Source organism: Sceloporus occidentalis, unplaced genomic scaffold (genome assembly GCF_023333645.1).
Source record: "Sceloporus occidentalis isolate IW3139 unplaced genomic scaffold, rSceOcc1.0.p SCAF_174, whole genome shotgun sequence".
Lineage (NCBI taxonomy): Eukaryota > Metazoa > Chordata > Lepidosauria > Squamata > Phrynosomatidae > Sceloporus > Sceloporus occidentalis.
The window spans coordinates 839,996-1,090,551 of NW_028317154.1; the positions used below are offsets into that span (position 1 = coordinate 839,996).

The 250,556-nt window shown below is 41.0% G+C and overlaps 5 protein-coding genes, 1 non-coding gene and 1 pseudogene across 6 annotated transcripts in view; 5 read left to right on the forward strand and 2 right to left on the reverse strand.

Moving 5' to 3' along the window:
• Positions 1 to 2,470, forward strand: part of LOC149279219 (PDZ domain-containing protein GIPC1-like) — a 4,873-nt gene extending 2,403 nt beyond the window's left edge. Inside the window, exons 2-6 of the mRNA XM_089501420.1 lie at positions 1 to 152; positions 299 to 479; positions 1,026 to 1,135; positions 1,562 to 1,643; positions 2,319 to 2,470. The exon at positions 1 to 152 is cut by the window's left edge and continues 34 nt beyond it. Coding sequence (XP_089357546.1) covers positions 1 to 152; positions 299 to 479; positions 1,026 to 1,135; positions 1,562 to 1,643; positions 2,319 to 2,470 — 677 coding nt within the window. The remainder of the gene's footprint in view (positions 153 to 298; positions 480 to 1,025; positions 1,136 to 1,561; positions 1,644 to 2,318) is intronic.
• An 11,038-nt stretch (positions 2,471 to 13,508) lies between these two features.
• On the forward strand, positions 13,509 to 14,995 carry LOC149279220 (prostaglandin E2 receptor EP1 subtype-like). Its single transcript, XM_089501433.1, has 2 exons — positions 13,509 to 14,186; positions 14,750 to 14,995. The coding sequence occupies exons 1-2, from the start codon at positions 13,509 to 13,511 to the stop codon at positions 14,993 to 14,995; spliced, it is 924 nt and encodes a 307-aa protein (XP_089357559.1).
• A 7,446-nt stretch (positions 14,996 to 22,441) lies between these two features.
• Positions 22,442 to 37,276, reverse strand: LOC149279221 (serine/threonine-protein kinase N1-like). The gene is made up of 21 exons (XM_089501434.1): positions 36,856 to 37,276; positions 36,281 to 36,420; positions 35,930 to 36,044; positions 35,361 to 35,506; positions 34,739 to 34,943; positions 33,437 to 33,619; positions 33,244 to 33,353; positions 32,607 to 32,750; positions 32,332 to 32,407; positions 31,309 to 31,423; positions 31,028 to 31,082; positions 30,137 to 30,201; positions 28,565 to 28,640; positions 27,790 to 27,881; positions 27,444 to 27,620; positions 25,751 to 25,813; positions 25,381 to 25,457; positions 24,938 to 25,080; positions 23,886 to 23,993; positions 23,405 to 23,485; positions 22,442 to 22,645 (listed from the first exon to the last, which is right to left on the reverse strand). Exons 1-21 carry the CDS (start codon positions 37,274 to 37,276, stop codon positions 22,442 to 22,444), a joined length of 2,796 nt encoding a protein of 931 aa, XP_089357560.1.
• A 17,644-nt stretch (positions 37,277 to 54,920) lies between these two features.
• LOC149279222 (ATP-dependent RNA helicase DDX39A-like) lies at positions 54,921 to 57,856 on the forward strand. The gene is made up of 8 exons (XM_089501436.1): positions 54,921 to 55,128; positions 55,280 to 55,500; positions 55,596 to 55,779; positions 56,156 to 56,274; positions 56,567 to 56,698; positions 57,076 to 57,185; positions 57,342 to 57,486; positions 57,608 to 57,856. Exons 1-8 carry the CDS (start codon positions 54,921 to 54,923, stop codon positions 57,854 to 57,856), a joined length of 1,368 nt encoding a protein of 455 aa, XP_089357562.1.
• Positions 57,857 to 57,881: 25 nt separating this feature from the next.
• On the reverse strand, positions 57,882 to 157,017 carry LOC149279223 (adhesion G protein-coupled receptor E5-like). The gene is made up of 16 exons (XM_089501437.1): positions 156,909 to 157,017; positions 79,137 to 79,193; positions 78,723 to 78,833; positions 77,569 to 77,618; positions 76,265 to 76,351; positions 69,691 to 69,856; positions 69,408 to 69,512; positions 69,132 to 69,322; positions 68,858 to 69,019; positions 68,062 to 68,253; positions 67,414 to 67,634; positions 67,026 to 67,092; positions 65,905 to 65,996; positions 64,508 to 64,676; positions 58,702 to 58,803; positions 57,882 to 57,953 (listed from the first exon to the last, which is right to left on the reverse strand). Exons 1-16 carry the CDS (start codon positions 157,015 to 157,017, stop codon positions 57,882 to 57,884), a joined length of 1,953 nt encoding a protein of 650 aa, XP_089357563.1.
• On the forward strand, positions 135,602 to 135,792 carry LOC149279224 (U2 spliceosomal RNA). Its single transcript, XR_016278599.1, has one exon. It is a non-coding gene; the product is annotated as a U2 spliceosomal RNA (small nuclear RNA).
• Positions 157,018 to 177,310: 20,293 nt separating the features above from the next.
• On the forward strand, positions 177,311 to 177,382 carry LOC149279225 (U4 spliceosomal RNA; annotated as a pseudogene).
• Positions 177,383 to 250,556: the final 73,174 nt, after the last annotated feature.

Sequence of the window (250,556 nt, forward strand, 5' to 3'; positions counted from 1 at the left end):
ACATGGACAAGCTTCTGGGAGGCCAGATAGGTCTGGAGGACTTCATCTTTGCCCACGTGCGAGGCCAGAAGAAGGAATTAGAGGTTTTTAAATCCGAGGACTCCCTGGGTCTCACAATCACTGATAACGGTGCCGGCTATGCCTTCATCAAGGTACTTACCAGCTCCGCTGTGCCTGGTGGCTTCCATATCTCGTGGCGACATTGGTTTGTGTGCTTACGAAGCCTTTCACTATTACCACTGTTTTAATCGTTGACTCCTATCCCTTGTCTTTTTTTTTTTTGTCTGTTTTTTGTTAGCGCATCAAAGAGGGCAGCATTATTCATCAGATCCAGCTAATCGGTGTTGGTGACATGATCGAATCCATCAATGGAAAGAACCTGATAGGTTGTCGTCACTTTGAGGTGGCCAGGACTCTGAAGGAGCTGCCCAAAGGAAGACCGTTCACCCTTAAACTGTGCGAGCCAAGGAAGGCCTTTGGTATATAGATAAACTCTGTGTTTACATGTCATAGAGCTCTGAAGCTGTCTCACCGTCTCAATATTTCAGATGTATCTGCTGCCTAAAAGAATATGCCCTTCTAACCCTTATAGTTGTGGGGGCCCGTAAGGAAAGCCTAGTTATCTTGGACTGGCTGTTAGTGTGCCAGACATTATTTCTTCAGCGTTTACCTGAGTTGACTCATTCTCTGGATATGTGGGTGGGTGGAGAGAAACATATAGAAGCATTTATAGAAATATTTGACAGTAAATAAGAATTATTTGGCCAATCAAGTTTTTTGTTTTTTTTCCTGTAGTAAAAACCTCAGATCCTTACAGTCTTACATTCAGGATAGCTTTATGCCGTGCATGCTTATATTCCCTCACTGTAGTAATATCTACCACTGATCCACCACACTTAGTGAAGTTAATAACATGTATACATTATCATTCATTTTCTATTTTTATTTTTTGTGGGGGGGTTTGGATCTTGTGAAAACGGCCTAACCCATATTTTTATAAACTATATAATTCTCATCTTTCCCAGACATGATTTCGCATCGATCTGGATCAGTGGGTATCCGCTCCGGCATGTCGCAGTCTGGGAGAGGAACGCTGCGCCTCAGATCTAAGGGACCCCCTACAGTGGAAGAGCTGGTGAGAAAGAGGGGTCTATGGCACACGGGGGGGGCTTCAAACATGCAAAATCACACAGTTTAGATGCCTGTCTGCTATGTTAATGCTTCACCTCAATATCTGGTGTAATTGAGGCTGGAAATGCCAAAAATGGGAGTAAGAATGCTTTGAGATAAAACCATTTGAAGGTGCGTGTATGGAAAAGTGGTGGGGACTTAGGACCTTAAGTGTCCGATTGAGGTACATCTACGTACAGGTGATACACTTAAAGAGGAGGGGGATGTGGGTGCTAAGTGTTTCTGTGATGACAGAGGCGGAAACTTCCTTGTGTACAGGTGATTTTACAAAGCAGGGCGTTGTGTGTTTGTGGTTTGCAAATACCGTGAGGACGTGGATTCTTGTCCCGTGTCTGACTTTTTCACCCATACGTTGCCTCTTTCCCTGTAGGTGTCTGTTATAGAAGAAAAAGCTATCCAGAAAGTCGATGATCTCCTTGAGAGTTATATGGGAATCCGAGACAGCGATCTGGGTGAGTCCTGCTTGTCCTTCCTTGGGATGAATTTATCTGTTGGCATCATCTTTATTGGGCTAACATAGAAAAAGATTTACTATCGCTTAAGCTTTCAGGATGTCAGAGAGGTCTCATCTTCAATCTGAAGAAGAGGCATCTGAGGTCTCAAAAGCTTTAGTGATAGTACTTTTTTTTCTTTGTTGGCCCAATAAAAGGTATTGGCTTTGACAACAATCTCCATCTTTTAGTATCCGTAAAATATAGTGTTTCCAAATAGGGTGTGGAAACAGATTGTTCAATCTAAAATTCTATTTGAAAGTCTTGAGTCGATAGAGGTAATATTTACTATGATCTAGATTTATCAAACTAGTAGGAAAAGCAGCTAGGCTCATTTGTTGCGTATAAGAGGTATTATCAGTTGTACGAAGGGGGGGACGTACTTTGACAAGGGGCGAAATTGTGATGGCTAGACGGCTGGGTCAGAGCAATGGAAGAAGGTGGCCTGGTCTGATGTTTTGGCGGCAAAAGAGGATCTACACAATATTAGGCTGCTGCTCATATGCTGGTTGCAATATGATAAAATTGCTTCTGAGACATTTATGAAAAAAACAAACTAGAAGCTGTTCTATCCTTAGAATCTAAATTTTAGATGACACTTTTAGTCTTCTAGTAACCTGATTTGTTTCCTTGCAGCTGGAACCATGGTGGAGCTTGGGATAGACAAGCTGAACCCTGATGATTTCTCTCAGGCCATAGATCGCACGCTTGGAGACTTTGCTTTTCCAGACGAGTTTGTATTTGATGTCTGGGGGGCAATTGGCGATGCCAAGGCTGGCCGATACTGACCCTTCTGAATCCCCTGCTGCCCCGAAGTGAGGGACACATCTGCTGCTTGACCAATAGTCCTCTTTAACCCCAAGTGCATTGAGCATGGAGGGTTGTCTGAGGGCCGCAAACATGTAAATGGATCCTGGACTTGTATATTGAGGTATTCTGGACAAACCAGCTGCTAGTCCCTTGCCTTTGATCTCCTGGAAGAGTCTCATCGGAAATGACCCTCCTGAATGATTAGGTTGTCACCGCATATTATTCCGGTCACAAATCACTTTACTGGATGCTTTTAATATTCTTCTTTTGGGTGTTCCATCCATCCTCCCTTTCCTCACAGTGAGGACTTGTACAATAAGTACATGTAAGTAACTCGTGCCGAATACAAACCCCTCTATATTCCAGGGCATTGTGTCTCACTGGATTAATATATATGAATAACACTAAAAAAACTTATTTTATAAAATGTGATTTCTAAGAACTGAGGTTATTTGATGAAGGGATATCTCACGTGGCTCCTACAGCGAACAGTGCAGCTGATGTCACCGAGTCCCTCTTTGGTTAAAAAAAAAAAAAAAAGTAATTTTGTAGATCTTACTGTTACATAGAATAGATGTCTTAAACAAGCCTTTCTGTGGTTGGTTTTATGTTTAAAAAAAGCGGGTTTTTGTGCATTTAAATGGTGTGTAACATAGAATATTTGTATATGTATGTGTGTTTTGTTGATATACTAACTTTATGATTGCTAATCATGCAATATGAGTTAAAAACACAACTTGTAAGCAATACCGCAATAAAGTGCCTGTAATATTAGGTGACCTGCCACCAAAAAAAACACAGCATTAAAATGAAAAGGAAGGCCCTTTTTATTTTTTGGCTTTCTGTTAAACGATGTGCGGAACAAAGGACGCTGATTGGCTGCTCATTTTTACTACTAATTTTAATTTGTTAACCTATTTGGATTTATGTAGAAAGCAGGGAATAGAAGATGGTTTGGATAACCACCTATCACAGATATCCAATAGCCATATGATATTTAAATAAAAAATATGAATTGGATGTGTAGGCATTTTGCTCTGATAGTTGATATCCGGTTTGGTTTTGGTGATGCGGCTGCATGTTTTAGGTGAACAGGCATTTTTATTTAAAAATCTTTAAAAGCCGTGATCTAAGTCTCATTTATTGAAAGTGTCTCTCTAACTTGCAAATTTGCGGATATATATATATATATATATATATATATATATATATATATATATATATATATATATTATAATATATCTGGAGCCAGGTAACTTTTTATTGCTGGTGCCTAACATTTTGTACTTTATATTTTTGGGTGCTTTGAATCATTGTGTGTCATGTTGGCATTTGGGATAGGGGATATAATCTAATATATGAATACATTGATTTCCTCCTGTGATATGATTAATGTGGTGGATTTTTATTTTTTTTTAAATATTTTTTTATTTTATTTAATTGAGAATTTTATATGGAGATGAAAACGGTTGCAGTCCTGATTTTTCAGCCCCTGATTTTACGTTGGGGGTAAAGATGGGGGGGGCTCAGTAGACGGTCAGACACTCATCTATCCACTTTGATGCTTGGTGCTCTCCAAGGAAGACTAAGACCAGCAGGGGGCACACTAGGTTTAAAATTCAGTAAAATGCAAAGCTGCCCCATCCATACTTTATTGAATTTATTTTTAGAAGCCCACTGCAAAAGTACAACTAAAGTTAAGGGGTTTAACAGTAACTATTTTTTTTAAGACATATTATATATTTGTGTATTTTGTTAGTTCTCCACTAGCCCCAACCTACTCTGCTGGTCTATGTGGCTTGACCCTTGGCTTGATGGCATATTAGCATGATGGTGACGTAGAGCTCATTCCCCACATCTGCCGTCTTTCCCGTGCGCCTGTAGAAGAATGTTTTTTTTAATTAAGATTATTATTTTTGTATGGTGACTATGAAACAAATATTCTTGAGTTCCAATGAACTACACAATGAAAGCGTTTAAAGAAAAACATCTAACTGCCCCCTCCTCAAGACTTTCATTTAGTCAATGGTGAAAGGAGGAACGTTGTCACCTTGGGTAAGCCGTGGAATCCCACCTTTATTAAGAACAAACCCTTTTCTTTCCATACTCTACAATGGAGTCCACACCAGAGAAAGCCGGATCCTGTTAGTACAACGTCGGCTATGTATACCTGTAAACACCCCACGATGCCCCAGGTACGGCCGTTCACCACAATGCCGTTAACATAGTATCTGTCATTCTTTTGGATTACAGAGGGGATTTCTATTCTATTTTTGGTTAACATGTGGCACCAAAGCAGGCGCTGATAGGCCATTAAGGTAGACCCTGAAAAACTTTTTAAGTGTCCTGTCATTTTTACATCATTAACCCTTCAGAGAGAGAGAGAGACACACACCAATCTGGTAAGCGTGATCACTTATTAAATCTGAAGTTGATCAGCAATTTAAAAATCTATGGGTTTGGAATCTGGGTTTGGAAAATGTTACGTGACTTCTCTGTATATTTATACATGATGGATCTCCTTGCCCGCAGGGAGGTTTATCCTTTAAATGCGCAAGTGCTTATAAAGTACTGTTGTTTAACTGTAAAGACTGTAAAGTTACACTACAGATATTTCTTATCATGTAAGCTCTTTTGAGTTTGTTCCATAGACCTAAAGGAGAAATGTCACATAACTTTCATACTTCATGTACGTACAATACAAAATGTACAAAAAAAAAAAAAAAAAAATGTCCAAAGGTAAATATGATTTGCATAACAGCATAAAAAAATATCTTTTATTTTTAATTACCAATTATTGTAAAAATAATTGTAAACATGTCTTCTAGAATAGTGAAAATATGAAACGGACTACTGCAACGGGCTCAAAAAGCCCAAAGTACGTTTAAATAGAAACGTAGACGCATTTTTATGCTCTACTGATTTTTTGATTTTTATTTTTCTTTAATGGATAGTTTTGGATTGTTTTTTAGGATTTTTTCCTCTTGTTTACTGACACGTCCTCTTTAGCATATGGGGATTTATTAACCATGTTGTTCTCATCTCAGATTATCCTAAACATTTGACTGTATGAAAAAGTAAACCAAACCTTTTATTAAAATCATTTTATACACAACCGTTTAGCATTGTCTTTTGTCTTTGTGCATGTGTGTTAATTTTTGGCCAGCTGTGCTCCATTTGTATTGAGTTACCCTTAATCATGCAGTCCAGATATTACAACAAAGGATCCTTCAGCCTATCTGAAACACCTGTTTAAGGAGCCATGAGTTGCCTGTATGCTACATTTTTGCTTCCCTCTGCATCTGGTCAAGAGCATTTTGGAATGATCGTTGTTTTTTACGTAATTCCATTTTTTTGCTCTTCTTCTATGGCGCCCATGGTCACTGGTGTTGTCCAGCTTCTTGGAAAACTTTTTGTCTTTATGGCCTCTGTTTGAACACTATTTGACCGCAATGGAATTTGGTCACATTGGTGGACTGGCCAGCCAAGTGGCAAATGAGATTTCATATTTACAAAAGCAAAGTTATGCATTTGGGAACAAATACATGTGCAAATTATACCTTAAATGGAGTTGTGTAAAGGAAACCATTAAATGAGTGACTTAGGAATACATGTAGGTTTTTCATGTACATACTGTTCTATATGATGACCTGTTCATTAAAAAGACAATGCAAAACCCAAGAGAAAATTTAATTTTTGCCACAAGCAGCGAAAAAGGGTTCTTAACAGTAAGAACAATAGAATCCACTAACTCCAGAGGCTATGGTATCAAATTGAACTGATGCATTAAAATATGGACTTAATGATTTAAAAGGTTATAAGGAAATGATGATTGGCTGTTTGCTTGTTGATTCAATAACAAATCAGGAATTTTTGCCTCTTTTTTTTTTTTTTGGGACGCCATTGAAAGTTGCTGGTTTGACCTTGATGGACTTGCGTCCTTCAACCTAAATTACTATGGTGCTATGAATGACTCAATTTGTGAGAAGGGAAATCCTGTAGGGATTCCTGTAAATTCTTTGTGTCATTCTTGTGAAGTCACAACAGGTAACTGCTCATCTATTGTGTACTGTATATCTCCTGTCCTCTGGAACCTTTGGCCCTGCAAACTTAGTTTTTCATATAGTCTTTTTAATTATCAACAATTGTGATGACAGCTGGTTGACGACACTGAGAACGTTAAACAGCTGTTAAGTGATGGATAAAGTGTCCCCGAGCAGGAGAAAGTGTCACGGCCACTCTGGTTCGGAGCTTTTATTTGTGTACCCTTTCCACAGCTATTCATCGCTATTAATTACAGTTCAGTCTGTGGTTACAATCAACAGTACAAACATGCACCATGTCCTACAGTCTTCTGTTTGTACACATTCTAAATGCTTCCTTGTAAGGCGTGCTGTATTCTTTCCAAGGGGAGAGATTGGAGGCAATTGCTCCCCGAGCTCGTTCAAATTCTTGTACCCAGGGTCCGAAGACACCAGGACGGCCTTTACCTCGTGCAATCAGAAGGAACGCCAGGTGTCGAGTAGGATATGCCCAGATGTGTGAGTATAAGTGTCAGATAAACAGATAATGGTGGGGCTGATATAGAGACCTGCGTGGCCAGAGGGTCCCCAGTCCATAAAGGTGTCAGTCCTCCCTTGATGGTTTCTCTTCTTTCCATCTCCCACAGAGACTTGGCAGGGTGTTACACTAAGTAAAGCGAGCCATCTGCGTACCGGAGAACTCTCTGGGTTTGGCCCAGAGGACTCGGGGAGAAGCACTGCTTCACCAGTTCTTTGAATCCTCCAGGTGGCGGGAGAATAGGTGTGACATGGCTGCGTTTTGGCCCATCTGTATTGAGTTCTTTTTCATGGCGAATTAAACCACATTAGAACTCTATCTCCCAGACCGCATAGGTCTTGCAAGCGTTAAGTTAGAATCTGATGATCAATGGTATCAAATGCAGCTGCAATTCTTGTATAGATAACAGAGCATAGCATATTGCTCTTAATTGTTTTCTTTTTTAAACCGCATAACTTTTGTTTGTACAACTTCAATCACTTTGAACACTTTTAAAAAAAAAACAAACATGTAGAACTCTGACCTCTCTCTGTGTATGATCTAACTCTATAGAACCCAACGCCGTGTATGAGTCATGCATTGTTCAGACTGTACGACTTGGTGTTGAGCTCTACTTTCTCTCCGTTCGTATTGTTTTTCTGCCGTGTCCTCGTTGCGCGGGTCTCTTGTAGGTGGCACAGTGCTCTGCCCCGTCTCTGTGCGTAGCTCGTTACTGTTCTTCCTGGTCTACCTTTCTATAGTTGATGAAGGGCACCTCCTTTTCCATGTAGTTGGGCAACTTCTTTCGGTACATGGTGTACTTCTCTATCCTCTTCTTATACATCGTGGAGCTCCAACTCATCTGTTACATGGAGTAAAGCTCTGATGCCGGTCCAAACCTTTTGGAATAGCGCTCAGAACATGGCTGATCACGCCACTTTTCTGGATATTATAGCATAGGACACTTTCTCTGATACATCTGATCAGATGGGTATGGCTCTGTTCTATGCTCAGACTGAATGGTTCCCCTCCCTTTGTCTAGAGAGTTATCTGTATCTATATAGCCTTATCTCATCCTTATCATTAATTCATATCCCATTGGAGTACTCTCTTAACAGTAATCACTGCAACGCTGTTAACACCCATCACGGACGAGAATAATCTTTATGTTTAAAACGCGATGTGTCTGATGGGCTGCGCGCTGATTGATGTATTCTTTCTATATGTTTGTGTTCTTTTACCAAACCGGATTGTGAGACCCCAGGGACCGTGTGTGATAGTCCATACGGTAAATACATAGACGTTTACATCTCTTTATTGGAAAGCCAGACCGCACGTCCGTTGAGTGAAATCCTTTAGAAGTTTCATCCAGAATCCTGTCTTCTTGAGATCTTTCCGTCGAAAAGGTCACTAACCCGGGTTTGTATGCGTGTTGGCTGATGCTTTGTGTTTCATGTAGGGCGCTTCTGTTTAGGGAAGCGTTGTATGTGTGGGAATTTCTCAGCTGGCTAAGAGAGGAGATTAGCAGTTCCCTAAACACTCAGAGCCCCTAAATCCCCAGAGGCCTGCAGAACATCTCTACATTAACCCTTTCTGGCCAAGAACCTGCAAAATATCACACCCACTTCAGCCAGAGAGCCTTGAGTCACCAACTCAGTCCGTAAAATTAATGGACTTGATTCGTCAAAGAATGTTATTTTATTCATGTTCCCTGTTCGAACTCCCAGATCCCTTTGCTATTTCTGTAATCCAGAGGAACTCAGTGTTACTGATCTACTCCTGAAAATCAGCATGAATATTGGCAACCATTCCCGTAAAGCATAGCCCTCGGTGTACTCTGCTACACCTGTGCGCCAAAACCATCTTGCTCTACCTCTCCTGCCAGTCGTACAGCCCTTGGTGCCCCCTGCTTTTCCTGTAAAACTGGTTAAGCTGTAATTGCGCCAATCCGGAAGCTGTCTTGTGACCTAAAAAGTAGGCCTGTGAACAAATTGGTGGACAATAATATTGTGAAAGGTGACATGTCTTCTGTAAAAGCAGCTGTTAGGCTTTTTTTTTTTTTTCTTTGGTCCAAAAACCCAAGTGAATAAACTATTGCTCACAATTTTGGACCGGTCTGGGGTCATGTAATGAGAAGTTAAAAAGAGAGGCTGCTAAAAGACTGTGAGCCACCAGAAAGAAAGCTATGTGTGTAGTGTGTTTGTGTTTGAACATGAATGGGTATGTGTAAGTGTGTAAGAGGGACTATGCGTTAGCATGTGTAAGCATGAGTGTGTAAGTTTTTTGTGAATGTGATGTGCGTGTGAGTAAGCAGGCAGGTAAAGTCAAGTGGCCCCATTAGCCACATAGTTCCCTCCCACCAATGTGTTAGCGTGTGTGTTAGTGTAAGTATGCGTAAGCATGAGTTTTTACGTTTTTGTTAATGTAATACTATGTATGTGTGAGTTACCAGGCAGGTAAAGTCAAGTGGCGCTATCGACCCCTTGCCCCTTCCAGGGCCAGAGGATGTCAGCCCTCTCCTGCCTCTAAGGCTGTCCCTGCTTACTGCTCTCCTCTATTCCTAGGGTCTGATTTACATTAGGCTTCTAAAATTATTTTATATTATTTTATTATAAATGGACAAATGTGGCCGCGCACTGCTAGACCATAAAAACATGACACGTGGTCAAAGGTTTATTTTTGGGCACCTTGTGTTTATTTTGTCAATAATATAACGCGCATACAGTAAGTTAGTACAGATCTTCTGACATATTTAGATCCCCACCAGGGTACATACAGGGGGGGGGGCTCTGTGGGTTGGGGAGGGGGGGGCAGCATTCCGTGTTACACCACTGGAGTCGTACATCACTTATTTCCTGCTGTTTCCCTATAAGATGTCCTCATAGAACGTCTGTCTTTGCTACTCCTGTAATAAACATCTGCTCTGCTGGTCCTCTGACACCCGCTTCTGTTACCGCTCTACTGTTGCTGTGATATGCTGTTATTGAGGCGGCTCCTGTCTTACTTCACCAACGTTCTGTACTCACCTACAATTCCTAGAACACTCATTCCTCTCCCTGTCTCTACTACTCCCACCTGCGATAGAGCGTCCCTGTCTTACGCAGTCCCATCGCGTTACTGCGCACACAACTCTGTTTCATTACTCATGCACGCATACTCTGCTATGTTAAGTCTTTTTTGGTATGGGGTGGGGGGTTGTTAAAAGAATGAAGTTTTCCAGGGTCCTGGAATTGGGGAATCTCCAGGGATTCAAAGCCTTATTAGGAGCGTCACCCTGCCGTACGGAGGAGTCTGTGTATGTGAGAGGGGGGTGGTAGCTATATTTGATATCAGACAAAAGGCCGGGAGTCATGATAAACAGGAGGATCGCTGCCAAACGGGAGGTCGGGGAAAAGGGAAAGATACAGGCAGATGGTGTCATGATTATGGGAGGCCGAGGAGAACATAGAGTAGGACAGGACAGAGAGGAAGTGCGGTGGTGGTTATTATAAATAATGAATTAGAGGTACAGGCGGTAATAAAAGCAGATAGTGACAAAGAGGGATGGGCCTTGGGATATGAGACTTGGCTAGTATAAACAGACTACCAGTCCGGGATTAACAATAACACACCGGTGGTCAGATCCAAACCAGAGAACGTAAAAGATGTCACCGCGGCTTGGGACTCTAGTAATGTGGTACAGGTGGATAAACCGAGAGGGCAAAGTAGATAATGGTTATATGTTATAAGCAGAATGTGCGTGTAGTACAGGTTTAGTCTTGTCCATGCGCATCTCCATGAATTCTTGTGGGGTAGGACCTAGCCAGGATAAGGTGAGGCTAATGGAGCATTGTCACTGCCAACATTGTTGCTCATCACGGTTGATGCTAGAGTAGCCTTACCTGTACAGTACACAGACAAACTAGTCTATATTATTTATTATTCCTGTCTGGGCTCCGCGGTGATCACCTGGAGAGGGACGTGGGCATTGATGCAGAGCTTCTAAACAGTGACGCCTATGGGCACGCTGCCGCTCCCCTCTGATACTCATCTGAATTGCAAGATTCTGCCGGTGCGGTCATGCCGTGGGACACATGGTTTTTAAATGTAATTGGATGCAGGAGAGCTTGAAATAAAACTTGCTTGGTTGAATAGACATCTAAATTTTTCAAAATGCACCAGATTTTTTTTTTTTATTTTTTTTTGGTGACTGATCAGCGAAATTCAAGTTAGAAATTTTCCAGGGGGTGGGGGGTGGAATAGATGCCCCTCTTGGTGCTCTCTCCCCCAGGGACATCCATAAACCTTTCTATATGGTTGGGTCTTGAGATGGTAAAGTTGGCAGGGTGAAGATTTATGTTGAGAGGATTGTGACTGTAGAACATGTTTACATGGTGACAACACAGTACTAGTAGGTGAACCGACACAGTAACAGTAGGTGAATGGACACAGTACTAGTAGGTGAACGGACACAGTAACAGTAGGTGAATGGACACAGTACTAGTAGGTGAACGGACACAGTAACAGTAGGTGAATGGACACAGTACTAGTAGGTGAATGGAAACAGTAACAGTAAGCAGATGTGTATAAGGTACAGGTTTACACAAGAGACAAGTCAATGTGGCTGAATGAAGAGAAGACATTATCAAGTTAAACATGTAAAAGTGTGACTGTATTACAACCAGATACAGGTGGGTGAGGGTACAGTTTCCATTGTCAGATTTGTTGATTAGGAGCAATCTCATTCTGGGCTCAGTCCATCTGAGATTATAATTCCACAGCAGGTGTGTGGCGTAGGGCACAATCGAAAGCATTGGCAGTGAATAAGTGACACTGTGTTGCAGGTTGATATTTTGGGAACAATATACAGGTGTATGCCTTAAAATACAAAAGATGGCCAAAGGACACTTGTTTTAGGGGTGTGTTTAGCAGGTCTTTTTGGTGACCACTTCGAGGTTATTTATACCACTGAGATGTTCACAACCATTAAGTGGAGACAACCTTGGCTATATAGAGCATGTGGATTTTGACACAAGGACATATTGCGACGTGGGGTCATCATAGGCAGTAATGTATATTGGTCAGTATAGCAGGTAGATTCTCAGATACTGTAACTGTGGATGGTAAATTCAGCAAAACGTTTAAGAACCCATCACATATTAAACTGCGATATATGCACAACAAGCTGTTTCCTGGCAGGCGACAAGTAAATGATGTAAAACTTGATATTCTCCAGATCCGTAATATACAGAATATACAGACCTAGGTACGGTATACTCCTATACTGTCCTATGTCCAGTGAGATGAAGTTTCCAGCTCCGCTCACACTAAATAATTCTTATCTTACACTGTCTTGTCTACTGTCATGCTTCTTAACTCTTTGAGTACTGGTAAGCATGCCAGATTCATTGTGTTAACACTTTTCTTCCCTAGACATGGAATTCTCCTTCTTTCATTCTTGCCGATTTACGCTGTTTGTCTTATGACACCAATTGTTTATGTCTTTTTGTTCTATTGTCTCTCTCACTCCCTCTCTTTCACTCTTTTTCTCTCTGTGTATCTGGTCCCTGCTTAAAGGAGGAGGCACCGTCCAGGGGAGGATGACAGAAAAACAAGTGAGAGTGAGCTATGGCTAAGCATAGGAGAAAAGTGTAAGAGGTGGGGATACGAGATGAGAGGCATCCAGGGAAAAAGCTGAGTGATTAGGCAAAGGGATAAATTGATGATAACACAGAGGCAACTGGAAGAGGGAGGGTGATACAGAAAAACTGAGTGCAAATCATCGGAGAGACTTCCAGAGGATGTAGAAGAGAGACGGAGAAGACCTCTGTGTGACATCCTTGTTGTTATCCAGAGTGAAGTGAGAGGACCAGACCTCATGGACTGTGAATTAATCGCAGACACACCCCAAGACCACCACACTAGACACTGCCCTGGCACACCGTAGGAAGCCACAGTACCGTACCTGAGGTGAGTACTAGCATTAAATAAGCCGAGGTTAGTCATTTAGGGAGAGTAATAATTTTAACTGAGGGGCAACGTCAGAGGAGAGAGTATCTGAGTGCTGCAGTATGTGAGTGATAGCTTAGGGAGAATAGGGTATGCTGAAATGTTAAATGGGCGTGATAGGTGAAATGTGTGTAGCAGCTGCTGAAATTAACTTCATATTGTATCCCTTTACCTCCCTTTCCACTGCTTTGCATCTTGTATCTCCCTGTCATGCCCATCGTTACTTCTTTGTTCTTACATTTCACTGATTTCATGCCTTTATTTACCAATCCACATAATCTTGATATCACAATCTCTTTGTTTGTTACTCATATACTTACCATTCCTCTGTTTTCAGGCCTGTTCTACCCTCCCATGTTCCCACCTCTACAATCCAACTCTTCCTTCCCCTCTATCCTTTCTTCCCTGCCTCCCATTTCTCCTTCATACACCCCTACATCTGCTTCCTCCCCACCCCCCTCTTCTAGACCTCTTCTACCATCTCTGTCAATGGCCATTGGTGCTTCCTCCAACGCACTTGGACTGTGGATCCTGGCAAGGGCTTACTCCCATTCTCGCAGACTTCGACGATCCAGAGCCCAGTTCCTCCTCCTGGCATCTGGACTGCTTACGACTGATTTAGCTGGACATCTCATCACCGGTTCTTTTGTCCTTTGGCTTTACTCTCATGGAGGACTTCCAGCAGTTGGGTGCCAGTTTCTTGGTGGTTGCATGGTGTTTTTTGGTCTTTCTCCACTTCTCCTTGGTTTACTCATGGCATGTGAACGCTGTCTTGGGCTGATGAAGCCACTTTGGCACTCTACTATGGTGACACAGTTCAGAGCTCGCCTTAGTATGGTTTTTGCTTGGGCCGTGGCACTTCTGGTGTCCATGCTTCCTCTGATGGGGTATGGAGAATATGGACTACAGCCTTCACGAACCTGGTGTTTTCTACAGGAACCTCCTGGGTTCTGTCTGCTCTTCTCTGGATTAGGTCTTGGATCACTAGCTGCTGCCCTGGTGTGTAATGTTATGGTTGGAGGAACTCTCCTGAGGGCACGGATGCTCAGAACCTCCGTGGAGGGTCGAAGGAGGAGGCGACGTGGGGCACGTTCGCATGACCTGGAGATGGTGGTGCAACTTTTAGGAATTACACTTGTGTCGTGTATTTGCTGGAGTCCCTTGTTGGTGAGTAAGGCAATAAAAAGGTGATGTTAAGTAATTCAGTCCAATTACTCTGTGAACTGCTCTGTCTATTGTAAGTCTATTTTCTTTCTCTTTGATACTTCTGTCAGTTTTCCCTTTCATCATTTATATGACTCACGTCTCAGCATCTTCCCTCATGGACACATTGTCTCTTGGTTTAGGCTTACTAAACCAGACTGGAGAGTTTGACCCAAACTGGTCTGTTCTCTCCTTTTTTTTTTAAGAATATAAAAATATTACACTTACACAACAGGTCCAAGGCTTTAGTCACACTGTCCCACTTTTTATTCAATAGTTCTCCCTTCAATAGCCCTATATAATGTAATATAGGTTAAAGTCAGAAGAAGAGAATTAGATTTCCCATTTGCAAGTATCATCATCTTTTCTATCCATTACTGTGAAGCCAGAAATGTTACTCAGAATTCAAGCTACTTCATACAAAACCAAATGCTGAACAGACATGATGGAGGTTCTAGTCCACTGTTACTTATTCCCACTATGTGCTGCTGCATCCTCTTTTTTTAAACTCTGCCTCTTGTATTTAGGTTTCTGTGATGATGTTACACACTGGCCTATCTCTTCCCCGCTCAGACTGGCTACTTTTCACAGTACGTTTGGCTTCATGTAACCAGATCCTGGATCCTTGGGTCTACATTCTACTGAGACGGTCTGTGCTCCACCGTCTTTGTGCCATCTTTGTTCGAGTGTCACGTGTCCGAGGAGGAAAGCTAAACCGTTGGGATCCTGGAGACTTCCAGAGCTCGGACCGTAGTGAAGTCAGCCATCTATAGACTTTAAAACCCTTTTATGAGACTAGATCACTTAAGCAAAACATTTAACTTGGTTTATGATAAAAACATTATTTTTTGGTACAGGTTGACATTCAAACAGAATCCAGTGGCCTATGAACACGGCAAGCTAAACACATGCTGGACCGTCCTTTCCAAGCCACGTTAGCAGTAACAAACTAGAGAAAAAAATACTACCTAAAGACCTAATTGCATCTTATCCTTAGTGTCCCTTGTGGTCTTATGCGGAACTGCAGATACAAGAATGTTCTTTTTCCCCCCAATACATTTGGGACAATCGGCCGATTTGTGCTCTGTACACAATTGTCCTCTTCCAGCTTCTCACTGGCAATGTTAAACAATGTGAGAGGGGTATTTTGAAAATGTATCAACAATTAATATTCTCAATCGGAAGGGCATGTTCTTGTAAGAAAGTGAAATAATAAAAATATCGCTGCTCAAGGTGACAGCAGATGCATTAAAAATATCTGACGCAAATTGGATTTTCATGGGATGAATAACAATGCTACAAAACAAGCTTATGTTATACATGGATGTTGACTTGCATGACTTCAGCAAGATGTACCGTTTCTCAATGCCTACTTCATAGCCAAAAGAACACTAACTGTGTAACCCCAAACAGGGTTTATATATGTATTATAGAATTATACAGATAACCGTCTCTGTATTATTTGATTTATTAAGTATACTGTAACCAAAAAACAAGGGACTTGGTCCACATGCCTTGCCATGCATGGTGTGATGTGGGGTAGCACTCTATTCTGGAATTGCATGTATGGTCTGTGGTTTTAAGCCCCTATAGTAAACTTTAGTGTTCAGACTTTTGTGTTCATTCGTAGCTTCCAGCAAAAAGTATTCTAAGAGCTGGGGCTTCCCAAAACTCTCAAGCTCAGATGTATTTGTGACAACAAAGATGTATTTGTGATTTTTGTCTTAAGTTTCAGTGTTTAGTTCTACTAACTCCATCTACGCAGTACTCCACTTTTTTTATATTGTGTTCTCTTACATTCGAGACAGTGGGGCAGCTACCCAGGACGGTGGGATATTGGCCAAAATCAGGACTGTCCTGCCAAAACTCGGGCTGCCAGGAGGTATGGTTTGTCTCCCTGTGTGAAGAGGCATGGGAACCAGGTTCGGGCTACACAGACCCTTGCCTCTTATGGAAGACCGAAGATGTTGGTGGGACTAACCACATCAGTGGCATTTTGGGCAGGGCAAATGCTTTACATTTGTATGGGGGTGGAAGTGGAAAATCGCCAAGGGTAGGGAGTGAGGAGTGTCAAAATGGCCCTTCCATGACCCAGAGATTTCAGGCCGTGGCCTCGAAAGACAACACTTGACCTGAATAATTATGTCCTTCACAGGGTGCTACTTGGTAGTCTATATCTTTCCAGAAGCTCAGGTTATGATGACATGACCCTGATTTTATCTAAAGCCTGCTCTCAGCCTGGTCTGTAGGTGAAATCACACCGTAGGGGTAAAGTTCTGATGTTATTTTAACTCCCACCTACAGCACCACACAAGACATCCAGGGGAGGACTGGCACCTTTTAGGCCAGAGGGAAAAATCAACCAAGAGAACATCATTATAATAGACCTTTGGCTCCCACCAGGAGGTTACAGCCAGTACAGCCATATGGCTTAACCTTTGCCTTAGAGAATTGGGATACTGGTTGGGACAGCTGCTATTGATGTAAGTGGTCCCTTAACTTGCATATGTCAAGCAGAGATGTGAGCAATTTGGTAAGAAACAAAAGCGTTGATAGCATGACATACCTGGGAACGCTCCAGGTTTGACCCAGAGTCTCCGGGTGAATGGCTGCTTTCTCTGGGGCTCTGGGTAACCTTCCTCTTTCTATAAACAGGATGGGCAGTGTATCAATTTCTTAATTTTAGCTAAAAGTTTTGCAACTCACGCTGTCCTTCTCCCGGTAACACTGGCAGTGTGCCTCCTCCCTCGCAGGTGTAACAGACCACTAATCACCCCATTTTTTTGCTGGCAAAGTCAAAGTAAATTGTATATTTCCATGATGGTCTCAGAGCATGAAATGCGGTAGATTTCTATTAGAGGCCAACATATTCATAGAACATGATGTATCTATAGCATTATAATTAAAGACATTCAAAGACATATCAGATGTCATGAGTGGACCACCAACATTTTTGACAATTGATTTGATTCTATTTTATTCTATACAATGACGTGTTTTCAGGGGATGGTCCCCTGACAGACTTCTGTCCCCTGTTTTCTGATTCTCCCTACAAAATAACATAATAAACACTAAATGTGAGAAGAATTATTTCACTTATGTTTGTTTCTAGGGCTGACTTTCACGCAAGGCAAAAACAGACAGCTCTCCAGACTCCAGGGTTACCTAAGGGACCCACAACAACCTTGGGTTTTCTCCACAGCCACATTGTATTTGTTTGCCCCTGGCACATGCGCCGGTGAGCTCCATGAAGAAAGGAGGAACCACTGTGGGTCATGGGCTACTGGACGACCCTATAAGTATTATTGACAGTCCTGTTTGTATCTCACACAAATAGGTTTTTTTTTATGGCGTTTCCTTTATTATGGCTACATTTTATTTTTTCATACGTGTTTGAACTAAGTAAAGCTTCAGAAACGTCCCATGATCTCATTTTACAGCTTATTCTGTAAGCATGTCATTCCGCTAAAACTATCATAAACTTTAGACTGTGGGAACATTATAGAAACTGGGGTTAAAGGAACAATTAATCCTGCCCCTCCAATGCTTCATTCTGCTACAAATTCTGGAATATAGAGTGCTTCTTTGATCCCTTTTCCGGATTGTTTATAGCGCTGAATAGATTTATACATATCGGAGGAATTTCAGAGGATTCCACATTTTGAAGACTGCTGTTTCTTGCCCTTGTGAAGTTCAGCGGTGACATAAAGCATTGTTTCCGGGAGAGAAAGACGAGAAGGCCGTGTGATATATATATATAATTCCTTGTATCTGAAAAGTAGGAATTACTAGGAATCGTTTGATTTTGACCCAGAGACATAGGGATTCTCTGCAGACTGAGGGTAAACGACCAGATGCTCTCAATTATATTATCTCCAGCTGCTTCCATTGTATTCGAAGTTGGGTTAACCCTTTAGTGGTTGGCCATCCATATCACCAGAAAATCATTCAGTGCTTGAATGGGCATTGTCGCTTTCACACCTTTTAAAGGGACACTCCAGCCATCGTCATACTTACCCGCAGTCCCGGATTTTGCGGAACAGTCTAGATGAGGATAGTAGCCTGCTTGGGGACATCCTCTGATGTCCTCCCTTGCCCGGGGAGCTGTAAAATCAATTGAAGTCCGTTGCAGCACGGATCTCCATTTTAGCCGAGCATTGCAAAGTGGCTCTCCCTGTAAGTGGCTCTCCCTGTGGGCAGTTAGCCACGACCGACTCACTTCCAGTGCTGCCCCCCAACACAGCTGTCCCAATTTGGACCACTGAATGTCAAGAGTCTAAGCATCATATGTACAACTTTATTGCATATGACAGCTGTATCATCTTTAGTTTCAATCGTTTTGCCCATGTACAGGACTAGTCCGTGGTCAAATAGCGCCCCACGCAGGAAGCCCCAAACAGGTCATATCTTTTTTATACGTTTACCAGACCCACCTTTACACGTTATAGGCATTTCCTGAAAAGACTGCCGGCAGCTACCTGGCTTTTCTTGCAAAATCATGGAGGGTTTCATCAGAATCATGCTGTATAACGGGGCTGTCCAACCTGCGGCCCTCCAACTGTTATAGGACTACATCTCTCACACTCCTCTATCAGCCACTTAGCTAAAAGAGCATCATGGGAGATGTAGTCCTACAGCAGCTGGAGGGCCGCAGGTTGGACACCCCTGCTATATAACATGCGTGTTATACTCACAGCCAGCTCTGGCTTGCACAAGAGTTTCACAGGGTATACCAGATCCCCCCTGAAATCACATGGGAACACTTTATTGCCAATGATTGGCTGCTTAAAGCCAATCCTGGCACAAATGGCTCTGGAGCTGCAGCTTCTTCTACGGGTAAGTGTGTTTTTTTCCTTACAGGTAAAGAATGCATATAAAGGACGTTATTTTGCATTTTTCATTAGTGGACATATATGGGACACTTGACTGTCCCTATAACATACTTTATTTTTTTAATGCCTATGATAGGTGTGTGTGGTCCGTTGTGCAAATGGGTGCCGGGTACATGTAAAACCCCCGGACTCGTGTCTCACTGGCCCAACAGTGCCAACCAATGTGTATCTAATGGTGACCGCATCGGCCATGTTTTCCAGGACACGGATACGTTTTTCATATTGAGGACCAGCACAGGTAAAGTACTGCGCTGCGGTATGTGGGATGTATAGACTCATGGAAGGGAACAAATTAGTCAGTTATACACCCTCCATCCTGCAGGGCAGCACTTTATCTGGGCTGGTCAGCAATATGTAAAAATGATATGTGTCCTGAAAAACATGGCTGATGCGGTCACCCTAATTTGTATCTGCGTGCACAATGTTGCTTTTGTGACAATGGGCTTTACACAGCTAATAGCAAATAATTGGTTAAACTGAGCATTCTATTAAATTAAGCACCGCGTAGAGTAGCTTAATGGAATATTACATGACTTTTATTTTATTTATTAACCTTAAGCCAATTTGTGATGTATCCATATGTAATAGAACATTGTATAATCTGGCCATTAGATCTCTCTCTCTACCTAGCAGGGCCACAACGGTATAGATATAAACCTTTATCGGTTTATTATAAGGTTATTATCTATCGTCTGCTCCGTATGACATACCCCAGTCTAATACTTTATTCCCACCAAATTTCTCATTTATTATTTACAATCTTCAAGCACGTCCTAATCCACTTCCATTATGGGTTTTAAAACCTCTATCTAATATTCTGCGTTGCAAATATCAGATGTGTGTGGTATATAGTAATATTTCATCACACCAACACTTGTTTTAGGTGAAGGGGTTAGGGATGCGGCAGAGGGTTTTCTAGGATTTGCTATGCGACTGTTGTAATTATGTCATTTAATAGGGCGTTTAGAAAGAGAATAATTTAATTTTTAAACATTATTTTTCTGTGGTTTCTGTACATACTTGAAGGGCTGTAGAACGCTGCGATACACTCACAACCAGCAAACATTCCGAGCTACAAGAAAAGATGGACATCAGAGGAGGAAAAAGTGTTAGAGGGATTTGGGTCCCGAAAGAGGGCCTGGTCAAACTAAACATGCATACTTTAAAAGCTGGCAAAAATAACACACTAATGGTGGGTGAAGCTGGATCCAATATTTAAAAATATGAAAACAAATCTTAAAAAGGTATAATAATTAATTATTATATTATTTACATTACCATAATACTTGTACAAAATATCAATGTATCAGCTCGTTCCTGCAGGGCATTTCACCTTATTATGACATCATATTTATCTCTTTATGACAGCGCACTGGTGTAAGATCTTCTGCTGCCTCAAGATCCTCACATTAATTCCTGTGTTGTTGTCGTTGTCACTCAGTATTAATGCATATAGTATCATTGTATGTTCTCTAGCCATGCTGCCTTACATCCACATGAGACATCCAGCTAGGTGGAGGCACTGCCAGCCTCTCACCTCCCAGAAGAATGGAGGCGCAGAATTTATGTGGTGCCGCATGAAGTTTTGAGGTCACCATGGAGGAGTGTAGTGATTGGGTCAAGTACTACCCTGAGGTGGCTACATAAGGTTTGCTTTTATATAAAATCTAAATGTATGTACATATATTATGCAATAATATATATATAAATAAAATACATATAATGTGTTTTATAATGAGATAATCAATAAATATATGAAATATATAAAAATATTTTGTGGCTATATATTTCACCACTCCAGATCCCCTGTCCCCCATTTTTAAGTAAGGCTATAAACCAGGGCACCGGGAGTCTGGGAATGTTCTACATGGGCTGTAGCTCATGTGACTCTCCAGCCTCACTCTTGGTGCCCATTCTGTGCATCCACAATGAAGTGGAAACAGTTTGTCTATATTGTTCTAAAACAAGGAAATTAGGGTGACCATGATGTCATCTACTGCAAAGACAATGAGGAAAATACTTGTGTTGGAGCTAGTTTGGATGGTTGATGTTGCACCACCAAGCATCCCCAAGTTACCAGCCTCTTGCCCCATACTAATAAATAAGTACAGTCCCTAAGCCACAGAGCATTTGTAGTATTTCATTGAATCATTTATTTATAGAAAACCCACATTGGACATATATTTCAGTGTGTATACGCTTGGATTTTAGTTTAATGTAGGCAGTGCTCTGTGGAGATACATGGAGGTGGGTGGCCCACTGGCGTCTATTAAGATAATGTTTTCCAAAACCCAATGAGGACTAACAGTTTGGGAAGGGAAATTAAAACTGAACTGGCATGATATGTTACAGCAAAGACAAGCAACAAATGTTGTTACCCACAATAGCCCTAGAGAATATGTCATGTTTAGTCAATGTTTAGAAGCTTTTTGGGGAGGGAACATAGAAAAAAAAGATTTGGGCACTTAAGCTTTTGGGGCCTCTTCTTCAGACATAATAAGTAAAATCCCTGGGTCTCTGTGTGCCCTAACGAATAGTCTAGGTAGTTATTGCCTCAGTAAGATATGGTGTGTTTAATTTATGGTTTGTTGGGATATGGCAAATCCAATAGACTATGCAATTCCTTCACCATGTGTATAAAACATCTAAAATACCCTTCAAATTATCAGCAGTTACAATTTCCACAAAACATTTTATTACTGAGCTTAAACAGAAAAGAGGCCCTCATTTTGCATTCTTTTGAATTCCATTCAGAATTACCCAGTTTGGACTTCACTGTAGGTGCAACTTGTACAATACGGGGAAATGTTCATTTTATCGAGTAGACTACACGGAGTACATGATGGCATTCTAATCCTGGCTTCTGATAGTCCACTTCATTTTTTTGTCCAGCCACTGACTGGGGCCAACATGTTTGAGTGCCAAGACCAAGTAACAGTCCTTTAGTCTACATAATTCAAAAATATACCACTGCGTGTAAAAAAAAAAAAAAAAAAAAAAAAAAAAAAAAAAAAAGGCCATTTTATATAAAGAGTTTTATTTACATATTGTGTTGTGAGGTAGAACCAGAGGCAGCAAATGAGCAGATAATGAAGGGAAAGACAACGGTGGCCAAAATGCCTCTCATATTAGAGACTTATGTATATGTTATGTGCCTTCTCCATAGCATGGTCTTATCAGTGTCATCTCTCTGGTCGAGCTTCAAGAGAGAATGAACATAGAAATGAAAATGTTAAGAAATGGAATAAAGGAGATTCAGAGTTAGTGAGGCAGAAAAAGAGGAGAGAGGCAACTAGAATAATCTCTGCCCACAAGTGAACTTGTCCCTCAGGCTCCCTCTCTGACGTAGTCAAATCCTTGGAACAAGCTCTGCTCTTGGCTACCCAAAGGCCGAGGTTCCCTTGGCGGAGTCAACTCTGGGCCCTCTGATGTGAACTCCGGGTCAAAGTTACTAATATCATGTGGCCCCTTCACCATGGGCTTGAAAGGGGGAGGCAGGCGTCGGGAAAGTAAGGCTTCAAAATCAAGTTCCTGTGGGTAACAAAAGCTTTGGGTTAATATAGTTATGTCCAACTGCACCAGTCTAAAAAAATAACAGCATAATGTAGAATTTAGGCACCAGAGTAATTTTAAAGATAATTAAGACATATATCCATGAAGATCCATATTTAAAAGCACAATTACTCATAGCTACCTGGCACCTGCTATCTTTTCAGCCTTGATATGCACTATATAATACAATATTCCTTTGCGGTTAGTAGACCACATTGGTACATTACATCTCAGTACACTAAGCACCAAGTGTAATTAGCCCTAAGGCTTGGGGGAATATGCGGAGAGGTTAGGACAGGGGTGTCCAACCTGCGGCCCTCCAGTATGAGAGATGTAGTCCTGCAGCAGCTGGAGGGCCTCAGGTTGGACACCCCAGGGTTAGGATATAATATCCCTGTGCCACACATAGGACGGCCACTGGGGGGAGCAAGTAATGGAGATGTGTGCTAGAGGCCTATGTACAGCTGGGCCACATTGGAAAAGCATCCCTGTGGAAGATAAGTTCAGAGGGGGTCCCATAGCGGTATACAAGAGCAGCGGTGGCCACTTTTGTACCGTGCCATATAATCCATTAGGCTCAATACACATGTGCCTAGGGTCCCCAAGATCTGGGAGCCCTCTGTGAGTAATTTAGATGCTGAAAGCAGTAGCCATGCTGACTACTGTGTGGAAAGAGGAGTGAAGCCGGAAAATACGTCACCGGCTAATGCACTGCTTCAGTTTTCAATAACACCGCACCTTGAAAAAGGGTTGTTTTTTCACATCTTCAGCGTCTCGTTCCCCCGATCCCAGACGTCTTTCTGGATTCCTGCGCAGGAGCTGTGGGAACAGAAAACTCCCAGTCATTGCAGCATGCGATGCGCTGTGTGTGACGGAACGATGTAAGAATTCAGCGCACGGCGGGACGGTAATGCCGTATTGCAATGATGCCTTAAAGAGAAATCTACAGGAATGCATCGGGTGGAGGAGAAATCCATTGCTCAGTTTCTTCTAATGGAAGGTGAAAAAGTCTCCGCAGTTATCTGCACTCAGATCCAGTGGGAATGCAGTGCAGCGGGGAAAGCAATATTATTATTATTATTATTATTATTATTTATCGTTTTATATAGCGCCATCAAATTCTGTAGCGCTGTACAATGGGTGGACAGGACATAACAAGTACTATGTAACAATGTTACTATGTAACAATTTGGCTTACAGAGACAAAATATATTCTCACCCTTCTCATTATCGCAATGGCTTCAGCAGAGAGGAATCGAGGGTAACGAACTTCGTCATTAACAATGCTGTCAAATACTTCCTCTTCTTCATCACCCGGGAACGGAGACTGAGTTGGGGAAGGGGTAAGTAGTTAAAAAGAGTCAAGCGAATAAGACAGAGTGCTAGTTAAACTGCAAACATAACAGAGATGACAAATATTGGTAAATTATTATTATTCCTTTATTTATTTATTTATATAGTGCCACCAATGTAAGGAGAGCTTCTTACAATACATATACTCAAGGGGTCTGACAAACCATTGACATACTAAGACAAACGAATACATTAGGTAAAGAGGGGCCGTTCACGCAAGCTTCTAAACCCCATTGTAGCCTCATAAGCAAATATGCGACTACAAAAGAGAAATGTACAAAAAAGAACCATTTGACCCATTTAGTGTGCCCGTTTTACTCCTGCAAACCTTAATTATTAATCATTCCTTGTTTTTGTCTTAGAATAGTTAATGTGCTTCTGTGACCCTAATGATGATCGTTAAGTGACAGGTTAAAAGTGGAGTTTGCTCATTTTTATGCCGCTGTGAACGTTCACCTCATTATTATCTATATTTATAGAACCCCACTAGATATTGTGTCAGGTAGGTATCCCGCCATCCCTCTCCTGTTGCGCCGTCCCACAAACTGCCTTGCCCATTTGGCACGTTGGCCACTGATGATCTCTGGCATCTTGAATATTGCCTTGGCAACCGTTTATTCTGATCTCTGGCATCCTGATTACTGCCTTGGCAACCGATTATCCTGATCTGCAAACCTATCCATCATTCATGCTTGTGACTACTCCCCAGGAGTTCCGTCCCGACTTCAGACCTCTGGTGGTGTGTACCACCTGGGTTACACATCCAAGGTGGTACACATATATATATATATATTTATATTTATATATATATATATATATATATATATATATATATTTACCCGACATATTGACTCATGTCCGTCTCTACATTTGTTCATTCTTTATCAAATATTTTTTGAAAAATAGTTCCACTCTTACCTCTCCAACCATCATCTCATAGATCAGGACTCCAAATCCCCACCAGTCGACAGCCCGAGTGTACGAGGCGTCTGTTAGAACTTCAGGAGCCAAAAACTCTGGGGTGCCACAAAATGTGGACGTTCGATCATATGGCCCCATACCTGTAGCCCAGAAACACAGGATGAGAAACAGAGCCTTACGAAGTAAGACACATACGAAGTTTGGTGGCACAAGTGCACCATACCATGGTATATTTAGAGTGCCGACCATTAGAAACTTGTTCTTTGTTGACCAAGATATTGTAATGGAAAAAGAAAGGTTGAAGAGCACCAACTCAATGCGTGTATCTGCTTGTGTATTACTATTTTCTGTTGAATCTTAATGACTGTCTTAGAACTTGTTGTCGTGAAATATTGTGCATACAGAACAGTGCTAGTAGGAACATAGAAATAAGAACTTACCCTCTTTGCAAAGTCCGTAATCCGCAAGCTTTACATATCCTTCTGAGTCCAGTAATAAATTATCCAATTTCAGATCCCTACAAATAATTAATAAAGGTCAGAAACACTCGCACAGTTTCAATCAAACAGTGATGTCTCCATAACACTATGATCTTGCAGTAAAGTTTTGCAGGTGTCACTGGAATGTTTAACTCCCATGCACCAGGTCCACCAAAAAAATGTATTTTCTTTGTAATTTCTTATATAACCACAAGAGGGATCTAACACGAGCATTTCGTGAATACCATTGTGTTTTGGAGAGTCCATGGGCTTAAAGCTGCAAGCGTGGACCCTCTCCAACCATTGTTAACATCAAGAACAGTCTCATTACCTGTACACGATGTCTTTACTGTGAAGGAATTGCAAACCCAGCAACACACAGGCAGCATAGAACCTGAAAAAGGAACAGGCATATTCACTAAAGGAATATATATATATATATATTATACAGAACCATGGCAGTATGGTTTATTGATATATACAACACTCATCAACAACATAGTACTATGGGCATTTCATTCTTAAGTAACTGCCCTTTTACATGCACTTTTTTGGCTGTCTATTGCCTGCATCTTCCAACGTGGTGAAAAATAGAAAACACCATAGGGAAGTATCATAGAACTGCACTGTACTCAGTTGGTCCTGGTTGGTCAATGGGACCCAGGCGGCACTTATTGTTTCCGGATAGATTTATGTTGAAAAAGAAGCGTTTCTGAATCTCTTTCTACACAAATCTATCTGCATTATTCTGGCCTCTTGTGCGCTTCTGCAAAAAGGCAGAGATAAGGGGCCTTTGCCCCATTCCTCCAATCGGGGAAGAGGTTGTGCATCAGAAACAGGGGAACAAGGGAGGCAGAAACGTAGCGGGGTAACGTAACGCATGGTTAGGTGACAACGCAGTTAAACGTGAGGCTGTGTATGTGTAAGTGTGTGAGAGGGAGTATGCGCGTGAGTGTGTATGTCTGTGCAAATGTGAGAGTGTGTGTAAAGATGTGTGCCAGTGTATGTTACCAGGGTCTGTGTGTGAGCATAGATGTGTATGTCTGTGGGAGCATAGATGTGTATGTTTGTGGGAGCGTAGATGTGTATGTGTGTGTGAGCGTAGATGTGTATGTGTGTGTGTGTGCGTATGAGCATGGATGTGTAATTGTGTGTGAGCATGGATTTGTATGTGTGAGCGTGGGTGTGTATGTATGTGGTATTGAGAATGGATGTGTAATTGTGTGTGAGCGTGGGTGTGTATATATGTGGTTTTGAGCATGGATGTGTGTGAGCATGAATGTCTAATTGTTTTTTGTGAGCATGGATGTGTAATTGTTTGTGTACGAGCATAAATACGTATGTGTGAGCATGGATTTGTATGTGTGAGCGTGGGTGTGTATATATATATATATATATATATATATGGTTTTGAGCATGGATGTGTGTGAGCATGAATGTGTGATTGTGTGTATGTGATTTACATGGTGGTGTCAAATGGCTGATGGGGGAGTGCCAAATATAGGATCCAGGGGCAGCATTTTTATCCTCTGCCCCAGGCAGCACAATGTCTTGGGCCAGCCCTGACTGTACTCCATCAAAGCTTACACTATATCTTGATGTTTTCACTCTATGGTTTTCTTTCAAGTATAGCAAGACCTGCAAATATCCATGATGCAGAAAGTTAAAGCACAGATGATGATTTACCTGCTAAGCACTAAGAACTACCATAAAACGTACCCATAAAATCACAGTAATGCACTTAAAGCGCTACTCCACCCATCATATTCATAAAGGGTATAGAGTGGTCCCATTAAATTTGTGTGTGGTCCTCCTTGGCAGAATCCCCCTATATGAATTTGCCTCTTTTCTTGCCCCCAGTTCCTCTGTTGCAGTTTCTCATTAAAGTAAGTATTTGTTGAATTTGCTAGAACACACCTGCATATGTACAAACATACCTACACCTGTATGTATGTAACTGCACATGCACTAAACTACGTGCACACTCAATGTATATGGGTAGGACACATTCAGGGCACACTTACGTTGCACGTGCCTGGCTGAACACCTCGGTGTGTATGTGAGTCATGAGATCTCCTCCCGCCATATACTCCATGACAAAGCAGACGTGCTCTGGAGTCTGGAAACAGCCAAGGAGGCTGAGGAGGAATGGGTGGAAAGCCCCGCTTACTGCCACGAACACCCGCTTCTCACAAAGGAGGCTGGATTGGAGAGAAAGGAGTAAAAAAATCAGTAGGAAGTATAAGAACAGCAGACAAAGGTAACCAATTCACATTTGGGAGAAATGTACTATCTTTGAAGCTTATCACACACTATAAAGTCCGGAAAGCCATTGGGTACTAAGATTTAACCCATGCATTGCATTCTCACCTCTCAACCTCATCTCTGGCTATGATGTCACCTTTCTTTAGGGCTTTAATTGCAAATAATTCCTCAGTTTCTTTATACTCGGAAAGCAGAACCTAAAAGAGAGATGGCGGCATTAAAGATTTCAGCAAAAAAGAAACCCCACATATTCTTCGCAATAACCAGACTGAGACCCCACGAGCGAGACCGAGAATATAGGATTGTCAGCAAGAAGTGAGATGGATACAGGAAGCATTTGAAGTCATCATTTATGCTTAAATGTCGGACTGGGCTTTACTACTACCTATCACGTGTGGCATATGAGGCTCTGTCCTGGAGATTTGAATAAAAATAAAAACCAAAGCTCATCCCGTAATCAGTAGATATCCCAAATCATCTCAAATACCAAACTGAAGAGAATCCTAGGAGAGATGGCCGCATAACAGGCAGACACAGAATACCATGGACGAGATAGCAAGGAAGCCTAGTGCTTGAGATGAACGAACAGACCCTGGACATTGTACAGCTTCATGTGAAACCTCATGAGCAAAATGGTGTGAGACAGGCAAAGATACTTACAGAAAAACACCCCAAAACAGCGAGTGATAACGGTAAGTGAAGGGTTTAGAGTGAATATCAGAGAAAAGAACAGGAAGGGGCGATTCAACCAGAGGAAACCGAAATAAGATAAGACGTCACGATTCAAGAGAAGATTCTCTGAAATATATCCGCAGGACCTAACAATAGACCAAAATAGGGACTCTGATTTACAGCTTAAGTGCTGATTTTCTTTATTTACCTTTCCAAAATGACCTCTACCCAACACAGCCAGCAGCCTGAAGTCCCCTAAAGACAACTGCGAGACATTTTGAACTCTGCAAAAGAGACCAGAGGCTGTATGTAAGAGACAGGTACATCATACAATCACTAGACCGTGTGTCATAGTGTGGAGGAGGTGATTGGCTGTTGAAACGTGTGAGGATTGTTTATTGAGCTACTGCTACAAAGCTTAGTATGGAATCACCAATCACTCAGCTCATTAATGTACAAGATGTCAGTCGAGTTACAGATTTTCTTTTGAGCAAACATCATACATAGGAACTTATAGGGTAGGCTACCATCATACATAGGAACTTATAGGGTAGGCTACCATCATACCTAGGAACTTTGTAGGGTAGGCTACCATCATACCTAGGAACTTTGTAGGGTAGGCTACCATCATACCTAGGAACTTCGTAGGGTAGGCTACCAGGAGCTCTCCACCTTCTGGGGGAGAGGGACTGTGGAGGGACCAGGGTATCCAGGTTTTACATTTGGAGCTGGCATAGTCCACTTCCCAGGAACAATTAAAGGCACTGCACGATTTTAAGAAACAAAGCGCCGGAAATATGAAATCATATCTTGGTGCGCCATGTCTTAAAGGCACAGAGCTCTTTTTAATGAAGTCTATGGAGGCTGTGCTGAGCCGGCACAGCCTTCATGGAGTAAATAGGCCAGTTGGGGAGATCAGAGATATTCCTTGTAACCGGCCCAATGTGCTGCAGGACTATCTGGGCCACGGTTTTCTACCAGGAGGACTGCAGCCCCCTGGACTTGGGCCCTAGGCCAGGATACTTCACTGGCCCACTCCATGCACTTTAACCCCCTGCCTCCACAAACCCTCTCCCCTTCAGAAAGCCCCTCCATCAGAAAAGGGAGAGCTTTGGGTAGCCTCCCCTGGGAAGTTCCCAGTAACGCACCTCACCTACTGGGTGCCTGCCTAGGCCCTGGGCCACTTGGGGAGCCAGTCGACCAATAGCACGCAGTGTGCCAAAAAACCCTTTGCGGTATAATAAAGCATTACAGAATGTAAAGCAAGCATTGAATGGTGAAATAATTAAACAAACTTCACCTGCAATTAATTTAATTTTATTAAATGCAAAGGTTTGCGGAATGACATTATATTTGGGGTTGCTTTATGTAAATACTTGAGTAAAAACTTAATGCTGGTAAAACACTAATCGTAGTAAATAAATATGCAAAGGCTCACAGAACAATAACCTTTGTACCAAACATGCAAGAAAAGGGTTAAGAGTGACGTCAGATGCCACAGAGAGGAGACAGGATATCCTTTCGCAACCGGTTAACGCAGCCCTAACCCCCTTTAATGGGCCTAGGAGTCATTACAATAGGGTGGTGCAACCTCCTGCCCTCCAGCAGTTGTTGGAATACAACACTCAATAACCTCAGGCATCCTCAGGACGCAGCCCGTGGATTTGAATGTGATGAATAACCATTTACAGCATTAAATGGGCAGACTGGATGGGCCACGCGGTTCCTATCTGCCGTAAGATTATATATTATGCTAGGTTTCTATCGTAGGAATACCGACCTCCTCTGGCTCTCTCTGTCCTTCCTGATTTCTGGAGATTGTCTGACCGCAGTGGCCTCGACCTGCTGACACAATTAGAGATTATTACCAGACAGAAAACACACATTGTCGCTCAGCTACACTACACACTGCATTGTGAGCGTGAACAGACAAAGTAAGTGAGATCTATAATAAAATATGCTATTTTCTCTTTGAAGTTTGGCCCCCTTAGCCTTATTTTGTCTCTGATTCTGAATACCAAGTATTCGAGGCGAGGGAGACCACTTGTGGCGCCAAACCAGAGCTAAGGCTCGGCTCATCCCTTGTTCTTGTCATAGTAACAATGCATAGAAAAGAAGAACAATTGTGATAGCGAGACAGAATTCCTGAAAATGTTGACAACTGCATGTGGCGTATAAAACAGTTCCAAGATGGCAAAGAATTAGATGACCCATATTTAGGATGACCTTCTGCATCACAAAATGATAAAGTGGTAAATGAGGTGTATCGTGTTTGTATTGTGTTCCCAAAATTCAAAATAAAGCTGTAAGGAAGTATTTTAGATGACATTTCAACCATACAGAGTGATGTGAAGAGCGATGTTGGCAAGATATTCGTTGTAGACCTACAATGCTTCTTCCAAATGTGGTAGTAATATTAGGACACAATCGTGGGGAAGGTTACTTTGAAGGTGACATCATGTAATAACTGGATATGTTTACAAGTCTTTGAAATAAATGGTGAGTCTTAGAACGTTTTGATCACTTCAAACAACTATCAAAAAAGGCATAAGATCATCCACGAGGCAACCAAGGCGACTGCATATAAATAGGGTCCACAGGAAGCCTTGAAGGGTGTCTAACCTAACAAGCGCTGAAGGCAATATTTTGATACTGATAAATCAGATCTTACCTTTTCTTTCGTGTCCTGGGTGGCCTCCAAAGTAAGCGATTTCAATTGCAGCTCTCTAACAACCAATGAAAAGAGAAGAGGGAGACAACCAATCAAAACCAAGGACCCATCAAGGGAACCCGGAGGACATGACAGAAGTGGACAGGGAATGAAGTCAATACAGAAGAGAAGAGACCTAACTAGAGGACAACTAAGTCAACGTGAGAAATATCTGAATGTTCCTACAAGCAATCAAAGATTAGAAAAGTGACGCCTAAAAAAATAATGGATCCACGACTCACGTGCCACTGTCCGTAGGACTGAATGTTCCACTATTTGCAGGAAACGTCCTGCGCAGGAGTCGGAGCCAAGTGGATGGGTCTATGTTCATCTGTCTTGCCCGTAGGAAGGCTCTGCCTGTGATGAAAAAATACCCAGAACGCTCACATAAAATAGGAGAGGGACCAAGACTATTTGTCCAACAAGCAAAAAATAGCACAAAGCTCAAAATTAATATAGGGGTATATAGAAAAACAATGGTGGGGGGAGGGGTGGAGAAACATATGAGAATAAAAATTCTTAAAGTATGATGTTAAATTGCTCATCCACTAGGCCATTTTGTAGTATGTATTTTTTTTAATTTAAAAATTAGCACTGTATATTAATAAGCAGCTAGCCCCCTAAATGTCATATAAACAGCAACCTTTTTATTATTATTATTATCTTTTGTTTATATAGTGTCAACAAATTACACCGAGCTCCATACAATACATATATTCAAGGGGTATGACAATAAAAGAATTGACAGACTAAGACAAACCGATACATTGGGTAGAGAGAGCCCGGCTTGCAAGCTTACAATCTTGAGGGAATGGGGTGACAAACATCAGGGACAGAGAAAGGGTGAGAGGTAGTGTGGTGGTTGTATCAATGACAGGAAAGTTCTAGCAACTAAGATGGCGCAGCTTCTCTGAAGAAATGGGTTTTGAGATCTTTCATGAAAGTTGGGATGGAGGGTGAAAGCTTAAGGTTTGGTGGAAGTGAGTCTTGGAGGCACGGGGCAGCCCAAGTGAAGTCTTGTAGACGGGAAAAGGAAGAGGTGATAAGTGAGGAGGAAACCCTTAGCCCATGGGAAGAACGTAAAGATCAAGTAGGGGAGTATACAGTGGTATAGTACAAGTATTTTGAAAGAAGAGCGGTGTGCAACGAAGATAAACCTAGCAGCAGCATTTAGGCCAGACTGCAGAGAAGAGAGACGAGACAGTGGATTGCCAACCAGAAGAGTGTTGCAATAGTCATAAGAAACATTGGGACAAAAGTGTTACCTTGTTCCTTTGAGAATATTTTCTTTTGTCTACGGAGTTTGGAAAACCTCTCTATCACCGGGTTATAGAACGCCACCTGGAACCACAATATATGATGTAAATATATATATATATAGATATATTGCTTATCCTTATAGTGACATCTCACACTCTACTGTAAATCAAAATATGCATACTTTACGATCCCATACCTCTTTAGGAGGAACAGTCCCTCTATTGTGTAAATAAAACATGTATTATTGTTGGGAGATATGCAATACAGTGGTTATTTATACCTCACAGTACAGTGTTCCTTGTGGTTCCAATTCCAGGCTAATTTCATGCTTTTGATCATCCAGGAAATCTTCCAGCTTCACATATTTAATAGCGCAGAGCGAGCGGAAATCTTTTCGATATACAGAGACCTGCAGTTCTCGAGCCTGTACAAGGAGACACAAATGTCTTGTGTTAAAGCGCGTTAATGGCCTTTTCAAGTGGATCTGTCCACAAAAAAAATATTATTCATGAACTGCTGATATCTAGGTTAGCGCAGTACTATTTCACAGATAGAAGTGGTCGAGCCATCCTTGACCAGACAAGCCTGGGTCAAGACAAACCTTAGGCTTAGCTTATTGAGCTGCATGTAGGCCGACCAGAACTCGGCCATTGGGTACCCTAATCAATCCACGCCAAGACTAAAATAGTGTGTTGGCAGGCCACTTCAGTGATTGCCCAGCTATATTCACACAATGCTAAATAATTGCTAGCAGGGCACTCACACCAAGCTCCACACAATGTATAGAGCACCCATGTAGCTACCAACAGCGTATTTAGTATACTGCATATTAATGTTGCCCCTTTATCACACAATCAATCTTTCTATCATTTCTATTTAGCTGTTTTGAGTGAACTCAATCACTCTATGCCACTCACCCGCTGCAGATCCAGTTTAAATACATGGTCCCATGCGTCTCGTCCTTCCGTCTTCCAGGCAGCCTGTCCTACAACCGCGTTATCCAACCGCAGGACAACACTCACCTCATCTAGGCGACATACAAACAATATCATGTATACGAGAAATGACTCAACTGTATGGATGTTTTAAAATATATGGAAAATGATGTACTTGACAGTTCGTCACTGCGGCTCAGGCTGCCAGTACGTGAGTACATGCTCCGGGAAGTTCGCGCTCGAATACCCCTTCCCTCCAGTGGGCTGGAGCCCGGTAACCAGACAGGAGAGCTTGATGTGCGACCAGGGACAGAATCCAAGATATTAGAACATCCCAGAAGCCGAACCTCTAGGACACCTGCAAGAAGAAGCCAGCAATTTAATACAGTGAATTACAGAAAAAAACCAAAACCAAAGAGGTTAACCTTCAAGCAATAATAGAACAAAAGGAAAATGGTATAGACCCAAAGAAAATATTATATTAATCCATGAAAAAAATAAATTTTATTAAATATCAGCAATAAAAACAGGGGAATCTTTAGAATATAAAAAACATGTTAAGTGGTAGAAACAAAAAGTGATAGCAATCCTTGCATAAATGCAGAAGAATTACACAGAAGCATTCATGCTGTATTTTGGTGTATATGAATTACCATTCATTCTAACTGGGTATTCTCCATTCATTAGACTGTAGAACAGTGAGTTAATGTTTCATCACCACACTGTAGGTGCCTGCAAAAAGTGTAGTACACAAAGGTGTGGCGTGTGGGGGGGGAATAAAATAATGAGACTGTACCTGACATGTACAGCAGGATTGCTAAACTAATCCCAAACCACATGAATAAAATTAGAAATCGGCCCATAAATGTTTTTTTTTTATATGGCACAAATTCCTCTATTTTGTTTTGCTGATATTTAATAAAAGTTAAGTTTTATTCATGGATTTATTGAATACTTTCTTTGGGGAATTACCATTTTTATTTTGTTCTTATTTCCATATTTGGTTAAATTCCAAATGCAAATGGGACGCTATGCTGATTTTTTTTTATGGCAATGCTAATGAAGTCTCTATCCCATAGACCTGAATTAGTCAGAGTGTTCCTGTTTTTGAGATAAGAAGTAGTTCTATTATGTACCACCTGGTAGTATCATAATCTACTGTTTACCTAGTAGAGTAGGCCAACATAATAGACTAAATAACTTCGAAACACTATTATACGGCTGTTACGAATATTGTATTTTGCGAAAACCTGTTGTTCAAATAGAAAAATTATTTTAAAACTCTTATAATAGTATTAAAAAGGAATAAGACATGGAACAGACCCCTTTAGAGTGGAAATGTCTCAAATAATGACAAGATCCGCATTTAGTAAGAAATAAAATGTGTTGACAGCCAAGTTAATAACAAATGTAAACGTTTATGAAGCATTCGCAGTTTAGTAAGTGGGCTTTTGTTTTGCAGAGGGTCATGAGTTACCCGTAAGTGGAGCAGGTTTGGAGACAGTGCTGTACGGTGATGGTGGAGAGAGAACGCCAAGTCTTGTGGAAGAGTCACATAGAGCCAATTCCTCTCTTAAGAGACACCTTTTAGGGTGATCGTGCGGTAAATCCTCCAGGCATCTTTGAAGAGAGAGTGTCAAGAGATCCAGCCTCTGCCGAGACTCCGCCAGACTAGCCTGAACCTTATTCACGGGAAAACAGTGAGAGCATGAGACATTAATCAACCATCCCAGAAGACAAATGACACGCTTACATAAACATTCTCTGCATTATCAACAAATACAGTCTATGACAAAACATAAGACAGTTCTTGAAAGCACCAGTCTAAGACATGCATAGCCAAGTGAAATTCCTCAACAACAATGAAATGACACTCAGTCACTCCTGGGCCCCTGATCTGAGATGACTAGGGGCTACCTGGAGAGCACAGGTCTACTGCCTATACCAGCCACAAAGTATGAGCCTCTGGGTACCGTGACTGCTTCATCGTGTCCCAGGGGGAGATCCATTGGAGCGGTATCAGTAGATAAAAAGAGAATCATGCAGTACACAACAATATTACGAAAGAGTCAATACAGAATATGAAGCAATGAGTTCACCTCGTTGACTGCGCTCTTGTCCTGGGTCTTAGAGGTTCCAATGAGCCTCACTGCATTTTCAGCTCCTTCAGATACTGCGCGTTCCACGCGAAAGTGGTGCCTCAGTTCCTCAATGCGTAATTCAGTGTGTGATAATTCCAGGGCCACTAGAGGACATAACTTAATATAGTGATGACACAACAAAATCTCAAAACACCCTAGATAGCTAAAGACATTTAATTAATAGATCTAAGGTGTACAAAGGTAAGAAAATCTGATACCAGTCACTTTCTCTCTGTTCCCCACACAGTTCCTTCCAACTAAATTCTGCCTGGGTTTTTCTCTGCCTCACACATAGTCAGAGCTATTCCTTCTCAAGGTAACTGCCCTAGAACAAAGAGAGCCACAGGTTGCCTACCATGGGGAGATCCCATCCTAATTGTGTACAGCTTTTCTCTGGTCCTAGCTGTTTAGCATACCATCACCTTCATCACCTGCCCTCTCTAGTTCCTCTGTCTCGATGGTTTGCTTTCATCACCGTACACCATTCCTCCATCTAGTTCCACCTCAACTGCTTCTTGTTTCCTTACCTGCCCCTGTTCCTGAAGTCTCTTGTGTGGCTCTGCGGATCTGTGTTCGGAGGTTACGGATTTTTGTGTCACTATCTGATATCATCTGCTGTGCGGCTGAGACCAACTTTTTGTCCTGTAAGACAACAACGTAGTTACACTACATGAACATCTTAGTGGTTGCGTGAAGCGGAAATGTGGCACAGATCCCATAATCCCACATAGCAAATGCATGCATAATTACTTAATACATCCACAACCACCGAAAACCCTTCAAAGCTCCCCACAAACCTTTAACTACTCAGACTCTTTTAAATTTATTTTACAATATTATCCTTAGTTACTGGCCCAACTGTTTACCTAAATTCTCACCTTCACTCCGCCTTGGCTGTACATCTGAAGCATGTTCTCTGCTCCCTGACGTACTCTCATCTCAATGTTCAGCTGGCGTTGTAATCCTGACACTCTGGAATGCTGTGCTTGGCTCAGGAGACCCGAAGACAACGTGTCGGCTGAAGTGTTCAGAGAGAACAAACAGTTAGAGAGTTACCAGCACAGTCTAGAGTCTAGATATTCTGAATAGCATTCGGAGCAGGGCTGCCATGATACTGAATGGGCCTTAGCATACAATTTATCAATAGACCGCAGGAGTTCAACATATATTGGATGAAGAGAGGGGATATGATGATGCCTTTTGAGAGGGAAGTAGATTTTAATACTTTGAGTCCTGTGGGCCAGGGACACATTTTCATATTTTATGAAAGACAGTCCTGACTTTATAGCACTGCCCAGCTGTCCTGTACCAGTCGATACACAAGTCATTCAATTTCTTAAGAACCCCTAATAGGTCAGTAAGCACAGAACTAGGGGTCTACGCATCCTGTGGCCCATCTCCCACAATCACCTTAAGGCACTGGGCTCATCTGTGTGGATGGCTACTAAATTACCTCCTTTGGGATCAGGCGAAGTTGGAGAAGCATCAAGATCTTCCAATTCTTGTTTCAGGTTCTCAAGTCTTCTCTCGCAAGTTCTGAGCATGGTCTCCACGTGCCCCAGGTTCTTGCGCTCAGTGGTTGCTCGGAGAAGCCTCTCTGCTCCTTCTTTGATCTTCAGCTCCCTGCAGATCTCCCTGCGCAAACGCTCTCTCTCCTCCTCCAATCCCTGCGTCTCTCCCCTTTCCAGCTGTTGTTCCTCCGGTATCTCTTCATTCTGATCCCCCATTTTCTCTCTTTGTCTTTCTGCCACTTCCTGCATCCCTTTCTCTCCCCACACTCCAAGAACCTCCACTTTCTCCCCTTCAATAAATCTCAACACATCTTGTCTTTGCCTCTCTTCTATTTCACTCTTCTCTCTACAGGGAGCACGCATATTAACCTGTAACACATATATATAATATTCAAACATATAACTCAAAGATACATACATAAATGTAGTATGAATCTAGCATCTAAAGACTTTCTGGTGTAATAAAAATCTAATATATCATTTTAAAATATCAATGACCTGTCATTTCCTATTTATTTTAGTAATGATTGCTTCTTCTTCTTCAGTTCCTCCAATAAAAAAAAGAAGATAACAAACATACATTTCTCTGTAGAGTGTATGGATATAGCTTCATAAATTTTAGAATTGTTTGTAATTAAAGGCTTTCTCTGACACTTATCCCAATAACTTGGGTAACATAAAATGAGTGACCTTCTGCCCAGCTGCTTTATCTCTAAAATATTGCTCAATAGTACGGGTTTCCACATCCTCTTTTGTTTTGCCATCTGGCTAATAATCTGTTTTATGCAACATATTTTTTTGGTTTGTATTTGAAAGCATTATTAAATATTAGCAAACCGCAATGGCTCTCCAACCATTTGGGGACTGAGTATTATGAATTTTTTTCATTGTTTTACATTTTTAGTTTTCTTTTTTCTATGTTATTTTGAGATTTATGGTAGAATAGATACAACACCTCCCATCACCAGACATGGAATGTGCTGATAGCTCAAGACCTACTTGACAGTAGTTAGTCGCTTGTCCTATAGCAGTTTTAAGTATAAAAGTCCACTAGGAGACTAAATTTGCATTGCAAATAAGGATAAATAATGTCTATGGACCAGAGTGGAGAAGACCATGCCAAGGCAGATCAGTAAAGAGAGCTACCCTACCCTGGCTGGTTGGATGGGAAGAGGAACGGCATCATCTCAAAATGAATAAAGTGCTGGTTGAGAAAACCTTGACACCCGTCCGGTTCACCTCCATAGCGGGGGGAGATAGAAAGCAAAGAGACTGAGCTGGTGAAGGGTCTACTGGATGAGTTGGAGCAGCAGCAGCTTGGGAATGGACGGGATCTGTCCTGGTTTGAAGGGCCTGGAGTGCTTAGGCAAACTGGTGCATACCTACCGTATGCACCAGTTTGCCTAAACACTCAAGGCCCTTCAAACCAGGCTCTCAATACAGGCCTCACAAGCAGACATCTTCTGCCCAATCTCTGTGAGTTCCATGGAGTGGCCCTTTGTACTGTCATGGTCAGTGTAGAATGCTAGAACCCAGGGTAGGTGACTGGACAGCGAGGAAATGCAGTCCCAAGGTTTAAATAATAAGTCCGACAGGAGATGGGGTCAAGTGGAGGTCAAGTGACCACTTTATGGCCATCATATGTGCACGCATGGTCACATGAATCCACTATGGGCCTGGATTCGGGCCTATTCGTGAAGCAAGGTAAATGGGAGCAGAGACTGGCCATTGAGGGAACTCCTGTAAAGTATTGGCTCTATATAAATAAAATAATAATAATACTGTTAATAATAATGAGGACTGACTGGGCAAGCGACTCAGGTAACTTGTTGGGCTTTCCAACAACAAAATGTCATGGTCATTGAAGATTGTGTAACAATAGGCCCCAGATCACCTGGTGGTCACAGATCATTATGGTGGCTTAGGTTCCAGGGTTGCTCACCGGGTGCTAAGGTCTGATGTATCTTGAGGTACACAAGTGAATCTTTTGCTGGTTATGGGGACCCAGCTAAAATGTATTGCTGGCCTAACATTCTTCATTAATCTTTACCCGTTACCTTTGATGCATTCCACCAAATTAAAGTGGACATTCTTCTAAAATAGACTTTAAATATGTTTTTCAAAATAGTATTCATGTAGAATATTAGTATTGTGCTGTATTCTTTTTTTGCATTTCAGTCGCTCTGTTAAATATGTTTTGGTTTAGATCAGCTGAGTTTTGTGAGGTGGGGAAAAACCTACATAACTAGTTCCGTTCCTGACCTTCCTCTCACCCCACCTTAAACTAAGGCTACAAGAGCCATCGGAGCTTAATGATGCAAATCATGCGCTCAACTATATATACACGTATTGAAGGGTTTAATATGGATACATTGTCACATACATTTTTTAGACATACTAAAGTGTGAATGTTAGGCCTTTGTAACGTGACAGCTCCGCTTTGTAGATGCTGAAAGCCCTGGAGAGGACTGGTCCACTTGAATTCTCACTGGTGTTCTGGAATGTTCCTCCTGTTTGAGTACACTGTATCTCCATATTAAGGAGCATGCGTGTGATTGCTATGTGTGGTGAATTTCTTCTCCAGAAATCTCTCTTCGCCTTTTATATACGTGATTGTCCAGATGTTGATCTCATCAGATAAGTGACACCAGATGCATAACGATGTCTTATATTCAAGAGATCAAACATTACTAAGGGCTACTAATTGTTGATGTGTAAAATATAAAAGGCTACAGGATCAGTGTATATGCCAGTAAGTGTTACTGGATGTAACTTTACAAACATAACAATTTTGTTACTATATATACATATGTGTCTGTGTGTGACAATGTTGTCAATGTGTATCGGTGGGTGTGATAATGTCATAAAAATGCATTTAAGTGTAACAGGGGGCAACATTTAGCTTTATGTGAATTATATTGTCATGACTATATTTACATGTGTGTGCACATATACACACTGACATGTATACTGACATGTACACCGTTCCAACACTAAACATAACGCATACTGGATTGGAGCAGTGAAATCAGCCCTCGGGCTATACGGGCATTTGCCCAAAGGCCAATCAGGACCTAACCACACACTGATGTACGATGGCACACATCCACATATACATTATCACAATATACATATATACAGTTGACTAATAATTTCCACTTCAGCCTCCTAATAGATTGCAAGCTCATAAGAACAGGACCCTCTTCTTCTTCTGCATCAGTATGTATTAGCCTGTGTAAATCGTCACATTGTATATTGTTAATTATAAATTATTATTGTAATAGCGCTATGGAATTTGTGGCTCTCTATAAATAAATGTAATGTATGGACACTGACCTGATTCCTTTTTACAGTAATAACAGTTGGGGGCATCGCTGTCTGTCATTAGAGACATCACACAAGGTGGGTAAGTTGGCCAGCGCTGTGGCATACGCTAGCCAAGCCGACCTCGCTCCCAACATACTGACCAAATTATCAAACTAGGGAATGTGTTTAAGCCGTACTGACCAAATTATGAAACGAGAGAAAGCGTTTGAGCTATACTGACCAAATTATCAAACAAGAGATTGCGTTTGAGCCATACTGACCAAATTATCAAACAAGAGATTGCGTTTGAGCCATACTGATTAAATTATCAAACTACAGAATGCATTTGAGCCATACCGACCAAATTATCAAACTAGAGAATATGTTTGAGCCGGCTTGGCACACTTACTATCTCCCTAAGGCTTTAGCCAAAGGCCTTTCTCCTTAGCTATATAACACACAGCCTGCTACATCAAAAGGTTGGCAGATAACACAGATGCAAAAATGGAGGTGACCTTTTTGATTTTAGGAGAAAAACTAATATCCAAAAATGAAAAGACTGCTGCTGAAGGCAAAGCTTCAAAAAGACGGATGTCCGTAGAGTTCTATGTAAACTAGAAGGCGCTTCCTCTGAAAGACCCCTATCGCTACCCTCTGCATCAAAGGGCACTCTTCTCTTTGGGAATGTTGAAGAAACCAACCCATGTATAAGAAGATAAGGTTTCTATGTAACGCAACAACACTTTTTAACAAAGTGTCCTATTTTTAAATCAAGTGAAGTCTTCCTGTTTCTGTTTCTTTTCAAGAAAAACAGACAAATAATAAATTCGGTTCTCCGTGATCACCGGCCAGTAACTTTAAGCCTCCTGACCAGTGACTTTTTTTTCTGTGACGTTTCTTTAGGCCAGGACGTATACATGCGGATAAAGACCGTTAGATGTGAAAGCGCATGCTGACAAGCACATATGGCCACATACCACCTGACTTCCGCAACGTTCAGCTTCCTTACCAATATCATGATGCATCTTACTCAAGTAACCCTTTCCTAACCAAGTTCTTTTAGTGTTCACTTCCATAAAGCTCCCTTAATTGACGTTAGACCCGCAGAACAGTGCCTCTTTATGAAACGTTGAACTAATAACCCCTTCCCTGACCTCAACCTGGAATGTTGAGACACACAGAGCCCTTGTCTTTAACCTCTCCTCTGCTGGATATCAGCAGGATATTAACTCTTTCCTACTCTGGCACAGGCCACCAGCCCCTACTTCTCTCTTGGACTTCAGTCTAGTTCCTGGCTTTAAAGATTAAAAATAGTCTAATATAGAGGAAGTCTGTTATCCGCATGCACTTAACAGAGCATTTACAGAACCTATGCTCAGCTTTTCACTTGATAATCCAGATATATCCATTTCGGGAGATCTTTTGGCCCCAGCTCAGCCCCTCGGTTACAAGAGAACAGTGCGTCATGCAGAAACATTGTCCCATGGGTGGTGTTGCTCCCAGGGTTAATTGTGTCTTCTGGGCCAATGAAAGAAAGGCATCCTGCGGTGTAGCCAGACACAAAACAAGGCAACCGGGCGGCCACCCTGGTTTATGAGCCATCTATGCCAAGTGTTATTCACTTGCGATTATTCTCGTGCAATGAGTTAATGAAGCAGAAAATCTTGTAACGTACAGCGCTCGACAATAATAATCAGACAACCTCACATCACCGTGATATGCATACAAATACACAGCACACACCAAGCCAGACAGGACGAAGTTAACACACACACACACACACACGGCCAGAGAGGTCTGAACACCGCACACAATGAACACAGTCATCCTGTAGCTATGAGCGTGAGATAAAGGCATACCCGTCCCCGGCTCGGCTGACACCCACCTGCTCCTCTCCATCCTGCTCCTCCGATCCTGTCGGGGTGTGTGGCATTATGTGACACGCGATATTGTGACAGGCGCTCTCAGGGTGCCAAACGCCGCTTTCCTGTAGCCACACACAGGATAAGAGTGTGTCTCACACATGCACACACACACAGTGACGAGCTCTCTGTAGCGGTCCCTCCCTGCATTTCCTGTGTGTGTCCGAAGCGAGCGAGCTGTGTCTGCATATCGCTGTGTAGCCATGTGTGCTGCGCGGCTGTCACAGAGATTTGCTCTGAAAACACATGGAAGTGGTCAACTTGTAGCTCTCCAGCTGTTTGCTTTATCCCCAGACTGAGGATGATAGGAGTAACCGCCTGTAGCCAAACAAGACTCGGCAGCACAATTCTTTGTTGTGGTTTTTGCGATCTCGGTTAAATATTGTTTTTATCTTTTCTCTCTATATCCAGTTTTATATACATTCAGCAAACAAACATGTTTTGCTGAAAAGGAGCTTGTTGTGTAAACCCCTCCACGGTGCTGCACTATGAGATAAGAATATTACTGAACAATGTTTTTGTGAACTCCAGCTCCTATTACCCTCAGCCAGCCAACAAGGAGTTGTATGTTGTACAGCCTGTTGCTACCAATAGCATTACTAATGAGATGTACATTTTGACTGGTTATGACACAGATCTCCAGTTGTGTTTTTTTTTCTACAACTCCTACCACCCTCAGCTCGGCCATTTAGTGCTAGGCAGGTTGGATAAATGCCTGTAACTATACTACTTCTCAACATTTAAAATGGTCAAAGATGGAACCTTTTATTTTATTTAGTGTGGTTAGAGGTGTGACTTGGGGCAGGGATATAGCTTATTGATACCTTTTTACATAACTAAATAATGTTTTTAACCCCTTAAGGACAATGGGCGGTCCCTAAACCCATTGAAAACAATGCATTTTGAGCCCGTACATGTATGGGCTTTGTCATTAAGGGGTTAAGACTAATATATTTTATTTTAATTTATAAACATATAAAGCGACTGTCCTTCCTAAAGACAATTCGTAGGTAAGAGCATACCAGGGAGTTCTCCATGTTTCGCCTGGGCACTCCGGGTGAAGTGCAGCTTCTCCGGGTCTCAAGGTCCCCACTGAGAAACTCCGGGTCACAGGGCGGTGTTGAGGCACGCCCCACTCCCTGCCCACTTCCCCTCCAACCATTGTGTTTTCTTCCTTGTGAGGCTACCCCTGCAACATCAGCGAGATGGCCCACCGACATCAGCCTGGCCCACCCCCACCAACATCAGCCTGACCGCCCACCGAGTTCAGCTGGACCACCCACCAACATCAGTGGGACTGCCCACCCACATCAGCAGGACCAACCACCGACATCAGCGGGACTGCCCCGACCATCAGTGGGACTGCCCCGACCATCAGTGGGACCGCCCACTGACATCAGCAGGCCCGCCCACCGACATCAGTGGGACCCCCCACTGACATCAGCCGCACCGCCCACCGACATCAGCGGGACCGCTCACCTACAACCAGCTGGAGCCTGGATGTTTAATGGTATGGGTATGACTAAGACGTCAGTTGGAATTTCTCATGCGCCAATCAATATATTTAAGAATCAGTATAGTGGTTAAGAGACAAACAGCCTACCAATAGAGTATATTCCTGAATGGGGAAAGTACACGGCATTTAATTTTATCACCATGTGAAAAGAAACTAAGTATAGGAATCCCCTAGAGGGCACTGCAAATAACCTTCTAAAACATCATGTTGGGGGGGGTAATTTTCCATCTGTAAAAGAAGCTGAAGGGTGCAGTTAAATAGCCCACTAATGCATCAGTCCAAACCATCTGGTCTCAGGGCTGTTCAACACATGTTTAGTGCATACAAACCCCATAGACAGATCACATAAATGATCCAGTCAGTGCGTAATGCTGCTTAAGTACTCGTTACTCTAAGCGCGCCGGTGGATATATCTGGAGCTGCACGAAAACACAGAAAAAACGTCTTTGATAAACTAAAAAAATCAATGTAGCCGCATGTATTATTATTATTATCTTTTATATTGACAGACTAATACAAACCAATACATTAGGTGGAGAGAGCCCAGCTTGCAAGCTTATAATCTTGAGGGAATGGGGTGACAAACATAAGGCACGGAGTAAGGGTGAGAGGTAGTGTGGTGGTTGTATCAGTGACAGATGGTGCGGCTTCTCTGAAGAAGTGAGTTTTGAGACGTTTTTTGAATGTCGGGAGGGAGGGTGAAGGCTGAAGGTTCGTTGAAAGTAGATTCCAGAGATATGGAATTAAATCTTGTAGACGGGAAAAGGAAGAGGTGATGAGTGAGGAGGAGAGCCTTAGCCCATGGGAAGAACGTAAAGATCAAGTAGGAGAGTATTTGTTTATGAGGGCAGAAATGTATGGAGGAGCAGTGTTATGGAGGACCTTATATGTCAGTACCAGGACGAGCAGAAGAGTGCGACGTGCAAGGAAGATAAGCCTAGCAGCGACATTAAGGACAAACTGTAGAGGAGAGAGTCGAGACAGCGGAGTGCCAACCAGAAGAGTGTTGCAGTAGTCACGTCAACAGAGGTGCGCGTTTCACACATTTAAAGGGTAATTAGATGAATGATTAAAAAATGGATAAAGCATTCTGAAAAAAATGAAGAAGAAATCATGCGGTGTGTCATCCAGCATTTTTCATTAGCGTCTCTGTGTTGAGCCAGAGCACAATATTCCAGATCTAGCCTACTCTTTGTTAGTGAATAGTATGATGTCACCCTGGAGCCAATAAACATACCTGGGGACATTTTAAAGGCGCAAACTCTGACACTCTTCAAATATTAACCCTTGAATAGCCCATAACACAACACTAAAAGGGACGTCCAAATAGTTCTTGTAACCCAGAGAATGTGATTGGGGTACAACCTCGAAAATACTAGTCCTGAATATGCAAAAAATGTATAAGGGGTTGTTTTATAAAAAGGTACCCCAAAAGTACAAAAAGGCACAACACCTACAATATGTTTGTGGTTTAATGATGCGTATAAATGAAATCACCAGCCGTTATGCATACTTCTGTTGCATTGTATAGGCCGAAAGGGGCAGCTACCCAGTGACCAAACATGCTCAGGTGCCCAGACATAGCTCTCCGTTTCCCGCAGACTTTTCAGTTTTAGGGTGACACTTTTGAGTGGTTTGTTCCATGAGGACTTCCTGTTTGAAGCGTGAGCGCTTCCTGTTACACGAGGGGTGCAACTTCCATAGGCACTAAAGAGGCTGTGTGCTTTGTAAGGTGTTGCTTTTGTGCGTCGAGTCAGGGCAATATACAATTATTATTATTATTATTCTGCGTTATATATTTTATAAGTAACTAGAATACCCCTAAACACAACTAAAGCTATCGCATAGCTTTTTCTGTGGCTGAGAAAGCAATGCATCGAGTGCAGTAAGATACGTCTCTTGTATTCTTTATAAACTGGTATATAGGCACACTATATATATAAACATTTTATTGTAGAGAATCACTTCCACATATTTGTAATTCAATTAAATCTACTACAATCGGATTATTCTTCTAACAATTTCATATATTACTCCCAAATATTAAATGACATACATTTTTGCGGTAAGCTGTGCTATGCTTATATATTCTGGGCATGAGACGCTATTATTGAGCTCATAACACAGTTTTGCAGCCAGCCCGCTTTCATTTATTTTTCCAATAAAAAAAAGTTTTAAATGTGAATATCTCCCTTTTTAATAATATTGGTAGAATACACGTGGCTCCCCCAAATGCAGTTTGATATTAATCAATTCCTCTTCAAAAAAACATCCTTATTCCCCTTGATTATTTATATTTCAAAAAAAGCCAATACTGCCACCATCATCTGATTTATTATAATATTAACCTGCTTTGGGTGTTCTTTGTTTGCGTTACAATAAAGTTCTGTGATTCATGATAACGTCTTCCTGTGTTGAGAAACACAGCAGGCTTGCTTCCTTGTGGGTTAAAGCAGATCAGGGTTTCTCTGGGGGCCCCCAGTCTCCACTGGAGAACAACTCCCATCACCCTAAATCACTGTAAAATCATATCTACCCAGTGTCGCAATCTTCCTGTCCTTCTTTAACCCCTTCAGCACCAGGGCTATTTTATACTACAGGATCAGAACAATTTCTGTGTTGTGTGTTCAGTCTTAATGTTCAGTTTCTATATAGTGATTATTAATATTATGATGATTAATTATTATTCAATGTTAGACATTATTCTGTGTGATTAAAATGAATGCCTTTTCTCAGGCAGCCATTTTAGCGCCAATCCCCCTTTGAGGTAACTATTTTTTATATACATTTATATTGCAGGGTGGCTTTAGATTTCTTGGACGGACTATATGCAGCTGCAGAAAAGAAAACAACAAAACTTCCCCGGAGTACAGCGATGTGCCAAACGTGTAGTTTGGCAACTTTTACGGAAGCTACGGGGCCAAAACTGAAACATGCGCAGAGATTGATTGGACAATAAAACAGCTTGTCCATTTTAAGTCCATATAAAAAGCATATGTTTGGGAATAGTAGACGACCCAGGTTATCCAAGTGTCCAGCTACTGTGATTTGGACACTAAGTTGCATCACTAATATTTCCCAAAGTATGTGTCAATATTGTGTTTTTTTTGCGATTTTACTCATATAAGTTGCAGTATGGGTTTTAATTATGCTGCTAGTCTCTGTGGTGATTTCGCACTGAAAGTAATCAAATATACAAAAAGAAATAGACAGTGGTAAAATTATTCGATGACACAATATATTTAAAAATACATTTTATTCAATACGTATATTATAAAAAAAATCAAGATCACTACACACAATGGAGGTCTATACCGGAAGTAAATACAATATATATATATATATATATATAAATGCTATTAGGGCCAATGTACGTACTGTATATTAAGGTGCTTTATATATTGTAACATTCATCACTATATTCTATAGGATATAAAATATAGTATATAACAATACAATATCAGGAGAAAAAAATAAATAGAAGATAAATATAAAAGACCAATAAACTATAAAAAAACAAACCTCTTTTTATGAACCCATCACACCCCTTGGCATCTCCAAGCCCTAAGTGCCCGTTAAACTCCCTTTTTCTTTAGACGGTACACATCTGTTGTTTTTCTTTCTTCATTTCTGTGCACACTGTTTGCTGAGTTTAGGATCTCTCTGGTGTCTAGAATAGGAGATTTGTTACAAAATGGCTATAATCGTTACTTGTCTCGATCTTGCCGTAAGATCAAGATCTTGTGAGATGTATAATTTATGTATCTCTGTGAATGGCTTGTAAAATCAATCCATTCTCAGTCTCAAAAAACAAACCTCTTTTTCTGGTGTAAAAAGACATAAATAAAGGAAGTTAGTTTAGCTGCTCAATGGGAATCACCCCTATAACAAAAAATAAAACAAAGATTATCCAGCAGATTTCTGTATATTTTTTTAGGTAACTGGGGAATGTCTTGTAGGGGTGTATATATATATATATATATACATATATATATATTTATATATATATATATATATTATATATATTACCCAGGTTTGTACATATGTATATATATGTAAAAGTGTAATGTTAAGTCCATGGAGTTATGCTGCTATAATATTGAGATTGGTGACATGAATAGTACATGAAACTTACTTCAGGAGATCTATTGTGTTTCATTGACTTGGTAAAGGCATGCGCCCATTTCATGCCCTATTCACATCCAGCCCTGACATTGTTGGCTAAATATGCTTTATTTACCATAATAATGCACTGATACCTTTAGTTCCTCCAGACTCTGTGGCCAGCTTTGTCATCCTAAATCAAGATACAGGGTGGGGGTCCTACAGAAGCCCCCTGGTCATTATCTTCCACCAATTGGAGGGTGCAGAACAATAGCATATTTCCCTTTCCTGAGGGTGGAGGAGTGCGGCGTGAGAGTATGATTATTAAAGCATATTTAGCCAACCGTTTCAGGAGTGAAAGTAATGGCTTTGCTTTCTCTTTTATTAAAGGGACAGTCCAGCCATCATTTCAAATGGGAGGTTCTTTTTTTCACGTTTTGACTTAAAGCTTTGGTTTTATTAAATAATATAATACAAAGAAAATTGATTCATTTCAAAACACCCAGGAAACTCACAAATATATTTAACCACAAGCATAATTTCAAAAGATTATTCCCTATTGATTTCTAAATATATTTACTTGGAAAGATTATGTTTCCAATAAGGATATGGTCAGAATTTCATAGCTTTTATTTAAAAAAATATATATAATTACCATTTATTTATAAAGTTCCAATATATTTAGAAGTTTACAACCTCGAGGGGAGGTGAATATTTGATAGTCGTGACACTCGCACTAGTATACTAGTATATTATGGTTTGCACACATGTGGTTAGGGTGCCTGTATTATTGTGGAATATGATGGCGCTATATAAAACAATAAATAAACTTCTTAATTGGTTCTCAGGTGTATATGCGTAAAAAAAAATGTTTACTACCTTGGTTTTATCCCTATGGAAATCTCCCCTTCCTCACAATATCCCAGGGTAATAATTAAAATATTCCTACTGGGAAAGGAATTAGAAGGTTTTTGTAGCATTACTCTCTGTAGATATTTCTACAAACGGTAACAATCCAGACATTGTTAGCCCAGAGGTTTGTGCTGAGAACTTGTGTTTCACTGAATGGCCACTAGAGGGTGCTCCATGTCCCAAGATGGCCTTATGAATAATGTAGCCAATCATTGTGCAGAATACCAGCGATGGCCTCGCTGAGTCTCTGCATTGTAAATGATAAATACAGCATGGACTATATAGTGCCAAACTCCCAAATATCTTACACACTGCTTAGAATAATACTGTCCAAATTGAGATTTGGGGGCCTGATGTGGACTACAAGGGTTTTGCTACAACCCACAGCTTGCTGAAATAATTCAAAGAACCTGAATGCCCTTAATTGAGCAATATATTAGTATGGCCCTCTCCTAAGCCCAACTCAACAAAACATTAACGGGTACTGTTTCAGAAACTAACCAGGGAGTAACGCATGTTTGTACTAGTCTAAACATAATGAGTTTTATAAGGCATCAGGCCCGGACTGGCCATCTGGCACACTGGGCAAATGTTACAGATCTTTGCAGGTTTCTTGCATCTGTTACGTCTTTAAAGGGGAACTCCCCTTTATCACTTTGATATCATTAAAAAACTGTTTTTACATCCTATAATGTTATGAAAAAGCTGCATATTAGTCAATTGAATGTGCTCTAGCTCTGTTATCTTAGCCCAAAATACTAGACAAACAGATTAACTGTTGTCATAGTACCTTAGTCAGCAATAGAATGACTCTTAATCAACCAGAGTGACACTCTGACTAATGAAAGTCTATAGAGGGACAGACTTCATTAGCATTGCCATAAGGAATCAGCTCGATGTGGTGTGAGCAGGGAAAGTCACCCAAAAATATCACATGACCAAAAACAATGGCAGCCTCCGGGTCTGCAGATAAAGGAATTTTATTGGAACAAAATGAGATAAAGTTTTCTTCAATTCTGACCTACATTACTGTATAAAATACCGGGGTTTATGCTAAAGAAAGATATTTGTTTTTCCATAGGACGCCCCCTTTAAAATAAGGCATACTATAATAACATTTAGCCTTTACTTTCGAAACGTTTTGTGTTAAAACTAATTCCAGTTTAAATGTCAGTCACACATTCTTTTTTTAACTAAGGTGTGGTACCGACACAAGGTTGACAAAACACCCAACATTTACCATATAGAAGGAACTGACTAACCCCCTGCAGGGGTACAGTCACCTTTTGTCTTGTTGAATTGCAAAGGGTGGAGACCCTGCTTGAGCCATCTTGTCACTTAGGCATGAGAATGGAAACCGATCTTCACCGGAGATGCCTTCTCAACCAACAGGCCTGATTCAAAACTCCTCAGGTTTTTTTTTATTACCGGATTTTCTCGATTATAAGACGAGGTTTTTTTCAGAGCAAATGCTCTGAAATATACCCCTCGTCTTCTAATCGGGGGCGTCTTATAATCAGACCTCAAATAGAGGTCTGACTATGAGACTAAGATCCAGATCCCCCGCACCGCTGCAGGGGACCTGGATCCTTCTGTCCCCCCCCCCATTTAACACTCCCCACCCCACACACTTACCGGTGCTTCCAATTTCCTGCTGTATTGCCGGGGCAGCGGGTTGATGTCTACGCGATCCACGTAGACAACTTACGCTGCAGCCGGAAGGAGGTGTTGCTAGCAGCGGGGGTTGTCTGCGTCCATCGCGCAGACCTTCCCCGACTGTCAGAGATCAGAGTTCCCCGCATCGGTGCGGGAAACTCTGATCTCTGACATCCGGGGAAGGTCTGCGCGATGGACGCAGACAAACCCCCGCTGCCAACTCCACCCCCTTCCGGCTGCAGCGAATCACGTAGACGTCAACCCGCTGCCCAGGCAATACAACAGGAAATTGGAAGCACCGGTAAGTGTGCGTGTGTGTGTGGGGTGTGGGTGTTAAATGGGGGCATAGGGCATTTCTGGAGGCAGAGTGCTCTGTGAAATGCCTTTTAACCCCCTTAATGCCACTCTGCCTCCAGAAATGCCTTATACCTCCCTATATGCCACTCTGCCCCATAATATGCCTTTCAACCCCCTAAATGCCAGAGTGGCATATAGGGGTATAAGGCATTTCTGGAGGCAGAGTGCTCTATACAACACCTTTTAACCCCCTAAATGCCACTCTGCCTCCAGAAATGCCTTATACCTCCCTATATGCCACTCTGCCCCATAATATGCCTTTTAACCCCCTAAATGCCAGAATGGGATATAGGGGTATAAGGCATTTCTGGAGGCAGAGTTGCACATAGGGGGTTAAAAGGCATATCATGGGGCACAGTGGCATATAGAGGGTTAAAAGGCATATCATGGGCCACAGTGCCATATTGGAGTGGCAAGCCTGGGGGCAGATGTGCGTAACTGGGGGGCAGGTTGGAAAATACAAAGAAATAAAAACAAAAAAATATTTTTCTCAATCATAGCTTTTATTAAAAAATGTAATAGTTTACATGAATTAACATTTACTGGTAAAACTTTTTTCCTATAGGGTCGTCTTATATTCAGGCTTTTTCTTTTTTTTTTTTCCTAAATTAATATTCAGATTTTGGGGGGTCGTCTTATAATCGAGCAAATACGGTATTAAAGAAACATATCTTACGTTTTTTTCTTTATTTTTTTAAATTAACATATTGAAGGCCCATCGCCTTTCCTGCATCAAATGCTTTTATGGAAAACACTACACTTTGAGCCCAGTCCCCATCCCTTTACAGCCTTCATATAGCCCATTAGGCTACCATACCGTTGGGAAGATCCGTGTGTACAGTTAATAGTGCTTTTTCCGTGGATTTTGGTTTTTACCTGTTTACTTAAAATGTAAGGAAACGCATGCATAGAAGTGTGTAGACAGGCGGTGGCGAAGTATAACCAAGCACGGGATGAGTGAAACTAGAGTCTCCCACTAACAGGGGGGTCCTTAACACACGTCCTTCTGAACAAGCCAGCGTCAGAAGGTAGGGAGGCATTTGCCCCTATGTCGCCTGACCGAGTATCCCTAATACTAAAAAAACAAATAGCAAATCTTCCCGTGACCGGCGTCACGTTTCGAGACTTGTGGTACACCCCCCTCTCCTGTGGATTATGTCAATGAGCGTGTACGAGGAAATGCTGACAACCAAAAATGGTGGCTATTATTATCTTTTATTTTTTAAGCGCCAACAAATCATGCAGCGCTTTAATTGGGGCCGTGAACACACATAATACATTCAGACACTTCAAGAGATGAGAACCCGGCCCGAGAGCAGCCATCTTGGCTTATGGTTCTTTTACACAAAGTTCCTGGCAGGAATGGTGGGCTTATGAGGGCCCCGCTCGTGAGCTTACAATCTAACTTTAACATACAATAGGACCCGGACTGTCCACCCGGCCCTGCATATACTACCCCACTTTAAACAGCATAATGGTAAAATTGTCATGGCTGTTTTAGGGGTTACCAGGACGCTGCCACGTTATGTTTAACTCTGAGCCAATTGGAATCCCTAAAATCCTACATATTGGTTGTCATCTCATTTTATACCGGATGTACATGAATGTACTATGTATGTTGCTAATGCATAACACCTCATGGAACAACAGTCTGCTGCTTCATTATTTTACTATATACATATATACTGATTATGATGATTGTTTAATTTGTGTGAGAAAAAATATATCGCAATTATTTCCACATTTAAATTCACACTTTCAACACGCTATTCCGGCCTACAAGTAGAAATCTCGCCCACCAACTGAATGGCGGAAGCAAGTACAATGCGTTTCACAATAGTAGTTTTGCCGCCCTGAGTTAACAGGCGCCATTTTGCTGGAGGCCCATCGGTATCTTTTATCTTCGAAAAAATGGCTCCGTACGGAAAGTGTAATACAGCTTCGCGTGTATACTGCTAACGAAACGAATTGGACAGATTCTAAACACCGGTCACCAGCAGAATTATGAGTGCATTTCCGAAACTTACGGTTCATCAAAGCAAAAATATTAACTTATTAAGTAGAAAACAATAATTCTTTGATTTTATTGGTCGACGCAATAGTCCCACCCTTCGTTCGACCAATGAGGTTCCGAACTTGTCCCAACAAAGAACCGCATCTTCCTTGTTTTAACAAAGCCCACGCCCCTTTTTGAGAATTGTAGCCAATAGACTCGTTTGAAAATAGGGCGGAGCTAAAGAGGAGGGCCAATCAGAAGTCGTGGGAGGAGATTTTTATGAGGCCTATTCTTCGCAACCGGGCAATCTGATCAGGGCGCCTCACACGTGGAAGGATTACACCAGGAACCGAAAGGTAAGCGGGTTATAGAGAAGAAACGAGGCGCGGGAAGTATCTGGCTTCCACGGGGTATGTCAGTCCGGCACCTTAGCCGCTGCTAAGACTCATGAGCCCCGGCTTGAGCTTAGAGGTGATAGAGGGCCCACGGGACAGGGTGTAGGCCTCGAATCTGATGTGAGGCTTGGCAGTCGCTGCTGGGCCGGAACATTGAGGCAAATGGGGGACTCTGTTATAGCGACGGCCCTTTGTGTTATCGACGTGTTTATATGGCGCAGGCCTATTGGTTGGTGTTTGTAGAAAGGCCTGTATGCGGTGGGGTGTTCATGATTCCGGGAGAGACCTCGGGCGTTTATTTGTGGTGATCACCAGGCCCACTAGGCCCTTTAAAATTTCCTATGGATGGGAGCAGATATTTTGTCTGCTCCGTGCTAAATAAACCCTGTAGGCCATGTTTCCCTTTCACACAGCGGGCTTCCGGGCGCTATTCCTTCCGGGGCTCTCTGTGTGCAGGCCGGAGGTGCGCTGAGCTTAACTATCGATAGCTGTGCAGTAGTCCGTATAGTCCTCCCGTGCAATCGCACGCCGTAGGCTTCAATGCAGTACCGTAATACCCGTACTTGGAGCGGCCATTTTGTAAGCATTATACAATACGCTGCTTACCACCTTAATGTTCGCTGAAGAGACACAATGGCTTTGTAAGCGTTAATATCACCAGCCCCTCCTTGCATGGATCCTAGAATGCCTTGGCTATTAGCGGTGTTCCCTGATGAAGACATTTAAACAGCCCACATGTCCCAGTAACTCCCATACCTCATCCATTCAAAGGCCTTGAGCCAGTGGACCTGGACCATCATGTATTAACACGAATGTGCTTTCAGTAGTGGCCCCCCATTATACCCTTCTTGGGGTGAATCTGCCCCTTTATTGTTGTAGACATTCTGGAATGTTTTTGGTGCTATGTGCCTTTTATCGGTTGGAAATTGAAAAGGAGGACTTGGGTTTCCAAGTTAAAAACATATGGCCACCACAGCTGTTGTCTTCTGTAAGCGTGATGTGACAATGACCACCGAGGCCTGCTCCTCAATGTGGTCCATGGTTCCTTAAGGAACCTTCACCCTTTGTTATTATGCTGGACCCGAAGAGGCCGAGAATGCCGGCAATGTTGTGTTAATGAGCTTGTTGCCTGCTATTTATGTAGCTTTATCGATATGGAGATCCCTTTTTGGTTCCATAACCTCCGTGTGATTTGTTTCAATCCCTAAACAAATGTGGTGCTCAAAAACCCAATAAGCCTTGCTGTGGTTAATACACATTATAGGAAGCCAGAGGTTTCTCTGTAGTTTGAGCAGCTGTGATTTTTTTTTGGGGGGGGGGGGTAGTTGTAGTTACCATATACTTGTTTGTCTAACAGCTGGTCTGAGAACAGATTTCCAGTTCTCTCATTTCAAGTGGTGGTGAATGACTGGTCGATGCCTCGCATTGAAGCAAATGCAACCTCGCACTTCTGCCCGAGGTTTTCTAAGAGCGACGGTTACCTTGTTCTGCTAGGTTCTTGGTAATGTTTGAGTTTGTACATGAGTGTAGACTCCATTCATTAAAGGGAGGAAACTGTTTATGATCGTTTGTACAATTTTCTATTGACCTGTGTGGACATATGTGTTTTTGTCCCATAAGCCTACCCTTTAGATTGGGTATTTTGTCCTTTAAAACATTACCTAGTAGACCGGTTCTTTTGGCAAATTGTTGTCCTTAACGGAGATCAACCTTGTACAGCTGGCTTGAGGATAAAAACCTGACGCCTGTCTGGAGATTTCAACCGTTATAATGCGTAGGCATGGTGCGCTACACCTCATGTAAGCCTCAGTCACAGTTTCGGTGTCCTTGTCCTTCAGAAATCATGACTGAGCAAGATGTTGAGAATGAACTCTTGGATTATGAAGAAGATGATGAACCACAGGCGCCCGCAGAAGCCCCAGCTCCAGCTGGCAGAAAGGAGGTGAAAGGCTCCTATGTATCCATCCACAGTTCGGGTTTCAGAGACTTCTTGTTGAAACCTGAGCTGCTCAGAGCTATTGTAGACTGCGGCTTTGAGCATCCCTCAGAAGGTAGGTGACCATTTCCATTTAGACATACATTTATCTGGTCAGATTCACATTTCATTTTACTCATCAACTACATCTTGGTTTCTATATAACTTAAAATTTCTATGTTTCTCATGTTAATGTATGGTTTCTTCCATTTTTTTTTTTTTTGCAGTTCAACACGAATGTATCCCTCAGGCCATTCTGGGCATGGACATCTTATGCCAGGCTAAGTCTGGTATGGGAAAGACTGCCGTGTTTGTGCTGGCAACGTTACAACAGATCGAGGCGGTAGATGGACAGGTGTCAGTCCTGGTCATGTGTCACACGCGTGAGCTAGCGTTCCAGATCAGCAAGGAGTACGAGAGATTTTCTAAGTACATGCCTTCAGTGAAGGTAATATAATGCTGCCCTTGGTTCATTGGCTTGTTGTTTGTCCAGCGCCATTTATAAATGGTCTTCTTACCCCCCTTTTTTTTTCCCCCTCCCAGGTGGCTGTTTTCTTTGGTGGTCTCTCAATCAAGAAAGATGAGGAAGTCATCAAGAAGAACTGTCCTCACATTGTTGTTGGGACTCCCGGACGTATCTTGGCTCTGGTTAGGGATAAAACTCTTAGTCTAAAAAACGTCAAACACTTCGTACTGGACGAATGCGACAAAATGCTGGAGCAGCTAGGTGAGGCGATTGGTATCACTTTGGGATGTTATGGGGTCAGGTCCCTGCGAAATCTTAACAGGGCAATGAGTTCAGTTAACGCAGATAACCTATAAAGTTCATTCCTAAGAATATGGGATGGTGTGTAATTACACAAAGTTGAATAATGGGGTGCATTTCATAGTGCGGGGGCTTTCACATGAACTTTCCCTGAGTTATTTAATATAGACTGTTTGCTGTATGCCTAGCGCCATACTGTTGATGTAAGATTAATGTCTCATACAATGTCCCCTTTGTTCCTCAAGAAGCATAAACCGGGAATGGTCACGGTTCATTGTGTTGCAGTATTGCACAGTGCGTTGCATGTTTATCATTTGATTTTATGTTGCTCCCGCAGATATGCGTAGGGACGTGCAGGAGATTTTCCGTCTCACCCCTCACGAGAAACAATGCATGATGTTCAGCGCCACGCTCAGCAAGGAAATCCGACCTGTGTGCAGGAAGTTCATGCAGGATGTAAGTAGCGGCTTCTTGTGTTATAGTTGGTGCTTGGCAGTAATGTAGCTCCAGCTATTCCTAGGGAGACTAAACCCTAAAAGCATCCGTGAAGCCGCATCAAATTCTTAACATAGAATTTTGCGGATAAGAACTATTCGGCCCCTTTTTCCAGATGGATGTAGGGTCCAAATGTTTGGTTACCTTACCCTGGAACTTTTTGATTACAAAATATTGTCAGCGTTTGAAAGAGGTGAGCATGTGTAGCGCATGTTGCTTGAGTGTCACTGATTGAATGTGCTTCTCTTTGCAGCCCATGGAGGTGTTTGTGGACGATGAAACCAAGCTGACACTACACGGTTTGCAGCAGTACTATGTCAAATTAAAGGACAGCGAGAAGAACCGAAAGCTGTTTGACTTATTGGATGTGCTTGAGTTCAACCAGGTCGGTGTTTCAAAGCTAATGATCTATCGCTATCCCCTGATACTACATTATACAGTATTGTAAGCTAGATAAGCCCGTGTAAGATTGCGAGTAAATAAAAATGGTATAAAACGTGTACGTTTTCTCCCACATTGAGTTCTGTTACTGGTTGCCTTGATTTAGACAGCCTTTTAAAGAATGCATCAGGAGAAGGGGTAGAACCTCAGTAGTGTTCTAGATCCCACCACTGATCTGAGGCTCCTTCATGTGAGCTTTAAATATGTCTTTAAAATGATACATGCGCATTTAATACTGCTTAAAGCTTCTTACTGTGCACAGTTTGTGTCTTTGTGTTTAATAAGCTAGAATCACTGCTAAACGTTCTTTCTCCCCTGCAGGTGGTGATATTTGTGAAGTCCGTGCAGCGATGCGTGGCTCTGGCACAGCTTCTAGTAGAACAGAATTTCCCAGCTATTGCTATCCACAGAGGCATGGCACAGGAAGAAAGGTAAGGAGGATTGGCCTTCTCTAGTCATTAAGATGTCATGAATATTGTGGGGACGCTGCGTAGGGATGGGCTCCACCACGTTTATTTTTATGAATTGAGTACAATGTGGTGAGAACATTATAGGGAAAATGGCTGACTGGACCCCTGTTTCTGCAGGTTATCGCGATACCAACAATTTAAAGACTTTCAGAGGAGGATCTTGGTTGCCACAAATCTATTTGGCCGTGGAATGGATATTGAGCGGGTCAACATTGTCTTCAACTATGACATGCCAGAGAACTCTGATACATATCTTCATCGGGTGAGTACATTCACGTGACTGTTTTCGCCATACCAATACACTTTTTCTTACTCGTCTATACCCTGCAAACTATGTTGATTACAGGAACTTATGGTTTGTTTGGCTTTTTTTCCCCTCCCAGGTGGCTCGTGCTGGCAGGTTTGGCACTAAGGGTCTGGCTATCACCTTTGTATCTGATGAGGAAGATGCCAAAATCCTTAATGATGTTCAAGACAGATTTGAGGTCAATGTAGGGGAGCTTCCTGATGAGATAGACATATCTACTTACAGTAAGTATATTCCACATTTATTCTTCGTCATACTCTGCCCTTTTCAGCCTTTATGCCTTTATCGGCTGAGTAGATTTACTGTACGCACAGGAATATTATAGCTATATATTCGCATGCCCTTCCTGCTTAAGTCTTTGCTGTACCCCAGATGCCCATCTGAAGTCCTTTAAACCCTTTATAATTTGCAATCTCCACCTTCTAGAAGTTGATAACCACAGTGAAGCATCCCAACATTGCCACAGTGTTGTGAAAAGTAGAATTTCTTTTATTGGCAACAATAAACATACTTACATATTTGACGCTGAAATGTTAACATATATGAAAATATTTGCATTTTCTTTTTTAGTTGAGCAAAGCCGATAACCATGTTTGCCGCAGTGTGCTCCGGAGATCTTTGAACCAACATGTCTGGCGCTTCTGTGTCCTTGCTCCTGTGTGGCGGATTGACGTATTCATTTTTACAGTCTCTGGGGATTTTTATTTTTATTAATCAAATGTCTTTGTGTAAAGAACGGAAACAAATTAAACTTTTTTTATTATTAAAAAGTTTTATGTTGTGAATTTAACTTGAATTTTCTTTGAATTGACTGGTGTACCACCTTTTGTCAAGGAAGCTGTGTAACGGCTTAATGTGTTATGGGTCAGCCTCTAGTACCTGCTGCAGGACCTCCGTAGGAAAGTGTGTAGGTGCGTTCTTACTCTGTTGAGTTAGCTTCAGTCTCTTAAACTCCATTATAACAATCACAGTAATCGTTTTACGGCGTAACTGTACTCCAAAATGATACTAATTCTTGTTTGTGCTGAGGTCAAGTGCTATAAGTTGGGAAGCCATGGTCCTTATAAGTTGGATTCCTTGTTTGTAGACTTGGTCTGCTAAAAGAAAACACAAGGTTCAAGAACACCCACCTCTGTACCACTTATCACTCGGATGAGCCAGTTCTCTTACCTTGCTTTGCGCTTGTGTGTTGGTACTGTTGCTGAATTCCGAGTAGATGGGAGGCTTCAAATGAATAACTGCACTTATCCAATTCCTATACTCCTCCCGTACCTAGAGCGATAAATGCCGAGTTTAAGCGGTGTATTAGACAGTGCTGTAAAACCGGTCTGTCTGAATTGCAGTTTTCATAAAAATACATGGTCCCCCTCCTTTAAGCCAATGAAACTATATCAGGCTAGAAGGTACAGTGCTGTTAAAGTATTTGCCCCATTGCTTCTATTTTTTGCTTATTTTTCACAATTAAATGTTTCAGATGTGCGGGGCAGGTCATAGAAAAAACACTCCGTTGGAGACAATTGACGTGCCAGGTGTTAAAGTCATCTGATTGCATTGTTCACTTTAACATTGATACAATGCTTCCACGTTGAGGCATTGAGCAACACCAACAATGGGTCCTGTGTACCCCCCAGACATCAATGCACACCTAACTTAAAAGAGCTTGGGATGTAACCATTAATTGCCTCCTAAGCTTAAAGGATGTTGCTGAAATGCCTCTATAGTAAGGCATTCTGCAAGACTTGGGGGCAGATGAGCCAGTTTTGCCTAACGCAAAAACCATGAAAACTTTGGGTATTTCTTAACTCAGATCAAATAGAACCTATTAAGCAGGTTTTTTTCCACTAGCTTTTGAGTGAAATGTTTCAAATAAAAGAAAAGCTTCCCCCCCCACACTAGGGCTGCTGCAACTAACGATTATTTTAATCGATTAGTTGGCCAAATGTTTTTTCGATTAATCTGATAAAAAAAATGCAATTTTTTTAATTAAATAATGTAATAAAAAAACTTACAATTTACACTTTCAGCTCTTTATTGCAATGGCCTCTCTCTATTCACCTTATTTTACTGACATAATAAAAGCTACAAGAACCCAAAGACGGTGTTTCTCAAACTAGGTTTTAATACAAAGTTATTAGTAAATAATAATTCAAACTTTTTCATATTTAACCCCTTCGTGACAAAGGCTGATTTTACTTTTTGTACCCTTTGATTAAAAAAAAGTATAAAATATGGTGAAAAATTTAGAAAAAAATGACTTTCTAACTTTTAGTTGAAAAATCTTTTACTCATCCATAAAAGGTAATAAAAAAAAAAAAAAAAAAAAAGATTCTACTATTTGTCTTGAGTTTAGAAATACCCAATGTTTTTGTTTTTTTGCTTTTTTCTGCACGTTATGGAGCAGTGAGTACAGGTAGCGTTTTGCTATTTCAAAGCCATTTTTTCCAAATCTGGTAATTCTTCCCTCCATGTGCCATTTCGGGTATCTTTGAACCCGGCCAATGCAATTTACCCCATCAAATCATATATTTTTGAAAACTAGACAGCCCAGGGTATTCCAAATGCTGGTATTTTAACCATTTCCAAGCACTTATTCCCAATGTTGAACTTTGGCATTTGGGGATCCACTGCCCATGCCCTATTTGGTACATCTTTGAGCCGGGCCATTTCAGTGTGCCCAATAAAGCTATATATTTTTGAAAACTAGACACCCCAGGGTATTTCAAATGCTAGTATTTTAACTCTTTCCATGCACCATGTCTACCACCAGTCTTTGTCAAACTTTGTGGTAGTCATTTTTTTGCATTTGTTTTGTCACACACATTTTACTTCAGGTATGAATTAAAAATTTCTCGTATATGTCACTATCACAAAACACCCCAATATGTGTTCAGCAACATCTCCTGAGCGCAGCGATACCCCACATGAATGATTTTGCCTGGCTGTTCGGGGGCAAAAGGGCCACATTTGGGGATTGCACATTTTTCAATGTTGAACTTTGGCATTTGGGGATCCACTGCCCATCCCCTATTTGGTACATCTTTGAGCCGGGCCATTTCAGTGTGCCCAACAAAACCATATATTTTTGAAAACTAGACACCCCAGGGTATTTTAACTCTTTGCATGCACACATTTTACCACCAGCATTTTTTCAAAGTTTGCAGTAGTATTTTTGTGTGTGTATTTTTCCCACACACACCTACTTTATGTATGAATTTACAGCTCCTGGTATATGCTGCTGTCACACGACACCCCAATATGTGTTCAGCAACATCTCCTGAATACAGTGATACCCCATTTTTGGGGGGAACTAAAAGGCCACATTTGATACGTGTGCATTTTTCTAATTGGAAATGAGATGTGTGGCCATCCTTCCCCCCCGTGTTAATTGGGACCTTGTTGAACCCAGCCAATTCAATTTACCTAATCAAATCATACATTTTTTAAAAGTAGACACCCCATGGGCATTGCCAGTATCTTAACTCTTTCCATGCGAGAATTGTTTTAAGCTAATATGCTAATTTTAGGACTTGCTCACAAAAATATTTTTTATATATATATATATTTTTTTGCCTTTTTATTTTTTTAACATTTTTTTTCAACTTGAAGGTTCCCCTGATAGTGACATCAGTGGGAAATTATTTTTACATTTTACTGTTTTTTTACTATTTTTTTTTCTAATTAATTTTATTTTATTTTTAATTTATTTTTTCTAATCACACTGTGATTAGAAAGCTGAGCTCCATTGACTTGCATGGTTGAATGCAGTACCTATATTCAACCTGCAAGTGGAGCCAGAGTTCTCTAGAGGGTCTGGAGACCGTCTAGCGAACTTTTTAGACTTTATTGTTTTTCTTTATTGAATTTTCCCGGACCGCCGCCATCTTGCTGATGGCGAAGATCACCGGCAGCTGCGGCTGTGACCGCTCTCCGGAGCCGTCACAGTCCATCCCCAGGTAAGTGTTTGGTGTCGCTGGATGCCTCCCGATCGAGGCATTCCAGCGACACCATTTAAGTTTAGGAGGCGATCGTTGATCGCCTCCTAAACGCTTTTAAAACGGGGAGGGGCCAGAGATGGCCCCTTTGTGCCGAAAATTGCGTTGCTGAATGCCTCGAGGTCGAGGCATTACAGCAACGCCGTTTCGGTGCAGAAAGCGAAAATAGATCGCTTTCTGCACCCGTTTAATGACGTGCCGGTCCTGGCACGTCATTTGTCGTTATCGACTTGAATTTCCGTGACGTGCCCGGACCGGCAATTGTTATCAAGGGGATAATAAAAACTGAGAAAAAAGCCATGTTTATATTCTTTTATTTACCAAACTGCCCCCAGTTATGCACATCTGACCCCCAGCTTGCCACGCTTGCCACTCTGCCCCCATATATGCCTTATACCAGATTCCACTGTTCCCCCGATATGCCTTATACTCCTTATATGCCAGTGATATCCAACTGAGCCCCTGATATACCTTTTATGCCCCCCTGATATGCCTAATATCGATATGCCTTATACCCCCTATATGCCCTGAAATTCATAATACCCCCCATACATCACTCTGGCCCCTCCCCCTCCCATACACCACTTTGCCTCATCCCCCTCCCATACATCACTTTGGCTCCTCCCCCTCCCATACACCACTCTGCCTCCTCCCCCCTCCCATACTCCACTCTGCCTCCTGTCAGCAACGGAGGTTCACAAGACACCAGGGAGCCGGGTAGAGTGGCAGAGTGGCGTATGGGAGGGGGAGGAGACAGAGTGGTGTATGGGAGGGTGGCTCCCATACACCCCTCTGACTCCTCCCCCCTCCCATACACCGCTCTGCTTCTCTACCCGGCTCCGTTGCTGACAGGCACTTTCACTGCAGCTTCATAGAAGCCTCAGCGTAACTGAAGGGCGGTAACGGAGGCTGTCTGTGCGATGCAGACCCCCACTGGCTGACAGAGAGGATTATTCTCTGTCAGCCGGTCGGGGTCTGCGCGATGTGCACAGACAGCCTCCGTTACTGCCCTTCACTTACGCTGAGGCTTCTATGAAGCTGCAGTGAAAGTGCCTGTCAGCAACGGAGTCGGGAGAGAGGCAGAGTGTATGGGAGGGGGGAGGAGTCAGAGGGGTGTATGGGAGGGGGGAGAGAGACGGAAGTGACAGACCACCTGGGGATCTGGATTCTAGTGTTATAATCCGATCTCTGTTTGAGATCGGATTATATAAGGAGAGGAGTTTTTCAGAGCATTTGCTCTGAAAAAAACCTTTTTATAATCCATTCAACTAATCGATAATGAAAATTGTTGACGATTTTCATTATCGATTATTATCGATTTTATCGATTAGTTGTTTCAGCCCTACCCCACACTACATTTTGGGTTTTATTTTATAGTAAATTAGATATGATCAAAATAATTGTATCTAAAGAGAGCCCTTGTCCTGAAAAACTATAACCAATGAACTTGTGAGGGTTCAGTAAACGAGAGAAGAAAATTACAGGTGCTAATGTAAAGAAATGTTACAGCCATTGTCACAAAGGGGTTAATATAATGCCAAGCCAATGTGAATAAACACAATAATTTAGTTTATTGAAGGTAACAAGTTAATCAAAACTCCTCATCCATGTGAATTGCCTCCCTAAACCTGATGGTTGTGCCGCCCCTGGCGGCAACAACTGCAATAAAAGTTCTGCTGTAACTGGCGCCGTGGAGGTATTTTGGTCATTGTTCGTGGCTGAATTGTTTTAATTCAGCCAGATTGGGGGGTTTGAGTATGAACTTCCCTTCTAAAATCGTGACACAGCATTTCAATCTGATTCAAATCAGGACGTTTCACTGTCACACCAAATCCCCCCCCCCCTTTAGCTTTTTGGGGGTGTACTTGCGTGCTTTGGATCGTTGTCCAGCTGTATAACGCAACTGCTTGAGCTTTAGGTCACAAACTGAAGGCATGGTTCCATCAATTATGGCAAGTTGTCCAGGTCCTAAAGCAGCCCCAGACACACAACCACCACCTTGTTTGATTGTTGGTATGATCATATTGTGGAATCCTGTCTCAACTTTATACCAGATGCGACGGGACTCATGTCTTCCAAAAAAAAAATTAAATTCAGGCCACAGAATGGTAGCCCAAAAGTCGTGAAGGTCACCAAGAAGTTTCCTTTGTCAAATGTGATAGGAGCCTTTGTGTTCTTTTAGGTTAGCAGTAGTTCTACCTTGCAGCTCCCCCATTGTGAACACTGACGTTAACTCAGGCTTGCAGTTAGTTACATGCTAGTCTGGGTTCCTATTTTGACCCCCTAGAAGATGAGTCGATGGGCTCATGGAGGAATTTTGGGAAGGTTCACCTCTGTTCCAAGTGTTGTCCATCCCTAGATAATGACTTGCCGTGGTTCCATAGAGCCCCATAGAGTCAATTACTGTTTCTCATCTGTTCTTTATGTTCTTTATTATGTTCTACATTTCTTTAGATAATGGCAGCATGTGTTCCTTTAACATACTTCACTTTGCATGACAAATCCTATTAGATTTAACAGGACTGGTAGTGCTCATGCTTGGGTATGTCTAGTGAACTTTAACCCAATTGTCAATCACAATTGGTTAATTTAGTAATTAAGGAGGCAATTACTTTTTTACATATGGCCAGGCAGGATCTAGATAACTTTTTCCCTTTTATGCATGGAATCATTTAAATCTGAAACATATGAAGTGGAACGAATATGCAAAACTCCGGAAGGGGGCAATTACTTTTTCACAGAACTGAAGAGAAGTGAAGCACTTTTTGCTAGCTGACAGATGCGGATTCAGATGCTTTTAAAGGAGACATGCGCTGTTGCGCTATGAAATTAGCTAATGAAGCTGAAGATGGGGAAAGTCTGACCCTCAGGATGGGAGGGTTAAGATAGCAAGGGTGAAATGCAAAGATATGTATGAAGCGGTGGCATGTTATATAGCATAATGTAAGTCTTGAGTAAAACCCTAAGTAGTCAGGGCCACTAACCTTTCTGTGGAGCAGACAATGAAGGAGGAAGATCTGCAGTCCTTGAAGAATGTTGAGGATGGTGAATATGTAGGCAAATGTGTAAGTAGCAGAACCAAACATCAGAAATCCAAAGACCCAGCAGCACCCCAGGATACATAGCTGGGCCACAGAGGTTATGATGAGCAACCTACAAATAAAGGAAGAGAATGGTGTTATATGAATCGTATCGAGTACATGATTGAAATATTTCATTTTCCACCTTCTTACATTTGGGGTCATTGTTTGCCAGTTTCTGCAAATGATTATTAATGGGTTTGCTGTATTAACAGAGTTAACAGGATACACCTTGATTTCCTGCTGCCGAGGCGCTACGGGACTTAACTCCCTCCTACGGTGAGGATGAAGAGCCCTCACAGCTGCTGTTTTTATACCGTAATTAATCACAATACATTCCAGTTCTGAGGATAACACCTTCCTGTTTTGACGTTTCCACCTCAGGTGCTTCATCAAGTGAGAGGCTCAAAAACTATTCTGCTCTAAATACGGCGGTGAATGATTTAAAGTGGATCATCTTGAAAGTGTTTGGATACATTAAAGGTGGATCTTGCTGTCCACTTTCTCACTGCTAAATAATAGAACTTGAACTAATTATACTGGGGTAGCTTCTATGACGTTTATCTACATGTCTAGTGTATACCACCACTGCCAATGTGGTGATTAGCTTTGTTGCAATACGCTATGGGAGGGCTAACAAGGCCCCTGGCTGCATTGATTTAGAGATTTTGAGCAACTACCAGTTTCTTGCAGTTTCCACGTACAGCCACCGGGAGGCGCTAGTGTTTGCATACTGACTATTAGACATGCGCAAATGGGCCAGAAACGATGCAATTTTTTTGGTTCGTTTTTGTCATGTCGAACCAGTCTGCCCATTCTCCTCTGACATCAACAAGGCATTTTCATCCACACAACTGCCGCGCACTGGATATTTTCTCTTTTTCTGACCGTTCTCTGTAAACCCTAGAGACGGTTGTGCGTGAAAATCCCAGTAGATCAGCAGTTTCTGAAATACTCAGACCAGCCCGTCTGGCACCAATAACCATGCCACGCTCAAAATCACTTAAATCACCTTTTTTCCCCATTCTGATGCTCGGTTTGAACTTCAGCAAGTTGTCCTGACCACGTCTACATTGCCTAAGTGCATTGAGTTGCTGCCATGTGATTGGCTGATTAGCTGTTTGTGTTAACAAGCAATTGAACAGGTGTACCTTATAAAGTGGCCAGTAATTGTATATACACTACACATATAGTTACATAGTTAAATGCGTTCATCAAGTTCAGCATTTCCCATATCTGTTAATTGCTGTTGATCCAAAAAGAAGGCAAAAAACCCATAAACAATATGTTTATATCGTTACCTGATTCTTTTCAGTTTTCCTTTATCTGGGTTGATTGATGACATTTTTTCTGCTAGTTTCCACACAGTGAGTATGAAAAAGCAACCATTAACCTGAAAGAAGAAGTACAGGTGTGACAAGATGTACACAGCCTTTTGCTGAAAAAAGTAGAGGCAGGGGAGCCAGTGGATGTAGGTTAGGAGTGTCACGGTAACCCCCTGAGGCTGAGGACACATGGGGGTATATTTGAGTTTGGGAGGGGGCCATAACGGATTCATCAGTAGACTCCTTGCCTGCCTGCCCAGTCCCCTCTTATGTCTAAGTCCCCCTGTGCTCATTCGGGGAACCGGGAAACCCATCTGGTCTGCCCTAACCAGACTTCCTGACCGGAAGCTAGTCGCAAATCCATGTAAACTATGTGGCGGCTAAGAACCGGGGCAATGCCTGTCAACATATGGAATGGAGTCGCTACGGACGTCTGTTGTCCCACCACGCCGCCCGTTGTCCCACCATGCCGCTCTTTTGGGGTTATACTGTGCTCGTGGTGGGTCACAATTGGAGATGTTTCCAGAGAGGGAGCTCATTTGGGGAACCTGGTTTTATTAACCATCCTTAGGAACAGGGTTTACCCAGCCGTGGCTCTGGAGCTCTGGCCCGGCTATCACGCCTACTGTTCCCGGGGATGCTTCCAGCGCTGACGCTCAGGGTCCTGACGATCAGATCAAGTCGCTTTATGGAACATAACATCCTTGGACCCTGAGCTCTTCATCGGTACCCCGGTATTGATGCCACTCCCTCAGGATCACCCCCACCCGCTAGTGTCTCGGTTGGCCCACAAGTGCAACCAACTACCGTCAGATACAGAAGAAGGGGTTCCACTTTAATGCATTGCTTAAATCAGGGAATGAGGGAATAATATTACACATAAAGAGAGATATGGATAAATAACAATGAAAGGAATTGAGGCTTTTACTGGTATTCTATAAGCAGGGGTATAGGAAAGACGTATTAGATTATTTTACAAAATGCAATAAGTATGTCACAAACCAAGGAAAAAGGAGGACTATGGATTATTATATATTACGCCTGTGGGGGTGGATATTAGTGCAGCGTATGGAACATTTTTGCTGTTTTTTTGTTACCAATATTATGGCAGCAACAGGTCCTATGAAGGCCCAGATGAAGTTATCCGTATACGACAGCCAGCAGCTGTAATAGAATAAGACAGAGTACATGTCAAATTGTACACGATTCCTCATCTCATTTTCTGTTCACTTTTAATTATCAGATATCCTTTCTTTACTACTCAGAATCCCAATCCTCTTGGCCATTTATTTAACACCCCCATACACACACACGCACCACACACACACACACGCTTACTGTTACAGAGCTGTGAGGGAAGGAACTTCGTAAAAAAAAACTTCTTTGATAAAGAGCCCAAGCCTAAACGGTCCCGCTCCATCCCTACCGCTTGAATTTCTCTTTCCAGAGTGTTATGCTACCCATTCATTGTTTATTCTTTCTTACTATTTTTTGGTGCCGTATCCACTGGGGTTGGATGCTGCGCTGATGGAGACGATGAGGACAGGAACGCCGTATCCCACCAGCAGGAGATGCTTGTTCTTGAGATAGTGGATATCAAACACGTTCACCAGCATGAAGTAAAGCTCTATTCCCTCCAGTAACATCCAGCAGAAGGAGGAGAGGTAAGCGGCGTGCAACAGGCCAGCCACCACACTGCAAACAACCTACCGCACATAACATCATTTGTTCGCAACCCATGATGAGGAACATACAAGGAGAATATGATGGATCTTTAGCATTCTTAAACTGGTACATTTCTGTATTTGAAATGCTCAGAAGCAGATAGTAACACAATAAGCATACTGACAAATATAATGATTCCACCGGCTGCCTGATGGACCTTGTCCCTTTTCATGATGTATTTGCAGGTTAATGATCTAAATTAGAACCTTATGCAGCCAATCAGACATTAAACATGCAGATGTTCCATTTCCTACTGGACGTTAGTAGTTTGTTAATCTAAATCATAGCGGTTATTCCACAGAAGACAAACAATGACAGCCTCCGCAATAAATTAAACATATCGCCTATTTGAATACAACACTAGGAGGACTGAGGCAATGACCATGAGACAAATACAACATGAGTTACCTCGTTGGTTGTGGCGTCAATTCCAAATAGAAATAAACACGCTCCGAGTAAGAGGCTGATACAGAGGTGCGTGTGGATGGTGTTACGTGTACCACGGATCGACCGGCACAAGCAGAAGGTGATTATAGACATGATGAGACAGATTATCGAGATGGACAGTCCAATCTTTGTGATGAGAGACAGTGACCAACTCTGAGAGAAGAGAAAGAGAAAATGGGGACAAGCTTAAAAGAGTAATAATTGGGACATGTATGTCGGTGAACATGAAAAGCTGACTGAAAAGGAGTCATTTAAAACTTCTCGTTGGCTTTAACAAATGCAGAATAGTGCCAGAACCAGTCCAGACATGTCTCAATGGGGGCATCCATTGCCATGATGGCAGCTACAAACAGCATGGAGGAAACACTTATACAAATAGGTAAACCGGGGTATGAGTAGTAAAAACTTTGTTTTGACATTACTTGGGGCAGGACGAAAGACCCCAGGAAGCTGCACCGTAAAAGTAAAATTTCCTAAAGTTAAGACTGGATATTTGCCAATAGCATCAAGGTTGGGTGAATAGCATGGGGGTAGTGATGGGGGTTCATAGGGGCCTACTAATTCCAGCCATTCCAGGAATTCTATCATGAAACATGGCCCTACACAGTCTGAGAAGCCCCCACCAATTTCTAAATAGTCTTTACAAATGTATCTCTCTCCAAAATCATATCCTTTGGGTCAGTTTCTAACAAATCTCTGGGTTGGTATGTGCTCATTATTGGCTCTGGCACAAACCCCCTTCCTCACCACATTTTACCTCAATGTCTTGCAGAGCCATTAAGATGGCAAAGCTTGTCATGTGATTGCAGTTGCAGACCGTCTCATTTTCAGTGCTGCTCACTTTCAGACAGCCTTTCGTACTCCAAGCAACATCTCCGTGAGACCAAAACGCACACAGCGTCCTGTTGGGGTCTGTCCCCTGAGGGGAAAATAAACGTGGGATGAGGATACAAAAGACAAGCTCTTTGGCGTTCTCTTTCTCAATGAGGTGACCAGAGAGAGGACAGCCTTTGGAATCTGCAGTAGGTTACCTGTATATTGTGTCTGAGAGAAAATGTGAGCGGATCACTAAGGTTCTTAGTATCTTTACGAGTTACAAAGATGCTGAGCAGAGGAGAGACGAGAGCAGGGGCCGGATCCTTGGGATCACTGCCAAAAATTCTGGCATCTTTCAGGAGGGAATTGATGTTACCATATTCTAAGAAACCAACCATGGCCAAATCTACAAAGGGAGACAAATAGATACTTAAAGAATGTTTCGGTAAAAACAAAAGATCAGATTTTCCCCCTTCACTGGAGTATATTACCTGTATTTTCAGTTGCCGCAGTTCTCCAATCCAACTCTACACTGCTCTGGCTGCTCTGTAGAGATAGCTTCTTCTTTGAAAACATGCTTCCTAGAACATGAAGTCCTGCAATAACAGGGAGACCAGTCAACTCACTGGTACTGAAAGGCCAAGCAGTTCTTGTACTAGTTCTCGCCTCTCAGTTCCATGGTGGGCAACCACACACATGCAGTATTCTACATACAGCAGTCCAGAGACTAACCCACCCACAGTTTCACACACACACACAGAGCGAAACACACACCGATTTTGTGTGCAGAGTTATGTTGTGTTATGCTAGCCCGATACATAAAAGTATAATTCCTGATGATGACTTCTACTTCACGAAGCAGATCTCCCACTTCTTGCAATCGTTTATCGTTGGACTTGAAGTTTCTATTAGCCAACATAGAACCCAAGTCATCTAGGAACTAAGGAGAGACAAACAGTTTTAACCAAGAGGAGAAAAAGTATTTATTTGTCAAGATGCATAATTCTATTAGAAATTTAATACACCAATTAAAAAAAAATCCTATGAGAAACTATTTGAGAGCTATTTGAGAAAGGGAGTGTATGGTTCAAAGGGGGCAGTTGCCCCAGCACAATAAAAATGAATGCTTGCCATTGTTACAAAACAAATATTCAAGGAGAAACAAGTTCCGTATTGTAAATATCTGAGGCACAGGTTGTCTCCACGTCTAAGGAGGTTGCCCATGCATGGATTGGGTCCTTAAAGATGGGCTGTCCCTCGTGAAGTAGGACACTTGGAAAATCTTGGATTAACATGGAGAGTTAAGGGCTATTTATTGGTGTAGCCATCTAGGTGTAGGGTAACCATATCAGCCATTTCTGTCCAGGACTATCTAATTTCATGGCAAGACAGGAGGCTTCATATTTGCATCAACTTCTTTACTCAAACCTCCAGCAGCAAAGAAATAGTTAATATTGACAGAAACAAACAACCAATCAAATTACAAACAGAGGTCATAAGAAGGCCCGCAAAGCAGACCACTTCCTCTTCTTTGCTGCTGACCTCCAGGTGAGCACCCTCCTTACTAGTGTGCTTTCAAATTGTATATACGTACACTTATTTAGATATATATATGTCATTTGCTTTTGTCTATTTTTGTATATTGATTTATTGCTTAATTTTGTATTTATTTGTTTTTTCCATTTATGTACTGTGCGGTTTGGTTTTCGTTACCGTTTTTTTCCCGTTTTTTCCTTTATTTATTCCGTTTGCAGGCACCTTTCTTATTTTACTACCTTTCCTTATTTTCTAGTTGCTCCTACACTGCTGCGTTGGTTGTGTAACAACCTCCGCACTCAGTATTCTTTCCCTTGCAAGGCGGCACAGCTCTTCTTGTTAGAGCTTTGTTGCCGCCTCGTAGTCTGTCAGCCAACTCGGCTGGCTTCTCCTACAGTCTTCTCCTGTGTCTGCGAATCTACTACACAGACAGGGAGTTGTTCCCTCTCTCCCTCGCCTGTCCTCCTGCGGCCTCGTCTCATTCGCAGGGCCGCATAACTTAACGGCGTGGAGCCTGTGTCTCCGTTTTTTGCCTATTGAGAGGTCCCCTCTCTCATTTCCTGAGATTGACCCCCTCTTTTCTGTCGAGGGTGACCCCCTCTGTGTTAACGGGGTGACCCCCCTCTCCTCAGTTGCTGCTTGCTTGCTAAATGGGTTCAAACTCCTACGACCAACTCGTTTAACGGACGAGGTCCGTCTGGAGTTGAGGTGATGGTTGCACCACATGGAAGCGTGGAACGGTCGGGCTATCTTTGGGCACACTCTGGATTTTTATCTAGAATCAAACGCCAGCCTCTTGGGCTGGGGCGCAGTCCGCGAGGATTCCGCCACGGACGGTTTCTGGACAGAAGACGAACAAGGCTTTCACATCAATTGTCTGGAACTTATAGCGGGTTCTTTTGCCATTCGCAGTTTCACCAAAGACGTGTCTCACTGCAAAATTGGAGACAGAAAGACTCATTGCCAAAGAGAGTAAAACAAACCCCAAAATGTTCTTTAACTATATAAATGGTAAAAAGGTTAACAATGAAAGCGTTGGCCCCTTAAAAAGTAATGAGGGAGAAGTTATAGACGGGGATCAGGAAAAAGCTAATCTATTAAATATATTCTTCTCTGCTGTATTCACAGAGGAAAATGAAATGCCAGGTAATATACAGCAGGATGAGATAAATGCCCCAGTACATGTCGCCTGTCTAACCCAGGAAGAAGTGCAGTGCCGCCTAAAAAAAATCAAAATAGACAAATCACCAGGTCCAGATGGCATTCACCCCCGCGTTCTAAGGGAGTTAAGTAATGTAATAGACAGACCCCTATTTCTAATATTCAAGGACTCTATAGTGACAGGGTCTGTTCCCCAGGACTGGCGCATAGCAAATGTTGTGCCAATATTCAAAAAGGGGACAAAAAGTGACCCGGGGAATTATAGGCCTGTTAGTTTAACTTCTGTTGTGTGTAAACTGTTTGAGGGTTTCCTAAGAGATGCTATTTTGGAGTATCTCAATGAAAATAAGTGTATGACTCCATATCAGCATGGGTTTACAAGGGATCGGTCCTGTCAAACTAACCTGATCAGCTTTTATGAGGAGGTGAGCTCAAGACTGGATCGGGGTGAATCGCTGGATGTCGTATATCTTGATTTTTCCAAAGCATTTGATACGGTGCCACATAAAAGGCTCGTACATAAAATGAGAATGCTTGGGCTGGGGGAGAATGTGTGTATGTGGGTAAGTAACTGGCTCAGTGATAGGAAACAGAGGGTGGTTATTAATGGTACATACTCTGAGTGGGTGACTGTTGCTAGTGGGGTACCACAGGGGTCAGTTTTGGGTCCTATTCTTTTTAATATATTTATTAATGACCTTGTAGAGGGATTGCATAGTAAAGTATCAATCTTTGCAGACGATACTAAGCTCTGTAACGTGGTTAACACGATAGAGGACAGCGCACGATTACAAATGGATCTGCATAGGTTGGAGGCTTGGGCTGGGATGTGGCAGATGAGGTTCAACACAGATAAATGTAAGGTTATGCACATGGGGAAGAAAAATCCAGGCTGGGAATATGTATTAAATGGGAAAACACTGGGGACGACTGACATGGAAAAGGACTTAGGAGTTTTAGTTAACAGTAAATTTACCTGTAGCGACCAGTGTCAGGCAGCTGCTGCTAAGGCAAATAAAATCATGGGGTGCATCAAAAGGGGCATAGATGCCCACGACAAGGAAATAATTCTACCCCTGTACAAGTCACTAGTCAGACCACACATGGAATACTGTGTACAGTACTGGGCACCAGTGTACAAGAAAGATATAGTGGAGCTGGAGAGGGTTCAAAGACGGGCAACCAGAGTAATAAGGGGAATGGGAGGACTACAGTACCCAGAAAGATTATCAGAATTGGGGTTATTTAGTTTGGAAAAAAGACGGCTTAGGGGGGACTTAATAACTATGTATAAATATATAAGGGGACAGTACAGAGATCACTCCCAGGACCTATTTATACCCAGGACTGTATCTATAACAAGGGGACATCCTCTACGGCTGGAGGAAAGAAGGTTTCTACACCAGCACAGACGGGGGTTCTTTACAGTAAGAGCGGTGAGATTATGGAACTCTCTGCCAGAGGAAGTGGTGATGGTAAACTCAATAAAAGAGTTCAAAAGGAGCCTGGACGTGTTTCTTGAAAGCAATAATATTACAAGTTATGGATATTAGATTAATAGGGACAGAACGTTGATCCAGGGATTTATTCTGATTGCCATATTTGGAGTCGGGAAGGAATTTTCCCCCTGGTATGGGGCAATTGGCATCTGCTTCATAAGGGTTTTTTGCCTTCCTCTGGATCAACACAGTAGGGACACAATATGTATATAGGTTGAACTTGATGGACTTTGGTCTTTTTTCAACCTTATGAACTATGTTACTATGTTACTATGTTCCCTTGTTCTTCGGATGGACAACGTATCGGCCATCCGTTATATCAATCGCTTGGGCGACCCCAGGTCGAAACTGCTGTCAGACCTCACCAAGGAGCTCTATCAGTACTGCCTGGATCACCATCTCTCTATCAGGCCAGAGTACTTACCGGGGAAAGACAATCTGGTTGCGGATTGATTTTCCAGACATTGGCGAGATGTGAGCGACTGGCGTCTCCGGACGGACGTTTTTCGTGCTCTAGATCTGGCTCGGGGCCCGTTGCTGTTGGACCTCTTCGCTTCCCATCTCAATCGCCAGGTGAAGGATTTCTTCAGTTGGTTACCAGATCCGGAGTCACTGGCGGTAGATGCGTTCCTTCAGACGTGGCCAACCTCAGGGGCGTACGCCTTTCCCCCGTTTTCGATGATTCTCCGGACTGTCCAAGTTCGCAACCAAGGGGTCACCATACTTCTGATTGCCCCGTTGTGGAAGACTCAACCATGGTTTCCTCTGCTGTTGGAGCTGTCCTGTGCCGATCCACTCCTACTCCCTCTATCTCAGGATCTTCTCTCGGACCCAGAGGGCAATCCACACCAGTTGGTTCTCCTCGGTCAGCTGTCATTGGTGGCTTGGACAGTTTCAGGGGATCCTGGGATACGTCGGAACTATCGCAGACAGCTCGTGACCTCCTCTGAGACTCCTGGGCTCCAGGTACTAGGCGATCCTACCTACAGGCTGGGAAATCCTGGCATAGCTGGTGTCTGGAACGACACCTTGATTCCTTTATGGCGCCGGTGGTGATGATCCTGAATTTTCTAGCCCATCTCTTCTCATTGGGAAGATCCTATCGTTCCATTAACGTGGTTCGTTCGGCTATTTCTGCGGCTTACGTTCCTGTTTCATGCGCTCCTATAGGTAAAGACCCCACGATCTGCCGTCTTATGCGCGGGATACGAGTATCTAGGCCTCCCTCTACGAGATATTCCTTCTTCTGGGATGTCTCCTTGGTTCTTCGTTTCATCGAGTCTTGGCCAAATAACGATTCTCTGTCTCTCTGACAACTTTCAGCTAAGTTAGCTCTGTTACTTTGTTTAAAAGAGTTTCTGACGTTACTGCTTTTAACACAGATTCTTTTTCGCCCGAGGGCATGGTAGTTTCGGTTTCTCGTAGAACAAAATCTAAGTCTTCTTCAGTCTCTTATCCCTATTTCCCTGATCGACCCCTTTTGTGTGTAACACGCGCTTCCCTATCAACCACAACAGGTTTGCGCTCATCATCCCCGGGCCCTTAATTTGTCTCTTATGTTCTCCCTTTTTGACCGGTCTCGGTTCCTACAGTGGCTCGTGGGTTAGGTGGATTCTTCGGTCCGCTGGTATAGATAGCTCTTTTGGGGCCCATTCAGTTAGAGGTGCTGCAGCCTCTGCAACTTTAGACCTTGGCGGTTCCCTTTCAGATATCCTATCCGCTGCAGATTGGTCCAGGGAATCGACCTTTCGTACTTTTTACTATCGGCCTCAGTCTCATGTGGCTTCTGCCTTTTTGCATTAGCTTTAAAAGTGCAAATATGAAGCCTCCTGACTTGCCATAAAATTAGGGATTACTCTAGCCAAGGTGTAGAGATAATCTAAATTTTATTAAAGGCAAAAATATTTCCCTTCCTATTCAATTATTCTTCCTGTTTTTCCCTCACATGGTTTTGTGTGGCAGGGTTTATTATGTGGTTGTATATTTATTTTTATTAATTGTACATTGGTGCTTTTTGCTACGTGTTGATGTGTCGCTATTATTTTGTACAGTTTACTATCACAATGTTTTTTCTTTTCCATAGTCTGAACCTACTGGGACCTTGACTGGATTCGGAGTATGTTGGTTTCCTGGAAGTTACGGTTCCTGGCTCTTCACGTTATTCTATGTGCTGCGGTTTTTCGGCACACCAAAGAAGAGGAAGTGGTCTGCTTTGCAGGCCTTCTTATGACCTCTGTTTGTGATTTGATTGGTTGTTTGTTTCTGTCAATATTAACTATTTCTTTGCTGCTGGAGGTTTGAGTAAAGAAGTTGATGCAAATGTTCGCCTCCTGTCTTTAATTAAATTTAGATTATCTCTAAACCTAGGCTAGAGTAATCCCTATTTTTTACATTTATCTGACTACCACCTATAGTGCTAACCTACAGCATGCAGAACAAATTGATTAATTAGTCAAGTTTAGGCATACCTCATAATGCAGGGACACTTATTAAAGTGGTGGTTAGCTTGTAAAAATTAGATGTATATAGGAAAACAATGGATATTAAAACAACCTTACCTATAGTAGGTGTCATTTATCAGGTAAATGGTAAGAAAATGAACTATACTCTGTTCTGTATTTTACCACAAAAGGAGATAACTCTATATATGTGTGTGTGTTCTAACAAGCAGATTCTAAAGAGGAGACCAACAAATAAGCCATCGGAGACTGGAAGTGGAACGGGAACAGTTCTCAGATATGCATAACTGGGATCTCTATGGGTTTGACCTGGAGGTTCAAGGTATCAGATGTCATTATGAGGCCTCTGGTGTTCAGGGTCAGTCTAGACTTGGAGGCTCCAGGTAACAGAGCTGATTACTGAGACTCCGGGGTAGCTCTTCTATTCATAGAGTGGGAGAAGGGATGTTTGGTCTTTTTTTCTGAGTTCTACCCATTACTTGCCCCGGTTGTGATGTAATATTGGATAACAACGCCCCCATGAGGAACTAGAGCTACCCACTCAGCCTACAGTAGCTCCCATTTGGAGCAGGAGGAAGAGTGCTGCAGGTAGGCCAGCCTGGGATGGAAGCTCCCCGTTTAACATGCATAGTAATATGGCTGGTGCACAGTAGAACGTTTAAGTTAAGTGTTTAAGTGTATGCCCACTCTCACCTTTTTAATTCTGACTCCCCGGCTGTATTCGTCTTCAACACAGGCTGGAAGAGCAGAATTTTGGAGATTCTTTAAAAAGCACTGCAACTGTAGGGGAAAAAAAAAACAGAAAACAAATTTGTATGGATTATACATAAAGAGGAATTATGGCGCAAAGTTTACCATTTATGTATAATCCATACAAATTTGTTTGCACAGTTGCTGCCACAGCATCAATAGCATCAATCACCATTTCTGGTGTCCTAAGAGATGGTTAAGGTAAGGCTGTCTGCTAGTATATGGGAGGAAAGAGGTAGTTACTGCCACAAAGAAAGCTCCTGGATAGGGTTACAGACTTGCCCACATAGCCAGTTAGCCCCGCTACATGCATGGTTAGTGCGATGGGTAATACTGCCAACCCGCACATCCTTAGGACGACACTTAGGAACTCCACCAGCAAAGAAAAGCAGAATCCACAGATGAATAGTGAAGCAGGAGCAATGATTATAGCTCAATTCGCCTAGTCCCTAGCCAAGACGCATTGTAGGGGAAAGCACTCTATTTTATGAGCCAAACACAGGATTTATACACAGAAAACAGAATTAACGTGCAAGAGTTCCCGTTCCCCATCCGGTCCTCCCATTAACCCAGGATAGTATGCAACAGTCCTTTTGCAATCCAATTAGCTCATTTTTCCTAACTCTAGGACCCTCTGTGGATATCCTGTCTGGGGAGCATTAAACACAATGCCCTGGGTCCCCCTTAAGGGTTATCCTCGAGGTGTCTATGGATACAGTAGCTTAGGGTATTTTGTATAAATATTGTCTTAATTGTGCTTCGGGGCCCCGAGCAACATCGTTCCAGCGGGTTGTGGCAAAGTGTGGCTTGGCAGTTCTACAGAGTTTCTGGGTTTGTCCCGGTTGGGCTCATGGGGCCCTCATAGCGGGGTTAGTCTGTAGAAGTCTGGATTGGGAAAGGCGGACTGGGTTTCCTGGTCACCCTGTGCCCCCAATATACACAAGGTGACTTAGACATAAGAGGGGACTTGAAAGTTGAGGAAGGAGCTTTCCCACAAATCTTCCATGCCCCCCCAACTCAAACCTACCCCCATATGTTCCAACCCTCACAAAGCCACTCTAAAGATGAGGGAGAGCTTTGGAGAGCTTCTTTTAGATTAACTAAATACTATTTGCACATGGAAGCCTCACATGGTCCCCATCAGAGGTTGTATATTAAAGCTCAAGGTCTAAATCCTGGAAATGTTAAAATATATTTACTAGACGTAACAACGGATCAGAAAAAAACAAATAGATGACCAATCTTACCGGATTATCATGACATGGCTGTTTTGTCTCGACTTTGGCTGCACATGACACTATGTAAATAAAAAAGTCATGGTATATTATCAGCATAGAGGTGGGACAGATGGTTTGAAAGACAGGAAGAGATGAGGTCTAGGACAGTGTGGTACAATGCACGGAGGAGTTAATAATTTCCTAGAGTTAGGTTCTTTGGAGAAACAGAGAAATCTATTTACGAAAATTTAAGTTACGCATTTAATTAACAGGGAGCATAAAACCAAGTGCTGTATATAGTAATATAGGTCAGAATCAATCTAATGACAGATGTTACTCAGTATAATTTAGGAACTTACCTATACATTTGTTTTCCATCGTATTGACACTGGGACAAAACCAAGTTGTGTTATTTATCGTGAGGTAGCCTTTGTCACACTCACAATAATAGCTGCCCACTAAGTTCCTACATTGTGTGAAAGAGCCACACAAAATGTCTTGTGGTTGATGAATACACTCATTTACATCTGGAATCATAAAACACATGTTTTAGAAAGAAAACAATGGCTTATATTATAAAGTTGCCCCCCCCCAACACCGCAAGGTACAGCAGGCTTAACACTTGTACATCGAGGCAATGACATATTAATTAATAAATACTACTGTACCCGAAACACAGAATGATCAGAAAAGACAAAGGGATCTCATTATGTATAATTTAGAAGAGAGGGGACATATGACAGAAGCATTTAAACACATAAAGGGACTTAACACAATTAATGTAATCACATTATTGTGACTTTAAGGCTGCAGAGCCCTGGGATACCATCATACCCAGCAAACATTCTGAGCTCATAGGAAAGAGGGGCATCCGGGGAGGAAAGAGGTACGCACCAAAACTACGTAGTAATATATTTGGTTTATTTAAACATGATTATATTCTTTCAATGTAAGGCATATGGTGGGGATTTATAGCATTAAGACAGAGGTGTGGACCTCTGGTGGTCCTGTAGGATCTCTGGTGGTCCTGTAGTCTTAATAAATGGTATTATACTGTGCATGTACTCGGTTATTAGAACACACAGTAACATAATGACACTCTGCCACAGTAACACACAGTGGTTAAACATAGTGATACTCTGATTTACTGCATAACGTACACTAAAACATCATCACAAACTTACCATCACAATAACCTGACGAACTGTCATTGTATCCTCTCAAACAGCGACATGTTTTATCACTACAGCTATCCTCAGCTGGGCAAATTTTATTATTTCCACAACGTCGTTCATCTGTTGGGAGCAAAATAAAAAGAACCAAAGATTAACCCTCTGAGATAACATAAGACACAGGGTGACACAGCGACATACGGAGAGCTCCACTCCCACTAGAAGGTGACAGCGTGACAATCAGAAACCATAGTTTTAAGATTATGCTTATCTGTTCCCATTATATATCATTGAAGTAGCCTTCTTCTTCTTCTTAGGATCTGCATGAGTATTTTACCCCTTATGTTATCTCTGCCCTACCCCAAGGAAAATAAAATATGACACATGGAGGTGTCTGTCCCTCTATCATACACATTGATAACTTACTATTGCCCGGCTTTTCCTCAGGACACGTTATGTTAATATTCACAGTGGCATTGGCACCTGAAATGGAATGGAAAGCGTCAGCATTTTCCTTCTTGGATGTGGACGATGATTCATGATGAAATCATCAGTCATCAGAGATAAATAGAATATGCCATATTTCAGCACAGATAAATTGTTGAGTGCACTGATGAATCCCATCGGAATAATGCAATTAAATTATATACATTTTTTAAATGTCATGAGTTTCAGGATACCTCGGTAACGGAACTTTATACAGTTTGCATCAACTATTTAGTACCCGGGAACCATACCTGGGAACTTTCTGGGTGACTTCTCCGGGTCTCCGAGTCACCGCAGGGACTGGTTGTGGGAGCTGCGCTGCCCACTCCCCCCCCAAAAATGGCGCATGTTCCATAGCATCAGTGGGACCTCCTACCCACAATTCGCAAGGGGGGCTGCGTATCCTACACACACAGATTTGTAGCACAATCTTTCACGTGAAACTAGTGGTGTATGTAAGCGGAAAGCATGCCCTTAACACCCATATAAACATGAATGCTCCATGCTAGTCTTTCATTCCCCCAACTGGCCCTTTTTAAGTAAGCACTGCACAGGGAGCCTGATGACCCAATTGGGCTAGAGGGGCCGACACTTTAGGCCAAATCAGCTTCAAAAGGGGAAGCCTAATGTTCACTGGACCAAAGTCTACTCATGTGGCTTCCTGATAATGAAAATACCACAACCACAGTTGAGGAAGATAAACTGTTGTGTGGGGGAACCGGCAAAGTGTTTATCCACAATCCTCTTTCAGTCGTATTAACCTTAGAAATGAATTATTTGGAAGCTTTATCTATAAACACAAAAAGCTTGTTCTGTAAGTCTGCCATTTCTTAAATTTGATTAGTAATGTCCGTGGACAGCAGAAGTGCGTGATTCAAGCTGTATCAGCCAAGAACTCTGATATTATCACACATTTCCTCTCTAAGAATGTCCACAACTATAGGTCAAAAAAGAAGAGTTTTGCCTCAGTAGCCCTCGGAATCCAGGAATCATCAGGATCACCAGAGCCATGGCTATCTAGTAAGGGACCTTATGTTGTCAGTACTTTATATTCTCAGTATTTGGGGCCTGTTAAGAAAATGATTTTGGGCCCTATCCACCTTTCCCATTTAGGGGTTCCTAGGGCCACAGCAGCTTAGTACTTTAATCTCTATCAAAGTGCTGACCGGAGGGGAGTAGGAAAAAATGCTCTTTCACATAAAAGGGTCAGAGATGGTCAGCCATCCGCCACAATGCTGGGACTCTGATCCTATTTGGAGCTTTTTATTAAGAAGTCCACTGAGAAGGACCAATGTCACCAACCCATTGTATCAGTTCCGATACTACTTCTATGCGGAACTCCATTTAGCAGTAGAATTGTGTATTCTGATTCGTATGAAATAAAATTTGCCAATTTCGTTGGCTCATATGAATTTTTGATAATGAGAAGTGCCTCCAATGAAAAAAAAAAGAAAAAAAATCGAAAATTAACGGCAAACTCTCCAAAAGTTTGTTAAGATTTATTTATTCATTTGGGAAGCTTTACTGCCATTACAACCCATTACAATCGAGGAATGGCCTCATTGATGGTTATGGCTGTGATTGATGGGTCCAAAAACATGTAGGGTTTTTTCCTAATTTTTTTCTCCACCATGGCCAATCAGCATTTACAAAGTGATATTATATTATTTACTTTAGGTCTATTTTTCAATTAAAAAAATATTTTTTAAATTTTCCTATTTAGATACACTTATACTAACAGCAAAACCTTTTAATTTTTGGACAACACAAAATAGTAAATCAGTAAATATATGTGGCAAAATTAGACATTGGACTTTACATGCGCGCAGTGTGCGTTTGTTCTTGAAATACTGTTTATGAATTTGGATTAAGTTGCACTACCAGCAAACCCTCTTCATTTTGGACAACGCAAATAATAAATCAGAAAATATTGGTGACAATTGAGTTTAAGTTGCACGTTTTCATTACCAGCAAAACATCTAGTTTTTGCACAAAACAATAAATCACTAGTATTGGTGACAAATTAGGCAGGGCACTGTGCATGCACACATTGTGTTTTAAAAAAAGAGTTGCCCGCTACGTGTACAGACCAGGCTATCCTGACCTTCCAGTACGCTTTAAACCTTGGTTTCCCATATTCTAGTTTTTACATCTATCCTATATTTGTGCCTGAATCTTGCATTCACCACTCAGTACCTATACTTATCTGCTTTTACAGAGGCCTCCTTACTGTTGGGATCATCTAAGCCCTGGTTTTCCCTAACTGGGGGGCTCAACCCCTTGTAGGGCAGAGAAGACACTATTATAAGTGTATGTGAGCATGTGTAAGTGTGTGCCAGCATGGATGAGTAAGTGGTGTGAGATGAGTGTGTATTAGCATGAGTTGTATGAGAGGGAGTGTGTGTGTGAATGAATGTGTACATGTGTGTTGGTGAGTATAAGTGTGTTTAATTTGTGTAAGTGTGTTTACATATGTGCGCCAGAGTGTATATTGGAGGGGGTGGGCAAGGGGCAATGATGGCATACAACAGCTGTTTGGGGCAAAGATGGCACAGATAAGCTGTTTAGGGGTACTGACAATCTGGGGCAAAAATGGCACAGGCAGGTGGTTTGGGGGCTAAGATGGCACTGATAAGCTGCTTGGGGCAAAGGAACTCAAAAGCTGTTTAGGTCAAAAGTGGCACTGTGGGACATGTTGCTTGGTGACGTTGGGGGGCCCTGGGGCAATTTTTGTAGCACCAGTGAAATAAAATCTCTATCTATCATAAGATTCTGATCACAGGATTTATCAGCCACTCTGAGCAAGCCATAATAACAAGGTACAATGATAATGTCGTAAGTGCAGTATAATTGAAAAGTGAACTTTAGGAAGACAGGCAGCGGCAGAGACAATTCAGACACCAACTGCCCCCAAAGAGTCACTTTTTTGTGGGTTGTTTTCCTGCCATCCCAGGATGGAATAATGCATCTGTATAAAACCCCAGATAATTTCAGCAAGACGTTAGGTCAGTCAACTTGAGACAGCAAGACCCCCAGCCCTCCAAATATCTAACATCTGCTAAATTACATCGGCCAGGACTATCACGATATATAAGTGTGTATAAAATGACATGGTTGTTAAGTTAACAGTAAGATGTGATAACCTTTTTAAAAGTAGTTTGAGTGAAGATTAGATGAGAGCACCGACTGCTACCGTTAACCAAATATTATTAGAATAGAGAAGGAAACACATAAGAAAACCCATACTTTTCATATTTTACATGCGAAAAGGAGAAGGAATAAGAGGTACTATCATATTTAAATGTTGTTTAAACAAGAAAGGACTATTTACCTTTTTCTTCTTTGAAAGGGGAACTTCCACCCATTTTTAACCCCTTAAGCCGCAACCTGTTTTTTCTTTGTGACCAAAGCGGTTTCAACATTTTTTCTATGGTTCTAATTAAGCCCACAATGTCAGCAAGAATAAATACAAAGCTCCATTTTTGTTTTTATTGCGGTGTCCCAGGGCTGGTTGTTTTATGATATCTAGTTTTGTGAATGCAGATGCCAGATCAGACCTTTGTGCTAATCACCCTACATGTTATTTATGTGGAGGATTTAAAATGTATTGATATCCTTGCTAGTAAGATCATAAAGCATTACAACATTATGGTTTGTTTTAACTCCAGCATCGATGTTAGTCTCAGATGATACAGATTCCTGACGCCAACTATGAGAAGTGAAACAAACATTTCAGCAGTCTTAACTTAGTAACTTAGCTGCTAGGAATAAACATGTTATGCGTTAAACAAACAAGAAGCTCAAGAACTGCACATGTTTTAAAGTTTTGTTAATATTGTGTTCAGCATTACCCTTGCAGTCCCTAAATCATAAGAGTTGTCCTGGGCAACTATGTTCTGATACCGTATCATGTTCCGGGATGAAAGAAACATAATGCAGGCTACGTTTTGAAATGTGTCGGCAGCTGGAAAAGGGGAGGACAGGCAGAGTAACCATACCTGGGAACGCTCCGGCTTTCAGAATCCCCATTCCCCACCCAAATCCCAGTTACACTCAACTGTGTGTCCTTCAATGTCAGTGGGAATGCCTGTCACGTCAGCGGGACTGCCCACTGATGTCAGAGGGGCTTCCTAGCCGCATACGGCAAGGGATGGCTCCATTTGTCCGGATCCATAAAGTTCCCAGGTATGAAAATCAATAGAAACATAGAAATTGGCGGCAGATAAGAACCATTTGGCCAATGTAGTCTACCTATTTTCCTATTTTTGAGTCTCAGGCTTAAATCAGTCCTTGGTCTTGTGTTAGATCCAAAATAGCTTTATGCCTATCACATAAACAGTACGTTTCCATTCTCTCACTGCATTAGCCTCTACCATTTCTGCTAGGAGGCTGTTCTATTTATCTACCACCCTCTTGGGCTGGGTGTATCTAGCTGGGTGTAACTAGCTGGGGATCACACACCGAATAGCTGGATTTGCCACTTGAGTGATGGTGAGATGATTGCCCAGTTTGTCAGGCCTACTGCCAGTGAAGATGCCACAATGCTATGAGCTCTAAGGACAAGCTGAGAATCGTTAGCTATCAGTGAAAGAGTAAAGTTTGCTACTCCACTCCGATTCCTCTTTCAGCATCAGTTCCGGTGCCTTAACGCCTGTGATTCTTGCTTCGTACTTCCTTTTTCTGTAAACTAAACCTTTAATAATAAACTGACATAGTTTGTACTTTCCCGTGTCTACATATGAAACAGGAGTGCAAGAGGTCATATCATAACCTCAGAGAGTAGGAAGCTTAGATATCATATAAGTAATGCAACATTGTGGTGCATAAGTGGAGTAGCCTTCCACCAGAGGAGCTAAATGTTAGTACAGTGATGAAAGCATATATAACATAGGCAAAAGTCTATCGTAAACATAAGACCAAGGACAAAGAAAGATCTTTTTCAGCTTATAGTCTAAATGTTTCTTATTTGTTATTATATTGTATGTTTTTAATGCGTCTACCAATCATCCTATTTTTCATGGAACAGTCCAGCTGTCCCTTCTGACTGTTCTGCTTTTGTTGGCTGTTGGGGATCGTGGGCTGGTTTGACCGGCCCAGGGAGCTGTAAAATTGGAGCTCCCACAGGGTTACTGCTTCAGCTAATGCTGGTGTCATGGCTGAATGGAGATCTATGGGAAGGAAGTAAAAGTGCACACATAAGGGTATTGGAGAGGGTAAGGTTGTGGAATTGTAAAAAAAAAAAAAGAAGAGTTACATCAGAGGAAAGAACAGGGTGGCAAAAACCACAGACAGTTTAACACGAACAAAAAAGTGTGGTTTGCAAAAATCTAAACAAAAATAGATATTTCCTGATTGGTCGAAGATAAAATGTAATACCCTTTAGTGGCTCACGTATTAATACATTAAGATGCAGAGAACAGGTGGGCAAGCTGACAAACCAAATTCGCAATAGATGGAAGGTCCTATGCAGGAACGTAACTACAGTAGTCGCAGCGGTCGCAACTGCGACCACTTGTTCCAGTCTCCTCGTACTGGTTCAAAATGTTTAGAAAGGGCCCTTCCGACATGGGCCCATGCGAGCGTGGATGTATAAGTGTGTGTGAGCATGGATGTGTAAGTGGTGTGAGATGGAGTGTGTTAGCATAAGTGATGTGAGGAGGAGTGTGAATGTGTATGTGTGTGTTAGTGAGTATGAGTAAGTATGTGTATTAGCATGTGTAACTTCTATAAGTGTGTTTACATATGTTTGCCAGAGTGTATGTTGGAGGGGGACAAGGGGCAAAGAAGGCACAGATAAGCTGTTTGGGGGCACTGACAAGCTGGGGCACAAATGACACAGGCAGCATGTTTGGGGATAAGAATGGCATTGACAAGCTGATTGGGGCAAAGGTGGCACTCACAAGCTGTTTGGGGCAAAGATGGCACTGTGGGACTTGCTGCTTGGTAAAGTTGGGGGCCCCGGGGTAATTTTCGCACCAGTGCCCTGTGGTTTCTAGTTACGCCCCTGCTCCTCAGGATACTGGGAGCCACAATGCTGATCCAGAAGAGGCGTTTGAACTGGCTCAGATCCAGCTCGTACCTTTCTTCACAAGACAGTGCCAAACCAGGTAATGGGCTCAGGCCAATGCCAGTTTGAACAGCTGTAATGTAGACTCACATGTAAGGCACTCAGAAGACCCTTCTAGATATGTAATAGCAAATGAAAAAGAGGCCTCTAAGGTTTCTCAAAGCTTATACAACACTCTTTTTAAAAATGCCAGACCACTTTCTGTTCTATTTCCATCAAACAGGTATCCTTATATGCACTGATTCATTTACCTGCATACTAAATACATTTGTTTATAATTGTTTCACCATATATACAAATCCACTTTATGCGGTATTTAATAGCCCATTTGTAAATATTCTAAAAATGCACCAACTTTTAGGTTGGTCACAGACATTTGTAGAATGTGGAACCTTAGAATCAGGCAGGGAAACTGGTTTCTTGGGGAACTTGGGGGTTTCCGTAACACTACCATTCTGTAATATAGAGATATCGACAGAAGCGCACAGAACGTCATAGGAAAGTGTTGACAAACATCTCACACAATTTCCCCTAAAGGATTTATAAGGCAAGAGTGAGCAATAAGTCGCCTTTCAGCTATTTTCCGATTCCAACTCACATCACTCCACAGTTGTTGATCAAATCCCACTCCTATCAGTCTAGCCATTCTCTGGATGGCCCTGACTGAACATAAAAGGCAGGGCTGCATGTGGTTGTGGGCATAGGGCATAAGCATAGAAGAACTTCTTTTCAGGAGCCCACCCTACCACCCAAAAAATATTATTTTAAATTATATTATTTCTCGTGGCTTTTATTGGGGTTAAAGTTGCCCTTTTTTGTTTGTTTGTTGTTTTAGTTGGCCCTCTGGCTTTAGGGCGGATGGTTTGGGATTAGTTAACGTTTGGGCCAAGAGTGTTACCGTGGATACAAGTTGGTTGAATATGTTTATTGGTAAATATTACGTAAAGCTAAGTAAAAGACCACGGCCTGTGTTTTTATTCAGTATTCAATGATGTATATATGTTTATGTTTATTACTGTGTGTTTGGTTATTATGGTTTTGTAGTTTTCGTATATCCCTTAAAACCACATGCAGAGTGCTAATTCATCACCGAGGAGCTATCAGGAAATTAGACATATTTGCAGACAAGAGGACACTAAGTGTGTATACATTTTTGTGGTTTGAGACACTCACAGGTTTCAGATAAACACTTCGGTTTTCTGTGTGAGGAGAAATTGACGTGTCTGCTTAACTGTTTGGTTACCATAGCATTTGATTTGCAAAGCAATTAAACTCTTTGGGTTCAAGTTAAATCTTTTTAATATATATATATATATATATATATATATATATATATACACATGTATGACATGACAGCTCAGGTATATAGACTATATAATGTATAGACAGTAACCTGTCAGCATTGATATGTACAATGTGTACATACATTATATAACCTGTTACTACAGGTATGCTGAGTATCTATATACATTAACTTGGTAATGTACTATACATATATAGAATGTGTATATAAATTAAGACAGACGGCGAGACAGGTAAAGTCAAATTAATACCCCAGGCATATTATCATAACATGCCTGAGGAAGAGACCCGGGACGTCTTGAAAGCTTGCACTCTAAATCTACTCATTTAGCCAATAAAGGTATCAACTTGACTCTACTTGCCTCCTGTATATAAAGTTGAGAAACAAATCCGCATTATATTTTTATCAGCAATATATAAAAAAAGTGTATACACGTTATTAATAAATATTAATAAGATGTCAATAAGAATTACTTGGGAAGGTACTAGTATAATGTAATCCAGTTAGCCAAGACATGTCATCTTTAACAAATGTGCTTAATAACTATTAAGTACACCTATAATGTAAAATCATGTTTTTACATAAATTATAATACAATATAACTATATTTTACTTTTTATATCCACCCCCACCCCCGTCGACTTGCTTATTAATGTGATATAGGAGCAAACATGATGTCAGCACTCCACACTCCAACATGGCAAGGCTGGTCATAATACCTGAACAGGGAAATGACTGATTCTGATGACTTTAACACTTAATAGACAAGACTAAAAATAAGGCTGGGCAAAAGGTGCATTAGCTAAGAGCGGAAGCATTGCATGCACTGGACTGTGTTCCTGACTAGTTAGGTTAGCAATAGATAAGGACACTCATGAGGAACACAGTTCTTATTGAGAGGAGGAATTTGAACTGGATCGAGTCAAGACCGGCTTGATCAACTGTAATGCAGAATCAAATAAAACATTCTCAAGATTTAATGGCAGGTGAAGATGGAACCTCTAAGGTATTTGCTTATGTGAATATGTGTTTTATTATTTGAAAATGGTGAATGACTAGAACGTGCCAAACTGCTTTATGGATTCACATGGGAGCGCAGCACAAGAAGGGATGCTGTGACAAAAGAAAGGACAACCTAAGGTTGGGGTACCTGGAGAACTTGGGGGCCCACAAGCAGAGGCTTTCCTCAAGTCCCACCATAGGACTCCCATCCTTCAAACCTTTGAACAAAAACAATAAACACAATAACCCTATCACTCACTTTCTAATGTTCCATCAGTCATTGGTTCAATCAACACCATAGCAATCACCTATAAACCGTTTGCATCAACTGTACTCTAACTTCCAATAACATTTATGCTCTTGCTGGCAAGGTCCGTGTTATGCTCAGAACTTAGCAAAACCAGGTTTGGCCTGGGTCCTCAGAAACAGAAAATTGTGAAGTTTGGGTCGGAAGAGGAAAGAGGCTAAAACTATTTCTCCTGGTTTGACTCATACCCCTCTTCGTCTACTTCATCTTAATCTAATAGCCTTATATTTCAAGAAAGGTTCCAAGAATTGTGCTGCTGGTCTTGCCGGCCCTTCATTTTAAGCAAGTAATATTAGCAATAGGTATGATAAACATCACTCCCACTAAATGTTTACACAGCGTGTACAGACAATCATTATTTAAACATTGTACAAAAAAGTAGAGTATTAAAATGCCAGTACATGTATATAGGATATGATTGTTAGTAAATGTTTGGAGTAACTATTTATTATATACTTCTGTGTTTTTAGAGCTAAACCTGGTACATTAACCCATCATTTATACATCTAAATACATTTCCCAATTCTGTTACTTTGCCAGTTTTGGACAAAATAATTATTTTGCTTGGAAACAAGAAGAAAAACATCTTGGCACCAATAAGACAACCAGATAATGGCTTTGATCAACCAATTTCACCATTTCTGAGACATTGTCCATTATTTGTGTTTAGTTTTAGTAGTTAACACTGATTTCACTCTAAGTAAACTTTACATATTTATAGAGGTTGCTACAAGTTGCAAGCGTCTTGTTGCAAGTGATCCCTGCAATATATTTTTCTATGAGATTTTTACCTGTGATGTCTTTGAAAAATGTGTATTGTTTCATCTCACTTTACAGCTTGTGATATCACCAGGAAGGAGAGATACAGAAATTCTTCCCCTTCTCCACAAATCTATCCTGAAACAATATGCCTTGGGGCATCAATCAGACAAATTCTTACATTCTTACAATAACACTGATTGACAAACAAAAAGCATGAACCATGGGTAGTTTTAACAGCTGTTCCCTTTAAAATGTCACCTCTTCACGTAATTATCTCACCTACTTTGGTCATAAGCAGGCAAAAACAATAAGGCCGTGTGTACACTTTATATTCGTTTGGTTTTAGCAGGCATCTGTAATCACTCTGAAATTCAATCTTTAGAGAGATTTTCCTCTTTTTCAATAACCTTTAATTTGTATGATGATAATCCCCGGTTGGGACTGCATCAAAGTCTCCGCCAAAGTTAAAAATACCACATTTCCCACATTTCCCACATTTCCAAGGTCTCGCTGTTTACTCACATAATTCAGGGTTGTCTTAAAATAGCCACTTTTCATAAAAACTAGGACAAATCCCATCTTATTTCTGCAAATTATGCAAACCAATGTTCCTTGGAAAGGGTTAGACATTCTCCACAATATAGGAATGAATGTGCACATTCATTCACACATGTATACAGAATGTGCGTGTATATGTATCTATACATATATATGACTATTGTATTATAGAATATCTTGAAAGGCATGCATAGGTTCTTTTATCACTCCATCACGCAGAGTAGAGGACATTCTGCGCTTTAGTTTGGGTCCCTGGGGTGGAGCATTTTGGAGAGGGCCAGTTTACTTCCAGCAGGTGGGGATTCCAGTCCGGGTGTTCTGGATCTCCCAGGTGGGTCATCGCCTGTTGGCAATGAGCAGCAGGAGTCAGCTACAAAGTTCCCTGTGAGGGATTCAGTGGGAGGGAATCAAAGCAGTGAGTAAGACTGCAGTTCTCTCCAAGAGTCTACAGGAATATCTCTTGAAAAGAAAAGGTCCGTGCTTCATCTTGTTTTTGTTGGCAACGGGTAAGCCGTCCAACTTTAGCTTCAATTGTTCGTTAGCGCTCAGAGAGCAAGTAAAATTGCTTTCAAAGACGTGTTAATAGTTTATTTTATTTTATCTTTTAACCAAATGCAAAGTGAATGAACAGAAGAAAAATCGAAATTAAAATTAATATTTGGTGTGACCGCCCTTTGCCCTCAAAACTGCATTAAATCTAGGCAGGTAGGGTTGTTCCAAACATCTCGGAGAACTAACCATAGATCTTCTGTGGATTTAGACAGCCTCATTTGCTTCCCTCCCCTTATGTAAACCCAGACAGATGATGATCAGGGCTCTGTGGGGGCCAAACCATCGCTTCCAGGACTCCGTCTTTAAAGTAAAGTCTTCTTTACAGTTCTTAATGACTTTGGCTGTATGTTTGGGGTCATTGTCACGCTGAAGGATACATTTGGGGTCAATCAGATACCTTCCAGATGGTATTGCGTGATGGATAGGTATCTGCCCGTACTTCCCAGCATTGAGGAGACCATTAATTCTGAACAAATACCCAACTAAATTTTCAGAAATGCAGCACCAAACATGCAAGGGATCTCCACCATGCTTCACCGTTGCCTGCAAAGACTAGTTGACTGATCATCATGAAAAATGTAATAAAAGCACTTTGAGTGCCAAATGTTACCACAACTGCTGGAAAGCTACCGAGTGTCCTGTTTTGGTTTCCGAGCCATTATGCCCCTTTTTTTTACTCTTCTCTAACTACCCCCTTTTTTGTAATACACTACACAAAACAACATTAACTTTTGTTGAGTGCAACTCCCATGTTGAGCCATTAATAATAGGAATAGTAGCTGTAAATTGGGGTCTGGGGGCTACAGTAAGTCTTCAGTACGAACACTTAATATTTGCTCATTGAATCTACAATAATATTCAGCAGGCATATTCCTGGCTGAACTTCATGGGCATTTTGGTTCTAGAACAACATGCAAAGATGGCCCTGCTCTTGCGAGCTAACAATGGGGTAGTTGTGGCTAATCTTTACCACCCCTGCTATTGTTAACTAAAGTTCTCATGTTGCGCAGGTTCATGCTGTTTGTAGCCACTACTATCAGTCATTTTCCTATTAAAGGGTAACTAACAATTGCCTCCCACCATGAAACCCCTCTCCTCAGCCAACAAAGGTAGGTAATAGGGATGAGGTAAAGAGGTAAAGCCCCCCACGGCCATTTTATCTTTATTGAATACTACCCATACCACATCAGTGCTATTAAATATGATCCATGTTACGTTTTATATATCAGACAAAATCAGTTGTTCCTGATTACACATCATTTATTATGGATGTATTACTTTTTTTTATTTTGTAAAACACAGTGCTTTGAACTTTTTAGAATCCTAAATAAAGTATTACAGTTTTAAATAATCTGGTCATTTTATGAATGTTAGTATTGCACCTTGCCCCCCCAGCTTCCTACTGGCTTCCAATACCTATGTACAGGTATTGCACGCCCCCCTCCCTTAAGATACATCGCCGCCACCACTTATAGTACATACAGATTTTGGAGCCCCCCACCACTACTTACTGTATGTTACATACAAGTATTGCACACACAGTACATGCAAAGTATTTCACAAAAACAGACACAATGTATTACCAAGTATCAGTAGAGAAATGACGATGAAGGTCCTCTCCATTTCAGGCTGCGTTTTCTGTTTTGTCTTCTCTGCGAAGTTCTCTGTACTCCCAGTCCAGTACCACTGACTGTACAATTTGTCCGAGCACGTTTCCCTGTGCTTTGCACCCTGTGTGGTCCTCACTGTTGTTCTATCGGTATTTGCTTTACCTTTTCCCTGTATAGTCTTTCCTGTTCCCTCCTCTTGTCTGTTGTGCCAGCTATATCCCCACTATCTATGCTGTCCAGCCTATATTCCCGTACAATCTCCCTTTGTATGCTATGCTTCTAAACCTATATCCTATGCTTGCCTCCCCTACCCTACTCCATGAAGAAACTGACTCATTTGCATGTCCAATTGTTACCCTATTAACTATATCTCCTAAGCTGTACCCACTACTGCTCCTGTGTATCTTCTATATGTCTGACACCCCCTGCTCGGTTCTCTCTATATTCTGTACTATAATATCTTAAAACTCACCCTTTTCATCCTGTCATACAATCTCTGTTATCTCAGTGAAGTTCTGTGATTCTCTATAGAGGCTATAATTCTCCCTTTAGTCCTTGATACTCTAAACCAAGTAGCCTGTGCGAAGTTCTCTCTTTGTTTTCTGGCTTCTCTCTGTACGGTTCTCTTGTTCAGGGGAAGTGACTATGTAATAGGGGGGTGTGAGTGTGACGTCACTATCAGGATACAGAAAAAATAGGAGGGGGTGTGGGAGGAAAATTATAGAAAAAGAACAGAGAAGGGGGGAAAAATGAGACAATTGAGATCCACAAAAATACAGAGCAGACATGAATGAAGCTGTGCTGTTTTGCTTTGAAATGTAACAGGGCAGCTTGAAGTATCCGATGGCTCCTCCATAGGTTTAATAATTGCACCTTTCCCTTTAAAACCACCCGTTTACATATCAAAATAAGACACAACCAGGGACGTAGCTAGAAATTATTCGATTAGTTTAGCTACCGGAAGACTTTGTACATTGTGTTTGTTACCTACATAGTTGCCAATACTTGAAAAAAATGGACACTTTGCAGCACAGCTATGAATTCCTTAATTAGAATTTACTACATCTACTGCCCCAAAGCTTTGCCCGCTCCGCCCAACCCCCATAATTGGCATAATTGGCAGTGGTCTCTGCCGGCCAAGTTGCTGGAGCAGGGGGCTCGTCTGCCATCAACCAATGAAGTACAGGTGTACTTCATTGCTTGATGGCAGAGGAGGCCCCTGCAGGCAACCAATAGAGTCGCCCGTACGGACATTTAAAATCCTGGCACCAAAGCTGCTGCGTAGTCCGTGCCACGTTAACCCCGTATTAACCCCTTCTACAAAAAACAAAGAAAAAAATGAAGACGAACACGAGGAGTTGGCTGGCGCCCAAGTCTAGTTATTATGGTTCAGATTATATCATCAAATTCCCACCAACACTACCATAAATCCTTGGTATGCTGTAGATAATTTTGCAGCACATCACCTATACAAAGTAAGTGTTATTCACTTCACCTGTCAGTAGTCATAATGTTAGGGCTGATCGCTGTATGGAGTTATATAGATTAGGGATACAAAAGGAATGCATAATTTGTATATAATATCCCTACTCTGGAGTGCTTTAGAAGAATACATGAAGATGAGAACTTCATGATGAGAATGAGATGAGAAGAAAAAGCCTTCTCAAAATAGCGAAGGCAATTTTGGCAACGATAACTCACAAGGGTATTTCTCCAGTCTCAGAGTGTCATCTACATCTGTTTCCATGTACCTTAGTTATGATAAGTCAGAATTTCTGTTCCATGGCCTTATGAAGGCCTCCTCAAATTAACCAACCAACCAGCTAGAGTTGTGGGAACAGAAAAGGGGAAGTGAGGAACCTCTTGTAATTTCCTATTATCAATGCATCAGCACCTAGAGAAAAAGGAAGGGAAAGGCTGGGCACATTGTGGTTGTGAAAAGAGTTGGTAGAAAAAATGGTCTGCAGATTGGGGTTGGTAAATTTACTGAAAAAGAGGATCATGGTATTCTCTGCAACACAGGAGGTTCTGACACTCACCTACCGTATCTCCCCATGTATAAGACGCACCTTAATTTTGGGGCCCGAAATTTGAAAAAAATGCATTACATAGTTATTGAACTCAAGTTTTATTTATCATAAAATTCATACTCATCATCCTCATCACTCCCATCCATTAACTGCCCCTAAATTAACCCTAAAGACACCATCAACCATAACTGCCCCTAAATTAACCCTAAAGACCCCATCAACCATAACTGCCCCTAAATTAACCCTAAAGACCCCATTAACCATAACTGCCCCTAAATAACCCCCACCTCCCCTAACTTTACCCTAATTTTTTACTTACTTTTAGAAGTCTTGCTTAGCCATGTGGACACTATAAGGAAAGGGACTGTTCCTCAGAAAGGGGCGGGGCGGATTGTCAATGTGACTGTAGGTAGGGACTGGAAAGTGGTAACTGCAATCTACAACTACTGTATAAGACGCACCTAGTTTTTAGACCCCACATTTTTCGAAAAAAGGTGCGTTTTCTACATGGGGAAATACGTACTTGGGTGCAGGTGAATGGCAACACAGTGTTTGACAGTGTTCATGTAGGTTGGACCTTCTTTCTTTGACAGCAGCTCTGTCTGGTTGCCAATGTAACAGTCTGTAAGCTAATCGAATCATTTAAATATGTAATCATAATTTAAGAATGGAAATACACCAAAAATCTTTGGTCTTTACTATAGAACATTGTAATATAAAAGCAAATTTAATAGTATGTACAGCTTGGTGGGAACTAATCAGAGATAACCAAGGAAAAGCTTTATGTTATACATTACTTTAACTACTTAATTATTGATTCCTTTTTAACTTTTTTTTCTTTCAAGCCCTGAGGTCAGTGCAGTCCCCTTCTTCGTTTTCTTCAGGGGTCGCACTCCACGAGGGATATGTGGCCCCTTCCCTCTTCTTGGTCCCTCTCCGCAAGGGTTGGGTTCTTCGGGTCAGCACCCTTGATGGGACAGCCCGCTGACGTCACTGGGACCACCCACTGATGTCACTGAGACCACCCACCAACATCACTGACATCAGTGGGCAGTCCTGGATGTGTCCTGCAAGGGATGGCGCCGGGTAGGCGGAACTCAGAAGTTTCCAGGTATGTCTATGTGGCATCCTAGCCTCAAACAGCCTCCATGTGCCACGCTCCCCACCCGCACTTACACATTCATGAAATCACACACATATTGATTAAATTAGTCATTTGCAAACATTAATCCACTCATTCATTCACAGATACTTATTAATTCCCTCAATCACGCATACTTCTTCGTACACCGTCCCCCACCCCAGATCACTCGGTGTCACTTGCAGACTTGAACAGTGGCTGCTGTTTCCTTTTGTGTTGCTGGCACTCTGTACGAGCAGATTCTCTTGTCCTGCCCAGGGGAAGGAGGAACAGAGCAGGGTCATGTGACATAAATTCAGTTCCTGCTTCCCCTGGGCAGTACAAGAGATGTTGCTTGCACAGTGTGTGCGAGCAACACACAGGTAAGCAGCAGGGCCCCTGCGGAAGTGAACGTTAATCCGGCCTTGCATCCAGGGACCTAATTTGTCTAGGGACAATGGCCTCAATCCGAGGACTGTCCCCAGAAACTGGGGATGTCTGGTCACCCTATACTAAGTGTTTTAATAGGTTTTTGCGGAAAAACTCACATTGCAATTTCTTGAGTAAACTCAAGCAAGTTATAGCAAGCAACTCACTCAAGTTGTTATTAACGTGCAACTGGTTTTGGTACATAGCGGCATTTAAACCGCATTGGGTATTTTTTTTCAGTTAAATGACAAAATTCCTTCTAAGCGAGGAATCATGAGGTCCAAGCAACAAAGAAGAAATATTCTGGTAGAAAGCAGTAAAACTGGACTAATCACTACAGCAAACAATCGGATGTCTTTGCGTGTTGTGCCATTTTTCTCTATAGTTACCAGTGAAAGATTATGCAAACCTTACATACATTAAAAGTAAGGTTTGCACAACCCGTCTATTAAGAGTTCATCTTGAGTGCCTTTTATTCTTCTTTAAGACTCTGACAGGTGGGCCTGGGAGGAGGCATCACTGGCAGCACTGTGCATGTTCACAAATCTGTTGGGACTGTCCCACACAAAGTGACAGTTGGTAGGCATGCTGCAGTAGAGTCTCACTGGGACAAACCCTTAGTAACACATTAAATTGTTGAACTGAAGCTGCACCTCACCTGCAAACTCACTAGCAAACTACCACTTTAGTGAACAAAGCTCTAGTTGTCTGTAGAATACAGAGTGTGTTGTATTCTGCAGACAAGGGTTGAACAATTTCTTTACTGAGGCTGAATGGTACCAAACACTCTGCTACTGATTGTATTTCCAATTACATCATTGACAGGAAGTTAGGAGACCACAAAGACAAATTAAGGGGAAAATACTGACAGGACGAGACCGCGAGAAATATATATTGGAAGAAAGAGAAAAAGCACACTCTACGCAGGAGCATCTTTGATGATAATGGAGACCAGGGCAGGCCTTCCCTAGTGGGCCCCTCAGTCCATTCACTGCCAGCAACCACAGGCGTCTTTTCCTTCCTACCAATTTACTCAGTGCCCTGATGTTGCACATGAACAAACAAAGGGATACGCTCCTCTTGGCTGCTATGGTAAGCCTGAACCCTTTATTAAAGATGGCTCTGATTCCACAGTCTGATTACTAATACAATGGTGAATAGAGGGTGACAGTATGACACAAGTTCAGCCAAACCACAACCAGGCTTCTGGAGCCAATGAGTGAGCCATGCATGGCTTAAATGATGCAGAAATGTGGGGTTACATTTGCAGCCAGTTCAGACTCAGACTACCTCTAGTTGACGAAAGGCAAGAAGCATTGTCCAGTAAGCAAGGTCGGTAGTCGTGATATCACAAGAGAAGGCCGTACAATAGAACTTTTTTGAAAGCACTATGATTTGCCCCATTAAATTGTTGGAGAAGTTTGATGGGTGGGAATAGGGAGATTTTATACGAGAGGGAGAGCGTCAAATGCCACTTGCAAAGGATTCAACTGTCCTGTTTTTTATAGCCAGTTTTTTTTTTAAATGCTGGCGCTGTCCTGGAACAAACTTTTCTTCTGGCAACAGACATCATCAAGAGAATAGAAGCTCTGGGGTATTTGTACAGGGATCAGATAATCACGCATAGATATGTTTTCTGTTAGAGGTTGTTGTCAAATGATAATGTGATGAGAAAGCTCTAATGTGATAAGGAAGGGAATGATAAGATATGAATAACAAAAAGAGAGAACACAAAGTGAGTGGGGTGCTGAAAAGACATCATTTGAAAAAGAAGCAACCATGTCAACTTTCTGTTCTCAGGACTTGTTGGGTTATTTCTCCCCATTAAGCTATCTATTCTCTACTATTAACTTGCTGACTGTTTTTGATAAATGAACGTAGTTATGCCAAAAGCCGGGAATGTAAAAGTTTACCTCTCCGGGGATCTTTCATAAGAAGTAACAGCTGACAAGAACAGACATAAAAAGAACTGAATATAAAACATGGGGGTGAGTGTGAGAGATGGTGGCAAAACAGAAAGGGTCATAGGGATCAACAACCAAAAAGGAGAGACTAGCAGCATGAAATTCGCAGGAAGATAGTTGGTTTGGCGAGTGTAAACCGGGTAAAGGGAGAACATGGAGATAAAGAGACACAAAAAAAAGAGAAAATGAGACAAATTAACTACCAGTAGAGGGAATTTTTGAGCGTTGGGTGCTCTGTTGAGAAAGAACAAATGTCTTGGGAAAACTTGAAACACAGATGGAATTTTATTAATTGAGAGAATATGATTTCCAAGTAATCTGGGACCCTGACCCCACATAGTCTCTATATGAATTGGTTCACAGAAAAACTCAAAACATACTGTAAAACAAAAAAAAATAGCCTTTATCCTTACTCCTGAGCTGGTAAATCTGTTTAAATTCGACACCAGCCCAGTCATTTGGATTGTCAGCTCTGCTGAACCTAACTTTCCAATTTATGTCTTTTTCCTTAATACTTTATGAAATCTTGAGTTAAAGTTGATACCTTCAAGCCATCTTACATACATTTCCAGGACCTCAGAGGTCTCTTCTCCATTTAATTGTTCCTTATAACAATATTGATACTACCCCTTTATATACACATATCCAAAACTCTCTAAAGAATAGACATACATTTAGGAGAAGCTGCAGGTCCAGAGCTCCCACTCCCCTCTGTGGTCCTATATTTTGCACCACTGGTTGGCTTATAATACCCCATATTATGTATTCCACCTTAGGCAGACTAGTTCAGGGGCCGCAGTCCCTCACTGCAAAACTGGGGTACAAATTGCCCACGACGAGCTGCTGCTGCTCCTCAGTGGGCCAGTTACAGGGGAAGTATATAATCTCCTTAACTGGCCCACATTTACATTATGGACGACAGTGGCAAGCCAGCACAACCTCGATAGACGGCATTAAAAGGAGCTGTGTGCCATTATGACACGGCTGTCTTATGACATCATATCATGCCACTCCATAGTAAGGATGGCTGTCACAGAGGTCTGGGTAAATACACAGGAAGTTATAGGTATGCAGTGGCATATTTGAGGGGACGGTTATTAACGGTTGTTATTGCCCCTGGGCTGCTCTGATTTTGAGCAAATACCTAAAGCTATTTCTTAAGCCAACAAGACATTGCGTTCAAGTTGATGGGCCAACACAGAAAAAAATGTAAAGTTACAAAAAAATTTTAGGTATCAAAAGGTGCTTTCTTTGGGCGGAATTAACAAATTGTGTTTTATTTATAGCCACCAGAGGCTCTAGTATAACGAGGGCCTTAGAAGGTATCTGCTTGACTGAAATCCCCTTTGAGTTCCTTTTATAGGTTTTCTGTTCAATCCCGATAATATTTGAAGTTTTGGACAAGACTGGAGTGTGCTTTCTGCGAAAACCGTTTATTATTACTGTACAACTCGATGGGATTTCCCTTCCAGTTCTGAACGTTGCCATCCCTTCCTGTTTTGTTTTTTTTTCACTGGGATTGAAACACAAACATGAAATTATTGTTTTATAAAGGCGTGTTTTTTCTGATGTTACATCTGTATAATGTGACATTTTGAAGGCTGGATGTAATTATCCGTTGTCCGTGGCACTGAGGTTATCCTGTGAGGTACAATATCCCAGCAGTGCTAATAATTCACTTTTGTCAACTTCCTCAGTTTCCCCAGTAGAATAGAAGACACAAAGCACCCCCACCAGATGGGTCTCTAACAGAGGAGTTTCATTTAGTTTCTCTAAAAAATTTGCATTCGCTCCCAGCCCACAAAAGGGGTTTTCCGTGTATGAACAATCTTTACTGTAACAACAGTATTGCGGGATGTATGTACCTCAAAGGCCATCATCTGAAAATCATGTTAAAATCTATGTAGGCAATAGGGGCACTTTAAATGAAGACTGAGGTACTTTCGGTAATAGCTGATTAGAATTCAGAGCTATTAAGGGTAATTTGTTTACTAGACAGCGCAGCACACTTGAGTTTCTTTCTGGCACTCATAGCTTCAAAGTTTCCCAGAATCAGAGAGTCGGCCCAAGTTTAAGACCAAAGTCATTCCATTCCAGAGTAGCTGCAGTGTTCTTCTTCTCACTTAGGGGGGGGATTAACTGCTAACAGCTTTGGAAGGACTCTGCAGAACTAGTCACATTTGCAGGGGGAACATCACAAAATATAAACGGGCCCTAAGTTTTCATATTTAAAGTCCCTTTAAGGATCCTCTAATCTGAAGTAGTCAATGCTTTCGAACATTTGAGGTAGCCAAAAAATGACATTTTTACTTCAGTGGGCGTAGTTAGAGGTGTGGCTAGGGTAGATTTCACTTTTATAACTTAATAATAGCTCTTTTGGTAACTGAGTAGTGCATTCAGGATATGAATAATTTGCATTATATAATTTAATAAAACAATGCTGTCTTTAAGCACATTATCATGGCTTTTAGGTTTTCAGGATATTTCTATATTTATGTTGTTTACCCCTATGTGACAGACACTACCTTTACACGTATGTGCTGTTTGTAGGGTGTACTGTACATTGAGTCAGGCACAGTAAGACAAAATGTATCATCCACACAGTTGCATAATGAGATCTGTGCTCATGCAGTTCATTCATGTTTAATTTGTTCTACCTAAATGACCTGGTACCTCTTTTTTTCTATACTAATAATGCCCCAGTGTTGCTGGAGCTCGTGAGCTTAACCCCTAGAGAAGGTAGTTGTGAAGGGCTTCATTTGGTTACGTGGTATTCAAAGGAACTCCAATTCTGCCTCCCTGTGCTGGTTGGAAACCCCATGCTTTCACCGTTACAATATGGGAGATTGCCATGGCTCTTAGCCACAGAGAAGACAAGCTGGGGCATTTCCCCAAGTTACAGTGTAGATAATTTAGCTAAGGGTTTACCTGTGAACTAGAGAATTTAACAATCGAAATGGCAGTCAATAAAGACCTCTGTGGAGGCTTGCGTGAATATGAAAGTGAAACCACTTTTCACGCTAAACAGCGTTCTTAATAAATCATGATAAAATGACCATGATAGTCAAGTCAAGTGAAAGTGGGATCATCATAACTATGAAAAATATTTGTCACTAAGGATCAAGGAAATGCCAGTCTTTTATCAAGACTCTGCGTCCAGCTGTGCATACCAAGCAAAAGTGAAAGCATTCACCAATTAATCTGGCTAAGAAAATGATTCATCTAAGCACCCATTGGGAGCCACACTCAATCACTTTGAAGTCTGTCCTCATGGCAAGGTATGAAAACCTATCGGGAAGAAAATAATTTACTATTTCAGGAACGATCAGCAAAGATATCCAAAGAATGAAAAAGAAATGCAGATGCAAAACAAAGAAAAAAGTTACCAAGCAAAAAAAAAAAAATCAAATCACTCCATCTTCACCCAATGGTAGCCGCATGTATACTCCATTAACTTGAATGGGCCAAACTTAAACCACAAAACACCATTGAAGTCTGTAGAGGGGATAGTCTTCAACTAAACATGAGTGGGTAAGTAGGTCTGTAGGAAAAGTTAATTATGGTCTAATATTAACAAAAATTTTCTATGATTCTAGTCAAGTTTAAAGATACTCTCCAGTATCCAGGGATCCTCCTTGACAATGAATGCATATGAAAATACTGTACTTTGTACTGAAAAAAAGGAAAGAAATATATTGAGAAGCTACAGGTCCAGAGCTGCAGCTCCTCGTCCCCTACATGGTCCTATTTTTTGAACCACTGATTGGCTGCTTGAAGCGGGATTCCCCCATGCGTGAAAACTTGCTGGTGACTTTTCCACGTGTTTGTCTCACGGACCTAATGTATTTTAAAGTGGAAAAACGGATGCGAGTTATTATGAGAGGAGCCAATAATGAAAGGAACACAACAGCTGGAAATGATTGTGTGGCATGAATATTAAAACATACAGATACATGGTATAAACCTGACTTTTGCTTAATTCCATATCCATCTGAGCCTACAGCTGCTGTGATTAAGACAATTACATCAGGGGTCTCAAACCCCATAAGGCATAATGCTGGGAAATGACAGTTTTGGAAAGTCAGGGGAATTATGGCCTGCAGATGCCGGACACACAGCGAGAGGGCAATGCTCTCAGGAAACATCTAGCAGAAGGCAGAGGTTCTAAAAAAGAGGGAGAGTGTTTGGCAGTATAGTAAAGGATGGAAGAGAAAACAAGACCAGTGGATAGGACAGAAACAAAAATCGTCCATAATGATGCCCAAAAGTTAGAGATCAGGAACTTATTCATAAGCAGTTATAATCATATAGAGAGGAACAGAGAAATGTATGAGCTTGAGCAATGTAACTTACTCAGTAATACATTGCAAGCAGGGCATAAAGTAGCATGATGCTACCAGGGGAAACTTGCCTAGGGCCCCATCATCAATGAACATAGCCCTCCCTGGAACCAGTAGACCTTTCTAGTCATCCCACAACTTAAAAAGCTCAGTCTTCACTTTTCAAATGTTCAATTTTGAATGTCCCTGTAGTAATGGACAGGCATGCAAGGCCGTGGGCTAGAGGGTTCTGGTTTGTTGGTGTGTTTTTGGATCATCTACAATGTTTAATGGTCATTGGATTAATTTAATGAAAGCTCAGTTCTACAGAAGGAACCTTCTAAGCAATATTTCAGAACAGAGATAGGAGTATGCCTCAATGAGTGATCCAGTGCAAAGATGAAAAGAGATAGCCAGGCAGCCAGGAGACACACTCAGACAAACACAATCTCCTGTGGAATTAAGACATTTAGAAAGTCATCAACGCTTTAAAGCCATCTCCTGATTTAAGTTTATCTGTGGAATTGCTGTTAAACATTTAATCGGGTGATAGCAATGATGTTATAATTATATATGCTCTCTTGTTCTTATCGGGAAATTGGGTAGAATGTTTTGTGCGGTGTGAAGATGCAATTTAAACGTCTGAAGTGTTTTCTGAATGACTTGTAATTATTGTTCAGATCAGGATCGAGATTATCTCTAAAACAAGAAGTCGAGGAGCCAACTCGTAAGGAGGCCATATTAGATTTAGTGTTCACAAATGGAGATTTGGTATCATTACTGGAGGTGAAAGTTTGGGATCCACTGATCATCAGCCTGTGTGGTTTAATATAAAACAGTGATACTACACAAAAACAAAAGTTTTAGATTTTAGAAAAACTGACTTTTTTAAAAATTAGAATATGTGTAAAGATGTCATGATGAAACTGGATCGCTTTAAATGGAGTCCAGGAAATATGGGATTATTTAAAAATTGATTTATTAAAGGCAACAGAAAACCGAATTAAGCTCGTCAATAAGAGCAAACAATTGACGAAACCACTAAAAGTTTGCATTTAGTAAGTACAAAAAAAACCAAAGTGAGAAAGATTAGGCAGGAAGAGACAAAGTGTGTTATAAGATCTTCCAAAGCATGCACAGAAGAGAAAATAGTAAGACGGGGCGATAAATTGCTTTTTAGATAAACTTTTTTTAGAAAGTAAAACAAAGGTTAGTTAGATTAAAAACAAAAGAAGTATGTAGACGAGGATAAAGGACTAGCTGACAGCGTCAATGAGATTTTTGTTCAGTTTTTACAGATGAAAATTAAGAAAAGGGACCTCAGTTAGGAAAAAAGACTAATGAGTCACTTGATACACAGGACTTTATAGAGGAAGAGGTTCTACTTCAGGTTTCTAGAGTAAAGACAAATAAGTTGATGAGACAACCAAGGTTATTAAAGGGGCTTTGTGGTGTACTAGCAAAACCATTAATGGATTTATTTAACCATATATTGTTAACGGGAGTAGTCCCAGAGGATTGGAAAGTAGTGAATGTTGTGCCCATTCAAGAGAGACCTTTATCCCCATACTGAGCACACATGCGAAGATATAATATGTGGTCCCAGCACACCTTCTGCCCTCAAAAAGCATATGACAGACGCTGTTCCTCTTTGGTGCAATTTATACGTTTCGCAGCCATCTTCACCCCAGGGTGAAAAATCTTATACTAAACAGCAAGGGCAGCTGGCTTCCCAGACAGAACTAGTCACATGTCACGTTAGGACACGACCAATTTCTACTCCTCCCGCCTTCACCGTTTCCAACAAAAATATAAAAGTGCAGAAACTTTTCGAACGTCTCTCGTATATGAAGCCATATCAAAGGGTTACCCTGTGTCATGGTGAACATTATTGTCGTGAAGTCACTGCATTCATCAGTGTATATATTTATGCACATCTCTCAACAGGTCAAATGACCAAAAGGATTATTTGATTTAGGACCATTTATGTGACCTATCTTTTGTGTAACAAAGTAAGGCATTCAGAAGATAAAATAAATTTCATTTACACAATTACATTTGCAAACACCTTTTTGCTGTTTTTATACACATTGTTGTGTCTTTTAGGGCTGTGACTCACTCATACCCAGCAAACATTCTGACACATCAGGGGCAGTTATATGAATATATGTAAATATATATATAATATATCATACGTATACATATATACCGTAGTTAGAAAAACCTACACACATCCTTCTGATGAGGACTTCCATAAACAAACTGCAAATTGATGTTGGACTTGACTTAATTCACGACCTACCTTCTTGAATGGTGTGTGAACTTAGCTGTTATGACTATGAATAATAACTGTTCTCACCTTATCATACTGGGTGAAATTCCACAAAATGTGATCTGTCAGCTATACAACTCGGATGCATAAACTTATATTTAGAAGTACTGTATATTCCTTTCTGTAAATATGGTCCATAGATAATGACTGGACTATCCATGTAGTCTCTTTCTGTCTTACTATAATACATCAAACACTTAACTTTTCACAGGCTAAGCTGTCCATGTCTAATAAAAAGTAAATTAAGATGTCCTTCTACTTACTGGCCACTAGATGGTACAGCTGAGTACCCAAATAAACTCATTGGAAGAGATACCAGTTCTTTTGGTATTCCCAATAACATAGGCAGGGCTTTTTTGCAGTGCTTGTCCTCTGTAATAAGCATGTTATTAATCCTATAATGATGCTCATCCTCAGTGGGGCACTGTTGCGCTGTTGTGTGAAAACAGTATACTTCATGCAGTGATGAGTAGTAACAATTAACAAAAACAATACTGTTCTATGCCTGTTGATGGCACTAAAAACAATATTTTTCCCCACTGATGTGTTTGTTTTCTTTATATAGGAGATACAGTATTCAAGATCTGTCTACCAGAATGATAGAAAATGTCACCTTACCCATTAGGATAGTTTATATTTTACTTCTCTAGTGTGTTACTTTCTATTTTTAAACACGTTATAAACATATTTCTTGATGTTTCTATGCAATGATACATTGTTACCCAACAAACATTCTAAACTCCTAGAAAAGACAAATAGGCATAAGGGTGTAAATGAGAGAACTATCCCTCTTAAACAGGGAGATTTGGGAGGTATGCCACAGTTAGAGCTGCCAAATAAAAAAAGAAAACTGGCATTTTTCCGGTTTACCAGATGGCCAGTCTGGGGAAACAGACTGAAAAGGCATGTTAGTGCTCATGCAGTTGTGCTAACAAGCCTTAGTAATGTCTGACAGCAAGGAGCAGGTCCGCCATCAGAAGTCTTGGGGCCCAGTACAAACTAAAGATAAAGCCCCCTGACACGTGTCACCTCATGTTTCTCCCACTGCCCTTCCCCTTGCTTGGAGTGAGTGCAACCACCAGTCCCTCTTCCCTTGAATGTACAAATGGGCCAAGAATGATTTGGCCCATTTGGTGAAACAAGGGCAATATGGCGGTACTGCTGTGACATCATCTCTGAGATTGTCAAAGCAGAGGAGAGGACATCCCCCATCAGTTTGCCCTGACAAGAACAATATGGCGGCACTTGTAGCGATGTCCTCTTCCCTATTGGAGGATCGGGAAGGACGTCACTGCAGCGCCGCTATTTTGGCAGAAGTTGTCGGATTATGTACGCAGAAATGCGGACGAAGAAAGAAGATTAAGGATTGAAGATAGACGAGAAGGGAGAAAACAGAAGAAGATGCGGAAAAAGATGTGGAAGTAGTCGTTAGAAGTGGTCGTCAGGGAAGGTAGGGAAACATTTAGAGAGCATGAAAGAGTGAGTGAGACTGTAAGCGTGAGTGGGCCCACAAAAGTGGGACAAAATTGTCTTTATTCTTGTCGGATTCATGGGAGGCTGGCCTCGATTTCGGGTCTCCGTACGAATCGCCAAATTTACTAGAATTCGGTAAATTTGCCATTCATACAAATCTGAATGCACAAGTCTAGCCACCAGGCCCCAAAGCTTGCAAGGGCCCATACACAGGTTGCAGACCACAAATCCAATGAGGGGTTCTACGACATATAAGGGTTCTCACTGGTTGCGCAGGGTTTCATGCATGGGTACTGTTTTGTACTCCCTTTCAGGCCCGGTGGCCAACAGAGCCACAATCTCACCTGCAGCGAGTCCCCAAGCAGCAGATCAGATGCTGCATCATGTGGCCAGCAGCTGGATATGCTTTGCTACACAATGCAGAATGCAGCTGTGTATATCCAGCTGTTGGCTACACATACATCATCGAATGTCTGGTAGCCTTAAAGTACCACCCCATCATTGTCAGTACGGCCCTGCTAAGAAGTCAGATATACCAGCATCAACTGACAGGGGCAGACCATGTCTAAATGGAGCCTCAACTCAAATACTGGCCACTTGGCAACCTTAACCATAGTACAGAATTTAAGCTTGAAATTTAAGCATGAAAAAATATGCAAATCCTTAGTCACAATAGGCATCTATTGCTGGGAACACTCCATTGTTATGTGACACAATAGCGGGCACTGATAGAAAAAGAAAAAAGGTTCTGTGTTGTTCTTATGTGTGAGTGTTATCTTGCTCATGTAAGTTAATAATTTTATTTAATTTATTAAGTGTTTAGAATAACAAGCAATTGGCATTTTTTAATTTAACTTCTTCAAAATTTCAACATTTATTATATTGCGAGTATTTATGTGGATTTAGAAGGGTTATGGCTATAACTGGACATCTGGAACTTGCTGATTCTTATACAAAGACTGTGGTGTTACCCCTTGGAACTAAGTCATGTGCTTTTTATATAGGTATTGTATGTTTATTGTGTAGCTTAAACTTTAAATTGTATTGTCATTTGAATTGTGTTTTATAAGTTATGATTTTGTAGATAAGATAGTCGAGGCAGTGTAAGTGTGTATGTATGCACAGGTGTGTGTTAGGGCAGTGTATGTGTGTGCATGTGGGCATGAGACTGTAGACTTACATCGGATGGACAGGATGGATGAGGGGGGCATATTTTATTCTGCCCCAGGCTACCATAACTCTGGTTACGTCACTACTACAGAGTGTAATTAAGGTGAAAAACACGTTTAAGAAAGTGACCTTTCCAATTTAAGGACAATTCATTCCCATGCAATTTATAATTATAGAAAAAAGCAAGTAGATCTTTATGCTAGATGGATTTTTTTAAACCCCATGTCATCCCATAAGACATATAAATAAAGTTAAATAAAGACAATCCCCTCCCATAATTCAAATTTAAGAATAAACGGAATATTTCCAATTGGATTCAGAACCCAAGGAACAGAGGATTTTGTTATTTTGCATTTTTTTCTAAAGAATATTGCACAATCTTACTTTGGTCATGAAATGAGATTATAAATGGACTTTAGCTGTGATTTTGCAATAAATGAGGTCTAAATTACCACACTGGTTCAAACAAAAGAACTGTACTTATTGTAATGCAGAAAAATCAGCACCATTTATCTCACGCTTACAAAGAGTATAATATAAGGCAGTACCTAGTATCATATTTGTGAGCTCATTCCGTTAAATTAGGAAACACATTATTCTTCTGTCAGAAAATGTGCCCTTTTTTCGTGTTGTGTCCAGGAGGTTTTTATTTTTCGTTCTATACGCTAAAAAATATGTTTCTGTGTTTAAAGACTAAAATAGGTAAAATTAGTAATATATAGAGCGCCATTCTGGCCAATCTGACACATGCCTGGTGTGGCGGTGCCTAGTGGTGCCTCCTACATACCTATATTGCTGGGTACACACAGCCAAATGCTGCAAAGTATAAGAGTGTAGCATGTGGCCATGTGTATCCAACATACAAGCACCGGGGCGGATATTAATCACCTGAAAATCACACCTTATCTGGATACTGTACGTACATTCTTGAAATGTGCATGGTTTTTCATCCCCTATGTAAGCAGCCAGAAAGAAAGCTGCGGGCAAGGGATCAGGGAGTATGTATGTATAAGTGAGAGTGTATGTGTAGGTGTGTGTATTAGCCTTTATATATAAATCTGTGGGGGGGGGGGATTATCATGTATATGTAAATGTGTATGAGTAAGAACATGTGTGTTTGAGAGGAAGTGTGTGTTAGTGTGACAGTGCGTAAATGGGTGCCAATGTGTATGCAAGTTACCGAGGGGGGGCAATGAGGCCTCTCGGCCTTTCTTGCTTCCCAGGCCTCTCGGCCTTTCTTGCTTCCCAGGGTGCCAGCCCTTCCCTGGGTGGGTGATGCAAAGCCAGAGATTTTCAGGTCTCTCTCTCTATTTTTTTCAAAAAGACAGCACAATACATCTGATAATGTGACCTACCCGTTACGGAAGGGGAGGCCTCCAGAAGGCTACACACTGCAGGCCCTTCTGCTGCGCTCCGGCTCCCTCCGATTATAGTGGCCGGCTGCAGCCTTGCGCCACACAGAAGATGCCCGCGATGGACAGATGTGAGCACAGTGGTTGTCTCAGACTCAGAAAACCTCTCTGAGCAACTTGGCTTGGAAGTAACTGGGATTTTAGTCCCCCTGGCAAAGGGCAGGGCAAGGTACACCTCAGAGCAACTTGGCCTGGGGAGGCCAATGGCTTCATCGCCAGGATTAAAATTTTAAAGGTCCATAAGAGCGACTCTATTGGTCGCCGACAGAGGGCTCCTTTGGCATCCACCAATGAAGGGAAGCTGCCATATTAGTTTATTCGGTATTTGGTTTGAACAACGAAAACACAACATTCATGTTCGTTTTCATGTTCTCCCAAATACGAATGCACAAGTCTAATTTTGTATTGGTGAAATGACATTCAACAGCCCTGTACAAAAGGTATTCTGTCTATAATAAAAATATTATCAGAAAGAAACTTTTTAACAACATCTGGAAAGTTATGTCAGTGAAGAAACATTTATAATGAACTTCTAATAACATCCCACATTCTCTGCCTTGACGCTAAGAAGGCATTTGATATGGTGTCCTGGGGGCTATCTATTAGCTACATTATGTAGGCTTGACATGTTTCACTATTCCCATCCAATCACTCACGGAAATGAACTAAAATCAAATTATTTCACACTGCAAAATGGTAAATGCTGTGCCCATAATCTACCATGTCTTCTCCTTAATTCAGCCAGTGAACCACTATCCTGCACTTGGGGTATCACATAGTTTTACATCTTACAAAATATCATTTAAATCATCAGAAAGATTCAGATCAAGTACATGTTGAAAATGCATGTTTTTTTCAAATAGTGCCCTTTAATTTACAATATTAAAATAAATTTTAAAAAACTACAATAAAAGTGAAGAATATATGAGATCTTAGGTACATCACGTATGCTTTTAATATAATTAGTGAATTGTTAATTAATTCTGACATTAGATTGTACTGTGTCACCTCACAGAAAAGACCTAAATTAATCTGATCTAATACACAGACAAGTTTGGGTGTTCTCGATTGATTTGATTTGCCTTAAATTCATTGAAAGGGCTCATTCATGAATGGTTTTCAAGACCAAATAGCTGTTTTACACCAGCAAAGGCTCTTATACATCTTTTTTTTGTCTGTAAAAATAAAACTAGCACTTTGTTTGGACAGTCCTTCTTTGTCATGCTTGGACTTCTACAGAAAATGTATCTTTCTTTGTAGGACACTTAAATATTGTCTTTTAGAGTACTGTTGACACTTTACCTCTTCTTTAATTTATAGAATATACTGACCTGGTAAGGGATTGATCCCTTCATCTGTGGGCGATATCTGTCCACTTCGTTCAGGCTAAGTGCTTTATTGAATTGAAGGAACACTGCTTAACCATTAAAAGATTGGTTCCTAAACCTGTATAATTTTTTCCATCCCTGGACAATGCGCTTCATCTGAAAAGATACAACCTTGGGCATAAATATGTTATCAGTCCCAAAAAGCAAAACCGTATTAATTTAGTGTATTTTTATTTAAAACATATTTTGTGTCATAAATACTGAATAATTATTCTTTCTAATATATGTGTAAATGATGTGTCCCAAATAAAACATATTGCTTAGGCTCCCAAAAAAACTTAGAATCACTGTGACCTGCAGAAGGTTCCTTCAACTCTGTACTTGGATTCCCCATCCCCTTCCTCTGCAGATTTCATTTCTCAATGACTTTTTAATGACCACTATTAAAATCTCAAGAGGAGGCTTGGGTATTTTAAGGTCACTCAATACTTCTGTCTAATAGCATTCATTTAAAATGATAATGAAGGACCCTTATAAAGAGGTATAGTTATGCAAGGCAATAAATCCATGCAAAGTTAAAGAGGATATGTACAATTGTTTGGGCTCTTTCATAGTTCTCCTAGTCTAACAATGGGTTCCTTGACACATAATCACAATTAGATGACACGGCCATACTATCCTTACCCTTCACAGAGCAGGAAAATATTATAGTACATATGAAGCTTGGTTACTTCCAGGGGCAGAACTAGAAACCACAAGGCCCCCCTGTGCGAAAATTGCACCAGGGCCCCCAACTTCACCAAGCAAAATGTCCCACAGTGCCCCCTTCGCCCTCCCAAACAGCTTGTGAGTGCGACTTTTGGCCCCAAGTAGCCTATCACTGCCATCCTAACCCCCAAACATTCTTCATGTGCCACCTTTATCCCCTAACAACTGGTCTGCACCATCATTGCCCTCAAACAGCTTGTCTGTGCCTCTTTTGCCCCTTGCAACATACACTCTGGCACACATACATAAACACACTTACACAGTTAGATATACACTCTCACACCACTTACACAATCATGCTTATACGCAACACATACAAATCCATCTATTTTCTATCACAAACACTTACACACTCACAGATACTTTTCACTTACACACTAAGGTTAGCACACACCACACATACATTCTCACACACAAACACTTACACATACACATCTTTGCTAACACTTTCATGATCGTCCATACAAACGCTTTCACATAGAGGTTCATGTTAAGACACACTTGTACATTCATGCTTACATACAATTATGCATTGATATTCATGCCTTAATACACTTACAGTGAAGGAAAAAAAATATTTGATTCCCTGCTGATTTTGTACGTTTGCCAACTGACAAGGACATAATCAGTCTGTAATTTTAATGGTAGGTTTATTTGAACAGGGAGAGACAGAATAACAACAAAAAATCCAGAATAACGCATTTCAAAAGTTATAAAATGATTTGCATTTTACTCAGTGAAATAAGTATTTGACCCCTTTGCAAAACATGACTTAGTACTTGGTGGCAAAGCCCTTGTTGGCAATCACAGAGGTCAGATGTTTCTTGTAGTTGGCCAACAAGTCTGCACACATCTCAGGAGGGATTTTGTCCCACTCCTCTTTGCAGATCCTCTCCAAGTCATTAAGGTTTTGAGGCTGATGTTTGTCAACTTGAACCTTCAGCTTCCTCCACAGATTTTCTATGGGATTAAGGTCTGGAGACTGGCTAGGCCATTTCAGGACGTTAATGTGCTTCTTCTTGAGCCACTCTTTTGTTGCCTTGGCCATGTCTTTTAGGTCATTGTCATGCTGGAATACCCATCCACGACCATTTTCAATGCCCTGGCTGAGGGAAGGAAGTTCCCACCCAAGGTTTGACAGTACATGGCCCCATCCATCGTTCCTTTAATGCGGTGAAGTTGTCCTATCCCCTTAGCAGAAAAACACCCCCAAAGCATAATGTTTCCACCCCCATGTTTGACGTGGGGATGGTGTTCTCACCTTTCCTACTCCCTCTTCTGCAATACTTTTACTAGTGTGGCTGGTCTATGCCTAACAACGGTACTTTTACCTATTGTGTAATACACCCTAACTCCCTCTAGACTATAAGCTCGTTTGAGCAGGGCCCTCCTAACCTGTTGTCTCTGTTAGTCAATTTGTTATGTTACATACTACTTGTTATGTGCTGTCTACCCATTGTACAGCGCTACGGAATTTGATGGCGCTATATAAAACAATAAATAATAATAATAATAGGCAGCTTTCCTGCTCCTCCAAACACAGGAAGATGAGTTGATGCCAAATAGCTTGATTTTGGTCTCATATGACCTCAACACTTTCACTCAGTTCTCCTCTGAATCATTCAGATGTTCATTGACAAACTTTAGACAGACCTGTACATATGCTTTCTTGAGCAGGGGGACCTTGCGAGCGCTGCAGGATTTCAGTCCTTCACGGCGTAGTGTGTTACCAATTATCTTCTTGGTGACTATGGTCACAGCTGCCTTGAGATCATTGACAAGATCCTCCCGTGTAGTTCTGGGCTGATTCCTCACCGTTCTCGTGATCATCTAAACTCCACGAGGTGGAGCCTCAGACCAAGGGAGATTGACAGTTATATTGAATTTGCGAATAATCGCGACAACTGTTGTCACCTTCTCACCAAACTGCTTGGCAATGGTCTTGTAGCCCAATCCAGTCTTATGTAGGTCTACAATCTTGTCCCTGACATACTTGGACAGGTCTTTGGTCTTGGCCATGTTGGAAAGTTTGGAATCTGATTGGTCCCTTTAAGAGAGTGCTCCTAATCTCAGATCGTTACCTGTATAAAAAAAAAACCTGGGAACCAGACATCATCTGATAGGGGATCAAATACTTATTTCACTGAGTACATTGCAAATCAATTCATAATTTATTTGAAATGCGTTATTCTGGATTTTTTTGTTTTTATTCTGTCTCTCATTGTTCAAATAAATCTACCATTAAAATTATAGATTGATCATTCAAGGGATCAAATATTTTTTTCCTTCACTGTATATGTAGACATTCATGATCACATACATACCTACTGCCCGTCCGTCTTTCCGTAGATACGGAGGTACTCCTTGCCTTTCCTGCAACTTTGGTTCCCCCGGGGACATAACATAACGTGACCTGGTTATGTTCCTGTCTCCCTGTGTTGTTTCAAAATTGTTTAGAGATGACCCTTCTGACCTGGACGGGCTCGGTCCCAGTCGGAAGGCCCCTTACTGAATAATTTTGAACCGGCAGTGAGACAGGAATGAACGGTCGCAGTAGTCGCCTCGGCCCCCCGGAGGGACGGGCCCCTGTTCCAGTTGCGTCCCCTGTAGTTTCGCCTCTGGTTATCTTATATGATCAACATTCCACCTGTTCTGCTTATCCTGGAAACAATTACATTCTATTGATGTAGAACATTTTAATTAGGTCAACAATAAAATTTTCAGCATGTAACCATTATCAGGAATGCGATATATAACTATCAATGTTTCCTAATCAAACTCAAAGAAGAAACCCTTGTCTGGGAGACTCATGAAGTGAAATACTTTCAATTACTTTTTGGTGTCCCATAATTTGATAACTATAAATGGTAAAATTCTCAACCCTAGGAAATGGCTGCCCTTAGGATGCTGTAGAGTTCATGAAAAATGTAAGAATGGTTAAACCCTCAACCAACAGGGCTTCTGAAAAACTGTCACACGGAAAAAACTTGATATTGCTCAATTTCAAAAGTATCTCATTGTGTCTTGCCATGTGTGCTAAAATAATATTTACCCTGCAAAAAGCTGGTTAAATAGTGAAATTGCAGCATTTGCAGTTTTAACTTTTTTTGTATCAATGCTGGGTACAGGGCACAAAACAATTGTTCTGCACCAAACACTAGGAATGGCCCTGCCTACGAAGCATGGAAGACTTATAACAAATACTACTTTCTAAAACCATCTAACAACAATCTCACAGATGATCCATTATGTGTGTATAAGAGAAGTATAATGGCAAGGTCTTTGGCAGGCAAAAAAGAGAAATAGCTAATGGAAGGCACCCCATGAATGCAATCAATGGCTCTGCGAAAGGCTGATTTCAATAGTACAGGGGGAGAAATGACAAATGGGGCCTATGCTATGAGAGTGCTACACTGCAAATCGTACAACTAGCTGAAAAGTATGTGTGTTACTGGAAGCTGATAACCAGAACTCAATCAAAAATATATTAAGAGGCATAGAAGTTAAAGTGCACCTTTCACCTAACCATTACATTATTAACTAGATAGTAGGATAAATGTCTGGAAGTTGTTATAAAAGAATTTAGTAGGTTTCATGTCCGTTAAATAACACATTTGCTTCGGGCAAGATTTATAACCCAAACACAAATATAGATTTAGACCAAAAACAAAAATCCAAATTTCACGTGTAAAGTGTAAAAAGTAATATAAATAAATAAATACAATAAATAAATACAAGAATAAATGAATGAATAAATAAATACTCCCCAAGATAGCAGCCTCCAAAAAACACTCTTCCTCAAGATGCTCAACAATACAATATGACGACCAAGGAGCGCATATACATGGGGAGAAAACAAAAACAACACCAATAGTGTAATATGTATACAAAATCAAAAATAAAAAAAGGGGTGTAAGATCCACTCACAAACTTGTTGAATAAATCAGGCTCATCAAGGTTCAGTAGTAGCAGAATTTAATATCTTCTAAAATCTATCAAAATAGAAAAAGACCACAAATGGTGCAATATCTTGACTAATCTGAGGAGAGGGAGGTCTGGATACACTTACAGTTATTACAGGCACAACTAAATCATAGTGTGCAAAGGCGCAGGTGAACCAAAGTCCCGGATCCCCTGTATGGGATACTCTCTCAGGGTAATATCTCTTAACGCGTTTCGCCAGTACTATACTGGCTTCCTCAGGAGAAAATTCGATTTTCGCATGGATTTGTAGTCCAACAAATGAAAAAGTGTATCCAGACCTCCCTCTCCTCAGATTAGTCAAGATATTGCACCATTTGTGGTCTTTTTCTATTTTTATAGATTTTAGAAGATATTAAATTCTGCTACTACTGAACCTTGATGAGCCTGAAGTTTGTGAGTGGATCTTACACCCCTTTTTTATTTTTTATTTTGATTTTTGATTTTGTATACATATTACACTATTGGTGTTGTTTTTGTTTTCTCCCCATGTATATGCGCTTCTTGGTCGTCATACCAAAGACAAATATTACAGATGTCTCCTTTCTGCACATTCATTCATAGGTACCCAGTAACAAGTGCCCGTGTTTGTCTTCACCATCTCAGGAAAGTAAACCTTCCAGACATTACATCTAAGCCCCTGACCCTCTAGTTTAGGATTATGGCCTCTTGTTCTAACATTTCTCCGCCTTTGAATCATCTGTCTATTTATACCAATTGGCCCATGTTCGGTCAGCTTCTGTTGTCTACCTAGAAATTCTGTTAATAAAATACATTAAAGCCACCAATTAATGAAATTCTTTTGCATTCTAACAAAAATGGTGCTGATGTCTAGGACCCTATAACCCTGGTCGGTTGTGCTTACAATGTTATGAGATCTGTCAAAAGACCCTTCACTAGGAATGCTTTATCCCTATCAATAGTTTATCAACATAAACTATTGATAAGGATAAAGCATTTTTGGTGAAAGGTCCATTGATAGCTTACATCTATGGTATGTGGGGATAATGGTTGGCCCAATTAGAGCTAACCGGGGCTTGACAATGGCTTTTAAAATATTATGATGAGTGGTTTTGACTTTCTCCACGTATGAAAATGTTCTCTCAGCTTCTGTCTCATTGAGACTGTAAGTCCACAAGAGCAAGGCCCTCTTCTAAAAGTGTTAGTATTTATTTGCATATTGTTTTTTAACCTTCGTTTTATTTGTTTTGTTATTTGTAATGCTATTGTTAATGTTATGTTATGTATACATGTATATGTATATTTTAGCATGTGTTATTTTTATTGTCAATTTTAATTGAAAGCAGAGAGAGACTGGGGAACTGACTGGGGATTAAAACCAACTCTGACTCTTTAAGGTTAATGGCTGATAAATGATGTACAATATGCTCTCACACATTTAGAGCGCGTGGCCATGTGTATTCATCTGACGGACTCATGTGCCTTAAAATGCCAGGGACGATTTTAATCCCAAATCAGTCCTTGCTTACCAGAGTAATGTTGTAAAACTGAATTTGGCCAAGTACAGTACCTGCCTCATTGTTGAGTGAGTTCCTGTATTATATTTTAATTACAGAGCATTCCAGGTTGGCCTGTTGGAATGCCTCAAAACCAAGGGGATACAATTGCCCACACCCCGTGAAGAGGTAGAGGCAAGCCAGTTACAGAAACAAAAGTCTTTAACAAACAGAGGACAGGATTTAATCTGAAGACACATGTATCAAGTAACCCAATTAGCCCATAGACTGCACTGTGTTTGGGATAAAACAGAGTGATATCTTAGGTGATAACCACAGAGAATGTTTGATGCCATCTTCAATGAAAAGAACAGCAAATAACCAACAGTGTTGTGCGTAACTAAGCACTTACATTTCACCTCCATAGATTCCTTTTTGATTCAGCAGTGGAAGTATCGAAAAGAAACACTTTTGTGTTCTTTATTTTACCCAGTCCCCATGTAAATTGCCCATAACCTGTCATAGAGTTCTCTTTTGTGGAGCTCTTTCAATAACCTCCACTTCCTAAATTCGTATTGGGCCAGTTATCCTGAATTCAGTGAGAACTTCCAGAAGCTTTTAGAAGCATAGGTTCAGCCCAAGTTGTGAGTTCAATTATGGATGTAACTCAACTCCACTTGATAAATTCAACTTCATTTTCAGGATTCGTTATTTTGATTTTAAGTTGCAGCCCTTTCTCAGCTTGAGTGCAAACCCGACTCATTCACTGTTTTTGAGTAGCTGAGTTGCGACACTATACTATAGAGATACTATATATCTGTGATACCTAGGGTCACAGTAGAGGTCCCTTGCCGTCATTGCAGGTTTTCATCTCAGGTCCTCTGAGAACCACCTTCTGGACACCTTTTTGTAGGAAATGATGGCCAAGAAGAAAAGCACCAATTTCCTCCATGTTATTCTGTTAGGTACTTGACTCAACTCAACTAAAATGTTAGTGAATAAACCTCAAAGTCATTGAGCACTTGGAGCTCATAGAGGCTCAGTATGTCCTGAAACCTGGATTTTCTACTCAGTAGAGTGATAAGGGTCAGACTGCCCAAAAAGAAGACCAGATCCTTACCTAAGGTTCCATTTGTCAGTGGATGACATACCAAACTCCATCCACAAAGCCATCATTTATACAGGTGTTGGGTCTATGGGTTAGTAGTCTCTGTATAGTTTCTTATTAATTATTTGTATCCTGTTAATGTAATAAAAATACTTTAAAGGTGTAATTGCATTTCTATTTTCAATTTGCTAAAATACACAATCCTCATAGTAAGCACTTAAAAGGGTATTTCTCATCCAAAGCTTTAGAGTCTTGCATTATGTAGAGAGAGAGAAGAAGTTTAGGGTATTTGGGGTGAATATTGTTAGCCGCAGGAAAGTGATACACATTTTTGGTTGGTAAGGCTGCCTTTAGCCTGTTACACTTAATCACGTGCATGGAATCTGTGTGACAACCCGTAACACTATTAATATCTAACCTGCTTTCAAGCAGAGGTTCTAAATTCCGATCTGCCAGCGTCCAATTACCATAACAGTCAATGATTATCTAATATACTTTAGGCAGATGTCTTATGCATCAAGAGAAACTGAGCCTATTCAATTCAATCTAAAGTTTTATGTGATAGATTTTTTTTTAACAAGAGTTGCATCAGCTATTGAGTCTCAACAACAGGTAGATCTCATAGTAAAATAAAATAAAGGATACTTTTGAGCTCATTAGAAACATCCTATAACACCCTATTTACCTTAAATTGCCAATTCTGTGTGCCTCGTATAATATTACCTGTGTTTTCCATAATGGGCTTTATGTTGAACTCAAAGTCCCTGATGGTCCACCGCTCTACAACTTCTGTACATGGTGGTCTTGTGGACAACAATGACTGAAGAAACTCTTCCTTCAAAAACCTCAGCCCGGAGAAAGCAAGAAGGGGAGGGCAGAAGGCAATGGTCCACTAGGTTACCTTGATTTAAATGCCTGACACTCTTATCTCTATTAGCAGTTGGATATGGAAACAACTGTGGGGAAAGTGAATGGCAATAGATCCAAAGGCATACTACAAGAGATAGAGGCAAAAGACTTTGCCAAATGGCAACAGAGGTCAGAACTAAGGCTCTAGGTCGAGGAAACAGGCTGGAGGTCAAAGGACAAGTATAGCCACAAAGAAGACAACAGTTAAACTGAAGATAGCTTAATAACTAAGACAGGGATGGAAGAAGGTGTGGCTATATACAGGCATCAGGGTAGGTATCTCATACCTGGAGAAGGTCTCTTTAATGGATTTGTTACTGCATTGCTATGGCGTCTCCGTAGCAACGCTAATGTCCTGTATGGATGTAGGAGTCAGGCCACACCTCCCTAAGGTAATAGGGCAGCACAGGGGAATGCTGTCCTTAATACTGTGGGAATGTTCCCACGCTGACCATCACTCTGAGCAAGGTTGCGCCTGCCATCTTGGATGTTGGCAAGATCGCCCTTTTCCGGCTTAGCAGCCTATCGGGAGTCACATCTCCTCTCCATTGGTGGAGGTAAGGCACCTGGAGACATAACAGTGTATTTGATATTGAATGTGTTGTTTGCAAGATAGAATTGTACCACCAGATTTATTGGCCCCATTTGGACTGAATGTTGCCACTTGTGTAGAGACGCAGGAAGAGTAGCGTTACAAAGCTGCCAAAAGGCACAACATTTCCAAGAAAGTCCTCACAACCTGGTTGTCCTGACAAATGTCCCAGTTATTAGGACCACTAGCAGATTGGCATGCAATAGCCACGTAGAAAAGTGTAAGTAAAGCATGACCTGATATGACATCACTCAAAAGCGTGATGTCACAAGTGCTTCAGTGCCCTAGTGACATTTTGTGGGTCTCTCACAGCACAAGGACCATTAGTAAATGAGAAATGTGAGCTAGCTGGGGAAAACCTTATCAGCCAGGACACATCTAATTTTAAAATGTTTCTGACCAGCACCTATAAAGTGCTTCCCTGCATTTTTGGAGATAAAGAAACTTGTTTAATCTTTTCATTTCCGTCTGTGCCTTTATTCATCCCCCATACTGTAGGTGGTGGTCAGAAACATACAGAAATGATCCACCTCCTGAAAAAATGGCTGATGTGCAACCCCGCATGCATCGTAGCCCCTGGCAGAGGAAGCGTTAAAACAGAGCTGTACTCGCATTAATAATCAAGCTTAAACTATTTATATGACATTGTAGGGAGCCGTCATGTCTTCCTTCGGTAAAAAATCAGGGGGTGGAATTCTAACTTGAGGCCTTCCTGGAGGCGCTGTTTAACATTCAATCTCATCTGTATGCATCTTATATGTTAGCGCTTATACTTAGTAGCCCTGGGCTTGCTCATGTGGGCACGCCAGACTACTAACCTTAAATACCTGCAGAAAACTGAATTTATGTACCTCTTTGCAATCTTCAGGGTTGCCTATTCACAGGGCAAGAGAAGCAGCTGCTGGGGTCTGAATCAGCCCCAGGCAACCACAGCTTGACTATGAGGCAGAGGTAATAACAAGCCAAGCTGGTTTTATAAATGGAAATAATTATGTTTTTCTATAATAAAAAAATGATTAGGTGCATTAGGGTCTAGACAGTACCTTGATCCGTAATATGCATAGCTGTGAGCTATGTTGATCTGACCCCGAGACTATTCTGATGTATGTGACCTGTCTTACCAATAATCATTCAACGGGTCTAATAATAGGGTTTATGAAAGTTATTTAGAAGTAAAGATATTCTGAATTAAGTCACCAGTATGCAAGCAGCGATTTATGTTATGCTATACCATTTGGTATATTTGATACTGAGCTGTCGCCATGAAGAAGTCATTCCAGACTGTGAGAATCTGCTCATTCACCCAGACATTTACCTGTTGATACAAGATCTAGGTAGTGATGGGATCTCCTGGAGGTTTATTAGAGGCATACTTTGGGAACTTCTCAGCTCAGGCTTCCAGGAACCCTCCCTATTTGGGGGGAGTGGCTTAATGAGGGGTAGGGTTATCTACATACATGGGTGGGGCTCACAATCTATGAGGGTGGGGCTAGCCCCAGATAGCTTAGTTTTGTATGTAGTGGGAGGGCAATAGGATGGGGAGCGGGCATGACTCCCGCAACCTAGAGACAGAGCTCCGTGACCCAGAGATCCGATGCTTCACCCGCAGACTCCGGGTAAATCTCAGAGAGATATGTCTCTATCCTAAAAAAGTGTCCCACGTTGACCACTTGAAATCATGGGAGGTGATATGGCATATACAGCAGAGAGAACTGGCATTTGTATCCCATAACAATTATTTTACTAAATAAATTGATTGTTAGGGATTTTTATTATGACATTGACTGTGTTAAATACTTTTTTATGGCTTTTTAACGTAAAAGATCATATAGGGATGCTATGTTAGTTTGCTGAGGGGGTTGGGGTAGCCATTGGTAGGCTGGCCCTGGGGGGACTTTTCTATGAGTAAGTCCAAAATTCTTTGCTCACTGAGGCAGGAAGGTGGTGGTGGTGATGGTGTGGGGGGGGGGTGTCACACAATCCCTAGGTGACATTGTGGTAACAACGTGGCAGCTACAGAAAAAAGTATATTTTAGTCTGAGTGTTAGTGTGAGAATATGTGTAAATATGAGTGCTAGTGCGTATGTTATTTACAGTTGTTGACAGTGTTATTTGTTTATATGTTGTTACTACCCCCTCCAGACAAGTTATCCTATTATATTAACATAAAGCTGATCATGTAATCATCTTGCTATCCTGAAAACTATACCTCTACAAAAGAGGAGACATTTAATAGTTTTGCTCTATCTTAGCACTTATGTTATAATTTAAAATTCCACCACTGTAAAATCTTTGAAAAAAAATATGCATTTCCATTATTTTAACCCTTTTGCTGAGGCGCAGTTCATAGCAAATCAATTAAACCCAATTAAAACTCCTCCAAGGGCTGACGATAACCTACTTACTTAATGAAGATTTGTTTGTTGCAGTTGTATTATATTTATTAAAACAAAATACTTATTATAATTTGTATAAAATAATTGTATTTAAAAATATATAGAAATCTTAAAACAAAAGCAAACTCTGTTTAAATATCCCTTGCCAAAATTTTTTTCAGCACTGATAGGGTTAAGCCATTAGCAGGTTCTTTTGGGTTCAATGTGGCCCCCGGGGGCCAGGATTCCCGCACGTGACACATGGAATTCTGGGAAGGGTCAGCAGCTAACGGGAAGAGACAGCAGACAGACAGGCTGGTATTGATTAGAGGGAGGGAGAGAAGTGGTGGGGGGGGAGATTGGAGAGAAGCAAAGATTGTGGGGAGGAAGGAGAGGATGGAAGGGGCTACTGAGGTAAAAAAGCAAAGGGAGACACATGGGTGGGACTTACAGGATGACAAGCAAGGGCAGGGATTTAGAGGGAAATAAGTAAAGCAGTGTTTGAGAGACTGATGGAAGGCGAATGTGATGCATAGAATGGACTGGACACTACAAACAGCTGCACACTACTAATCCCATCATCCAGAAAAGGGACCAAGGCTTAATAGAGACTAAGGCATGGAAGGAGAGAAGCTGTCCTGAGGGGAAGGGCTGGCAACCCAACAGTTGTGTACTACAACTCCCACAATCCATAGCAACCAATGGACAAAATCTCAACGCACGGAGAAGGAAGGCAAAGAGAAAAGCGTGTGAGAAAGAGAAGGCGGAGGAGTGTTTTTTTAGGCTAGGATAATCAACTGTTTTCAGGGTTAGCATATTGTGGAGGAATAAAGAAAAAATGGCTGGGAATGGAAAATGGAGATTTTTTTCTTTTTAAAACAGACTAGAACGAGATGTGGGAAAAAACGAAAGATAGATAGAAACATGGCAAAGCCAACGCAAAATGTAAAAAAAAGAGAGATGAATGTCTTGTGTACGAGGAACTAATCTTGAAAGCCAACACTAGGTGACACTGTCCCCTTTGATAATTCGATCATTAGGCACATGGAGATGAGAACACACAGATAGGAATCACTACAGCCTTATTGTTATTATTCATATAAAATTCTCTTTATTATTCTGCCTCATGTCCTACTTAATAAACACTTGCCTACCTGTTACTGAATGTATAATGTATAAAACATTCTTCACAGCCACAGATGCAACAATAAGGCGAAGCAGGGGGTGCAGATAAGACTGGATTTAAGGCTTGGGGGGTCCATCTGCAGTGCTCCCCAATTCTTCAGTGTAGAGAAAGGAGATATGTCCCTCTTCCAGTGCCAGCCATAGGCAATGTGGTACCCAACCTCTATGATCCCCCAAAACTAGTTTAAGGTGGGTATTACAACAATAATAGTTCTTTAACTGTGGTGTTCGGTTCCTTTGCTGGTGCAGCCCTCCCTGTAACCTTTGCATTACATAGCCCAGGACCACTGGATTTTGAAGATCTGGGGACATCATATTCCAGTGTTCAGTATCAGTAGGGACATGCACACCGTGAACATTGGAAGGCAGGTCTATACCAGATTATGTTTTTTAACGGGGATCAGTTAGCAGGTTAGATTCTTGATTTTCCCAGCCTGTCCTGCTGCCCACGCAGCTATGACCTGCTATTTGATGCCCTAGGTGACTGTTTAAGTGGTTTATATGGTGGAACAGGGCCTGTCTTCTTCTAGCACTGAACCATCTTCTCATTTTCATTCTGTTTAAAGCAAAGTGCTATGGTCTCTGCCCAAAGTTCATGGGGAACAGGATATGTCTTCGCCAGCTGAGACCCTGGACCACCAGGAAATAGCCACCCTTAAACAACATCCCATATGGTGGAAGTGAGGCAAAAGATGATGAATGGGAGATATTTTTTAAGGTTATTTAAAATAACAGAATCTCTAGCATTTTTGTCTTCGATATGCTCTTTTAATAAGTGTTTGCTGTGTGTATTTGCTGAGTGTACGCCGATTCCTTGATTTGTTGTATGTACATATTTGTCTTTTCAGCAGCACCTCAAAATCATATTTTTGTAAATTGTGAGGTTCTGACCAGACTTTTGGGCTAGAACACCGCAGAGATGTCTCAGATATGGTATCCAAATATGGCTATAAATTGGTATCTTAGGGGATTCAAAGTAATTCAGAACCACTGCTCTATGGTACGCAATACAACATATTAATATTAGATACGACTCAACAAAGTTGGGGTACTTTGATGGAGTGAACGGCTAAGCAATATCTGGCTGTATCGTCTAAATGGTGTTAACTTTGCATTAAGCATTTGTAAGTACTTGGTGTGCACCCATTCCTTGTTTTGTTGTATGTAAATCTAACCTACAGTACATACTCACATGTTAATACAGGAGGGACACACAAGGCAGAAGCTGTGGATTTTAATGTATGGATCACAGGGCCACTGTGGTAAGGATTGCAGTTATGGATCCTCTTTCACCCTCTGTCAGAACCGATGTGGAAAGAGAGCAAACGGGAGACCAGAAACTGCAATTAGGTGCCCACAGAAACATGTGGCACTCTGGAAACCACTCTGCCTGGTTATATCCCATCCCTATATCAGAGTGTGACGAGAGTTCCTGCCTTACAAGCACTAAAACCAATGCCCATGGTCATCTGGCTGTAATTACTTGTCATGCGGAAAACTGAGACACAACTTTCATCTTTTTCCATTTTTTTGCATCAATGAGACACACTTTATTTTTCCAACTACACTCAAAGTCGTGGATTTAAAGACTTTTGCCATGACGTGATGGACAAACTAACTATAGAAGTGTGTATGTGTGTATGAACATACAAATGCATGCCCAGTATGGCACGTGAACCAAGCACTAATATGCCAGTGGCAGTGGCACGGTCAAGTCCCAATTGCAAGTGAAAAATAGGAACCAGTGCCAGCTGCCCAATTCTTCAAGCTGTAGTCAAGGAACCTTTTTATAAACCAATGACACAATTAAAATGGATTTTAATTAGACTTGGGCACCAGGGGGCTCTTCGTGTTCGTCTTCGTGCTCGTCTTCGGGGAAAAAAAAATCTTCCTATTCCGCGAATATTCACCTGTTCCTGTCTTCTCTTCGGGCGAATATTCGTGGACATTCTTCGTGTTCGGTTTTTCTTCGTTTTTTCCGGTAAAGGGGTTAATACGGGGTTAACGCGTACCGCAGCAGCTCTGGCGCCAGGAGTTTAAATGTCCGTATGAGCAACTCTATTGGTCGTCAGCAGGGGGCTCGTCTGCCAATAGGGTCGCTCGTACAGACTGTTAAACTCCTGGTGCCGTAACTTGTCCGGCAGATACCATTGGTCTCCCTGTTTTATCATTTGTTAACTGATAGAACACGGAGACCAGTGGGATCTGCCGGGTAAGTTGCTGCATTAGGGTTTTAAAAGTCTGTACGAGCGACTCTTAGGCTCCTGGTGCCGTAACTTGTCCAGCAGATGCCATTGGTCTCCCTGTTCTATCAGTTAAATGTCCGTACAAGCGACTTTATTGGTCGTTCGTACGGACATTAATCAATAGGTTCGCTGTCAGGGGTTACAAAGGCCGTGCGAGTGAGCCTATTGGTCACCTGTAGGGTCTTCCTCTGGTCTCAACCAATTGGTTGATGCCAGAGGAGGTCCCTGTAGGCGACCAATAGGCTCATTCGCACTGCCCTGTAACCCGTGACGGCGAACCTGCGGATTTCCACTTCCGTGAACTGCCGCGATGCCAAGGTGAGTTAGAAGGGGAAGTGCACTCCGCACCGGAGCGCGACGCCACGAGCACCCGGGCGACTCAAGGGTCCAGGGCGACTGGGATGACCAGAGTGAAATGCCTTTATCAGGTCTTCCGCGTGTAGTCCACGGGCGTCTTCCCATGAATTGTGACTGACATCATATCCCTTCCACTGGATGAGGTATTGAAGGCGTCCTCGATATCGCCTGGAATCCAAGATGCTGTGGTAGATGAAGATAATCACAAAGATCTTCGTGGTGTGTCTTCTCTTCGGTGTGTCTTCGGAACGAACACGAAAACGCACTCTTCGCGTTCGTTTTCATGTTCGCCCGAAGACGAATGCACAAGTCTAATTTTAATTTTGTTAGGGTTAGTGGGACACACTAGAATCACAATGTGTCTGCAGCTCAAGGCTCCAAGGGGCTAGAATTGGTGGGAGCCTGGGTATGTAGTTCAAATCTCCCAGAAACCCTAAACTATACAGTGCCTACAACAATGTCAAACAAATGTCGAAATGTTGTTTTTACAAGAGTGTAATTATTGTGGAGATGTTTAACCATTGTACAACCCTATAGATGCAGAGATCCACCTTCAAAAACAGGGTCAAGATGACCATTAGTCATATGGTATTGCTGACTTCTCTCTGAATAACAAAGTGTGAGATTGGGCATTCCCTTCCAGCAGGTGTCAATGCTGACACCCACCAAAAAGAATCATGAGGAAAAAAGGACCTATCTAGACCCTTCTGGGATCTATGATTGCTCCCCCTGCTGGTTGATCACACAATTGCTACAAGAATGCAGGACTATAAATTACTACCACAAAGTCTGACAAAGGCTGGTAGTAGAATTTGTGCATGGAAAGGGTTAAAATACCAGCATTTGAAATACCTTGATGTTTTAGTTTTAAAAACATCAAGGTTTGGGGGGAAGTTGAATTAGCCAGCTTCAATGGTGTCCCAAATAGGACATGGGGAAAGGATTAACAGATATGGGAAAAAATGGCTTTGAAATAGCAAAATGCTACTTGTGCTTATTGCACTATAAAGTGCAACAAAACATAAAAACATTGGGTATTTCTAACCTCAGGACAAATAGTAGAATCTACTTAGCAGGTTTTTTTTCATTAGCTTTGGTAGTTGAATAAAAGATTTTTCTAATAAAATGAGAAAAAGGGTTTTTAAAATTTTGCACCATATTTTGCACCATATTTTTATATTTTATCTTATATATCTTCTGGAAAATGGTATCCAAAGAAAGCCTTTCTTGTTCTAAAAAACCCCCAATTTATAACTGTGGGTACTAAACGGGGTGAAAATTACAGCTAAACACAAGCACCGCAAAAATGTTAGAACAGAATTGGTTACAAAGGATACAAAGATAAAAACAGCTTGGTCCTCAAAGTGTTAAAAAAAATATGCCAAATTTGACTACATCACATACTGAAAAAGGGGAATCGTGGTTAAAAACAGCCCTGAAGGTGTTAATGTCATAATTTACCTTGATACACTAATATCTTTGGTAGACAGTGACACAGCTATTATTATCAAATCCTTTTTTTTGTCCTGCTCAGTTCTCTCCTTTCTCCTTACCCATCTCTTACAGAGGCTGAACTGTAGTTAGTACGATTTAAGAAAGTACCAGATCCGCTGTAATGTAGGTGGTGGTCTTTGGTGTGAATGAGTTAATGTGCTGCATTTGTCTGTTGAAAAAAGGAGTTGTGTGTTCACATGGACTTCAGATCTCCAAAGAGCCCCTGAAAACCATGTTATTAACAATAGCCTATTCTTCAACTGAAAGATAGACTGCTTGAAAAGTCCCCATTGTTTGGGGGTATTTGAAGATGTAAAGGTTACGCAGAGTCAGATGTGGTTTGGAAGTGAGATCCACATACAAAGTGTCCCACGGGAGAAGTCTTCTGAGGGTGAAATGATCACTGAGGAAGAAAGACTGAGATCGCCAGATAGATTAAAGAGATGTTTAAGACATGATTTGAAGGGATGAGATGTTGAGGGGAACAGAGATGATGACTTTACATGTAATAACGACATGTCTGAATTTGATTGTCGATCAAATGAGGAATCATGGTAGCAAAATTCAGGTGGCTGTTTTAGAACATTAGGTAGGTCTGGGTGAATAAGGTGGTAATTTATTTTCATATAAATAAAATATGTGTAATATGGTTGGTTTGCATAATCTGGTGTTAGAAAACTGGAGAGGGTGAGAGGGTGGGTTGGCCATGGAGCTGATGTAGAGTGAGGGAAATGCCAAAAATCAAGCATTAGTTGATTAAGAAGAAATGGCAGACTTTTTCCATATAGCTTTCCAGTATACCATCTACTGCAGTGGAATGGACAACAGGCATGTCATAGTCACAAAGAGGGAAGGATTGAATCAAAAGGCTACCAGTTCACCGACAGCATACAATATGGTATCACTGAAAAGGCAAAAGTGTGTCGGTAGAAGTAGGGATGCTTATAACAGATGCATCATGTTGACCAACATTAATTTAAAAGTACCGGTATCTGTACATGATTTTTTCCGTAAACATTCGAGACAAAGGTGACATCTGGACAAAATATTAGCACCTAATGCACATGGTCACAGTTATTACATGGTAAGAACATCTTTAAGCTCAGCTAATCCTAGGCTCTTTGATAGTATTGTTCATTGTAAATTGTAAAGGGATTTATAATAATAATTACTATGCATCTACTATTTCAGACATCTTCAAAGATCACTGTTAAAGGAACACTTAAGACTTATTTTCATTAAATCCATACTGGAGTCTTCTGGCTCATTTTGCTCCTCCTCAGGCTCCCTCCATATGCTTCTTCCTTACGCTCAGTAGGGCTCTCATTCTAGTCAATGGAAGGCGATCTCCAAATAAATCAATGAAAGTAGCAACAGCCAATCACATGTATGCTATCTAAACACTGATGTTTTTTTTTAATGTATATGCAATTGGATGTTGCCTGAACGACGTCAATGGGACTAATTCTGAACATGTGCTTGGTTTACATAGAGGCAGCCAGAGGAGGACTTAAATGAGGCAGAAGTCTCATTTTCTATCTCCAATAACTAAATAATTCCAGCTCCAAATAGCATGCAGTAAAAAAGCCCATGTCCATGCAAAATGGGTTTTAATGAGCATTATAAAAGTAAAAATTAGGAGCCCTTTAAAAACAGATTGAAACTATGAAGGCCCTCACTGAATAAAGCCTCCATCTCTAAACATAAAACTTCCACTTAGATTGGCGAGATATATTTATACTCTGTTTCCAAAAACCTGCCACCAATTAACAGCAGCTAGCTGTGGCCAAAGCTGGAGTCAGTCGTCTGTGCCTTCCAACATCTTGGGTTGGAGTTTACTGGTCATTTTGCAATTGTTTTTTTAATCCAGCAAAATATGAAAGAGTAGTCACACACATATACGTTCTTCATAATGCTAACGGCGGTATTGATGAGATATTATTTATAATATAATGTTGTCAGAAGACCTCACGTAACACAAGCTAGTAGGAGCCAAATAATCTTAAATCTTCACCTATTGATGGTTTGGTAGACTTCTTTGTGTTGGCTTCCTGGGTTCATCTTACAGAAATATGTTTATTTTTCAGGACATTTTAAAGCCATTTAATATAACTTTGAGAAGTGCCATGTGCTATAATCCATATATCAGAAGTTAGAGTAAACCACTTCATGTATGAACTTCTCTTCTTTTTGTAGTAAGTGCGTCTTAGTAAGTTCTCATGTCTTGGACGATGACCTTGCATCTGGCTATTTTTGATCTAAGTTCCTAAAGATCCCTTGGGTTTATACCATCTGGCCACATAGCTTTATTTAAATTTATTTTGCCGTTTTGAGGCTTTATCTTTAGTTTTCTGCAAATTGTTTCTCCCTGGTGTCCACAGTAAAAAAAAAAAAATATATTTCTGATTATTACTTTCCAAGTATTTTAACTAATCCAGTACAAAATATCCCTGGTGAACGTCCCGACATTCTTACATTTAAAGAACCCTATTAGAGGTTAAATAAATAGGTTTGGACAAATTTTGGACAAAAGTTGGCCAATTCACTAAAGTCAACTCACGTAAGCACTGTAAATTGTTTTGGGCATGTTAGCATGAGAATAAAATTGAGTCTAATTGGTGTGTTAATCCTTAACTCAAATGAACACTTGACTTCTTTGTGAATAGACCCATTTGTCTTGGGATAGCCCATGATAAAAACTGAAACCCATTTAAAACTCAATTTATTATTTTATTATTATTCCCTTTAATGAAATTGTCTTCTGAGTTTCATGCCAGCAGAATCATGTCAGTCTTCACTGGTGAAAACAATGTGGAAATAGTCTTGTTGCGTAGCGCGTTACAATGTTGCACAGTCACATAGGCGATTATTTCTTGAACTATGTAGACCAACCTCTTTATGCCTCTAGTCTGGGCTGGCAGGGTGGCGTTGCGTGTCCCTGCAATAGTAGCCCAGCAGCTTGCGCTATGTGTGTGTGTGCGAGCTGCACTAAAGACAAGCTGAAGGCTGGGTGAGTTGCATGTGTCTGACTGAATATGTGTGTCTGCCTGGGTTTGTGTGTGCATATGGGTATGTTAGACTTTGTGTATGGGTAAGTCTCTAGTGTGTGTCTCTGGATAAGTGTGTTTTTATGTTCTGGTATGCTAGTGTGTGAGTTAGGGCGAGTGTCTGGTTGTGTTAGTTTTTGTTATTGTCTGTGTGCAAGTGTGTTAGTCTGGTTGTCTTAGTTTGTGTGTCTGGTTATCTTAGTGTGAGTGTCAGGAACCAATTTTTCGCTGCCTGAACCATGGCTTTTTTAATACCTGTGGTGTTTACATCTGCAACCACTAGTGGCCACCCTCCACCCTCTGGAGCACTCAGAACTCAGGTGTGCCTTGTTACCTGGGTTGAGCCCTAGTCTACATCCAGCTGGGCCTTATTACCTGGATTACCCTGCCTTTATGAACCTGCCCTGCCCTTTAGTCAGGGCCTTTGTATTGAAGTCTATGGACCTTCCTGCTGTGGCTCTGCACCTGTACTGTTCCTGGTTCCCTGCTATTGTGTCCTTCCAAGTGGACTCCCTGCTATTGTGTCCTTCCAAGTGGACTCCCTGCTATTGTGTCCTTCCAAGTGGACTCCCTGCTATTGTGTCCTTCCAAGTGGACTCCCTCCTATTGTGTCCTTCCAAGTGGACTCCCTCCTATTGTGTCCTTCCAAGTGGACTCCCTGCTTTGTGTCCTTCCAAGTGGACTCCCTGCTTTGTGTCCTTCCAAGCGGGCTGTGTGCCTTTCGTACCCTTCCAAGCGGGCTGTGTGCCTTTCGTACCCTTCCAAGCGGGCTGTGTGCCTTTCGTACCCTTCCAAGCGGGCTCTCTGTCTGTCGTGCCCTTCCAAGCGGGCTCTCTGTCTGTCGTGCCCTTCCAAGCGGGCTCTCTGTCTGTCGTGCCCTTCCAAGCGGGCTCTCTGTCTGTCGTGCCCTTCCAAGCGGGCTCTCTGTCTGTCGTGCCCTTCCAAGCGGGCTGTGTGCCTTTCGTGCCCTTCCAAGCGGGCTCTCTGTCTGTTGCGCCCTTCCAAGCGGGCTCTCTGTCTGTTGCGCCCTTCCAAGCGGGCTCCCTGCCAAAAGACTTATTACCTGTATTTTATTTTGCCATACGTCCGGTTACTTGCTTAGACTATATTACCCTTATTTGCTGGCCCTGTTATATACATGAAATACACTGCATTACCTGGATTTCTGTTTGTGGTGTCTTTGTTTGCATAATCATGCACCGTGGGTTACATACTGAACCCCAAGTATCCCCTGCGCATGGGCTCCTACCCGACCTGATCACCCGAGTCCTGACAGAATACAAAGGCCATTACAAGGAGTCAGCGGGGTAACTTTCAGTCATCAAAATGATAGGAGAATGCTTGCTTGAACTGTGCAAATCATAAATGCAAATCTGGGACTCCAACTCCAATCACTCTCATGAAGACCATTCACCTACACCTGCTACATCACCTGAGAAATCCAACAAGCCTGTTACCAGTGTTAAAAAGGAATCTCCTAGGAAATCTAGGAAACGTGAACCCCTTACCACAACCGAATTACAACAAAGGCGTGATGAGGAATCTTGCTTTTACTGTGGCAAAAAGGGACACTGGATCACCCAATGTCCTCTGAAACCTCCTAAACCCTCTGTACCGATTGAGCAGTCTACGTCACAACCACAGAGCTCTGCTAAAAGGGGAAGTAGCTTTATTCCCCAGGATAGTGAACCCATGGAGTATATACCCACCCTGGTGATTCCTGGTGCTTCTCAAACTCCGGTGGATGTCCAGCTGAAGCCTGATGATTGTTCTGTGATGGAATGCAGCGTCTGTGATCCTACAGTCTGTGGCAGTGTGGGTTGCTCCCATATGGATGAACTTCCTATTGCTTTCTGTTCAGCCGTGATTGCAACTCCTATCACTGCTACCTCAGCAAAGTGTGATACACCAGAGACTACCATAGCCCCTAGTATCACCTCTGGACTGATAGCAAAGATACATGACCCTATTCCATCTCTGAGGAAGAAGGGGCCTTCCATCAGTGCTTCCCATACCAAGCCTGCTTCTCCCGTTTTGACCCAGTGCAGTTCTGGTACTACCCCCTGCTCCCAGTAGTGCCCTGGGTACAGGGCAGCTATGTGACCCCTGGTACATGGAAAGAGAAAGCACTGAATCATACCTTCTCATCAACTTCTTCAGCATCCAGTCCTAATTTGACCTACGATTGCACCACAGATAACCTTTCCTTTGATTGTGTTATTACCTCTAATGGCAATATAATCAGAAAGGAAGACCTGGAGATCTGTGAACAAGCTTTACCGAAAAAGAAGAAGAAGAAGAAGAAATCACGTTAAGTACACCCTTCTGCTCAGTTTATTAAAGGTGTACAGATTTTGTTCAGTCTGTTCGCGTTCAGTGACCGCTCCTTGGGGAGGGGGTACTGTCAGGAACCAATTTTTCGCTGCCTGAACCATGGCTTTTTTAATACCTGTGGTGTTTACATCTGCAACCACTAGTGGCCACCCTCCACCCTCTGGAGCACTCAGAACTCAGGTGTGCCTTGTTACCTGGGTTGAGCCCTAGTCTACATCCAGCTGGGCCTTATTACCTGGATTACCCTGCCTTTATGAACCTGCCCTGCCCTTTAGTCAGGGCCTTTGTATTGAAGTCTATGGACCTTCCTGCTGTGGCTCTGCACCTGTACTGTTCCTGGTTCCCTGCTATTGTGTCCTTCCAAGTGGACTCCCTGCTATTGTGTCCTTCCAAGTGGACTCCCTGCTATTGTGTCCTTCCAAGTGGACTCCCTGCTATTGTGTCCTTCCAAGTGGACTCCCTGCTATTGTGTCCTTCCAAGTGGACTCCCTGCTATTGTGTCCTTCCAAGTGGACTCCCTGCTTTGTGTCCTTCCAAGTGGACTCCCTGCTTTGTGTCCTTCCAAGCGGGCTGTGTGCCTTTCGTACCCTTCCAAGCGGGCTGTGTGCCTTTCGTACCCTTCCAAGCGGGCTGTGTGCCTTTCGTACCCTTCCAAGCGGGCTGTGTGCCTTTCGTGCCCTTCCAAGCGGGCTCTCTGTCTGTCGTGCCCTTCCAAGCGGGCTCTCTGTCTGTCGTGCCCTTCCAAGCGGGCTCTCTGTCTGTCGTGCCCTTCCAAGCGGGCTCTCTGTCTGTCGTGCCCTTCCAAGCGGGCTGTGTGCCTTTCGTGCCCTTCCAAGCGGGCTCTCTGTCTGTTGCGCCCTTCCAAGCGGGCTCTCTGTCTGTTGCGCCCTTCCAAGCGGGCTCCCTGCCAAAAGACTTATTACCTGTATTTTATTTTGCCATACGTCCGGTTACTTGCTTAGACTATATTACCCTTATTTGCTGGCCCTGTTATATACATGAAATACACTGCATTACCTGGATTTCTGTTTGTGGTGTCTTTGTTTGCATAATCATGCACCGTGGGTTACATACTGAACCCCAAGTATCCCCTGCGCATGGGCTCCTACCCGACCTGATCACCCGAGTCCTGACAGTGAGTGTCTGTATGCATCTGTGTTAGTGTGAGTGTCTGGGCATGATAATGAGTGTCTGGATGTGTGTGTGTTCAATGTCTAGTTGTGTTAGTGTGAGTGTCTGGGTGTGTGTGTAATTGTGAATGTCAGAGTATGCTTGTCTGGATGCATGTGTGTTAGTGTTGAGTGGTTGTGTGACTGTTAGTGTCTGGTTGTGTGACTGTTAGTCTAAGTGTACATTGGTGTGTCTGGTTGTGTTAGTGTTTGAATGTGTATGTGTCACAGGAGTGGTGGAAAGGTACTGAGGAGTCCAGAATGTAGAACACAGGAACTAGCAAGAGTCACTTAGAAGGCAAGGTCCAGTAGCGGAGTCCGGAGTCCGGAGCCAAGGTCGGTACACAGGAATCAGAGAGAGGGCGAGCTGCTTAGTAGCCAGGGTCAAGGAGGTAGCCAGGTTCAGTACACGGGAATCAAATACATAAATAGCACACTTCACAGCAGGAAAGGGATAGAGGCACAATAATTGGGCAATGCTCAGTGCTGTTTTAAACTTGGCACTCAGTGGACGTCCCCCCCACCGTGCGTGAAGTCACCCGAGCGTGTTCCCCGCTGTCTCTACTCGGGGACGCATAAAGTTGTGTGAGCAGACACGCGGAATGCAGAGGAGGAGAAGGCTGGAGATGCGGTGCTGAATACGGTACCCACGAGTAGCGGGTACTCATGTGAGTTACTGTGTCGTGGTCTGGTACACGGACCCTGACAGTATGTCGCTATGAGTGTCTGGGCATGTTAGTTTGAGTGTCTGGTTGTGTTACAGTGTGTTAGTATTGAATGTTTGTTGTATTAGTGTTTGGATGTGTGTTAGTGTGAATACATTAGTGTCTGTGTATTAATGTATGTACATGTGTGTTAGTATTACGTGTCTGTGTCCTTAAGTGTTAGTGTCTGGATATGTATGTGTGTAGGTGTCTGGGTGTGTGATAGGAACTAGCCTTGACTTGTGAAGTCAGGAACATTGATAAGAAAACCAGGTCACAACAAGAAATCAAAACAATGAGCCACTGCCACTAGCAAACAGGCAACTAGAGCACACAAGGGCAATAGGGATAACAGGGGCAGTCTTATAGGACTGGGAGTGAGAGTCAGCTAATAGGTGAGCGTTTCCTCTGGATATAGTCCGGCAGGAAGCTCTACCACAGGAGCACCAATTACCAGACATTTATGATGTTGTGGCAAGTCTTCAAGGTGCACAACCTCAATACAAAAGTCTGCTATTTTGAATCCATTGGTGTCCTTATACATTTTAGTTGCCACTATGGTAAAGGCATTGCCTGGATGGTCCTCACATGGTTAATCCCAGTTAATTCCTTAAATACGCATGTTTCCATTAGGTTTAATTGTAGCATTTTTAGCAGTTTTTGTCTAGTTTCTACGCTTGTGTTATTCGCTTCTGTTATAACCAGTTAAGTTTAAGTGTAAACAGGTTGTTGAATCTGGCCCAATGTGCCCTTACACGTAAAGTCTATTTCTAGATGTAAGCTTCTGGCTTGGCCCGGCTCAACATGACTCAAATGAGTATAAGCCAGAGATGAGCAAGCTCGAATTCCATTTCAGGGTTATTATTTTGGTCCTCTATACGGATGCTTGCAAGGGCATTACTTATCTCATCCACGGCTCACCCATGTATGGAATTTTTGCCAGGTACATGAATTTCCACCCAGTATATCCAGCCAATACGCTCTCTTTTCATTTTCCCTTCTATACATCTTCAAAGTACAAACTAAAAGAGTCCATTGTCTCTTCCTTGACACAGTTTACACGTATAAGTCTTATTTTATTTTTTGCTTTTTTTGTGAACCACAAAAGGCCTTTTATATGAGATGAAAATGTACAACTACTTACAGAACATTAGCCATCTGTCATTTTACAGACTTTGTTTCAAACAGCTAAGCCTGGTTCTGATTAAATTGAGGGGAGTCAGATTGTTTTTATGATCAGGGCTGCAATTAAGTTAAATTGAAATATTGGCACTCATCTCAGAGAAAGACACGAACCTTCATGGCTACATCAGTATGGAACTAAGAACAAGAGCGCAGGGTGGTATAAATAGAAATTCGGATGGCATATTCTGTAGCCCAGGTAATCTCAGTACCTGTATATCCACAATACTAATTTGGAAACCAAGTCTTTTCTTTAAAGAGATTGTGTACTGTATTAACGTAATTGCTTCCCCAGCAGAACACATTTTTGACAACACTCATAGTCTGTATTGGTAGTTTATTGGATTATTAACTAAAGTGGGCATTTGTATGTGCGTTAACATTGCATCTATCCATTATGTATTATTAAGAGCCAACATCATCTCCCACATTTAACTATGCATTATGCAGAATAAACTCAGCTGCCTCACCTACAGGAGGCACCCACCCAAAGTACTCTATCTGGCAGCTTACCTGGTGTGTCCATCTTCTTAACAAAAAACAATAAACACCATTCAAAAATAAGATGTACCGAAAAAAAACTATATTTGCTCTATAAATTCAGAAAAGGATTTAAGGATTTGATTGCTTAGGTATTTTTGTACAATACATTTTAATAGTTATGTGTTGCTCAGTTGAGCTGCTAACTGGGTCGAGTGGCTTTCTTTTGGGAGTTTTCTTTTGTGTGTCCTGTAGCTGTGTGTGTGCTTCCACAGTTTAATAAATAACGCTGTTTATACATTATTCTATCTCAGTCTTTCTGCTGCAGATGCTGCGCCTTACTTTACTGTTTAGAATGGCAGTAGAGTGTTATATTTATTTTTTTTTTTTTCTGGAGTAGCCCACCCTGCCGGTTTATCTGTTCGGAAGAACCATCAAATTGGTTAAAATGGTAATTGTAGTCCCTTATTTGTCTTCCTGGCTCATTCATTTCGTGGTTGGTTCATTTCATATGCCCATCCCCTAGATGCATGTGTTCAGAGTGGCAATTTCCTATAACCATTTTCATCCTGCGTCTGATTCATTACTGGAAGGGCAAGCTCAGACATAGTCACTGTACTCAGTCTACCCTATGTATCATCTTCAACACACAAGGCCTCGTTGACCTGTTGCAGGCTATAACATCATATCTTGCGGTTACATCAGTGATGTACAGCCTGAAATCTTTTCATATGTCAGTATTTTTTCACTTAATAGTTGATTTAGTGTCTAGAGGAACAAAACCAGACCCGTAAACTCATCAATAAATTTCTGGGGACTGCATGACGGTTTCTGGCACGTGTGAGGTCTCGAAATAAATTGGTGCTCTTACTATCTGGGAAATGTATTCACAGGAAGCTCGTATTTATTAATCAACATCTTCTTTAATTTCAGATGCAGAAATTTTCACAGTCTCTGATTCTGAGAATATATTTCCCTCTTCCCATCATCCATCTGCCCACAAAGGCTACGTGGTAGCATTGTACTGACAGTCAGTATCCCCAAGTCACCAAGATAGTTTAAGCACGGCTGTCAGACTCTGTCCTCTAGGCCCCTAATCCTGTCAGAGTTTTAAGATTCCACTTTTAACATGTAATCATAACCGCAAAATGAGCAGAGCATTATTCAAAAAAATCTGGAGTGGCTGCAGCCTCAGAAGACTGGAGTTTGCTACCCAGCATTCTGTGTTTAGAAATTAAAGATCAACTGCGCTGGCTCGAAAAGTTAAAATATTTAGACTATCGCTTCTCGGCCTTTTGGCTAAGATCAAGTGTAGTATCTGTTCTTATCAGTTTAATATCTGATACGTCCCCTATCTGGGGACCATATATTAAATGGATTTTTAGAACAAGGAGATGGAAGAAGAGCTTGCTCTGTCCACTCCACGCATTGACCTGGTATTGCAGTACCTCCAGGACCGGTGCACAAAAAAAAAAAAAAAAAAAAAAAAAAAAAAAAATATTTAGACTATAATCTACTACTACTACTTATACTCTTGGAGCTCTCTGCAGTCTTTGATACAGTTTACCACCCCTCCTCCTACAAACCCTGCATGCGCATGGATTCTGTGACACAGCTCTCACCTGGCTCAAATCCAACCTCTCTGCCAGTACTTTTAATGTCTCCTACACTGGAACCTTTCCCCTACCACTATCATTTGGTGTTCCTCCGGGTTCAGTTATTAGGCCTCAACTATCACTATTTGTCTGCCAGTACCATCTATACGTGGATGATCACCAACAGATAGTGGTAGGGGAAAAAAGAAAGTTCCAGTGAAGGAGACACTAAAAGTAGGGTCAGAGAGGCAGGGTGCGTTTTCTTTTTTCACCCTCTCTTCTAACTCTCTTCTAGCGACTGTCTTTCAGGAAGGCTTGTTGCACCAGCAAATGGTAGCACTTTTCAAAACCTCGACATCTCCAAGAGTAAGTTTATGGTAATCCCGCCATCTGCCCTGCCCACAATTTGTGACATCTCTCTTATGTTGACAACTCCACTATCCAACTGATGTTACACTTGATTCTGCTCTCTACTTCATCCCTCACATCCAGTCCCTCACCAAATCCTGCCACCTTCACCTGAAAAACATCTCTCGAATTTGCCCATTCCTCACACAAGAAACAAAAAAATATGAATCCACTCCCTTGTAATATCCCTTCTGGATTATCGCAACTCTCTCCTAACTTGTTTCCCCCTCTCCTACCTTTCACCGCTCCACGTCTGTCCTCGATTAATCTTTCTCTGTCACCGGTCCTCATCTGCTCCTCCACTATGCCAGTCACTGCATTGGCTCCCCACACCCTTTAGAATCATATTTTGACCCTGACCTACAGAGCCCTTAACAACTCTGCATCCTCCTATCCAAATACACCCCTAACCGCTCTCTTCGTTCCTCTCATGACCTGCGTCTCTCTTCTACAGTCATTACCTCTTCTCACTCCAGTATTCAGGATTTCCCCCGTGCTGCACCCCTTCTGTGGAATTCCCTTCCCTGTTCCGTCAGACTTCCCCCACGCAATTTTCAAAAGCTCACTGAAAACCCAAATTTTTTAAGAAGCATAAAACCTTTCCTCCTAACACTCTCAACCATTATCCATCTTAATGGCCATTAATCAAGCCATCTGAATGATCAACAACCTCAACAGATCATCTGGACCCTATCGACTCTTCCCCATCCAAGCAGTCCTCTCCTGTTGGTTCACTTCCCCCTCAACCACCGACTCGATTGCAAGCTCGCAAAAGCAGGACCCTCTTCTCCTTTTGTACCAGTTTGTTATTGGGTGTGACTTTAAATTATTCCATTCATTGTAACAGAGCTACAGAACCTGCTGCTTTATAAATAAATGTAATGTAGTAATATAATGTATATTTTACACTTTATGTATGGTAACAGCAAGCCTTTAAATCAGAGGTTAATTTCCAACAAGGAAACCCAACACTTCACGTAATTACCTTCTAGATATTTGCATCAATGGTAACAAGCTGTTTCTTTACTGAGAATTATAGATTCAGCCCCAATCTTTAGTTGTCTTCCATTGTTACAATAAAAATGGCATTGTATTGGGGTATTTGGCCCAAAAAAGGATGTTTGAGGCTTTTAGCTAGATCTCTCCATCACAGAAACCTTAGTTCACTGGACATCTAGATAAGAAAACCCTGAATTTAATCTAATGCTTTTAGATGTGTTCTGCATGCGAAAATACCACTTGGCTACATCAGATTCATCAGTTCTCGAGTCTTATCATCATAATCATCCTCTGCAAGAATTCCACCCGAGCAGTGTGACCTCTGTAAACCCAGGCAAGCATGAGAACTGTTCATATTCTGGTTCAATGCAATTCGGTCATAAATGGTCACTACTGCTCCCCTAAAATTATCTCAAATGCAGCAGAGCAGTAAATGTATTTTACCAGGTCATCAATATCTTCAGTCTGTCATTTGAATGGTTAAGATAACATTATTCTAGCTGATGGTATCACTTTTTTGATTTGTTTACGGAATTCAGTTATTTACAGCTGTTATTCCATCATCAATAAGAGTATCACAACTTATTCCCCTACAACTTTAAGAGAATTAGTAAGAAACAGCTTCCCCAATACTCTCTTAATTTATCAATGTCATTTGAATGGTCCGCTCAAGAAAGCATCCGTTTATCCAAAATCTGCAAACAGAGGCTTCTAATAATCAGATGTAACGCACCCCTTGTGTGCAGTTTAATTTTCATGATGCCCCCTTGTAAATACATTGGCCCCTTTCCCTGTCCACCAGCTGTTTGCGGCCAGCTCCTGCCACGTGATACACTTACTGCAAGTCAGCTCCAATGCCGACTCAGTAAAGGCTTTAATGGGAGCGCTTTCCTGCCACTGATTAGCTCCTTCTAGCAAAACAGATCCACAGAGGAGGCGAAACCTCTGGAGCTGCAGCTTCTTCTAAAGGTAATCACTTTTTTATGTTTTGGCAGGTATAATGAAGACATTATCAAAGTAATTACAAAGTAAGCACTGCGTGTGACACTGGAACGTGTAATGAAACAAAATGTTTACGGGGTTTTCAACTTTTAAACAGAAGCAAAAAATTTCACAGATAAGAATGATTTGGCCCATCTACAGCGCTACGGAATATGATGGTGCTATATAAAACAATGAATAATACCGCATTTGCTCGATTATAAGACGACCCCCCAAAATCTGAATATTAACTTATGAAAAAAAGAAAAAGCCTGAATATAAGACGACCCTATAGGAAAAAAGTTTTACCAGTAAATGTTAGTTCATGTAAAATATGTGAAAATTTTTTGTTAATAAAAGCTATGATTTTGTTTTTATTTCCTTTTTTTTTTCAACCTGTCCCCCCAGTTATGCACATCTGCCCCCAGGCTTGCCACTCTGCCCCAGAAATGCCTTATACCCCATATATGCCACTGTGCCCCATGATATGCCTTTTAACCCTCTAAATGCCACTGTGCCCCATGATACGCCTTTTAACCCTCTATATGCCACTGTGCCCCATGATATGCCTTTTGACCCCCTATGTGCCACTCTGCCTCCAGAAATGCCTTATACCCCTATATGCCACTCTGGCATTTAGGGGGTTAAAAGGCATATTATGGGGCAGAGTGGCATATAGGGAGGTAAAAGGCATTTCAAGAGGCAGAGTGGCATTAAAGGGGTTAAAAGGCATTTCACAGGGCACTCTGCCTCCAGAAATGCCTTACACCCCCCATTTAACACTCCCCCTCCCTCCTCCAAACTTACCGGTGCTTCTGAGTTGGGGGGGGCGCATAACACAGGAGGATCCAGGTCCCCTGCATCTGAGCCCCCGGTGCTTAGTCCGGGCAGCATGTAGAGCAGGTCCCCTGCATCCTCCTGTGTTATGCCCCCCTCCAACTTACCGGTGCTTCTGAGTCCCCAGTGCTTAGTCCGGGAAGCGTGTAGAGCTCTACGCGATTGTATCGTGCATCGCTGCGGGGGATCTGGATCTTAGTCTCATAATCAGACCTATTTGAGGTCTGATTATAAGACGACCCTGATTATGAGACGAGGGGTATTTTTCAGAGCATTTACGGTAATAGTAATCTAGTCTGCCAATTTTCCTGCTGTAAGGACTCAAACCTTAACCAGTTCTTGATCTTGTATTAGATTCAGGATAGCCATATTCCTATCCCAATGCATGTTAAAATTCCCTCACTATGTTAGCCTCTACTACTTCTGATACACAGAGGCTGCTCCATGTATCTTCCACCCTTTCTGTGAAGTTAAACTCCTTATATTACATCTAATCCTCTGACACTAAAGTTTTAGTATATCTCCTGTGAACTAAACTTTTTTCATGTACTTAAAAATCCCTTTTTAGCATTTAAATGTTTCAATCACATTCCCCCTCTCTCTCTTCTTTCCTCCCAGAATTAAATAAATGTCAATGACACATTCCTCGGGGATGAAGCTCATTTAAACACTACACGAAAAAGAAAATAGATCTGGGATCCATGTGCATGCAGCCATTTTGTCTAAATCATCACACGGAAGTGCTGCTTGGTGGCTGAAACAAAGGCTCAGTGCCTCAGTCCATTGACTGCTTATACCTTTATATTATCATGGTACCAGTGACGTATCCTGGTATAGGACTATGCAGCAGGTCCAAGGGGGCGGCATTGCCCCTGCTACAAAACCAGGGGGCAAAACACCTTCTTGGGCAATCATGCACCCTGGTGTCCCGCTGCTCGATGGAGATCTTTGATCTCCCCAACTTGCCTATTTAATTTTCTCTTCTGAAATATCTTTGTGCAAATTAAAGCTTATAATGCCATTCCACATAAACTTAATTTCATAGGCTGTTAAAAGATCATGAAGAATTTTCATTTACAAACAGCCTGAAATTTCTCGATTTACAGGATAAATATGGGGACCCATGCGTTAATAATATCTAGAGATATCCACCGGGACCAGGGCCGGCCCGACAATGGAGCCAAGTGGGGCAACCGCTCCAGGCGGCACTTTTAAGGGGCGGCACTTTGCCGCCCCAAGCCCTTTTTTTTAAAAGCGAAAGAGAGAAAGGGGCGCTCGGCGCCCCTCTCTCTCTCCTCTGCGGCGAGTCTCCCTGTTCGGTCTCGGTGCCGGCTTGTAATGCTGAGTGCCGGAAGATTTCCGGCGCTCAGCATTACAAGCCGGCACCGAACAGGGAGACTCGCCGCAGGACTGCTGAAAGGTAAGTACAAGGGGGGGGCGGAGGGAGAGGAAGGGTAGATAATGGGGGGGCGGCAGGGATGGAGGGAGAGGAAGGGTAGATAAGGGGGGGCGGCATTTTAAAATTCGCCCCAGGCGGCATTTTGCCTTGGGCCGGCCCTGACCGGGACCCTGTATGTAAATACATATGGGACCCCAAAAAGACACCAGGGAAAATTTTTATCTAGTATTTTGTTTGTTTTACAGAACCACCCAAAGAAACTGACAGAATATCCATTATTTAAATGGAAATATAGATTACAGAAGTGGTGGAGGTTAACACAGTGAGGGAATTTAAACATGCATGGGGTAAACATATGGCTATCCAGTATCTAAGACCAAGGACTCAAAAAGGACTCCATTTTGTTGGCCGAAAAATGTTCTATTTGGCACGCTTTCAGTCACTACTGGCCCAGCTACAGACCCTACCGGTTTATCCAGGGTTTATTTACTAAACTTTGGACTGACTGCTAGGGATTTCCAAGGAACTGAAGCATTTCGACTCACTCCGCTACGCATTGTGAAAAGCCCGCATTGATTAACTTCTCCACCAAGAAGTGCCAGTTTAGCTGAGTATAATGCATAAATCAGTGAACTAAACTATGCATGAGTGCAGTTGTTGAATTGAAATATTTAAATTTACCACTATTTACCTGCAAGCTCCCGGTATAACCGTGGCTTGGATTAGTCTGTTCTTATTATATATAATTAAGAAGAACTGACCTCTTTAATGTGCGCATTACCCGGGGATCAGTCCTGTGGCTGCCGATCTGATTTCAAATTACCGCTCTACACCTGCACACATCTCACGTTGCAAAGGTCACCCATGCGCAGGATAATGCACAAAGTGACACGAGTGACAGATATTCATTAACATCTCCTACAGAAGGTGGGACTCATCCTGTCACTCTGTGGCTTATTTTAGCACTCTGAAATGCGTAGGTAACCGATCACCCATAATTAGGACCGCTGAAAACACCAAGGTAACAGCAGGAGCCCGACTTTGGTGGATGTGTAGACATCTAAACTTTTCTTTTATTTTTTATATATATTTATTATTGGTATCCATTTCCACTGAAAAATACACATCGGTCAAAGTGCCCATAGTCTCCATATGAAAACAAATGTACGGTGTCCTAGAACCTAAGAAATGCATCCTACCCCAAGTTTTACCCCCAATATCTATGTGGATGGAGGGGTGAAAGATTGAAGGGTACCATCTTTGGGGGTCTAGTGGGAGGGAAAAGATTGATCTATGCCCATAATGCCATACTTTTTAAATTAAATAGTGATTGATTCTTCTCACTGTTGAATGCGTTGGGAAGTCATTTTCAACCCCTTTTTGGTGAAATTGGCATGAGCTCAAGAGGGGGTTTTGTTGGCCTTTATATGAAGTTGTGGTTTCTTTAACACTTCACAGCGATAGACATAGTACTACATCATGAAACCTTAGCAATTAGCTCCAGAGGACATAGTACTACGTCCTGAACCGTTCAGAATCGGCAGCACTAAATCCCTGCCGGTGTAGAGGAGATCAGGCTGACAATCTACACCCTGGTGTCCCCTCTGCTAGCTGAGCAATCAAATATCAAACTTTACCGCTATTTTTGGATGAGGTTGGTGGGGAAATGGATGGAGGAAACCTTAAATTTCATCTAAGCCTCCGACGCTATTATTTTAGCATTTCTCCTGTGAACTAAACTTCTCTCCTGAACTTTGTTAAATCACTTTAAGCATTTAAATGTTTAAATCACAAACCCCTCTCTCTCTCTTCTTTCCTCCAAGAAATAAATACATGTCAGTGACACGTTCCTCAAGGATGAAGCACATTTAAACAATACATTTAACCACTGTAAAAAAAAGATGAATGCATCTGGAATCCATGTGCATGCAGCCATTTTGTCCCTTATAAAATTATCACACAAAGGTGTTGCTTGATGGCTGACAAAAAGCTCAATGCAAAGTCCATTGTTCACTTATACCTTTATATTATTATGGTATAAGCATCGGCAGCACTAAATTCCTGCCGGTGCACGGGAAATCAGGTTGTCAATCTACACCCTGGTGTCCCCTCTGCTAGCTGAGCCATAGAATATCATATTATATTATATGACTGCGCTCAAACTTTACCGCTAATCTTAGATAAGGTTGGTGGGGAAATGGACGCGCGAGACATGCCAAAATAACCGTAATGCAATAAACATATACTGTACTTTTATGTAGCCGTCTTGAGATTTGTTAAGTCAGAGACTCAAATTTGAAAATATAATTTGGAAAAAAATTATACGCAACTTTTAATATTTGCCCTATAACTGGCCAAAAAAATTCTGGGCACATAAGGTGTATCCAAACTCAGGACAGGTATATGAATCCATTTTGGGTTTTGTATTTCTCATTTGCAATAGCTGTGTACAATTTATAACGGGAGAAACTAAAACAATGAGGTTTTTCATAAGAAATTATGCATTTTACAGATTCTTGTTACGAAATATATATATATATATATACATCTATATATATATATTTATATATATATACACTACCATTTAAACATTTGGGGGTCACATAGCTGTTTTCATTGTTACTGTAACATGATTGCAAAAGGGGCTTTCTTATGATTAAATAGCCTTTTAAACTTGGATTACACTTTTGAAGTGTAGTGTATGTATAATATATATATATATATATATATATATAAATAAATGTAAAATATAATGTAAATGTATCATAATATAAAATATATAATTTGTGTGCAGTAACTAAATGAAAAAAGAGGGAAATTACGATTAAACAAGGACATGCAGAAATGGTGGAAATGCTGTCATCCACAATTGTAAAAAATCCATTCATCATGATGGGATTAAAAGTTTGCATTCAATGGTTTATATGGTTTTATTTCATCTTAATACTGAACTATTTACAAATATGCACCAAATTTTTGAATTTACATTGTGGATCATTTTAGGTTATAATAAAGCAGAGATTGCTAATATTCCACATAGTTCTGGCTATAGTCCTTGAATGCAGGTACCGGATCTTTGTCTTTCATGTCCCAGAAGAAAGGATGGATTGAAACAGAACAGCGATAGGGCGAAGGCTGGCATAAAATCCACGCTTTGTGGGGATTCTTAAGTCTTTTTTTCAACCATTATCACAGGCCCCTGTCCATTTTCATGCCCTGTTCTGGAGAAAAAGTGTATGTAATGGCTTAAGAACTGCTGCTGGATGCAGAATAAATCTTCTCTAGTAGTTCAAGAGTAATGAGGAGAAGATAACTAGTTCATAATTTCCTGGACTATATATCACATTTTATACAATCTGGACATTAACGCTTCTGTGTTCCAGAATTTTGAGAACGTTCTCTTGCGCTCAAGGTTACACAGGTAGAGGTGAACACAATAGAAATCAGAGGACACAAAGGCATGCAAGACTAGATGATATGCAAAACTGGTGATCAAGGGGAAGTTAGCTACTCTCTGCTTGTATTTGGTGCTTGAAGCTACTAGCCTAGGGCAAAAAAACACCCAATTAGCCTATTAGAAAAGGGCTCTAGAATAACATACAACATAGACACTAGTCAATGCTGGACTGTCATTAGCCTTCTTTAAACTGTGATTGCCATAGACAAAGAACAGAACATTTTCTTGAAGCGTATGCATCTTAAAAGACCAGAAGAGAGCAATGACCCCCAGCATGACCACATGTGGAATTGCAAATGGTGGAGTAGATTCACACAAGCTGAGCTGAGTCTATCACATATCTATAAACATACCTGGGAACTTCTTAGCTCCGGCTACCTGGAGCCTTCTCTTGCGGGACGCGGCAAGGACTGCCCACTGACATCAGCAGGAGGTCCCGTGACGACGGTGGCGGTCCTGCTAATGATAGTGGGCATTCCCGCTGACATCATGGGAAACATGCCCCACAACTAGCCATGCCGAACCACTATACCTGGAAACTTTATAAATAAGCTGAGATTAGATGTAGTCACTTGACAGGTGGTTTAACCAAAAGGCTCTAATAGTACTCCTATTATTATTATCATTTTATTGTTTTATATAGCACCATCATATTCTGCAGTGATGTACAATGGGTAAATAGGACATAACATAAATAGTATATAACATAACAATTTCACTTACAGAAACAACAAATAAGGAGGATCCTCATTACCCACAACAGGTAATACTCATGTATGTTTCTATCATGTAGTTAATGGAAACCTGATGGAATCCTTCACCTTGAGACCCTGATATTGGGCCTAAACCCTTGAGATTTAAGGATTAAGGAAATGTTTATTGTTTTATATTTTAAATTTATTTTTACTTGTAGTTCTGATGGTTACTTTTCCTAGAAAAGATACATACACTCAGGGGTGAGCAAGGGTTAGTGGCGCCTGGGTGCGGTATTTATTTGGTTAATCCTCCCTGAAAATGAACAATCACACTAACATGCAAACTTGCTATAAAACCATACGCTAACACGCTCACTCTAATATCATGCCCTAATGCATTTACATATAATGCATATGCACTCTCTCCCTCTTCCAGGTGCCACTAACTCTAGACTCACCTCTGACACCATCTACTCACATACTCGTAAAACACAAACAACACACAGTGCACAAATGCTAACTCCATTCATGTGCAAAAACACACGCTAACACACACATGCTGAAACCATTCACTTATAGTAACACATATTCACGTTCTCTCATCCTCTGCTTCTCTGCATCTCCCTTTCTGTTATCAAGACCTGCATGATTATTACTCCACAAATAGTTCAGGTGGTCTTTGTAAGGGCGGGGATGGGAGAGAACTACAGAATTCTTATATGGGAATCACTTCTTCCATGACGCTAATATTTAAATAAATTATCTACAAAACAACAACCTCACCAAATGTGAATGTATACTACATACCTTAAAAATCTAAAGGGCTACCCTGAACATACTTGTGGGTCAGCCAGGGCCCTACTGTACACATTTTCTATACATTCTTGATTATACATGGGTATCCTATACAGCTTTTTCCCCCTGTTTACAGGGCACATTTTCAGGTGAGACTTTCCCCAAGGTTAGTTTTTGTGTCCCTTAAAACAGAATGCCCAGAGGACACATACAATATGTTTCATTGAGAACATCAATTAATATTGTACCTGAGAACTTCCCAGGGCTGACTGTCTGGTGTTTCACTTCCCCTGCTCATTATAAGAGGCGTGAAGAAGGACTGGTCAGTTAAGAGGCATGGCTAGGCATGCATGGGACAGGGCTAGCCCCAGTAAGTATTTGAAGGTATGGGAAGTGGATGCAAAGTATGCAGGGTGGTTGGAGTGGATATGATCAAGTGTTTCTCCGGTCTGTAGAATTAAGCCACTATACTGGAGCCCTGGGGGGGACCATCTGGTCAGTCTACCCTGATACATTCTCGGGTAAAGTAATTATAGGTAGCTATAAGATGTTTAACATGTTTAGGTAGACTTGTGGTATAGTTAGTTAGTTAGTTAGTAAGTAAGCTGTGCATATTTGATGGCTCTTTGAAGTCTCTAAATTGTTGGTAAGTGAATGAAAGGACAGAAGGTGAATGGGTTAACAGTTAAAAACTAAAAAAAAAAACTGTGTAGGGGTAATTTTTTAAATTAATTATATATATATAGAAAAATTGTGTTTAGAGCACCTTTAATCTCAAAACAATCTTTCCTTTATTAACAGAGAGACCCCTGCAATTATCGCATGCTCCTTCAACTGGCAGGTATTAAGTCTCAGAAATAAAATGCCTAGAGAAAACACCCACGGGTTAAACAATTATAACACCCAGTTACTCTAATCCCACTAAGAATATCACACGTTACAAGGAACATACTGTTCCTCAGCTTGCCATAAATCTGCTATAAGCAACAAAATAGATTTTGAGGCCACCAATGACTGTTTGTCTAATGACATCAAACACTAAGGACAATTTTTTAGTTGTCATAGTGTACAAAAGGTAGGGATCTACCTTAGACTGTCAAAAATGGCTCCTTTAAAGGGGAACTGACGCTGTCACAGCTTTTAGCACAGTACATATACCGCTTTTGGGACTTAATCCTTCTTTCTTTTCATGATGTTCCTCTTTACTAAGTATTTGATAGGTATAAAATTATCACAACACTCAAGTGAGCTTTTTCTGTAAGAAAGGATGAGCTGGCCATGTGTAGTGTATAGATAAGTATATTGTCTATTACCTATACATTACCCACGTGTGGTAAAGCGCATACCTACACAAACCAGTTCGATTCCAGGTCTGATTACACCTGTCCTGACAATACTTTCCCAAAATCATACTAATTTTATGTAGTAATGGATGGAGTAGATGACTTTAAAATGTAAAAACATCCAAAACAAATAAATGCTTACAAGAATATTTATTGGGCAAATATGTAAAATGCTTTAATGTATCTCCTGCACCCCAGGACTTGCTTACTTGTTCCATGGTGATCTAGTGGGGTGTTTTCACAAGGGAACACACAATGACACCCTCTGGTTAGCTAGCAGTGCACTTGAAGGACATGTTGAACACCGGTGCATGACATCGGTGGTGCTCAGCGTGATACCCATGTGAAAGAATATTAGTACAGAATGTTCTTTCAGTAGATAACTCGCATGTTATTGTCAATCTCTTGGTACGTTAAAAACTGTCTTTTGGTGGTTTGTGGTCGAGTCATGTTTTTTGTAAAAGAGATACGAAACGTCCAAAACACTCAAACGCTGATAAATAAGGTCATGAAATGCTTAGATAAGGATTATATGCTATACCTCACCCTATGAGTATATAAGAATGTAACCATGAGCAATAAAACGGAGATCTTATTATACATACATAAGTGTTGTCTGTGTGTTTGATTTATCTCGAACGTTCGATGCTTAACCCCTTCGTGACAAAGGCTGATTTTACTTTTTGTACCCTTCGTGACAATGGCCATTTTAACATTTCTGCGCTGCTCGTGTTTAGCTGTAATTTTCTTCTTTCCCGTTTACTGAACCCACACACATTAGATATTGTTTTTTTCAGGACAAGAAGGGCTTTCTTTAGATGACATTGTTTTGATTGTATCATATTATTTACTATTAAAAAAAGTATAAAATATGGTGAAAAATTTTGAAAAAAATGACTGTTTCTAACTTTTAGTTGAAAAATCTTTTACTCATCTATAAAAGGTAATAAAAAAACCTGCTAAATAGATTCTACTATTTGTCCTGAGTTTAGAAATACCCAATGTTTTTATGTTTTTTTGCTTTTTTCTGCACGTTATGGAGCAATAAGTACAGGTACCGTTTTGCTATTTCAAAGCCATTTTTTCCAAATCTGGTAATTCTTCCCCCCATGTGCCATTTCGGGTATCTTTGAAGCCGGCCAATGCAATTTACTCCATCAAGTCATATATTTTTGAAAACTAGACAGCCCAGGGTATTCCAAATGCTGGTATTTTAACCCTTTCCAAGCACTTATTCTACCATCAGCCTTTGTCAAACTTTATGGTAGTAATTTTTTTGCATTTGTTTTTTCACACACATTTTACTTTAGGTATAAATAAACAGGTTCTGGTATATGTCACTATCAAAAAACACCCCAATATGTGTTTAGCAACATCTCCTGAGTACAGCGATACCTCACATGAATGATTTTGCCTGGCTGTTTGGGGGCAAAAGGGCCACATTTGGGGCATGCACATTTTTCAATGTTGCACTTTGGCATTTGGGGATCCACTGCCCATGCCCTATTTGGTACATCTTTGAGCCGGGCCATTTCAGTGTGCCCAATAAAGCTATATATTTTTGAAAACTAGACACCCCAGGGTATTTAAAATGCTAGTATTTTAACTCTTTCCATGCGAGAATTGTTTTAAGCTAATATGCTAATTTTAGGACTTGCTCACAAAAATATATTTTTTATATATATATTTTTTTTTTTGCCTTTTTTTTTTTTTTTTTAACATTTTTTTTCAACTTGAAGGTTCCCCTGATAGTGACATCAGTGGGAAATTATTTTTACATTTTACTGTTTTTTTACTATTTTTTTTCTAATTATTATTAATTTTATTTTTAATGTATTTTTTCTAATCACACTGTGATTAGAAAGCTGAGCTCCATTGACTTGCATGGTTGAATGCAGTACCTATATTCAACCTGCAAGTGGAGCCAGAGTTCTCTAGAGGGTCTGGAGACCGTCTAGCGAACTTTTTAGACTTTATTGTTTCTGTATTCAATTTTCCCGGACCGCCGCCATCTTGCAGATGGCGAAGATCACCGGCAGCTGCGGCTGTGACCGCTCTCTGGAGCGGTCACAGCCCATCCAAAGGTAAGTGTTTGGTGTCGCTGGATGCCTCCTGATCGAGGCATTCTAGCGACACCATTTAAGTTTAGGAGGCGATCGTTGATCGCCTCCTAAACGCTTTTAAAACGGGCGTCCGCCGCCATACAAAGAGATGGCCCCTTTGTGCCGATAATGGCGTTGCTGAATGCCTCGAGGTCGAGGCATTACAGCAACGCCGTTTCGGTGCAGAAAGCGAAAATAGATCGCTTTCTGCACCCGTTTAATGACGTGCCGGTCCTGGCACGTCATTTGTCGTTATCGACATGAATTTCCGTGACGTGCCCGGACCGGCAATTGTCATCAAGGGGTTAAGAAGTACTTCTATGATTTGGATACAGAAGTTCTCGGAAGTTCTCCGACACCCAGGTCACTCAGCACTCACTGACACACACAGACCTTCTGATTTAGCAGCAGGACTGGAGGGTGGAGGCAGGGCATAACCAGAAACTACAGGGCCCCTGTGCAAAAATTGCCCCCCTGACTTCCCCAAACATGTCCTACTGTGCCACATTTGCCAGCAAACAGCTTATCAGTGCCAGCTTTGACCCCAAACAGCTTGTCGGTGCCCCAAAACAAGTTGCCTGTGCCATATTTGTCCCCAAACTTCCTCACCCCATGATACTTCATATGCCCTTATTTGTAACTGCCTCCTGTATCTATGCAGAATCAGAATTTTACAGGGCCATCTGGTCAGCCTACCCCGATAAACAAAACTTTTAAGTCCTTAAACCTGGTGTCTGGCCAATAGGCATCTGATGGTAACTGCTACCTCGATATTAAGAGTTTGGATGGCAGAGGAAGTGGTGGTGCTGTATGTGCCCAAGCAGGTTACATATTGTGGTAGTACCAGGCCACTGAACTTCCATTGTTGAGATTCTTTAACAATGGGTATAGCCACAAACCTTACAGAAAACATCTGTAAGCACCCCTATAGCGTGACATCATGCCACACTCCACTCACATTATGTGGAGGGTGAGACATGATATTACACTTTTCCTACATTCACTAGGCAAACAGATATAACATATTAGGCCACACCAGAACACTGTCTGTTCATTGGAAAGGACAATGTGCCATGAGACCTGCTGTCAAGACTAAATCAAGACAGTTGGTAACTATACTAATTGCAGAGGGCACACCGAGCTAATGGATAACTTTTTCACCCACAAACTTACAATAGTTTTTCACCTGTAGTGCCTCATGTATCTCTGTCCTTTCTCCTTCATTGTCTATTACTGCCTAGAGCCAGCCTGTCCATGTATAAGCCAGAGGCTATTTGCTTGACTCCTGTATCTATTCTGTTTGAGAAGAAGGAAGCCATATCCCCATACAAAATCCCATGATATCTGTGTATAAATATATATATATATATTACTAATTAATGCACAAATAGAAATGGACATGGAAAATCAATGTAAAATAGAATATGGAAACACAGGGATGCAGATCACATGCAAGATCAGTGGATATTCATTCTAATGTGTACAAAATGTTCAGACGTGCATACGGTGATACATATAACAAAGCCCACATTAATGCAAGCACTTATCCAGACACACAGACAGATGCACAATAGGACGCACACAGAGATGGGCACAGCATCTTGCACACGTGCTCAGGGCTGTGTTGCGTTGCTTAGTAACTTGCATGGGGTAGGATGGAGATCCATAGAATTTTTCTGAAATTCAATTATCAGAAATAATACGAGCAGGAAATAGAGCTTAACTATGTGTTTGTGTCAGCGGGTCTTTCAATAGATTTCAATGGATTATCATTTTCGTGAACACCTGTGAGCTTGTATGTATTGATCGGCTATAAAAGTATACAAAAGTTTAGATATATATTATGGTTAATGTTAACCATCACCAAAGCGGGAGGAATGGTTCAGAGTGGTTCCCCTATTTCTTAGCTGTCTTATGTGTTAATGAGGCCAGGAAAATGCATGGAATATGTCATGCATAATAGATACCTCCCATGTATCCTTCTGTAGCAGGGACAGCCCCACCTTTATGGATCCAAACTGTCATTGTTTCCTTCATTGTTTGCTGTTTATGAGTATTCTGCAGCAATAAGTGTCACAATAATGTGTACAGAAAAGGCAGAAAGTGTGCTCATAAAATGCAAATTATTATGAAATTATTATTTATCGGTTCATATGGCGCCATCATATTCCTCTCTGCTCTACATTGGGTAAATCTCTTCTTGAGCTTTTGGCTCAGATCAAGCATGTACCTGTGAGAAAGCATGGTATTCTGTCCTTAAGGCCAGGCAGATTTTGGCCACCATGGCTCTTGCTATGTGGTTGTGTGGGAGCCTTTCTTGCATGACAGCCAGGACAGATAAGCACACAAATGGCACGAGACCCTTCAACCTGCACATTTTATTCCTCACTTAAAATCTGGGATCTGGTGTCCATTGTGGCTCTACCACTGCTTGGAGCACATTTCTGGGAGAAACAACCCATATATCTCTAATTCCTCTATGAAATCAGAATGCTTGCTGGGTATGAGTCCATTGTAGTGTTCTACAGCCGTAAAAGTCCCAATAGCGTGTACGAAACCGACAAAATCACATAAAAAGTTATGGTAAGGCTCTGTCCATGACAGTATCCCTCTTTGGCCATTTGAAATGCTGCGAGCTAATCATAAGTCAGAGAGCATTGGGCCCCTGAGTCAAAGCTCAATGATAATTTTACCTGTAAATACTCGAACTCATGGTTGAATGTAAATATAGAAGAGACTGTTCTCCTACTTTACAGCCTTTTTACACACGCTATCTCCAGGTAGCAGCAAATGGCTGTTTCGAAACATTAAAAAGTCTATTAACACCGTTTTTAGAATTAACATAGTATTTTCAATTAAAGCGTTTGCATTTATATAAAATTTGTATAACCTTTAATTAATCACTTTAGTCGTTACTGTTCAGAGTACAATAGAAAGATATTTTTATATATTTAATGAAAATAATTCCTTTATTTAATATGAATTGAAAAGAATGTTTAATTCATGCATACGAGCATGAGCACTGTGCCTCACAATGTATGACTGGTGGAGAGTTCATTAAAAAAACTAACTATATATGGAGATTTTGGGTGCTTCCACCCTTGTTTTTTTCAGATTCAGGACAGCTGTGAACTATGAACACCTGATTTAACTAGTTATTATGGTAAAAAAATGAATATCGATTTTCATCCTTAGTTTGGCCCAGTTTTTGCATTTTTTATCCCAATCTGAGGATCTCAGCCAGCTGCACACACACATTACATGGTGTTTCATGATGTCACTCCACACTTTGCCCTTTCTGCATATGCAAACTGCCCTGGAGAAAATCAGGACTGCCCCAGCTGAAGTCAGAATTCTGGGAGCGATGTATTTTTTTTTCTTCAATCAAGTATAGAAATTCTAGCAAATTTGGAAGGAGCGATATGTTAAGATATATTATACGTAGCAGACCTGTGTATAAATTGGAACCAAGACCGCAGTGAATTTGTCTGTTTCAGTGCATGCATCAGTTTTTATAATAAAGGCTGCTTTCCCATCGGTGGCAGCGTGGCAGTCTGCACATGTTTCAATAAAGTCTCTCTCTGTGCCTCTCCCTGTAGCTCGTTCTGTCTTTTGTCTTTCTTCCTCTCATTCCCTTTGACTCTATAGGGGGGGCTCAGGTGGTTGCCATGGAGACGTGTCGGGCCTACTCAGACGGATAAAGTCTACATCCTGCTCCACAGCCACCTGAGGCTGCGACCGAGACAACCAATTATCCCCAGTGAGGATGGGGACGGGTTTTAGAATGCATAATCAAATTAGATAGATAGAAAGATAGAAAGATATTTTTACTTTATAAATTGAGGAAATGCGGAGGTCTAATATTTCAGGTGCTTATTTACATCAAATACTTTACTCATCCTTTTTATTATGGCATCTCAAACTTTTAAGCTATTTTGGGACTCTCCTGGGCCTCAGAATTATGTTCTAATCACCATATCGGGGAACTTTCTATGCTGTCTCTGAGACTCTTGAAATATTAACCCTTTACTGGGCCAGCATGAAGAGTAACCAAATGGCTTTAATACCGTCCCTCATGGAAACCTCTACTTGTCATTATTTAAGAAAAAACATAATTGAGTCCCGTGCAGTAGAATATTTTTATTTTAGTTTTTAAAAATAGACATTGATACCAAAGCCACTTGTGTGTTTTGTAAAAAAAAAACTGTGATCAGAGCGTAGCAAACACATGTACTGTAAATTTTTGGTACTGTTGATTATTATATTTTTGATGCTTTCAACTACTTGGTTAGCGCTAACAATTCTCATGTTCTCCGTGTGAGGCTTTCCGGGTTCCCTACACACACTCTGATATAAGGGTTAGAACTCCTGCATAGCTGAAGGACACAAGAGATGAGGAAGACCCTTCATTCCAGTTCCAAGTGTGCTTTCTAATGCCCAAACTGCCTGTTCTGCACATATGCTCACATCACGTTCAGTCATAGCCCAACATTAACCAACATGAACAAATGTTATATTTGGTTTTCACTCAACCATTGGAAAATTACTACGCCATCATAATTGCCAACTATACTTATCCATCATTTTTCTTTACGCCTAGTTGCCTGTCAGTCATGTTTCCTGCTGTCTTGATTCATACTACTTCCAGTCCATTTTACTCCTGTGAAGTCTGGATGTCCCTGCTGGATCATCTGAAGTCCAATAGTCACTTCCAATTAGTTTGGTTTTTTTGAGGGGGTTAATATTATGTAACTAACCTCAAATTTAATACTTCTAAGGGCTTTTGGTTATACCAATGCAGGCATTACTTTTTCATGTATTATTAGCCTTATTGCTATAGGGAAAGCAATCGTCTGATTAGGCAGATCTCTACAGACTTATACCGGTCCTTGACTGTCCCTCCATTCCATGAGTAGGAGGAAAGAGGGTAACCCAATTTAGCTGCTTTATTCTAGCACAAGTGTCATTGGACCACATGTATTCTTGAATAAATTACTTTAATTATTCAACAATAACAGGATGAATCTCTTGTGAAATATGATAAATACTAATCTTATAATTTATAACCACTCTATCATTACTACCACATTCCCTAGGGATTCTGATTGTCCCTCCCTAGGTCCTATGTTTATGTATTCAGCACCCCTAACACATCTATTATACTTATTGACAAGCACACGTGATTTTTTTTTTTATAATTAATGGCTTTCCTAAATGCAAGGTTTACTAGATTTACTGTCTCGTTAAAGACAACATTTGGACATTGGTAAAAGATAAACTGACACTTAAAGGTGCTGTTCTAATTTAGCAAGTAATCAAATAAGTGAATTTTATTCTTTCCTCCAAGTTTTAGTCATATAGAAACAAGACCTATCAGTGCCTGCTTTTGTGTCACATAACAATAAAACATTCCCTAAAAAATATAATGAAGAGACAGTACTAGGAACAGTGTTTCTAATGCTACATTTAGTTAGTGTTAAATTCAGCAAGGTAGGTGGAACAGCAGCTTTAATCATTGACATCCTAGCTTTGTGATTGTCAGGAGATATATCACTTATTGGTGCATTAGGATGATCATGCCAGACCTTGCCTTGGGGAATTAATTTAACAGAGATTAGTGAATGCATAGGGATCTCATTAACTGTATGTTCCTTGAAGTTTTATGTTTCAGATTGGAATTGGATGGTTTATGAGAGGGTTTATGAATACAAATCATATGGTTTATGAATACAAATCAAATTAATAACAGTATGGCTATATGTTATATTTAAATGAGGGAGGGCTTATCTGTTCAAATATTACTAAGCATTCAAATGTTCCTATTTTATTCATAATGGTGGTCCTGGGTAAAAAAAAAGGGATATTAATAAAAATGACCATTTAAATGGAAAACAGTTGGTTCATAGGGGACATGGCTTGCGCTTGAGCTGAATGGTGGCAAGAAAGTAGTGCTCCTACTATACTAAGCTCATTACAGCTACAAAATCGATCAATTGGTTCTTGACCAAAATCAATATTCTAGGCATTACTTACATGCCAATAGGTCAAGGCAGTCTAAGAAGAAGACACATACCTCGGACTTAACTACTTACTTCAAAGTAAGAAAGTTTGACCACGAGGCCGACATGCCATCTTTGCCTTGGGGCTCCTCTCCAGCAAAGTCAATGATGAGGAACTGTCTGGAGGAGCTAAAAGTCTTGATAAAGTCAGTAAAAACCGACCTCCAGACCGATCTGAAAAGCGAATTAGCTAGATTAACCAGTGAGATTGTAGCCCTAGGCAAAAGAGTCGAGGGCCAAACTCAACCGGCAGATACACACACAGCCTGCAGGTTATATGTGAAGATCGGGACAACAGCTCACTCCTCTCCAACCTGAGAATGGTGCTGGAACATATCTCAGACCTCCAGCACATAGAGCAGGTCCACAGAGCCCTGAGGCCTAAGCCGGGCCCCAACAAGCAACCCAGGGATGTCATTATGAAGATGAATTATTATACCACGAAAGAGCCATACAGTAGGAGAGGATACCCCCACACTGGATGGGGTAACTCCCCTATTTTTCCCAGACCTCTCCCTGACAACCCTCCAGAAAAGGCAATAGCTCATACCGCTATTAGAGCTTCTCAGGGATAGAGGTGTATTATCAGTGTATGAATGGGGATACCCATTCAAACCAGCTTTCATGAAAGTAGGAAAGCTGTTTACCGATCCCGACCACAACTGCAGTAAAAACCTATACAGCCCAATGAAGGAAAACTGAGACTGTGAAAGAGGCCTCCAGAAGAGACGGAGTCAGTAGCCCAGCATCAACAGATGAGTAGAATCTGTTGTAAGTTTTTTGTGTTTCAACTGTTATAGAGCACCTGAGGCCTACACAAGGAACCATGAATAGTCATGGGGCTGAAAGGTACCGCCCTGGCCCGAGTTTTTGTACTAGGCCGAGCCATACATGCTAAGGGATCGGGGGAAGAAATATCCCCTGGGAAGATGACCATGAGATAAGGAGTCCCACACAGTATGCCTCTGGGGGTAGCGAGGCAAACAAGGCCCGTGGAGCTAGCACAGGTGGAAAAAAAACTACAGGTTTTAATGCATCCTATATACCAACATAGCACATGCAACTTCAGATCAATGGGAGACCAGAAGCCTGAAGTATACTTATTGATACCCATACCAGAAATAAGGATGAGAATGACCCTTTATTCAACTTGAACTAGATACACACCCAGAAGGATCCACATTAGGCCGCACAAGCCCTTTACATGCTAGGCCGTGGCAGGGTCTTAAGTAACTGCATCACCATGATCATTTTGCCTCTTCCTGCAGCCAAGAATATTGTCTTCCCTAGCAGAAGTTGGATAAGCTAAGCGTGCTGATGCCTACTTGTCAGTTCAGTAGATAACTTTTGTATGCTCCACAGGGTTCAGCCTAGTACCACGGAAGGGTATGAAGAGAGTGGAATATGCAAAGCCCAGAGGGGAACCAGATGTCACACAGCTATGCCAGATAAACGTAGTGTCTCACAATGTGAAGGGATTATTATCACCTGTCAAAAGGTTTAAAGCCTTATGGTGCTACATTAGGCAACAAGCTAATATAGTAATGTTACAAGAGACCCATTTTAGGGACTCTGCAGCCCCTAGATACTGGGACCCCAGTCATAACACATTCATTTGCCACTAGTCTGTCCAAACAGAAAGGAGTGTCGATTCTCCTTTGCAACCATTTATGTTTATGTTAAGTTCCATGGGCAGGGACCATGAAGACACCTATATTTTGCTTATAAGCTCCATACAGGGCAACAGATAACCCTACTGAATGCTGTAGAGGCAAGCCCTAAAGACAACTGAGCAACCAGCTAGGGGTGCCTGAAACTTAAATAGTGTCCCAGGGTACATAGGCGTCATCCCAAGAAAACTGGGTGCAGGTCTCGTTAATAGTCAGAGTAGACGGGCGCTTGTCACGGAGACTCACCGGATGCTGGTGCTCGCAGACGGCATGGGACAGCTCCAGGATGCTGGATCCTTTGTGTCCGGTGAAAAGCAGAGCCTGCAGGACGGTGGAGGACCCACGAACATCGCATGGTAAGTGCTGTTTCCGACACCGAGACTGCCTTCTCTCACAAAATCTGAGAACTACTAGACTCAATAGACACCACATCACTCATTATGGGAGGTGATCTTAACTCAGTAATGGATCCCTTGCTGGACATAACACGCCATATACACATCAACTTGTCCAGAGCCAAATACAAACCCCTACAGAAACTAATACATAACCAAGCATCGACAGATGCCCAGAGGATTCTAAACCTGTCTGCAAGGGATTACACATTTTACTCCCACGTGCACAAAATGTATTCCAGATTAGACTATATTTTCATTTTGCCACTTTCGCCACTCATGGTCAGACCATACTGCGATTGAGTGCACCCTTATCCACTTTCCAGATTCAATGAAAAGCTAGATTTTGGAGGTTTAATAACCCACTCGTTAGACACAAAAGTGGTAACCAAACTTAATGAACACATAACAGAATTCTTTGAGTTTAGTTCCACCCCCTGATGTGTCCACTTCTACTATCTGGACAGCTCATAAAGCAGTAATTAGGGGTTACCTCATAAGCAAAACTTCCAGTACTAACAAAGACCGCACAAATTAATGACCTTAGACATAAACTTAAAACTTTAGAGGAGGAACATCATAGAACGAAATCGATCCACACATTAAAAACATGACATAAACTATAACAGGACCTAAACCTGCTGCTCACCTCCTTAAAGCTGTAACATGGACTAAGCAGAGGTTTTCTTGCTAGAGCACCCAGGGAACATCAGAGAGAGAGAAATGTAAAACAGATACACACTGGTAGGGGAAAGCTTACCTATAACCCAGAGGACACAGCTGCACACTGCTGAATATTACTCCTCCCTTTACTTTGGGAAGAAGGCTTCTGCCATCCTAACATGACAACTGACTTGTTACAGAAATGCAATTTAGTATGGATATTTCCCAAGTTCATGGAAGCACTTCCGCAAAAGGGTATAAAGACTTACCTCCATAATTTCGTTACTCCCACGACAGGTTTGTTCTCAAGGGGAATTCCTTGCTACTCACCGTTGTCCTCTGAGGTAGTGGGTTCCCTCTGCAGTGCTCTACCCCATGCTAAACTCGGCCATGTGGTAGAGCACATTCTCATCACGTAAGATTTCATGTGCCCCAGAATGACCCTGTGTTTCCAGGAAATGCCTTGTGTTCACCCTATATTAACCCGGGACCTGAATTTCCACTTTACCCTTCACTATATTGTCTATGTGTTATTTTGCTGGTTTATTCTGCTTTGACTTGGCTTGCTATGGCCTAGATTGTTTCGGCTTGATATTTGAGTACTTCTGGTTTGGACCTGGCTATGTTTGACTCTGTTCTCAATCTCCTGAGTTTTTGTCCGAGATGTTCTCACTGCTACTAGCAGTGATTGGCCTATCCTGCCTTATGGGGTCCTGTCCTACCAGTCCATTACAGGGAGCCATGGGGACAGCCTCTTCCCCCTTCCTCCAATTAGGGTTGGGAGGGTGTACCTGGAAGCTCTGCTATTTTAGGAAGTGCTCCGGGAGGCCTAGTTCTCAAAAAGTAGCCATAAAAAAGAAGAGAGAAAAGCAAAAATAGACAAGAAAAGAAGCAAAGAGATGGAGTGAGAGCGTATGATAGTGAGTGAGTAAGACTGTAAGAGAATGTGTGAGAGAGCATGAGTAACAGTAAGTGTGTGAGAGAATAAGAATAAAAAAAGCAACAAAATGCAAACGGAAATGATGATGGGAGATGGGAGCTGTACCACTGTAAATGTCCGGCTCAGTATATGGTGATGAGCATTATGCTGTACCACAATCAATATCTGGCTCAGTAAACAATGTTGGGAGTTATGCTATACTACTGTCTGTGTCTGGCTCACTATATGATGATATGAGTCAAGTTGTACCACTGTTTGTGTCTGGATCACTATGTAATGCTAGGAGTCAAGTAGTAACACCATATGTGTTTCGGTCGCTATATAATGATGATGATGAATTTCTTTCAATTAAAAATGCAGCCCACACACATATATTTATGATGAAGTGGCCCACTGCAGAGAAAATGTGGACATCTCTGCTATATACAGTATATGATATTAGGCTTCCTTACCATTTCTTAACCTGCCTTTCTTAAAACAGAGCAGGCTGAAGATTGTGGAGATATACGCAGACACAGACTTCAGACACAGACTTCACAGACTTCAGCCAGGGGTGATCTTAAACAAGGTCACATTAGATTGGTAATCTAGTTTCATTTTTCATTTACTTCGTTTTGCTAAACATGAGTTGTTGACATGGAATAACCTCATCTGTTTACCCAGTAGGCCCCAATATCTTTCCAGTGACCCATATGCATGGCAAGTAGAGAAACATATGCCCAAGAAACCCAAGGTTGTAAGCCATTATCAGGTGGCTTGGTGAATAAGCAAGACTGCCAACAAGCAGCTATTCCACTGTTATTAAACTACACAAACGTTGATTGTGAAACGGAGAACCGCAGACTGGCTAAGATTCATGCGAGTTATACTTCAACAAAAGCTGAGAGGCTAATGCTTGCTAAGTATACCACATATTTATATAATTACATAACTATGTCTACCTGAAACACAGACTGCCCATCTTCCTGCTAAAATTGTCAAGTATTTCATCTACAATTTCCTTAAAAATTGTCCTGGAAAATAGAGAAATTTCCTGAATTTTTACAGAAACTGCCTCAAAATAATGTCACACCTCGCACATATCCCCAGTAATCAAGTTATTTTAGGTTCTCGAATGACAGTTTTCTGTGAAAAGCTTAGTGTGTCAATTTATTGTTGAGAAGGATAATGATTCTATCAGCACCAGTTGGACGGAACCTATTTTTTTGCTGACGAATTGAAAAAATGATGCACAAACATTTTGAATGTGTGACAGCAATACACAACACCTTTGGGGGTGGGAATAAAACCTGAAAAATAAATCATCACCAGGGGAGGGCTGGCACATTCTGACTGAGAGGCATGTAAAGCCAAGTGCCCCCTACTATAACTAACACGCACTAACATATAGACAAACACCAACACGCACAGAGCCTTAGCCTGTCGATGCGAGCTGTGCACCACTAATGTAGCGGTGTTACCTGAGCCCCCTCTCCAAAGAATGAGCATATGGGGCCAGTTCCTGAGACTTTTCTTGAGCAGTAAACTCTCTGAAGTGTACTTTCACTGCCATTACTCCTAGCCTGGTGTATAAGAGCACTTTCACAGAGCATGGCTTCTCAACATGGAGGCTATTCTTCGGGGGGAATTAACAATGGGGCAAAGGACATGTTTGGTTGCTGTGTCATATACATACCTAGGAACTTTCTGTCTCAGGCTACCTGGAGCCCCCTTGTGGGCCATATGCTATTTTTAATGGGGAAGTCGGAGGGGAGTGGGGTAGGAAATATCCTACATGCATAGGTTTTTGGTTTGATGGGTATTACAGCACACAAATATGCATGTACACTGACTTTGAATGTGTTACTAGGCACATGTAGTATTTGGAGCGGTTTAGCAGGCCCTCATTTCAAAATCTAAAAGTATATAGAAGACAACACTATGCACCTCATTAGGAGCATTTGATCCACTGAAGTTGGGAGCCCTATCCACCAACTTAGTGTTCATGGTTATATCCTTAACAAATATCCCCATGTGTGGCTATTGTCCTTTCTATAGAAAAAGGATTGGTATTTGCTGTATCAAACATCTCCAAGTTATTGCCCCATTTGGGTCCTGCTATACAGACACAATGACTGTTGCCCCTGTAGCATTATTTTGAGAATCTGGCTCATATAAATAATGGGAAGTTACAACTACATATACCATAAAGAATGCGGGCCTGGGGAGACAAAACATTGTTTATAGCTAATTAAACCCCACTTTTGGTCTGGAATAATTTTTGTTCTAGTAAGTTTCCATTTAGAGAGTCTTTAAATTACCGTATATTAGAAATAGTAGAGACACTATATTAAACTAAGGTACTAGATTTTGACAGCAGAGCCAAGCAGTTTATATAGTATTATCATTCCCTTTCTAAAAAAACAAACTTACTTCTATTATTAATGATAGGCTAATCGTGTTCTTAAAAAAACATAGGTGCCAACAGGCCTATGTCCAGGTTGTTGGTTGGCCCAGTAAAGCTACAGTTTCCAAATTAGTGTACCCAAATGCAAAATGGGCTAGAGACCCTGCAGAACCCCAAAGATGTCACGCTGCCACCCACCACCTAGCCTTTAGGACTAGGTGATATCATATTGGGATGTGAGACCCTGGGAAGTAGGCAGCTACTACTGGCAGTGGTACCTCTAAATTCAGAGGACACCCTGCTAGCCACCCTCTGTCTTGTGTAAAGTGTAAAAAAACCATGGTCACAAATACTGAAGAAAATACCTGTAAAGAAGATGGCCATGAGGGACAGAAATCCTCATTACTTTTCGTACACTGACCAGGAGCATACATGCACCCGTGCAGAAGGTCATCTGAAGACCCATGTCATATAGATGTTACAGAACTTTAAATCTGCCCCGAGTTGAAACATGAAGGCAGAGCAGATGGAAAACCATTATGAAACTAAAATATAAATGCATTTTAAAGAATATTTTAAATATTTGTTACTTCAATACGGGTTTAAGGAATGCCCTACCGGGTGAAGTCAGTATTCTGGGAATTCCTCGCCTCTTCTTAGAAATTGATTTTTCCCACCAAATAAAAAAAATGTGTAACAAACAGGCAAAATGCACTGTAACTGTCAGAGCTGTGTGTCGGGAGGTCAGACCTCCATTCTATAGGGAGAATATACCATAAAACAAAACAAGAATGTTTATCTTACTAAAATGACATCTTATCCATCTGAGATACTTCTTTACTGCAGGCTGATGTATGGGCTTGTTGATTTTTGCATTAAATGTCTTTAGAGTCCTATAGCTACAGGGTTCTGTTGTAGGAGCTGTTATAAGTCACCATTTCCCTGTTGTTATTACGGGGCGATTGAACACTGTACAGGTATAGTGAGTGTTTGAAACAGACCTGGACTGGCCATGCAGATCAAATACCCAATGGGCTGCTGGGCTGGTGCCTATGTTTCAACTGCACATAATTTACTGTATAATTACAATAGCCAGAGGCTGGTGCGCTTTAATGGTTTGGCCAGTTTTTAATCCCAGGCCATCAATGGCAGGAAATGAGACTATTTCAGAAAGATGAACCTAGAGAGAGACTATGTAGAGCATACGCCATGCTGAATTGTATGCACAGTTTGGGGCACGTTAAACACTGCAGGGATGTATGGATATTAAACGTAATCTTGGGGATTAAGACAAGGGAGTATTCCTGAAAATGTACCCTTTTCCCTGTCTCGGTGTGGTGCCACCTGGCCAGACCACAGTATTCACAACTCACTGGAACTGTAACTTAGAATCTCCTTCTCCACAGAGAGTTGACTATTTGCAAAAAGGCAGCATGTTTCTATGGGCTTTTGAGAGTCAGAAGACCATTTAAATCTCTCATATACATTTCTATTTGCTAGTGGCTCTCCATCCCTGCTTATTTCAGGCTGCCTGTGACTAGGGTGACCACATCGGCCATGTTTTCCAGGACACTATAAGGTTTTCATATTGATGACCAGCACAGGTAAAGTGCTGCCCTGTAGTATGTGGGACGTATAGACTTATGGAAGGGAAGCAATTAGTCAGTTGTACATCCCCCATACGGCAGGGCAGCACTTTATCTGGGTTGGTCAGCAATATGTAAAAATTATACGTGTCCTTGAAAATATGGCTGATGCTGTAACTATATGAGGTTTTTTATTCAATTAAAGGCACTACAGCCATCCTATGTATCTTAAGGCAGATAGTTAAAATTTCATGGTGTCCCCTTAAAAATGCATGGGTGGACTCTGCAGAACAGATCACAGAGACTTGATCTTGTACCGGTAAGTCCTTAAAGTTGTGCCAAGATGTCTGTTAGGAATTCTGGTACATCCTAAATAAACCGCAGCAACGCGCTTCAATGGCACTGTAAATTGATGATTCCCGATACATTGTGTTCCTCTTGGAACATAAACATTCTACTGATTTGGTGCTTGGATAGTGGGAACTTTGGGTAGGGTAATGGGTTATAGAGGGATAAAAAAAATTTTTTTTTTATAAATGGTGTACTTCTTCGCTATGAAGAAGCTTACATTATTCTGGCATCAGATTCATATGCCCCATCTGATGATGCCATATTTACAGCATCTGATGTTGATTGTTTTCACACAGATGTCTACCTTCCACCTCACAAAAGGAGTTGCACAGACCCTGTGCTTATTTTGGAGAATTGTTGGGTACCTCGAAACATGGTGGTCCCTGAAATCCCCCTATTTATGGAGACTCCTGATCACTAACAATATTGATGTCAGTAAGCCAATTAATTATGTTAACCTTTTTTTTCCACAAATTATTTTGTTGAAACTTTGTGTGAACAGACAAATGTCTATGCTGACCACTATTTGGCCGCCCACTCAGGCTCACCCAAAGCTGGCATTCCACTGACCCATATGACATTTCAAAAAATTGAGCATTGACTGTAATGATGGTTCATGGGGGGGGACACATAATATTCTGTTATATTGGAGCACAAACCCTGTACAATCAACTCCCCTTTCCCCCCGAATCGTGGGCTGGTTCAGATATTTGTTATGGCTAACTTTGACAGTGGTCCATGGTCAAATGGCTGCATTACCATGGCCAAATGATCCTAATGAAGTGCCCAGTGTTGTCTTCTTCACAAAACTATATACTTCTATATTATGAAATGAGGGGCTGCTAAACCTCTCCAAATACTACATACGCCTAGTAACACATCCAAAGTCAGTATACATGCATGTTCCAATGTATACGCTGTAATATCCATAAAACCAAAAACCTATGCATGTAGGGTATTTTTGTAATCTGAAGATACAGATACAACCAAAATATCCTAGGCAGCGCAGAAGGTTTTTTGAAAACATTGCAGAAATTTTAGTTACGGGTAAGTTTGGCAGGGATTGGTGGCTGCATGACAAGTGCCCGTTAGAAATGCTATTAGAAACATACGCCATAGGTGGCCTTTGCCATTAGCAAAGGGTTACAAAAGTAGATACTGTCTGATTTCCTCATGGTAGCAAGCATGTGGTTTAACAATATTTTAATGGGAGTAGGCAAAAAAAAAAATCCCAGACAAACTCTAGGTACCTCCACCCAAAATAACTGCACCAATGGACATTCCCAAATATTATGATGTACATACTGTGTGTATATATATATATATATATATATATATATATATATATATATATATATATACACATTATGACCCCCCCCATTGACTCAGGCAGCATCAACATTTCCTGGATAATTTAGGATGCATACAATGCAGGAGGTTCTGTACCATCTGCAAAAATATTTAATCTAATAAAAAATATTTCATCTATACTATACCTATGCTTTAGTGGATACCAAAGCCTTGTTAAAGTGACGACCAAGCCCCTCTCCCAAAGCCTTGTATGATACAGTAAAGTAGCTCCTTATATAACTTATATCTATATAACTTCCGTATATAGAATCCACAGAAGATAGGAGTGATTATTGTCACCAACCACCCAATTCTCCCAAGAAGTCAATGGTCTATCTCATAGTCCAACATGCTTAAGTTGTTTAACAATATACAAAAATTGATAATATGGATATTTATCCAACAGTGTCACTGGCCTACCCCCCCCCCATCAAGAGAGTCACCAATTGCTGTTCACTAATATAAGTATACACATACTACAGTATAGTATATCAAGCAACCTAGGAAGGGACGTACAATAGAGGCAGCCTCTCTTCCCCTGAAACCCATATCAAGAACGACATAGGATAAGCAGACCAGCTCTTTTCTATAGACGCCCAAATCTTACATGGGGAAGTATAATCCACTCCACGTCACATGAGGGGTGGCATGCCACAGAGTACTTGTAAGGGACGGTAAGCTAACATCGCCTGAAGTCTCGTTCTCACCCTTTTCCAAACTAATTCTAGAAACATGGACCCTAATTTCTGAACAAAAAAACCCAGAATAGAAACAGGCTGGAACAAGTACAATACTTTGGGGCATACTGTCGTCTTAAGGATGCTAATCCTTCCGAACCAAGAGACATTAAAGGAATCCCATCTGTTTAGATCTACCTTCTGATCCAATAAAGGAAGGAAATTTAGCGAGAATAATCTACAGTACAGGGCTAGTTTGTGATTGAAGCCCTTTGTTGTTATGCCCCTGATGCCTGGGTTAGCACGGATTGACTGATGGAGCAGCTCAAAAGAAAGAACAAAAGGGGAAAGAGGGCAACCCTGTTCTGTATCATTAGTAATCCTAAAGGGCTCAGAAAAAAACCCATTTACCTTTACCCAAGCTGCGAGACGTGAGTATAGACTCTCAGAGTCGACAATAATAGAACTGTTTGTTAAACTGTATAAAGTTTTATGTACATAATTTGTCTTATCATCGTAGCAACCAATGGTATATGTCTCGTATATCCCTGTAACGGAGCTGGATAGTCCGACGGACTACCTCCGTTGACTTGTGCTCCCTTAGCCTGGGACACACACTCCTTCCCCGGTTTCCCAGTCACTACCCGAGACTCATTGTAGGGTATAACCAAAACAAAGATTGATTTATTTTTCACACAGAGGGCTGGATATATCCAGCAAAACACGCATTAACATAAAACAAGATATTGGGATACAAACCGCCCCCTTAATCTGCCTCCCAGAGACAACAGGGGCAGTAACGGGATTAACAATACAATGGGGTCCCAACCTCCACTATTACCAGCCGAAATCAGTTCCAAGGTTTGGCCGGGGTAAATGTCTGTAGTGGTGGAACTACAGCAAGTGATGGGATGATATACTGCTGGGGGTAGCCACAGATGTCAGCGCCCATAGTCAATAGTGAGGAGGCTGGCTGTCAGGCCTCTCCAGCAGCCCCAGTGATGGAGGGTTCCATCACAAGCCCCTTCTTGCATACCTACCAAAAAATAAAGTGACCACAGTGACTGGCAGGAGCTTGACTAAGATTTTTTATGTGCCCTGGTGACCTGTTAATAGTTCTTTTTGTAGGCCAGTATGGAGTTTAAAAGAAAAATAATGTATGTGGTTTATTCTATAAATCTATATTCTGCTGTTTCTGTTCACATTATGGTGACTTTTGTAGTTTTGTAGAAGAATGTAATACCCTCATACCCAGCAAACATTCTGAGCTCCTAGAAGATAGGGACATCAGGGGAAGAACGAGGGGCAGAGGGATTTGGGCCCTATAAAGTGACATTCTGGTGATATATTCCATGGGATCCAAATCCCTTTGCTTCTTTTTCCTCCTCTTTAATGTTAGGAGGTATGCCACAATTCTGATCCCACCCGATAGACATGAGATTACATGCTCTATGCATTTCATGACTACTACATATTATAAATACTATATATTATACACTGTATACATGTATGTAATGGGTAGAGGGCTGTAATATGTGTAACAGCATGTATCTGATGTCATGAGGGATTATACAATGTGATTTGTGTATCGGTTCATCTGGCAACTGTTTTTGTGTCATAGTAAATGCATTCTGTCTCGTACATCTCTATGCGCTGGTGAATATATTGCTTTATGGAACTGGCCCATGGCTATAGCTTTCCTCCCTTTCTCTAATTTGTTGACATCTGATGGATGGTTTAATATTTTAAGCTGTAACCTTATGACACAGGAAGGCACAGGCAGAAACACCAGCGTACTCTAATGAGTCAGTCCCATCCATACATACAGAGGCAATCAGGTAGATACACATATAGTACACAGAGACAGTACATGCATACCTAGAAATACATACACGTGTATGCAATATAAGTACACATGTGCAAAAAGATATCTGCATTGTGTCATTATGTCAACCTTGGATTACTGTGATTGGGCACACTCTGTGGCACTGCTGGCATGGTGGCATGTAACGCTTGTCTTCGGAGATATTTACTGGTGAGGTGACACTGAGTCACTATGTCCCTGTACTGTGGGAGTCACTCTGGATTGTATCCATCCTGCTCACATCACCCCCTGCCATCTGTCACCGCACTGAGCCTGGCACCTCTAGGACATAGCAAGATAAAGAGCTTGGCACCTCCAGGGCAAGTCAATTAGAGAATAAGAACCCATGGGCAACTGGCACTAGTAGGCCTGCATGTGCGGGAGTTCCTGGGCCAACATAAACACACATGAAGCATATACACAAATGCACAGAACCCCTTGTTAAACATACAAAGATATATTTTAGAACTATCAGAGGGAATGATGTATACATAGCAAGTCGCAGGGTATGGGTATGGTAGGGCGATAAAACAATACACGCATATATATATAGGGAAAGAGGAGGGGGGCTGTATGCGTATACCAGTATGTACTCAAAATAAGGAGGATTTGTAGATGTGTATACATGTTATGTACTGTATGTAAATGTGTATAGATGTGTATAAAAATGCATATACTTGAAAACTAGAGAAATCTCAATGTATCCATATATATATATATATATATATATATATATATATATATAAACATATAAATTCCTATACATCTGCGAGACACATACAGTATACATATAGAGGGATGGAGAACCCCAAACCATAGAAAGATAGATTGATAATTGTGCTGAACTATACATATACATAGATGAGTTATTTGCCAGCATGTATTTAGCAATCCCTTCCCAAGCTGCCCCATATATACATTTATACATATACTGCCCTCAGGTGAGATTTAATGGTGGATGCACAGAATGTGAGAGAGAGACCGAGTGAGAGAGACAGAGAGAGGAGGGAGAAAGATGGAGTGAGACAGAAATATTTATATAAAGAGAGGAGGAGAGAGGTAGGTGAAATGAGAGACAAAGATGGAGTGAGAGAGAGAGAGGGGGAGCGGGTAAAAAAGGAGAAAAAGGGAGGAGATAGAAAGATGGACTGAGGAAGGGGAGATATAGAAGAAGTGTATGGGGGAGGAAAGAAAGAAAGATGGAGTGAAGCAGAAGATATATTGGAGGGGAGAGTGGGAGATGACAGAGAGAGAAACACTGAAAGTAAGGAGGAATAATAAGGAAAAAGTGATGGAGAAGAGACAAGATCTGTGAGAGGGTTAAATATTGTGAGGGGGAGGGAAGGAGGAAAAGAGAGAGAGAGAAGGAGAAAGGGAGGGAGGGAGAGAGACGGAGGAGGGGCAGAGAGAGAGGGAGAACGAAACGGCCACAGAATCTCTCATTTATTTCTTTGTTATTTCTTTACATGGGATAAAAAATATAGCAAGAATAGAATCAGCTGGATACATCATAGTCTGTGAAAAAGAGAGCTGTTCAGAGGGCTAAAAGGGAGAGAGAAGACCAGGGGTAGAGAGAGAAATCCAGGAGATCACAGAGAGAAGCAGATAGCAATAGATAGATAGATACAGAGGTAAAAGGAGGGAGAAGGAATGCGAGAGACTGCGAGGAGAGAAGGAGAGATGGGTATGGATTAAGAGGAGGCTCGGAAAAGGTGGAAAAAGGGTAGAGAAGGGAAAGGCGCAGGCAAGAGGCATATGGATCTACCGACTGGTGGGAGAGACAGACAGAAAATCTAAGGAAATTAGAATCGGTTCACAAAAAAAGAGACTGACGGGAGAGGAATGACGAGAAGACTGAGACAGGGAAAACAAGACGTTAGGAGCAGGCAGATAGTGAAGGTGTGGAGAGGGGGACTTTGGAAATAGAACTTAGTAATAAAGGTCAGTGTGCAGACAGATCAGTCAGGAATTTGGCAAGTCTGTTCCTGAGTGTGGCTAGTGATGCTTTTATGCCTGGCTTGATCCCTGTCACACCATTGCGACAGTGGTTACCATGCTGGATGTCAGGGTTACATATATCAGTCATTGGGATAACGGGGGCTGTTAATACACCAGAGTGGCTACCTAACAGGTGCACCAAGAAAAAAAACCAGAGACACGTTGGGCTAGCACCTTGGAGAGAGACCTGTCACGGAGACTGTCAGAGGCTACTGACATACACAAGGTGATCAGTCATCTGGAGAGATAGGTAAAGGAACGGCTGATCTGTTCGAAAATCGGGGGCAAGAGCGATATTATCCCGTGGCAAGGACTAGCAGTAAATCCGGTGTAGCTGTCACTGACCCCTGGCTGTCAGAGATCCAGCAAAGGTTGTTATTCCAGAGATCGTTTGAGTGGGAGATGGCTACCAACTTGTAGTGGGGCCACCAGGATACAAACATTTTTAGTGTCTTCCATCTTGTGACTAAGGAATAGCCAATACGACTAACAATTTTGTGCAGCATCTCAAAGTGGCCAGCAATCTGCAGAGCATCTACAAGAGGAAGACTACGCGGCAAACCCAGCAGAATGCAAACAGGGTTAGCGTCGGAAAGGACTGTTTACCGTCCTGTGGCTGGCACAAATCCCATAGGGGCTAATATACTAATGAGAGCCTAAGCGAAAGAGGCTATAGACCTGTGGTTGGCCCGGTGTTGTAGAATTACAGCAGCGAGGAGTCTGTGTCATTGTGAAATTGGCTGTTGGACTAGTACAGAGCCACAGAGAGCAGCTACGGCAAGAGGCTACCACCCTGGTAAGGAGCTGAAATCTACTAAAACAGAAGCTGGCTACGGCGCGGCAACCAGGTGAAGTGGACTAGCATCCTACTAATAAAGGCCAGCTGTAATATTTGGACAGCGGTTAACCCTGTGCTGTCAAGCGCAGGAGGCGGGACCTGGGCCAAAAGCCTCTACCCCCGTGGGATCATGCCTGGCGCAAGTCGGCTAGTAAGGGAGAATCGGTGACAAGCTATTCGTCCCAAATCGCTCAAAAATATTTTTAAAAATACACATATCGGGAGAAATATCCACGCAGTAAGGTGAGGAACCTGCCATTTGGTCTTATTTATCTGCACGGGATCACTATACCTTTCGATACGTGTCTGTGTGCATATATGTGCACGTAATAATGTATGTATATCTATGTATGTATATACAGATACATATGTGCACTGGAAGACAGAGTGGAAAACAGATCATTTACACACACAAATGTGTTTCCTTATAGTGCACACATATGTGTGTCTGTGTCCTTTCATGCACACACATATTACTCTGTGTCTGTTAGAGTAGGTTAGGAGATTATGATCTGTGTGAACGAGAGCATGCATAATGTATATATATTTATACGAGCGTCCATCTCTTTTTTGTTTATACTATATATGTTTGTCGGTACAGATGTGTGCTTATTTCTGGTATGTTTTCTGTCCTCATTAATGCATGTTCTGTCTATACATTTGTGTATGAATTTTCTGTCTGCGTATCTCTCGGTCTATCTAGTATTTATACATGTTAGAAAATAATTGCGCTGCAGACAGAGTATATATGGAATGACCGGATATGTTTTTATGTGATTTTTTTTTTCTTTGTGTCAAAATGTGTTAGCATGTCGAATGTCATCTACATACATGTTTAGTAATATAACATACAAGGAGATAGGTAGCTAGGTAGGTAGATAGATAGATATACAACGATTATATATAGATATTACTAGACAGATAGATGATTGGATAGATGGATAGATAGATAGATAGATAGATAGATAGATAGATAGATAGATAGATAGATAGATAGATAATGATTTAAGAACAAACATATATGGAGAACAGCCATTATTCAGTGAATGCTTGTCTTACCTCCTTGGTGGCCTCTCTTTCTGGTAGACTTTACAAATCTCTCTTTTATTGGAAGGCGGTCATCCTCATTCATTGTCTCATATAGTAAAAGGTAAACTTGTTTACTGATAGACAGTCAAGTGACAGGAGCCGTAGTTTTGCATACAAAGACAATCTCGATAATTAGGGGGTGATTTTTAATTTATTGAAAATCAGATACATTTCCTTTGCCGGAGAACACCCATGAGACATCGTTCACTCAGTGAAACATTATGCACAGAGTGGTGGATGCATGAAATCGCCTTCCAGTGAAAGAAGGACGGAAGGATGCCTGGAAGGGGCTATAAGATACCGTATGTCCTGTCTAGGAAATGGTCAGCGTGAATGGGCCAGTAGGTTCTTATTCTGATGTTAAACTCTATATTTGTATAGAAATATTACCCAGTGGTATATTTTGAAATGTGATCTCACACCTTGACAGTGATTTTACTGACTGCTATGTTCGCAATGAAATTATTCCCGTACCTGGATCTATGTAATGTAAACTAGCTTTTAGAGAGTCGAGGCCAACCCTCTGTGGCACTTGCTGGGAGTAGCAGGAGTTGTTTCCCATGAAAAGGTGAAGGGCCACATCCTTGATCCTTCCCATTGATTTGTGTACTAAGAAGGTCCACTCCATTGATTTCTTCAGATGCCCATATTGAAAGACAAATCTCATTTGCTTTATATTACTCAATCTTAGGATCTTCACATAGACCGATAGCTCCTGTAGGTGTAGGACAGCCATGTCCCCCAAACTGCATTTTAATTGGTTTTCGTGATAGTCTCATGTCGTACTAGACAAGGTGGATGAGTTGGAAGAGACACTCGATGGGAAATAGTGCCACTCATTGGAAGAAAATTCCACTCGCTCAACGGCAGTATCGCTCACCCAACTTGGGAGATATTCTAAGTCCTGAAAAATATGCGAACATTTATTATTAACTGAAAGAGGAGTGGGAAAAGGGGACCTTCGGTTTGGGTTGTTTTCCAGCCTCGCCTTGTTCAGAATTTTTGATGGGAACTCTTTATTTTCATATGATGCAGAAGGAGGCATTGATAGGTTATTGCCATAGAAACTGGAAAAAAGTATCCTCATTGTTTATATGTGATTAGACATACAGAGGGAAGAACCTTAGATCTGCTCTGTTTGTATCTTAAATGCTAAAGAGCGCAAGTTGTGTGAAAGAGCACCTCTTCTATGTATGGAGAAGAAAAACTCAAGACCCTTAGTAACTGGTGCTACCGCCATTGTTTTAGCTCTACTAAATTAAATTGGAGTCGCGGCTTGTGCAGCTCTCCTATATCTTTGGTTAATTCTTAAAAAAAAAAAAATTTTAAGGGCTAACTCCAATGATATGCTTACACTGAGGTATGAGGGTATCACAGGGTTCTGCAGCCCTAAAAGTCACAATAACGCGTATAGAAACAGCAGAAACGTGAAAATTGTAAAAATTGTGCCAGTAAAAATGCCTTATTTGTACAAATGCCTTTATCGAAAATCTATTGATAGGTGACAAAGTCACATAAAAAGTCGTAGCAAAGCCCGACTTCTGTCCATGACTCTACCCATACTCCATAAAAGGGCCCCTCTATGGACATTTTAAACCTTGGGAGTTATGGAGTCAGTTGATTCACAGTAACCATTTTTTAGTATGCAGCTTGGAGAACTGCAACTCAGCACCTCCAATCATTCCATAATATTCAACCTACAAAGACAAGCCACTCACTCGGCAGGAGGCCTCCTCATTAATCCGTCGAAGCGTTGTTCTGAAAATTCGAGACAGGGTAGAGATGCCTTTATTTTCTGAAATGATTTATTCTGATCATGTGGCATGGCTGGCATTTGACTTATTGAGGCCACACTCACATGCAGAAAGGCGGCTGTGCATTCTGGGAGTTAGCGGAAATGTTCATATACTCGTTAGAAGTCGTAGGAAGTCGGTGGCTTTCGTTACCAGTAAATTTAATTCACCGAGAAGAGGACTGTCACAATGGGAAACAGTCTTGCTCATTTAAAAAATCAGTTTCACTCACCGCAAGGTCATGTCAAATAGGTATGGCGATGTGGCACAGTGTATGCTAAACACAGTCACCAGGGAGCAGTATCACTCGACGGAGTATGGGTATAGCCAATGTAATTTGGCCTATCTCATCGAAATAAAAAAACTGAATTTGACAGCAGGTACGAGTGCTTTGGCTCATCTAGTCTGCCTTTTTCTACCTGCTGGAAGACCTCCAACTTTACTCTGTCTTGGTCTAGTCTTATGTTCAGACTAGCCTTATGCCTATTCCATACATTTTAAGAATTCATGCAATATTTAAATCTTTTTCATTGCTGCAGGAAGACTGTTCAATGTATCCACCACCCTCTCCGTGAAGCTATAAAACCCACTGAAACGAATCATTGCTCACTGCAAGTCAGTTTCATTAGACAACTTTTTATTCATTAGAAGACACCTTACGTATTGAATGATGAAGTGCCCTTACTGTGAGCAAAATTACTTTTCCAATGATTAATAGGTTGGGTCTTAAAATCGGTAGTCTCACATACTAGAAGGCAGTCTATATTATAGATAAACTCATGATCCGGAATACTGTCCAAATCATATGTAGTCTTTTACAATCAAAGAGGGTCCATATCTGAGGAAAGGTCTCAATGCGTCCAGTTGTGGACCAACTGGTGAGAATTTATGATCTCCGCAAACAGACCTACTGTGTGCAATGGACCAAGAGGTTAGCTTCCTACGTCACATGCCTTCACAGCACCCCTTCACACTTCTTTGTAAAGCCACGCAGGAAGCATCTAGATATGACATCATATTCTAGTGCTCGGCATCATTTGGCAAAGCACTTAAAGCAAAATACCAAAAACCAGCAGTGAGAGAAGACTGCTTGGAATGGTGGAGAAGGTGCATGGTGGACTAGACAGGCGACGCTAGTAACTGATGGCTGACTGTGGTCTAATTACATGGTAGCCTCATAGGCTCGATATTTTTTTGTCACACTTCCCACTGGATATAGGATGGGGGAACTAGGTGATCTCCATACCCATCCCAAAGGACTCAACTGTAGCACAAATGGGGTTGTAGAAGAGGTGGACACTCGCACCCCCCCTGTGGTTAAACAGGGAGTCCAAGGCACTAAATATATTTTTTTAAATGGTGGCACAAGAGCGACAAAATATAAACTGTAAGAATAAAAAGAATTAAGTAAATATCTACAAAAAAGGACAGAATATAAAACATATTCCACAAACAAAAATATCTAAAACATATTCCACAAACAAATATATAAAACATATTCCACAAAAAAATATCTAAAACATATTCCACAAATCCAAATGTCTTGTGTAACAATAGAAAAATAAATAGGGGTTATTAAAACAATAACAAAACGTGCTACATTTTGGATGAAGTCGGTTTCCTTTGGATGCTTGGCTTCCTTTAGGAACGTACAGTAACTTCTTGATCAGGAAGTGTTCTTAATCACTGCTACATAGAGAAACACACTTATATTTTACTAAGATGTTACGTTGATGAATTTCCTGGAAGGAAATCAGGAGACATATTTCTGCAGAGATGGGTGGGTGGGTATTATGAACATATTTTATATATACACATCTTACTTAAACATGTCATCTCGTGTCTATTCTGTATATATTGTGATACTTCCATATTTGAGTATAGACTTCAAAATGGATATGTAGTCTATAACGGCATGGTCTATGGCCACTGACAATGAATGAACTTTACTTTTCCTTTAGGCAGGGGCTTAGTGTTTAATAGAAGATTATAACAGGTCTCTTTTAAGTTGACACACAGGAATGTCAGGGGATGTTATCGGGGTCAGATGGCATCGGCGGACAAAAAACCCAATCAGGGAATGTCAGTATAGAAAGGTTTCTGTCAAAATGTAGAAAACATCTCCAGCTGTGCATACAAACCTTCCCTGAAAGGATACTTAGGGGGTGACATCAGTGTGTGATGTCATTTTGCAGCTACTTATAAATCGGATAAAACAATGGGTTTTTTTTAAGAAAATGAAAAAGGTCTGTTCTATTAACCTCTTCCCAAATATCCACTGTAAAGACGCAGGCTCCTCTAGTTTTTAGTAGATCGAAAACTCAGATCATTCTCAGCCACGGTGATGATGGTAGGATTTTTTGGATCAGCCACAGTTAAAGAATGCAGTTCGGATAATACTGTATTAAAAGGCAATTTCTTAAATTCAAATCCATTGAAACCATATTTTTCATGGGGCGACTTGGCCTTGTCTAACAGGCTCCGAAAAAATACACGGAGAAATGGGGCTGGCATAAAAAAAAAGAAAAAAAAAAAAAGGAAACGATAACACTGGAAGTTCAGTTGACATTTTAACACTTTGATGTGGGTGCATATTATTATTTGATGCACCAGTCTGCGCATGTATCTGCACAGTGTTGGCATTAGTCACACTATATCACAATGCGCAAAAGGGTGCCTCTGTGGATTTCATCATGGCAAACATATGTTTTGTACAGTGGAAGCACAGGTCCCATTAATAAACTACAGCTCCTACCATGTTTGACTAGCCTAAGGAAATGTTGTTGTTTTTTGGCTGAATATGAGGAGTTGCTCAACAATAGCTGGAAGGACAGGCCTGTCTGTACGTGGGTATGACTTTTTCAGACCAATCTATCATGTTTTATGTATGATTTCTAGCATTGGCATAGCATTTCTGTGTTTCCAAGATGTACAGACGGCTTTGTCATCAGGGATTGGGGGGGGGGGGGGGTAATGCATTGCTTCGTGTAATGGGGTGTTAAGCATATAACACTTATTTTGATTTAAGAAACAACATTCAGCCATGTTTATTGTTTTGACAATGTTTATTGTGTTTTGAACACTGATTAACCCACGGAGTATTCACTGAGACTCGCTCACCCATCTGGTGCTCTGAGGTTTAATGTACATGTCATCTGGCAGTCCATTCTATACAGCGTGGCATCATGCTAACAATGCTTCATTTTACATAAAGCACATTGCTGTCTTCTTTTTACAATGAAAGCAGGGAAGGACTGGTAAGCAGAGGGGGCAGGGAGTATATTGCCCTTGGGCTACTCTGATTCTGGGTCATTAGTTGCAGTTCCACACATAGCCACTAGATGCCTGGTTTAACAAAGCCTTTAGGCAGCAGTTACACCATTGCTGGATCTTTACTATGCTCCTTGTATCTATGGTTATCTATGTGGTTTGGACGGGACTTGAATAGATGTTGTCTGCCAGAGGCGTTTTGCATTGTTTAGTACTATTGGCCCAATTGGCTGAACTTATTAATGATGTCACCTTGGCATTATTAATAGGCAAGATTGACTATTTCAACCTGTCTGAGAAGGACCAATGGCGTAGGAACAGCAAAGCATCATGGGGACTGTAGTCTGCTATAGCTGGAGTACTAAATTAATTTGTTTACAGAGGTGTGAGTATTTTATATACTGGTGTAAGATTGCTATTAATGGGCGTATTAGCATGTAGCTCCATGCATTCAGTGAGCTTGTTTATGTGTATTTGTATATAGGCGTGTGTTTGTGCAACACAAAGTGTACACCAATCTGTGAAAAACACGGCTCAGCTGCGGCCTGAGACCCGACCCCCCCCCTCCCTTCCCATGTTTTTAAAGGGCCGGTGCCACGCGCTTATTAACGAATCAGACTAATTAGCGTTGTGCCGTTACCCAGTAATTTCCCTGCCAGAGCTCACACTCCCCCGTTAATTATCACTCTTAACGATATACTTGTTACAGGGGGAACCCGAGTGCAGTTATCTCTCACTGCGTCCGTGTGCCCTGGAGGTGCCAGACTCTTGGTTCTGGGTGGAGGCTTTAGTTGCGTATGTCCCCAGGGGCAATGAGACTGCCCAGCTCCAGAGGTGCCCGGGTTAGTAGAAGCTGCCAGTTCATCTAACATCACATTAGTTCCGTGGAAATAAAGATCCACACAATTGCTCGGTCATTCAGGTGGCAGGTTTTGTTGCTCTGTGTAGGCCTGATTTTGTCAGAACTAGTCATGTCAAGACGAGTATGTAAATAAGCTCTTCTAATGCCACAGGGATGCACAGCGCAACACGCTATAGATATTAGTCTCCTAATCCTTATTCCAAGAGTCTCAATTTGGAACAAGTTCCTCCATCTCTGTGTCCCCCCCGGATGTTTGCTGGGTATGAGTATCACAGTGTTCTTCAGCCCTAGATGGTTTAATCAGTCATCTAGTTATCATTTGGTTGCAAAGTAACATAAATATTCTCATTAAGTGCTGCCGCTTGCCATGACTCTGAGCTAGTGCCCCTTTTTGGCCATTTGAAATATTAGAAGGTCTGGTGTCTGCTAATATGTCTCGCCTGCTTAGTCTAAGGTATAAAGGTTCTAGTCAAATGTCGCAGTTCATTTAGCATCTACTCTACCTTTTTACTAATTCCCAGAGGTCTATTCACTAAAGGTCGACTTGTTCATTGAGAAGTGAACTTGAGTAACTTACCGTGATGCAAGCTTTGCGCCGTGGCGGTATCATAGCCAATGAGGTCTATCCGAGGCGTGATTATTGCTAACGGAAACATTGCGTGGCACATCATACATGCATTAGCATGCCCCAGCTAGAACGTGTGGACAGACGAGGGGGCAATGGCATATGACTTTGCATATTTTGGTCCAGCTCATGTTTGCCCAGCAAACTCAGCTTGGCTGCCAACTAAGCTGTGCTTGACCTTTAGTGACATTGTTCACACGTCTCATCAGAATCAGCTACCCCTGTAACATACCACCCAAGTCTTCCTGTGTAGGAGCTCAGAGGGTATGAGGGCATCACACTGTTCTACAGCCCTAAAAGCCATTATTCTTCTTGTAAACGCCTCATTTAGGAACCTATATGGCTATCACTAGTCTATAGCTGTATGAAAAATGAATCACAATTTTGTCTACTACAATCCTTAATACACATTTGCCCCATTTTGGGAGGTTTTATAAACATAAGAACTGTAATCCCATGATTATTCTTGCCTGTATTCCAAATCTGCCTCTCCAACTAATGACCCATAGGGTACAATTTGTGTGTGTATATGTATATATGAGCCCCGGTTTTGTGTACTCTGTATTTAATGAGCAGGAGTTTATATTGTTATAAAATGGATTCATAGGCCTTGATTTTTTGATTGCCTCGCCGACCAGCGCTGAGGATTGCAGGGAGGTGGGAGTCAGTTGCCGTTTTCATCACACTGCCCCGAGTTACAAAGATGGCAGCTTCAGTTTCCGGGTGGCCTGGACCACAGTCGGTTACTGTGGAAACCAGGCAGAGCTCTCCTAGTTGCCATGGTTACTTTGGTCTCTGCCTCCTGACAACTGTTACTAAGAACCAGTTACTGCAGCAGCCATTGGGTGCATCTTGGGTCATAAATGCTATGTATATATATATATATATGTATATATATAATGTGTAGGCTCTTTCTCTTGCCTATATGAATATAATTATTATGTAACAAGATAATTATATCTGTTGCGTGAGTGCACTTATGTAACAGATATATATATATATAATATTTATAAAATATTTCTGCCTGATTTTAAATATAGTTTGAAATGATGAGCAGAGGGGTATGTGGGCCTACGCAGCATAGACCTAGGGTGGCACAGTGAGAAAGGGCAGCAGTATACCTCCCAAGTGTCTGTGTTTTTACAGGGCAGTCCTGATTTTTGGTCATAGGCTGGTTAGGGAGACTCTCTGACCGGCCCACGGAGCTGTAAAATGCTATTGCAGCACAAACTCTGGCCACACTCCCCCAACACAGGTGTCCTGATTTGGATACCATACTCTAGCTCTCATCCTGCCAGACCACTTTTTTTCTGCTGCCATGGTTCCATACCCGCCATTAATGCCTCAATAAATGTGACTGAAGATATTCTACAGCCCCACCAAGGAGTAGGGAGCAACAGGCTCCATCGTAGACATCACAGTAAATGTCCCATAGCCCTAATGACTTCCAGTGGGGGCAGATACGAACCATTCGGGCCATGTATTTCATGCTGTAAACACTGAAACATCAGTCGGTCTAATCTTAGATTCTAGATAACCATATGCTTTCCCAAGCGTGTTTATATTCTCTCATTGTACCAACCTATACCACTTCTGCTGGGAGGCTGTTCCCCACTCTTTGTGAAGTACCTTACATTACAAATCAAGGAAATTGATTTTTCTTGTGCAAAAGCTTTACGTATCTCTTAAAGGTCCTACTAGTGGCCAACTACAAAGGATCCTTTTAGAGAAGGTCAGTTTTAGTATTCTGTAAGTGGGCTTGTTTTGAAGACACCGAGATGCGTAGATTGGCCCCGTAATGGTTAGCTCCGCTGCAATGACTTAGATCAGCTTAGCCTGTCAGCAGGACTGATTGATGGCACTTCAATAGAGATTATGGTCAAAACGCAACACACAATCTAAATGGGGTGGATCAATACCGCTCGGTGTCCCTACTGTGTGAGCGTTTATAGGGTGAGCCAATTAAAAAAAAAACTTTCGTGTTTCTCTCCTGGTATAGCTCTCCCTATGACCTGCCCAAAGGTCTGATCAATGAGAGTCTGCATACCATAGAAGACCACACGCGCCTTTAAATGTTCATGTTATATATGTGTATATATATATATATATATATATATATATATATATATATACAGGTGAATGGAGATACATACATAAGGACTTTCTGTATCTGTCAGACTGTACACTCCCTTCACAGCTCAGGTGAAGTGTAAAAGATGCTCTTCCACGGCGACGACAAGATTTCACACGGTAATTATTTGCCCGGGGGGCATTCTTTGAGTGGCACCAGGCGTACACTGGCATCGCTCCTCTCTCCATATCAGAACAGAGGTTCGTTTTCGGACGGCATGGCTGCGTGATGAGATTGGGAATGCTTGGAATATGTGGACACGGGTTTCTGAGATGTATCTTGCCATCTCACTCATCGCTCGATTGAAGCACTGTCTGCAAGCTAATGGTACTCGATAGACAAATGTTAAGACATCTAACTAGCTGGCTCTTCGAACCAGCAGGGGAGGTGCCCAGTCCGGTGTATTAACCCTTTCAGTCCGTTACCATCTGGCTCGCAATTACAAACACACTACCTTTATGCCACTGCTGCAACAATCTTGCTGTTATTACCCCAGGGGTAAATTTATTGGAATGTGTATGGCAGTGTACATAGCGGTGCATAGATATATTGGTATAATGGTACCAACCCTAAATAGCTATTTGGGCAGAGGTTAACAGTGGTCCTCCCCAATGCCCCCTGTAGAACATAAGCACTGCTAAGACACACTGTACTCAGTATTAATATATAGCCATGTATGTTTATTAGTGGCAACAGTCTATATACATGAATACATATTTCCCATAGTGGTCCTAGAGAAGACAAAGAAGATTCTGTTTATAGATACAGTCACATGGGCTTTAAGGATGTAAGTGTTACCTTGATTGCAACCCCAGAAGACACCTCTGAAGTCTTGAAGGCATATGAATGAGCACCGGTCCGCTGAATGGTATTATCAGCGGTGTATGAAGTCATACCCAGGCGCTCTGCAGTGGCGGGCAGAAGAAAACTATACAGTATTGTACCGACTCGACAAAGCCCTGCATAGTGTTAAAGGGCTAGTTGGGGCGATCAGTGATCTCCCTTTTAACAGGCCTATTGAGTAATAGTGTTACAGGAGCCTGATTGCCCAAGAAGTCCTGAGCTGTTTCTGCATGCTTGTATATATGGCCTTCAAGAGACCTAATGTTCCGCAGTGTGAAGGTCCGAATAATGTATGGTTAGATACGCAATCATATTGCATGAGTGTTATTACACCCTAGTATTACCAGAGCAAGTTGATTTACCTGGCAGTTTCACCAGTGCTACTAACTTTGCTGTCACATCACTATGTTAATGAGGGACACATTCACATCACTGTGGAAGTATATTAGATCTATACGCTATTTTAATCCGTAAATTTGCGCATCTAGTCCTTTCCATGATCTCACACATGTTTTATGCATTTTGTGAATGTGATGTGGAAGTGCATATTTATCACATGTTAATTCCTGTTAAATCACACTTCAGCAAGCAGACTGATTCACAATTCCTTACCTGATTTACTAACGTGTGAAAAACAATTTTGAGTGGCAAAAGAAAGCACAGTGTGCCTTTAATGTACTTTTCAAACAGCTTAAAAAAGGTCACATCTTTAAATCCCGTTTCCATGTTCCTGATAGCTTCTGTTATATCAAAATAGAGGTCATTGCAAAGAAGATAATAACAGAGAAACTCTTGTTTAACATTTTGAGAATCTAAGCAATAATAATAAAAGACATCTTGGCAACTGGAAGCGGGACCGTCTGTAACAGCTGGCGTCTCGAGACGTGACAAACCCTCTCTCAAAGGCCCACCTTTAGACTAGATAGCAAGCTCTTTAGACCAGACTGATCTAGAACAGTTCCAGAACAGTGTGATCTAAAATTGAATAGAAGCTCATTAAAGCAGACTTGTGTTCAACAGACTGCAAGCTCTTTGGAACATGTTACCTGTCTGGAAGGCTGATTAGAACAGATTGTCTAGTAACAAAGAAGATTGCAAGATCTTTAAAAGAGATTAATCTAGAATGGATTGCAAGCTATTTGGAGCAAGTTGATATAAAGAACATATTGTAAGCTATCAGGGACAAAGTGATCTTTAACAGATTTCAAGGTCTTTAAAGCACAATCTAAGACCTGACCGGCAGCAAGATCTAGTACATTCTGTAACAAAGCTGTCTCCAAAAGCTTACAGTTATTGTGAAGGTTAAATAAGGCAGGGTTTGCTTGGCACAGGTTGTCAGCCTCTGTCCTGTTATCCTAGGAAGCTGCCTCAGATCATGGGCCAGTTCAGGAGACCCTCTGATCTCTCTCAATGGCCCAAGGAGCTGTACGATCAATAGAGGTCTGTGCTTCCAAGTTGCCTCCTTGCGATGCTTTGGGGGCTACGCACCGCTCTGAGGTAAGGTCCTCGGGTAAGGTCAGTGTCAGCAGCCCCTTCGTCACCTTCCCAACACAGTGTCCCAATTTAGACACCTGAAATGTTGGGGAGGTATGAACTTCTCCTTGCACCTTCTGACCCCTCCCCCGGGCTTGTTGATGATATCATCAACACAGATATCTCCCAAATCTCCCTATTTAGAAGGAACAATCTTTGGGACAACAATTGCTCTCACTCTTTTTCCTCCTCATTTCTATGCGCTCAGAATGTTTGTTGGGCATGAGTGTATCACAGTGCGGTTTACAGCCCTTAACAAAAAACATAATGTGTATAGAAACAGCAGTGAATGGGTTTATAAATAACATGATGTAAATAAAATACATTATTCATTATTTAAATGCCCTACTCTAACATAAATTGCTTTCAGTAGGTCACAAAAAAGCATAAACAGTCTCAATAGAGCGCCTCCCCTAACCAACCCTCTAACCACACATCCTAACACTGGCCATTGGAAAAGATGGGAGTTATTTAAGGGCATTTTTTACGGTGCGAAGCTCTGCACCACCCTACACCTGGTGTTATCTGTAACGTTCGCATGAAAAGCGCTCTCTCTCCCATGTACAATGCCATTCATATTTCTTTGTGTCTGTTATCCTGCAGAAATAAGGCTAAAAGGTGTATAGTGTTACAAATAGTGGCTTTGTTTATACATCTCCCTCGGGGAATTTGACAGCAGATAATAGGCTCATCTGCTCTGCTTATTCCCTTTCTAGAAAAGCTCATAATTAATTTTTGTATCATTTCCTTTTCAAATAAGCCATATGCTTATCCCAACCAATTTTCAATCTGCCTACGGGGGAGCTACATTGCATCGTAACGGAAGATTCTAGCCACACAGGGTGGTTTCAGTTTGGCAACTTTTACACAAAAAAAGTAGATTTTATGCTTTTGACAGTTTTTGGATTTTGGGGGGGAAAAGGAATCAATGCTTTTGGAGCATCCCAGAATTCTATAGAAGTCTTTTGAGTCACTTAAGGACAGGACAGCATGGGTTTTGTTTTGTTCCCCATGGAGAACCCATCCTATAAATAGAGGTCGTGAGGTTTGTCTAGGGCAGAGGTTCTCAAACTGCGGCCCTCCAGCTGCTGCAGGACTACATCTCCCATAATGCTCCTTCAGCTAAGGGGCTGGCTGAGGAGTATGGGAGATGTAGTCCTGCAGCAGCTGGAGGGCCGCAGTTTGAGAACCCCTGGTCTAGGGTATTGAGGAACACACATGCAGAAACGTTTGAGATGCCAGAAAACACAGTCTTGGTGTCCTACATCCAGAGGCTTGTCTGGGGTGCTTGAGGGTCCATATCCAACAGCTTGTCCTGGGGGTTGGGGCAGGAAGCAAACACTTATCTCTGGGTTTGGGGGCCAACAATTAGAGGCTTGTTTGGGGACCAGCAAGCAGAAGCATGTCTGCAACATTGGGACACCACTGAGATTCTTATTCACAAAGGTCTGGAGGTCCAAAAGCAAAAAGATAAATCTCCACTGAAAATTGTGCCCAGTACTTATCTCTGCCACCTCTGCTGGTGGGCTACACCCCACTACCAGTTCTGAAAAAAGTCTATTTTGTAACTTTCATCTAAAATTCAAACAAATTAAGAAGGAAACAACAACTGCAGAAACGTTAGCCTGGCAAACTACTCTCCATTGTTGAACACCGACAGGCTGTTGGGCTTTTGTGTTTGGAACATCGATATCAATATACAGAGTATTCATTTTATTTATGTAAATATGTAAAACTACAGGAGGACCGGTTTGGTCAGCCATCCTTGGGCTCATTAATAATCTATTTCCTTTACAGAGGAAAGTCATTTCCAGTGAGATGGATTTTGCCAATAACAAGGCTGAACAGTCAGGAGAGAGATAAGGTCAGGATAAAACGGCAAAAATGGAGACTGCGCTGGAGAGAGAATGAAAAACAGTGAGAGATAGAGAGGGAGAAAGTACACAATAGATAGTAAAGTCAATAATTGGACATTTCATTTAAAAATAAGCTCAATTTAGACAGTTTATGATGATTTATCAATTATTCTAAACATGTTTATACTAGAAAGCGCTCTTAAAATGTGGATCATTCTTCCGGCTGATGTGGTAGGGCAAATTAGTCAGTTATTTTAAGATGTTCCCGGGCAGTTTTTATTAGTAGATTAACATATCCTGCTGGCTCCATTGCTAAATGTCTCTTATTTGTAGTTACAAGCACTATGCTTTTTCTTCCAGACCTTTTTTTGTGTAAAGAGTAGAAAGCATTCATAAATGTATTTAAAGAGGCTGGATTCACAAACCAGACAGGTGTACATTCAATTTTCTAGTTCTGTTTTACTCTTGGGAACATTTCACACACAATCTCTAGATTTTAATTTAGGCAACAATGCCCACCTTTAAGTAAAAGAAAAGAAAAAATCCAATTATTAAGGTAAAGCTTATACTTCCCATGATGCACCCAACAGGCACTGATAGGTTGTTGCCATAGATAAGCAGAAACAAAAACTTTGTAAAAGTATCTGTGTTGTTTCCATGAGATTAAACCTCGAAAGGGCTAAGGGTTATTTGCGTATCATGTTAGAGAGCTCTCAATGTTTTGTCTAAGTGGAACAGCACCTTTAATTAGATAAACAAGTGACATGAAATGTGTTAAATAATGCGAGCGTCGTTTGATATGCCAGGCAATACAACCATTTTCAGTTGCTGGAGAAAGCAAGCAGTTTTAGCAGTGGAAGTAATGTACGTACGGACATCGCTTAATATGTAAATGCTGTTTGATGAGTGCTACTTCCAATGCAATGGCCATTTGATAAGCCACTTGCTTTACACATTATGCTTGGGGACAAATAGCCACAATAAATGTATTATAATATGTATAGATATAGATAGCTGAGGGGTCCCTTTAAATTTACACGATGCCCTCCTTGCTATTTCTGCGCAGAGATGTGTTCGCTGATATACTTGCCGACAACGCTAGCGCTGGCTCAGTAAACACTCCAGGAGGGGGCGCTAAAGAGACCCCTGTGTGCATGTGCGGAATAGGAGCACTTTCCTCGTACCACGGAGGGGGTGGGAAGCTGCAGCTTTGCAGAACCTCCCTAAGTATTATATTTTATTTTTTTGTTTAACCTTGAACAATGCATATAGAAGTGCTTACAAAGTACTTAGAGGACCCTATTCTCCTTCTGTATCTCAACTTGTGTTTATTGTCAATTTTGTATAATGTTAATTTTAATCTTAGTTTTCCTCTTAGCAGTGTAACAACACCAAGGAATCATTTGGCATTCTATAAATGAAATGTAATAATAATAATAATAATAATAGGGATTACAGAAAAGGCAAAGGTCTGGGAGTCTTCAAGCTGCCCCATCAGCCATAGGAGCTCCAGAGGGTAAAATGTATCCTTGAGCGCTCCAATGGTTAAAGTTGCGTTGTATTCTTCTTATGGAGGACTTTCCGCCTGGTCTTGCTTATACAGTGTATCTGGACCCTGTACCAAGCCCAGGGGACTACATTGGCTGCACTATAGATAGTCTGAGCTAATTTATGGTGTCCTCACCCCCTGAACTTCCAATTTACGTGCATTAGCCTTGGCCCAGGTGTGAGTTCACTTAGTCTTCATCTATAATGTATGAATTATTGGGTTGCTATTCTTTTTCTTTCTGCTATATATTTTAGTATTTTATAATGTGAGGCCAATATATATATTTTTTTTAATATAGACAAATAATTTCAATCATCTGATTTAAAGAAATATATACACTGGTTTGCAGGACTTTCCTCCAAAACCATGGATAAGGTTCAAATTAAGCAGAAAACAGAATTGAACTGGAGTAGCTGTTCTGACTTAAATCTAATCAAACATTTATGATGCGGTTTTAAAAGAGAAATAAAACTCTAGGGAGACTTGCCCCTTTTTATATTAAAGAGGATCTGTTATGCCTGCACTAAATCCACAATTGAATGCAGCACTACAAATCACTTGCGCTACAATTATTTTTATACCGTGTTCTGTGTTGTCCTGCAGATCTCATAGCAATGGGCTTGTTATGCAAATCTTCCTTCTTTTCCATGATCTAACACAAAAAATATCGTATTAAAATAATATCAGCCGAAGCAGGAAGTTATAACCTACTGCCTGGACTCTGAAGTCCATACCTTGTGGGGTGCGGCTACCCTTGCGGGACGCAACCAGTACTGCCCAATGACGTAAATTGGTGGCCCTGTTGACTCCAGTGGGTGTTCCCAATGACATTTGTAGGAAATATCCCCATTGGGAGAAGAGTGGGGCATGTCAGGACCCTGCTCTTGCGACCCAGAGGATTTGGGTATTGGCCCGCAGAACTGGAGAAACGGTGCTTCTCTCTGAGTTCTCCAGGCCAAACCCAGAGAGTTCCCAGGTAGGCTGATTGCATTGTTCTAGAAGACTGTGCTTGAGCCTCTATTATTATTATTATTATTGTTATTTATTGTTTTATATAGGTCCATCATAATCAATAACTCTAGCATTAGAGATTGTTTATATCTTTGCAGCTCCTCTGTAAAATGCTTATCATTACTATCTTAGGTCGAGGGAGCAATTTGAAATGGGCATACATGGGAACTGTCAGACACTTTCTTGGGCAGGATTGGTGTTTGGCTGTTTCCATTCCCCACCCGTTTGCCTTCTTACTCCCAACCCACTTAAGATCGTCTAGGGAAAGCCGCGTCCTATGGACAGCTAGTTCTGCCTCTATGCATGGAAGCCCCGCCTCCCCGTATAACTAGCCCTGCCCTCCCCCGCAAAAGGGAGAACTGTGAATAACATGGCAGCCCTCACATGCAACTTTTACAACCATGTCAAAAGGGAATGAAAACGTGATTAATGTCAATCACTGATAGCCCGGGATGTGACGTTTATTCCTAAGGGTGAGAAGAGATGACAGAAAAAGGTTTTGCAACGCTGAACGTTTGCAAAGCAAAGAAATGTAGATTATTTTTTTTTGGCATCTATTACATTTTGTGAATTTTCTCCATCCATACTGCCCACCAGAACGCAGCAGGTAGCTGCGGAAATCAGAATAAAATAAATTTGCCGGAGTACACTTGCATTTTCTAGCTAACAGAGGTAAAACTGAAAGTAATAATTACTGAAAAACGTGTGAACAGACACTGTCACAATGTTTACCGTATGAACGTAGATCATCAAATACATTCTATATGGTGTACACGCAGAAGTATAAGCAAACATATAGATCAATAAATGAGTTTGCTTAACTTATTAGTTGTTCTCTTTTGAGACATAATTGTGTGTCCTTATATGCAAATTAACTATCACAATGATGGATAATCAGCAATCTGCATACAGAGTCACTTTAAGATATTACATTACAGTTATTTATATAGCGCCAGCCGATTCCGTAGTGCGTTACAATCAGAGCCGGTAGGATAAATTCACAAACACATAACAATAACAAACTGGTATAAAAGAGGGCTCTGCTCTTGTGAGCTTACAATCTAGTCGTGATAGAAAGACCAAATACAACATTCTCCTTTGATTCTAGCTACTTGTTAATTTTCTAGCCCATGTATATTTTTTTTATGCCATCAAACTATAAGTGCTGGTGACGTGACAGGTTTGCTTTAAGTAGCTGCAACAATTTCTAGCCAGTAAATTACATATTGTACGGTTTCATTTGGGCTTCCCTTCAGCCTTCCTCTTACATAATAGTATACATTTGAACACCTACGGATAGCCATATAGAGAAAGTAAATGTGGAACAATGTGCATACATTATTTAAAGTGCAATGGAACCTTATTGGGAGGTTGGCATTATTCTGCAATCCACTTGTGATAGACAAACCAAACCCTGGCTGTTATATTGTGTGTCTAAACTTAACACATAGATGTGATTGCATTGGTTATTTTTTCGTTACAGAGGCACATTATAGTTTAAAAAGGTAATTGTCTCCATTGTTATACCTGGGAACTCTCCGAGTTTGACTCGATGTTCCTGGGTGAAGTCCTGTTCCCTGAGTCTCCAAAATGGTTTCCTCTTGAAGTAGTGTTTGACTGCATCCACTCCCCACCTATGTTCTGCCCATTCCCTGCCTACTCCCAGCTCCCTCCAACTAAACGTTAGCCCCATCACTATGTGGGTTAACCCTGCCCAAAAATGTGGCTAGCCCCACTCCTGCACAAAATCATACTCCAGAAGAAGGAGACCTCCAGGTAGCCTACTCTGGGAAGTTCTCAGGTTTGTCTATAGTGCATTGAAAGGGGGGGCCTTGCATTCAACCCATGGCCACCGTTGTGTTCTATGCTTGTAGGTATGAACCTGCAAGCACAGGAGCCCTTACATGATGCCCAGTTCAATTTTAACACAGCTCTTATTGAAAGCAGCGTTTTTCAAAGTTCTTAATTGAATTCAGCACTCTAACCCATCTATTACTGTTATTATTTTATTATTTTGTTCCAAGTTTAGATTTGAAAGCACCCAACTATAGCATAGCTAATAAACTGAATGCAAAGGTTACATACTTTCCCACAATTCCATTTACCATTGGAATTCCACAGTCAGCCCAAACTGTAACCTTCTTCGTTTGTCTCATTTACAATTTAGCAGGACTGTCCTCAGGACAGAGAACAAATTAAAATGTGACGTAAACAAAATGGCAGCTCTCACATTCATCTTAACTGAAAGATTAGTTATATTTAGGTGAAAAAGAAAGAAAACATGATACATTTGTTGTATGTAGGTCTGGGATGAGCATCTCTGTAATCTAGAATGTGACCTTTTTTTTGTGATTCATAGAAGCATGAGATTTAAAAGGCAGTGAGATGAGAATCATCAAACTCCATGCTTGGGTGAGAGCAAGCAACGTTTGTAAATGAGATCGCTTAACGTTTATTGTAATGTGGTATCATTGAGACGAGTGACTCGCCTGAATTGCCAATAAGGGATTTTATTTAACTTATCTTAGGGCTTTTGTAAAATATTAGCCCCAACCATACCTGAGGAATTTGCAAAAAAAAACCAGTGTTTGTCATATCCACCTTTTTAATAGCTCATCGCAAGATTCTATTCTAGTAACTAGGTTATGGTTGCAAACAATTGGTTCTACTGTCCATGACTTGTAAGGAAGTATTGCCTTTTCTGTCCAAAGTCACCTGTAATCAAGCAGCGATTTCAGTTGGGTTATACCAGTGAGAAAAGAACTAGATGGGATGCTCAGGGTCACACAGTCAGCTCTAGACTGTGTGACCCTGAGAATCTGCCCCTTCATCCTGAGACTAAAAGTGTTCAGGTATCCTCATAGTGTAATTATTAATTATATCTTCTTTGATTATAATTTAATAAGGAAATATCATTTTCATCATATATACTTATAAAAATAATAAAACTACATTATTGTTAGCTGGAGATATATGTGCGTTTCAAAGATGGGCCCACCATGAATAATTTTAGCTTCCTTTAAATATTCTTATAACCCCCTACATGTCTTCCTTTTCACAGACAAATACAACAATAATATGCTTCCTGGTGCTTCTTTTTGCCTCGCTAAAGAGCCTTAAGATGCATGCACCAAACAGCGGATGCATCCCTTGAGTAGAAACAACAGAAGGTCAGAGAGCCCTGCTGCTGTCTTCAGCATATTCCTCTCCAGTGCCCTGCAGGCCACCGTAATGCCGAATGGCCTCTTCATTTTGTGTGTCAGTGTGTTTTTGCTGAGCATTATTCATGACACGTTAAAGGGGCATTGAGGATATTAATTATTGATGGGGTTACTCTACACATAATGCTTGTAACAATATTTCATTGTTAGCATTACAGTGGGAGGTCCTCAGATTGGAGATGCTGAGAAATCGCTAAACATGAATTTGTGAAGAAGATGGTAGATATGAATATCCAAGAGTGGCAATGCAGCACCTCCCATGGACTACATGCACCATAACCATACCTGGGAACTCCTTCACTCCGCGGGACGCGGCCAGGACTGCCCATTGACCTTAGCGGGCGGTCCCATGATGTCGGTAGGCGGTCCCTCTGATGTGAGTGGGGGCGGTCAAACTGACATCGGTAGGCGTTCCCGCTGACGTCGGGGGCATTCTGTCGACCTCTATAGGGAAAATGAGTGGGGCGTGTCAAGACCCCGCTGCCACAACCTGGAGGATTCGGGTCTTGACCCGGAGAAGCGGTGCTTCCCTCGGAGATCTCCGGGTCAAACCCGGAATGTTCCCAGTTATGACCATAACTGTATGCCGCACTAGGACTGGCCGACAGCTGGGACAGAAACCATTTCTGTTGCCTATGTACCTATACTGCTATGTCATTATATACTAAGGGAAACAAACTCTTTCATCGAACCCCTTCGCGTCTGATGATGTACAGGTACGCCATGCCCAATTGTGCGCATCGGTTCTGTGACGTGGTGATTGCGGGAGCACTGGTGCTGCTGTCTGCCCAGGAGTCTGGAGTCTGGGCAGACCACCACAGCCGCCCCGTTCAACTGCTGCAGAACCAATCAAAAGTGGGCTTTTGATTAATAAAAAATACATAATTATTACCTGATCACTTGTCAGTGACATTTTAAGTGACTGATTATTGATCGGTCTCCCTGATCAAGCAGCCTAAACTTGTCAATTACAAGTGATGTGTACACATAAAAAAAAAGTTTCAAAACTGAAATGCGCATGTTCTAGTTTTGACTCCACAATGTCTGAGAAACACGACTTATGCATGCATGTGGGGTATTGCTGTACTCGTGGGATGTTACTGAACACAAATCAAGACCTATTTTGTGCTTTCAAATATCCACTCAAAAAAATAAACATGGTAAAACTGCAACGTGGATGTGAATAATTTATTTTTTTTTTTGTAAGACTTATTTTGGAAGTGGCTGGTGCGGAATCAGCTTCATGGGACAGGCCAATGTGCCCCTAACTAGAGCCCCTGAGCTAAAAATAAAATATGGGACATCTACCATGTCTCAAATGAGACCAGGACCCATACAAATATATATATATATATATATATATATATACACATATACAATTATTATTTCAAAAGAAAGACCTACTCGTGCTGAAAAAACAATATATAATGTGTCGGGTGCACTAAATGAGTTGAATAAAGTCATAGCAAATGCACAAAAACTGCTCTGGTCATTTAGTGGAAACATGGTAAAAAAAACCCAAAAAAAACCCGGTCCTGAAGGGGTTAATAGCTCTTCTTATTTTAGTCAACAGTAGATGAATTTTTTTGATGTTACAGAGGGCCTTTTTTTTTGACTGCCCGTAGAGCAATTGTGAGTTTTCATAAACCTCCGAATGTCTTTTATTTCTAGTTTTTTAATATAATAATATAAAATAACATTTCAGTGACAGTTTGTACCCTCTGTCTTTTTAATTGGACGGAGGATTGGGATTTATCGTCATGAAGGTCTGCATTTCCAGTTTATTGAATCCTTAAGATTAGGTGAGTCCTAAACAACCTTCATCTTAAATATCACACATTTTTCACCAGCTATTAAACTGTATTCCTTGTTGTTAATGACAAATATTTTACATATCGTATTGAAAAAAAGGAAGTATACCACATTGTTTCACGCCTAAACCTTTATATATTTATAGACTTTGAACTCGATTCATAGTGAACGTAGAGAGCCCTGTTCGAGGTTACAGGTTGCAAAACATGATAATTAGTTTTTATTAGGATGTGAAATTGCTTTGGGTGGAAATTGCTCTGTGTTTAATACCAAGGTATGGAAAAGTTTTAGAACAAAAGCAAATATATACAGTGCTTGTTTCAGACACCATGAATATAGTTAAAGGTGCTGCTCAACTTTGGTGTGTCCCCCCCCCCCCCAAATACTTACATTAATATGTGCTGCTAATATTTAATATGTATTTAACATGTTAAATAAATGTATTGCTGTTGAAAATAATGTACCATTTTTCTATAGATTCTCGTTTAGCGAGGTCTTCTGATTTGTTCTCACTGCACTGCTTGGCTCAGGCTGCCAATAACACTCTGACATAACACAAAGAGTGTTTGAAGAACAGAAAACTGGAGCGTGTATAACTATTCACCCCTCCGAAGTCAATACTATGTAGAGCCACCTTTTGCAGCAATTACAGCTGCAAGTCTCTTGGGGTACGTCTCTATAAGCTTGCCACATCTAGCCACTGGGATTTTTGCCCATTCTTCAAGGCACGACTGCTCCAGCTTCTTCACGTTGGATGGGTTCCGCTGGTCAATTGAATTGAGGTGTGGGCTTTGACTAAGCCATTCCAAGACATTTTAATGTGTTGCAAGTGTTGCTTTAGCAGTATGCTTAGGGTCATTGTCCTGCTGGAAGGTGAACCTTGGTCATTTTCTCAAATCTCTGTAAGACTGAAACAAAAATTCTCCATATTTAGCTCCATCCATCATTCCTTCAATCCTGGCCAGTTTCCCAGTCCTGCCGATAAAAAACATCCTCACAACATGATGCTGCTACCACCATGCTTCACTGTGGGGATGGTGTCCTCGGGGTGATGAGGTGTTGGGTTTACGCCAGAGATATAATTTTCCTTGATGGCCCAGAAGCTAAATTTTAGTCTCATCTGACCTGAGTTCCTTCTTCCATATGTTTAGGGAATCTCCCATATGCCTTTTGGCGAACAGCAAATGTGTTTTCTTATTTTTTTCTTTAAGCGATGGATTTTTTTCTGGCCACTCGTGTGTAAAGCCCAGCTCTTTGGAGCGTACGGCTTAAAGTGGTCCTATGGACAGATACTCCAACCTCCACTGTGGAGCTTTGCAGCTGCTTTTGAGTTATCTTTGGTCTCTTTGTTGACTCTCTGATTAATGCTGTCCATGCCTGGCCCATAGGTTTTGGCAGCCCTTTGTTGGCAGGTTTGTTGTTCTGCCGTATTCTATTTCTTAATAATGGATTTTATGGTGCTCTGTGGGATGTTCAAAGTTCTAGATATTTTTTTATAGCCCAACCCTGATTTGTATTTCCCCACATCTTTGTCCCTGACCTGTTTGGAGATCTCCTTGGACTCCATGATGCCGCTTGCTTGGTGTTGCCCCTTGCTCAGTGGTGTTGCAGACAGTGTGGAGACTTAGATTGCACACGGGTGGACTTTATTGAAGGAATTATGTGACTTCTGAAGGTAACCAGATCTTATTAAGGGGCTTCATAGCAAAGGGCGTGAATACATATGCACGCAACACTTTTCTGTAAGCAAGTGAAGTGGAAAAAAGAGGTTGGGCAAAAGAAATTGCCAAAGACGGAGGAAAAAATAGAACAGAAAAAAAATGACTGCAAGAGGCAGAAAACTGAGAAAAAGAGTGTGTGTTTTTAATGCACAATGTTTTACTTACCCCTCAACCGACTATATTGTAAGCTTGCAAGAGCAGGGTCCTCTTCTCTTTTTGTACCAGTTTGTTATTTTCTGGATCTTAAATTTATCCAACTGTAACGCGTTACGGAATCTGTTGGTGCTTTATAAATATGTGTAATGTAATCATCCTCCACACTATTGGGAGCATCAAAGTCCCTATTCTCTTATCTTGGGGCTCAACCGTTTGCTAGGTGTTTTAAGGCAAAGAACTTCCGTGGTGCGCTCCTGGGTGGTGGCAGACGTGACAGCCTCCTGTTGCCCATGGTAGACTCTCAACTTTTGCTACGGACTTTATTTTGTAATGCCTGTATTTCTGTCATTTATAACCTTTAGACAGGAAACAATAGGCCATATTAAGCAAGTTGTAGCGAGTCTGGGACAAAAAGCAAACCACAGAAATATTTAATTTGCTACTATGTTGATTACGCTAAGTTTAGCTATTTATCCCCGAGTTGCTCTAATTTTGGTATATTAGGCCCATTTCTATGAAAATGTAGTTATACCTAAACGCCTAAACGTCTGTTGACAGCCCAAATGTAATTGCACACATTGTGGGTTCATGAACGACGCATAGGACTTACTGATATTTGTCAACGGGAAAATATATGCAAACAAAAATATATAGAAGGTTCATTTCTTAGTTTGTGACATTGATACTTTAAAAAAATATAGCGTATGTATAGATCAAACCTGACACCATTCTCCTGTAAGCTATAAACACCCATATTCCTTCTGGAATATGATTATGCTGTATACAGAGTTACCACCTTTTCAGAAGAGATGTGTTATTATATTATTAACCCTAAGGGCGATTCCCCCCCCCTTTATATTAAAAAATACTGGCTAGACTCCAGTTTTGAAAATTACATATAAATGCACATATAAAGTTGCCATAGCAATACCAAAAACTAGAAATGGTGTGTTTTGTTTTCCTCTCGCTGGATGGCACAGCATTCCCCATGATTTTTAATCAGCAATTTCAGTCAATAGAACATCATCGCCGCTGCTCAGAAATCCGACTGTCTTCTCTTACAGAGAAATACCTGGGCATGGAAATAATGAGTGTGCTCAAGGATCCAAACCCAGCGGAATGAATCCCATAGGAGTGGATGTAGCATAAATAGTAACAGACTCTGGTAAAGATTAGTAAATACCATCAAACCTAAACGGCCCTTTGTGAGAACGCAGACATTATACTCATATACACATACAGCAATATACAGAGGATGTTTTTATAATGAAAATAAACGTACAGGACTATATATATATATATATATATATATACACGTATATATATATTCATATGTATGTATGATTCAAAGCGGTACCATGAAATAAAATGCAGTGGACCCCCGCAGGCTGTGTGGCTGACCCCCTCACCTTGTATGGATCTTGTGTTGGATGTAAATAGCTATGTCTTGGAACATGTGACTGTGCATGTGAATTTGTCAGTCACTTATGCTTGTTTTAAGTCATTAGCATCAGATGTCATTCGTTTCAGATCTAAAGATCCCACCCAGGCACCAAGAAGTCAATAGGGAGCCATATTACACCCCTGATACAAAGTATATGTGCAGTGCTCATAGTACAAGGGTGCCATACATGATGCTGATATATTTATTCTACACCCAGACATATTTATATGTCCCTGTACAGGACGAGGTCTCTCCTACTCACTCCGTTCAACACCCCTTATTTTTCTGTCTCTTTAAATACTTTGCCGTTTTTGGCACATTCTCCCAGTATAATCTCCCCAGGCCTCTCTCTCCAATAGCTGGTTGTCAGTGCGATCATATCATAATGGCGATCATTCACCGACTCTCTTCTAGTAACGGGGGAAATGGATATTTTTAAGCCGTTCCCATCAGTCCCTTCCTCTGTCACTGCAGCAAGCTATTTGATAATGCTGATTATCTTTATACATTCATACGCTGTCCTGTATCCCGGCGTCATATACTTTTATACAATGCTAATGGACTTACTGTAGTGCATTAAAATGCAGAGGATCTATACTGTGATAACTGGCAAACCGCATACTCTGCAATGATGCTGGGATTGCTGTACGCTGAGAATGAGCGTTCCGTGCTTTATAATTATGGTGGCTTTGGCTATTATTAATATTCAGTTATAAGCACCAACATATTCCGCAGTTTGACTTGTGGGAATAAAAAGAATAAAAACAGAACACAATTTGATTCAGTAGGTATTGATTATTCTTCTTGTGATAGACAGAGTATATTTTTATATAAAATGTAAAGGCAGTTTGTCATAATGACTACTCAAGCAATGTAGTATTTGTGGGCTCTACTGGGTGTATAAGATAAAGATCTTGCGTAGGTTTTTGTTAAAGGCAAACGGTTACTCATAGATGAAAAAGGGCCTATGGATATTTACATATTATGAGCACTCAGTGTACTGAACATCAGCATCACATTCAGATTTAAAGGGGTATTAACACAAATCCTTTACTTTCCTGCAATGGCGTAACCTCTGAATATGACCTTAGGCTGCCAAAGCTGCGAACAGGATATATTAAACGTCAGTGACTTGTCTCTCTCTCGGTACGAGTTAAAATGGAGATCTGAATATCTCGTCTATTCTAACGGGCAGTTCTCCAGCTGTTGTGGAACTTACTTGATGTCAAGCAGAATCCAAAAACAGTGTGCACTTCCCATGGTTGGTAACCCAGATCATCCCCTCTTTTGAGGTGTGGTACTAGCCATGCATTGGGGCAGAGCTAGCCCTAGTTAGATTCTAATGAGTGAGTGAGTGTGTGTGGGGGGGGTAGGTTTAACATGAATGGGACCAAACACTGCTCACCTTGCTGGCTATTGAAGAAACTACCCCAGAGACTTAGGGAATCAGAACTTCACCTGGGTATGCATTTGCCCGTTTCAGTTTAATTGCGAGATTGCCTTTATTGATTCCTGAAGTCGGAAATAGACAGGGATAAAAGACTATCTCAGGAATCATCCCAAGAAAGTAAGTATTTGTTACATCACTGTGTGTATATGTGACATTGTGTACTCAGTGGCCAACTAGGCATTTAGCCCGTGTGTGAAATCTAAGCCGGCCCGAGATATTAAATGCTGAGTTGCTGCAATAATCAACTTAGGCAATCACAAATATTAATCAGGTACAAACACAAGTGAACTTACTGTATTCAGAGGTTTCTAATGTTAGGTCAGACTCTGCAACATTTAATGTCACATCTACGTAGAGCTTCCTGATTAGTGGGAGCTAAAGAAAACTAAAATCCACTGAGTTTTACTTCTAAGACCTTCCGAACATCAGCATCCCATCAAAAGTAAAGTCGTAGAGACGTAACGTAGCTCAACAATCCGCCCAGCTGCGTGTTTAGGCTAACTTGCTCATTCCATTAATGTGGAGGAAGCCATGAGTGGGCATATGGCCAGATTTTCATGTCAAACTTGTTAAAAACTGATAAAACCCAACACAAATCATTTCTCTGTGATTAGATCTCTATGTTTTCTTTTCAGAGGCGCTAATTTCTTCCTGCCCGATTACTATAATTACTGATTATTCCAGACAAACAAATACAGCTCAAACTGGTCATTCGTGGCTGCGCAAACTTTTGCAGAAAACGCGATTTGATGTATAGATTCAGTGCAGTACATTCTTATAGCTGTTGGTTCAAACTTCAGCTTATTTGTTTGCGACCTGGGATGTGAAAGAAAAATGGAACTAAGGTGCCATCAGACCCTAGATCGGGCTTTTCCAAAGCTTATATTTTATGGTTATATACATTAAATAAACATATGTAATTATATTTACAGATATATATATATAATTTATTGTTAAGTCGCTGGTTGTCGGTGAATGGTTCAGGCAGACTTTGTAAGAGTGGATGAAGAGAAGGGAGACAATCTGAGGACGGGACATTGATCTCATCTTCCACGGGATACACGTGTTTTGTATAGACGGGCATTCGCAATTTTTTGGTTTAAAGACCGCTGCCTGCGCAAGACAACTTCTTTAAAATCTTAACAGCTAATGAAATACCCATAATCGGCTCAAAACTCAATCAGTGGACAAAAAATACAATAAAGACCCTAGTTAGAAACAGACGTCTCCACGTAATGAGCTTTGTCTGGACTTTAAATTAACCCAAACGTAAGAAACACAAACATTTTTGCCAAAATTTGTGAATTAAGAAAAATAGAGAGAGAGAGAGAGAATAAATAAACAATGTTCAAATAGATAAGAACACAAAATTAAAAGAAAAAGAAAAAAACTTGAACAATAATTAAAGGGGAGCTTCCGTTTTTGGTTGGAGTGTAGTTATGTAGTCAGTAGGGTAGCTAGTATTGGGTGCTTGGTAGGTAACCTGAAGTTCACCACGCTTGTCCTTAGTTCCTGGCTACCTCCATGCGCACAGGCTGCTGTATCTTCTTTCTTCACAGTGTTCCAGCGTTGCCTCTACCAGACGACTTAGGACTGAATAAAGGAGGCAATAGTCTCTGCTGATTTAAGATACCCCATGTGTGAAGCCATGTATTGCTGAATATAATATGCTTCTGTATGGGAAGTTGGACACTATTTACAGCTTCAGCAGTTGCCCCCCCCCAAAAGCATTAATGTTTATTAAATTCTTTTCACAGTAATATCCGAGTGTTATGTTTGGTATACCTCCAAAGTAAATAAAAAAATATTGCGCTTGTGTCACCAACAGTTAGGGGTCTCATCTCCACTACCTCACCTTCCATCATGGCTTAAATAAAATGAGTCTCCTTCTAGGCCCAACCAGACACGGGAGTGTGATGTCATCATTCTCAGCATGAACGTTAATGTTATTCAAAATGTAATGCAATCATTTATAACGCAATAAAGAAATTAGCCAAATTACTCTTTACATTTTCCAAATAAACAAATCTTCCATATATCATCCAATACAACAGAGGTTTGTAGCTTGGAAGGAGCTCTTCCAAAAAAGCCTTAAAGTCGTTAAACGTCTGGTTTAGTGCTACTAGCAGATAAACAATTGCGATAAATGGAAAGAAATAAAAAATATATTTAATGCAGGGCTTTCCGCAAAGCGCGTACATTTCCTACCACAGGGGTAGCCATGAAGAGACATTGCCCAGGTTCTTAACCTTGTTAAAGCTGGCAAAACTCAATGCAGATGTTGGATTTTGTCCTTCTAGGTTACTACAATTACTGATTATTTTACCCAAAGCTTTGCTTGAGTCTGCCTGATGGGGTGACTATAACTTGTCCTATATTGTAATTCACTTTGTACCCTATATATTCACCTGCGGCCCGGACGAAGGCTGCGAATAACTGTTGGTTTAACCTGCTTCTTACTGGTGACCTTAATAAAGGGGGTAATATTTATGGAATCTTTCCCCGATTAGTCTCACCAGAGGTCATATGTCTTCTCCATTACATATTTGAAGCCATTCAAAACAGATCGACAATGTTAGCACAATACAGCCAACACAAGCATGCAAAAATAAACATGGGACACTGCACCCATTATACAGTTTAGGAAACATAAAGTGTGGAGTTACGGCTGCCCTGCTGATCAGAATATATTTTTTATTTACTAGGTAATGTTTGAAAGAGAGGATGGTAGATAAGGGGCACAACTTCCCAACAGAAGTAGTGGGGGTTAATAGTGGGAGGAAATCTAAACATACATGGTATAGGCATATGGCTATTCTGAAGACAGGACCAAGGACCAAATAAGATGTGCGGCAGGAAAAAAAAATAGCAGAGTAAATGGGCCATATGGTTCTTATCTTACTGACTGTCAAATTCTATTTTTGTATTCAGTGTACAGAGTCTTTAGTTGAAGAAGAGGCCTTTTATTGGGCCTGCACAGAAAAAGAAGTAGAGCCGCATATGTTTTTGAGACCTCAGAGGTCTATTTTTTATCTTCTATGTTGGCCCAGTAAAAGTTATCGTCTTTCACTACATCTTTTCTTGGATCATTAGAATGGTATTCATTTTCTCTAGCCAGTGTACAAAAAGGGTACGTGATACAGTCCTCCTATCTCAGGTGGTGGAGGGTTTAACCTTCCTGCTTTAGATAATACGCATTAGTTGAGAACGGTCGTATCCCAATTACATGGTCACTCATAACTTTCGTCCTCTTGGGACACCAACCGAGTGGGCTTCTGTATGTCAATATGGAAGCGAAGTCTTTGAACATGTCCACAAGTCAGCCGCAGCCCACACGTGCGGTCAAAGAAACGCTCAGTCTGGTAACATTATCCGTAGGGTTTACAGCCGCGAATGTACATATTAGGGGCAAATAACACCAAGCTAAGCATGTAATTATAGCTAATAAAGCAGACTTCAGGACAGCTCATTTATGGTATCCTCTGGATCTAAAGTATCACTCTAGAGAATTATTAGATGAGGAACTGTAATTATTGCAGTCGGATAGGTTCATATGTTTGCATGTAAATTGAATCCTTCAGTCACTACATTATCCTGTACACGGGTACGCATATACACACAACCAGCGGCCATGTTGAAGTCAGCTGCTTTTTCTTCTTTCTGTGTTAACATTTTATTTTTTCGATTTTGTTTTTCTGGATGGCCTCTTTCATTGGGCCAAAGTTAAGGACTTAATAGCCTTATTTGATGTTAATGAATGGGCATCAAAATGTAACCACATTTTTTTCGAATACATATTAGATATGTAGATATGAAGAGAGAGAGAGAGGGCCAGGTACAGGTCAAAAAGCTTAAAATCTTTGTTGCAAACGTAATGGAGGCTGGACAGAGAGAATTAATTAAAAAGTCATTAAGAAGTTGTTAAAGTAAACTGTGGGCGACGCTTGTCCAAAAGCTATTCTTGATCTGTTTTAGTTTCATTCACTTCCTTCATATATAATTTCTAGGTAGTTTAAATAGATATTTAAAGGAAATATGTATTTAGCCAAGCACATCCTTTGTTTCTCCTTCTCCTCTTCGTTACCCTCTTTCCAATATCAGTCTCCGTCAGAGGCCTCCTCCTTTATCCTCCCTTTCTTCTAGGAGTTTTCCTTCACCCTTGGCTACCTTGCTCTGCAATTATTGGCTCTCTACCTCATCCGCTGATTGCATTTTTAAAGAATTCATCAAGATGAAGTGAAGGGTGAAAGAAACAAAAAATAAAGGCCAGAGTTGTGTAGTAGAGGGAATAATGCATAAGAGTAGTAGGAGTGAACAAATAAAACCACAGAGGGGTAATGCTGATAGTTTGATGCCTGAGAGTGGTAGGAGTGAATGAACTAAGCCATAGAGTGATACTGCTGGGGGAATAGGGCTTGAGAGTGGCAGGAGAGAATGAATAAAGGAGCAAGGTGGTACAGCTAAGAGAATAAAGCCTGAGAGTGGTAGATATGAGAGTAAAGGCACATAGAAGGTACAGCTGATGGAAAAGGCCTGAGAGTGGTAGGTCTGAGTGAATAAAGGAGTTGGTGTAAAAGGAACAAAGTAGAAGTGAATGAATGAAGGCAGAGAGCGGTCTTAAAAAGGGTTCCATGGACAGTGATATCACCATAGCAAACAGTACAATACTTCTGTTTATTGCATCATTCCATGGTGGTTGCTATGGTGATAAGACTAACACTTCAATCAGTGGTGGTAGTGAAAGACAAACTGTACAAAGCGATGACAGGGAATATTTGAAGTTACTAAGTAAAAGCACCGATAGGGGCAATTACATAAAAGCAACACAATAACTGGGGTGAGGGGACATTTAATAGTCTGTTTCACCAGTGCAGCAATAATCATGCTGTTGCCCTCCACCCAAAGCAGAGGGACTGCGCGGCAGAGGGGGGAAACATGTATATTAAATGCAGTGGGTAATAAGTAACGCAGCTGAATGCACATCAGATTCCATAGTACAATCACGCTGAAACCTCATCCATCATCTGATATTTCCAATATGCTGCTGCCCTTTCATCTGCGCTGGGTTCACACCGAGGTTTAAGTTGTATGGCTTGTGTGAGATGTGATTAGCCGGCCCACCACTGCAAGGCACAAAACAAAGCAGGAATTCAGCACATACCCAGAGAATACCATTCAAAAAACACCTAAGGCATAAAATATTGGGGATTCCGTCACACTATATGGCCATATATTGCTTAGCTGGCCACTACGTCAAAGTACCCCAAGTTAGGCGAGTCCTATCCAATTTTATACGGCTACATTGCTTACCAAAGGGCTGAATCAGTGGGACTGCACTGCCTTTTAACCCAAATAAGACTCTTACACAACGTAAAGCCCTCTGTGGACACCACAGTATATTAGTTGCTCTCTAAGCAACACATGGCCATGTACTGTGATGGATTGCCCAATATTTTTTACCTTAGTTAGGTGTTTTGGGAGAACTGTAGACTTTTACATCCTTTAGGATCTCTAAAGTTTTTTACTTAACACACCCATTTTTTAAATGTAGTTTAAAGATATTTCACAGAAGCTGTGATATATGGCATAAGGTGGACAAACAAGCAAAATGAGATACCCCCGTACCTCCTGCTTTCTGAACCAATCATCAACAATCAGCAGAAACTTAAGAACTGGAGAGAGGTAGACTAACGGGAGGAATAACCATGTGGATCCTGGATGGCTTCCATGATATACACATTTAGGTGTTTATATTATGTACTGCTTATTTTATATGTATTGAATGGCAAAATATAAATTTTAGTATAAGTGATAGATCCACTTTAATTTTAATACAGTATATTCTGATACATTATACCATTGGTAGTGATCGCATACTATGATTATGATATTAGAGCCACTGAGGTAAGGGAGCTCTACTCATAAGAGGTTTACTAAGCAAACTCCTGTGGGTGTATATTCATTAAGGGCTGATAATTAACCTTGACAAGGTCTCTTGCCATTTATAACCTTGATGAGTTCAAAGCCAAGCACAGCTTAACTCGAGAGGAACTCAGGACCAACTTCCCATCCCAGAGCCAGGTTGCACCACCTGCTCCCCAACAAACACCTTAAAGTATCAGTGTAAATAAATATTTTCGTACTTATCATCCACAAACATCAGGCTGACAAAGTCATCATCTCCAGGTATAAATATTTACCTATACACTTTGCTGGTTCAATACATTTTATAGCGGGCGTCCCACTGTGGGACACAGTGTTGGCATGTAATGGGCTTTAAATGAGCTATTGGAAACCTGTGGATACCCCTCTGGCACATTTATAGTTAAAAGGGCATGAATGTGGAAAGGCAGTGGGAGGAAATGAGGTTTAACACGGCGGTGGAGATAGAGATGCATCAGTGCTAGTTTTTGAATATAATCACAGAGGAGACAGAAGGTTCAGTATGATTTAGGAATTTAGATTAAGCTGACCAGATTGCTGGCTTTAATCAGTGGATAATGTGTTTGAGGAAGCCGGGGGATGTACAGACCCCATGTTACGAGTGCATTTGACACGTGCATCTATGTTTGACTTAACATAGATATGGAAAGCAGATCAAGATATTTCTAAGCTCTATACGGATAAACCGTCATAGTACTTACCTCCTGATGTCACGGGGTCAGTGAATGAACCTGGTACAAGTGCATTCCTCCCGGGGGTTGGAATTACATTAAGCGTAAGCCTGTATAATGGGTTTGGATATTTACCTTTTTAAAAAGGGTGGACCTAGCACAACACGACAAGAAATGTTAATTGATTATCTGTTGGAAAGTAATTGTTCATAGATATCAGATTCCCTATCATTGATGTTTTAGACATTAAAGAACGGGCTGCTATAACATAGGTCTGCTCTCTATGATTTCAATAATGGTGCCGACTGTTATTACTTATCGATTTATATAACACCATTATATTCTGCAGCTCGGCATAATCGATGCTGTAGAATATGCAAACACAATATGGGTATTTATGGGAGGTTAGGGGACATTTCTTGAGCGGATTCTGGGGATGTTCTTCTAAAAACAAGGTCATCTGATTTGATGGGGGGAGCGTGAATTGAGTTTGATGAAGGAAAAGGCACATTTTTATTGTGTGGACGGTCTGTCGGATATGTTTTTTTATGAATCGGAGACAGGTGGCATAGTGGATGACAATAAGGAGCTCTCAGCAGAGAAGCTATGACATGACAAATGAGTGATTTTGAATCTTTGAAGCATTACGCGAGTCAGAAAAGGATGTGTTCTAGTGATGTTTCCTCAGAGAAGGAGGACTTAGTCAGAGGACAAATGTCAGGAATTAAAGGGAATCAAACTCAAGATAATGACAACACTATGAGCTTGTGATGTTGCAGTTTTCAATACAGATGACAACAAGGACTGGTGGGACTATCATCGACAGATAGGACCTGGAAAACAAACAATAGTGTTTGCATATCGTTTCATACTAGTGTACATAGAACTTATTGATTGCGGATCCTCGCCTGTGGCCCTGAAAACTGAGCGCTACTGCTAAAGGTGTTTATAGGCACAAGGGCAGGAGAAGGATAAAAGATCAAAAAAAGGTGATTGTTAGGTCCAAGGATGAGGATCCCCGGTCCTGAAGAGGTTACAGAGAATGCCTGGACAAGGTTATTGTGACATGCGCTTACATGTGCACCCGACTTGTGCAGGAAGAACACAAGAAAAGGCAGCTTTGCTGTAAGATGCTCCAGGACACGTTGGAACTTATTAAACTTGGGTTAGTGACCTTAAGCCATATATATATATATATATAGTTGGACATCAAAACCATGAGCATTACTATGGCGTTCCCCACCAACACTGCTGCAACTATAACAGCCCCCACTTTTTATATATATCTTTATGTTACAACTGTGAATTCTGATGTTTATTTAAGCTCCTTAACAATAGTGCAGGTGAGTTAGCTGAAACTCCATCCATCTCTCATTCTGTATTTTGATGCTTGAAAGCGTCTATAGAAACACTTGAAAGGGCTATTTTGTGTTTTGGAGTTGAGTCTGGGGTCCAGCTTGCCTTGTGCTGTGCCACTGGACCAGATCAGAAGCATTGAGTATATCGTGATCCGTGGAATATTATGCTTGGGATATTTTATTACAGTCTGCGGGCCATTTTTAAAAAAAAATAACCTTGGTGCCCAACAGCTTAAAAAATTAGCAAGTTGCAGTCCAAACAGCTCACGCTGCTAACTTGTCTGACATTGGGCACAACGCTCAGCTTGGCTGATAAAAAGAACAGAATTCAGTCAAGGTGACTGATTTTATAGAGAAGATGTTTTTCAATGAATTATCCCCACTGTGTAGACGCTAGTCATGTTTTACACTATGTAGTAGCTAAACTACATTTCTCTTGATATCAAGCAAAAAAAAAATCAAAACAGTTTTAATGTTACAACCCAAGCTTTCTTATATGTAATTCCCTGATTTGGCGCAGGTGATTAAATTGGTGATATCTTCGCATCCTGTGTTGAAAGAGGGTCAGATGAGGTTGAGCGGGTATTAATCATACCAAACATACATGTTGGAACAAGTGCCTCTCAATTATAAACATATATTTCGTTTGGAAGCAGAAGTTAAAGTCTTTAAAGTGAACCTATAGCCCAAAAGATGGCATGGTACTTTGGGCAAGAATAGAACTGCAATTAAATATAAAGATGACATTTTCTACTCATAAAACATTCTTCACTATAAGCAGCACCCACAATGCTCTGTCTGCATTGCCATATGCCTCAGAAGTGGTAGGGGACATCCTACAGATTATGTAGGTTGGAGCTACGAATCTAAGCAACAGATGAACACAATTTATCAAGGGACTCACGGCGACAAATAATACCTATCATGAATAACGGGGAACATATGCTTATTTAATTTATCATTTCACAGCCAAATAAAGCAGTGCCAAGTTATGGTTATATTCTTTATAAAGAGAATATTTCCCCAGCAGTCTGAATAATTGTTACACAGGAACATTTGAGGTCAATGGTGCAGAATAGTTCTGTACACGTCACAAGTTTTGGATGACAGGTAAAAGGTTTTCCTCTGCACTTCCAGGAAAATCAACTTTTAAGATCCCTGCAATGAGTCCACTGCAGGGCTGTTAATGTCTAATGCTTGAGAGTAGGAAATCCATTTGGATTTCAGGGTGGTTCCTGTATTAGTGCACCATTTTAGTTTTATGACCACATGTAAATTAGAGAAATTCTGCATCATTTTGGGCGTATTCATGGTGGTAATATTCAGAAAGGCCATACCAAAATGACAACCCAACTGACTGACTGAACACGCCAGGAGTGATAGCAGCTGAAAGTCGTATCTCTTTCTTCTCCTGTACACCCTTGACAAGGCCATAATGATGGTACCATGCTAGAGGACCAGTTGGGATCATCAATACCCAAACCTCCTAAGAGTCCTTCTTTCCTCCCATCTTCCCAGATGTCTCTTTTTTCTAGAAGCTGTGTATGAGTGCATCACAGCATTCTATACAATACTACGTTTAGTATTCTTCTTCTGAATCCCTTATTCAGTAATTAGCAAACAATAGGTGAGAAAATCCATGCCTCCTAAAATATTAGGTGGTATGAACACACATAAGACTTGCACTAAGCACTTGGGACATCACAAGCATTACATGCACCTGGTCACAGAAGACAAGGAAGCTGGTAGCAGTTACTTTCTCACTCTGTGTTTAAGCCTATACCAACGTCAATCACGACTGACACCATGGCCAAACACTTAAAATGATTAAAAAGAGAACAGATTATATTATATATTCTAGATATATTATATATATGATTATATATTACCGGTATATTCTTTTGATTTATATTTTAAAAAGATGATGGAGCCACTGATTGCTCATGCGGGTAAAGGGAAATATCACTCAGTTTTTATTAAAAAGAACTTACATGCAATAAATATATGACTTTCTTTGGAACATGGCTGCAAATTGTAACTTCTACTCTACATACAATGTCTCCTTCAGATCAATGTAATCAGATCAAATTTAAGGGGTTACAAGTGCTTACCATTTGCCCCATCCTAATCATTTAAGTTGCTTCTTTTGGCATAAAGGTAACTAAAATAAGACACCTCAGCAAGGATTTTTGTAGTATATGCAGAGATACACAATGAACAACATAATTACACAATCAACAATGAACTCTGAGCTGAGCGCACTGAGCTGTGAAATCGATTAAGGTCTTTGCTGTTGAGGACATTTTGTGAAGCTCAGCATCATTACCTTGTGAGGGGTAAGGTAGGTGCCCCTGGCCCTGTCTATAGCCTTCCCCATTGCCTGTCTATAGCACCCCAATGAAGGTGACGCAGTTTGGACAGGTGGAATGCTGGGGGTAACATGTCCAGTCCAAACTTCTTCAAACAGGGCAGGTCTGACATGGAGAGCTGGTGGGTGAGCAGCTATAAGCAAGAGCTCCAGTTAGGGTAAGGAAAGGTGTGAAAAGTGTGATGTGATTGATAGAGTGATGTGTGATAGAGTGAGTATGTTTTAGTGTGTTTTAGGGTGAGTATGCATGTGTGTGTGTTATAATGAGTGCGTGTTACTGTGTTTGCTGGCGTGAGAGTATATGTGTGTTTGTTAGTGTGCATATGTTAGTTACTCAGCTGTACCTGTAGCCTGGGTAAGAAGGTGCTAACCCTGCTTACTTGCCATATCATCTGGACACTGATCAAAATGGCTTTGTGGCATCACATTGAGCCAGTTGGGCCCTGCACATGCCCATTTTCCACAAAACCAGGATAGTACAGCCAGCATCTGAGACAGAATTCTGTCTGTAGGTACTGCCCTCGCCAAACTGGGACTAGTGGTAGCTATAGTACCATAAACCCAGGTCTGCCCCCCAAAATAATGTTTTACTGTGGATATATATTTCTTTCTAACTATACATTATGATACTGTTTTCTACTTGTTTTCATTGGAATTAGATCCGTTCTCCCACCCCCACAACTGTACCGAGTATTTCAATACGTCTGATGATTTCTGCCCCACAAAAAATACATTGCACGACGTAATGATGCTGAACATCTATACACAGATAATGAGCCTGCCGCAGTCTATAATTATGCTGAGTATCTGTATACTACGATAATGAACATATCACGCTTTACAAAGCTGCTGAGTGTATACATACACTGATAATGAACACATTGAACAGTTTAATGAGCACAGGTATTTCTATCAGCTGATTATCAAGATGCTGCGCTCTATAGTGGTGCTATGTATAGGTATAATATCAAAAGGAACACACCAAGGTCTGTGAGGATGAATATTTTTTTGCAATATAATGGAACAGAGTTTTGCTCTAAGAAGCAACATTATCTATTCAGAATTGTTTGCTACACTAGTATATAGTGATCAGAAGTATCCACGAAGCATGAATGTATGATGTATGTTAGTGGCAGGAATATATATATACACACAAACATTTTAAATGTATAGTGTATCATAGTATTATATATCATAGTGAGAATCCTGATTATATAGATAGATAGATAGATAGATAGATAGATAGATAGATAGATAGATATATTCCTGCCACTAACATACATCATGCATTCATGGAATAAATAACTATATACAATGCCATTATACAGAGCAGAATACTCTCTCTCTCTGTCTATATATATATATATATACCAGTCCACAATCTCTGCACTCGGTGTATGAATTCCTTACACATACTGCATTTGCCCGGGTGCGGTGTAGCCAATCAATATAAATCCAAAATGAACACACACTCACAAGTCTTTTGAAATGCATAAAATGCTGTTTATTCAACGATCTACTATGTCATCGTCATTGATGTCTTGGTCCGGTCTTGATAAAGGTCCGGTAAACGGACCGAAACATCGATGACTATGACATTGTAGATGGTTGAATAAACAGGGTTTTTTTTGCAGTTGAGGGAGTGTTCAATTTGTGTGTGTATATATATATATATATATATATATATACACACACACACACACCGGTATATACTGCAACTGCAAAATAGGGATTTTCCTGACCAGCATAACATAAGCCTTGTTGCCAGTACTGAGCTAGTAAATTCAAGACTATTGCTGGACAAGTCAGTGTGGGTTCAGTCGAGTGTAGTGTTTTATTTCTTGTGTGAATATTTTCCTTACACAGTGGGTGAGTCCAGCTTAGCTTGTGCACAGATATACAGATATATATAATATATATATATATATATATTTATATTTACCGGTATATATATATCTGATATGACATGATTCACTGTATATATTACATATTGTATGATGATACTGGGTATCCCTCTGTCCTATATATGAGTGAAGAGTATCTATACGTTAAGTGGCATGTCATGAAGGACAGTGTTCCTCAATATATACATTGATGATATAGAATGGTGATTTGGCATTTTTCTATATGCTAATAATGAACACATTGTATTATATCAAGATCAGTAATGGGACCATTTTTTTTTTTATTCCTATCATATGCATTAAATTAAAGACACCATCATTCTATTAGAAATAGCCTTTTGGTAATGGAGTAACTTCCCATTTGTTTCCATGATATTTGCACCACATTTAGACTTGTTCCTGAATTGTTCTTTATAAATATAGCCCTAATTTATTTAATAAAATTATAAAATGAACATTTTGCATGGTAAGGGACGGACCGATGTCAGGTGCTGCGAATAAGTATTTGTCAAACCATAATTCCCCCTTTCCATATTTGATGAACATCATTTTGTTCAGAAGAAGTGGGGCCTTCTTTTAAAATTATAGAAGCACTAAAAAAAATATTAGCAATGATAGATAAAAAACCTAAACTTTTTCTTATACACACTAGGTGCCATTAGATGAATAAATAACCAATTTATGTTTAATACCCCCATATATTTTTTTTATGTTCAAGACGGCCACATCCGTGCTTTACATACTACACATATTTTGGGGGCAGTGATTTTTTTTAAATATTTTTTTACTTATACTTTTAGAGCTGCAGAGCACTTAAAAAATAAATAAATTATGTTTTCTACTGTTCCCAGTGCAGTTTGACTCAAGATCCCTTTGGGGACCTCTCATACATTTTGATCCCAGTGATGCTCAATAAGTGTTATTTATTTATTTATTTATTTTTATTTCATTTTTTTCTATTTGGTTTTTATTTTTGGCTGATCTGTCTGTGTTAATCACACTGTGATCAGCAAGCAGGTCTCATAGTAATACGTGCATCTTTTCCTACCGGAAAGACAATGCCCGATCACCTGATCGAGCATTTCTTTTATGATGGTATCCCAGTGCTTGCAGTGCTGCCCCTGCAACACATTTAGGATATACCGGTACATCCTAAAAGGATTCTTGGCGCAGGTTTTAAGGATCTACTGGTATATCCTAAGAGGACAAAAATGGTTAATATTAGACACAGATAACACAAGTAAACACAAATGCAGTTTAAGTGATGATTTCACATATAGAAGGAAAAAGCTATCCAACCTTACCTGGCCCTATGTAAAAAAAGTAATTGCTCCCTTAGTCACTAAGTTAAACAATTAACCAAATGTAATTTATAATTGGTTTTAATTTCACTTAATACACCCAGGCTAAAAGGTCATAAAAAACAGCACATGATGCCGCATTCTAAAGAAATTCAAGAAGAGATGAAACACATAGTAATTGAGATCTATCAGTCTGGAAAAGGGTTATAAAGCCATTTCTAAGGCTCTGAGACTCCAGCAAGAACATTTGGAACAGTGATAAACCATCCAAGGAGTGGCCAGCCTACCAAATTTCCACCAAGAGCACATCGACGACAAATCCAGGATCTCACAAAAGAATCCAGACTAAGATGTAAAGAACTGCAGGACTCACTTGCCTCAGTTAGGGTCAGTGTTCACCATTCCACCATCCATTAGAGATTTGAAAGGTAAAAACCACTGCTGACATTAAAGAATGCAAAGGCTCGTCTCACAGTTTCCCCAAAAACATCTTAATGAGGCCCAAGACTTTTGAGATAATATTCTGTGGACCGAAGAGTCAAAAGTGGAACATTTTAGAAGACATGGGTTCCGTCACATCTGGTGTAAACATTATACCAACGGTCAAACACAGTTGTATGATGTGGGGCTGCTTTGCTGGTTCAGGACCCGAGCAATTTGCCATAATTGATGGAACCATGAATTCTGCTATCTACCAGAATATCCCGAAGGAGAATGTCCGGCCATCAGTCTGTGACCTAAAGCTCAAGCACAGTTGGGTTATATAGCAGGGAAATGATCCAAAGCACACAAGCAAGTCTACCGCTGAATGGCTCAAAAGAAACTAAATGAAGACATGACCTTAAAAAGGCAGTTCATGCTCGAAAACCGAATGTGACTGAATTAAAACAACTCTGCCAAGAAGTGTGGGCCAAAGTTCCTCCATAGTGATGTAAAAGACTCATTACCTGTTATCACAAACATTCGATTGCAATGATGGCACAACCGGTTATTAGGTTTAGGTGGCAATTACTTTTTCACATGAGTGATATAGATGATTTACTCTTTACCTTCAATAAATGATCATTTAAAAGCTGCATTTTGTGTTTACTCACATCGTCTATAATAAAATTAGTTGGATGATCTGAAACATTTCAATGTAACAAATAAGCAAAAAAAGAAAGACTTGGTAAGGGGCAAATACTTTTTCAATACTATTTTGGGAAAATAAGGAATTTCTGGTTGTAACCGAATTGCAAAAGGGTTTCCGAACTATCAATTAGCCTTTAACACTTAAAGTTCCAGCTACAATAGTCATTTATAAAATTAACACCCTCTGCGCAGGATTTCTCATCCATTTTATGTTATTTTAATGGACAGAGTGTGTTTTTCTTTCAACAACATGGACATTTCTAAGTGACCCCAAACTTTTGAATGGTAATGAGTTTATATACTTTTTTATTCTCCCGTAGGCAGTCAGCGCACAATTCACCCTGGGATTGAAAATATCAAAACCGTATTTACTGGGACAGGAAGGGAACTACAAACAAAGCAAGGGGGGACCGAGCAACGCAGGCTTTCGTGTCCACAAAACTGTAACAGACTTAGCTTCCATCCTTATGCCGCTACACTGATATACAGCACTGCAACAGTTTTAAGCAGGTGTGAAAAAATGCTGTAAAGTAAGAATGCATAATAGTTTATTTTTGTAATTTAACAAAATGCAAAGTGAGTGAACAGAAGAAAAACAACAAAATCAAATCAATATTTGATGTGGCCACCATTTGCCTTTAAAAGAGCATCAGCTCTTTTAGGAAAACTTGCACAAAGTCAGGGGTTTTGTAGGCTTATAGTTAGGTTTATGATTAAAGAATTGTACCGAGCAGGTGCTAATGATCATCCATGTAATATGTAGGTTGAAATGCAATCATTATCTGAAACAGAAACAGGTGTGTAAGAGGAATAAAAACTGGGTGAGGAACTGACAGACTTCCTAACAGGGTGAGGTTGCTGAAGACAGTTTAATGTCAAACGTCGTACACCATAATAAGACTGAGGACAGCAACAAGACTCAAGGATTTTTATCACACCTGTCTTAGACTTTTGCATATCACTGTCCATACACATCAGTGTCATAGAAGATAAGAGATGTTTAGCTGCTTTGGTTCCTGCATGTTCTCCATCCCCTTGAACAAGAAGAACAGCTATACCCGGTGCTCAAGAGCTGCTAATGTGGCTCTCCTCTTGGAACATGCCTCGCCTTTGCAACACCATACAAACCTTAACCCAGTACCATAACTCCTTCACTTGAAAAGCATCAGTCATTTTACCAAGCGGATTATTCTATATAAGTCTATAGAGCTGTGTTTACCAACGTAAGATATATATATATATATATATATATATATATATATATATATATATATATATATATATTAATATGCTTATAGCATGGAAGCAGCCATCTTCTTATTCTGAACATTCTTATTCCTTCCTCATAATGTTGCTCATGCCTGTTGGTGGCTGTGTTTCTAAAGGTGGGTCAAGAAGCTGGGAAATTAATCATCGATACTTTTCAGGTCTTTGCCACCCGCTTTCGCTTCTTTGACGTAAAATGGTTTCTTACGTTTAAAACCAATTTTCTCCGAAACAATAACAATGATTGGAAACCAAAAAAAGACACCAGCGCAATGATGAAGTGATTTAATGATGCTAAAAGCCGTGTAGATGACAGTTTCTCTTTAAATCTTTCGAAATGCCTCCAATATTTACACTCGCGGGAATCCCAAATTATTAATTCACCTAGAATTGGGATTTGTTGAAGCATGCCAGCCATCACCATGTAGTGATTGGCGCAAACACTGATCCAGCCAGAGAGAATTAAATCAGCTTCTTGTTGCCCTGTTCAAGAATACAGGAGTTGGCAACTAGAATGCAATGTAGTTTGAGCAAAAGGACTGATAATAAAGAGATTTGAAATATGGAGGATTATGAAAGCAGGATTTTCTATGGAAATGATAAATGGCTTTGAATTTAGTAGACTTTCTTAACTTCTCCTCTGAAGACCATGTTGAGGAGCTGCTGTTATGTAAGGCTGGAGTAGATCTCAGTACTCAGTGGGAGTTTATTAAACAGAATCGTCAAGAAAATGTGGAGAGATGAAGATTTGTTCACATGCCATATGTTGGGCCAACTCTTAAAGACACTCCAGTCATAATATGCAGTTTAATGCATATGATAGTTGCATGGTCCCTTTAAATGTTCATGTCCTTATACATGTATATGCATTTGCCCCTTCCCCCAACACCCAGCTATTTTCTGTAGAGGAGATGTGTACGGTTCATCTCCATGCACATGATATTCTCAGCTCTGCTGCTAGCTCTGCAAACACTTTGCGCAGGTCTGTGTTCAGACCACCATGCGCATGTTTTTCTGAACAAAGACTACTTTAATATGTATTCTTCTTTAGTAGGGCTATCAGAGACTGTAAACTGTCCCTTTAAGATTCATTCATAATGATGTAGAAAACCTCAATGCCCCCAAAAATGGAGTTTTATCCTATTATCTGCACATGTACACGAAAGAGCCATTATTCAGCACCGTATAATACCGCATAAGTATCTCTTCACTGATAATAAACAGGCTATTCTGTAAAATGATACAGAGTTCAGTTATAGTTAACATATCATGCTCTGAAAATGAACCAAGGGCTGCCAGAATATCCCGGCTATAATAAACCCGGCTGGGTGGTTGGTTACACTGTATAGCGGTGCTGGGTGGTTGGTTACGCTGTATAATGGTGCTGGGCGGTTGGTTACGCTGTATAATGGTGCTGGGTGGTTGGTTACCCTGTATAATGGTGCTGGGTGGTTGGTTACGCTGTATAATGGTGCTGGGCGGTTGGTTACGTCGTATAATGGTGCTGGGTGGTTGGTTACACCGTATAATGGTGCTGGGCGGTTGGTTACACCGTATAACGGTGCTGGGTGGTTGGTTATACCGTATAACGGTGCTGGGTGGTTGGTTACACCGTATAACGGTGCTGGGTGGTTGGTTACGCTGTATAAAGGTGCTGGGTGGTTGGTTACGTTGTATAACGGTGCTGGGTGGTTGGTTACGCTGTATAACGGTGCTGGGTGGTTGGTTACGTTGTATAACAGTGCTGGGTGGTTGGTTACGCTGTATAACGGTGCTGGGTGGTTGGTTACGCTGTATAACGGTGCTGGGTGGTTGGTTACGCTGTATAACGGTGCTGGGTGGTTGGTTACGCTGTATAACGGTGCTGGGTGGTTGGTTACGCTGTATAACGGTGCTGGGTGGTTGGTTACGCTGTATAACGGTGCTGGGTGGTTGGTTACGTTGTATAACGGTGCTGGGTGGTTGGTTACGCTGTATAACGGTGCTGGGTGGTTGGTTACGCTGTATAACGGTGCTGGGTGGTTGGTTACGCTGTATAACGGTGCTGGGTGGTTGGTTACGCTGTATAACGGTGCTGGGTGGTTGGTTACGCTGTATAACGGTGCTGGGTGGTTGGTTACGCTGTATAACGGTGCTGGGTGGTTGGTTACATTGTATAACGGTGCTGGGTGGTTGGTTACGCTGTATAACGGTGCTGGGTGGTTGGTTACGCTGTATAACGGTGCTGGGTGGTTGGTTACGCTGTATAACGGTGCTGGGTGGTTGGTTATGCTGTATAATGGTGCTGGGTGGTTGGTTGCGCTGTATAACGGTGCTGGGTGGTTGGTTATGCTGTATAATGGTGCTGGGTGGTTGGTTATGCTGTATAATGGTGCTGGGTGGTTGGTTACGCTGCATAATGGTGCTGGGTGGTTGGTTACGCTGTAAAATGGTGCTGGGTGGTTGGTTATGCTGTATAATTGTGCTGGGTGGTTGGTTACGCTGTATAATGGTGCTGGGTGGTTGGTGGAAATAGTTACTGCCAGTCATGGCTTAGCGAACAGTCGCCCCCATTCATTTTAATGGAAGCACTTTCCTGTCACTGATTGGCGGCTTCAAACAGGAAATTAGTGGCAAGACTCTGTGTACCTTAGGTGAGTACTCTTCTTTTGTATATGAAGAATGCATATTAAAGTACTCACACTTTATGCCGAGCACCTCTACACCAGCAGTAAACGTGCTGCCCTGTATAAATGATATTTAATATCACGACGCACCTGTACTGAATAAGTTTAGCTGAGTAATGAGTCAGAGTATTTCTGTACATGTCTTGCTTCCCCCTGCGCTGTGACTCCACTTCCTCCCAGCACTCAGCGAGGGGCATATTGATGCTCTGGGGGGCTAGATCAGAGCGGCCACTAATTACGAGTTGTGTTAATCGTTATTCGCTCTGCTCAGATTAAAGAAATAGATCCATCAACAGCCAATCACACAACGAGAAAGGGGGGGAGGGTGCGTGAGGCTTTTATCCAGTGGATAAACTAGGGTCCTTATGTTAACCCTTTGTGGGAGGAACAGTGTGCAATGAGTTGTTTTTGCCATGCCCTTCTCTCGTCTCTGGCTGTATAGGGTTAAGCATGTAACACTGGCTAATGAATGTTGTATCGTAGACTTCATATCAATAAATGTGTATTAGAATTGCAACCTTACACTGGATGTATTGGAAATATGATGGATACATTAAGTAAAAAAAAACTCCCAATTCCGTATATACACAAGACAGTTCATGGTCAACAGGTACGGTCCCTTCTTACTATACTACTGATTGGCTGTGTATGTGGATGGAGATGTGGATGGAGCCTCATCCTCCCTTGACGTAAAAATAATGTAGACGCTATACCCTTGTGCCTTTTATGTTCAGGTTGTAAGGTTTTCACTGTTTCCCTTTTTTTGTATTTGTAACATTCTAGGATTGTTATGCTTTATGGTAGGTGGGGAGCTGTGTGTGCATCCATGGCCCTGCATACAGCGCAATTCATACTAGTAATGCTTCTTCTAAGGTTTCCAGGATTTACGTAGTTAAACTGTTTTATTTTACTAAATAAAACAAGATAATGATGTTGATAGATAAAGAGCTTTACATATAGAAATAAAAATCCACTATATTTGTATACCATGGGAAACATCAGAATTTCTCCCCATGAAGTTATCACTCCCTACTGTTAGGTTGCTGATTGTTGCTTATTGGCTATGGCAGCTTTTGGAGTAGAAGGAATTATATGCAACCTTTGCCATGCTTGTGCACAGGTCTCACCTTATATTTTAAAAACAATTACATTGGCTAAAAAAGCCATAGCCATAGTTTTAATATGCAATGCTGTCTTGGCGACAGTGGCCCTTTGAGTGATAATACCTTTTTGTCTATGTGTATTGTAGGATTCCCAGGCACCTATTTCTCCCAATGTTAAGAATATTTACATTGTTTTTTCATTGAAACAGAGCCCCTTTCTCACTTTGTCACTGCTGGCTTAGTCCTCTTAGGGGAAACACTTGTATGTGCTGCGTTCTCCTTGACACGTAGGTTCATTTCTACCTGTGTTTACGTGTGTTTATGTGTGTGGGAAGGTCTCTTCCTCTCTAGCTCGCTCACGGATGCTTATGAGGTTGTTTTTTCAGCTAAAATTATCTGCAGTGATTGTGAGCTCTCCTGAGACAAGAGGGGATGTAGAGACAGAAAGAGGGGAGGGGGCATAGAGAGATGGATGGAGGAATAAAAAATTAAAGGGAAAAAGAGATAAGTGATCCAAGAATATCAGAAGATCGACAGGAAACAAGCGATACAGAGAGTGGGAAGTGCGTTCAACCTGTGCTAAAACTGTATATTGAATCTGTACTTGTGTTTCTTGTATGTATCAACATATATGTTTTAAATATGTATGTGTGTACGCGTACACACACACACACATATACATATATATATATATATATATATATATATATATATATATATATACAGAGAAGGGACTCCATTACAATCTGATGCATGTGGGCATGGAGCAGGTTCCTTAGGACTTGTAGAGGTCTTCTGTTCCTCTCTAGTGTCACGTTTGCTGCAAACTCTGAGCTGTCTTTGGTGCTGAAACATTTACTGGAAAATGGAAAGAGTGGGGGGGAGACTGAGAGAGAGAGAGAGAGGGAGGGATGGGAGGGAAATCAAGACAAGGAGGGAGCTCTGGGAGGGAGACTGAGAGAGAGAGAAGTATGGGGTAGATTGGGAATGTGTCAAGATCTGGCTATAGGTCAGGATAGGTAGAAGATTAATCCAGTAAGGAAAAGGAATAGGAGAGGTATTGAGAATTTATAAGACAAACAATGATTGTGGTAGAATAAGCTGTGTGAGATATAAAAAGGGGGTTCTGAGACAATATGGAACAGGATAGAGGTTGAGGGAAACCAGAGGATAAGATGGTGAGTAAGGAATGGTAGGGTCATTGTGATAGGGAAGGCAGGGGCTGTAACGAATCGGAGTGTAAAGAATAATGTAGGCATAGATTGAAAAAGTAAGCGAGCAGGAAAAAGCCAGGCTATGGGTTAAAATATCGGCACAGTGCCATGACATGCGATGAACCAAAAAATAAAAGATGTGTGCGTGTTTGTGCTAAAATGTTAGCTTAAAATAAAAAAAATCTAATAAATGAAGCTATTATTTGAGTGTCGGCGCCATAGTGTCCAACCATGTGGATAGGTGAGAGTGGCTTAATAGAATTAGAGGGACAGTACTGTATGATAAGACAGTCTTTCAACACAAATGTAAAGGAAGGAAATGTGGACTGGAACAAATGAGCTGATGCACTGATGGAAAACCGTTTGTGCAGGAATGGAAGGGTCTCGTGCACTAATGCCAGCTGTATGGGAGTGAAGGGCACGGTGCAGGAATAGCAGTCTAGCTAGGGTACTAAAGTGTGTATTGCTTGGATCTTTAAGAAACTGTTGCTACAGGACTAGCATGTAAAGCAGAGTGGGCCGAGGTGTCTAGAGCTGGTCCAGAATTTGTATATAGCGTATCTAGTGCTAGGAGTACAGGCCTATAGTGTGTACAGTACTTGTTGCTCATCTCCCCTGGTACTGTAAGTGTTTAATGACGTGTGTGCTATATTGATCCCATATTACATATGTGTGGTGAGGGAGTATAGGCATTCCGCAGTGATAGAGCTTGTGTGTGGGAGGACTGGGAGTGCTGGAGGAATAGCAGAGAGAACTGCAGTAAAAGATACCATTGTCTGTGTGCTTAGAAGTCACAGCTCGATGCAGAGTGCTTGTGCTGGGGATGTTGTAGTGAGTGAGAGGGCTTAGGTACAAGTGTAGTGTGGGTGAGTCTATCAACTAAAATACAGACACAGCTCTGAGTCTCTGAGTGTGGTGTAGCATGAAGTCTGAAATAGCAGAGATATATTTCTGAAGGATTGAAGAGCGGAGAGTTAAACACTTTGGAGACAGCAGGGCAGAGTAGTGAGAGAGCTGTGTGTGATCATGGAACAGAAGAGCGTACAACATTGTGTTATAATTAATGTCTTAGCAGAGGAGACAGCAGGATGCACTAGAGCTGCGTGAAAAGCGTGAATAAATGTGGGAATAGCAGAGTCCAGAAACACAGGGTACTAGCACAGCCATTTGTGGATATGTTGGCATGGCAGAGAGCTTTAGTGAAAAGTTAAAGGACAAAGAGCTGACTGTGTTTGTTGGAGGGTGTAAAGTGTGTATGGCAGGGAGTACTCTGTGTTAGCGCGGGGAGTGAATACTTGGAGTAACGGACAGCAAAGCTCTTTGGGTGACATAGAAGAGTACAATGCGAAAAAATTGTCATGTGGTGATTAAATAGTAGACTGTTTTGTGAGATATGGTAGAGGCAGATTTCTGAGTGATCCCAGTTATCAGCATGTCCTAGAGGATATGTGAGTAGTGAGCGTGGAAGAGCAGATTGTATGGGATTTCTGAATGAAATCATACCACAGGAGTGTCCTTGAGGATATGTTAGTTCTCTCGAGTGATGTGGAAGATGTGTTAGTGGTGACCTCTTGATTGCAGTGAGTCCTAGCGGTTGCTTTAGTGGTGGGTATTTAGGTGACATCAGATTGTAGAGTTGCCTTGAGGATGCAGTAGTGGTGGGTCTGTTGGAAATATCGGCATAACATGTTGCACTAGCAGAGACTACCAAAAAAGGTAAGTATCCTTGATGACGGTGGATTTCTCGGTGATACTGTACTTGCAGAGAAAATATAGATCTTTGGGTGACACTGGACTAGCAGCATGTGTTAGTCTCAAAAAACTGGGTGCTGCTGGAATATGCCAGTGCCCTATAGAATGTGCTAGTAGTGCACCTCTGGGTGCTATTAGCACTGTAGTGTGTCTTAGAGCATGTGTGAGCACCAGATCACTGGGTGATTCTGGAACAGCAGATATGTTCAGTCATTGAGGAGAGGTGGGGAAAGGTGTGTGTATGAGAGAGCGAGGGCACGTGCCAGGATTAATAAAGAAGGGGGAAGGGAGGCTAGGAAGGGAGAGCTGTGGGGAGAGGTGCGCGGGAAATGTAGAGCGTGGAAGGGATATTAAAGGGAGAGCAGTGGAGATGAAAAGACAGAAAGATTAATATAAGAATGTTAAAAAATGGAGGAAAGCTGGAGTAAAAGAAAAAGTGAACAAGGGCAACACTGTTCACTACTGTATGTTAAACTATATGAATGTATGTGAATGCGTGTTAAATTATAGAAATACAGACGGATAAAGTGCTTTACGGGCAGGATGGATAAACAGATGGACATCACCGAGATAGATACAGGTAGAAGATAGATAGATAGATAGATAGATAGATAGATAGATAGATAGATACTGTGTAAGGAAGGCAAAAATGAACAGTCATGCATGTTGAGATGAGATTGCTAGTTACAGAGTAAAGGAGAGAGAGATGTAGGCAAATGAATGAGAGTGGCAAATGGATGAGAAGCGCAGGAGGGGGGGAGCGAGAGCTGCATCTGGGAAGCCACGCAATAATACCAAGGGGGAGGGTAGAGAAGCGGAGAGAGACTTTTACAGATCAGCCTGCAATCTCACAAATATATAATGCATATGGTGTGCCACCCCTCACAGTGACACAGACAGAAAAAGACTGCCAAGTATGTCCCAACGAGTAGGACACAGGACCATATCAACCCTTTGCATTTGTTAACTCTTCTGATACTTCAAGCAGCAAAAGAAAAAAATGGCTGCCTTCATGTTCCTTATAGGATGAGGACTGTATAGTCTAAAACACTCCCAGTACTTGTATTGTCAACTCAGAATCAGAAAAAAACAAAAGATTTAATAAAAATGGGCAAGGCTGGAAGAGGGTCACACAAGATGGGTGTGACTTTAACCCTTTTGTGGAAATTATATTTAATTACATTTATTGAAGTGTACATTTACTGTCCTTTCCTTCTCTCTGCAGATATCCAGTGTTGGCATTGTGATGTTACAGTGGAGCTCTCAGTGACAGGGTTGCGCAGAGCGGTATGGCGGGGGTCTGGCTGGTTTTCTGGGGTCTCTGTTCAGCCGCCATATTGTTGACTTCCTCCACTCAAGGTGAGAGAACTAAATTTTATATCTCTTATCCTGCTCCATTTCCTTTACGATCATTTATCAAAAAATAGACCATACTTTATTACACTAAGAAGAACTTACTGTATAGCTGGCATGTCCTGTTTAAATGTGTCTTATCTTACTTGGTATCTCTAGAGTAATAATGGAGCTGTAGAGGTTTCTATATCCTGATTGTTTATTTAAGTTTAAATATGTTCACTAAACACTGAGACGCACTTAGTTATAACTGCAGCTCTCCTGAACATGGCGAAATCCTGGTACAATATATCTCCAACTAGCTGAGCTCAACATTACACTCCCTAAGAGCATTTTGGGTATGGTCCCACTTACTCAGTTTTCCTAGAGGTTCATCAGCTACACCTCACTGGCTTCATAAGGAGGTATGGCTAAACCTAGACAGTATTTGAAGAAGAAACTGGCCTGAACACCTGAAAAAACATTCTATCTACAAAAAGTGTTATGTCCTTATAACTCCCAAGCAGGGCCGGACTGGGACTGAAAAGCAGCCCTGGAAAAATTTGGAGACCAGCCCCATATAGTTTATCTCACGCTGAAGCTCTTATACCCACACGCACCCCTTATACATACCCGAGTCACACTATGTGCAATTCTTTTTATCTCATTATTTGTATTAAAATGCCAGAAAGCAAAAGTGTTAAAAGGCCCTAATAAATTAAATACATTACACATAATAGGATCAAAACATTTACTACTGCGAACATTGTTAGATGAAAGAGTTCCATTTTATTTAGTGGAACAAAACACTGATCACATTATTCTTCACGATATTCTGGTAAGAAACTTTTATTTCTTTATTAATTTATGTAGACTATTTTTTTCCATATTTAATAAAAGCTATGATTGAGACATATTTGGTTTTTATTTCCTTTCATTTGACAACCTACCCCCGAGTTATGCACCTCTGCCCCCAGGCTTGCCACTCTGCCCCCCTGATATGCCTTCTAACCCCCTATATGCCACTCTGCCTCCAGAAATGCCTTATACCCCCTATATGCCACTCTGTCCCATGATATGCCTTCTAACCCCCTATATGCCACTCTGCCATATAGGGGGTTAAAAGGCATATCATGGGGCACTCTGCCTCCAGAAAAGCCTTATGCCCCACTATATGCCACTCTGCCTCCCTGATATGCTTTATACCCTCTCTTTATACCCTCACTCTGCATCCAGAAATGCCTTATACCCCTATATGCCACTCTGTCCCATGATATGCCTTCTAACCCCCTATATGTCACTCTGCCATATAGGGGGTTAAAAGGCATATCATGGGACAGAGTGGCATATAGGGGGTATAAGGCCTTTCTGGAGGCAGAGTGGCATGAAGGGGGTTAAAAGGCATATCATGGGGCACTCTGCCTCCAGAAAAGCCTTATGCCCCCTATATGCCACTCTGCCTCCCCGATATGCTTTATACCCTCCTATATGCTCCTCTGCCCCATGATATACCTTTTAACCCCCTTTATCCCACTCTGCCTCCAGATATGCCTTTTGACCCCCTATATGTCACTCTGCATCCAGAAATGCCTTATACCCCTATATGCAACTCTGGCATATAGGGGGTTAAAAGGCATATCATGGGACAGAGTGGCATATAGGGGGGTATAAGGCATTTCTGGAGGCAGAGTGGCATATAGGGGGACACACTTACATACACACACATGCCGATTTTTTTTGTTTTTAACAAATACAAAAAACATTATACAGTACAAAAAATACATTATTTTACTCACCTTCTACTTGTCTTGACTTCCTGGTAGCTGCACACTGTTCTCCTCTATGCTGACAGGAAGTCACTGACCTGACATCCGGTGCTGCAGCAGTCTGAGTGCGAGGGGGCGGAGCTTCCACCTCACGCTGCTCCCATCACTATGCAGCCATCAGACTGCTGGGAATGTAATCTGAACGGCCGGTGCGTGCTGATGCCGCCGGCCGGAGCTACTTTAACACTTTTTTTTTAATTTATATGGTAAGCTGGATCGGCCTGCCATATAAAGTAAAAAAAAAGTATTAAAGCAGAGCCGGCCGGCGGCATCAGCACGCACCGGCCGTTCAGATTACATTCCCAGCAATCTGATGGCCGCATAGTGATGGGAGCAGCGTGAGGGGTGAAAGGTCAGTGCGAGGGGGCGGAGCTTTCACCCCTCACACTGCTCCCATCACTAGACGGCCATCGCACACGGCTGCTGGGTGCTGATGCCGGCCGGCCGCATCAGCACCCAGCGGCCGCTTTGGTTAGATTTCGGGAAGCCTGGGGGGCAATTGCCCCCCTGCCCAGCCCGCCCCTGGCACCGAGGGAGGCGTTCATTGCCATTTGCAGCCGCTCAGCGGCTGTCTTCATGGTAAGTCTGCCGGCCGCCCAGCCCACGGACCTTCCGGCCCACCGGGAAATTTCCCGGTATCCCGGTGGGCCAGTCCGGCCCTGCTCCCAAGAGTGACTGTTTAGCACTGTCAGTCCCTATTTGCAACCCAAATCCCCCTTTTCCCTCATTTCCAGATGCTCGGAATGTTCACTGGGTATTAGAGTTTCACTGTGTTCTACAGCCTTTGAAGGTAAAACAATACGTAAAGAAATAGACGTGTTTAAAAAATGAAATGATGTAATAATTATAAATGTCTTATAAATGCCTAACCCAGTTACAAACATACAAACTATTATTAGGTCACCACCTCGTATTCAAGGTCTCACACCACCCCAAAGCAAAAATGTTCCTATTCCGCCATTTGAAATGTCCGGAGGTGTGTAAAGGGAATGTATCACTGAAAAATATATTATTTTGTTTAAACACACCCTTAATTGCAGTTGTATATTTTTATGATCAATAGAGATGTTTTTATAAGACTCCATGCAAATGAATGGTGTATAGATCCCATCTATGCCATGAAAAGCCATCAACATTTTATATGGCTACATTACTGCAAACAATGAAATACAAGAAGAATATCTCCATAGAGTAGATAGGCAAAATTTCCGTATGACCCTTTCACCGCAGTGGAACAGGTCATATGATTAGTTAGCAGGCATGTATAAAGATTGGTTTAATAAAAAAGAAAACTATTATATGCTACTCCACTCAATTTCATACAACATTAATTTATAAAAAAAAATAATGTTTTCATAAAAGTAACCCTTTTAAGATTTCCAATAACAGATTTTTATTTACGGTACATAAGAGCTTGTGTCCAACAACAAAACCTCATCTTGACCGACTGCTCAACCTGTTGCATTGTAAACTCTTTTTATTATAACAGGTATGGGAATTGTTGAGGGAACTAACTTGTGACCATTCTCTGTTCTGAAAGTTGTTAAAAAATATCATGTATCAAAAGTTTTAGAACCAACAGTAACACAATATACATAAACATTTACAAGTAACCATCATTTAGTTGTTGAGCTTTTTGGTATCAAGACATAGGGACACAACATTTGACAGTTGATAGGAACCCTTCAGCCCATCTAGTCAGACCTTAATCAGTTCTTCATCATAGATTCAGGATAGCCATATGCCTATCCCATGTATCTTTAAATTCCCTTACTGTGTTAGGCTCTACCACTTAAGGTCCCCTGAAGGTCTCTCTCACCCTGGAAAGAAGAAAGGGCAGTAACTTCCAGAGCCTCCAGACAAAACCTGAAGATTTCCTACCATGAGTCTCTTTCGCTCACACACCGGTGACCATCATACATTTGTCTGTCATCACATCTCTATTTATTTTGTGCCCAGGGCTCTCTCCAACTTTTTTGTGTTGCTCTGCACCTTTTCCTCTCCCAGCTCTCTTTCCTCTTATGCTCAGTATTTAATCATTCCACAGAAAGCTAATTAACACCTAATTAATTCAGGGATCTCTCAAACCTGGGAGTCACGGACATTCAGCATTTACAGGCAAATTAAGATTTTGCTGCCAAAGTTTTTCCATCACATTTCAGCCAGAAACAAGTTAAACTTTTCCATCTTCCAACTCGAATTATGTACGGGTAAAAGTGTTCAGTCCATAAATCTCTTTAAATTACTACTTTATAAAGTAGTTTTATGAGTTAATTCTTAAAGAATTATTTATATATTTTACCAGGAAGGATACATTGAGATTTCTGTTGTTTTAAAGCATGTCATTGTTCAATTTAATATTAAAAGTACAAAATAATATTAAAATATCAATATACAAATTTAATATAGGACACAAACTGGTAAGAAAACAAGTGAGATATAATCAACCGTAATTACAGGTGCATTCTGTATAGAGGTATATCGACAGACATCTCATAAGGGCACATATTGTATATATCTGGAAGTTGTATAATCCTGTGCACTTTTACACACAGTCTAGAACAGATTTCCCTCCCAAACTGATGACAAATTTCACCAAATTATCATGTTGAATTGTGTATTTCTGGGGCTAAGGTCTTGTATTGTAAAATGCTTCATATTTATTTGTCATCATATAAATACCTCAATTCTTTTCTGTTAAAATGAACGGAAATGTAAATTTACATATAATGCACAACCTTCTTTCCTTCAAAAATATATCCCAATTTCACCAATTGTATTATTACGCTTAACATGTTTTATGCCATGAAAATGTTGCTACTCCAAATATGTCCTTATTGACTGTCATTAGAGGGAAATCATTTGTAACCCACTGAGCCCCGTGAAGACTAAAGTATACGTCTGAGGTTGTTGGATCTCATTGTATTTTGGTTCTTGGCTTCTTTCGCGGTATTATCTTATATATTTGACAAACACCCTCAGTCCTTACTATACTGTTTCGTAGTATACAACATGATATCATTTCATTGGATAAGCAGGACTTCATTAGCATTGCCATAAAGAATCAACTCAGCGTGGTGTTTGAGCAGGTAAATATCACATAACTGGCAGCAATGGCTGCCTCCAAATCTACAGGTACAGAAAATCCCAATAAATCCCAGTCTTCTTCAGTGCTAAAGTACATTACTTTATACAGTAATTTTTTCTGTGGGACTTCCCCTTAAATTACAGACTAATTAACGGGTACCAGCAACACATTATGGTGATGATTCAGAAAAGCTGAAATGTGTTTGAATGAGATAGTGGGGGGGATACTAAGAAGAGTACCAAGTATTGAGTGCTTAGAAAAGCTTGTTTTGAAGATTCCAAAGTTATTCTATGGAGCGTTATACAATTGTAGCTTCTGGATATCATAAAACACAGGCGTTTTCACCTATATGAAAGCACTCCCACTTTTATACAGTTCAATAAATCAAAAATATTCCCTAATTCTTAAAAAAAATGTATTTGTGATAAAATTGATTAGAATTTTACTAGTCAAAGTCTGATGTTCATTATACCCTACTTCATTTGCTAGCATGTCACTGTGCTTTATTCCGAATGGGCATGCATGCGGTTAAATAGACATCACAGAAAAATAATGATGGAGTCCCTGCTTGAGCAAAGTTGAGTGAAGGAGCGTTGAACATTCCCATCTACTGACCTGAGCCCAAACAATGCCTCCATAAATCAAGCGTCCCCGAGGACCAGCTTGCGAAACAAGGCAATCACTGTTGGAGTGGCGTATTTTAAATTACACCGTTTACTGGCCCCTTTTTTTTAATGGCAAATTGTTGCATAGATAGATTACTGTAGGGAAATTCTCTTTTTTTATTTTCTAGTAATATTTTATTTACTCATTAGCTTTATTTTTTTAGTGCTGATAAATGTTCGTATAGCCGGCAAAAAAAAGCCATTTCTCCCAGCAATCCGCTGAAGTATATTATTCCGAATGCGATGTGTTCTCTGCTAATCAGTAGTTGAGATGCGGCAGAGAATTCTGGGCTGTGCCTGACCACAAGCAGTGTGTCTCTTTCAGCATACTTTGCATTTTAAACACTGACCTTGCAATGCTGGCATCATGCTATGATTAACTCTTCTGCTGTGGTTTTTTTTTTTATATACATTTAGGCACTGTGTGACATTCAAAGTATCCTGTAGTGTAAAGGTTACATCATTTGCCTAATTTCCGTTTATTCCATGATTTCAATTGAGTTTTATCAGTCTGCGTTAAAATGGATAGACACAAAAGGTTATTAATGGTGATGGTTCTCTGAATCTATTGCTGCAATGAAAGCGCTCCATGAAGTGTGCTTTTATAAGGCTTTTATAGTCTAGTTTCGGGGATGCAAATATGATTGACTTTTTTTATTTTATCGACATTCGCTGCTACGACTTCACCAAGCTGAGCATGTTGAGAGTGGAAGTCTGTCGCAGCCTCAATGCTAAAAGGACACTTTCTAGTTATTTTTCTCTCGGGTGCCAGGAATGCTTTGCAGATATGGGAACAGAGTTATTAGACCCCCATGACAGAATGAAGACACACCTGATGCTGTGACACTTAAGATTGCATGAGCACACCAATGTCACACCTATGGACCATCCCGTTTCCACCATATTTCTACACGCACAGTGCCTGATGTGCACACCCACAGCTCCTAGTGGTCCCACTAATAGTGACCAGTTGTTAGGACTGTCTTAGACAATTAAGGGCTTTTGGCAGCTTTGCTCAAAAGAAGTGACTGATATCATAACTTTACATCACTATGAAGTTTTTTTTTCTAAAAGTTTAGGGGCCACTGCTGGAAAAAAACTATTTATGTTCAGCAACATCCCCTGAGTATAGTAATATCCCACGAACTTAGGGGTTTTTTCATGTTTTGTAGGGCCAAAAAGCTCCCACGTATACAATTTCTTTTTTACTCTTTATAGACCTTAGGGATCTCTCTGGTCATGCCATCTTGATATCACTGGTGCCCTATTTTGTATTTTCATTTTTTTATTGCTATTCACAATTTGGATTTTTTTTAAACCTCATTTTTTGCCTGCTTTTTGTTTTTTTGAAGCGGGAGAGATGTACGAGTCTCTATACCACTGCTCTGCATCTATCCTGCCGGAAGGGGAATCTAGTCCGGGTGGTCTTCAGACAGATCTCCTGTGTAGCGTCAGGGGAAACCTGCCCACCACTGCAAGGATGTACTACTATGTCCTTATGTGTTTGGGAGCTTTTTAAGGATGCAATAGTACAGTACATCCGGATGCATGAACTAGAAGGGGATGATTATTATTATTATTTTATATAGCGCCATCAAATTCCATAGCACTGTACAATGGGTAGACCGGACATAACAAGTAGTATGTAACATAACAATTTGACTTACAGAAAAAACAGGTCAGGAGGGCCCTGCTCAAACGAGCTTACAGTCTAGAAATACCAGCCAAGGACTTTTAAAGGCACCTTAAATGGTAATCAAATGCTCCTTCTGGATGTCAGATGTCACTCAGTTACATCCACTTTTAAGGTTCCCATTCCCTCTTGAGGGGACAGTAAAATTTTGTTTCCTTAATCATCCAATATGTCAAAAATGTATGACCGTTATTTTCCCTATCAGCTGTGTTTAGTAGCTGAACCCAGCAGGTACCTGTAGCGCCGTAACACAAAGACTCGCGTGTCCACATGGAAGGTCGGTGTATATCAGATTTACAAATACAGTTCTTTCAAAATAACAGAGAATATCGGGGATGGGGTTGACTGTTCCTTTAATTATAGCTTCGCAGTACAGAGCCAGACATGAAGCTCCTACACAGGAATAACTAAGGTCTGAAATTCATCAGAATTTGCTAGGGTTTGGCACTGCATGGAAATGAAAAGTGCTAAATGTTATCACCTTTTAAATAATCAGGGGTGGAACAGATGTGAGTAGGTTGCTCAAGACTAATCCATGCAGAGCTTTTTAAAACTAGAATCTGACAGCTAATAAGAAGTAATTCGCCCTCTAGTCTGAACATTTTCTTCTTTGAAACCATATGCCTGACCTAGGCATCTTCAGATTTCGTTATCATATTACCCCCCACCAGTTCACTTAGGTGCTAAGTCTCTGCCAAGGTTATGGAAAATAGCAACCATTAACCCTGTAGGTGCCAAAGAGGCTGTTTGGGGCATTGCTGTGCTTTCCGTGTAATGTCTAAAACGAAATGCACTGGAAGGGTAAAGCAGAGCAGCAAAAAGCAAACATGCTTTCCCACTGGAGTTACCATGGAAATCTCACAAGTTCGCCCCTTTTACAATATATAGGTAATACCCCCCCCCCCATTATGTGTTCAGTGATGTCACAACATAAACATCATGTCACAGTGACAAACAGAGCCATGGAAACTCTCAGTGGAAAAATGTGGGTGCCACCTTCTACTATTTTTTTTTTGTTTTGGTCAAAAGTTTTCGTCCACCTCTATTGGACGGATATAACAATAGGAGCTGCACAGGAAGAACTGTGGCTGGGCTGGAGGTACCAAGAGACCTGTGGAATCCGTACACGCTCTGTCTGGAAACACTGGGACTTTAGTGCCAGAGGCATATATCTGCCCATTTCTTACCACCAGACAACTCACTCAAGAGGGTAAAGGGGATTAAAGGGCACAAAGATCTAGTATTGTTCTGATATAGGACCTTCGCATCAATGGACTAACTGTGTCTGATGTATTTAACAAGCATATCAGAAGCAGCTGATGTTATGAAATGAATTTGGCTATAAATGTATCCATTACGTTGCCAGAGACTAGATGAGATGATAGGATTTGCCGTCCGAGAACAGTGTAAGGCCAAGTTACCTTTCAATCTTCCCTAGTTTATTTATTTCTCTGTTTTATTGTATATTCATTGACTGGGTTTACTATAAATGTGCTCACAGGAAACCACTTCCAGAAGTGTATTGATCAGCAATGAGGGGTGATTTTTTTCTTAATTCTGGGTCAGTTTGGGCAGTAAAAGTAGTTTACTGTGGTTAAGGTTCTTAGCTTGCTTTCTGGTGTCACATGCATAGTAAGGTCTGATGCATACAGAGTATCATGTTCCAGGTTGCAAGGAAAGACAGTGATGTCATTCAACAGCAACCCTTGCCAGGATTTCCTTAAAGACGATGTGTGAGTTACTGGCCCTAAGCCACATTTTTACTGCCCTGCAAGAAAAACACAGCCTAGGTGGCAACCCTTCATCAGCATGTCTCATACATGGGCAGCAGACCTACAAAACCCAAAAGCCCGTTTTGTTGCCAGAGAAAACTTAGTTGTCACGTGACCTTATAATGAGCCGTCAATGCAAATGCTCAGCGTGTTTATAACAGGTAGGAGCTGACTTTGTGCTGAGTTTTAATTGACTGTGTTATGTACCACAGAGATAAAACCTGTCATTATAGAGTTATTATCTAAATGCTGGAAAATCAGCCAATCAGGGCACAGATTTCTTCCCAATTTGCTTTTCTGTTCCAATTGGAATAAATTGTGCCACACGTCGGTCTGTGTGGCAAAGACTTCATCTGGAATAATATTATACCAGTGACGGTATACTGTATTTCTGAAAGATTTCTGTGTAACACTTAACCAGAATCAGACCGATGTATTATGGTCAATTGCTTTCTAAGGTCAAACAGAATTTTTTTTTAAAATGAAATCAATTTTAAAGGATAATGTTTAACCTTGGAATTCTTAATAACCCCACAAGATGAAATGTATCCCGCTTAACTTTCCATGTGACTCAGAGGTCTGGATCTTAATGGAAACCAAAGCAGACTCAAAGATGGTTGAGCTAACCCAAGAGTATACAAAAACCCCCCAAAAGTTTCTTTTTTCAATGGAATAATCATATTCAGATGTTTAACAAACACATTTCAGGGGCCCAAGGGGGAGGATTTCATCTGAAGAAGAGACCTCCTTTTTATGTCGGCCCTTTAAAAGGCATCAGCTTCCACTAAAGAGTTGATTCCGTAGCTTTTCACGTAAAAAATAAGGTTTGGAAACGAGATACAATTTACCAGACACTGTTATTGGTTTAATTTTTCATTTAGATTCTGAGAATATTAACTTGTGCTAAAATCACTCAGAATTACAGTCTCTTGTGCAGATGCATTGTGGGTAATGTTATAAGAAGAAGCATAGGGCACATTCCCGTTACAAATGCTCCTTTATTGTGTTTGCACATGGGTCAATATGTGAACAAGGCGACACCATATTACTGCATCAATTTACTGAATTGTATTGATTGAATAATGAGCATTGTGTCATTTGATGACTCACTCGCACCAACAACAGAAAGACAGAAAACGAGAGGAGGGGCTGTTATTATTGTGTAAGGGCAGATAGAGGAGAGATGGTGCAGAAGGAAGGGTTTGGGGGCAGATGTTTTATTTGTGGGGGCAGATAAGGTTTCAGCTGTGTATCATTGAGGCTGATGGCAGATATTAATACATCAAGTGGATTTAAACATGCATAGGGCAGGAATATGGCTATCCTGAAACCTAAGACAAGACCAAGGACTGATCTTTGGAATAGAACCTGATTAAGGTCTGAGTGTTTACATCCGGAAACATGAACAGACTCGATACATGTGATCAGAAACATGTGTTTCTGATCACGTGACATACCTGTTAGCGGGTCTTCTTTGGAATGCTAGTACATGAATAATCCAATAGGACTAGCAATATGCAGCTATTACCGTACATGGTAGAACCTATACCCTAATTGATAATGTAAAGGGGTATAAAAACACATGTTTAGAAGGGCCTACGGCACCCAATGTCTTACTACCACCTGGCATCAATTAGTGCTGTATGTAAAACATTTTGGTCTTAGAAATGAGGAGGAAATTTAATGTTAAGGGGCATTTTAAACGAACAGGTAATTCAAAGAACCAGGGGAAAGTTGTGTTACAATGTTGGGTCAGATGAAGGGGTGCTTAATCTGTAGGGGTAGTAGTAGCATTTAATGTATAATGGTAGATGTTAGGGTATTTAATTTGTAGGTTTTATTAACGTGTAGGGGAACATTGCTAACATAGACACCAAAGAGATTATTTGGAAGGTCTGAGATACTTGTGATTTATTTTATTCCCTTAATCCCCCCCATGGGACAAATACATGGGTTACAAAGACAGTTATGGAGCCTATTGGGGGGCTGAAGAGCTTTCCTGTTTCAATTGGTACAGATAGCTCTGATTTTAAACTTACTAATTGTGATTATAACATATTGAAGCACTGCTTTTAAAAAAGGCTGGGGTGCAAGTTTGAGATCTAGCACACGCTTTGCAGCACCGGTGCACTACTAAATTTAATCTAATACATTTCCGGTCCTGAAATGCTCTCCTTTCTTCTTAACCACTCTGCCTGAACCAATCAAAATCAACCAGCAACTTCACAACAGGGAAGATATAATTTAATAGGGTGGGGCAAGAACAGGAAGTCAGTATGGCTACTCCCATATGGTATACATAGAAAGTTTCGAAATAAACATTTCTTATTTTTAATCTGTAAGTACTGTTGCATATATTTATTAGCGTATAGAACTGTTACATGTATGGTTAGGGCAACATGATCTTGTGTAAGTTACCATGCTGTTTACATTACATACTATATGGATTATATCACACATAGAATGGACAGGGGCATAATTAATTGAACAGAATATACCGTATTGGCCCGAATATAGGTCACACTTTTTCCCCCCACTTTAAATCTTTAAAGTAGGGGTGCGGCCTATAACTGGGGTTTAGCGCAAAGATGCGCAATTCGTATTGCCTGACACCCGGGACATGCAGTTCCTGGCGCCAGGCGGAAGCCCCGGCGGAAGTGCCGGCAGCGGAGGTTGTCTGCGCGCATTATCCAGACGTCAACCAGCCGGCCCAGCTAGACAACCAGGGAGTCTGGGGGTGAATTGGTAATTCTGGGGGGGGGTGGGTAGCATTTCTAGGGAGCAGAGTGGCATTTCTAGGGGGCATAAAGCATATCTGGGGGGCAGAGTGGCATTTCTGGGGGGACGATTGAGATTTCTAGGGGGCAGAGTGGCATTTCTGGGGGGCAGAGTGGCATATCAGGGGAGCAATGGGGAATATCTATAAGTAAGGTGCATTATGAATTAAGGGGGGACCTTAAAATGGCTATTGGTTTTCCACATTTCTGTTTGCATATAACATGCTGACTAACTGCATAATAAATACCGTATTCCTGTTCATTAGTTAAAATACCGTTTTACAATTCCACTAATGTGCATTTTTTCTTTAAAAATAAATTTTTCTTTGAAATAGCACCAAACTTTTAGGGTGCAGCCTATAATCAGGTGCTGCCTATAATAGAGCCAATGCTGTATGTATGTATGTATGTATATATATATATATATATATATATATATATATATATATATATACACACACTCACACATGTGCACAGTATATACAATATATCTATATTCCTGCCTGCAATTCACAATTTTATTTGGAAATTAATTTTGATTCAGTACGCATATCGTATAATAAATACTGAGAAAGATATCTAGTTACCAGCAATGTTGCAACTCCAATATACATGAACCTACATGTTCATTCTTGTTCTATCCTTTGTTTTCTTATAAAATATATGATACCGTAGAAAAGTAACAAGCTATACCTAGGCATCTTGCTGTGAAACAAGTCACATGGCAGTGAGGTTATGAATTCTAGTGTCTACGGGAGAACGAATGCGGTGATTAGGCCTGATAAAAAATGCCGGTTCCGCAAGTTATGCCAGTGTGAAAAGTATTAAGTTTTACTTCCAATGGCACAGCAGGGATATCCACAAGTTATCTAGGAAAGCCTGCATAATCTCATTAATGCCAGATAAGCAAGAAGTAACTATTACCTAACCCAACGAACAGAAAGGAGGCTGTATGATGTAAATAGATTAAGTGTATAGGACCCCTCCAGAGGATTGGGAAAAAAAGACCTATCCAAAGACAAACCTGGTCCTACTTTATATACATGTTGAAGGGCACCCGGTGGTCTAAGAGGCCTCTCAGAATCCAGTACTGTGCAGGTGTGGAAAAAGTAAGAATCCTTTCAAGAATAGACATGGTGATTTATTTGTCTCATTTAACAAAATGCACAGTGAGTGAACAGAAGAAAAATCTAAATAAAATCAATATTTGGTGTGACCGCCCTTTGCCTTGAAACTAGCATTCATTCTTCTAGGTAAGCTTGCACAAAGTCAGGGATTTTGTAGGTATATAGTTAGAATAATTAAACAATTATACCAAACAGGTACTAATGATCATCAATTTAATATGTAGGTTGAAACGCAATCATTAACTGAAATAGAAACATCTGTGTAGGAGGAATAAAAACTGGGTGAGGAACGGCCAAACTCAATAACAAGGTTTAATGTCAAAAGTCATACCCCATGGCAAGACTGTGCACAGCAACAAGACACGAGCTAGTTATACTGTATCAGCAAGGTCTCTCCTGGGCAGAAATTTCAAAGTAGTCAGGGGTGGTCACAGTAAATATTGATTTGATTTTTCTTCTGTTCATTCACTTTGAATTTTGTTAAATAAAATGAAAATAAACGATTAACATGTCTATGTACTGTACATTTTTTTGTCATCATTTGTAGTAGAGGTTGGGCCTCCTAAATATTTTCAATATTTAAGATGCTCCTATGAAAGAGTCTGCTACTTTGTGCGTAGACTCCTCGGTCCGTATTCCTGGTTGCTTGCAAATTTTATGATTTTTTTAAATATTTTTCATCTATGTCATAGACATACCTCAGCAGCATCTGCACTGAACGCTTCAAAGCATAACTGGAAACCTCCCTGACATTATGTCCTGGAGGTCTTTTCAAGTCTTTGTATATAGAAGCTATAGGGCCAGGGCTGGTTTGAGGATAGGGCTGGCACCACCAGGGGTGTGGTTACCATAAATGGGGAAAGGATGGGGTGTGTAGGTGATGACCTGCTGAAGACTCCGTAATCATATGCCATACGCAAAGCTTCCAGGGCAGATCCTGAGAGATCTAAAGAGACCCCTGATACATTTAAAAATAAGTGAACAAAAATGACTCAATAGGTAGGGAGAAGTGAACGGTGAATTTACAAGTTTGCAAGGCAAGTAAACTGAAATGTATTATTCCACATTTCAAAAGTGGCTATACTATTTTAAAATAACATATAGATAGCTTTTGTGCTTTGAAAACGCTCATCCTTAATTCAAGTGCTCACACCTACAACAGACTTGCTGTGCAGCATCACACATCAAATTACTGCAAAACTGCTACTTCAGTAAATTCAGCGGAGACCTCGCTGTTCAAAACACATTACACTACATTTTATTTATAAAGCACTAGCAGATTCCTAACATTGACAATGTACAAAATGGACTTTAACAGTAACACATATTATGACATTCTGGTACAGATGGAGAAGCGGCCCCTGTTCTTGCAAGGGTCCACTCTATTAGGAAAATAAGACAGATTCTATGCTTCTTTGAATTGGTGGGTTTTTGGTGAGAGTGACAGAACAAGGAATTCTAAATGATAGGCACATTATGGGTAAAATCTTGGTGACACAAGTGAGAAGAAGTGAAAATATTAACCAAATTTTACAGCAGGTAAGAACCATTTGGCCCATCTAGTCTCTCCATTTTTCCTGATGTCAAAACTCAGAACTTAATCAGTCCTCAGACTGAAGAAGATGGTTAGGGGAGTATTTGAAGATAAGAGTGGAGATATTGAGGGCATAGGTTTACTGTTAAGTCTCAAAGGGTATAGGGAGCCACTGGAGTGATTGGCAGCAGATGAGGATCACGAGGATACGAAAATTAGTTTGGCACATACTGTATGTTTAGGATGGATTGGGATAGTGAGAGAAGATGCTGATTAGTAGAGTTACAATAATCTAGATGGGATATCACAATGGAATCCATATTTTAGTAGTGAAGAAAGCACAAATTTGAGAGCTATTTCACAGGCAGCCAAATTTGGTTGCTAACTGGATGTGAGAGGAGAGGGCAGAGATTGGTGTGACACCAAGGCAGTTCATTTGGGGTGGAGGTGGATTGTGGAACACCCAATAATTATGGCCATATCAGGTTGTTACATGCTAGGATGTAATTTAATAGAATCAGTTTGGGAGGTGAGAGGTCAGGAGTGTAGCTTATCATCCAAGAGAGGAGGTGTAGATAGAGAAGATACAGACCTTCTAACTGAGTCCTGAGGTGCTGGGGAAGGCAACTATGTATGTGAGAAGATGATAATTTGCAAGAGAAGGGGTGGCTAACACTGTCAAAGGCTACAAAATGTTCTAATTGGATAAACAAAGAGAATTGACCTACTGTTTTAGCAGTGAGAAAATAATTCATAACTTTGGCAAGGGTTGTCTCAGTAGAGTGTTGTGGACGGAAACCATATTGTAAAGGCTCAAGCGGCGGGTTAGAAGAATGTAGGTTTGGGGATTGTAGGTTAAGTACTTTAGAGGCCAATGGAAAAGGCAGTCCTTTTATTTTCAAGTTATTGTTAAGTGCCAACCATGTCTGCTGTACGAAGTGTCTGACAAACCCAAATTTTCTGCATCTCCACCACTTGTGGAGTTGTACAACACTGTGAAACGCTCATATCCTGCAAATATTTTGGGGGATATGGAACCCCTAAAAAGGGATTTGGGCAGTAAGTTACAATGGAAAGTCCGCCACTTCAGGGGCCCAATGTTTTTTTCTTGTGGTTATTATTACAGTAGATTTTCAGCAGCAGTCAATGCCCCTTGCAAATAGTGATGAAGCAGACATATAAACAGAGTACTACCCAGCACTGGGTAATTGTTAAAATAAAGATGCAATATTGATTAGCTGAGATAATCTGCGTAGACAGTTTTAATTAATGTAGGTATCAATCAGGAATGCTAAGCTTTTCGTAGGAGTGCTGAAAGCAGAGAGAATGTGATAATATTAGCCAACATATCCTAAGAAATTAAATGAAGAGTATGCATGAGTGGAGTCTTATGTTAGTGTGGGAAGTTTAATTTCAATAACTAGTGAGATAATGAACGTTGACAAGGTTGGTTGGGCCCACAATAGCTATACAGCTACAGCCCAGTGAAAGTGGCCTATACAGGTGTTTCCTCCTCTCCGGCTCTAGCGTAGACACAAAACGGATTATCCCAGTTCTCCTCTTGATATTTCATTGTATTTATCAATTTGCAAGTAATATATAAAATTATTGGGTAGGCGGTGAAATTTCAGACTGTGAAATGGGCGTCCTAGTATTTAACCCTAAAGTTCTTCATAGCTTAGTAAATCTAAGAAATCCATACCCCAGAAAGTCACACGTATCCAGTGCTTATGTTTGCTGCACAACTATCTACTTGTACTGTCAGTTTTTATTATTAATTGTCACATGATATACTCCTCTGTAATTAGCTGTAATTTGTTCATAGTCTCCAGACCGTCCCTTCTTCCCAGCCCTGCACTGGATCCTGTTACACGTGTAAACTGTTTGCTTGACCTATGAGCTCCAATTAAGAACATTCACCTGCCTTTACATCATCATCCTAAAACATACTAGTTGGATCATGACCATGTTTGCCTTCAAAAACCATAGGACCCCTGAATGCTAGGTTGTAAATGCTACACTTCCCATGCTCATGCCCATCCTGATCGTCACCCAAATCAGATTTAAAAACATTTAGTCTTTTTTTTGACTCCTTGATAGCAGATCTACGTACTGAAGCCCAAAGTTTGAGATGTGATTATGGCTTTCATATTTAAAAGGACGGTCTATTGGCCCATACAGTCACACCAACAAGGAATGCATATTAAAGTATGATACAGCTGTCATATAAAAAGTGCATGCATTGGAAAGAATTGTTAACGTTTAAAATATGGTAATAGTACGCTGTGCTGTGAGGAGCACCTTTTGGAGTTGTCACTGGCTTTCTCCTGTTCTAAGCCTGGTTGAGTGAGGGTCCTGCTCCAATAAAGAAGACTTGTACCCTTGTATGACTAGACGAGACGTGGTTACAGAGGGTAAAGCACATACTGACTTCAAGGAAACTGTCTAGTTTTTGTGGATGTGTTATGGGCGGGTGATGGGAGATGACACACAGCAGGGACAAGAGTAGTCAAATCAACACAATGACACAAAGACAGTACTTGGCAAATGGTTAGAGATAACACTTAATTAAATGCAGCGTAGACAAACATTTTAGGATGCATACAAACCAAGCCAACTAATTGAATAAACAAGTCCATTGTATATTGCACAGCATTTTGGAATATGATGGCGCTATACAAAACATTAAATAATAATAAGTCTTGTTCCTTTTGAATGAGCATGTGAAAGCTTCCATCACTGTAACCTTTAGATTTTGTTAGCATGAATTTCTGAATCACAGGGGAACGTCTACCAACAAAGAAATATTAATAGCAGATAAAAATATGTTTTCAAGAGAATTGTTCTGTTTTAATTTTTGAAAACACTTCTAGGTTTCACATCTTTCACATAATTTCGTGTGTTCAGACGGCCGCATATTGACCATTTATATGTGTTTTGGTCCTGTCAGGCTAGTCTACTAGATAAACACCCTGACTCTGCTCATACTGCTTATGGTAAACAAAAGAATGGCTAAGTCGTAATCACCCAGCCTGACTAATGGTAGAAGCACACCGCCAATGCTTTAACAATGTTGTTCCTTGTTTAGGGATTACTGTAGGGGACACGCTCAGTTGCTTATGGCGATATCTCCCTGCATCTAAAACCAGACTCAGCAGCCAACAGAGGATGGAATCTGTACTGTCCTTTCTCTCATTGGCTTTTATATATATATATATATATATATATATATATAAATGCAAACATAGTCATTTATACTTGGATCAGAACGGATACATGGTGCTTCAAATCCTGGCTCCGGTTCAGTTAATAACTTATAAATGTCATTGAGGCAAATTGAGTAATTAATCGTATAAGACCTGACATGACAGCATTCCAGTCCCCAAAAAAAGATTATTAATCCATATTTTGACATAAGAAGATAGGGCCTAATGCATTTCTAAGAAAAACCTATAGAACAGCCACAAACGGCTATTGCTGACAAGTGAAGCAAAGGCAATGTTGACAGCTCTGATTATTAAGGAGATTCGGATTCTGCCAAATTTAACCAGAAAAGCCGAGACATTAATTAAGAAATATTCTGTCAAGCAAGAGATATTTGCATAACCTGTCCTGTTAATGGCACTCAGTAGGTATAGTAGCCTTGACATGCAGAAGACCTGCACCTTTGTTATTTTGTTCCTATAACTCTGTCCAAAGAAAACCTTCCATTGGTGACAGATAGAAACATAGAATTTGACATTAGATAACAACCATTCAGCCCATCTAATCTGCACCTATTTTGATTTAAAGACTCAAGCCTTAATCGGTCATTTGGCTCGTCTTACATTCAGAAAATCTTTATGCCTATCCCATGCATGTTTAAAATGTCTGACTGTATTAACATCTACCACTTTTGCTGGGAGGCCGTTCCACTTATCTACCAGCCTCTCTTAGCTTTCTTTGTAAGGAATGCTTGCGGCAAGACGAGGCCTTACCTTTACACCAGTAAGAATAATGTGTTACAGCTAAACAGACTCCTACGTGAAGACAGCTATCATGGGGACAATATTGCATAACATTTGTTCAGAAATTAGGATTCTGGCAAAGAAAATACATGTAAATAAAATCCAAGTCAACTTTTTGAGTGAGTTGGAAATTGTAACACTCATTTGGTTAACCTTAGGCCATTACACAACCGGCCATTACACAAATGTGTTAAAGTGCCAGGGCCGTTTTTAATTCCCAGCCTGGTCCTGGTTAACCTACCCAAAGTGAATCCAAAACCAGTAATATAGTAAGTAAGGACAGAACAAAAGAGCCTGGACATAGCAGAAGTGGCCTGAGACATCTCGTCCATTAATAGACACAAAGATAACGAGGGCAGAAAATGAATTGGCCTGTCTCGTCTGCCATTTGGAATAATTTATTACTTGTTAGGATAGCTTTATAGACATCCCAAGCTTTCTTGAATTTCTCTGTTTGCCTAAACTACTTCCAATGAAAGTGAGATTCAAGTATCTGCTACCTTTTTCCTCAGTGGAGATGGGAACTAAACCTATTTCCCAAAGAGCTGGTAGCCATAATTTTACTCCTCTGATATCATCACTCTTTTTCAGCCAATGCCTTTACTCTAGAGCCAGTTAGAACTAATGTCATCGGAATGGATGGTAGGATTTAAAGGGCATTTTCTTTCAAGAAGGTCCCATTATGGTTAAAAAAGAAGAGGAATCCTAACAGAACTGTAGTAAATGGCATGTTTCACATTTGTTTACTTTTCTTTTAATTTTCTGCAGGTGTCTCATACAAAATGTCTCAGTCTGTACAAGTTTTAAGTATATTTCAGAAACATAAGTACTGAACAAATTAAGGTTTTTCCTTCACATGCACGTAATCTTACGTTAACACCCCAATTCTTCTGCCAGCTGGTGGGAGATAGTACTTGATTGGAAATGCTGTCTTTTGGGTTTTTTGGGTTGGGACATTCAGTAGATCCTTTACCTGTGCCAGTTACAGGTCGGAACACTCTGGATCTCTATTCTGTCCATATTTTAATGTCAAGGGCTATATACCATTTAGCATATGTGGGAGGGGCAAAACTATTAAATTAATAATGTAGTAGAATTGTGCCCCTGGGTTTTAACAGAACGGTTGGTTGTCCTTCAAATACACTTGAGTCTTACACAAAACCATGAAAAAATTCTACTGGACCACGGTGCTGACCTTAATGGTAATGGGACCCAAGGTTATATGGAAGTTCCAGTTTATGGAATACTTATGTCTGTTATTGTGATTGCTGTACTTTTGTTTTAGAATTTTGGCAGCTCATTCGGCAACATTTCACTTGCAGGTGTGTTGTCCAATAGACTTTGCAGGTTTTATTCTGCCCGGGTTTGAAAACACAGAGAAAAAAAAAATGAAGGTTACCCCTTTGCAGAAGCATGCACATCCTTAAAACCTGACTCGGCTGCTTTGGAATTGTTTGACACACATAATCGAGTGCATCAGCAATTCGTATGCATCTACTTCAAATCTCCAATTTACCTTTTATTTATTCCTAAAAAAGTGTTTTATGGCTCTTTTTATTCTGTTGATTATACATTTTCTTTTTTTGGTATATAAGTTTCCCAGTGCTTTGTAGGACAAAGGTCTAATTTCCTCCAGATGTTAAATTGTCTATATTTTTATTGGGTTCCATGATGTTGACAGCTGGCATCTCCAGGGGGTTCCATCAGATCCAATGTCAGGGTTTTTTTTGGACATCAGAGCAAACGTCTGTTTCACGATTTATGCTTTACTGGACGATCATGGGCTGTTCAGAGTCCTGTTAATTGTTTACTGGTTGGTTCCCCGCCATCAGGATTTTTGTATTTGTTCTTCGCTTTTTTTTAAAAAGATTTTTGGCAAGTCGACAGTCAACATTTCATCTGAAGGATGCACGAGCTGCTGGCTGTTACTTAAACGCCAGGCCCTTTCCTCATAAATATTATGTATAACAAAGACAATTATAGCACAGTGCTTTTGAACAAATAAGTAAACAATGGCGCAACATCTGGCCCGATCACTTCCTCTCAGTCCATTGTCTTCTGTTATCTTTCTCTATTTTTGTGAAATTCAAAGCAGAAGTAATTTCCCTACAACTGAAGAGCCAAGAGATGGGAGCCAGCTGCTTGCCAACCCTTTACCAAACAGCCAATTTTAAGAAGATGCCATAAAAGGAAAAACCCTTCTTGTCCGTCTCAGGAGAACGAGCTTGGTAGTTATTTTATACCAGTTGCAGAGATTACATTAGGAAAGCAGTGTTACATTATAGTGCAATATAAGCTCCTACTATTCCATGAACCATAATAGACAGATTTTAGTGAGCTCTTTTATTGATTTCTAGTTTTTCATTACATTTCAATATCCTTTAGTGTCTTCAATGCTGGAAACCTTTAATGTCCGTTTGTACTCTCACATAAAGCAGACCTGTCACTTTTCCCAAATGAGTAACAGTTCTATAGACTTAAAGAACCAATGTAATGTAGTGTTTACAAATTAAAATAAGCAATGTACTGTATACGTATTGAAAATCTGAGCTACGTATATGGAGCAGATAAGACTGACACTCCACTTTATATGGTTTCTTTTATAGAGAAGTGTTCTATGTTATTCTACGATACCGAATGTTTTTAATCTTCCAGGAAACAATACACACATTTCAAAAACCGCATCACAATTGCTATTATTCAAATTGTTATGACAGCTTAACCATTCCTTCAAATATGACCTGCGTTTTATCATTGAATGTAGGTTAAGGTTAGAAATCTGCTGAAATGTTTTGTTTTTTCTTTCAAAGAATCAGTTTGCCCATCTAGTATGTCTATTTTTCACATAAAAAGAATTGGGAGTTATAATTTCTTTTTATTCAAGACTTCGTTTACCTCCTCGCTCACCCCCACCACCATTAAATGGTGACACAATGACGCTTTGGTTTTAGGTGGTGTAGTAACAGATGTGGCTATTCTGCCGTAACTTTTCAATGTGCCTTTGTGACCTGTTCATTTTGAAGAACAATGTATTTTATTTACGTAATTTATCTAACACATTTTCTGCCATTCGATTCACATTGTTGTGGCTTAAGGGGCCTGTGATACAGTTATACCGCGTAATATGAGCTTATAGAAAAGGGGGGATCAGGAGAAGAAACAGGGACAATGGGAGTTGGCTGCCAAAGACGGACTGGATCTACTAAGAGCCCGGGAGGCATGGTGCACCAATCACTCTGACCACTATTGCTTTTCAATAGCAGACCCACTGCGCTCCACCACTTGCACACTCATTACACAACACGGCGATCAAGATCAGTGCTATTAAAACGCAACACAACAAGCAATAGCTACAAGTTGGAGAAAAGGAGGAGACTCCCCAGGTCCCGAAGGTTATCTCCATTTTGGAAGAAAATGGAGGGATGGGAGAGATGTCTCATAGGTGCAAGAACACAATGTATATACTGTATATAATAAAATATGGTCTCTTTGGTTGTTACAGGGGAGTGGGAGGGAATTTTACTGGAATACTGTAACTGAAATGTAATGCAGACCCGTACGGTGAAATTTTCTGTGGACTTATTTTTTTCTTACCTTAAACAAGGAAAAGTATAAAAAAAAATCCACTGTAAAGACAATAGTAGATTTTGGTGCAAGGGAGGACATTCCATGCATCTACAATAAGGATTTATAGTATTTATACTCTCAAAAAGTGTGTCTTAATTGCCTTTAAAACACATATAGCTTTAATAGGCACTGCTCTTCATGCTTAGTCATCTTATTATTTGCAAATTTCATAATTCAAGTCTAATCGGAGCAGTCAACTTGCTTCTTTAAGGGATCCCATAACTTATGTCACTAACGTTTCTATTTATACAAACTTTTCCATACATAATCACACAAAAGGCTAATGGTTTTCTGTAATTATAAAAATAATAATAGTAATTATACAAAAAAGCAAAAAATTGCTTATAATTTAATAAATATTGCCGAAATGAAAACGATTGAAAGATTAATGTCAGTATACACCTCTACGCATCTTTGTAAAGATAATTATTTCTGACTTTGGGTTGAAATGTCTTTTTCCCCAGAGGCCACTGTATCCGGCTTATCAAGACCAGCCAGGGTTTTACTATAAGAAGCTCCTATCCAGACGTTAGTACTTTACATAAGCATCCGTATCCAATCGAAGCCAAAGCAGACAACTGAAAAAATAAATAAAATAAAAATAATAATATTGTGTATATATGTATGTATGTCTGTGTATGTATATATATATATATATATATCTACAGAAAACCCTAGATTTCCAAGCCAATTAAATGACAAATTCCTGACAATAAAATTTCAGAGCTATTAAAAACCCATTTACGTCTGCCTTATACTTCCAAGTAAAATACTCGCACTAGGAGATTGAACTTTATTAAATACTTACTGATGCCAACCAAACTTTAGCTTCAGAGCACTAAGCAAATATTATTAATGATGACAACCATAAGTGCTTAGGAAAAGAAATAGATCAGCCAAAAATCTCTCCACTTCACTGGTTGGAAACCCATCACTACTTAAGTCCTTCTTTGGCTGGCCTTAAATTACAAAGCATATCCCATGTTTTGTAATATGCCTCCACATACCTCAGGCAGCGGTTTTCCAAGCCAAGTAATTGAACGATTTGCCACAGCTCCTGAGTGCAGATCTGAACATCCCAGCTGTCGGCAGCCATTGCCAGACTTGGAACACAAGACTGAGCTCTGAAGTGGCTGTCCAAACCACTGGAGCGTGGCTGGTCATTTGAACAGGGCCCATGGCAAAACAGACTCTAAGGTTTAGCTATAGGTACAACTCCTGTTCAGAATAATACAATTTACCATAAGCTCCCACTATCTTTCATGCACATGAATGTTATACCTATACCTGGGGGTTTCTGGAGAAATGGAAGCTTTTGCATTTCAAGAGCCAGAGTTCAGTATATTATCTTCCACCAAAATATACAGAGACTCGGGTACCCATAGGCAGTGTATTCAAGCACAGAGGCTACCATAGAAATAGATGTATATGTAGGAAGGGTCTGCCTTGATATCATGGAAGAGGTAGCGCTAGTGATCGGCAAGTTGGAGCGTTAGTGATTGGGTAGATTGACTGGTTTGCTACCGGTCTTTTTTTTAGTCCTTCTTTGACCTTAAATTGCTAATTTTATCCCATATTTTGTAATATGCCTGAAGGTACTTGAACGCTCTAATAATGAGAGAGTATGCATATTAAGAGTAATAGAAACACAGAAAGTGATGGCAGATAAGAACCTTTCGGCCCATCTGGTCTGCCCAACCTCTCAATACTTTCCTTAGATCCTGCCCTTATCTTATATCTAGCTTAGCCTTATGCCAATCCCATGCTTGCTTAAAAGCCTTCACAGTATTAACATCTACCACTTCTACTGGAAGGCTATTCCATGCATCCACCACCCTTTCAGTAAAGTAATATTTCCTGATATTACTTTTAAACATTTGCCCCACTAGCTTAAGACTATGTCATCTTGTGGTAATATTTCTTCTTTTAAATAAACTCTCTTCCTTTATCATGCTGATTCCTTTTATTTAAATGTTTCTATCATATCCCCCCATCATGGGTTTTTTTCCAGGCTATATATGTAAAGATCCTTTAACCTTTAAATAATTGATCCCAGTCACTGCCACATACTTGTTAGATTAAAAAGCCATTCCTAGGAAAGCATGGATTTCCGTCTACAAAAAATCAGTTTCTTGTGTAAGGTAAATAATCCCATTAATATTAAATGTCTATAAAGAGTACCTATATTTAGCTCAGTGTAAAGCAACATAAGAGGATTTACACATAAAGAAAATTGCTACTTTAAACTTTTCCCAAATCCTACATTTTATAGTTCTATACATTGAATAATCAAATGTAATTGTATTTATGGATTAAAATAAGCAATGTATACAAATCAGAAATCTACCACATGTATGTAACATGGGAACAAGTATATAACCACCCCATTAATGTGTTTCTCTCCTAACATTAGGTTGCTGATTGTTGTTGATTCTATCACCTGTCAGGCTGGAATAAGAAAGGATAAAGAACTTTGACAAAAAGTTGATATCTTGAGTGTTGACCTAGGTTGACCCTGCCATCATCTCTGTGGCCGTCGTCCTTGCCGCTGAGATTGTGGATATGATGTTGTGTCCCAGTGCTCTTCCTATTAATGATGCATGATGCCTCTGAACAGCATTCTATGGAGGCTGTGTTTGTTCGGTACGGTCCTCCATAGTGTAAATGGGCTGGCTGTGGAGATCAGAGATATTTGTGGTAACTGGCCAATGAGCATTGTCCACTAGAGAAATGAGCCCTCAATCTGGGGTAGATTGTCCTTATCTCAGGTAGCAGTGATTTGGGGTCACTGGTGTTGTTGACCACTCCATGACCAGAGAAGTCAGTCTAGATTCCCTGCACTTCTGTGCATGTGATCTCTTCTACTGTCAATGGAGTTCATGGATACAGTAAGATGACAAAACCGGTGCTTGTCTCTTTGCTCTACCTCTCCCCTTCAATGTGATCATGAGCAGGAGGGAGATAGAGAACGGTAAGAAACAGTGAATCCCTGGGTGCCAAGAACCAGGTTTAAAAAATATTTTTTATAAAAAATTTGTATTATCTGACCCCATTAATGTTCTATCCTATAGCGTAAGATAGCCCTGGCCCTTAAGGGGTTATAATAAAAATACTTTGCAATATATGTATCTTTAGATATTTGCTGTGCCACGTGAAGGTAAGTGTCCCAACCATATGGGGTCCCTTTAACGTTTCTGCAAACCTGATTAAAGTCCAGCCACTGTCTTGCGCCTTTCATTTGATCCTTGCCTCCACTCCAATTTCAAACAGACTTGGGTTAGAGATTAATAAGAGCGAGTAAGTGGAGTTGTGGGGATAATGAGAATAATGCGCATCTTTTCCAGGTTGGTCTGAGCTAAGCAAAATGCCTCCTTTGATTGTTGTCTCATTAAATGCTTTCTTATTAGATCACCTTGCGTTGTCTCTTAAATTAGGGTCTCTCTACCAACAAATAACTATTCCTAGCTAATGAACCACATTCTTCACTGGTCACATCCTTTCAAGTGAAAAAATATAAACATGGCACTCATTTCAAAGATCTGAAAAGCGTACAAGAGACGTTGTATATCCAATAGCTCTCATGGGGAAACCTTGTATTTGGAATTTCCCTTTATTTCAAAACATCTATTTCTTTTTGGAGGAGTAGAAAAAAAGTTAACACTTTTTCTTAATACCCTAAGTGAGAGTACAAAGGTACGTGGTTGCATTGCCCGCTTGCCTGGCTCCCTCTGGAACAGACATGTTCAAATACAAGCCTCAGGACCTCTGACAGGGCCAAGTTTTAAAAATATCCTTAGCTGGGCCTCGGGTGGTTCAATTTGTGGATTTTGATTGACGCACATGTCCTGAAGCAGGGATAGACTTAAACCTAGATGGTTCAAAGCTCCGTATCATAGAAGCTAAGCCGTTTTGCAGTAGACAACTCCCGCGTTTAATCATGTATACAAACACTGTTCTTTCTTGAGTGAGGAATCCAAAACTCGACCAATACATGAATTATTCTAAAAAAAAATATTAAACAAAGAATATGTTCTTCGGTTTCTATAAGTGTTTAGAATTCTATAAGAAGAATCTTCTTTTAACTAGTTCAATGACATAAAAAGCAGGCAGTTATTCCATTACCTTTTCTATGCCCATGCTGGTTTAGTTTGTGTGTATATATATATATATATATATATATATATATATATATATATATATACAGTGTATATAGTCACTTTATTATTTTTTGAATTGATAATTATCATAAGAGATGATAAGACTATTCTCAAAAAATGGACAGAAATAGATTTACCGTCCCACTCCCATATAATGGGTGTTTACAGGTTAAAATAAGTAAGAGAAAAAGTGAAATACACTATATAGACAAAAGTATTGGGACACCTGACCGTTTTTATGACATTGCATTCTAAATACATTAATATGGAGTTGGTCCCCACAGCTTCCACTCTTCTGGGAAGGCTTTCTACATGTTGGAGAGTCTCTGTGGGAATTTTTCCCCATTCATCTAGTAAAGCCTTTGAGAGGTCAGACACTGATGCTGGATTAGAAACCCAGAAGTTCCAGTTCATCCCAAAGGTGTTTGATGGGGTTGAGGTCAGGGCTCTGTGCGGCCGGTCAAGTTCTTCCACACCAAACTCATCCAACCATGTCTTTATGGAGATTGCTTTGTTCACTGGAGCTCAGTCAAGCTGGAATAGAAAAGGGTCTTCCCCAAACTGTTCCCACAAAGTTGGAAGCAGAGCATTGTCCAAAATGTCTTGGTATGTCCTGTTGAATCATTTGGTCTAAGCATTGCCTTTCTGAATGGAGACGTGAACAGGAATGCAGGAATTATGTCCAACGTTTCCCATTTGAGATTTCCACTTAAATGTCTGGGCTTATAGGTAAACTTTAAAAAATAAGATATCGCCTACAAAGAGCAAATACTAAAGTTTTAAACATAACATGTGTAGTCTGTGTCTGTGGACATTTTGTTTGACACAGAAGCCGTAATAATGATAATTATCTTTGGCTTTATCCAGTTAGGGTTTGTAAAGAGCTCTGTGTGGCCACTGACCTCTGTTTATGAAAGTATATAATGAGTGACAATAATGATACAAGTGGTAATTAAAGTAACCTGTCAAAACCTAGAGAACAAAAGCAAAATAAGAGATCTGATCTCTGCGCTGTTATCTATTTTAATTTTCTCAGTGTGCAAATCTGGCAACCTTTAAAAAGGCCTGGGAAAAAAAAAGCTTTGAAACAAATAAACATTCTAATACCTATAGTGTTGGTGCTCATATGACATGTAAAAGACCCAAAACATTTAAGTAAATGTATCTATAAAAAGCATACTTGGGAATTCTCCATGTTTGGCACAGATGCTCTGGTAATCAAAGGTGATTTACAAGTAGGGAGAGAAGTATTTGGCTGCGCCCACTCCTATTCCATTCTGGTATATTGGGGACCCTTACCCCATGAAACATGGACCCCAGCCCATGGAAATCCCCAGGTAAGGTGATAACTCAAAGGTACACTTACAATCATTATCATGATGCCTTTGAGGGCGAAGCTTGTTTATATTTATAGTAGCTTGGAAGGTAATCTCTTTTAGAAACCCCTAACAAAAAGGAACCATAGAATGGCTACATCTAAAATAAATATAATTGTTGACACAATATTTTCAATGCATCATACTCATCTCTGTGGAGGTACACATTGTCTAGGGGTATAATAGATATAGTAGATAGAAACCTTTCAATGTATAAAGAGATTTAACAAGGTACAGGGAGGTTGGTTGTTTACAATTAGATGGTCAGAATCTTGAATGTAATGTAAGGAAGCTTTATTTTACTGAGTAGATGGTAGATAAATGGATCAGCCTCAGAGCAGAGTTGGTAGAGGCTAATAGAGTGAGGGAATTTAAGCATACATGGGATAAGGGAGACTTAAATCTAAGACAAGACCAATGATTGGTTACAGCAGGAAAATGTACAGAGTAGATGAGCCAAATGATTCTGATCTGCTTATTCTACAATATAAGTCCCTGTAACCCCAGAAGTTTTAGGGCTTCGAAATCTAGTCAGAATATGTGGAAATATTTAACCCTTGCATTGAGAAAACAGCCAAATTAAATAGCTCCAGTATAAAACAGGCATACCAGGGTTCATTACCCTTAAATAGGCTTTTAATGTCTAGTTTACCTACTCCTTTAATGGCTGACTACACATCAAGGGGAGCATTAAACATTTGACTGATTGCTTGAAATAAATATGTTTTACAGACAATGCCTGCAGGACATTTAAATGTATATGAGCCTTTTTATTTTTAGGTGATATTGTCTGTTTTAAGCGGTGAAGGATGGGGATGAGTATTGATTATTTGAGGAAAGGATTTGGAGGCATTTAGCAGCAGGGGAGAGTAAGAAGAAGCATAGGTCATCGCTACAAAAGAGGAAGCATGTTGTAATCCAATTTTAGAAACGGCCCAGTAATCGTCGAGTTCTGGGCACGGGGAGATATTGTGTAGCCCTGTTCATGTCTATTACCATATATATAACATAGGTTGGACTGGTGACCCCTTAACTGCCAATTTTTACTTTCTCTCCTTGACATGAATAGTTTCTTTATCCATGAACAAGCCCGTGACAGGGCTGAGATGTCGAGGATGAATCTGTGTTATTGTAAAGGGTTGAACCTTGTATTTTATACAGAAAATGGGCATTTTAGAGAAAAAACTGACAGGCTGTGGATATCTAGACCATGGTGAGGCACCTTACAAGGAAGTTCAGATAAGGGGTGACTGACAAAAATGAGGGATACTTTAAGTGCTGTTTTAGATTTATTGTAACCACCCTATATTTTCTTACTGAAAAGAGGCCATCTTGGACACTTGAAAGAGAGAGCTGGGAGGTTTTGGAAGGTTATGAGCCCAAAGCCTTTTCTTTTATTTCAAATGTAAAGCTTCCATAGTGTCTGGTACATAAGGCTCTTTGTATGGGTTTTCTGCTCAATCTCTGGTGAATGGGACTTGCACAGTCCTGGAGAGTATGCAGTGGGCTGTCTCCCAAATATATTAGTGTCCCTTCATTACTGGGCCACCAATTGGCCAGAAGTTTGGTAAGTTTACAGTTCCACAAGACATTAGAAGCTCTGGCATGCGGAGACAAGGTATGCCCCTAATGACTTACCCGAGGGCTCAGATCTCATTAAAACTGCGGTAGATACAAACCACAGCACACAAGGAATAAAGAATTAAGCGAAAAGTATAGAATTTATTAGCATCCAAAACTAAACTACAACATAATAATACATACCAGCATAATGGCTATAAGAGCAAAAAGAATAAGGGTGGCTCATCAGTTGGTTAAAATACAAAATAATTCAGCAGAAGGGAAGAAAGTAAGTAAAACGAGGGATATTGCCTGCAAATTAGTAATGTATAAATTAACTTTTTAATATCATGGCTACATTGTTTTTCTTTTTTGATGACTACTCTCCCTGGTCACTAGCTGATCACCCTTTATACCCTATTGTTACAAAGTGCAAAGGTCTGAATTGATTGATTATTATTTAATGAATAAACCCCACTGGGAGATCAAGAAAGGGATACCATGAACATCATATGCCCTGTCATGAGGTCCTAAAATGATAGGAGTTAGGAAAGAGGTTTGCTGAGACCTCAACAGAAAATTGGAATAAATATGAGCAGCTTGGGAAAAAAAATCCCAGAAAGAGTAATTAGATATTATGTGAATCCGAATAATGTCCCCAGGCCCAATAGTGTGTAGAGTAGTTAAGAAAGAAAAGGCCGATCAGCTGTGTTGAAAGCAGCGAAGAGATCCTGGGGGATCTGTAGGAGGAGGCGGAATGGGAATACACTCACGGCAAAAGAAAAATCTGTTTCTTCATAAAAGTCGGTTTATTAAATGAAGTTGGGAACTGTTCGTTGTTTCTGCAAAACAAGCTGCCACATGACTATGAAGCCGTCCAATATCAGTGCAAACAGAATCAATTCAAAGTCAATTACGTGGGTCCTCCACAAAGTATAATACGATACACTGTCCCATCACATGTTCGTCCCAACATGGAATGTAGTGAGCCTGCATCTTAAAATGTGATTAGGAGATATCAAAAGGGGTTTGGTGTAATCAGAAAAGTCATCTGGGAAGCTGTAATCTATGCTTTCATATAAGGCACATATTTATTAGCCTTTGCTGCAGCTGTCAATAAATTGGAGTGACATTTTGTGTGTCAAGAATATGAGCCGAGTATGGCTGCTAAAGGGTCTTGTGACTCTGCATCTGTGGCACTACTATTTTCTTTTAGTATTAGTAGAGTGCCTTTATTTTAATAGACACATGTTTGGACTATA

Coding starts and splice junctions, on each gene's coding strand:
- LOC149279221 (XM_089501434.1), bottom strand. CDS start 37,276: ATGCGTGCTCCCTGTAGAGAGAAGAGTGAAATAGAAGAGAGGCAAAGA. Junction 28,641..30,136: donor GACAGAGAGAGCCAGAGGAG/GTCGGTATTCCT, acceptor TCTCTTTTGCAG/AGTTCAAAATGTCTCGCAGT. Junction 25,814..27,443: donor TTCAGCCAGGCACGTGCAAC/GTAAGTGTGCCC, acceptor TTCCTTTTTCAG/GTTCTATGCTGCCTGTGTGT.
- LOC149279222 (XM_089501436.1), top strand. CDS start 54,921: ATGACTGAGCAAGATGTTGAGAATGAACTCTTGGATTATGAAGAAGAT. Junction 55,501..55,595: donor AGTACATGCCTTCAGTGAAG/GTAATATAATGC, acceptor TCCCCCTCCCAG/GTGGCTGTTTTCTTTGGTGG. Junction 56,275..56,566: donor GCAGGAAGTTCATGCAGGAT/GTAAGTAGCGGC, acceptor TTCTCTTTGCAG/CCCATGGAGGTGTTTGTGGA.
- LOC149279220 (XM_089501433.1), top strand. CDS start 13,509: ATGGCCATTGGTGCTTCCTCCAACGCACTTGGACTGTGGATCCTGGCA. Junction 14,187..14,749: donor TTTGCTGGAGTCCCTTGTTG/GTGAGTAAGGCA, acceptor TCTTGTATTTAG/GTTTCTGTGATGATGTTACA.
- LOC149279223 (XM_089501437.1), bottom strand. CDS start 157,017: ATGCGATGTTCGTGGGTCCTCCACCGTCCTGCAGGCTCTGCTTTTCAC. Junction 69,020..69,131: donor CTCTCAGACACAATATACAG/GTAACCTACTGC, acceptor TTTTCCCCTCAG/GGGACAGACCCCAACAGGAC. Junction 68,254..68,857: donor TGGCTCTGCAAGACATTGAG/GTAAAATGTGGT, acceptor CTCTTCTCTCAG/AGTTGGTCACTGTCTCTCAT.